The following is a 280,020-nucleotide window of genomic DNA, read 5'->3' as shown; positions in this document are numbered from 1 at the left end:
GACAGGAGAAAGACATTGGAATCTAACAACCAGTATCAGTCTTTGTTCTGCCCCACACCCACACCCCCTACCCCGGTTAACTACTCTACTTCAGGCCATAGCTGGGCCATTAACCCTTCTGTTTCTAGCTCTCACTATAGGAACCTGGTAGCCCAACTGCCTACTTAGCTATATAAAACAAAATATAAAATCTGTCAAACTATTAATTCTAAGGAGACAGTATAACCCTGTCCCCTCCCCCCAGATGAGTTCATGATCTGACTCGTGCCCATAGAACCAATGGGGAACATAGCAGGCCCCAGGCCTCAGCACAGCTGACATCACGGTGGCAGCACCACTCAGGTCTGGGGACCCAGCACACAGGCAGCAACACCTGTGACAAAGACCCTCCTCAGCAGCAAACAGCTTTAACACCTTGCCCTGCGTTTTTATATCTTCTCAGAGTTTGGAAGGATAGTTTCTGCTGAAGGACTAGACTTCCCAGCTTTCCCAGCAGACCATGGAAGTCATTTTCACCCTATGAGAGACCAAATCCCATCTTCTGTAGACATTTTGGCTACCCATACATGTGGGTGACATTAATGTCCCTCACTGTGGCTAAACATGGTCCTGCCTGCTTTCTTTTTAAGGTTGCCTTGGACACGGTGTATTTAGAGCCACAGGACTGTAACCAATAATTATTAAATGATGTGTGCTGAGTATAGTGTGTATATTGTACTTTGACTGGAAGGACTATGTTTGTTTATATCACCACAGAGATATGCATAATGCATGGTGCAGTTATTATATTAGAATGTCATTAGGCAGCAATTCTTCAGCTTTATTATATAACTATATATAATATAGATATAGAACAGTCATATATATGGAGTATTACTGTATACATTGTGTCTGTGTCTGTGTCCATGAGGGTATGCATGAAGGCAAAGGTCAACCTCCCATGCCCTCCTTTAGGTACCGTGAGACAGGGCCTCTCACTGGGACCTGAGAATTCCTGACTAGATTACATCGAATGACCCATGGATCTAGCTGTCTCTACCTCCCCTGCAGACCATCATTTCCAGCCTTTTACTTTGGATGCTGGGGCTTGAAATCATATCCCTATGCTTGTATAGTGAGCTGTCTGCTGACTGAACTAGGTCTTCCAGTATATAAGGAGTATATCCCCATTAAAATACAGAAATATGGGCTGACAGGATGGCTCCATAGGTAAAGCCATACCACCAAGCCTAATGATCTGAATTTGATCCCTGGGACCACATGGAGAACTCTCAAAAGTTGTCTTCTGACCCCTACACACACACATACACACACACGCGCGCGCACACACACACGCACACACACACACATGTTTCAAAAATATTAAATGGAAAGACATCTACTATCCTTTGACAGGATAAAGGCTGAGTGACATAGGGCCATATCCACACCACTGGAGTCACATGGCAAGGTCAGTGCTCATAGACTCAGTCCTGTCCCTTGCCATTTCCTCAATACCTTCAGTCCCAGTCAACTGAACTTTCAGGAAAGGACAGTGATCAGGCAGGGAGATGACCTACAGGCAAGTGATGGAGATTCTGTACTGTTCCCTTGCCTGTAAAATAAGAATGCTATTAGTACCTACCGATGTTATGAGATTAAACCACACTAACGACTTAAGGCTCCACTTTTCATGTTGTTAGCAGTTTCTTTTTTCTTTACACTTGATGTCCAGTGAGAACTTTAATGAGTCATGCCAGCAAAGCCAGAGGTACCCAGATGGATGACTTAAGGATGCTTCCAGCTTCCATGGTTTGAGATGTAAAAGTCCTTGTCTAAACTGGAGATGATTAGGCTAGGTGTAGTAGCACCCAGTACTAAGAAGACTGAGGCCAGGGGAATCTGGAGTGCAAGGCCAAATGTTAACAACAGGGACTGCAGAGACGCCTCGCCTCAGTGAATGATTAAGCACTCTGACTGCATTTCCAGAGGATCTGGGCTCAGTTACCAGCTCCACAAAGTAACTCAAACTGTCAGTCCGAGGGGAACCCATCACCTTCTTGGGCACCAAAAACACACGTGGTGCACAGACATACAAACATGCAAAACATCCATACACATTTATTTACAAAAAGGCAACCATAGGTGCGGTGGGCACAAACTTGCGGAGGCAGAGAAATCACTGCAAGTTCTGAGGCCAGCCTGGCTGGTCTCCATAAGTGAGCTCCAAGTCAGCCGCAATCAGACGGCAACGAAAAAACAGTAAGTAAACAAACATACAGAATGGAGTTGTCATTATAATCCCAGGGCTGTGAATCACCAAAAAGCTCAAGCCAGAGGCGCTTTTGTGATCCACACCATGTCTAGAAGAAAACGATTTTTCGGAAGCACATACACAATATGTACAGCATACTACACTGCATACACAATATAACAGTATATATACACTGTAACTGCGCAAAGACTGCCATCGCCGCCTGGCACAGTTATCTACACACGAGGCCTTCTTCCTCGGAGCCTGCAGCCCACCGCACGGGGGTTAAAGGAACGAACTTTTGGAAAAGAGCAGACAGAGCTCCACAGACCGGGGACGGAAGCCTCGACGCAGCGCCCCCTCGTGGTTCCTCAGCGCCGCCGTCGAACGAGACAACCATTGATCAAGGTTTCCGCGGTGGAGCATGCGCATCGCAGAGCCTTTGCGTAGAGGCTTCCAGCCAATCCGAGAGCCCCAGTCCAGTCAATCCCCCCCCAAGTGCGGCAGAAGACGTCGCGTCGCGTCCCGTAGCACCGCGCGTGCGCGCGCTGAAGGGGCGGGGCTTCCTTGTCAAGATGGCGGCCGCAGCTGGCGGCCTGCGACAGGCTGCCGCGGCTGCTGCAGCCAGTACTTCGGTGAAGCCCATTTTCAGTCGCGACTTGAACGAGGCCAAGCGGAGGGTGCGCGAGCTCTACCGCGCTTGGTATCGGGAGGTGCCGAACACTGGTGAGAAGCAGGGGTGCATTCGGGGCCCCGGAGGCACCTGTCCAAGGTCTCTCTGCCGAGCTGAGGTCACCTACTAGAACAGAAACGAGCACTGGATTTCGGGGGAAGGAGGTCACACGAGCTAGAGTGCCCCACCCCGGGACAGGCCTTCCTAGCGCCCTAGTCGCCTTGGTGGCCTTTGTCCCTGTATTCTTACAGAGCCCCTGGGAGGGGTGAGCAGGGACTGAGAGAGACGAATTGATGCGTCTGCGGTCCCGAACTAGCCCCGGTGCTTCTTGAACCCAACTTTAACCAGAAAATGTCCCAGATGCCCATTAGATTTTGTAACTAAAGTGACGAGGGGATTTAGCAGTTATCCATTACCCAGTCTGGAGAACAAACTGCATCGCGAGAGGGAAACGACTTGGCCAAGGTCATTCAGTAGCTTCCTGGTGCCTTTTGAAGCCTCCAGACGAAATGGCCTCTCAGAGCTCCCTAACCTTACTCACTCAGTCAGCTTGCTCCAGAATTTTGAAGTCTAGCCCCCTACTGCTGCAAAACACCCCTTTCCCCATAGGTGAGAGAATCTAATCTGTTCACCTGAGTGGTGAGTCTGTTATCTTGGTGGTCTCCCTCAGTGCTGCCACTGTAGTGGATTTTAGAAGGGGGTGAGAGAGTTCAAATGTCCTACAAATGTCAGGGACATCTTTGAGTAGACATGTATTTAACTTGAACCACCACAGCTGATCTGAGGGGCAAGACATTTTCCAGTGCGTGACAGCTAACTCCATGGCATGCCTCAACACTGCCGAGAAGCAGTCACACTGTCCTCAGGTTCTGACCTTTATTAGCTGTGTGACCTTGGTTAAGATTTTTCATCTGTACTTGCTTATCTGTAAAATGGCCATAATACTGTCTTCTTTGGAGAATTACTGTATTAAATAGGTTACTATAGTAACATATAAAACTCAGGGGAGGCACTGATGGGGAGAAGATTTCTTCTAGTTCTTACAACACAAAATGGAGTAAAAAACCAGTACCAACCTCAGGCCCACATTCACCTGACAGCAGTTATAACATTGCACACTTCAGTCTCTAGACCTGATGCTTCACAAATACTAAGATTTTGAATGACAGGTTCTGTATCAATTTACATTTGTCTCAGTTTGTCATTTTACAGTTCTTTCCTGAAATCCCTGTGTGCACACTGACCCTGCTAACCAGCTCTCTGAGAACCTAATGTTGTATTTACCATTTCTGTGATCACTGAATTTGAGTATAACAAAAGACTCAAACCTGATTTAGACACAGCATGATTTTGTCTCTGTGTGGTTTTGTGACTTTTTGTTGTTTTGTTTTTCTGAGACAGCGTCTCACATTGTAGCATTGTCTGGCCTGGAACTTGCTACATAAACCAGGCAGGCCTTGAACTCAAAGAGCCATCTGCCTCAGTGCTTGGTCTGGCTTTTGTTAGGATTTTGTCTCAACTCCTTGATCCATCAGCCTGAGTCCCCAATACTGGGGTTAAAAGCATGTGCCACCATGGTTGGCTGATTGCAGTTTTATAGATCAGAGTCATGTCAAAAGAATAGTCAAAGCACAAGGTATCCTCGTTAACTGAATCTACTGGCCTCTGTAACCAGAATGCCTTGCAAACCCTTGATGTTGTCTCTGTCACCTTCCTATGTGGTCCTTTTGTATCCTTCATGTCCTCAGCAAATCTGCCAAAGGCTGAGTGTCAGGGAATGAGTGACTAAACCCTGATTTTCTTTCTTTTGAAACAAGACCTTGCTGTGGATCCACCACAGTACCACACAGCCCGAGGCACCTCCAGCTTGTAGGCTGGGTCTATGGCCTGTTAGTACCAATCCAGTCTAACCTAATGTCCAAAGGACACCCATGTGGCACATCAAGTCCCGTCACCTTGAGTGTGTGCCACTGGTTAGCCACTGACTTAATAAACTGGTGAATATTGTGACTTTTAAAATCATTTTATTACTTTTAAAGTCATGTGTGTATGTGTGTACGGGTCCCTGGAGCTAGAGTTAAGGTGTCTTGGAGTTGTCTGACATAGTTGCTGGGGCTGGAAAGGCAGTGTGTGCTCTTAGTGTGGAGCCACCTCAGCCTTCCCACTTTTTATGGGAAGAGAAGTTTATTGTGTTCAGTTTCAGTCCCTTATATGGGGGTGGGGGTGCAGAGTGGCGTGGCTCATGGTTCCACAGTGGCAGCCGTGTATCTTGTTTGCAGTCATAGGTGACTGTCCCCACTCTCAGTTAAGGCCTAGAGTCTGGCCTTCCCCAGGTTGTCTGGTGCTTTGATTACAGCCTTCCCTCCCTGTGCAAACATTTAGCAGTACCCCTCAGCTCCCAAATTCATATAGTACTTACAACCTACACTACATTATTTTACACAGATTTCAACTCTGGTGCCTTTATTTTTGCTTGTTATCCCATATAAAAATAGTATGATAGTATATTATATATTCCATATAAAAATAATATTCCTCAGTGATCAAGCCCTTGCCTGTCCAAGGCCCTAGATTCTATCCCAAACTGCTCCACCCACACACAAAAAGCAAATAGGTACACAGCTTCTCCAGAGGCCCATTAAAGAGCATTGAGATCCCGGCTGGGCAATTTAGTAAGATGGGGTGTATCCAGGCTGAGGGTTGGGTTATGTGCCATGAAGTAACTGAGCCACCTGTCCATGTCCAGTGGTCACCCACTGACATAAGCTTCTAAAAGCCTGTTTAAAGGTCTGGTTTCTACAGCCGTGTTTTCTCTTTAGTTCACTTAATGCAGCTGGATATCACCGTGAAGCAAGGACGGGATAAAGTCCGAGAAATGTTCATGAAGAATGCCCATGTCACAGACCCCAGAGTGGTTGATCTCCTGGTCATTAAGGTAACTGACCCTCTCTGACAGACTGAAAAGATCTGCTGGCTTGTCCTGTGCTTCTGAGTCTTCAAGTAAATATCACCTCCATTAAAAGACAGCTGCCGGCTGGGCAGTGGTGGCACATGCCTTTAATTCCAGCACTTGGGAGGCAGAGGCATGTGGATTTCTGAGTTCGAGGCCAGCCTGGTTGAGGGCTACACAGAGAAACCGTGTCTGGGTGGGGGGGTGGGGGGTGGGGGAAAGAAGACAGCTGCCAACTCAGCAGCTGTTGTGTTTTTCCAAGTTCAACTTAGAGGTCCCCTTTTTCTCTTTTTTTCTTTTTAAAGCCGAAGTCTCACTATGTAGTTCTGGCTATCCTGGAACTTGCTCTTGTAGACCAGGCTGGCCCTGAGATCCACCTGCCTCTGCCTGCCAAGTGCCAGGATTAAAGGTGTATACCACCATATCCCACCTGGAGGTCTCCACTTTTGAGATAGTCTCAGTATATAGCCTGGGCTGGAACTACTTATCTCTTACCTCAGCCCCCAAAGTAAGCTTGAGATTACTGAAGGGGAGGTCTGGGGTGGGGGTGGGGGGGACACTGCAGCTTTAACTGTGTAAAGTAGGACGTGCTAGTTCCTGTGGGATGCCACCCTAGAAGCTGTCTCACCTGTCTGCAACCACAGGAAGGCAGAGTAGCTCTGGATATGCTAATGTACAGTCATTAGCAAGTCCATGCCAAACACAACACAGAACTGAACTGGAGTGCTGTGTTCTTCATTGATGGCTGGAGCTGACTACCTCTTCCTTCCTGTACACAGGGAAAGATGGAGCTCCAGGAAACCATTAAAGTATGGAAGCAGCGGACACACGTTATGCGGTTTTTCCATGAAACAGAAACACCAAGGCCAAAGGATTTCTTGTCCAAGTTCTATATTGGCCATGACCCATGAGGTCACCTGATGGGAAGGTGCATGTTAATATTTAATTATTTTAGAGTATAAATAAGCTCATTATTTGATGGTTATTTGTGATAAAATTGTACTGGTGAACCTTTTTCCTGTGGTCTCTCTTATGTCTTGCCTAAGTGTGGGGCCTTAGTGCACATGCCATGTTTATCCCCTGCTCCTGGAGAATGCTGTTTGCTGCCGACTGAATCAGACTCTTGCATGGTAAAGCAGGAAGGGATGTGACGCTGTCCAGATTCTCCCACAGTGGACATGAAGCTGACGACTTCGTTACTGTATCTGTACTTAATGTATACAGCTTCCAAGACTGGGCTTCTCGGGATCAAGGATCTCCAATCAGAGGGAGCAGAGCACCGAGCACCGTGGGGACAGCAGGAGAACTGACTGCTCCAAGGCTAGCCCGTCTACTTAGGAGCACTGGTCCATAAATGAGCTTAGCTGCCTCCTCACTCACTGTGCAGAGCACACTGGTCAGTGCTAACACAGCACACTCTGTACTTTTGTTCAAACAGAATTTCATGTAGCCAAGGATAGCCTGCTTACTCCCTGTGTAGCCAGGGATGACCTTGAACTATTGATGTTCTTGCTTCTACCTGGACAGTCCTAAATAATGGAGGAAAGTACTCAGAGTCTTGGGGTTTAGTTACTGAGTAACCCCACAACACCAGGGATCCCTGTTTTCCCTAATGGGCCCAAGTGTTACAAAATAGTCGTCTAAGCAGGAAGCTTTGCATGATCAGCACATGGCAACCCCTCCAGGCCTTAGTGGCTTTGAGGCAAGTTTCTGCTGGACTTACATAAAGTAAAAAATTTCAAGTCGGGGGAGGGGGTGTGTGGAAAGATAGCTCAGTGGTTAAGAGCACTTGCTGTTCTTGGAGGGGACCAGAGTTAGTTCCCAGCACCCACATCAAGCAATTCATAATAACCTTTAACTCCAGCTTTAAGGGGAATCATGCCTTTGGCCTCCAAGAGCACCTGAAAACAGATACATGGTTTAAAATAATTTTAAAAGAAAAAAGGTCTCAGTCCCCCTTAATTGCATTTGTGGTTGTATAATAACCTGGATATCCTGGCTCTAAACCAGATGCTTCTTGGACACAGAAGAGACAAGAACGTGCAACTAAGCCTGCTGGGAGTGAGAAGTGGGAACAGCCTTTCATCATACATGACTCATTTATTATATACTCAGAATTGGCTTGCTTGTTGTTTTCAGTGCTCTGTAGACAGCCTTGAGGAAACCTCCAGAAGCACAGGATTCCGAGCTGTTGTCACAAACCATGAGGAGGTGAGGCTGAGGGCTTTCCTTGACCCTTCTGCCAGCAGGAAGGGAGCTGAACGTGCCGCCATTTCATTGGTGCTTTCTCCTGTTCTCCCTGGGCCCTGTAGAAAGGCGTGCATCAGTCACTTTTAAGACAGCCTCACATAGCCCAGAATAGTCTCAAACCAACTGTAGTCAAGGATAATCCTGAAGTTCTAGTGTTCCAGCCTCCCCCTCCCCAGTGCGAGGATTAGTGCTGTGTGCTACCAGGCCTGGAGCATTTCTCTTCTGTTTTCTGCAATCAGCTCTTCTGTTAACCCAGGCTATCTGTGAGCTCTACTACTCTTTCAGTGCTGGGATCACAAAAGCTCACACCAGGCTTTAGCAGTAGTCACTTTCAAATAGGAGGGTAAAGGAAGATGACAAAGACAATGAGTGGGCGGGGTGACATGGTGGAAGGAGGATAGGCCAGTACCTGGAGATGGGAAAGGATGTAACCAGAAACAGCTGGGGAGGGGAACACTGCAGCTTTAACAGTGTGAAGTAGAAAGTGTGAGTTCCTGAGAGATGCCACCCTGGGACACTCCTTCACCCATCCCCTTCTTACTGGTGTCTTCTGCATTCCCGTTCTTGACCCTCCATGATTCTCTTTATCCCTTCATCTCTGAGGCAGAGACTGCATTATTTCATAAAGTACAAAGCACATGAGTCATCAAGAGAATGTCGGTAGACTGAAGGTACATCAAGGGCACTGAAAAGTCTAGGAGAAAGTCTCAGTGGGTGAACCCTTCTGCCCTGAGGGTCCAAGTGCTGCTGCAGGCCAGGCTATCACAGATCAGATGATCCACCTACTTGTGCCAGTCCATTTACAAGAAGAACAGTCTTACCTGTTAATCATCGTCATCATCATCCTCTGGGACAAAAATGTCATGCTCCTCAAGTAGAGCAGCAAAGTTCTTGCTGATGAGTGTCCCAACATAGAGAAAGGGGATCACAATGGAGAACACACGGAGAAGACCAAAGGACATCTGCAGAGAGAATTCAGTGAGCTCCAGAGACCAGGGGCTGTGCCTCAAGCCCCGCCCTTAGAGGCATCTCCTGCAATGGACCCCAGATCCAAATACCACTCGATTTTTAAAGTCTTTGGGGAAACTCAGAGCAACAAAGACAGAAAGTGAGCTTTATGACCATCAAGACGGATATCAGAAAGAAAAACATAAAGCTAAACTAAATTTAGGAAACTAAGCAACTAAAAATTAGGGCCCAACCAGCTAATTCCTTGCAAGAACTATACCCAGTTGGATGAGAACACTAGGATGGCTGGGCTGTAACCAGCTCTCTATACGCCAAAGTGAGTTCAGGGGCTGGAGGGATGGCCCAGTGGTTACGAGCACTGACTGCTCTTCTAGGGGACCCAGGTCTGGTTCTCAGCGCCCAAATAGCCTCTCACAAGCAAGTAACTCCAGTTCCAATGATGCCACAGTCTCGTCTGGCCTCTGTGGGCATTTGGCACTTAAGTGCTTCACAGACATACATGCAGGCAAAACACCCATACACATAGAATAAAAATCACGTTACTAAGAGGTATGCACTGAAGTGGTCTTCTACCTAGTTCTGCTTTAACTGGTTCCTGCTGCTGAGCAACCTTAGTTCACATTTAACTTTAAAAGCATGCAAAGGCAATATGGACTGGAGGAATGCCAATAAGATTTCACCGGTATTCGCTTTCTGTTTTTCCTAGCTGTGCCTTTTTATATAGCAGCTGCACCTTCCTGCTTCTCACTCGGAACCCTGACTGCGGTCAACTGTTAGTACAGCTCAGGCTTGCTCTAAAGAATTTTGTTTTCCCTTCAACTCCACACAGTCCTGCAGTCACAAAGCAAACCTTTGGTGTAGGAGACTTCCCATTTTCTTTAGGGGTAGAGAGGGCAAGTGTCAGAGTTCAGGAATGGGAAAACCAGGATGTGGCCCCTGGTTGTCCAGACCTAACTCTGCTGCCAGCTTCAAATGCTGGCTTCAGGGCTCTGCCCTGGGTTCATCTGTAAAACTGGCACATTCCTCAGGACAAAAGGTCCTGCTCCCAAGTCCCCCCATCCTTTCTCCTTCATTTCTTTTTTTTTTTAATGTTTCTTTCCTTTTTTTTTTTATTATATGTAAGTATACTATAGCTGTCTTCAGACATCCCGGATGAGGCATCAGATCTCATTCCAGATGGTTGTGAGCCACCATATGGTTGCTGGGATTTGAACTCAGGACCTCCAGAACAGCAGTCAAGTGCTCTTAACCACTGAGCTATCTCACCAGCCCCCTTCATTTCCTTTTTACTAAGTATATTACTTCCGCATTCCCTTCTCACTCTTTCAGTAATTTATTTATTTTTATTTTATGTGCATTGGTATTTTGCCTCATGTATGTCTACACGAAGGTGTCAGGTCTTGAAGTTACAGATAATTGTGAGCTGTCCTGTGGGTGCTGGGAGTTAAACCCGGGTCCTCTGTTAGAGCAGTCAGAGTTCTTAAGCCATCTCTCAAGCCCTCAGGACTATTATGTCCCATCACCTTTAAGGCAGAGATTGCATGACTTGTATAAATCGACACAAAGCCCTGCTTCTGGCCCTAAAGAAATGGGTCATTATGTCCCTCAAGATAAGACATTGCACATTTCACTGCTGCCCTCCAGCTTCTGTGTCCAGGAACCCAGCTTAACACTGGGTTTTATGGAAGCATTTTCCTCCACCTGTCAAAGTCAGCAAAACCCAGCGGCGCAAATTGAGTCCTAGGTCCGGTGCCCTATGCCAGTACTATGATTGGCCTCTGCGCCTGTCAATCAGGACAAGGTCATACGCGCTCCCCCAGTGACCAGCCTCAACCCCTTCGCCCCGCCTCTAGACAGACACTCACTTTCACCGGCTTGGGCAAAATGGCGCCGCTGCGAGTGACGATGACTGACCTCGACGGTACCTGGCTGAGACCTGAGCAGCCTGGTACAGTGTAGACATCGCCACCTCTCCTCCCCCTCGGCCCGCTCCAGAGAGCCCCGGGTCGGACTGATACACAGGCCAGCCGGCGAGCCACCATGGACGCCATCTCCAGCTCCGCCCCTCGCTGGGAGCCACACCCCACACATCCAATGCAGCCCTCTCGCAGAAACTGGCTCCAAAACTCGCGAGACTCGTGACACCCACGGGAAGCATCGACTTCCTGCCTGCGCAGAACACATATTCCTGTAGCGATGGGAAAGTCCTCGGCACCCGACCGACGTGGTGACGTCAGGAGAACGACGCCCCTCCCAGGGTCCAGAGGGCGGGACCTTCAGGGGCTCCCTTTGTAGATGTTCCCGCCCCTCACCTCTGGAAGACTTGAATTAATTAAGGAACCGGAATGTGTAATGAAGGTATCTGAATTTATAAAAACAAAGCAAAAACAAAACTGTAACAATAAAACGTTAACAAAAAGCTGGGCGAAGTGGCACACACCTTTAATCTCACCACTTGGGGTGCAGAGGCAGGAGGATCTCTGAGTTCAAGTTCAGTCTGATCTACAATAGTGAGTTCCAGGTCAGCCAGAACTACATAGTGTGGCAAAAAAAACAAGAGTAGCTCATAGTGTCTGTGAACACTAGTACAACGGGTGCAGTGGACAGCAGGTCCCATACAGGTCTAGGGAACAAGCAAATAGAAGGACTGGCTTGATGGAGGTTGTACCACCAAGTCAGGTTCTCGGACTCAGTTGCTAGCCTCAGACAATGGCTTTACAGCTCTGACTCCTGATTCTTCATTTGTAAACACGCTGATTGTAATAACCAAAATGAATAGTTTTCTCAAAGGGTCTCACATGTAGCCTAGTCTAACCAAAAACTCACGGTGTAGTCAAGGATGCACTTGAACTCCTGACCCTCCTCTACCTCTTTGCTGCCAACCCTGCAAGCTTTACAGTTCTAGTTAGAAGGGAGAAGGGAACTGGGAGGCTAGCAGGCCTTCCCACCAGGTCCTGCTGCCAAACAAACAAACCCATGGTGACATGGTGTTCCTATCTATAATCCCAGCACTTACAAAGCTAAGGAGGAGTTCCAGACCTGCATGGGCTACAGAGTAAGACCTGGTCTCCAAAAGACAAAACTATTTAAAAAGCAAACAATAACCACTGTGACAAGAAAATTAGAAAAGGCCTGTGGTACCTGCGTGTACAGCAGAGGGCAGCTGGCTATAATGTCAGGAGCAGGCTTGAGAAACACAGCTAGCATCACAGAAATTGGCCCTGGCCACGGACTCCATGAAGCTCAGTCTCTTGGAGGCAAAGTTCACCTTTTAGGCTTCAATGAGTTTTGGTCAGGCTGCCCCAAGGCCCCAGATAGGGAAAGGAGGGAGGTCAGGAAGAGGCAGATTTTGCTTGGAAACGGGGTATATCTCTATTGAGCCGCAGCCACTGTCACTTCATCTATATAAAGGGGACAGTCGGGTCTGGATTCTGGCTCTGTAGCCCCAGCCATTTGGCCTTAGAACAAAAGAAAAAGATACTTGGAATGATACAGAACAGAGTAGCTATGAGGGCCCTCAGCAGACAAGCCTTAGGACCAAGCGGGATAGGTGACAAGAGTCCCTACAAGTGGCCATGACAACAAGTCAAGAGAGCTTCTCCTGTATAAAAGGCCACCTGCCTCTCTGCGGGCAACGTCCAGCACTGTACATTGACAAGGGAACAGGGGAGAGACGAAATCCCTCTTTAGCACCTGAAGACCTTCTCCTATAGAAAGTCCTGCCCAGGACACATCAATATAGGTCTTCAAGCCACTTCCTGTCACTTCTGGCATTGAGATGCCCAAGACTATTGGACATTACGGCTAGTGTATCCTATAGGGGCAGGAGAGCACAGTCCCCTTCCTGTATTACATTATCTTCCCATCAGCCACCTGGCCTTTCTAGGCCTCAGAAAATAGGAAGTCAAGATTCTTCAGTTCACTCCAGTGAGAGGGGAGGACCTGGAAGCTGGAGAAACTCTACAGAGCAGGAGGGACACACCACATACACACACACACACACACACACACACAGAGCAACCTGGTAAATGAGTAAATATTTAACCCCTGAAGTTCTGGCCCTGGCGTCCTGACCAGCAGGACAGGGCCAAAGCCCAAAGGGCCCAGGCTCAGGGCCGATTCAGTGGCTTGCTCTCTGGTTGGCTCCCCTTGGCCCTTTGCTGCCACCCTCGCCTCAGCTCCATGATCTCCTTCCCATACCAGTCATGCAGGGTAGAGAAACAGGAGGTCTCAGGGGACACGGGGCTCTGTCCCATGCTTAGAAGGAGGCTAGCAGGGCCCTGTAACTCCCACTCGGTCAAATCCCGACCTATTGGCCGGATTCCCCTTTCTTCCACAGTACCAGTGGAATTGCGGTCCCTGGGGAGAAAGTGGCCATTCTCAGAGCCTGGAGCCCGGTGATCCGGAGCCTGAGATTTACTGCAGCTGGCAACAGCCCTCTGGGATGAACAGCGATGCAAGGCCAGGCTCTGACGAGCATCCTGCAACTGGTTCTCCAATTCTCGTACCACAAGTCGCATGTAGCCAAAGCTGGCTCGGGACAATGCCTTCACCCATGCCTCTTGGGCAACCTGCCCATCTGCTGCCAGCAGGTGTGGGCGCACTCCAGGGGCATCAAAGCGAATGGCGAAGGCAAACTCCTCAGGTACAGGAGCCTCGGCCAGCTCCACCGTGCAGCCCTCCAGTACCACAAGACTCAGTGGGACTCGGCTTTCCCTACTCTCGAAAGAGAATAGCAGATTGCCCTTGAGAACAAACCAGTATCTTCTGCCAGTGCCACTGGGAGTGGGTGGGGAACCCGGTCCCCCCCAACAACGCAGGAAGCCAGTGTGGTCCGCTGGAGAATCACTGAGCGCATAGTGGGCCACACTCCTCTTGTTCAGTTTCATGGCTCCTCCCACAGGAATGGAGAGGTAGAGAGATGGTAGGACCCAGCTCAGAAGACCTGCAGCACAGTGTAGTGGCTCCTACGGACTGTGTTCCTGCAGCAATCAGACCTCAGCTGAAGGACCAGTCTTCCTTGCCTTTCATCGCAAAAGTCATATAAGGGTCACCAAAAAAAAAAGAACCTGGACATCAAAAAAAAAAAAAAAAAACTGTAACAGAAAAGACAATAATTATATCAGGAGAAGAGGAATAGCAAGATTCCGACATGATGTGTTGTTTGCTTGAAGATAGAGTCTCATAGCCCAGGCTGCTCTTGAACTCACTACAACATAGCCAAGGATAAATGATCTTCAGCTTCTGAGACAACTGTCCCCATCTCCTCAGTGCTTCCTGAACGCTTACCCCATGCTCTGCTTCTGTCTTGCTAGACTTTGAAGGCAGGGGCCTGAGCTCACTGAGTCCCAGCCCTTCTGGTCTTTATTATGACTTTCAGACTGGGTCACACCATATCCCTGACTAACCTGGGTATTCCTGTTGACATTTAAAAAAAAAAAAAAAAAAAAAAAAAACCACCAAAGAAATAACCCCTGGGAGAGATGAAAGGGACTCCAAGCCCAAAGATACGTTTGTGCTTCTACCATCCCAAACGTGAGCTTCCCCCCCCCCACCCCCTACTGCAAGTCTGAGCTCAGTCTCCAAGGATCCCAACACCTTCCTGAACCCCTACTAGCCTCGGAGGTATCCAGCCCACCTTAATAAGAACATTTCAGAGCCAGATGGAGGCAGGGGAAGAACAGGCCAGTGACTGAGAAAGCCCAAGGTAACCACATGGCCTCTGACTAGCACTGGAGGTGAGAGCAGGCTAGGCGGGCTCCGGGAGGAGGTGACCAGGGGCGAAGGGGACCTGCTCTGTAAACTCTAGTGGTGTGTCCTGGGGCACTGAAGACATACCCATTAAATTCTGGTGCTCCAAGGTTCCTATCAAGCTGAACTGGCAAGGGTCATATGATGAAGAGTCAGCACTTGGTCTTACACCTTCTAGGTGGGGCCTTGTTGGTGACACACTTATCAGCGGAGTCCACAGAAGGGGACAGGGTGGCCTCTTATCTAACCACACAGCTCAGCCACATGGTTTCCAAAGAGCCTGCAACACAGTTCTCAAAGAATGTGAGAACTGCTCTAACTTTAGGGCCCCAGTGAAAGGGCAGCCTCTTGCAGGAAGCGCTGGCTCCCCATTTTAAAGATCCGCTCATCCCCTAGGGCAACTGAATTTCCCTGTGTGTCTTGGCCCACTGTCTCTTGACTGTAATTCTGGGCCCCTGGGACTAGGTAGGTCAGGTGCATGCCAGCCAAGCTTTCCTGGCTTTCCCTTTGGGATTTTGTCACCACAGTATTGCAAAGAAATCTGAACAGCGCTGTACCCAAAGTGGCTTGATCTAAGGTCAACTAACCAGCAGTCCTCCGATTCTGGCTTTGTCCCTTCCGTGCCACACTTCTCCCACCTCCCCGCCCCGCCCCAATGTTTTATTTAGCACCGTCCCCATTTGCAGGACATCTAGAGTAGGTTAAGTTTGACTGCCCAGTAATCGCCAATAATCAGCCCTGTGCGGGAATTCATCAGTAGACAAAACAAGGTCCCCGTCCTCCAGCAAAGGAGACACGCCGTAAGCAACTATAATTAAATAAATAATAAATTAATCAAGTAGTGAATGATGAAATCGTAGCCAGGAGGCGGGAGGGGAAGAAGGGCTCCAAAGAGAGAAGTAAGCAGGCCTGGAATAAAGGAAGACCGTTCTAGCCGCAGCCCTTTGTGGGCCCCAAGGAGGGGCTCAGTCCACGCACGCCTGCGGCTGCGGCCTCTCCCTCGGGCAGCCCTGATGGTGCCTGGGTTCCTGGATCCCGTGGGCTCTCCAGCCACGTCCACGGCCACGCCCTCCTGGTCACCTCCTCCCGGAGCCCGCCCGGCCGGCTCTCACCTCCGGCGCCCGAGGGCTTGGCCCGTCGGGTGCGATGCTGTAGCGCCCTGGGCTTTCTCGCTCGGAACCCCGCGCCTCCGCCCAGGTCGCAAACGTGGCCGCAGGAGTCGGGAGACCCCGCCCGAGAGGCTCGGGGTACCGCCCCGGCCGCTCCCCGCCCAGTACCCACCAGGCCTCCGGATCCGCAAAGTCGCCTCGGCTCGCATACTGGAGGGAAACTGAGGCCCTGGAGGGTGGGGACCCGCCTGAGCCACAGAACTCGTTGATGAGGGTTGGTCTCGAACCCCGAGCCCAACCTCAGGTTACCCACAGGCCTCCAGCTCAACACCGAAGAAGAATTCGGGGTGCTCTTTTTCCCACAAAAGTTTCTCCTTACAGCCCATCCAGTCTTTCCCCATCCCCCTCCCCTCCCGCCGCGCAGAGCCAAACCAGACAAGTCACCGGATAGGACGCTTCTAAGGCAAGCTCCTACACAGCCTGCAAAACCCTGCCAAGGTTCTCAACCAAGTCTTTGGCTTAGCCCCATCTCTGCCTCTAGAGGTTGGCCATTTCGGCTTCTATCACCTGTCAATGGGAGTCTGCAGTCCATTTGTGGTCCTGAGGCTTTACCTGGAGTCTGTACATAGGCTTGCAGGGAAGACTGCGGGGAAAGGGCTAAGGCAGGAGACCAGTGTGTTCAAATGCCTGCCCAAGGACTTTGTGGGTTCCCACCTCAACCCTTGCTTTGCAGTTCCTGAAGCCCAGACGGCCCTTCCCTCTCACCCTACCCCCACTTAGAGCTCCTTGACATTTAGGTCTCAGCTGTCAGCTCTGAGGTCCCCTCCCTGACCTCACAATGTAGAGAAGCATACACTACATTCTAAGTTTTGCTGGATGGTTTTTTGGGGAGTGTGGTGGGTGGTGGTGGTGATGTTTACTAACTTTTCTTCAACAAATAGTATCCGCTAAAGTAAATGTGTCACAAGGTGAAGGTCGCCGGTGGGGGTGGCGGGGGGGGGGGGGGGAGAATAGAGCATGGGTTTCCTGAGGGGACAGGGAAGAGCGTGCCGCCGTTTTAAATAGAATAGGCAGGGTAGATCTCACGTGGACATATAATTAAAGGAAATGAGCGTGTCGGCTATGCCTATATCTAGAAGAGCATTCTAGACAGAGGGCACAGCTGGTCCAAAGGCTGTGTTTGAGGGGCCGCCAGGAGGGCAATGAGGAAGACGGCGGCAGGGAATAAGGTCAAAAGGTAGAGGGTGGGGTTTAGAAACACCGTTTCTCCAACTGGATAGACTTGAGAGAGGTGTGACCAGGGCTGGGTTGGGTTCGTTTTTTTTAGGTTAAGTGTGTGCGCTTTTTACCTGCATGTTATGTGTACCTGGTGGCCACAGAGTTCAGAAAAGGGCATCAGATCCCCTGGAACTGGAGTAGGGGGTGGTTGTGAGCCACCACGTGAGTCTGGAGATGGAACCCCTGTGCTCTTAACCGCTTAGCCATTTGACCAGCCCACAGGGCTGTGTTTTCAGGTTGGCTGCTGTGGAAAAGTAAGGCGGGAAGAGGAGGCCCTTAAGGAGCTTCTCTGAATCATCCAGGCAATATGCGATGAGCCCAGCCTTGCTGTGTGGGATGAGGTGGGATTTAAAGGCAGAGATCATAGGATTTTTTTCTTTCTTTTTTTTTTGAGAACTGCATGTGAAGGCTGGGGAAAAGGGAAGGTAGGATGGACAGAGAAGTAGGTTTGCCATTACCTGATAGGAGGAAGATGGCACAGATTCGGATAGGGGACGGCCATGATTACCATCCGCGTGAAGGCATCCAGAAATAACGTTTGGCACCTAGCATATGTTCAACATATGAATAAGTAATGAGTAAATAAATATGGGGAGTGGGTGGGCGAACAACCCCTTGGGTGTCAGGTGGAGGGGGCAGCCTCCTGACCTCTCGAGAGCTGAAATCCCACCCAGCCTCTTTCACTGCCGTTTTTGAGCGGTTAAGAGCAAGGTTTCTGGACTGTCTCGGTTCGCCCTCTGTAGGAATTCACCGCACAGCCACTTAGTGAGCGCCGGCAGTGCGGGCCACCACCGGCGCCCTCTGGGGCCGAGCACGAAGGCCACCAACCAGACCCGTAGCACAGCGGCGCGCGCACAGGGCGCTCAAGCCCTTCCCACGGGAGCGCGCCTCGGGAGCGCGCAGAACGCGAGCTTAGATGGGCGGAGCTTATGGAGGCTGGGAGCTGGGGCATAGAGGGAGGGCACGGCGTTGCTAGGGGATTCTGATTGGTTGCTCAGGAAGGGTTGTCCCGTGACATTCCGCGGCCGCTGCGGGGGCTTCCAGGGCTTAAGCACACAGCGAACTGAGCGAGCGCGAGGGTAAGAATCAAGAGGGACCCTGGGCCTGCGATGTTTAAGAACCGAGAATCTGAACCCACACGGAAATCTGGAACAGGAAAGGGCCTATAGCCTTCCTTCTTCCTGTTAATCCTGGAACCGCAACAGCTCTCCGGCAAAAAGCCCTAGACTACTTGTAGTTCTAAAAAAAAAAAAGAGTTTAGATTTTGGGAAGTAATGGCCAGCGAAGGAGTGATGGTAATGAAAGCGACTTGGGACCAAATGTGGAATCCCTAACTGTTTTGTTTGTTTGTTTTCGGAGATAGTGTTTCTCTACCTAGTAGCCCTGGCTGCCCTGAAACTCTCTATGTGGACCAGGCTGGCCCAGAACGGAAAGAGATCCTCCTGTTTGAGTGCTGGGATTAAAGGTGGGTCCCACTATGCTCGGTGGGATACATAACATCTGTTATCTTCCACAGTTCAACATATAAAGCTGGGAAGAGCAGATTCGATTGGGTCCTGAGATTTGACTCCAAGGCAATGTTGCAAAAGACAGGTACCTTCACCTACTGGGTGGCTTTCAGGGGAGGGCTGTGGAGAGGAAAGCCCAGCCCTCCTCTTTCTTGATGTGGATATGTGGGGAGAAGGGTTCCTCTCCTTGGAACTGGGCCAGGAAAATCAAGGAGATGCTCCACACCCCGGAATCTCCCCTCCAAAGAGGCCACTTCCTTTCTCAGCCCTGCTCCAGTTGTAAAGGACCGGTCTTACCCGGTACTGGCCTGCCACAGCAGCCCTGTCCTGTGGGAGTGCTAATTTATCTATAAGGAAACTGAAATCCGTGAGCAGCTGAGTCTGGGTCCATCCTGACCAACCCCTTTTAGACCCCTCTGAGGCTTTCTGAGGTGGAGAGCAAAAACTCCAAGGCCTCAGAATCCTAGAGTCTATCCATAATGTACTGCCACTTCTGTGTAGGGAGGGAAGAGGGGATCTGGTCTCACTATATCAAGGACATGACTTCAGGGGGCGGTTCTGTCGATTCCCAGTCTGTAGCAACAGCCTTTGAAATACATGACCTTGCCCCACGTACCTCCCCCTCACACTGCACTCACAGGCTGAGGCTACTCTAACCCTCCTGGGCTGGGCCAGGTGAAGTGGTAGCTGGAGGGATGAGGAGAAGCTGGAGGAGCCACTTACTAGTAACCGCCCCCCTCCCCCCCTCAGTGCTCTTACTGGCCCTGGTGGCTCCGGTACTGACGCTGGAGAATGGGCTCCTGCGGACACCACCCATGGGCTGGCTGGCCTGGGAACGTTTCCGCTGTAACATCGACTGTGAGGAGGATCCGAAGAACTGCATCAGGTGAGTTAAGATCTGCATGCACAAGGCGACAAAATGGGGTCAATGGGTCAGTGGGTCAGTAGGTCAGTGGGTGAAAGACACTCGTCAGAAAAAAAAAAAAAAAAAAAAGCAGGGTCAGAATGATTTGAAGTGTATCTGATACCTGGCCCCGTGACTGGGGCCTCAATGGGTGTACTTGGCCTCTGAGGTAACTGAAAGAAGATGAAAAGCCAGACAGGCCCCACATGCTTCCCTTGGCCTAGTCCTGCCCTTTGTCCTGGAGGCCAGACCACTTTTTTCACTCTACCCTAATCCTGGAAGGTCATTTACACTTGTTATCTTGGCCTAGCCTCAGCTGACAGCAGAGGCTTGGTTTTTATAGCCAGAATTCAGAGCAGAGAGAAAGAGTGGTCATGAGGGACAGCCTGGGCTACTGAGCAATACCACCCTCCTGTCTCTTGCTAGTGAACAGCTCTTTATGGAGATGGCTGACAGACTGGCTCAGGATGGATGGCGGGACCTGGGCTATGTATACCTCAACATCGATGACTGCTGGATTGGTGGGCGTGATGCCTCAGGCCGCCTGATTCCTGATCCCAAGCGCTTCCCTCATGGGATTGCCTTCCTAGCTGACTATGTAAGTCCTGCTCCAGCCCTGACCCTTAGCATGAGGGCCTGGGAGTCATTAGCCCAGTCTCCATTGAGAACTCTGCATGGAGACAGAAACTAAAAAATGAACACATAGTATTGGCCTAATGAGGTGAGAGCCAGAAAAGGGCCTTAGCAAAAAGAACAATCCCCTGGAGGAGGGGTCTGGTTGAATCCATCCCAGAGATGGAGTCTCTGAAGCAAAAGACTCTAGGCAAGAGACAGCTGGGGAAGGTGGTCACAGCTGTCTTTTCATCAGTGGGAATCACTAAGACTTTCTTCTTTTTATTGAGACAGGGTCTTGTGTAGTCCAGGATAGACCTCCAACATTCTGTAGCTAAGGATAACCTTAAACTTACAGTGCTAGATGGGTATGGTGATGTATGTGTTTAATTTTGTGCTCCAGAGGCAGGCAGATCTATGTGAGTTCGAGGCCAGCCGGGTCTACATAGAGAATTTCAGGATTATATAGAGAGGCCCTGTCTCAAGCAAACAAATATGTCTACACGTCTGATGCCACCATGCACAGTTTATGCAGTGGGTGGGGATAGAACCCAGGGCTTTTCACATGTTAGGCAAGCCCTCTGCCAGTTAATTTACATCCCCAGTCCTGGGAGCCCCCAAAGGTTTTCATGGACTCTATCAGAGGTGCCTGTGAGAGGCTCTCACTTGATCCATGTCTCTTCGATCTCCACAGGCTCATTCCTTGGGTCTGAAGCTAGGCATCTATGAGGACATGGGCAAAATGACCTGCATGGGTTTCCCTGGTACCACCCTGGACAAAGTGGAGCTGGACGCCCAGACCTTCGCAGACTGGAAGGTGGACATGCTCAAGTTGGATGGCTGTTTCTCGAGTTCCAAAGAACGTGCGAAGGGTGAGCTCACATCTGGCTGGAACATGAGAGAGAGACCAGCAGCTGCAGAGCTCTGTCTGCACACAGGTGGCAGTTCTCCCAACCTCCCCCCCAAGCTCCTACTCACAGCTCCCAGGCCCTTGTAAAACCACAGCATTGTAGCTACCTCCTAAGGCTTGGCACCCAGGAAGTAAGCCGTTAGGTACAGGGAGGCTCTTCCTAGGCTGTCCTCTGTGCCTGCTCAGTCACCAAATTGGGGTTTCTGCAGGGTACCCCAAGATGGCTGCTGCCCTGAACAGCACGGGCCGTCCCATCGCCTTTTCTTGCAGCTGGCCAGCCTATGAAGGGGGCCTACCCCCCAAGGTAAGCCATTCTGTCTACTATGGCTTCCCACTCCCAGGCCCCCTCACTTCCTATGTGCCAGGCCTATGGGAGGCTGCCCCACAGCTGTAGCTTCTCTGATCATAGTTAGTCAACACACCCATGTATAGGTGTCTAGAGACCAGGTCACTGAGCCATAGCCTCTGCCAGCTCATCAGGTAGACTGTTGGGGTTGCATCCAAGGCAGGCAAGCCACAGGCATAGTGATCAGCAAGTGGTCAGAATCCCTGGGTGGTTCCATGTGGGCCAGAAAGCTGCTGAAGCCATGCATAGTCAGAAGGGCTCAGACCTCCAAACCTAAAGGAGACAGGTGGGTGACACTGTCATTGAGGAAATGGGAGTGTACGGCATGAATGTGGCCCATGGTGGGGAGGGTGATGGGGACGCCCCCTCCCCTATGTGGAGAGAAGGACTGGGCATTCCCAGAATGGGGCCACCTTCTCAGACTACACAACAGGTCTCTAACTGTTAGCCTCCCCTGGTAAGCTAACTGGTAGGTGGCACCTTGAGCAGCTAGGTGACCGGTGCTAGCTTCTGCCTTTTCTGACATTCAGGTGAACTACACTGAGATTGCCAGCATCTGCAATCTCTGGCGCAACTACAAAGACATCCAGGACTCCTGGAAGAGTGTGATGTCCATTCTGGACTGGTTTGTGAAACACCAGGACATATTGCAGCCGGTGGCGGGTCCTGGGCACTGGAATGACCCAGACATGGTACCAGCATGGAAGGAGAGGGGGGTCTTAGCCCAATCATCTATTCTATCCCTGCAACTCTTACAACGTATCATCACCCTGTGCTTCTCTGTCTTCTAGGGCAGTGGTTCTCAACCTTCCTAACGCTGCAACCCTTTAATACAGTTCCTCATGCTGTGGTGACCACTGACCATACAATTATTTTACTGCTTCTTCATAGGAGCTCCTGTTATGAATTGTAGTGTAGATTTATCTGATGTGCCTCCCATTGGGGTCTTGATCCACAGGTTGAGAACCATTGTTTTAGGACCTAGATCAACACTAAACTGTGTCCCTGGACTGGGTGTGTTTGGGTCTTCTAAGCTCTGCCCTGCCCCCCTTTCACATCAGAATGTCCCAGAGCAGAGTTTGGGAATACCCATTGTTAAGCACTTCCCTAGGACATTCTGATGTCTCTTACAGAGCTCTGAAAGCCCATCTGTACCATCCGTCCAGCTTGCCTGTGGCCCTTTCCCTTTCTGCTCTGGCTCCCCTGATGGTTGTCTACTCTCACCCAGAAAAGCATCCCAGCCCTGTCCCACCCCCTCCACCAGCATGCTGGCCCTCTATCCTGCTTTTAGTCCTTGGATTTCAGTCACAGCCCTAGGGGCTTACACAGATACTCCTGTGGTTATCAGCTCATTTAGTCAGCAAGCATCACCATGAATGACAACTGGTTTGTGTGTGGTGTGTGTGTGTGTGTGTGTGTGTGTGTGTGTGTGTGTGTGTGTGTGTGTGCATCTGTCTATCAACCTGAGTCACCTGCTTTAGATCTTTCCTGACCCAAACCTGGCCTGTTCGTTCTCACTCTCTCTCTCTCTCTCTCTCTCTCTCTCTCTCTCTCTCCCTCCCCACTCACCCCCAATCTCTCACTATGTCATTATGGAATCCTAGCTGGCCCAGATATCTTCTTCTTTTTATTTTTAAGATCTATTTATTTTATGTATATGAGTACACTGTAGCTGTCTTCAGACATACCAGAAGACAGCATCGGATCCCATTACAGATGGTTGTGAGCCACCATGTGGTTGCTGGGAATTGAACTCAGGACCTCTGGAAGAGCAGTCAGCGCTCTTAACCGCTGAGCCATCTCTCCAGCCCCCTTTAATATCTTCTATGCCTCAGTCTCGTCATTTGGAAAGTGAGAATAATGACAGGAGATGCAGCATCAGCCATAATTCTGTGCATCTTGACTATGGGTTGCTTACTTGCTTAAGGTCAGGAGTCCCTCTTGTCCTTCGAGCTGTGGCTGTAGCAGAGGGTGGCCAGTGCCAGGAATCACAGTGGTCCGTCCAGTGGTGGCAGAGTGGCCAGTGGCCGTTACAGCGCTCTTGAAGACTAGTTTCTACCACTTCTTCCTTTTCTTCCTCCCTTTCCCCTCTCCCCCTCCCCTCCCTCTTTCTTTCTTTTGTTTTGTTATGTTGTTCTGTTTGAGACATCTGTATAGCCCTGGTTGGCTTTATAGGCCTCAAACTCATGGCAATCCACCTGCCTCTACGCCCCAAGTGCTGGGGTTAAAGGTGTGCATTTTCATGTTTGCTTTTGAGACAGTCTCATTTAGTGGAGACTTGATGTAGCTAAGGCTGGCCTGGAATGCCTGACTGATCCTCTTCCTTCTCCCTCCCAAGTTCTGGAATGACAAAGCCCTTCCTCTGTTTTTTTTGTTTGGTTGATTGGGTTGGGTTTTTTGTTTGTTTGTTTGTTTTTATTGTTTTGTTGTTTTTTCTCTCAGTACTGAGGTTGACCCAGGCTTTACACACCCCAGCCAGGTACCCTACACTAGGCTAGACACTCACTCTTTCTATAGTTTTTATTTTGAGAGAAATCTCACTGAGTTGCTCAAGCTAACCCTGAATGCCCTCTAGTCCAGAGTAAGCCCTTGTATTTATTAGCTTGCATCTCCCCACTCACAAACTTTCTGGTCCCAGGATTCCATTGTATCACCTGAGTCAGCCATAAAAGGACCATCACCCCCACTCTGCCCCTGGGTTTGGGGCAGCTGATGGTAAACGGATGTGGCTTGCTGGCCCAGTGCCCCTTGGCTGTGCTAAGCCAGACCTACCTTGGCCACATGTTTATCAGTGGCCCTGGTGCCCACCTGCCTGAGGAGGCCAGCACCGACTGCTCCTTTCCTCTGTCCCAGCTGCTCATCGGCAACTTTGGCCTCAGCTTCGATGAATCCCAGGCGCAGATGGCCCTGTGGACAGTGCTAGCAGCACCCCTCTTCATGTCCACGGACCTGCGTACCATCTCCCCCCAGAATATGGACATTCTTCAGAATCCACTCATGATCAAAATCAATCAGGACCCCTTGGGCATCCAGGGACGCAGGATCCTCAAGGTACTGGGATGGGGATGAGGAGACAGGAAGGCTTGAGGGGCTGGGCTCCCATGAGAGCAGAGGAGGGCCGGGTCTCCCTTCTGGTTACATAGGAGCTGCAGGGTGGGGGATACATGACAGGAGCATAGAGGATTGGCCAGTCACAGCAGCCAATCACAACACGTGATGTCCTGCAGAAAATGGGTACTTCCCTCCAGGGTTTCAAGAATGTTTTTGTTGTTGTTGTTGTTGTTGTTTTGATTTTTTGAGACAGGGTTTCTCTGTATAGCCCTGGCTGTCCTCTCACTCTGTAGACCAGGCTGGCCTCGAACTCAGAAATCCTCCTGCCTCTGCCTCCCGAGTGCTGGGATTAAAGGCGTGCCCCACCACTGCCGGGCTTTCAATGTACAGACTACTGTACACTGTTGCTACTGCAAGTGTCTACTGTACACTGTTGCTTACACAAGTGTCTACTGTACACTGTTGCTTACACAAGTGTCTACTGTACACTGTTGCTACTGCAAGTGTCTACTGTACACTGTTGCTACTGCAAGTGTCTACTGTACACTGTTGCTTACACGAGTGTCTACTGTACACTGTTGCTTACACAAGTGTCTACTGTACACTGTTGCTTACACAAGTGTCTACTGTACACTGTTGCTTACACAAGTATCTACTGTACACTGTTGCTTACACAAGTGTCTACTGTACACTGTTGCTTACACAAGTGTCTACTGTACACTGTTGCTTACACAAGTGTCTACTGTACACTGTTGCTTACATGAGCATCTACTGTATACTGTTGCTACTGTAAGTGTCTACTGTATACCATTGCTATTGCAAGTGTCTAGTGTATACTGTTGCTACCGAAGCATCTACTGTACACTGTTGCAAGCGTCTGCTGTTCATTGAGCATCACTGAGGGCTGGGCACTCCGCATGCATTTTCTCAGTAACTCTGTTTTAATGAAGTTGGAACTTCCAGAAGTTTCCTAAGGCCACATGTTTATACTTGAACTCAACAGTATCACCCCAAAGCCTTTTTCTGTGCATAAATCTCTGCCTGTAATGAAAAGAAATATGTCATGCTATAGAAGGTACTTGTTGAGGACCAGCAAGATGACTCATCAGGTAAAGCTGCAGAACCTGGCGACCTAGATTTAGTCCTGAGACACAGATACACACACACACACACACACACACACACACACACAAATAGTTAATAACTATGACAGTAGTTAAGAACACTTACTCCTCTTCCAGAGGACTAGGGGGTTCTGTTCTCAGAATGCATGTGGTGTATGTAACTCCTAACTGCTGGGATCTGACACCCTCTTCTGGCCTCAGGCATTGCATGCATTATTACATTTACATATATGCAAGCAAAACACTCATACACATGAGTATAATAAATCTTACCCCCAAATGAAAAAGCCAGAAAACATGTTTGAATTATTGATGTCCCAAGGAGATAACTAGTCCCTGCCTCAGGGCCAAAGGTGGAGCTGGGCCCGAGGAATGTTCTGAAGAATGAAACTCTCTTGAGGCCAGCTGCATACCCTCCCCAGCAGCGTCCATTGTCCCCCTTAGCAGTCCCCACAACTGTAGCCCCGGAACGGTCTTGGCAGTGCTCATATGATGTGCCTTCAGGCCTTTGGGTCTGTCCCTCTTGACATCCTGAGGTGGGGGGCCTGGTACAGAGTCAGCACCTGCTGAGTCAGGAAGAAAGGGAGAGAGAAGTATAGGTGCTAGGTGACTGTGACGCCACATCTCCCTGGGTCTCTGTGACAGAGCTGTGGGCTGGGGTTGGTATAGAGGAGAGCTGGGGGAGTGGTAGAGGACGCAGGGACATCAGGGCCGGACTGAGCACGAGAATCCAGCCTGTGGTTCTCTTTTATGCCTAGAGCAAATCCCATATCGAAGTGTACAAGCGATATCTGTCTAACGAGGCCAGTGCCCTGGTCTTCTTCAGCCGCAGGACAGACATGCCTTTCCATTTCCACTGCTCCCTCTCCGAACTGAACTACCCCAAAGGCAACGTGTATGAGGTGAGTGACCTGCCACCTGTAGACCCTGGCCCAGCCCTCTGGCATCCAGGTGGCTCTGCCTCACACCTGGTGTCCCCAATGCCTTGGGGCGCTAGGTGGTGCCTGGGGTTGGGAATGGGGGCCAGCTGGAGGCACCAAGGGTTGTGGCTGGTGCTATAGTTCTGTGTGTGTATAGTTCTGTGTGTGTGTGTGTATGTGTGTGTGTGTGTGCGCTCGCGTGCGTGCGTGCATGCGTGCGTGCGTGTAGCCTTGATAACAATATATCCCTCTGCAATACAGGGCCAGAATGTCTTCACAGGAGATGTCGTGAGTGGCCTCCATACTGAAGTCAACTTCACTGTGATCATCAATCCTTCGGGGGTTGTGATGTGGTACCTATATCCCATCAAGGGCCTGGGGATAGCCAAGATGATGTCCCAGTTGTGAGGACCCAAGAATGACAGGCTATGGCAGCCCCACTGAGCCTGGACCGTGGAGCCTTGGCATGCCAAGGACATGGCAGGGCTCTGCCCTCCCCAGGCTGCTTGGTGATGTGACCTCTATCATGCCCAAAGTGCGACTTCGGGGCCAGGTTCCATGCCATGCCCAGCTGAAGCAGGGGCTCTCTCGGAAACTTTGAACTCTTGGGACAGTTTCCTGTGGCCTTCGGGCCTCTGCCTCCACACCACTCTGCAGATTTTGCTGAACAACTCAGCCAGCCTCCTGAGCCCCCACGGGCAGGGCCCTGATGGCCATTGGACTCCAGCCTCTGACTTTGCTGACTCAGAAATCAGGATTTGGAATTTTTTAAATTAAGAATAGAGACCTGACTCCTTGCCAGGAATTCTCAGAATCATGTGATCGGCCTTCCTCCTGGAGAAGGCCTTTGCAGTTGGTACCCGGGAGTGAGGGATGGATCAGAGACCTTTGCTCCTAATAAAGGTGTTTTTTTAAACTGTTCTCCGATCGACCAGTGGTACTATGGAGCTGTGGCAGGGTTCGGGGGAAACTCACTGAGGGACTCTGGGTGGCCCTAGCCGGATGCTGGCAGTGAGTCTCACCCCACACACAACATGTATAGCATCTTTCTGACCTTCATTCTTCCACAGTGACGTTTGGACCTGATTTTTTTAAATTTATTTTCCTGCATTTTTTACTTCCTGGAAATGCCAGGCTTGCCTCCCAATACGGGCCATCCCAGCATGTCTGGCACTGGTGAGCTAGTGACAATGTAGTGAGATGGAGCAGCAATATGCTGAGACCCTCCAGCATAAACTCTGCCCAGCAGTGTCCCTTGTCCCCAGCTCCACAACCTGGTGGCTGCCCCTCCCTACCCCATTTTCTTTCTCTCCCATCCTGGCAGCAGAAGAGATTCAGGTTTCCCGACTAAGTTCACAAGTCTGGGGGCCCTTTCTGTCCTGAGGTCTTTTGCCCCTTCCTCTGCCTAAGGGAGGCGACAGTCAAGGGATGGTGGGCTCTGACCACCGATTATTGGTTCTGACTCCCAAGACCCATGTCTTTATTCAGCTTAGGATGTAGGATGCCCGTTTTCCCCAGTATATCTGCTTCTTTGCCATTCACAATGCTGGTGGCTGAGCAGGCTTGCTAAGTTCTTCTTACACCTTAAATGCAGGGCTGCCTGAGCCGCAGGCCTTGTGTTGATCCTGCCATTTCTTCTGAGTAGATCTGTACTCACCTTCTGGTTTTTGAGATCCTTGAGTCCTATGGCAAGGTGTAAAAATCTTAGAACATACTTAACCCTTGACCACCTCATGTGTGGGTTCGCTAGAGGAACACATGTCTGTCTCTCCCTCTCTCCCCCTCTCTCTGTCTTTTTCTGTCTGTCTGTCTGTCTGTCTGTCTCTCTCTCTCTCTCTCTCTCTCTCTCTGTGTGTGTGTGTGTGTGTGTGTGTGTGTGTGTGTGTTTTTAAAGTATCTATTACATTGGTCTAAGAAATATGGTTGAAATGGTCTCAGTAGTAGCTATCTCACACCTGAGATGTCTAGAACCCATAATTGCTTGGTTCTCAAAGCTGGATACCTCAGCAAGCATACTCCAACAACGGCTGTGTCATATCCTAGAGGCTGACAACCCTGGCCATGAGGCTGAGTGCCTAAGCAGTCCAGTCTAATTTGGAAGGCCCTGGGGGTGGGGGGAGGTTCCTGGAGAGCCACTCCTGTCTCTATTGAAAACTCAGAAAATCCGGTACTGATACCAAAGGATTCATCAACAGTAAATTAACTTAGCAGTGATAGGGAAAACCAACGACATTCCCACTCTGTCTCTGTCATTCCGTGAGGGTCTCTCTCTTCCTGGTACTCCTATATATGTGCCTCGTACCATTCGTGACTTTTGCACAGTTTACCTTTTGTTTTCTCTTCACCCTTTAGTCTCAGTGGTTGTGTGTGTGTGTGTGTGTGTGTGTGTGTGTGTGTGTGTGCATGGACACACATGATTGTGCACAGGCTCTGAAGCCAAAAGACAGTATTGGCTGTCTTTATCACTTTGCCTTGTATCTTTGAGGCAGAGTCTCTCACTGAACCTGGAGCTCACTGTTTTCAGCTGGGCTGGCAGCCAGCAAGCCACAGTCATCCTCCTGTCTCTGCTGCCCTCTGTGCTGGGGGTGCAGGAACTGTGCCTGGCTTTCATGTGGGTGCTTAGATTTGAACTCTGGTCCTTATGCTTGCTTAGCAAGCCCACCTTACCACTGAGCAGTCTTTCCTGTCCCTGCTGGTTACTACTGGCATATAAACAAACTGAATGACTTTCTCCTTGGCGGTGCTCAGTTCATTTATGAATTCTCACCAGAACACTTCATTTCTGTTCTAGCAATTTTTGATAGGTTAGCTCCGCCCACAAAATAAACCAATTCAAGCCAAATATATAGAAAGACAGGTTTACTGGGTGCAGCTCTTGGGTGGGTTCACTTGATCTCACAGACAGAGGTCAGGGACTTTTTTTTTTTTTCAGTTTTTGGTTTTATCCTTGGGCTGATTGGGCTGGAAAGTTTGTATCACGTTTTCAGAAAGAATGAACTGGGGAGAGTCAGAACATCTGCCTCAGAATAGGCCTGTGGCACCTTCCAACATATGGCCCAGAGAGCTGCACCAAACCTTGCTAGTGAATCTGTCTTTCAGTGTTCCTGCACTGACACCCTGTTCCACCTTCGTCAGCCTTCCAGGGTGGACTTGGTAAAGAATAGTCTTGGTTTTGGCTTCACCCAAAGAAACACATGAACACTGAAAAAGAATACACGTAGGCAGCAAGTACATTGGGATGTAAGCTTGCCCCTGACTGGACAAAGGCAGGATGTATGTAGCCTTGTTGGTTTTGCCAGTTCCCTCTACCATAGTAGCCGTTTCTCTTACTGCCACAGAAGGGACAAATGGCTGTCTGGGGTTTCTATCAGCCTACCAAAGCACATGCTATATCATAAGTACCTGTTACATTTCAAAGCCCATGCTGGCTGCCACAATGCAGGCATTGAGAAGCAACACACAAGGAACACTAGGTAAACCATTTTGAGTATATGAATTGTAAGAAATAAAATCTGAGGGTTAATTTTCAAAACGAAGGTATCTTAAGTCAGCTTGGGTTCAAGTGCAGATAAACAGAAAACCCTGGCTGGCGGTCTGATTTCCCCTTCCCAACTTCGCTTGTCCAGCTACCTTACCATCCGAACAAATTCAGAGTAGAAAATAACTAGTAATCAAGTTTGCCTAAAGACCCACAGATGTGCCAAGGTTTAAAATAAACAGGATTCGAAATGTCCAGGTAAACCCACAGGCTGGCTTTTGTTAAAGAGTGGACAAAAGTAAAGTAGCTGAGAGAGATGGCTGTACCTCCTGGGCTGGAGAGGTGGCTCTGCAGCTAAGACAGCTTGCCCCAAACATTCCTACAGGTGAAACAAAAATAGGTAAATCCCCCTTTTAAGATTGACTTGTTTTGCCGGGCAGTGGTGGAGCACACCTTTAATCCCAGCACTTGGGAGGCAGAGGCAGGCGGATTTCTGAGTTCAAGGCCAGCCTGGTCTACAGAGTGAGTTCCAGGACAGCCGGGGCTACACAGAGAAACCCTGTCTCGAAAAAACAAAAAAAAAAGAAAAGAAAAGAAAAGAAAAGAAAAGATTGACTTGTTTTTATTTTACGTGCATGAGTGCTTTGTCTATATGTCTGTCCATGCACCATGTGTGGTCTGGTGACTGCAGAAGGCAGGTGAGGAAGTCAGATCCTCTAGAACTGGAGTTATAGACAGTTGTTAGCAGGCAAGTGGAAGGCCGGCCCGTGCTCTTAACCACTGAGCCACACAACAGTGACTGAAGTGTCAGGGATCTGGGAGAGCTGATCCTGGTGGTGTGGGTGTGAGAGGATCCCCAACCACAGGGCCTCCATGATTGGAGCAACAGCAGGAAAGCTGAGAGGAGTCTCAGTGAGGGTCCAGTGTTGATGGTGTAGTAGAAGCCAGAGGCTTTGAACTTCTGTATCCACAACTCATTGCACTGAACATTTGCAAGCAAAGCTATTTGGGCAAAGGGTATCCTGTGGGACACACCAAAGCTCCCAGTGCCACTATGGTGAACAAATATGTGATGCCGAGGTAGGAAAGGAGGAGCGAGGCAGCACACACATGGCAGGACTGGAGCTGTGGCAGGTGTGAGAGAATGCTGTAGTTAATAAAGGAATGGGTCCTCATCCAGAGGGGTGGGCAAGAGAGTTTTTATTTTAATTTCTTATTTACTTTTGATGGGGGAGATTACAAGGGTGGAGGACAGACATGGAAAGACTGGAAAATGAGTGGGATTTGGGGTAGATGATGTGAAATTCCGAAAAATCCAATTAAATCATGTTTAAAAAAAAATAAAAACGTAATTCTATGCAGTAGCCACAGCTAGAGCCAGGATCCTCCACATGGAGATTTTGGTGTGGGCTTTCACAAGATGGTTGGCAGATCCTTGACAGGAAAACTTGGTGAACACAGTCTCTTTCCAGAGGACGGATGTAGTGGTAAATATTCAAAAAGGATGGCCGCTGGCTCCCAGCTCTGCTGTCATGTTCCCGCACTAGAGTCTGGCACTGGCTGGCCGCCTCAGTGGAGTTGGCCCAGGGCCCATGAGATGTTGGCGTGGTTGCTGCCTCCGAGACTCTAGGCATGGCCCCTGGGCCAACTCCACCATTCCAGACAATAACCACCATCCTCACCGTAGATATCACAATACCCATTACCCAGTAGAAATAAGACTCTTAATGCTTAAAGCTAACCAATGGATTTATATATCAGCAAATACTCAAATCACAAGGTGCCCACCCAATTTATGTTATCCCAATATTCCTAACCTTTAGATTTCATATTTACCAAATTACTTGATGCCACACGGGTACACATCTGAAGCCATTTCACCATTTTGTCTCTCCCCCTCCTCATTTCTCTCTCTCTCTCTCTCTCTCTCTCTCTCTCTCTCTCTCTCTCTCTGCCACCTTTGGCTCTGCCTCCCTATTTCCTGTCCAATTATAGGCCTCCCGCTGCAAATAGATTGGGCAGGGAGATTTCTGCCACAGTCAGAGGCCAGGCAGCTGTAACTGTCACTATGCAGTCATAGCTGGCCTGGTATTCAATATGTAGACCAGGCTGGCCTTGAACTCACAGAGATCCTCTTGCCTCTAGAATTAAAGGTGTGCACTGCCACACATGGCCACCTCCACCTCTGAGTGGATGTAGATACCTTAGTTTTCTTAGGTCCTCAAACTTTACTATGCTTAGCTGTAAGATGAATCTATGAACAGCATGTACCTCACTGGCTCACTATAGCATTAAGTTGGCATATTGCCTGACAACCAACTATGGTAATGAGCCTTTGAACACAGAGTCCTGTGGGACTACAGAACTTGCCAGTTTTGGCCATCCGGAACCCTAGAAACCACGGCTGTGATATGAGAGGAGGTGGGACAAAGCCCAGTCTTCAAGACTGAATGTCTCAGTCAGCCAGAGAGACTATAGTGCTCCTCGAAATCTGAACATTTCTAATCTCTTCTAATGTCTGCTAAACAAAACTGATTCTACAAATTATACCCTTCATTTGGTGGCTAGAACTCAACAGTGCACACTCATGCATGTGTGCATGCATGCATGAGTGCATGTGTGATACAGTTAAATACAGTGTGTCCTTTTCCCCTTCAACAAATTCCTAGTGGCCCACTCTATGGCAGCCCCAGTAATGAGACATCGCTTCTGTTCTTCAGGAACCCACAGGTTGCAGGGGAGAGAAGATACACACACACACTCCCTATAGGACTGACACAACTCTTTGCTGGAACATACAAAGGGCACCGGACAATTTCAGCAGAAGGTAATTAGCCCAGAAGCAGGGCTCAGAGAAGCAGGGCTTAGAAGAAAGGACTTCTGGGCTGTTTTGAAAGATGACTGGGATGGTGATGGGAGGAAGACACAGAGTCAAAGCCAGCTCAGCTCAGTGTCTGCTGTGTTCATCACAGCTGGATGGCGCAGCTGGAGAGGTCAGTGTAGGGCAGATAGAGCCCGAACAGTAACAAGGTCCTTGGATACACAAAAGCCAGAAGTCCAGCCTTTACCCTGAGACTATGGGAAGCCACTTACCATTTGGAAGCGAAGTGGAGCTAGGCAAGTTGACCATTCATCTTTTAAATTATTCATTTAAAAAGTAGGTTTTACATGAACACAGGGACAGAACTGAAAAGGTACAAATGGAGTTTACCATCTCCTGCAGCCTTTTCCCCAAGTCACGCAGCTCCCCAGTAAGAAGCAACCTGTTTACACTGTCTAAGGTTATCCCTGAGGTCTGCTCAATTACCACATATGTAAGAGTGGCGGTGGAGTCAACGGGGTGAACTGTGACTCACTCTTTATTTATTGTATTTTAGAAGTTAGACTATTGTTAGCTGTTTGATGCTCTCTTTTTTTGTAACAGGGTCTCACTATTCAGCTAGTCTGTCCTCCAACTGAGGCCTTTTACCTTAGCCTCTCAAATGCTGGCAAGATGGGTCAGAGCGGAACAGCACCTGCCACTAGGCCTGAGGATCTGACTTTAATCATGGGGAGTCACATCATAGAAGAAAAGAACAAGTTCCCTCAGCGTTGTGCATCGCTGTGCCTGCCCAGATTATTTGGGGAATTTTCTAACAGCTGCCAGCATTCCCAAAAGAGATGCTTAGATTTTTTTTTTTTTTTTTTTTTTTTTTTTTTTTTTTTTAGACTAGAGTGTCAGAAGGTACCTTCTTCCCTTTCAGCTGGATCCTGGAGAAGAGATTGGACCTAGGGCATCAGTGGCAACAACACTAGATCAAGAAACATGTTACAGGGCTGGAGAGATGGCTCAGCAGTTAAGAGCACTAGCTGCTCTTCCAGAGGTCCTGAATTCAGTTCCCAGCAACCACATGGTGACTCACAACCATCTGTAATGGGATCTGATGCCCTCTTCTGGTGTGTCTGAAGACAGCTACAGTGTACTTATACACATAAAATAAATAAATCTTTCAGAGAGAGATTACAAGTGAAGAGAAAAGGATGGATGGTGTGGTGGTTTGACTAGGAATGGCCCCCATAGACTCCTGTGTGTGAGTGCTTGGGTCACAGGGAGTGACACTATTAGAAGGTGTGGTCTTGGAGGAAATTCATTACAGTAGAGGTGGGCTTTGAGATTGTAGAAATTTGGTTAAATTAACTGCCCCAGGACACATCCCAGGAGGAGCACATTCCTTAGTTGGAGGACACCTGCTAGATTACCCTGCTGGATTAACATTCAGAGGAAGAAGGGAGAAGCTGATTAACAATCCTCAGACCACAGGGAAGGAAACCCACCGGCCTGCAGGTAGGGAAGGCCCAGAGCATATTCCGCAGGATGGACCAACCCTTGACACTTACAGACAAGGGAAGTCCTTGCCACCTCATTCCCCAAAGACCAATCAGTTTAAAAGTCACACTGCTCCACCAATCATAATCACTGTTAATCATAACACCTAATCACTGTTTCTCTAGCCCACCCCTTAAACTGTATAAAAGCTGCTCTTAGTTTTAGCTCAGGGTTCCTCTTGCCTGCGTTCAAGAGAACCTCAGTGCACTGGTTATTATCATTATACTATCATTAAACCTCATGTTTTTGCAGCGAATCCTCTGACCGTATGTGTTTCTGTGGGAGCTCGTCCCCTGGTTTGGATCTTAGAGTCCAACAAGATCTCCTATGCCCAAGCAACACCCATTGTGACACCCTCTCCTTCTGCTTCCTGCTGATCAAGATGTAGAACTCTCAGCAACCTCTCCAGCACCATGTTTGCCTGCATGCCACCATGCTTCCTGGCATGCCCATAATGGACTGAACTTCTGAACTGTAAGCTAACCACAATTAAATGCTGTTCTTTATAAGAGTTGCCATGGTCATGGTGTTTCTTCACAGCAGTAAAACCCCAAGACAGGCAGCATTAGATGTATAGAGGACTCTGGGGTCAGGTCAGCTGGGCAGCCAGCACTAGTCTCCAGGATTGACAGAGGGTGGAAGATCAGATGAAACTCCTGGTCATGAGTGTAGCCTGGAATCAGTCCTTCACACTGCATTCAGCTACCTTTGAAAGAGTTTGTTCTCCAGCAGCAAGGGATAAGCATGTCCTACCCTTCCACTCCCCAGAATTCCCTCAAGGGAAAGGCCAGGACAGATACTACATAGCCCACTTGGCACCCAGTGTCTAAGTAACCTCTGTAGCAGAATGATTTTCTTTGCAATAATATCCTGGATTTCGTCTCTGTTTTGAAGATACTCACTACATACAAGATCTTCAAACAATCAGCCAGGTGCCGAACAAGGAAAGACAAGTCAGTGTGAAGGCAAAGGCCCACCCTTATGTTCTGTGGAACTCAGTTCCTAAGCTTACACCAAGGGTGTGCTCCCAAAGAGCACACCAAGGAGATGGGGAGGATGCAGGTCCATAGCAGCTGAGAGAGGGGAATCTGGGTGTTTGGGGAGAAAACTGTAGGTCTCTTGAGGAGTAGGCAATAGAGCCCTGTGATGACATAAGGTTGAATCTTTGACATACTAGTTTAAAGATTCCCCTAAGGTCTCAGGGTCCCAAGTGTTTAGACTTGAGTTGACTGCAAGACCAAAGAGTAGTAATCTGACATTTAGATACTTTTGCCCAACCTGGAGAAAACTAGACAGACGATTGGGCAGAACCTTAGCAACATAATGAAATTTAAAGAAACAAAGACATGTATTATTGCTTGTGTGTGTTAATCTAGGAATTGAAAACACACTGGCTACACAGCCTATAAATCCCTTCATTTGACAAGAGAAGACTCCGTCTGGGAGGCTGTTGGACATATACTCACCCACAGAGAAGAACACTTAGGGGTTCATTTTGCAAGTCCTCAGTCAGGCCTAAAAGCATCCCTTCACACACCTAAGACAAGTGAATGAGTAGACCATAGAACTTCTGTATGGAAGGTAAGAAAGAGATAGGAAGAGGAGTGGAGTCTGATAACACAGGAAGTGTCGCAAGTGTAGCGGGCTGCTGCAGGACCCAGCACAGTGCTTTGAGTACACAGTAGGCCTAGCTAAATTCTTACTGGATTTGTCTAAACAGAGTAAATGGTTACTTTGTATACATGGAGTACCAAAATCAAATCATAGCAAGTAGTCTTTCTTTTTTAGACTTAAAATATTTTAAATGTATGAGTGTTTGGATGGATGGATGGATGGATGTGCACATGTGTGTACCCGCTGTGTGCAGAGGTCATAAGATGGGGTCAGATTCCCTAGAACTGCTGTTTCCCATGGCTGTGAACCACTATGTGTTGGGAGCCATCCTGGTCATCTGCAAGAGGAGCTAGTGCTCTTAACCACTGAGCCATCTCTCCAACCCCAGGAAGTAGTTAGTTAGTTTACCAATTTGTTTGTTTGTTTGTTTATTATATGCATTGTTTTGCCTGAATCTATGTCTCTGTCCATGTGTGGTTCCGTGTGTGTGTGTGTGTGTGTGTGTGTGGAGAGAGAGAGAGAGAGAGAGAGAGAGAGAGAGAGAGAGAGAGAGAGAGAGAGAGATCCCCTGGAACTAGAGTTACATTGACAGTTATAAGCTTCTGTCTTAGGGTTTTACTGCTGTGAACAGACTCCATGACCAAGGCAACTGTTATAAAAACATTTAGTTGGGGGCTGGCTTACACATTTAGAGATTTAGTCCAGTATCGTCAATGCAGGAGTATGACAGCACAGCGTCCAGGCCAGCAATGGTGCAGAGTCCTTCCTACATCTTCATCTGAAGGCTGCTAGCAGAATACTGGCTTCCAGACAGCTAGGATGAGGGTCTTAAGCCCATATCCACAGTGACACACCTACTCCAACAAGACCACACTTCCTAATAGTGCCACTCCCTGGGCCGAGCATAGACAAACCACCACCGCTGCTGTGGAAGTGAACACGGGTACTAAGGAAGGACTGTCTGGGAGCAGAGAAACAACTGGAAGTTAAATCATGGATTACAAGCTGACAGTTTATGTCCTGCACAAGAAAGTTTTCCAGATTTCTCTCTCTCTCTCTCTCTCTCTCTCTCTCTCTCTCTCTCTCTCTCTCTCTCTCTCTGTGTGTGTGTGTGTGTGTGTGTGTGTGTGTGTGTTCTGCTCAAGATAAGCTTTCTCTTGCTATTCTAAAAAGTCTGGATAGCTCAGCTCTTGCAGATCAAAAGCCCAGTCTTATTTACATATCAACTCAGTCATTACCCTAGGTTTCCCTTCTGATTATCTCATGAATCAGTACCCCAAGACTCCAGCCCCTTGATTCTTAGAAAGAGACAGCAAGACCAAGCACAGAAAATAAGATAGCTGGATGGGACCTGTCCAGAAATAACCATTCCTACCAACCTGGGCCAGTACTCAGTACACTACTGCTGTCTTCAGACACACCAGAAGAGGGCATCATATCCCACTGCAGATGGTTGTGAGCCACCATGTGGTTGCTGGGAATTGAACTTAGGACCTCTGGAAGAGCAGTCAGTGCTCCTAACAGCTGAGCCATCTCTCCAGCAGGCCTGTACTCAAACTACCTCTGTCCCAGGCTGACCTTGAACTCAGGAATCTGCCTGCTTTTGTAAGCATAGGAAAAAAAAAAAAACAAACAAACAAAAAAAAAAAAAACCCTTAGCTTGGTGGGATCTTTCCCTACAATCACCACTCTCTAAATCTCTTTATCTTCTTCCTTATGATCTCTCTGACAAGCTGGCTCATGGTGTAACTGCCTCTGTTCCTTTAGATCTATGAAGTTCCTTATACAATTCATATTGCATCCTTATATTTTGCATAGTTGAGAAATTAAATATTTTTGAACTCAAGTTTGTAGTGTCTTTCTCATGGCCTTAAGGGCTGTCCTGAAAGTCACAGAATTCTACCATTTTGCTGTGACATTGGACACACCCTAGCCTCCCAGACTTGTGCTATCTCTGATTATATGGAGTCATTAACTCCACGGGAGGTACATTTCCCAATAACTTTGGTATGGAGAACTTCTCCTGAAGGAGGAACATGAAATAATGTATGTAGGTATGAAGTAGTGCATGCAGGTACACACCCTGCTGGCTCATTTCCTGGTCTAGGAGCTATGTGACACCATCCATGCCATGGCCAGGCAGGACTTACCACAAACTCCTAGAGATCTGCCTACCTCTGCCTCCCAAGGGCTGGCACAAATCAGTTCAACTTTAAAAGTTCCCAGAGTCAAGTAAGGCAACACTTGGGAGACAGGGTCCAGCCTGGTCTGCAGAGCAAATTCCAAGACAACCAGGGTTACATACAGAAGAAAACTTGTCTCAAAAAAAAAAAAAAAGTTCCAACATTTAAAAGTCTACTCTCTTAACTGTAAACTCCTATAAAATCAAAGTCACATGCTTCAAACATATAATGGCACAGGGTAAACACTCTTCACAAAAAGGAAGAAAGAAAGAAAGAAAGAAAGAAAGAAAGAAAGAAAGAAAGAAAGAATCAAGGCATTCAAAGAATGAACTTGTAACTCCAGTTTCCGGTGATCTGACCTCCTGCCTCCATAGGCACCAGGTCTAGACACACACACACACACACACACACACACACACAAACACACAAACCAAAACCCTAAAATTTGATGACTAACTACTTCTATACTCTCCTTATATGACATTTATGGCATTAATAATTTTAGATGAAATTGTGTGGAATCCTATGAAACTATTGACTATGCATAGCATGTTACAAAATATTTATTATAAATACATTTTTGTTTTCTTAAGATAAAGTTTCAGTATAACCCATGCAGACCTTGAGTATGTGATTCTACCCCAGTTACCAAATGTTGGGACTGCAGATATGTACCACAGTTCACAGTTTAAAATATATTTGCTACAAGTGCACTGTAGAAGGGTTTCATTCCGATGGTGTGAAGACTATGACACATCTCCCACAATTTGCTTTTCTCATTTAATAAGTCTTAGATATGGCTGGCATATGCAACATGGGTGTACCAGTTTCTAGGTTTCATTATCAATGGGCAGGCGTTTTAATTACTATTGTCACTACTGTGACCAAACAATCTACAAAAGGCAACTTCCGGCAGGAAGGGTGTTTGGGGCTCACAGTTCAAAGGCTCACAGCCTATTCTCATACAGGAGACCTGTGGTAGGAGTGTCTGGGTCCACAGCACTGTTCAGGAAGCAGAGAAAGGGGAAAGACCTGCCCACCTGCCCTTTCTCCTTGATTCCCTTTTTATTCCACTGAGGACCCCAGCACATGTGTTGTTGCCTACATGCATTCAGAGTGATTTTTCAGTTAAACCTCTAGAAACAGCCTCAAAGACACACCCAGAGGCGTGTCCCACTATGCCCAAGTGTTCCTCAATCCAATCAAGTTGACAGAAGAAACTAATCATGTAAGTTATTTCTAATTCTGTGCTATTGGAAACAAAGAAAGCAACAGACCCTTTCCATATGCATCTTTGTGGGCACATGCCAGTATCCCTTAGTGGGGGAACACTGGGATGCAAAACTGCTACAGCAAAGATTTCAATAGGGGTGGAGAAGACGGCTCAGTGGTAGTGTGTGGCCAGTGTGTGTACCAACCTGGGCTCAATCCTCAGCAGTGCAGAAGCAAAGTCATTCAGTATCTGGAAATGTCTTCTGATTCTGAGTCAGAGTCCCCCAGCACTGAGTTAGCATTCCCTGAAGCACTTCGTTATAAATGTTACTGCTTCTGTTAACGTGATTACCTCCATTGTTAATTGGCAATGCATATATTTTTTCACATGTACATTTTTTTCCTTTTTAATGTTAAAAATACTTATGTAGGTGTACAGGAATGTGTGTGTGTGGGCTTGAAAAGGTCAGAGGTCAAGGTCGGGTATGATCCTCAATTGCTCTCCACCCTATCTGAAACAAGGTCTCCAATCTGCGGCTCACTCATTCAGGCTGACAGATGTGTGCAGTGGGAATCACTGACTCCCACGCACAGAACAGGAATTACAGATGTGTGTAGCCGGGTCTGGCTTCTTACAAGTGCTAGTGATCAACGTCAGGCCCTTATACTTCTCACAAGCACGTGAGCAACTGACTGTCTCCCTGATCCCACTTCTCTCTTCCGGCTCTTCACATGTTCTGACCACAGACTGTTAACACGCATGTTGGAAATTACTACCTTAGTCTGCTGTTTTGGACCTGGGATTTTTTTTTAACCCCTTGCTGCTTTGTCTTATTAGAGGTTGCTTTCTCTACACTTCCCACATCTACACACTGTTCTTGTAGAGTGAAAAATTATAAAGGCCATTGTATGAAATATGTGTAGATTTTTTGCCTTAGACCTGAGCAGGAAAAGTGCAGATTCCAGAACGAAGAACTGAAAATAAGATTTCAGGCCTTCACTTCCCCAGAGCACATTCCGGGTGGAGGACATTATTCCCTGAATCAAGCCTCAGGCAGTAGGCCCGCCTATGGGTGGAAAAGGCCCAAGGCAGGAAGGCATTCCTGACCACAGATAAAAGTTGCAAGCCACGTAGGTGGGGCTATAACAGGAAGAAGTGAAGATAGTTAATCTGAAGTAGTTGGTAAGTGGCAGGATAGGACACAATGGCATGGTAAAAACCACATTTTTGAGAAGAATGCAGGGTGATTTCCACATGACACTAATCATTTAGGGTGAGTACCTCTGAATTGTTCCACTATTTTTATGTTTTGTATCCTTGACAACCCCTCACCCCCCTTCCCACTCCCCTGGTTTGTGGTTTTTCCCTTTAAAACCCTCCACGGACTGGCAGTGGGGGTCGATCCCCACTCCTGCACGAGTGCGTGGTGAGACTGCTGACTGCCAGGTTTCTTCCCTAATAAACCTTTGCTGATTGCATCCAGGTATGGTTTCTTGTGATCTTTGGGTGGTCATGATTACTTGAGACTTGAGGAAGGGTCTCCCGAGTATGGGGGTCTTCATTTGGGGGCTCGTCTGGGATTTGCAACCACCCTAATCCAAGAACCACAATGGGAGGTGAAGGGACACCACGGTTTTCTGTCTGGTTGTTGTGTGACCTTTTGTCTAAATTGCCTGGTTTCTGGTTTTCATGTGCTGGGTTGTCTAAATCGTCTGATTTCTCGTGTGCTGTTTTGTCTAGGTTTGTCTAAGTTGTTTGGTTTCTAAGTTGTTTGTGCCCGTCTGTCTGAATTATTTGGTTTCTGAAAAGTGCACTTGCGGTTTGGACTGGCAGCTGTTTCTGTCTTGTGAGGGGCAGTAAACCGTTTTTGTCTCGAGAAGAGATAAACGAGTGACTAGCAGATGTGCGGGGAAGTCACTAGCTGCCGCACCCCAGAGACGTTTGGGGGTTCATCTAGGTGCCGGAGAGGACGTGGAATCCCTCTTGGCTGGCATTGGCGATTGAGACAGATTTTTGTTAGTTTTTTTGTGTGTTAACAATGAGACTAGAGAGAAAAGGTCAGAAATGGCCACCGTGGTTGTTGTGCTCTCACTTGTTGTGCTCTCATGTCAGTGTGTCTATTTTTGGGTTGTTCATTGCTGGCATGTTAGAAATCTGTTAGACTTGGTCCAGCATAGGCTGGCCAAGTTGTCTGAATCTGTTAAATCTGAATCTGTGAAGACTGACCTCGTTGTCTGGTTATTGGAGTCTTACTTGGAAGGCAGAGGCAGGTGGATTTCTGATGCCCTTCCTTATTGTGTAACTTGGTCTCTGTGCCCATGGCAGGGGTGAGAACTGTCTGTATCACCTGGTTTATGTGCCACCCGTGAAAGGGGTGAGCTATTTGTGTTGTTTTTTGTGTGTGTGTCTTTTCTTGGCAAATCATCTGTATGTTAGCTGTTAATCTACTGTGTTAAACATCTTGAGTTAAAAATAGGTAACATCACATGGAGGGCACCCTTGCCCAGCCAGCCAGCACTTGGTGGGAGACAGCTCGTGGTTCCCCAGCACAGCCACCTTGAACCACCCAGCCACGCAAGTTGGCTGCCACCTAATTTGGTGTGCGTGACTGTCCTGGGGACCTCTGGGTCACTGCTGTAACAAATCGGCAGCCACCTGCTGCCTATGAAGATAGAGCCCAGGTTAAAAAAAAAAAAAAAAAAAAAAAAAAAACTGGCAGTGGAGCCAGGGCAGCTAGACAAACAGCCCCAGCAAGATTATTCACCTGAGAGTTATAATTATATATTTTTTTAAAAGAATGTTCCCTCAGACATGGAGACATGGGGACCCCATCAATTGATCAGGCTGTGGTCAGCAGCGAGTTACAGAAGGTAAGGGACACCCAAAGGCCCACGCCAGATCCCGTTGATACATCTTGTGTAAGAACATGAGACCCCGGGCTGGAGAGGTGGCTCAGAGGTTAAGAGCACTGCCTGTTCTAGAGATCCTGAGTTCAATTCCCAGTAACCACATGGTGGCTCACAACCATCTGTAATGGGATCTTGTGCCCTCTTCTGGTGTGTCTGAAGACAGCTACAGTACACTCATATAAATAAAATAAATAAACATTAAAAAAAAAAAAGAACATGAGACCACACTAATTTCACCAAGGTACATGAGGTTAAGCAGGGATCAGATGAGTTTCCCACAGCCTTTCTAAACATTCTGTCAGTATAGACAAGGCTTCAGAGGCTAGAGAGACTACAAGATAAGTCGTTAAAAGGTTTAGTGTAAGTCTGGAGAAGAAGGAATAGACAAGATAAAAGATTTAGTATAAGTTGCTGAGAAAGTCTAGTAGAAAAGAGGAGTAGAGAAGATTTAGTGTAAGTGTAGAGAAAAAGAATGGAGAAGATAAAAGGTCTAGTGTAAGTTGCTGAGACTAGCGAGAGGTGAAGAAAGAGAAAGGTGATAGGAGAAGAATTTACAGAAAGCAGAGAAGAGGGACTCCAATCAAAAGGAGATAAACTCTTTGAAAAAGACCAGTGTGCACATTGCAAGTAAAGGATCCAGCTTCAGGGTCCGAGAGGGCCCTAACAAATAGAAGCCAGGGCCAGAAAATCCCAGGCCTTGAAAAACACCTCGAATGGCGAAGATATTAGCTCTGTGTGAAGACAGCTATTGAAATAGACGGGGGGGCTTGGAGCCACCCAACTCTTGATAAACACAGGGTCTCCCTCCAGGCCAATGGGCCAAAATGTATTCATGGACTACCTGAAAAATGGTGGACTAAGAGATGGCCTGGATATCCCATTCATTTATGGTCATCCTAGACTGATCCTACCCCGTCGGGTTGAGACTTACTCCCTAGGATGGACATCCAGATACAACACTTCCTATCCATCGGGCTGCAACTAGCTGACAAGAATTCAACAGGTAGAGGAAAGGCTTCTCCTACTGACTCCAGCCGGGAGCCGAGGTAACCTGCTTTACAGACGGGAGCAGTTTTCTCCATGCTGGTCAGAGACAAACCAGTGCTACTGTGGTGGACACAAATGTCATCTGGACTGACTCCCCACCCCTGAGATCGTCAGTGCAGAGAGCAGCCTTGTAACCTGAGGTCGACAAGCAGATATGCTTTTGCCACAGCCCATGTCCACAGGGCTATATACCAAGGGAGGAGACTCTGGCCTGAGACAATAACCAGACAGATCAAGTGGCTTGATACAGGAGCTCTTCCCGGTTTGGGGCCTAAAAGAGACAATGGTGCACACAAGAAGGGAGGACTATACTCCCCAGAAAGCAAAAGACTTACCAAGCTAAATGCACAGATGGACTCTTAAGATATGAGCACAACCAAGCAGCCAAGAGATTTAAAGCGTATAAGGGACCTCAGGTTTTGAGCCAGAGAAATAATAAGACTTAAGAGTAGATAAGAAATACCCAGGAAAAAAACAGCTTAGAATAGGGACCTTCCCGAAGTTTCAAGTGTCCTAGGTGATTAGATCAGATAGCAGTTTTAAGGTAAGTCAGGAATTGTCAAATTGGCCAAAGAGCAGGCCTTGACTCCTGTGACATCCCTGCCCTAGACACAGGGGTAATGCTGCCTTAGAGGATGGGGCTTAGGGTGTATACACCCAAGGTTAAATGACAGCTTGTGATTCCAAGATTGAAATTGAAACGTGAATCTAGAGTTATATAGATTTGTTCCTTTTTGCAATTTCTCTTTATTATATATGTGATTTTATGTGTATGTAGACAACTATGTGCCACAAAATATGTAAAAGTCAGAGGACAACTTTGAAAGTGTTTCAAAGAAAAGGAAATGTTTTGAGACCCCCTAGTCAATAGAATAGAGCCCAAGAAGCTCTGCTAACAGATACTTAGTGCCTAAGATTGATAAATAGTGAGCTTGCAGTCAAAGATTATTGTGTACTTGTCCAGCTAGTTCCCGCAGGTACTCTTGAACTGAGTTTGAGATACACCCTAGACGCTTCTGCAGAGAGCCTATTTTCCTTGACTCTAGCTGTTACATTGAGACTAAGAATGGCTACAGGTATAGAGACAGGTGCTGCTAAGAGGACTAGACTTGCTGTTTCTTAAAGAAGTGTGTTGCTCTAAGAGAAGAATGTTAAGGTTAGACCAGAGATAGAAAGATAGAGAGGCACAGCAAAGTTGATTCGAGAGTTGGTTCAATAAGTCCCCTTGGTTGAGAACCCTGTTATCTTCCCTTGCTGGACCTCTTGTAATTTTACTCTTGCTTTTACCATAGGCCCTTGTGTTTTAAATACATTAGTAACTTTTGTTAGCGGAAGGATAAGTGTTGTTCAGTTTTTTGTGTTGCGCTATCAATATAAAGCTTTAGGTCAAGAAAATGATAATTATGATGACACTGGAGTTTAAACTTTTCTAAAGATCCAAATAGGAAAAAGTGGGGTAGGAATGGACTTATTAATAATTGAGTTTTTATGATTAAAAACATAACCTAATTGGAAAAAGTGGGGATGTAGAGTGAAAAATTATAAAGGCCATTTTATGAAATATGTGTAGATTTTTTGCCTTAGACCTGAGCAGGAAAAGTGCAGATTCCAGAACGAAGAACTGAAAATAAGATTTCAGGCCTTCACTTCCCCAGAGCACATTCCGGGTGGAGGACATTATTCCCTGAATCAAGCCTCAGGCAGTAGGCCCGCCTATGGGTGGAAAAGGCCCAAGGCAGGAAGGCATTCCTGACCACAGATAAAAGTTGCAAGCCGGGGCTGGAGAGGTGGCTCAGTGGTTAAGAGCACTGACTGCTCTTTCAAAGGTCTTGAGTTCAATTCCCAGCAACCACATGGTGGCTCACAGCCATCTGCAATGTGATCCGATACCCACTTCTGGTGTGTCTGAAGAAAACTACAGTGTACTCATATACATAAAATAAATAAATAAATCTTTAAAAAAAAGTTGCAAGCCACCTAGGTGGGGCTATAGCAGGAAGAAGTGAAGATAGTTAATCTGAAGTAGTTGGTAAGTGGCAGGATAGGACACAATGGCATGGTAAAAACCACATTTTTGAGAAGAATGCAGGGTGATTTCCACATGACACTAATCATTTAGGGTGAGTACCTCTGAATTGTTCCACTATTTTTATGTTTTGTATCCTTGACAACCCCTCACCCCCCTTCCCACTCCCCTGGTTTGTGGTTTTTCCCTTTAAAACCCTCCACGGACTGGCAGTGGGGGTCGATCCCCACTCCTGCACGAGTGCGTGGTGAGACTGCTGGCTGCCAGGTTTCTTCCCTAATAAACCTTTGCTGATTGCATCCAGGTATGGTTTCTTGTGATCTTTGGGTGGTCGTGATTACCTGAGACTTGAGGAAGGGTCTCCCGAGTATGGGGGTCTTCATTCTATTATATGTATATGCTGTAAGATCCTCTCTCACTGAAAATTAATGTTGTCCTAGTCTTTCACTAATACAAAGAACACTGTATGGACCAGCTGTGTTCAATGTGATGCAGTTTGGATTTCCTTTTTTTTTTTTTTTTGGTTTTTCAAGACAGGGTTTCTCTGTGTAGCCCTGGCTGTCCTGGAACTCACTCTGTAGACCAGGTTGGCCTCTAACTCAGAAATTGGATTTTCCTTTTAAGACAGTTTCTAATGTAGCCCGGGCTGACAATTAACTCCCAACATAGCCAGAGATGACCTTGACCTTCCAAGCCTCCAGCCTCTGCCTCTCAAGTGCTGTGGGATTACAGGTGTGTGCACCCATGCCTGGCACCTGAATTTTTAATTAATCGGTGGGATTAAACCTCCAACCATCAGCATACTAAGGCAAGCACACAACAACTGAGCTCTGTCCATGGCCCCTTTTTTATAGTTTTTGAGACGGGACCTCACAAAGCTGCCTGGGCTGACTTTGACTTCACAGTGCTGGCAAGCCTTCAACTTGCCATCCTTCTGACTCTTTCTGGCTGCTGGGGTTCCAGGCCTGGATCACCAGGCTCAGCTCTCAACATGACATTTTAATAGCTCTTAATAACTACCAAATAGAGTAGTATCGTAGCTTTGAACACAGATGAGAATAAAGGCAGGGGGGGTTTTGCAAACACACATCAGGTATGTTTTAAATGCATCCTATGTCAGGCAAGTCATTAGAGGATTAACCCTCTGGTGCTATTCCTTCTTTATCCAGCTAACCAAGAATTGACACTTGCTTCTAAAATCAAGGCAAGGAGATAAGGCTTGGTTTGGCCCTGTGACTGAACTCCCAAAGAGGGAGACAAACTACCTAGAATGGGTCTGTGATCAGATACCTAAGTGCTCCGTGTTATCTTGACTTCAACACTAGGGTGCAGTTTTGCTTGGTGAAACTTCAAGGTTTACATCTTTGAGGGGGGAGAATGGGCCTGTGAAGTCGAGGCAGAGGGAAAAGATGCCTGAAATTCAGGATTCTGGGCTGCCACAGATGTGGAATGGCCTGCTTCAGACCCAGCAGGTGGAGCTTCCTGTGCTACAGACAAGGCTGTGGATCCAGGAGGTTGGGACTCACGCCCTGAAGGAGGAGTTCCATACCCCATAGGCAGGGCTTCATATCCGGGAGGTGGGGAACCGGATCCCATAGGTGTAGTTACATATCTGGGAGGTTGGGCTCCATACTCCACAGCAGGGGCTTCGTATCCAGGAGGTGGGGATCCGTATCTCACAGGTGGAGGTCCATACCCAGGAGGTGGAACTCCATAGCCCATAGGGGTAGCTACATATAGAGGAGGAGGGGATCCATATCTCACAGCTCCGTACCCAGGAGGCAGGACATCATATCTGGGAGGTGGGGCTCCATATCCCGCAGGTGGGGCTCCGTACGCCGCAGATGGGGTTCCGTATCCCGCAGGTGGGGCTCCATAACCCGCAGGTGGGGCTCCATAACCCGCAGGTAGGGCTCCATAGGCAACTGAGAATGGCAAAAAGAAGGAAAAACATTATTACCCTGTGAATAAAGAAAAACTGAAGAATGCAAAAAAAATAAGGTCAAGAAAAACACACGTGAGAATCGAGCCATGCTAAAAGCCTGATCTTTAGCCATTACCGGGGAAGGTGGTGTTTCTTTTGGTGAGCTGATCTGAATTAACTTGAAATAGCCTTCTCGTTGCATTGATCATTACTTAGAATTGTGCAGATACATATTTTATTTGGTAACGTTTGTCGTGGTTATGAAAAGAGAAACGCCCTCAGTAAGGAATATAATTTGGAAACTAGAACGGGCAAGGTCATTTTAGAGGACGGTGGCTCTGGAGACTTGGCTCTCAGGACTCAGGCTCAATTACCAATTCCACATGGTACAACCATTTACTAAGCCAGTTCTGCTCCCCAACTCCTCCCAGTCTTCCAATCTCCCCTCCCCCTTGGGGTGTGGTTGAATCACCCAGTGACACTCCCTTGGAGAAACTAATTTTCCCTTTCCCAGAAGGTTTCCGTTTCAAATAGCTACTTTGTGTCCACTTTCCCTCCTAGATAAGGCAATTTTTCTCTGTTTTGAACTTGTGAAGGTCTTGTGTGTGCAATCCGTCTCTGTGGGTTATATACATCAGTCCTGTTGTGTCTTGAAGACATTGGTTCCTTGGAGTCATCTGTCACCTCTGGCTCTTAGAATCTTTCTGCCTCCTCTTCTGTACAGATCCCTGAGCCTTTAGGGGAGTGTTTTTGTTGTTGGTTTGGTTTGGTTTTGGGGGGGCTGGGGGGTTTGAATGAGAATGGTGGTACCCGCATGCTCATGTATCTGAACACTTGGTTTCCAGTTGGTGAACTGTTGAGAAAGGGTTAGGAGGTGTGGCCTTGTTGAAAGAGGTGTTCACTGGGGTGGCTTTGAGGATTCAGAGGCCCCATAACAAGCCTAGACTTAATTTTGTCTGCTTTTTTTTAATATATAAGATATGAAAGCTCGGCAACTGCTCCAGCACCATGGCCACCTGTCTACCACCATGCCCCTCACCATGACAATCAGGCACTCACTCTTTGGAGCTATAAGTAAGCAACCCTTCAATTACATGCTTTATTTTAGAAACTGCCTTGATCGTGGTGTCTTTTCACAGCAATGGGGAAAAGGGGCAGGACTGATGAGAACCTCCCATTTAGGACTGAGTGCTCCAAGGTCTCTCTCTTCACTCTCTGCATTTGTCTAGTTGTGAATCCGTGTGTTAATTACCATCCCCTGTAACAAGAAGCTTCTCTGATGAGGACTGAGGGACATGCTACTCAATGGGGATATCGTGTGTCATCAGGAAATGTTTATTGCTATGTTCCTTTAGCAGAATGACAGTATTAGTTCTTCCCCTGGGCTCATGATCTAGTCTCAGGTTCTCGGCCATTTAAGCAGTGTCAGGTATGGGTTCCTTAATGGAGTGGACCTTAAAGCCAATAGCAATTGTCTGGCTACTTCCAGGACATCTGTAGCTCTGCTGTGTTAGTATATCTTGTAGGTAGATTGGTGTTATAGATCACAGGGTGTGTAGCTGGGTGATATGGATGACTACCTTTCTCCTCCAGTACTGTCTCCTAAAAATGTCAGAGAAGCTAACTCATCAAGTCTTATCAGCATGGCTGCTTAAACATGACTTGAAGGAGGAAGACACGAATAGACAAGTACTCTGGAAGGGGAAAGCCCAGAAAGTTTCAACCCTGGGCAAAGAAACTATAGGCAACAAAGGAATATGAGAATGGAAGAAACGGTCTTCCACAGAAAAGACCACACAGTTTGGTTATCCAATAGCAAATGGTCAACCCTGAAAACATTTACATATAAGTGAGCAGATTTTATTTATATATTTAAGAATACACACACAACTACAATTAAAGAAAAAGAGAGGCCATGAATTTGAAATATAGCAGTGTGTGTGTGAGAGAGAGACAGAGAGAGGCAGAGAAAGAGAGAATGGGAGAGTTTGAAGGAAGAAGAGGGAAGAGAGAACTAATATAATCACATTATAACTTAAAATAATGTGGTTTGAATATACTTGGCCTAGGGAGTGACACTAAGTAGGAGGTGTGGCCTTGTTGGAGGACGTTTGTCACTGTGGGGGTGGGCTTTGAGACCCTCCTCCTAGCAATATGGGAGCCAGTCTTCTGTTGGCCTTCAAAACAAGATGTAGAAGTCTCAGCTCCTCCAGTGCCATGCCTGCTGGATGCTGCCATGCTTCCTGCTTTGATGATAATGGACCAAACCTCAACCTGTAACCAGCCCCAATTAAATGTTATCCTTTATAAGAGTTGCCTTGGTCATGGTCTTTCTTCACAGCAATGGAAACCCTCACTAAGATAAATAGTAAAAACATATTTTAAAAAAAATAGAATGATGTCTGCTGTCCTTGGTCACGACACACACTTGCCTTTTAAGTCAATAAGGACATAAAATCTAGATAGTCTCACATGTCCGATATCTGGGGTAGAACAGGTTAAGAGCTTGGAAACCAGCCAGCTGGTAGTGTTGCAAGCCTTTAATCTCAGCACTTGGGAGGCAGAGGCAGGCAGATCTCTAAGTTCGAGGCCAGCCTGTTCTACAGAGGAAGTTCTGATAACCAGGGCTGCACAGAGAAACCCTGCGGGGGTGAGGGGGGTAGGGGGAGAGAACAGTTTGGTAACCATCACTTCCATCCCCATATAACAAGTAAAAAGAAGGCTGGAGAAATGGCTCAGCAGTTAAGAACACTGACTGTTCTTCCAGAGGTTCTGAGTTCAAATCCCAGCAACCACATGGTGGCTTACAACCATCTGTAATGAGATCTGATGCCCTCTTCTGGTGTGTCAATTAAAAAAGAGAAATGAGCTGAAAGTCCATCAATGAATTAAGACCCCATCACAAAACATAGAGACAGTGAATAGAAAGGCCAGAAACTGGGCTTCAGTGTATCAATAAGTGAGGAAACCACGGATGCTTACTGTATTTACTATGAAAAGGCAAAGACAACAGAAGGGGAAAGGAGAAACAAAAGCCCTTGTACCTACAACCAAAGAAGAACTGAAGAATCTCACTCCTACCAAGATTAGAGTAAAACTTTACACTAAAACCCACAATCTGGTTAAGAGCATTGACTTTTCTTCCAGAGGTCCTGAGTTCCCAGCAACCACATGGTGGCTCACAACCATCTGTAATGGGATTTGATGCCCTCTTCTGGCATGTCTGAAGACAGACAGCTACAGTGTACTTGTCATGTATATAAAATAAATAAAATCTTTATAAAAAAAAAAAAACACAATCTGCTTCTGTAACTTAATACATCATGACTTGCATTCAGTAAAAAGCCACCGACATGCAGGTAGGTGAGGCTCAGATAGAACCTGAAGTCATGGGCAAAACCAACAGCTGGGAACGTGGCACACATCTCTAAACCTGGAGGCACAGGCAGGCAAACCTTGACACTTGAAGCCTCCTTGGTCTACATAAGTTCCAGGTCAGTCCAGGCTACACTGTGAGAGCCTGTCTCAGAAAGAAAACAACAGCAACAACAGAAATCCAACCAACCGCAAAAATAAAAAGAAAGGGCCAACAAGCTGGCTCAGTAGATGAAGGCCTGCACCCAAGCCTGACAACCCATGTTCAATCCCTGGAAGTCACATGACTCTACAGGTTGTCCTCTGACCACATGAACGTTATAGCATGGACAGAAAAAAAGCAAAACAACAACAAAACAAGCAAACAAACACAAGCTCTAACCCTAGCACCAGGTGAGGTGAGGCGAGGACTGCCACAGTTCAAGGCCAACATGGCTTCCAGAATAAATTCCAGGCCACACTAACCCACAGTGGGAGAGCTTGTCATTAAAACAGTATGGTACTGGACATTTGTAATCCCAGCACTTGGAGGGAGAGGCAAGGGGATCAGAAGCTCAAGGACACCCCCAACTACACAGTAAGGTGGAGATCAGGCTGACCTATGTGAGACCCATCGAAAAACAATAACAAAACCTTTTCTTTTAATAATTATCTCAGTAGCAGAAATCTAACACACAGAGATGGGGACCCTAAAAAAGAATCAACATTTCTTTTTCTGTACTCTAAAGTGCTGTTTGGGTCTGACATCAAAAGCTCTTTTTAAATAATAATAATAATAAATTATAATATTATTATAATAATATTATATAATTATATATTATAATAATATAATATTATATTAGAAATATAATACTAGAAATAATTATTATTATTACTAGACATCCTGAAATGCACTATGTAGACCAGACTGGCCTTGAACTTGAAGAGATCCACCTGCCTCTGCCTCTGGAATTTGAGTGCTGGGACTAAAGGTGTGTGCCACCACACCCCACGTTTTATTTTTATTTATGTATCTGTGTGTCTGTGTGTGTGTTCCATGAGTACGCCTGTCTGAAGAGGGCATCACATCCCCTGGGGCTGGTTCCAGGTAGTTGTGAACCTCTCCATGTGGGTGCTGGGAACTGAACTTCAGTCCCTGGATGAGCAGCAAGTACCCTTAACAAGCGAGCCCCTTCTCTCCAGCCTCCATGAAGGCTCTCTTGACGATATCTTTAGTGCATTTTCCTGTTACTGTGCACTGTTAATCCCTCAGATACTCTGCAGTTTCCTTTGGTTTCAAGTCAGCCTTCAAGTGCTGAAAACTGCTGCCAGGCATATACAGCCTAGTGAGAAGCTCCTGGAACGTGGATGTCTGTGATCAATATGAAGCTGCATATGTATATAGTTTTTTAATCTTGGATTTCAAAGTGAGATATTATTTTAGCATATCGGTAACATTTATCTCAAAAACATCATAAATAAATGAAGTGGTGCCTCATTCAGATACTACTGAGCAAGCCAGGTCTTCATGGAAGCCTGCAACTTCCTCCATCTTAGGCATGGTATGTGTGAAAAGGCCTGGGTCATGGAGCTCAGGGTGTGGCTGGAAGGCATGGCAGGCTTGATGGCCATGATAGTGTAGCATAGGAGATGAGGTGGGCAAGCTCACCTGTGCAGGCTCTCAGTAGGAAGTGAACTCCTCACTAGCAGGAGTTGCTTAGGTGCCCTTACACACCACCATCAAAGTAAGTCTGCAACGCGCACACAAAACCTCAGTATGCAGCGGGCTGAAGCTGTACAGAGAATTCCAGGCCAACCCCGTTTCAAGCACACAGACTTACAGGCAAGCAAGCAAGCAGAATGAAATCTGAACTGCAAGTCCAGTCATTTGCTTACTCACTATTGTGTTTCAACCAGGAAACAAAGCCATGAAAACCCCAAACCCTGAAGCAAGGCTGTGGTGAACTGTCTTCGAGGGTTGGGCATGCTTTTCCACTTCCTAGGCCACCTGTCCCACACCTCACCTTGGTAGGCCTGTGGGGCATACATGCTCCTGTCCCCAGTGATGACATAAATTCCTAGAGGGCCCATCCAGAAGCTTGCAACCCTGAGTGGAAATCCTTGGGCAGCTGAGAAGACAAATTTGCAAAATAAGAACTCTTCATTCTTTTAAATCTGGTATACGTCGGCTATGAACTGAATAACCATCAGTACTGACTGCCACCTTACATGTGAGCCAACAATAGTCTTGTGGTACCATGTAAAAAAAAAATCCATGGGGCCCTTTTCTTAAACTGCATACTTCTTGAGAGTAGCAACTTTGTCTCGTTGCCTGTGGTTATTTAGGGCTTAACAGTATTTACTGTATAACCATCCCTTAATTTGTTCCCCCATCTATCAAGCGAGCACAATATTAGTATCTTTATCATAAGGTTTTATGAGCATCATACTGGCCGTTGTAAAGGGTTTAGACCACTGCCCAGGACAATCAATAATAAAAAGTGCCAGCTAAGTCACTTGTCTTTAAGTTGAACTCACTTCCTCTCAGACTTACACTGATTATGGGTCTTGACCACAACACACAGCATCACAGCTCACTATAGTAACTTAGACATATTATACCCTCCTTCCATTTTATCTGCTACACCGTATTCGTGCCTCTGCTAAAGCAAACATATGTGTCTGCAAACGTCCATCTTCACTGGACTGTATTTTTAACATCTAGATTGGAGTTTGAGGTGGACAGCAAAAAAAAAAAAGGGGGGGGAAGGGGGAAGAGTCTTCCATGACAAAACAAAATGGCAACCCGGAGAAGAGAGTGGACAAGGCACAAAGCACAGTTTGATTGGTTTGTAAAAGAGTGTGGCCAGCACAAAGTGAAACGGGGTTGGGTAGAAATGTAGCAGTCACAGAAAGCCATGAAGTCAGTAGTGTAGGACAGTCCCCTCTTATGAATGGTAAGAGCAAACAAGAGAAGCAAGGCCAAGGCCAAGGTGAGGAGATCAAATGCACATGGCAAAGCCTTCCCCAGGCCAGGCTCAGGGAATTGACAAAGCTTTCCTGTGATCCATGTACAAATATTGACAGAGCTTATAGAAAGCGCTGGCTGTCCCTAGCCTGAGGCTGCTCACACACAGTCCTCCACTGAGAATACCTGACCTTTCCGCTTGTGCTGTTCCTAGCCACACTCTTGACTTTCTGGGCTGCTCGTGGTGCTGCTCAATCCCAGTGAGCAAACCCCCTATGCAGCTATCCTGCACACAGACGTGTTTGTTCTTCATTCCCAAGCCCCTCCAGTCAGGTGTCCAGGTGTGCGGGATGTGGCACAGAAGACCAACAGTTTTAGGTTAGTCACGCAGATGTCTGACCACAAACCCCGCAGCTCCTCCAGGACAGGGTGAGGTTCATAAGCACACAGTGTAGGATTTCATACATAGTAGGTAAACTCAGAAATGCTTGTTGAATTAATTCATCTAGAATAGCAAATGTCTGACACCAGGCTAGCCAGTCTCTGCTGAGAGTAACAGTCCTGTTTCAACCCCTTAACCTCTAAAGCGTATACTGGTTTTACCACTCACCAGCAGAGGCAGCTTTAGCCATCAGCTGGGCAAAGTCCAAGGCACCTCCTTTCCTGAAGACTATTTTAAAAGTAGCAGAGCCTTCCCAGCCACCTGGAGGAAGAAATGGCAAACACTCACACTGAGGAAAACTCTCAAACAGGCAGGTCAGCTTTTGTTTGAATTCTAACACGAAACAAGTCTTAATCTTAAACTTTCTAGCATCTTTTCTGGGGTGTGGGTGAGGCACTTCTAAGAGGAAAAAACTTACCATCTAGAGCTGCCTGAATTGTCCCTTTAATGTAGTTTGCACCAAAGATTGGTTGTTCAACGGTGCAGTTACTCATTAGATGAAATGGCATCGTAAAAGACAACATGGAATCGCTGTCTGAACGTGAAGTCACAAAAATCACCTGAGTGAGGAAGGAAACTTTGGGAAAGGAATACAGAATTTGTCCATGGGTAGACTTGCAAAAGCAAGGTCAAGGTCACTTGGGCACTGTGGCCTAATTGAGAAGCATCATCTCTTTTCTTCCACCCTTCTTCAAAATGGAAGACTCAAAGTAAAAAATGTTTTAAAACACCTTCAAACCCAATGTTTAACTTTTTTTTTAAGCGTTAGGAACAAACAAATGTAATCAGCCAGTGGAAAGGAAAAGCATAAATTACCCGGTATGAGGTGAGAAACAGAGCCCCCCTCTTTGTACCACTGAAGAGGGTGGAGCCTGGCGGTGACTGGGGGAAGGAGAGGTCCACATCTGAACATTTCTTCAAGAGACTGCAGAAAGACAAGGCAGACAGCACATGTTAAGATAGACATAAAATGAGCTGGGCAGTGTTGGTGCACACTTTAATCCCAGCACTCAGTGAAAGACACATCTCCCTTTTTATCACGGGGTTTTCTTTGTCTTTTCAAAGTTATTTCTCTTCTCAATGTCTGTCACTAATTCTTAAATTTCTTGTGGAAGAACTGGGCTCTCTGAATGTTTAACTGGGAAAGAAGGCAAGGCAGGCGGGTGCTTGCACATTAGTCCAGCTTCTCTCCGAATGGGGACAATTTGGATTCATGAGCTCCTCCCTCATGGAATCTAGCTTTCTAATGTCTTTCTTTCTTTTTTTATGATTACTAGAAACAACAGCCGCCTGATTCACTGTTGTGGCTCTACCGAAGGGTAAGGCACTACACACCTATTTTTTTTTTTTAAAAAAAAAAAAAAAAGAAAGAAAAGGAAACATGAACAGAGAACAGCAGGCAAGTAATAGGAGACATGTGTCATGTAAATGGCACCAAAATGTCCCGGTCATCTAACAGGAGGGATTATTTATGGTGGAAACAAGTGTGAAAGATCCCATGGAAAGGATGTGGCTGGAGCTGATTCTTAAGAAATAGGCAGAGGAGAGGATACAAGGGACAATCCAGACGGTGTCAGTGGCATTAGCAGAGATGGGGGAGATGCAGCTAGTGGAAAGCAGATTGCCTGCTTTTGAGAAGACTGGCGATATGGATGAACCAAGCCACAACATGAGTAGCGTTAGGAAGAGTAGCGAGACCAAGTTGGGAAGCTGTCTGGGATTTGGGCTTGGGGAACTCACTGGACCAAAAAAAAAAAGGAAATGGCAAGCTCTAGATTTTTCAGCATGGATTGAAGAAGAGGTGCTAGCTACAGTGATAGAGCAGGAGGACCTGTTTAAGGTCACAGGATAAAACAATAATACATTTGTAGTGGTCGCGATGCTATATAAAACTATAATTTCTGACAGTAAAGCTTTGGGAATGAGCAGAGCTATACAGGACAAATGCACACACCTCACAAACACATGGCTCACAAGCATCCGCACGTGCACATCCACAACACTCACAGCACACACCCTTCACACACATACATAGAATTCAACGATTACATCCTGGGCCTGTATAATGATCTGCTGGACTCTATAGTGACACGCCGTCTCAAAACAAACAAACAAACAAACAAACAAACAAACACCAGGACTGCAGAGATGGCTCGGCTGTTAAGAGCACTGACTGCTTTTGGAGAAAACTTGGGTTCAGCCCGGCGGTGGTGGCACACGTCTTTAATCCCAGCACTTGGGAGGCAGAGGCAGGCAGATTTCTGAGTTCGAGGCCAGCCTGGTCTACAGAGTGAGTTCCAGGACAGCCAGGGCTATACAGAGAAACCTTGTCTCGAAAAACAAAAACAAACAAACAAACAAAAAACAACTTGGGTTCAATTCCCAGCGCCTGCATGGTAACTCATGATCACCTGTAACTATAGTTCCTACATCATCTTCTGGCCTCCACAGGCATTACACACATGGTACACAACATACATGCTAGCAAAACACCCATACAAAAAAAATAAAAATAAAATAAATGAAAGTGTCTTAGGGTTTTGTTGCTGTGAGGAAATGCTATAACAATGGCGACTCTTATAAAGGAAGACATTTAATTGGGGCTGGCTGACAGTTCGGAGGTTTAGTCCGTTATCATTAAGGTGAGGAGCATGGCATCTCACAGGCAGACTTGGTGCTAGAGAAGGGGCTGAGATTGCTACATCTGGATTGGCAGGCAGCAGGAAGAGAGGGACACTGAACTGACTTGAGCACTTGAAAGGCCAAAGCCCACCCCCCTGTGACACACTTTCTTCAGCAAGGCCATGCCTACTCCAACAAAGCCACATCTCCTAATACTGCCCACTCTCCAAGCCCATAGGGAACATTTTCATTCAAACCACTACACAATACAAAAGCAAAATATCACACAAACCAACCAGGCACAAAAGGCACAAATAAAGCTTTTATAACGGGATAACGATAGAAACAGTGTGATAGCTAGTGGTACTATTTTCCTACTTTTATTAAAATTAATTCAAGATTAATTACTTGAATCCTGATTTTTTTAGTATAACTTGAGTATTTCTTAATGAAATATTTAGGATCTGAACAGTTTTAGACTTTGGAATGCTTGCATATACAAGAAATTTGGAGGAATGAGACCTGAGTCTAAATGAGACTCAGTTGCTTCATTTATACCTGAAGGTAACTGTGTATAATATTTTAAGCAATGTTATGCATAAAACAAAGTATCATGGAGTGGAATTTTCCAGACAAGGTAATTGGCGGCACTCAAGGGTTTTTTCTTTTTTGAGACAGCGTCTTGCTGTACAGTCCAGACTGGCCTAGAACTTACAATGCTCTTTGTCAACCTGAGTGGTGGAATCGTCAAGGTGATTTCACCTTCAAAATGTACCATCACATCTGGATTTTTCTTTTAAATTATGTGTATGGTCTCTGAGGGGGTGGGTGGTATATGTGAGTCTGTGGGTACCCTTGGAGGCCAGAGGAGGCCAGTTCCCTCTAAAGCTGGAGTTACAGGCATGTGTGTGCCATTCACCACTGGTTCTGGGAACTGAACATGGGCCCTGTAGCAGAACAGGATATGCTCTTAATAGACAAGCCATCGCTCCAACCCTACCAGACCTGAATTCAATAGAGCATTTTAGATTTTTGGGTTCTCAGATTATAGATGTTCAACCTGTACTGGGTGAAGACAAGATAGAAACATACTACTTTAAAACTATTAATTTTTTCTTATGAACTATTATATTGTTTAAAACCCTATTTGACAGTAGTGTTTTATGCTCAGGCACTAAAAGTAATCTTTAGTTTCCAGCTCAGCTGAACTTTGTACAAAATTTGTACTCGAAACTTATAACTTGGAGTACAAACTCCACAAGATCTTTGTTTTAATGACACTAAGATAATTACAACACCAGACCCTAACTTCTTTATCCTTGGGCATCTTGAATCTGATAGTGAGGGACCTCTGCCCTGGTTTTCCATCATCTTCTTTGGTTTGGGCTTGTTGGCCTTGGCCTGACCGAGCATATCAGCTTCTCTGCTTTCATTTGTTTCTTTTTGGAGGCTGAAATGCTCCAAGTGTGTTTCTAGGGCAGAACTATCTTGAAGGCTTCCTTCTTGCACAGTCCCCTTACTGATCGTCAAGGTAGTATCACCTGCAGATGAACTCAGCTACTCTTCTGTGGACAGCAAGGCTTATCTTTAGCACGCCACCAAATGGTGGCTTGTCTATTGCTGTGGTGTGCCGTTATCCAAAGTTAGATAAATGTAACACCTTCACAAGGCTTGGAATCTTTGTCTTTCAACGTGGTGACCTTCACAATTTATGACCATGAAAAACACACAGGGCAAGCAGGATGAATACATTGTGCTATTATTGGAAACAAAGTCATTACTGGCCCGGTGGTGGCACAAGCCTTTAATCCCAGCACCTGGGAGGCAGAGGCAGGCGGATTTCTGAGTTCGAGGCCAGCCTGGTCTACAGAGTTAGTTCCAGGACAGCCAGGGCTACACAGAGAAACCCTGTCTCGAAAAACCAAAAAAAAAAAAAAAAAAAAAAAAAAAAAAGTCATTACTGGTTTTTTTTTTGTTTTTTTTTTTTCACAGCAGAAGAGAGGCTCCTACTTGCCTCTCACAGCATCCTTGGTATCACAGGTAAGGCAGAGATCAGGTGGTACCAACCTCAAAGACACATTTTGATAGATGGGTAAAGATACGTTTTCAAAAGTTTTCAAGCAGGGCCTGGCAAGATAGCTCCTTTAGTAAAAACACTTGCTACTGGGCCTGTGATCTGAGTTTGATCCCTGGAACGCACATAATAGAAGGTAAGAGGCCTCTTACAGGTTGTCCTATGACTTTTATATGTTCTGTGGCATGAGCGCATGCACACTCAAGCACACACATAATTTTTTTTTTTTAAATTCTAAACAGTAATGCTTATCAATGAGGGGAGAGCCTCAGAATAGTTCACGCTGAGAATTAAGCAAAGATGCATGCACACTGGAGTAGCAGCCATTGACAGCAGTAATACAGACATAGGTTCTGGAAACTGTCCCAATATATTAGCAAATGTAAATTAGTTACAAAGCCATTGGTAGGCAGGAAAACAAGCATAAGTTTCCATAAGAAGTGGTGCAGAGAAAGCATACCAAAAGGCAAAAACTACTGAACGTTGGAATTTGGGTGATCAATTTCCCCGATTTTTCTACTGTGACATCAAGTATCTGCACAACCTTAAATAACAGATAAAACAATTCAATCTTCTCCATTTTTACAACACAGCCTGGCCCATACATTTATGACCTCTTGGCCACGATGACAAGTTCTCTACAAGCCAGGTATGGGGGCGTGCATCTGCATTCCCAGCAGACTTGCATCCTCACGTCTGGCTTCAGTGGAACATTTTGGGGTTTTAGATTAGAAATGTCCAACATGTCTGTGCTAAGGCAAGACAGAAACAAGACACTTCACCTCCAACTCGAATCACTAAATTATTCCTCATCACTGAAATACAACTTTATCCACCACCACCAACCTCTTTGTAACTTACTTCTCATTTATCAGTACACTGGGGATGCTTCTCAGTGTCGGTATCTATATTATTATTATTCCTGCCAATGGTTGGTAGGAAACTGCTCACTGCAGACAGAGCAGTTATAAAGACAGAGCACAATGCTTGCCAGCTAAGCTGTTCTTCAATGGAAACTACTGATACATATTCAAGAGCACAGGTTCTAAAAATGTAAGGGAACAACACCAAGAAAAAAAAAATCAGGATTTTCCTTTTTTTTTTCAGACAGTCTTTCTACAACGTAAGCTCTGGCTGTCCTGGAACCTGCTTTGTAGATCAGGCTGGCCCCTAACTGACCTCGGAGTTCTATTTGAGCATACCATTGAATTAGTCTCACAGTCAAGTGGAGAAAATCAGCAGAGAGGGGACATAATCCAGAAGAGGCAGAGACAGAGGGTAAGGAACAGGAACGTGAGTGGGGGTGGAAGCCCCAGCACCGTGAGAGACTGGGAGTGCCATTCTTCTTAGGGACCCCTACTTTTGCTCCCAATCTTTTCAGTAAAGGTGAAGTCATGTCCTTGGTTGAAGCAACTAGGAAAGGGAACTTGGGGGGATTTTGGAGGAAGGTCTGTGATAGTTCTGGATTAGTGACCTACACTCCACATCCTAGCCTTTCTTCCAACTCGCCTACCCCTTAGTCCCTGGTCGCCTGAGGCGCACCCAGGGCGCCAGGGTGACAGTCACCCTCTTAAAGTCGCACACAGCCAGTGGAGGCTGTCCCGAGAAGCAAGGGCTGACCCACTCTTCACACAGCCGTCGCTCAGGCCTTTCCTCTGAGGATGCCCGCGGCCCTCGCGCCCCACGCACGCGTCTAGCCACAAGCTCCTGGATCAAACATCAGGGGCAGACCTCCGAGGAACGAGCCCGGGAAGGGCGGGAGAGTCCTCGATTCGCAGAGGGCTTTCCAGCGTGCATGTCTACCCCGAGCACTCCTCCCTCCTCGTCAGCAGCCTGGAAGTCCCCTCAGGCACCTTTCACCATGAGGGATGGCGGCCCCACGGCGGTCCACCGTATGGTTCTGGTTCACCGCCATCTTGCTCTTGGTCCCCTCCCACCGCCGCCCTTCAAATGGGAAGGGGCGGGGCCTGCAAGGCAGGGGGCGGAGCTCTGGAGAGAGGGCGGAGATTATGGCGCAGGAAGCCAGAGTTGAGTGGTCAGCTGTCATAAGAGAAGCTGTCACAAGTCAGGGAAGGAAGGAGAGACCAGGTGAGGAAAAGGAGCGTCTTTATGGAGCTGGATTCATCTCTAGAACGAGAAGGGGCTGAAGGATGGGTGACTAGCAGCCTTGGTCCTGCTAGGAGCTAGTGGTTTAAAAAGTACCCATTAACCCAAAATCTCAATCCAGATTACCCCAAATCAACCCAGAGTGAGGGTCTACATTTCCTCCACTCTTTTAAGACCAGAGCTTCCTTCCATCAGAGAGGGCCTAGGACAGAACCGATGGTCTGGTGAGAGAACATCCAGAAAAGGTGAGCTAGGTAAGGAAGTGAATGGTGAATTTCAACATTCAGTGGGTCCAATTCTTGGATCCATTGAGCCTTTGTAGGTGTCACCCTCAATCAATTACTCAAGACATTTTAGAGTGTCCATGTGCCACTGAAAACATAAAAATTGCCAAATAATCAGACATGTTATCATTGTAAAACATATCCTGATTTCTGATTTTTGTTTTTGTTTTGTTGTTTTTGTAAACAGGGTCTCTCTATGTAGCCCTGACTGTTCTGGAATTCACTCTGTAGACCAGGCTGGTCTCAAACTCAGAAATCCTCCTGCCTCTGCCTCCCAAGTGCTGGGTTTAAAGACATGGGCCACCACACCTAACACAGATAATTTTTTACATCCAAGACTTAGTAGAGGGGCTAAAGAGATGGCTCAGCAGTTAAGAGCACTGACTGCTCCTCCAGAGGTCCTGAGTTCAGTTCCCAGCAACCACATGATGGCTCACAACCATCTGTAATGGGATCGGATGCTCTCTTCTGGTGTGTCTGATTGACAGTGTACTCATACATAAAAAAAAATATCTTTTTTTAAAAAAAGACTAGAATTAAGAATCAAACTTAACAGGAATAGTATACAGTGGAGAACATCAAGCTCTAGCCTCTCCTGTCATGGTCACTGAAACCTTGGGCAGGAAGATTACGTTCTCTAGACTTGAATGCTAGATTTTTGTGGCTGTGATGGTTGATGTCCACCAAACAGCTGTGTCTTTCACATGTCACTTCCCTTCCTCTGTATTTGTTCTGTTACCATCAGTTGGTACCCTCCTCACCCTCCCTGCATGGTTTCAAGAGCCTCTTGACTCACCCTCCATTCTAGCCCCCTCCAAACTGTTTCTCTTCATTCATTTATACCTTAGGTTCACCTCACAAAAAGTCAAGTGTTACCAGATAGTCGCAGGATTTGACCCCACTGTGAACCCCAGATTTGTGTTATTTACTGGAAAACCTATTTCTAGTTCTGGTGTGGCTCAGCCCTAGCATAAACTTTTAATCCAAGAGCTTTCTGTTTATTGTAAACAGGATTAAATGTCGACCATAGGTCAAGAGGCAGAGCAAGCAACCAGTTACAGGGAGGGAACATAGGAAAAAAATCGTAGGAGAGAGTCGGGAGGACGGATAGAGAGACACACAGGAAGTAGAAGGCAGGGACATTCAGTTGGAGGGGTTTGGGAGACAGTGTGGAGGAGAGCTTTTCTTTTGGGATGTCAGCTGAGGAGGAAGATGATAAGCTGGGTGCTTTCTCTGCCTCTCTGAGCTAGTAGGCTTTCACCGCACCATCTGGTTCCCGAATCTATTGGCAAAATCCAATGTTAGAGATTTTCTTTTTAAAAGAGCCAAGGTCCCAAATAATTGCTTAAAGTTCACATTAACATTTAGGGAATAACAAGCAGATGAGAGTTGTGATACAAATGAGGGGAAGGGTCATCCTAAATCCAAGAAAAATGCTAGTGTTTAACTTCCTTTGTGTAGATTAGTATATGTGGACTTTGTGTTTGCCTGTGCATGCCTGTGTTGTGCCCATGAAGCAGCCAGAGGAGGTTACGTATCCGATCGCTCTCCCCTCTTTCCTCAAGAGAGAATATTTCATTGAACCTGGAAGCAGACTGGCTGACCAGCAAGCCCCAGGTAAGCATGGGGCCATGCCTAGTTTGTTTTTAACTTTTTATTGAGTCTTTGTGAATGTCACATCACGTGCCCCAATCTCATACATGTCCCTCCGTAGCCATCCTCTGCTCTTGCAGCCTTCTTCCCACCAAAATATATACATATATTGTTTAAATATATCATATTGTTAAATATAAATTGAGTGTAAAATATTAAATTAAATATAATATACTTTTAAATAAATATATATGTATATAATGTATATTAAAAACAAAGCCATCTTGGCATGAAAGCTATGGTGTGTCATGGTTTGTCACACAGTATAACAGCTTTATTTGCAAACGTTCACTGCAATGAGTCATTGGTCTGGTTCGAGGCCTCTGGCTTCTGCTACACTATCAATACTGGATCCTCATCAGGACTCCTCTTGGATATCCTGTTGTCCTGTGTCGTGGAGATCCTGAGCTTTGGATCTGCAGAACTGGCTCCTTCACAAGCTCCAGCAGTTCACAGATGAGGTAGATGTTAGGGTGGGCCAACTCAAAGCCTTGGATCTGGGCCTAGGTGGCACCTGACAGCTCTCCTGCATCCATGGCACCAGGGCCAGCTCTCCTGCATTCACACACCCTTAGGGCTGGCTCACCTGAGCCCACAGCACCAAGGCCAGCTCTACTGTGCTGCCCTGGTAAGGTACAAGGTACACTCTCACTTTTGTGCCCTTGGGGGCAGCTCTCCAGCACTGCCCTGGCAAGGGGTGGGGCAAGCTCTCCAGTTCTTTCACCCTCAGGGTCAGCTGTCTCATAGCCACACCACCAGGACCAGCTCCCCCAAGCTGCCCAACCGAGGGGCAGGGCCAGCTTTATGCAGTCCTGAGATATCAACATGGCCCCAGACAGCAGCCCCAGACCAGGGATATCCACATGACCTTTGTTGGTAACATGGGTAGCAGACATCGATTGATATATCCCTCTACTGCTGCAGGACCTTGGACACAGACATGGCCCTTAGTAACAGCATGGGCCGTGGCCCTAGGTGGCATTGTAGGACCCTCATATCAGGTTGTTCCTCCCCACCCTTCAGTCTCCAGCTCTGCCTCTTTTCATTGCACACAAACCGTTCCACCTCTCTGATTTTATGTGGATGCTGGGGATCTGAACTCGGGTCTTCATGCTTGTGCGGCCATCACACTTCCAGCAGAGCCATTTCCCTGTTCCCTTTTAAATTGTGCATATACATGTTTGCATGAGCATGCACACATGTAAGCATGAGAACATGTGGAGGTCAGAGGACAATTTATGGAAGTTAATTCTCTCCTCCCACCCTGTAGGATCCAGGGTTTAAACTCAGATTGTCAGCCTTGATAGCAAGTGCCCTTCCCAGCTGAGCTATCTCACTGGCCCCTTTATATTCTTAATATATTCATAGTTAAATAGCTTTCTAAGCTAGAGTAGGCTTTCATTTATAGACTTGGTCCTTATGCCTTGGGGATGGGAGAGATGCTAAGAAGTTAAGTAATTGGGACTAAATTTTTCCTGAAAAAACACAGGACCTAAGAGAGTCAGCTCTCCCACTCACTGGGGTTACAAAATTCTAGGAAATGACTGAGATATGGCCTCACGTCACCTGAAAATAAATAGATGCCACATGTCCAATATCTAATATCTGTAGCTACTTTTGCCTTGCCAAGAGGGTCCCTGGCTCACACACAGTGAGATGGTGTCATTTATAGCTGATTTATCAAGGAGCAAGACACACAGATAAGATAGAGTCCAGGCGATTATTGTTCAAACAGTAATGTTTAGTTGTACAACAGAGGCTAGCAACATTTACATGACCAGTCTGAGTGTCTGTTGGCTTGTTTTCAATTGGGAAACAAAACTGGGAATGTCACCAAAACATTGGCTGGGACTAATAACATTTTAAAAATGGGTCGTTCTTGCATCCCCTAGGCTTGGGCCTCTTGTTCCATCAGGACTTGTAGATGAATGGCCCACAAGTCACCAGCCTTTGAGCAAGTTGTGTCCAGGTGGAGATGGCAGGTGGGGTGGCTGAGGGAGGAGTCTATAAAGACACAGTGTATGGGGCAGTGGCAGCCGTTCAAACATTCATGCATCTGATGGGGGCTTTGCCCGCCATTGGGGATTTCCCATTAGCCTATAGCGACCACCCGTGGTCAGGCCAATGCATTGCTCACATTAACAGGGTGGGGGATGGGTATAGGAATAGTCAGGGTAGGTGGGAAGAGGTCCTCTTATTGCTAAATGTACAAAAGGGTGCTATTTTTCTTCCTAGAGTGTATAGCTTGTGGGTTTGGGGTAGTCCGTGTGTGTGTTTAATTCCCTTTCTTTTAAAGTTTAGGGATAAGGAAATCAACTCCAGCAACCTCTTTTCAGCAAAGCCACTTCCCAGATGGCCATGGTTTGGGGTAAACAGGTTGTCTACACACATACTCACTGGGCCAGCCACCAGCGGTGACTTTTTTTTTTTTTAAGTGACGCTAGCCCTCTGGCTCCCCACCATGAATAATGAATCACCCTTATAAATACCTTTAAGCAATGAAGGAGACACCCTTGTCCCACACAGGGGCTCACACAGCTGACCTCAGTGACTCTGACAAGCAGGAAAGTTGCTTTCTTGACCGTTTAAGGTAGCCAAGAAAGTACTCATGCAGATGAATGGCTAGAAAGCAATGCCGGTTCCCTTGGAGACAGTTACAAGTCGCTGGTATGCACTTGCAAGGGCAGGAGAAGCTCTCCGTGAGTTCCTCCTCCCTACACAAGGGCGGGGGTGGGGGTGGGCTGCTGACACAGATGATGGAGCAGGGTGGTGCTGGCGGGAACTCCATTCCATTGGGAGGAGAGGAGTCGTTTGGTTAAACAGAGGAAGCAACTGTCCTAAAGACGCAGCTAGCCCCTCCCACCTGCTGAGGGCTGAGAGGGGCTGTGCTGGTGGGCTGGACAAGCACAGCACTAAAAGGGGCGTGGCCCTGCAGCAATACCAGCTGGGAGGGATGAGGGAGAAGCAGCACTTGAAATGGCCTTCATTCAGCAGTGGGGCAGGGGGTGGCTGGCACAGGTGGAAGGACAGTGCCCAGGAGGCCTTCTCCCTGCAGGGGGAGTTGAGAAGGGTTGAGGGAGTGGAGACCGGCAGCCGGCAGCAAACACATAAAACAGCTTCTCCAGGGAGAGCGAGACCACAGCTTAGGGGAGACAGGAAGCTTTCTCCTGCTTAGCCTCTCTGATGCCCACTATCCTCATTCCCCTGCTGGCCCTAGGTGCCCAATCCCATGTCACTATATGGTGACAGCGGCTCACTGGAGCAGTCAGCGAGCTCTAAAATGTTGCTACCATTCTAGCCTGACAGCTGACCACTCTTTAGTAAATGTTACGGGGAAAGGGGGCAGAGGGATGAGGGCTAGTTATAGAGCAGTCTCCAGGACAGGCTAATACCATAGGATCAGGGTTACATGACTCCATCATTTCTCCTCTTCTGATTGGTCCAATGAATTATGGGTCTTCCATCTCTTTTTGTTTTTGTTGCTGTTGTTATTTTGTTTTGTTTTCTAGGGACTGGGTAATAAAGGACTGAGGTCATAAATGCTGGCATTCAGTGAGGACCAGTTCAACACCCAGGCTGGACCGGGAGGTGGGACAGTGGATAGATCAGTTGTAAACAGAGTCACGTGGTGTCTTCCCTTTCCTAAGGCTAAATGGCTTTCCTTAAAGCAGCCTTAGAAACTACAAGAAAAAAAGAATAACTTGTATGTTTTTAAGGAGCAGGAAAAATGTCGTTAACAACAACAGGGCTCCTGAGAAGGCAACAGAAGACTAAATGTACAGTTATGGGCATTTCTGGGAAATCTACAGGATCAGATGTTAGGAGAATGCCGGGAGGGGAGAAGCCAAGAAAGACAGACAGACAAATGAGAACAGAGAAAGAGTGAGTTGGGCTTCTATGAAACAAAGCCACAGAGAAGCCAGCTTAACATAGGCTGCTAGGCTGCTAGAGACAGGGAAACCTGCGTTAAAATTTGTTGTAGAAGTCCAGCGGCCTAAGAAACTCTGTATATTTTTTTCTGATACTTCAGAAAGTTCGAGAATATAATTTCTTCCACCTGAAGGTTGCCTCATTTGACCAATATTATGTGCTTCCTTGAACAGAACACCAGGAGCAGCTCAAACTACCAAGTTCTCCCATTTCCCCAGGCTGCTCCCAAGTCAAAGCAAATGTCAGTGGTCAGCTACAGAAACTGGCTTTCCTAGGCTTCTCTAGATCTCTGAATTCTCTTGCAATCTCAGTATGTACTGCTCCATGCTTTCACTTGGGATCTTATCTTTTTAAGTTTTTTTTTTTAAGTTTTATCTTATGCATATGAGTGTTTGTCTGTGTGTATGTACACCATGTTCATAGAGGATAAAAGAGGGTGTCAGATCCTCTGGAACTGGAGTCACAGATAACTGTAAGCTACCAAGAAGGTGCTGGGAATCGAACCTGGGTCCTCTGCAAGACTGAAAGGTGCTCGAAAGCACAGAGCCATCTCTTCAGCCCCTAGTTGTGATTCTATCTTAGGGCAGTAGAAAGTCAATTTAGGAAGTAGGCTGGGTATGATTTCTAAATATAGAAATCTAACATAGATTACTCTAAAAGGAGGTAAAAGGTCAGAGACGGGCAGGAAGTGGGGCAAATGCATGAGTATATGAAGAAAGGAGGCAAAGGAGTGGGGAGGGGGGGGAGAGAAATCAGGACGAGGAAGCAACCAGCCAGCCTGGAAATATGGGGAGGGTAGGCACAGAAAGCAGTAGTTTGCAGCGGTGGTGATAATCCGCTGTTTGACAGTGACTCCAACTTAGACACAAGGATGGAGCTCCATTTCCAGACACCAATTCTGCAGGAATCCCTTAGCTTTCTTCTCTGCACCCCATGAATTTTCTTGCCATTTTCCCAAGAAGTCCTAGCCTTCCTCCAGATTACCTCAACTTACAGTGAAAAGTTGTTCTGAGTTCCCACAGCCCACCACAGGCTAGCTCAGCCACCAGTCCATGAAGAATACTTGCAGCCCCAGTTTGTGGGTGGGTCAGAAGTAAGAAAGAGTTGACTGTGGCTCACCTGCTCCCAGCATTTTAAAATAAAACCTTCCCCAGACCTCTCGAGTGAGGCTTACAGCTTTTTGTTCTGGAGCACAAGAAAAAAGGAGACAGAATGGAGAGTCATGGAGAAAGCAGACTTACAAAGGACTTTCCAAAGAGGGCGATGAAAATACCTCATCCCTGAGCACACACGTACACACACACACACACACACACACACACACACACGTACACACACGCACACACACACACGCACACACGCACACATACACTATCGACAAAATACTGCACAAATACCAGACAGTCCTGTGGGACAGAGCTGAGAGGAGGAGGTGGCTGGAGGTGGTATCTAGGATGTGTGTGTGGTTGGCGAAGGGGGATATGTATGATAACACAGAGAAGGGCTCATCACGGGTTACTGTCGTGGCTTTCCTCTGTGTCCACGCTCACCGGAGGGAGGCCTCCATTGTCATTGAGCCTCTTGGCCCTGTAAGTCTCATAGTGGATGTTGTGTGTTACTTCTTTGAGGTCCTGGAGGTGAGTCCTGAAGGGACACAGATTAAAAAAGAGAGGCAGATACAATTAAGGGTCAGAAGAGAAGTGGTCTACCTCTGAGGCTAACACATCTCCTTGGTAACTGGACCGAGTGACTGGAATCCACCATTGAGGACCAATGTCAATTTACAATCCTTTTGAGACAGGGGCTAAAACTAGGTCAGAGAGCTCTGTCAGAGAAGGGAGGCACTCAGGAAGTGAATCTGAGCAGATGGCCTTTGATCACAGATAATTAAACCTGCCATCTGGGGGACGGTGGGGCACATCGTACCTGATGACGAAGTCTCGAAGCAGGGCAAACTCACAGTGGCCGAGGTTTTCCACTACGGACAAAACAGAAGGAAACAGGTAGCCAGGTCATTAGTGTCGGCCCAGCAGCAGGTAGGCCACTTTAACGAGGCAGATCCTTATGTGGACTGGCCTGAGGTTTGTTCGCTAGTGTTCTGCTTTCCTTCTTTCCTTTCTTTCTCTTCCTTTTCTTTTTCTTAAACTGAGCAAATACTTTTAAATCAGGTATAATAGACACAGTACCATCCTACAGTGTGCAGATCTTAATATAGACTGGTTTTGTTCCACATTTTACAAAAAAAATTAATGTGGGAATTTAAAAAAACTTGTGAAGGCCTGTTATAAAGACTGAAAGAAGGTAAAACACATAGGACCTAATAACTTCCCAGCTTCCAAAAGTCACATTCTATACATACAGTAAATCCAGCTGACAGAGATGGGGTGACTACTGTCTGCAAACCACTCACCAAGAACTGTGGGAACAGAGGAAGATAGATATGATTCTCTGGTCTTAACGAAGCACATATAACATTCTCATGAATAATTCTAATTCAAGGCAAATAATGAAATAAAATCCCAAGGTACTGGGTGTGGTGAAGTTGGTGGCCCACCACTGTCATCCCAGTACTTGGGAGGTAGAAACAGAAAGATCATAAATTCAAGGTCAGGGCTGGAGAGACGGCTCAGCAATTAAAAGCACTGACTTCTCTTCTAGAGGTTCTGAGTTCAATTCCCAGCAACCACATGGTGGCTCACAGTTATCTGTAATGGGATCTGATGCCCTCTTCTGGTATATCTGAAGATAGCTACAGTGTACTCATATACATTAAATAAATAATAGTTTTTTTTTAAAAAAAAAAAACTGTTCAAACAAACAAACAAACAAAACCAACCAAACAAACAAACAAAAAACACTAGTTAAGGATTTAGCTCAATGGTAGACCACTTGTTTAGCACAGTAAGACCCCGAGTTCTATTACCAGGCCCTCAGAAATTATTAACAATTTAAACAACTCAAAACAGTAGAGTAAATCTCGGTTTGGGAAGCAAATTGTCCAAATTTTCAGTTCGAGTTCCACTATCATACAAAAATGATATTAATTAATCAATCCCCAGTTCCGCTTGCTCCTGGTGGGTGGGGACTATATGACCTTGGCAGAGCAAAGCATTTAACCTATCTGACACACATATTCTGCCCTGTACCCCTTACAGAGTTACCATAATTGTCTGTTTTCTTGGTTTGGTTTTGTGTATGTTGTGCAGGGGATGGAACACAGTAAGCAAGTGCTCTGTCACCAGTCCCCAATGAAACCCTTGAAGTAATTTCTTGAAAACTTTAAGAATCATCAAGGCTACATCCAGTCATAATAAATCATTGACTAAAACAATATGTGAACTGCCCATTGGCACTTTGTCAGATCATATATGAAACTCTTTCTCTGGTTTTCCACCCCTCAAGAGTTTGTCTGGGGGCTGGAGAGATGGCTCAGTAGTTAAGAGCACTGACTGCTCTTCCAGAGGTCCTGAGTTCAATTCCCAGCAAATACATGGTGACTCGCAACCATTTGTAATGGGATCCAATCCCCTCTTCTGGTGTGTCTGAAGAGAGCAACAACGTATTCACACACAAAATAAACAAATCTTTCTTTTAAAAGAAAAACAGTTGGGGGCTGGAGAGACAGCTGAGCAGTTAGGAACACCGAATGCTCTTCCAGAGGACCTGAGTTCAATTCCCAGCAACTACATAGTGACTCACAACCATCTTGTAATGGGATCTGATGCCCTCTTCTGGTGTGTCTGAAGGCAACTACAGTGTACTTAAGCAAATAAATAAATCTTTTTTAAAAAGCCAGGCAGTGGCAGCGCATACCTTTAATCCCAGCACGTGGGAGGCAGAGGCAGGCGGATTTCTGAGTTCGAGGCCAGCCTGGTCTACAGAGTGAGTTCCAGAACAGCCAGGACTAGACAGAGAAACCCTGTCTGGAAAAACAAAACAACAATAAAAATCTTTAAAAAAAATACTTTGTGTCCTATATTCATTTGACAGGCCAAGTCATTGCCACCTGGTCGAATGTTAAATGATGTCTTTGTTTCCTGCCCGTGACAAGCATTGCAAACTATAAGTTCCTTAAGGGCAGCAGCGGGCTGGCAACAATATCCTAGTAACCTAGGCCTCTGACACTTTGACCTCTTGGTATTTAATAGCTGCTGTCTGAGCAGCCTCCCCTTCTGGGAGATGCACTGGATTACCTTCGATGATCCCCCAGGGTGTTTTCCTCCCGAGGACCCTCTTGCCGTTCACTTGGTACTCCTTGTCACTCCCCACCACTGCAAAAGGCATGCTCTCCTGCTGGAAAGGGGGAAAAGCAAAACCAGATGCACCTGCTCAGACCTCGGCTCCAAACTGAGTGTCCAGGGCAGGACAGCCTTTCACATCTTATTCCATTGTTCACTCTATGACGCTACTGGTGGCAAGAGCAATGCTCTGTCCCTTGAAAAGACTGAGCTGAGGCTCAAGGCCTGGGCCCAACCCTGACGACACTGTTGTCTGACTGGCTAATCGCCGTAAGTTGGCTTTCCTTCAGCCAGAGAGCACTTTGAACAGTTCATTGTGCTTGGGCACATATTTTCATTTGATTTGGAACCACTCTGGGAGCTAGCTAGGACAGACTCTCACAGACAGCACCCGCCCAGGCGCCAGTCAGACTCTGAGATGTGTTATGCGGCTCCCATGGAACCTACTGGCAGATGCCCAGGTACTGAACTCTCAGGGCTCTGCTCTGAGATGGGGCTGCCCTTCTCCATCAGGGCAAGCGCCCTGAGTGGATCTGCCTGGTGTGTGTTTGTCATTGGATACAAGAGTCATGTGTTACTTAACGACAGAGTAAGTTCAGGAAAAGATTATGGGAGACTACGTCATGGGGTGAACTCGTAGCGTAGAAGTATGCAAACTAATAAGGCAGTGGCCGTGTTACCAGATGATATGGTGGCAGGGAAACGGTGTCTTATGTGGCCCCTCACTGGCCAAAATCTCTTCATGCAGCATATGGATGCAGTATGTAAATTGGGAACACACAGGTGTAGAGCTGTTCTCTGAATAGTAAGCCAAGTGTGGGACAGACGATGGAAGTGAACTGCTTTGGCACTGAGAATGGACTTTGGGCTGAGGGTACAGGCCAGTGATAGAGCACTTGCCTAGCAGACCCAAGGCCCCTGGGTTCAATCCTCAGCACTGCCCAAAATGTATGTGTGTTTGTGTGTGTGTGTGTGTGTGTGTGTGTCTATGTGTGTGTCTGTGAGTGTGTGTGTGTCTGTGAGTGTGTCTATGTGTGTCTGTGAGTGTGTCTGTGTGTGTCTATGTGTGTGTCTGTGTGTTTCTATGTGTGTGTCTGTGTGTGTGTCTGTGTGTGTCTATGTGTGTGTCTGTGTGTGTCTGTGAGTGTGTCTGTGTGTGTGCCTGTGTGTCTGTGTGTGTCTGTGAGTGTGTCTGTGTGTGTCTGTGCGTCTGTGAGTGTGTATGTGATCGAAGAGTGTGATCGAAGAGATGCAGTCCCTAGCACCACAAAAACATAAAGGCCGATGGATGCGACATATTTTAAAGGCATTTTAACTACCTAAAATAGTTCTTCTTGACAGTTAAGATTTGCAAACATCACTTTTAAAGGGGATTATCGGAGGCTGGTGAGATGGCTCAATGCATAAAATGCCACCGAGTCTGATGACTTGAGTTAGATCCAGGGACCCACTTGGTAAAAGGAGAAATTAACTCCTGAAAGGTGTCATGTGACCTCCACACATGCCATGGGCACAAACCAATTCCCCCTCACTCAGCCTACACACAAATAAGTAAATTAACATTATTAAAAGGGCTTTTTTTTTTTAAGTGATAATCTTAATTCAGTTGTCTTTTTCAACTGACTGTCCCACTATAGGGAGCAAAAGGCTTCTCTAGAATATTCAACTTTCTAGAAGATTCTAGAAGGGTTTCAAAACCTGAGCCATAAGAGATTTGATTTGTCACTGAGTACATGGGCTGGTCAATGGGCCCAGGTTTCTGATGCAGAATCACAGGATTTTTAATTAAGAGCAAGACCTTAGACATCATATAGCTGATGGTGTGGCCAGGGCCACAGAAGGCATCTTAGCAGCTGCTGGGGCAGCAGATCCGTGTGCCCTCAGATAAAGCAGTCCTGCTCTGGTGGTTTGTATATTAGGGTTCTATTTGTTTAAAAATTTTAATTACAGAGAGAGAGAGAGAGAGAGAGAGAGAGAGAGAGAGAGGGAGAAGGAGAAGGAGAAGAAGAGGAGAGAGTGTATTCACACTCATGCTCTCTCTCGAGTATATTCTGAGATCCAGGAACAACTTTTAGGAGTTAATTCTTTCCTATGCCACATGGATCCTGTGATCCAGGTCATCAGGCAGCTTGGCAGCAAGCACCTTTATGCAGTAAGCAATTTCATTAGCTCGTGCGTATTTTAAAATAGTTCTTCTAGGGAGAGGAACCCTATAAGCCTCTCACTTAGTCCAGCCTCTGTATTTTATAGAGGGAGAAACCGAGGCAACCTTTGACTAGAGTATAGATTCCTCTGGGCACCAGCTGAGTGCCCCATCATCTGACAATGGTTTTGCCAACTCCAGGGAAGGAAGGTGAGGCTTTCCTATTGTTTGGTGATGGAAGGGACTAGCTTCCTGAGCACAGGAAGTCCCTCTGAGAGTTCAGTCCTAGTGCGGGTCACTGACATCCGTAATTCCTGTGGTCTGGGTTAGGTGAACTGACAAGGGGTTATGGTAAGGGAAAAGCAGGAGGAAGGGTCTAAAGGCACCCCCCCCAGAGGCACCGAGGGGGCATCTGGTGACAAAGAGGGCCCCATGCACCTACCCGGATTTTGTCATTCTCTGTCTTGTCCTCCAAATCCTCATCAAACTCCTTCTGAGGGTAGAACTCAATGCCGTTTACTTCAAGCTCTTTGCGAACCTGAAGAGTCAAGGTAGTGGTAAGGCTCAGGCTGTGGCTGGCAGGAGGCGGAGTCTGTGAACGCAGGCTCCGCCCCTGCGATTTCCAGCTGTCTGGGGGAGGGAGGTAAAGCCTGGGCTCTCAACTCTCTTTCTAGACCATCTTAAGTCTCTTCCTCCAGGACCTCTTCAGTGTTCGTTCGTTTTGGTTCCTTTCTTTTTCTTTTCACCTAGTGGGAACTCGCAGGGCTTGGCTGCCGAATAGCACACTCTTGGATCGGTTCACGGTGATGAGTGGGCGCCTTTGCCGACCAAGTGATGACAGGGAGGGAAAGGCAGCCTGGAACCGAGGGCCTCACCTCTGGTCCCAGGACCTCTAGCTCTTGTTTCTGATGGGGAAGTGGAAGGGAGTTGGGATGGAGAACTGGAGTAGAGGGGAAGTGGAAGACATGGCAGGTAGGAACGGACCCAGAAGACGGGAGGGAAAGCAGCACTCACTAGAGGTAGGAAAGGGACAAAGAGGCCCCAGCTCACCCTCTGCTTGAATTCAGACTTCTCCTCCAGGGTCATGGTGTCCGCCTTGGCAATGACAGGAATGATGTTCACCACTTTGCTGAGGTGTTTCATGAACTCAAGATCGAGTGGTCGTAAGCTGGGGCCCAGAGAAAGCAGGAAGGTCAGAGCCATATCCCCTTCCTGACTCAGCCACTGTCACCACACCAGACCACCAGACGGTCCTGGGGAGCAGATTGGTCTGGGAACCTGGCTGAGGCCATGCAGCTGAGACCCTGCAGCTGAGACCCTACAGCTGAGGCCATGCAGCTGAGGCCCTGCAGCTCAGGCCCTGCAGCTCAGGCCCTGCAGCTGAAGCCCTGAAGCTGAGACCCTGCAGCTCAGGCCCTGCAGCTAAGGCCCTGCAGCTGTAGCCTCTCTTCTTGCACATGTCTAATGCTTCAGCACCTGCTGCATGTCCCCAACTTTGTCCTCAGAGTCAAGGTCTCTCTTATCTTCCTCAGTTTCCACACAAAGCATGCCTCTCCTTAAACCCTCTCAAGCCATTCATGACACTTTCTCTGACTCAAGAATTTCTTTCTTTGGGAGACAAGCATGGATGGTCATCACCAACTGAACTCTTCTCAACGGCCTCCTGTCAGCCCCACAGGCCATCCCGTAGAGCCTAGCTCTAGCGCTTCAGTCTGACTCGAGTTTGCAATCCGGGGATCCACTAAGTCAGACTGATGCTTCCACTAACTGTGGACTGAGGTCTGGGAAGAGCTTAAACTAGCTTGCTAGCTGAGGCAGGAAGATTTCAATTTCAAGACCAGCCTGGGCTACAGAGTAAGTTCAAGGTAATTTTGGACAAGTGAAACCCTGTCTTAAAAAGCAAAAGGAGGGCCAGGAATGGTGGCACATGTCAGCACTCAGGAGGCAGAGGCAGGCAGATCTCTGAGTTTGAGGCCAGCCTGGTCTACAGCCAGTTCCAGGACAGCCAGGGTTACATAGAAAAACCTTATCTCAAAAAAAAAACCATAAATAAAGAAGTATAAAGAAGAAGAGAGGAGAAGGAAGAGGAGGAGGAGGAAGAAGAAGAAAAAAAGGAGGAGGAGATAAAAAGAGGGCTGGCATATGGCTCAATGGTACAGCGCTTACCTCGCCTGTATGAGGCCCTTGGTTCACTCCCTAGTACCCACTCTTAAAAAATAAAACAAACAAAACGTAAAAGCCCTCATTTTATTGAGGTCCAAGGTCTGACCCAGGGTTATTTAGTCACAACCTCTATTACCCAACATTGGATGAGTACCCCTGGAACTTTCAAATGTCAAGGTCTACATCCTCTCAAAAGCTTACGTTCTGACCCTGCAGAGGGGCTCAGAGGTACACACTGCCCTGCAGGACAGTGGCTGGAAACATCAATGAGATGTCTGATCGTTGCCTACACTATCATGTCCCACACTCCCTATCCTGGGGCCCATCTGCTGCTCACAAATCACGTTCCTGGCACAGCCTTTGTCTGCTGGGATGGCCACTCTCTAGATTCCCACAGCCAAGTTCCATATCTTGCCTAAATACCAGCCCCCATCCAGGAGCCCTGATTTGTGGGGCTGTGGGCTGTGAGAAGCAGCTGGGTGCCTGGTTGAGCATAGGCCTCGAACCCCGGACCCTTATCAGATGGCAGGTATCCGGCTCTGCTCCTGGGCTTGTGGAGGTCACATGGCCTGGGCAGCTGTCACCAGGTCATGGCTGTCCTTCCACCAATTCTCTCTGCTTTGCCTTTCTTGCCACCCCTATACCCCGAGCCTTGTCCAAAGCAAGTTTCTATTGAACAAACAAGGTGCCCTCTGCTTCAGTTCTCTCTGCTGGCACAGCCGGGCTGTACAGAGACACCAGTGAGCAGTATGGAAGGCAGTAATGGCCAGCTTTACTCTCTTATAGAAAGTCTAAGGAACCCTAAGGTCCCAGGGCCATGGCCTTCCAGCCATCTGGTTCTCCACAGCTAAGTCCAGGTATGGAATCTCCAATCCATGGCACAGATGACACAAACTGGAGCCAGGTCCGGCTGTAGGGATGAGTCTGGTACGTACGAGTGTCCTGTCGGGGAGATGAAGTAGAGGCAGCAGTGGACACGGGTGTCAGGGATGCGCTTCTTCCTGGCGATGTTCACCTCCTCTTTCAGGAACTTTTCGTACTGTTCATTGATGTATTTCTCAATGGGCTCCCAGCTGACGGGCAGGAGAAAAAAAAATAGAGGCTGTGATGGTTTGTATATGCTCAGCCCAGGGAGTGGCACTATTAGGAGGTGTGGCCTTGTTGGAGTAGGTGTGTCACTGTGGGCGTGGGCTTTGAGACCTTCATCCTAGCTGCCTGGATGCCAGTCTTCTGCTAGCTGCCTTTGGAACAAGAGGTGGAACTCTCAGTTCCTCCAGCCCCACGTCTGCCTGGACTCTGCCATGTTCCCACCTGGATGATAAGCTAGCCCCAATTAAATGTTGTCCTTATGTTACCTTGGTCATGATATCTGTTCACAACAGTAAAACCCTAACTAAGACAAATGGGATCCCTCCAGAGGACAAAACTCCAGGGTGCCTCTGAGGCACAGTCCGGGCACAATCCCCTCACTCCCTCTTTTCTCAACCTCAATGGCCAACTCTCCTTTAGCCTCCCCAGTAGATGGCTTTCCATGGATGGTCAGCAAGAATGGCTCCCAGGGTACCAAGCCTCTTGCTAAGGGAGGAAGCAGGTAGTTCTCAGTAGGAAAGAGTCTCCATCATGTCTTCCTAGCAGAGTATTTAGGGGGGAAAGTCTCAGGCAGGCACATACCAGTTTTCATTGTTAATCTGGTCTCCGAAGCCTGGCGTGTCGATGACTGTTAGTTTCATTTTGACACCACCTTCCTCTATCACTAGAGAGAACAGAAAACATCTGAGAGGTCACTCCTATGGCTGACCCCAGGGGCTCTGCAGCCCACTGGCCAGCAACACCCATACTTCTTAAAAGAACCTTTTTGCAAAGTCAAGGTTACAGACGTCTCCCACTCGGCACTTTTACGGATACTGTTCATCACACCTAGGAGACCCTGCCCAGATTCTTCCTGTTTCTATTTCTGCCTAAATCCTCCCTGGGCTTTCTTGCCTAGTTCAAGAACCACCTCTTTCATTTTTTTTCTTTTTGTTACAAGATTTATTTATTTTTATTTATATGAGTACACTGCAGCTGTCTTCAGACACACCAGAAGAAGACATCGGATACTATTACAGATGGTTGTGAGCCACCATGTGGGTGCTGGAAACTGAACTCAGGACCTCTGGAAGAGCAGTCAGTGCTCTTAACAGCTGAGCCATCTCTCCAACCCCACCACTTTCATTTCTATACCTCTTAATACACACACACACACACACACACACACACACACACACACACACACACTCCTATTCCTACCTCACTATCTAGGCCTAGCACCCTAAGGAGTTTGCTCCAAAAAGTCTGGGGCTCAATTCCACACTGCAGTTGCCTTCCACACCTTAGTCTCCAATAAGCCCTCCTCCTTTCTCTTGCTTGGGACAGCCCTCCCTCCAGATGATGTCCACAGAGGAGCCTGGCCTAGTCCTCACCGTGCCCAATCGCTTTGATCTCCACTGTCTTAGGGATCTTCTCCTCCCGGTTCCAGCTGGAGGCCTTTCGGCTCACTTGAGACTTGAATAGCGTGTTGACCAGCGTTGACTTGCCCAGTCCACTCTGGCCTACAGCACGGGAAGGGGAGACGGAGAAAAGGAGACAGGCCCCACATCTGCCTCCTGAGCTGCAGAGCCCTCCTTCGAGCTTACAGAACTCCAGAGCTGTGGTCCAGGCCAAGCCTTATTTGAACACCCCTTGAGGAATGAGCATCAGGTAGGTATTGGTGTCTCTTTAATGGAGAGGGGCCTTGGGAAATGACAGTTGGATTCCATGTCCCTCCATGAACACTGGGAGAAAGCACAACTTGTGCATCTGGGTGGTGTGTGTGGTGTAGTTTTCTGGTTTGGTTTGGCTTGTGGTTTTGCTCAACTTAGCTTTTCTGTATTTAATAACAGTAAAAGTGAGAGCAGAAGAATTACTTTACTTTCAGATCCTGACTCAGAGTGCCTGAGCACTTCCACGTCTGTGGATAAAATTGGTCTTTTTATATACCACACACACGCCGGTGCTGGGGACTGAAAACCAGGTCACTGTGCTTGACAAGTCAGGCTCTGTTACACAGGACTAAATCCCCAACCCCTAAAGCCACTCTTTATACCATCCGGTGTATCTCACAGCAGAGTTATCCCCTTAGCTGAGATGGCCCTAGAAACCTCTTCTAATGTAACATGTATGAGGCAGCAGAGCTAGTACATGCAAGACCAGGGCTCACACCCCAAGAACCATGCCATGTATGTGTGTGTGTATGTATTTATTCTGTGTACATATGTATTCTGTGTATATATGTATTATATGCTCGTGTTGTATGTGTGTGGTGTTAAATGTCTGTGTTTATGTGATGTGTGTATTATGTGCTATGTATGTATGTATGTATGTGTACCCAAGTATGTGTGTGTGTGTATATATATATATATATATATATATGTGTGTGTGTGTGTGTGTGTGGTATGTGTACATAATATATATGCAGTATATATAGTATATATATTATGTGATATGTGCTTATGTGTGTATATATATATGTGTGTGTGCATGCATATGTATGTGTGTTTAACATGTGTATGTGTGAATGTGTATATGTGTATGCATATGTGTGTATGTATATATGGGTGGTGGTGGAGTATGTGTGTTATATGCTCAAGTATGTGCACCACTGAATGTGCTTGCAGAGGTCAGGAGAAGACACTGAGTGTGCTGCCCTGTCACTCTCTACCCTATTCCTTTGAGGTGAGATCTCTGATTGAGCCTGGAGTTAGGCTGGTGACCAGCAAGGCCCAGTAAGCTTCCCATCTCTCCCCCACTGTACCAGGGCCACAAGTACAAGTGTAGCTGGCTGCGCCTAGCTTTTTATGTAGATGCTGGAGATTTAAACTCAGTTCCTCATGCAACCGGTGCCCTTGCTTACTGAGCCATTGTTTCAACCCTCACTACTTTCTAAATTGTGTTCCGAGAAGGCCTGATGGCCTACTGGAGAAAGTACTGGGAGAGGAGGGGAAGCCAGGCAGGCAGGACCACAGCACCTTCCTCCATGGCTCCCTTTCCGCCTGTGTTAGTTATATAGCTCTGCTTTAAAGAGGGCCTCCAAGTGAAAGCTCACTCAAGAACCCCAGGTCTGAGCAGCGGTTCTCATGCATAAGAGTTACCCAGAACACCTTGTGGCTGGTGACCAATGCTGCCATTCACCTAGATGTTTGCAGAAGTTCCACCTCAGAGCCACAACTCAGAACCTGTGGCTTAATTGGGCTTTAAGAGGAATTAACTGGATGATAAAGTCCAAGATGGGCTGATCTAAAGCATCAGTGTGGTATACTGGGGAGGGGGGGTGATGGGGGGGGGGGAGTGACCAGGCAGAGAGGAAAGAGCCCAGGGTTCTAGACACCAACTGAGATGCTCTCAGTGCTTTGGGCTTGTCATGTGATCCCCGTTGTCTCTACAGATGGATAAGGAAGGAGGGGACCAGCAGAGCAGAGAGGAGGAGTGGCAAACGGATGCATTTTTCTCATCCCACCTGGGGAGTTGGCAAAAGCCACTTAAACCATCACGTAATAACGTCTCTATAGGAAAGAGCACAGCAAGTCAGGGCCTCTGTGTGCAGGGAGGAGTGTAGATGGGAATCGGTGAGAGCTGACTTGGAGCAGCTCCAGGTCGGGGTAAAGTCTAAATTTATCCTGAGGTTGGAAGAGAGTTATGGAATTAGGATGGATGGTTCAGTGAGTTCTGCAGTTTGGAAGGGCCATTGGGTAGCCAGTGGACAAGGAACTGGAGAGGAGGGGAAACCAGGAGGGTCAAGGTCACCTCAAATGTCCCACAGCCCAACTATAAGTGTCCATAAACCAAGCTTCTGGTTCTTGAGCTAAGACTTTGGTACTAAGTTAAACATCTGCCTCAGAGAGCACACTGTCAGCTCAGCTGGTAGATCTGTAGCAAACCATTGGGAGAATTTCTACCCTGGCTCTGGTTCCTATCCTGTTCCAGGTCAGCACTTTGTGAACAGCACTGAGTCAGGTAGCTCCAGTAATCCAGGCGAGACCCTGGCTCGGCCTACTCAGCTTAGGGTAGTGATGGGGGGGATGGGCAGAAGCCGACACACCTAGGAGACCTTCACAAGGTTAAAGGGACAGGGCTTGTTGATTGGACTGGGAGAAGCGGGAAGAAGGAGGATGCCTCACTCTCTGTTTGCACACTCAGGGAACAACTCAGATTAGACAAATGCACCTTTCTGCTATATTCTGTGACTCACTGATGCTACTCACTGACCAAGACCCTGGAAAATTCTGAAGCTTTACTGTTCTACAAAACATGAATAATAAGACCATCTCTCTCCCAGTCCTCCCATGGCTCTTGGAGGTGGGAAAGGGCTACCCCATTCCACAAACCTAAAAGCCAGCTCAGAGTGACCAAGAGGCTGCCTGTCTATACTCAGTTAGTGGGGAAGCTAGGCTGACCATCCATCCAAATCTCTCATCCTTGAGGTTAGGAGAAGAGGATCAGACCCTTGTGATCAGTACGTTGAAATCCTCTCTCCTCGAAAGAGCTCATCCTAGAGAAGCCAGGCCATTCTGGGGAAAGAAATGGGATCCTGGGCACTGCCCACCACTAGGCCTTCCATGACCCCATGGCTTTCCATACCAACGACCATGATGTTGAAGTCAAAACCAGTCTTCATGGTCTTCTTGCGCATCTGTTCGATAATGGTGTCAATGCCAATGTAGCCTAGCAGGTTGGAGTTGATGCTGACCGGCTTCATGGGCACCGCCGGCTTAGGCCTGGGCTCGGGTACCAGCTCTGACATGGCTGTGTCCGTCCTAGCCTCTGGGAGCCCTGAAAAGCCAAGGTGGGAGAGATAGGCAGGGTGATTGGCAAAAGAACAAGGGTTTCCTGGAAGACCAAGAGTACCTTGGAGTCAGAGAGTTAGGACCAGATGAGGCCATAACATCATCCAGTCTGGGTCCCACACTGGGTATGGGGGAAACACTGATGCCCTGAGAAGTTGCTCAAGAGCAGAGTTTAGGTCAGTGTCAAAATCTGTTCCAGTATGAGGTTCTCCAGTTTGTTTATTATATAAAGGTTTAGTTCTTTTCACCTTATGCATAGAAGTGTTTGCCCGAACGTCAGTGTGTGTACCATGTGGATTCGGAGGCCAGAAGAGGGCACAGGATCATCCTGAACCTGCTCCAAAGTACTACATCTGTGTGTGCCATCTAAGGTCCTTCCCCTTAGCCCTAGCGATGCCTGGGTAGCTACGGCAGCAGCACTGGCTGTCTTGTGTCTGGAGGATGGTTAGTAGCATCCACAGTCTCCTCTAGTTTCCACAAGGAGCCTCTCAGATGTGGCCACCAAGAGTATCTCTACACAGTACCAAATATTTCCTGGAGGAGAACTCCATTCCAAAAGAGCACTGGTACATGAAAACATCTCAGTTACTCAGACCTGCATCTAACCACGCCAACTATAGAACAGAGAACCTTCAGGGTCCTAGGTCTGTGTCACTAGGTCTAGTAACCGTCAACGGCCTCAGTTACTTGGTCTTCTAGAAGCCATTGGAGCTACCCTTCTTCACAGAGTAAGGATTACTCCACCTTCAGCCTCAGTTTTCCCCCGTGCCATGAGCTGCACAGCTGATGGGCAGTGGAGGATCCTCTAACACCCTCCCACACCAAGTTTTGAGTCTACAGAGCCCATGGTAAGGACTGAGACCAAAACAGGGACTATTTCCTTATGATGACACTTTATACTAGTAAGCCACAGAAGGAGAGGCTGAGGAAAGAGCCCTCCCTCCCCAGAGAATAAGAACAAAGATGCCCTTGGTAGATCGTGGATGTGTTCACACATAGGAGAGATGTGGCGGGTCACACTGGCCAACAGAGTAAGTCCTAGAAGAGACCAACTCTGATTCCCTCTCTGTAAAGTGAATGTGGGGAGTGCATTGAGAAAGATCTTAGCTCTGCTGTCTGTCAGTCTGTAGACTTGTGTGGGCCACTTCCTTCTCTCGGTCTGCTTCTTCCTCTGGAGAATGGTAGCAGGGTCATGATGAAGACTGTAGTGATCATCACATGAGATACTGTGCTTTCAAGCCCCGAGTACAGCCTCACAGACCCATGGCCTTCCACCCTTGCCCTTGCCAAGTTCGGCTTTCTGGAGAGAGGAAGGTTTGAAGCTATGCACGGGAACATATTTAGGAGGGGAAGGTGCCCCCAGTTGCTAATTTCACAAACATATTCTTTGCTTCCATGTTCTCTACAGGCTTTGCCATCCTAGGGTGGTTCCTGACTGCCACCCTGCGTCTCAGCCTTGTGAGGAGAGTTGACGGAACAGCAGATGGTCAGGAGGAAGTGGGAACGTGTCTCCCTCCCCACCGCCAAGCCCGGGCAGGAGTCTGTTCTGGTACCCCCACCACCTGGTCCTTCTCCTGGTACTGGCAAGATGTGCTTCCTGATGGGAAACTCTTCTTTTCTCCTGTCCTCCTCAGGCACAGCTAAATCTGACAAAACCTTAACACCTCCCTGGAGCCTGGCTCCGTTCCCTCCTGCTTCCTAGGAAGCTGTTGCCAGCCAGGTGGCTCCAGAGGGCAGCAGGGTTGGGTCAGCCCTGTGACAGCTGACTCTGAACAGCCTGAACAGCCTGAGCTCCTCCCCCTCCATACATGGCTCGTGCACCCCTTTAGCACACCTGCCTTGGGAACCAGTTTCTTCTTCCTGCTGTTCTCACAGCCTGGCCCTTTTGGTTTCCTGTGTGCCTGCTGAGCAAGTGTGGTACCCACAGCCTGCGTTGTGACACGAGCAGCCAGGGATACAGGCAAGCATACTTGAGTATGTGAAGGTTGTAAGTATTACTTACAAAGCATGTGTCCTTACATCATGGCTTCCAAGGCTCTGTCTGTCTGACCCTGGTTGAAATAAGGAGCTGACCAAATGCCTAAATAACTCCTAGACTCTGACCAGCTTGATGTAAGTCCAGGGCAGGAGTGGATCTCACACTCATTCTTCCAAAGAGCAGCAATAGCGTCCATTATGAGCAAGGTACAGAACGACTACAAGTCAGCCTCCTCCTGACCACATGCCAATTACATGCCAGTCACAGGCTAACAAAAGCCACTGATGGGCTACAAGTGCCACAGACACGCTGCTGTGTCACAAGCTTTGCTGAAACACCCTGACCCTCCTCAAAACCCCAGCTAAGTAACAACTCCTCTCTGAAAGCCTTCCCATGTGATGTGGCGGCCCCTCGCTGTAGGCTGCCTCAGTCTTCTGTGGGTTCTGTAGTACTTGGCATATCCATTCATTCCAGGCCATTCCATAGGCTGTCAAATGAAAACCCAACTAAACCAAGCACTACAGTAAATGCCAAGGATATATCTGTATCCAAGACAAGGTCATTGTCCCCGAGGATCCACTGTCTGTGAGGGTCCCTAACCAGTAGACCATGATCTAACAGAGCAAATGCTGTCCTGGAGTTAGCCTCTGTGGCTCCATCGTCTGATCCTCCCGTTCCCCTGGTCCCCCCCCCCCCAGGCCATTCTTGAATGGGCATCTGACACAGGCATGAATCCCAGCTAAGTGTTTCCTATAAGCCTAGGGTTTGTTTGTTTGTTTGTGTTTGTTTGTTTTTGTTTTTCTCAGAAGATAGGGGAATGTACCTGCCTTGCTTGGCTTACTGTGAAAGCCATGCAAAACCATGCATGTAAATATTCTGTCAGTGAATATGTGCAAGTTCCCAGCCCTTTCTGAGAAAGGAGCCAGGCTGGGAAGCCATGTCACCAGTGAGTGCACCTAGCATATCATAGACCCTCAACCAGGAATGGACAGATGGTGGATGAATGAAACTCCCACTAGGCAGGTATCCCTGCAGACACCTCTCTCCTCCTTGGAAGATGCTTCCTGTCTGGAGCACCTGGACCCCACCCCCAACCAACAAATAGCTGCTGTGTGAGCCACAGTCAAGGTAGGTACACCTATAGAAACCTCCTCCATCCCCTGCATCTGAGATTGGCAGGGGGCTCCCCAAGAACAGGGAAAGAGCTTATAACAGAAAGTGGCTAGATGGTCCTTGGGGCCCCCCTCCTAAGCTCCCAGCTCTCCCAGAAAGGGGTACATCTGTCTGCAGCACTTCCTGCTAGGTACCTGCCACACCAGGGCTCCAGAAAGAAAGACAGTCCATCTGACTCAGCTCTGGCCCCTCAGGACAGCAGATCCATCCCTAAGGCAAGCAAGGATGCAGTGCTATCTCTTACAGAAAAATAAATGGCTTTGTCTTTGTCTGGACCAAAGACCCCACCCCTCTGCTGGAAAGGTGGCAATAGGAGAAGGAGACCTTTCAAGAATAGTACCTGCCCCCTTAGCTTAATGCTAGGACTCTCTCTTCCCTCCCAAGCTGAGGGGTCTTACCCAGCCCCCGGTAACCAGCAGCCTTTAAGATCCCACCCCTACCATGCAGCCAATTCCAGTTCATCCCAGTTCCAGCCCTGGGCAGCTCCAAAAAAGAAAAGAGAGAAAGAAACAAATCCTTCTCCATTTAAAGAAGCAAAGGGCCCTGGGACTCCCCCCTCCCACTTCCCCCATTCTAGTCAGGAGGCCAATGAGTTCCCTTGGAGACCACCAGCTGGTGCCTGTCTCTGTGCTTGGTCTCTGTGTGGGGGAAGGGGACTGACTGATGTGTCAGCTCACAGGTCTCTTACTGGTTATAGATGGTTTGGTACCCGAGCTTGGAGTAAATGCTGTGCATGTGTGTGCATACCCTGGTGTGCTCCAGCGGGGGCTTTCTATAAGCATCTGGGTCTCTCTATACCTCCCCAAGATTCTCTGTGTGCCTTTGCCCGAGACTATGCTTCCAAGTCGGGTGTGCGTGTGGCCATGCATAGTGTCACTGCACGTGGGGTCGTCAGCACAGCAAACCCTCCCTCTGGTAGGGCTTGGAGCCGCAGCCTCCTCCGGGCCGGTGCCAGGCGCCCAAGCGACAGCCCTACCTTTGGACATGAATCCTCCTTTGTCTCGGGTCCTCCGGGAGATGCTCAGGGCGCGGGGCTGCAAGGCTGAGCCGGGCGCGGGCTCTCCCTGGGCCAAGCGGCCCCTGCAGCCGGGCCTCGCCCCTCGGCGCCGTACCGCCTACCCGCCCGACCCGCCACCCGGCCGCGCTGCCCCTGCGCCCCGCGCCCGCCCGGGACCTCGCCTCCGCTCGCTCGGCGCCGCGCCGCCCCTGCCCGCGCGCACCGATGCCGCCGCTGCCACCGGTACCACGTGACCCGCGCGCAAGCTGGCCTCGCCGAGGGCCCCTCCCCTTCCCGCAGCTCCCGCGCCAGCACGCGGGAGCGGGTGCCGGAGCTGGGGATGCCCGGCCGGATAAGGTGCCTGCATCGCAGTCCCTGTCTGTCTTTCTAGATCCTGTCCCCAGCCCCTTACCGGGTCCAGGTCGCAGGAGACCGGTGGCAGCTGCCGGCAACGGTGCGCGTGCGTGAGTCACGCGGTGATTGGGATATTGCGCTGGCTCACCGCGGTTCTGCCCAGGCGCGGTTGCTGACTGAGCTCCGAATCAAGAGAACTGGGTTCCAAACCCAGTTCCAGGCCTGGGTGTTGAACCCTATAACCTTGAACTTCCCTGATCCTTCCTAACCCACCCGAAAACTCTTTGATGCATTGGCGACGCTAGTTGATCAACCCTGGGAGCACAGGAATGAGGATGACCAAACCTCCTTGACTTTAAAGCTTTTGGGTCTTAATAGAGAAAACAGAAAGTTGGTTCGCACAGTTGCTGTGGAGTGCAGGCACCATGGAGATATAATGGAAGTTTTGGAGCAGGTGAGGGCCAACACGGAAAGCGAGATGGAGAAGGGAGAGAAAGAATAAAGGGCCGTTTTCCAGTGAAGGGCACCGTGGGCAGGAAAGCCCGGAGGCGGCAGAGAGCTGTGCAGGTGACCACCAAGAACGTGGACCTGGCCTGAGGCAAGAAAGATGACAGCCAAGGGCTACCCCGTCTAAGAGTGGAGAGGCAGGCTGCACAGTGGGGTTTAGGGGTGGGGATAGTGAGACTTTTACCTTCTGCCAACAAACAACTAAGTGCCTGTGCCAGCTTTGTGGAGGAAGAGAGGAGAAGGATACATAGTGGCGACAGCTGTGTGACGTGGCTGTGCTCGCCTTTAATCCCCAGCAGAGGTTAGGGAGCTCTGTCGTTTGAAACCAGCCTAATCTGCGTAGTTAGTTCCAGGACACCAAGGGCTATATAGAAACACCAGATAGATGATAGATAGATAGATAGATAGATAGATAGATAGATAGATAGATAGATAGATAGCGTTTGAATCCAGCCTAATCTACATAGTTATAGTTAGTTGCACATGGTCAGGACAGAGAAGGTCCTTAAATCAGATTGGGAATAGAATGAATGGGGTATAGAAGGAATTGAGGAAAACTGGTTATCTGAGATTGCCATCACCGTGGTGCCTGCAGCTGAGGGAGGGAGATGGGGGAGGGCAGCAGCTGGTTCTAGAAGAAAAGGGCTCCCTGCCTCTGGACACGTCCTGGAGATACCTAGGGGGAGGAGTCCAGCAAAGTTCAGGAGAGAGAGCTGAGCTGAAGCTGGCGAGCTGGGGAAACACAGCAAAGAGTGAAGACCAAGCTGTGTGCACGGCGAGACGGGAGAGGCTCTGGAAAGCCCAGGACTCAGCTCAAGCATTGGACTGAATACTTCCCAAGCCTTTTTCCTGAGATGAGACAGTCACAGAATTCCTAGCCCTTGTGCTGACCTGTTTATAGACCTGTGTAGGATTTACACACACACACACACACACACACACACACACACACACACACACACCTCCAACTTTAAAAGAGCTGGAGCCAAGACTTTCAGGTAAGGCTGGCTGTGAACTCTACCTCCCAGTCACTGAGGTCCCTTTTAAATAGCAGATCTGTGTTTCTGTTAATTAGACTTTGTCAGGGAAGGGGGTGTCCAGAGAGGGTGTCTCTGGGTAGCCCTAGACATCCTGGAACCTGCTCTTGTAGACCACGGGGACCTCGAACTCAGATAGACTTTCCTTAAAGCTGGACACACCTATTAATCACCCAGTTGTCCTGACTTTTTAGAGAACTGGGAGACAAGCGAAGATAATGTTCAGGAGGGACTCAGCACATCCTAAACTGTAAGCCTTCCTCCTGACGGCTTCCCTCAGCCCAGTTTATTCTCCTTCAGCCCCTCAACCTCTGTCCCCTTTTCTGCCACCTAGTCAGTTATGACCAGAGAGTCTCCACTCTCTTTCATAGCCTGTTAAGACAGAGGCATTCCTGCTTACCCAGCAGCAGGGTCTTCCCAACCAAGCTCTTGCATTTACCTTTGGATTCTCTGGCCAGATCCAGCGAGGCGGGTTCCATGGTACTGTCTGTGGAAGCATCCACAGTGGCGTGGTCCTGGGCTGGGTCTGTGCTTCTGCTCGGCATCAGAGGAGAGGTATCATAGGTATCGGAGTCTGGGATAGTCAGATTGTTGACAGTGTGTGGCTTGGTCTCACCACTGGCTGAGTCTGGGCAGATCAGCACAACTGAATCCACGGTTGTACCTAGTCTGCTTGTGTCCAACGAAGGAGAATCTGTAGTTGTGTCTTGCTTGCCTGCAGTGGTTCCAGTCAAAGCTGTAACTGTGTCCAACCTGGTTATGTCCCTCTTGGCCTCATCCGATGTTGGCAAAGCTATGTTTGAGCCCCCCGTGGTCAAAAGCATGACATTTTCCTGCTCGTCTGACTCTGGAGTTACCAAATTCATAACCTGGCCTGGCTTAGTTGTCCCTGCTCTAACTAAACTCCTGGCTGTGCCTGCTGTAATAGAGTCTGTGGCTTTTCCTGACTTGGATATTACAGGTAAGTTGATGGCCAGGCCCATCTTGGCATCCAAAATGGGAAGCTCTGTGCTTCTGACAAGTCTGGATGGGTTTGGTGTGGGCATATTGATAGCTAACTCCGGTCTGTTGATAGCCACTGTGCCTAGATTTCTGGCTTTATCTAGTTTTGCACTCACAACAGACAAATTTGTAGCAGAGGTAGCCCTTTGGAGGTGTGCTCGGGATCTGGGAATACCCCTGGGCCTGCACTTGCCTCTTCCTGGTGAGGTTCTGGTATGGACTTGACCCATGGGACCTGTCCCTGGAAGGCTTGCTGAACTCTGAGTGAACTGAGCTTGGAAAGGTAAAGTCAGACATGAAGACACCAGAGGCTTGTCCCCCGTGGGTGTTCTGTTGGATTTGGTGAGGTCTGGGTCTCCATGGCCTTCAGAGGAGGTCCTGACCTGTGGCACTTGAGCCATGACCTGTGGCAGACTTGAAGCAGACAGCCTTCCTTCTCTGTGGGTGACAGCCTCCTTGTGCAAATTGGGCAATTCTTCCCAATGAGAAAGTGAAGCATCTAGGGGCCGTGCTTGGACGTTCTGGCGAATTGTTAAGGAAATCGAGCTGAGTTTCCTGGGCATAAAGCTATTGGGAGTCATGGAACCCAGGGACCCCACGCCAGTGCCCTGCTGGGACACACTCCAGGCCCTGGATCTAACGCTTGCTTGGTTGGAATTCTGTAGAGCATGGCTTTGGGGGAAGGCATCCAAATGCACAGTCTTCTTGATGACAGGGATGAGGGGGGACACATCTGCAGGGAGCTTTTGGTGGCTGTGACGCCCCAGCATGTGGCTGCGAGAGAAAGAAGTTCTGGGGCCTGGAGCCCTGTGCGGCTGCATCTCCGGAGGAGCAGGTGCAAAGTCGTTCATCCAGGCTGTCCAGCTTTCCCTAAGGGAGGAAGGCAAACAAGGGCGAGGGCTCAGCTATCCTCCTCCCAACCAGCAGGTGGCGCTGATAGCCTAAGGAAACCTAATTTGGGGGCCTGCTGAGTCCTTAGGGGAGTTTGTGTTTTCCTTCCGCCTGCTACAGATTGACACACAACTCAACACAGCCGCTCATTCAACAGTCACACTATAGGCACTGCCATCAAACAGCTTGCTCCTGACACCAGAGAACCCAGAATGGAGTTTAGCTCTCTCTTTTCTTAGGTAAGAGGATGGCCGCTCTCCCTGGGCAGCTCTGTGGAGGTTACATATTCCAGAACCCTGGAGGAAGGCAATCTGCCTGTCTCATGCAGAAGCCACCACAGCAACCAAAGCAAGAATCCAGGTATCTGGGTCAGAGGCTGTGGAATGTCAAGATGAACTGAGAACAGAGTCTGAACCAGGGGTTCCTGCGCCAAACCAGGAAAGAGCCCCTGAGCTGGACGAGTGCTGGGGAGAGACATTTGGGGGAAAGCTGAAGAGAGTGGATGTCAGCTGTGTCTGACACTGGGCAGCTCCTAAGGACAACCCACAGATGAGAAGGGAATGCCTCCTTTTGAAAGTCCCAGCGCAGGGCTCCCAGGCTATACATGGCAGGGTAGATATAAGGCCACAGGTGAACAGGGTCCAGAAAAGGCTGCAAAGCTGTTCAGGTCCTGCAAAGATAACCTGGTCCCCTCTGCTCTTAGGAACAACCATTCGAAGACAGGTTGAAAGGGGAAATGTTGGGAATGGATCTGAGAGTAGCGGATCTGAAGGGCATGACTGAAGGACTCTGTGGTCTGCCCAGTGGGTCAGGGATAGGGTTGAAAAAGGCTGCCTGGAGGCAGGGAGTTGAGAAAAGGGGGGAGGGGGGGCCCCAGCTTGATGCTCCAGTGCTACCAGGTAATCTAGATAGATGAACCATAATCCCCAAGGTGGTCTCCAGGGTCCCCAGGATGTTGCCTGGTGCTGCCTCTGGGACAAAGTTATTTCCATTACTTTCAACACCACAGGCTGCTGCTTGGGGAGTCAGGCTAACACTGAGGTGGGGGGAGGGTGATTGTCTGAGTGTAAGGGGTTGGCAGAGGAGAGTGGTATCATACCCGTCTGTCTGAAGTTTGGAACAGGAGAAGCAGGAAGCATGGGTACCCTTGTTCTGCCTTAAGGGGTACCCTCAGCCCATCATCTCTAGCCGTGTATTTCTCTCAAGACTGTACAGCCTCTGCCTCTTCTCCATTTGGTATATCCCTGCTGATCTGACCTCCTGCCCACTGTTCACACCTGGGCAGACACATCGTGTTCACACTGCACTTAGCCACAAGCCCAAGGACCAGAGCTTCCGAGGTCACTTTGTTCTTGTGTCACTAGATCCCTGCCTCCTCAGTGAACCCAGTGTCCCATAAATACCTTGGTCCTACCCTCTCCACACCCCACACACATCCACACACACACACACACACACACACACAGCTACAAAGACATGCATGTGCACCTACCTGGATCAGAAGACAGAAAAGAGGCCCATGGTTTTCAGTCAAGGAAGCTGGACCACTTGCAGACCCCACCCCATCCTCTGCACCAAGAGGCTAGCCATGTGTCCAGGCTTAGAGACCTCTCTTCTCTGGGTCCTCTCTTGATCAAAACCCTAAGCTTCCCAATCACAGTCTACTAGCCGAGTTTTCCCCTGACCTGTCCCTCTTGCTATATCCCCAGCAGCTGGGCTGGGCTCTGGGCAGGGAAGCTCTGGCCTCTTAAGAGTGGGTGGCAATGAATGGCTGCTCTGAGCCTCTGGAATCCTACAGAGCTATGGGTGTCAGCCAGCTGAGCTGCCCTAAACAGAGAGCCACCTAGGGAGGGGATGGCACATACCCATTTGTTCTTGTCTCTAACAAGACCCATGAGAAGTATCCCCAGTAAGAAAGAACTGAGTTACTCCAACGGTGATGTCCCTATTCACCCCATGCTCCCCCTGCTTCTCCTCTGCAATCCCCTAAGAGTTTACTGACCCCGGGCGATCCGTGTCCATGATCCTGAGATTGTGCTTCATGTTGGAGTTTCTGAGCACGCATTTGTACCCTTCAAATCCATTCTCCAAGACCCAGCTTGCTTCAGGCAGATCCTGTACTAAATAAGACTCAGGGTATGGAGATAGGCAGCCCCAGAGCCTGACCTCAAAGAAATCCACAGACCAACCCAAGCTGTCTCTGGTGAGACAGATTCTCAGCAGCTTCTGGCCACTGGGATGAGATAAATAATCTTTCCTGTGTTCCCCAGCACTGGGCTGCTCTGTCACAAGATGATATAAGAAGGACCGTGGTGGGAAGAGCCACCATTGGCTGGGTACTTTGTGCTGGAGAAACTCAGAGTCTTCTGCAATAGCCAGGCATGTAAGCAGACCCTCACAGCATCAGCCACGGACATGCCCTAAACTCTTGCACCAGGAGCTGGGCAAAATGTTCTCCTGGCACGTTCTCTACCCATCATCTTGCCGCTTCCTTATTGACAGTGAGGATGCCATACCTCACAACACTGTGGGATCTGGCCTGCTCTCCAATGGGCTGCTCTCCTTGGCGAGGGAGCTTCTGTGGCCAATAGAACTTTCTGTGATAATGGAAATGTTCTATGTGTCCACTGTCCAATAAAATAGCCACCAGCCATAGGTGGCTCCCAAGCACTTACCATTATTCTATGATGACCAAGGACCTGGATTTTTTTTTCCACTTTATTTCATTTGAATGTGCGTCTACCATATTGGACAGCACAGTTGTGAAAGATGCAGATCTTATTCTTCTCTGGGTCCCAGGACCTGACAAGAATCACTCAGTATGTTTCTGCACAGTGACTGAATGATGAATGTGTGGGCCCAGGAGCCTCTCCTTTCCTGATCCATTCTCTCCCCTTGAAGCCTTAGGTTTTCAAAATTGGCTGTGCCCTAGTTACCAGGCAACCTGCAAGAAATCACAGTGGAGGGGGAGGGGCACAGTCTAAGTTCTTTCCCCTCCCTACACGTTCTGAGGCCCTAAGGAAAGAAAGAAGTGGCAAAATCAGCCTGGACATCCAGGGGAGCCAGCTCTGTAGGGCCTACCACTGCTCTGTTACCTCCTGGAGATCAGGCAGCCCAGGCTAAAGTGGGGGAGAGGGAGCCCCCGGTTCTCCTTGTCTGACCACTCATTACAAGACTCCTGTCTGATAAGCCAGGAGGTGGTGGTACATGTCTTTAATCCCAGCACTGGGAGGTAGAGGCAGGTGTCAGAGCAAGTTCCAGAACAACCAGGGCTATACAGAGAAATCCTATCTCGACAAAAAAAGACAAAAAAAGACAAAAAAAAAAAAAAAAAAAAAAAAAACAGACAAAACAACAACAACAAAAACCCTTCTAAGTCTCAGCTGTCTTTTCAGTTAGAGATTAGATGCCCTGAAGTGATTTCTTCCAGCCTGAAGATCTAGGATCTACCCTTCCTCCTGCCTTTCAGAACAAGACCTGAGTCTCACCTATCTCTGTCCTTCACCTGCTGGTCTGCCTCCTTTCCCTCCAGGGTTGATTAGCTCTGAGCAAGCCTCATGTCATTTTTCCATCTGCAACCACTGTAGCCAAAATATTTGTACTCAACGTTCTGTATATAGGTATACAATACGGTTCTATAAATTGAGTACTTACTGATAATAATTCAAAGGAATTCATTCATTTTGCCTGGGGATTGGTGTAGTGACAGAGCTCTCAGCTAACATGCATAGAACTCCGAGTTCAGTCCCCAGAGTCACAAAAACAACAAAACAACAAATAGATAACATTAATTTGAAAAAGAAATTTATTTTAAGATAATTCTTTGATACACATAAAATTTTACCATTTGTTAAAGACAAAGGCAAATTTACATACTAATGAGATAGATATGTTCGTTTGTTTTTACGGAACTAAATCTTAGCTGTTTACCTGCTACTGCGGAGTGCAAAGTATCTTCAGAGGTTTTTAGAACTGATGGATATTTTGACTTTATAATTGGCAATGCTGGGAGTGCCATTTTGTATAAATTAAAATAATAACAGCAGGCAGGCATGTGTTCAGAAGTTGTTAGAAATGTGTTTCCCTACTGAGTCAGATTTCCCTTAATCTTCTGAAACTCCAGACAGCAACTGAAGCAGATGTTTTTGTTTTAGATGGGGTAAACTTGGCCAAATTGGCCCAAAACTTCCGAGAATGACCTTGAACTGGTGTCCTTGGGCCCCCGGTAACAGTGGCTGGGTTTATGGGCAAGCGCTGCCACACCTGCTTTATGCACCGCTATGGACTAAAGCCAAGTTTCTATTTAGCTGATGAGGAGCGACACTAAGAAAATGCTGCCTTCATCTTCCATCATTAAACCATTATGTTTCTATATTAGCAGTAAAGACGCTGCAATTTACAAGGTGCCATAGTCTCTGTGAGCTTTTAGGTGGCGTTCATGTGTATGGCATGGCGTGTATGGGCCAAAGTGTGCACATAGAATGTTCAATACCAACACATGGGAGTTGGATTCATTTCGAGTTTGATAATTTGGGGTTGTTGTGCATTCAGAAGCCTTTTGCTGTTGCCCAGTTTTCTCCACTCCCACATATAGTTTCTGGTGGCCACCCACAGTTTTAGAATATGGGGCTTAGCCGAGTTCACTGCCCCACCTCCAGCAATTACAAATTTGGGTCCAGCTGCCCTCTAGTGGCCAAAAATGATAATGTGCGTCTGTATACTTTTCCCACCAAAGACTGAGCCGCTTACAAGGGTTCTCCAAGGACAGACTCCTCCCGTGCCCTCCCTGACAAAGGGCACATGCTCTGATACCTCTCAAACTTGTGTGTTCTGAAGCCGCATGAATTTGAACTTCCCTTTGTCTTTCTGAACCCTACACTGTTCTATAATAGGGGTTGGATTAGATAGCATGGGTGGTGACAAACTAGGGGCTGCGACACCAAGGACTACTTTCGAATTTATGCCTCCTGTCCACAACACTGTGAACCAACTACATCCCATGTCACCCTCACTCTAGGACCCTCCAGGTCATTGTGATGAACTGCAGATTAATGACTCCCCTTGCCAGCAATGAAAGGTTTTCACCTAAATAGAACTGATTGGTCAGGACTAGCTGGATGAGCCACCCATTCCGAGAAGGTAGGAAGGTAAACTTCTATGGCACACTGAGAGCTGAGGAGCTCTTGGTAAGCAATGGTTGGACACATTTTCAAGTTGCTGTACGAGTGATCTCAGGAAGCCTCTTCTTGCCCAGCATGTGGCTGTACACTGCACTTACTCCATGGAAGCCATGAAAACCGATGACCCTGGAGGTAGGTAGCTCAGTGGTGGATGGTTTGCCTAGCATGTGGAAGACTCTGAATTCAGCCATAAACATACAGACCTATAAACACACACACACACACACATATGCAAGCCCACGCACATACACATACACACATGTTTGCACACACACAGTTGCAGCCCTGAAATGTCTATTTTCTTGTCCATTTATCCCCCTGATTTCTTTCGACACCCGTGAATCTGTGGGAAGCTATTCAAAGCCACAAAACCAGAAAGGGAAATGGACTTGCCACAATCACACAGTAAAGCATGAGCTGGGCTCTCAGATCTCTGTACTTGGGGGTTGGGGGGGGGAAGAAGGTCTGCCTACCTAAGTCCTCAGGAGAGATGGTTAACTGGGACTGTGGCCACCATGTATACCTGTTCGTGTATGTGTACATATGTGTATATTGTGCATGCATGTATATCTGCCTGCATAGAGGGGTCAGAAGTCAATGCTGGGGTGTCTTCCTCACGCTCCCTCTTGTTTTCTGAGACAGACTCTCAGTGAACCCGAAGCTCATTGATTAAGCTAGGGCACTCTCCGGTCTCTGTTGCACTTACTGGAGCCCGATGTTGGACGCCAAACTGTTGCAGCCCGTACTGCCCGTTCCGGTCCGAGGGTCAGGGTCTAGCGAGAGAGAGAGAGAGAGAGAGAGAGAGAGAGAGAGAGAGAGAGAGAGGATAAAGGGGAAGAGACGGGAAGAATGGAGACAAGACAGAGATTCTGATCAAGTCTCGTTTATTGAAGGGAATTCTGAGCTATTTATAGGCTTTTGCCACGTGCCTTGTAGGTGCGTGGATACCACGTGCCTTGCAGGTGTTGATATGACGTAAGCCTTACAGGCGTCTATAGCGTGGACAGCACGTGCACCGCAATGCCTTGCAGGCCTGGATAGCACATGCGCCTTATAAGCATGTATGGCGTAGATAGCACGTGGACAGCACGTGAACCGCATGTCTTGCAGGCGTGACTACCACATGCACCTTGCAGCTGGGGCCAGTAAACAGCAACACAAAATATGTGGGATATCAGAGTGTGCTTTAGCTGTTGTAGGCTATTGAAAACCAAATCTCTCGTCAGGGTATATGGTTCCAGATGGCTGCAAAGTTGATCTAGCAGCTTTCTGCTAAAGTCGGCTCCCAACAGGTCTCTGCCTCCCTCCTACGGAGAGAACAGGTACACTTGGCTTTTATGTGGGTGTTGGGAAACTCCTGTTTATACCTCAAGCATTTCACCTATGGAGTATTTCCCCAGCCCTGTGGCCATTGTTCATTTGTTTCTTTATTGTGGTTTTTGAGACAGTGTTTCTCTATGTAGCCCTGGCTGTCCTGGAACCCACTTCCTCTAATTCAGAGATCCACCTGCCTCTGCCTCCTGAGTGCTGGGATCAAAGGCTTGCTCCACCATGCCCATGCGGGACTCCTGCCGACCACCTTTGAAGGGCACCAGAGCCTTCAGTCTTCCCTCTAAGCTGCTCTTTTGTCCTCTTCCCTCCTTTTAGCTCCTGCAGGAAAACAGTGGGGGAGGAACAAAGAGAAGCCTGTCCTGCTGTCTCAGCTGGAATCTGAACACTGCAGCCATTCCCACTCTTCCCACTCGGGACCATTCCCTGTCCTCTGGTTCTGGGCTCAGCCCAGACACACCCACCCTGGCAACCCCTGCCAGCCCCTGAGAGTCCACAAAACCTCCTAAAACAGATGAAAAAAAATCCCCTGCAATCTCTGTCTCCAGGGGACCCTGCTGAACACCAGGGCTACTGACCGCTATGCCAAGACACTTCTCCATGACATGTCAATAAATCACACACAAACCAGGGCAGGAGTAAATTGCCGATGGGGTCAGAAGAAAGCGGCAACTACAAGTTTATTGGGTTTTCTCCTAGGTCTAAGCTTTCTTGAAAAGCCACCCTCCAACCGGGTGGGTGGAGATGGCACACACTAATCCCAACTCTTGGGAGGCAGAGACAGGTAGATCTGGAGTTTGAGGCCAGCCTGGTCTACAGATGGAGTTCCAGAACAACCAGAGCTACACAGAGAAACCCTATGTTGAGGAGGAGGAGGAGGAGGAGGAGGAGGAGGAGGAGGAGGAGGAGGAGGAGGAAGAGGAGGAAGAGGAGGAAGAGGAGGAAGAGGAGGAAGAGGAGGAAGAGGAGGAAGAGGAGGAGGAAGAAGAAGAAGAAGAGGAAGGAAAGAAGGAAAGAAGGAAAGAAGGAAAGAAGGAAAGAGAAAAGTAAAACCACCCTCCAGGCCGGGCGGTGGTGGCGCACGCCTTTAATCCCAGCACTTGGGAGGCAGAGGCAGGTGGATTTCTGAGTTCGAGGCCAGCCTGATCTACAGAGTGAGTTCCAGGACAGCCAGGGCTACACAGAGAAACCCTGTCTCTAAAAACCAAAAAAAAAAAAAAAAAAAAAAAACCACCCTCCAATCCCCCACTACCACCCACACCCTCACACCCATGTTCCATGCCCTGACACCACCCAGTTCTCAGTAGGTTCCCTGGGGACACCACAGCTTTTGCTGGCTTATTCCTCTTCCCTTACAAGGAAAACTCTTATGCAACCGTCAAAACCTATCCTCCTGGTCACTTCCTTGGGGAAGCCTTTCCTGATGGCCCCCTGTGGGGACTCGGGGCTTCTTCAGTGGTGTTTTCAGCTCCCCACTCAGCTTTGACCATTTATCCTGTATTTTGTAGCTCTTTGCAGTAGAGCAACATGGGTTCTTTACATTCTCCATGCTGGGACTAGTATGGGGTCAGAGTAGGTTCTGACTTGCCTCTGTAGCTAATGACATGCCATGGTTATATAGTGTTTCTTCCCCCATGACTTCCTTAACATTTGTGACTACCATTAAAGCAGAGCAGACATGATGCGCAAATAAACACATGTCAAGCCAGCCGGTGGTGGTGCACACTTTTAATCCCTGAGTTCTGAGTTCAAGGCCAGCCTGGTCTACAGGGAGAGTTCCAGGACAGCCAGAGCTACACAGAGAAACCCTGTCTCGAAAGAAAGAAAGAAAGAAAGAAAGAAAGAAAGAAAGAAAGAAAGAAAGAAAGAAAGAAAAGAAAGAAAGAAAGAAAGAGCCGGGCAGTGGTGGCACACGCCTTTAATCCCAGCACTTGGGAGGCAGAGGCAGGCGGATTTCTGAGTTCGAGGCCGGCCTGGTCTACAGAGTGAGTTCCAGGACAGCCAGGACTACACAGAGAAACCCTGTCTCGAAAAACCAAAAAAAAAAAAAAGAAAAAGAAAAAGAAAAAGAAAAAGAAAAGAAAGGAAGGAAGGAAGAAAGGAAGGAAGGAAAAGAAATAGGTAACAGGTGTCTACAGAGAAGATAACACAAGCTGAGCCCAGGGCCAGATGCCGGAAGGGGGACATGTGTCCAGCCTAATTCATCTTTGACAACAGCGCCAACACAGAGAAATGCTCAGTGGATTCAGAAAATTTGTCTGGGGAAATGCCTCTTAAATCCCCGCTTTTGTTGGGCTTCCTATTCTCAGGCCAGGCTGCTGGATGCTCTTTGCCCTGTCCTCTGGAGTCCCCAGGCAGATGGAAAGACTCTGCCTCCCCCAGCACTGGCTGGTGGCGGCTTGCCATATCTCCTAACCCCATAAGAGATGCCGAGGATTCAGTTGACTCTGCTGCTCTTACTATCCCATCAAAAACATGTCTTTCCACCATTTAGAGGCAGAAAACATACCTTTCATGAAAAGTCACTCCCTATTGAGTATAAAAGAATAGGATAATGATGTTGATGGTGGTGGTGGTGATGATGGTGGTGGTGGTGATGGTGGTGGTGGTGATGGTGGTGGTGGTGATGATAGTGGTGGTGGTGGTGATGATAATGATGATGATGATACTTCCTTGTTGCTTCTCTTTTCTCTCTGGCCGTCAGGAAACTCGGGGACAATAATAACAGTATTACAACAGGACTAAGCATTTCAAGATGCTCCTGCCTCCACCTCTCAAGTGCTGGGATTACAGGAATAAGCCACTGTGCCCACTTTATAGCATAATGATTGAATACAAAGTGTTGTGCACACAAGGTGAGCATTCTAAGCAACAGAGCTAGCGACCCAGCCCAGGCCATGCACTGTTCCCTGCACAGTCATAATGCTGGAAACTTGTCAAACCCTAGTGAGCTGAAGACCACTCACGTCTTCTGACGCTGGCATCTGGATGCATGAGGGGGATGTGCTTGAAACAGGCATAGGTTCCTTCTGGAAAGATCAGATATGAAAAATCCATTCATGAAACAAGGCCCGCGGTGAGATCGGCAGGAGGTCCAGATCTGAGATCAGAAGGCTTGACGAACCCCCAACCCTCCTGGCTGGACCACTTGGTGGTGGACATTGGGCAGAGGCAGTGGCTGTTCTGGGTTGCTGCCTATCCTGGAGATTCTGGTTGGATCCCAGTCCAGTCAAACACAGTGTCACACGCATAGCCAGGAATTTTCACACTTCAGACCCAGAGTGAGTGCCTTGAATTCTATTTTTCTATTTTTAAAGGCGTCAGAATTGAGGTTCTAATATGAAACCTCCTGACTTGTGAATGCTAGCAACCAATTGCATCTTTTCAAAACACTGTTTTGAATAAACCAGGTTTGCCTGCAGGCCACATTGGGGCTCATCTGATCAATCCCAGTCAACTTCCAAAGGACCCATTTGGTATGGCAGCGTGACAAGCGGGTGAGTTTTAGTGTTCTTTCTGGAACCTCCCTTCCCCTCAAGACATTCCGAGAAAGCTACCCTGTTCAGAGACAACTCAAGCCCAGGGCATGCTGTCAGTCCAAGAGGGCCTGCCTCCATCTTAGACTTAAAAGCCATTTTATAGTAAAGACAAACTAGGTTTATTCCTGCTTATGATTAAATGTGTTTCTCAAGGATTGGGCTCTGCCCCACCTGTAACCTAACTACAAATGACTGAAACTGCCTGTTCCAGGAAAAGGCAACTGTGTCTTTGTTTCAAAAAGATATTTATAATTGTCTTGCAACCCTAAAGGTTATATGCTCCCCTATCACCACCTTATTATGACTACCTGTTGTGATAACCTTGTTTTGACGGTTGCCTTATTCTCCTGTAACCCTGCCTGTTTTCTCCCATATAGAAACCCCCACCCCTGAGATATAAAGCCTTGTCTCCTTCACATCTAACGCTGACCTCTTGAACCCCTCCTTAGGGGGACACAGCCTGTGTACACTATCACTATTTAAAAAAAAAAAAAAAAAAAAAAAAAAAAAAAAAAAAGCTTGCTTTAATTAACTTGGCCATGATGATTTGAGTGGGTGGTCTTTCTCCTCTCATCTTTGGTATTAACAGCCCCAGACCCAAGCTGGCCCATGTGTAGGGCCCTGAGCCACATTAGGGTGATTGGTTCAAAACAGACACTTGACCTAGAATGAGGGATAAGTCCCTTTCCTGAGTTACTGGCACTTCAGCAACATCCTGGAGCAGGTGAGTCTGTCTGTGGTGGCCACCAATACGAGGCATGAACACCAGTTGTGGTGGCATATGCCCATGCTCCCAGCACCTGGGAGGGGGAGGCAGGAGGAGAATCAGGAGTTCAAGTCCAGCTTCAGCTCAATAATCTAAAACAAGCCCTGGCTGAATGGGTCCTTGATGGGATGATAGAGGGAAGGGAAGGCGAGGGCTAGAAAAGCTAGCAGTAGCTGGCTGTCTTCCCATAGTGAGAGGATCGTAAGGGGCACAGCAACAAGAATAGAAGGTTGTCAGAGAGGACCAGGCTGTGCTCAGGGGTAGAGACCTTTCCTAACACGAATAAGGCCCTGGTCCCCAGCTCTAAGGTGGGGGGAGGAGGAAATCCTACAGGGCCTGGGCAGTTCGTAGCACACACCAATCCCAGCACTTGGGAGGCAGAGGCAGATGTTTGAGACCAACCTGGTCTACAGAGCAAGTTCCAGGACAGCCAGGGATACACAGAGAAACCTTGTCTCAAAAAATAAATAAATAAATAAATAAATAAATAAATAAATAAATATCCCTACAGGACCCAGCTGGTTCTAGAGCCCCTGAACACTTGTTAACTTCCTTGTAGAGGACCAGAGTTCACAATGCCCTCTGATATCTCCCTTTCTTGTCCAAGCTGTGGAGATGGATTTCTGCTGTAAAAGCCACCACTCCTATCTTGTGTACATGGCTCCTGCTCCAGCCCTTTGCAGCCCCGTGTAGGAACACTGAATAAAGACAACCGTAGGAGGTGAGTCTGGTGCTGCTTGTATTCGTATGCTAAGTTCTGTACCCCAAGATCTGGCTGTCCCAAGACAAGCAGATCATCACATGTACCAGCTTTTGTTGTGTAAACTTTGCTCCCCCCACACACAAATGTTATTCATGATTGGTTAATAAAGATGCCTATAGCCTGGGCTGGGCAAAAGAGAGAGGGCAGAGAAAAGGTTTCTGGGCTTGGGGTCTCAGGAGAGAGGAGAGGAAACTGAGGCAAAAAGAGGAAGAAAGCACCATGGGGTAGGTGGATCCTGAGCGCAGGGCCATGAGGACAAGCCTGTGGGAATGGCCAGGTAGGACATGGCCAGTGATCTGTCAGGGTTACTGACGGAAGGAGACAAAACAGCACAGAGGGCTGACATCTATCTGCCCAGCTCTAGTGCCCCAAGGCTTTACTATAAATATAACTGTTTTGTTTCTTTTATTTAGGAACTAAGTGATCAAAGGTGGAGTAGGAACCCTGAATAATAATAATAATAATAATAATAATAATAATAATAATAATAATAATAACAGACAACACTGAGCTTTGGGTTTGGCTTCACACATCTTCCCAATTAGATTGTCACACACACACACACACACCACAAGGGACTTGTGACACCAGAAGCCTCAAATGTCAGAAGTTTAACCTGTGGGGAAAGAGATTTTTAAAACACACAAGAGCCTGGCATTGCAGAAAAACTGAGGTAATTCAGGGTATGGAACCCAGTGAGTAGGCTGGCCCCATAATTTTGTGGGGTGATCTGAAAAACACAGGAAAGTCTCTACCCTCTATGGGGTCCTTATAGAGCCCACTCACCTGCTGGTCTCTCTGGCACATCCTGCCTGCCAACAGCCCCTAACTCTCAAATTCACCAACATCTAGGGATTGTTGTCCACATAGCCTGCCCTCAGACTTCCAGTCTCTTACCCAAGTGGCAGTAAAGACGGTGACCCTAAATGACAAGGCCCTTCTGTTCTGCAAACTTGTTTCCTCTCCTTCACCCATCCAGCATCCCTCCTGAGTTAGGGTTACCTTTGGCTCCAGGAACTAGAGCAGTCTGGCCAATCAGGGTATCCCAACCAGAGCTCACATGCTTTGGGGCCAATAAGAGTACCTTTAGAACTTTCTCACCTTTAATTCCTCATCTTTTGTTGTTGTTGTTGTTGTTGTTGTTGTTGTTGTTCTATAAGATTCTTTATTGAGTTTTGTTTTGTTTTAAGACAGGATCTCGATAGGCAGTGGTGGCCCACCCCTTTAATCCCAGCACTTGGGAAGCAAAGCCAAGTGGATCTCTGTGAGTTTGAGGCCAGCCTGATCTACAGAGTGAGTTCCAAGACAGCCAAGGCTACACAGGGGAACTAAACCAACTAACTAAACAGACAGACAGACAGACAGACAGACAGACAGACAGACAGACAGGACCTCCCTGTGTAGCCCTGGCTGCTTTGACATTTACAGAGATCCACCTATCTCTGCCTCCTGAGTGCTGGGGCTAAAAGCATGCACCCCCACTCCCAGTCCTAAGTGGACTTTTTAATTAGGCACACAGCCACCCAGCTCAAGGCTACATTCCCCAGCCTCTCTTTCAGCTAAGATAGCCATGTGTTTAAATAACAAGCAGAGAAGATACATAGTTACCATCATCAGGGAGGGGGGGGAGCATCACCAACCTGCCTTCCACCCCACCCCACCCCACCCCCATCTCTCCTATGCGTAGCTGCTCAGAATGCTCAGAAACCAGTTCATGCTGAGCAGGCAATGTCCCGGGTGTAGCAAAGCAACCAGGGGAGCCTGGGGGTCCCTAAATGGAAATGGACAGGAAACCAGCCCTGGGCACTGTCTCTGTGTTTAAGACCTGTTGTTTTGCATCTTAGTGACAGATTTTCTCTCCTAGCCTGTTCTCTACTCCAGGGACTCCAGTGAACACATGTCCCCAGGAGCTGGAGAGACAACTCAAGCTCTTCTGGTGGACTCGTTTGGCTCCCCAAATCCATGTCAGGTGGCCCACCCACAACCACCTGTAACTCCAGTCCTCTCTGTCCGCCTAGGGTACTCCGGAGGCATTTAGTGCAGCTTCTAGCGGGCAGGCTGCCTGATGCTAAAACACCTTCCCTCAGTCACAGGACACTCCCCTGCCTATAACCAACAATGGCCAGTGCTATCCCCTGAGAATCTGCTCACCTTTGCTGAGATTTGATGTTACCATCTCCAATGCAGGGACCACTAAGCTGTTGTGTTTCTCACAAGGACCCACTTTGAGAAAGAATAATCCTGCAAAGGTGGCCATGAAAGCTTTATTAGTGTTGCATAAATGAAGCCAGCCGGAAGCCTCCGCAGGATAGAGGGAGGGAGACTGCCAATTTGTATGCAAAGTCGAGTAATGAAACCTCCACACAGGAAGAGTTTCCAGAGTGGGCGAGCAGGGCTAAGCTCAACCCTGGAAGTGCAGCATGGGACAAAGAGGGAGCATGGGCAGCCTAGGGGAAAGGGTGGAACCTCCTCTGGACAGTCCTCCCACTGCCCCACAGAGCCCCACCACTGCCTGCTCTGCCTGGGGTCTCTCTCTCTCTCTCTCTCTCTCTCTCTCTCTCTCTCTCTCTCTCTCTCTCTCTCCCTCCCTCCCTCCCTCCCTCCCTCCCTCCCTCCCTCCCTCCCGTGTGCACACATACAGGCACACTCCTTCCCAAAGTCTTGCCCTTATGCACACCCCCACCATACACTATCGTTCTAAGCCTGAGCCCTCACAGGTGGGCAGACCTGATCTATACCAAGCCGGCATCCTTCTGAATTAGATTCTTTTCCTGGGTTGTTGAGGGCTGTCCAGCTCAGCTGTGAGGCAGAGATGGGAGCAGAAAGCAACTGAGAGTTCAGTGGGACAGTCATACCTGACTCCAGGTCGAGTGACAGAGGGAAGGACAGCACAAAGGCACTGAGAGCTAGTGGAGGATGTCCCCAGAGCTAGGAAGGGAAGGCATGGTGTGTACGGGCTTGACTCTGAGATCCCACAGCAGCAAATAAGACTCAAGTGTCTGATTTCTACAGAAAGGGGCTTCCCTGAACAACAAGGACCTCTACTGGGCTGCAGACGGATGGATGGAAAGATCAAAGAAGTCTTCCTCTGTCACCTTGGAAGGTCTGAAGTACCCAGGCAGTCTCAGACTTCTGGGCCTCCGAAAGCCAGGTTGTCCCGCACCATTAGCGTCTTGCGAAGATCACGGTCCACCAGGGGGCGCTGCATGCGCCACTTGTGCGCCTCCTGCAGGCCAGGCTCGAAGTAGTAGATGCAGGCTCCAAAGCCCACCAGGATGAGGACGGAGATGACCAGGTAGACAGGCACAAACCAGTCCAGAAAGTGCGGCATCGCGCCGGCTTTGGCTGCCAAGACATAGACATGAGGGCACAAGAAAGCTCCTTTGTAGTAACCACCCAGAGAGAGCCGCGCGCCTTCCAGCATCAGATGGGGAGTGCCTAGGAGAGTAGGGGACAGGACCTGAGCAGACCTCAGGGTGATTCAGCAGCTCAGGCCTCCCCCACTCCAGCATGTACCATGCTGTCCCCTTCACACGAGGACACTCAGCTCCTACTCATCCTTCAAGGGATTTATAGCCAAGAGTTGCGTTGGCTCCAGGCCCCATCTAACGTCTGTGCTTTCGAACAAGTGGCCTAAGGCTGGGTCTCTGGCTTCCTCAGAAGGAAGGGGAAACCAGTACTACTCCAGCACAGGTCATTCATTGCGCATTCATTGATGATTAATCCTTGCTGGTGGGACGGAGGGGGGCGGGGCGTGCATGCGCAAAGCACTCACCGAAAGAGGACAAGGTGTGGAGGAGCCTCCTCTGCTCTCCTTATATCCTGAGGCTCCCGCTGAACCTGCTCCTGGCCAACACCTCCACCCACCCACTCACACACAAAAGGATGACTTGGGGCCACAGGCCAGTTGCAGCCTGGCGAACTTCTGAAGTTCAAACACTGATCTGTTATCAATAGAGTCTACACAGCCCAGTTTTATGATTACGAGGCCACTGTCACTGGTGCTGTATAACTTGGATCTGATCAGGGGTTCTCTGGCTGTAAATGGGAGTGACAGCTCTTGAGGTAGGAGCTGCTAAGTGGGTTAATATATGGAAGACTTTCCCATACCAGTGTCTGTCATGTATGTGCTGTAAGGTGTTCTTACGCTCTGCCCTTCTGTTTCCTTAGCTCTAAAAGGAGATTGAAATAGGACTCACTTCCTAAGTCCATTGTAAATCAAACTTAAGCATTTTTATTACGTGTTACTCATCACGTATGTGTGTGCACTCGCATGCGTGTGTGTGTGTGTGTGTGTGTGTGCACTCACATGCATGCGTGTGTGTGTGTGTGTGTGCACTCGCATGCGTGTGTATGTGTGTGTGTGCGTGTGTGCACTCACATGCGTGCGTGGGTGTGGGTGGGTGGGTGTGCACTCACATGCGTGTGTGCACGGGAACATGTGCATGTGCACGAGTGTGGTGGAGGGAGGGTAACTCTCAGATGTTGACTTGTCCAGTCTGGGTCCTAGGGATTGAATTCAGGTTGTCAGGCAAGGCAGGAAGTGACTCCAACTACCGAGCTGCCTCACCAGCCCCGGTTTTCTGTTTGTTTTTAATGTTTTTAGTTATAATGTTTATAGGTGGTGCACACCTATAATCCCAGCACCCAGGAGGCAAAGGCAGGTGGATCTCAGAATTGAATGCCAGCCTGGTCTACAGAGTGAGTTCCAGGACAGCCAGGCTACACCCTGTCTGGAGAAAAAGAAAAAAGAAAAAAGAAAATTTAAAAAAATGGTTTTAAGACAGGGTCTCATATGTCTAAGCTGGCCTCAGTTTGACAATAACCTTGAACTTCTGTTCCTCCCGCCTTCACGTTCCTAGTGCTGGGATTACAGGACTGCCACACCACACCAGGTTTATGCAGTACCGGGAATCAAACTCGGGGCTTCTTGCAGCCAGGCAGGTAGTCTACTAACTGGACCCCCAGATCCACACTGTGGGTTTCTGATGGTGCCATCTCAGGTCAAGCCTGGTCCAACTCCACCTGTGTCAGCGACTGTTACTTTGAGGAGCCACAGGGAGAAAGCAGGAGCCTGGAGCATCTAACATGGCTCACAACAGTCACCTGAACCCGGGCTCCTTAGACCTATCCCTGTGGTGGCTTAAAAGAGAACGGTTCACACAGGCTCTTATGTTTGACCGCTTAGTCCCCGGCTGGTATGGCTGTCTGGGAAGGATCAGGAGGTGTGGCCTTGTTGGAGAAGGTATGTCATTAGGGGCCAGCTTTGAGTTTTCAAAAGCCCACACCATTCCAATTCTCTGTCTGTGTGTCTCTCTCTCTCTCTCTCTCTCTCTTACTTATGCATCAACATGTTTGCCCTCAGCTGTCTCTCTCTCTCTTTCTCTCTCTCTCTCTCTCCTACTTATGCATCAACATGTTCGCCCTCAGCTGTCCCTCTTGCCGCCATTGCCTTTGCTCCTTTGTGCTGCCTTCATGGTCTCTACCCCTCTGAAACCAAGAGCCCAACTTACTTTCTAAGTTTCCTTGGACATGACAGTTTTTGTGACAGCAATAGAAAAGTATATATGTATTATATATGTATATGTGTATGTATATATGTGTGTGTGTGTTATGTGTATGTATGTGTATATATATATACACACACACACACACACACACACACACACATATATATATATATATATATATATATATATATATATATATATATACACACACACACATACACACACAGCCACCATCTGCTGTCTGCCAGATCCCTACCTCATCCCCATGCTGGATGCTACCACAGAACTGAGTACCAATCACCTGCTGCCATGCAACCCTCATCTTTATGTCTGCTTTTTTTTCCCCCTAAACTGTTCTTTGCATCTTTGTTTATTGGGCAAACTTCCGTTTAGCCAACCACGTGCAGGTACAGAAAGATGCAGGGGCCCATTTACCGCACGGCTATACCTTCCTTAGTCCTAGCAAAGCGTGGTCTGAGGAGCCCCCTTGTGCATACTCGGCAGGGACTGCGTTTTCACAGAGTTTAGCCAGGGCATGTTGACTGGGTGTTACTGTCCATAGACCAAAGACAAAACAGAAGCCTAGACAAGCTACTTTGCAAAGGATTACCCACCTGAGACGTGGTGGGGCTAGAGCCCATTCCCAGTGATGGCCTGAGGTTTGGGTCCCATACCACAGGGAAAAGCTTCCCAAGCATGAGGGAATGAGCCACTGGGGTTTCTGGTGGGGGGAGGGGAGTGGACAGAATCACCTCCAGAGCAGGTTCAAGAGAAATGCCATTATTCTGACCCCCAAACTTCAGCTCCTGTTCCCCCCCCCATCCCTCCATTCCCAGGTTCTCTGTAACCTTGTGGGAAGGGGAGACGTTGCTTCCTGGACCCCCCTTGCCCCTTGGTTTCCACTGGCTGTTCCGAAATAAGGGCAACAGCTAAAGGTGCCCTATTTCTGGAGGGAGAGAGAGATTAAAGGGCAGTTATTGTCTTGAGTCAGGACTAGAGTGGCAGAGGTGGGGACAGGGTACAGGGCCCAGCACCCTCCCAAATAAAAAGTGCAGAATTGCTGGGTGCTGGTGCTGTGGTGGGATGAGCAAGAAAGGAGCCCCAGGACAGCACAAAACTTTACTGTGAATGAGAGTCTGGGACAGAGCAGTGTTTATTTCACAGGCAAAACTGTAGGTCTGCGGTGCAGAGCCTGAGGTCCCTCTGCCTTTCCAATACTCTAAATAAAATCCATACATTCTGGGGCTACAGAGGACTCCTAGACCCCATCCTGATGTCTTGGAAGACTGGCATAATTGAAGAGGACAAACATTCATGGGCCATCTCTGTGACCTTGGACCACTCCTCTCTCTCTCTCTGGGCTGCAGACTTCCGTATGCACAATGGCGGGGTGGCTATGGCAGCCAGATGATCTCTAAGAACACTGCCAAGCCTGTTTCAGCGCAGGTCCTGCCTTGGGACAGTATGAAGGTTGCAGAGCCCCACTCCCTGGCTCCCAAGCCACCAGCAACACGGCATGCAGGCTCACCTCATAGCCGTAGATGCCCGTTCTGCAGTCTTTGCACAGAGCCAGATGCCTCAGCCTGAGCCGCTCAGTGTTGGCCAGTGGACTCAATCACAGCTGCTGTCCCCAGAGACACTGCCATCTGTGGCCGCTGTGGGAGCTAGAGGCAGAGAGCCACAGGACACTACTCCCACGGGAGATGGAGCTTATCTGGAGGCCTCTGAGTGGGCCAGGAGGCAGCAGTCTCTGGCTGGCTTGGCACCCTGGTACCTCTCCTTACTATCAAAGACCCTTCTCTCTGCACCCCCCACATTCAAGATAGCAGGAGGTGGGACCTGTCTCAGCCAATCAGCCGCCAGACAGAACAAGGGCTTTATCCTCTGTTGCCCTGGCAACCAGCTTTCTTTTCTGGATCCCTCTACTGTACACGTGGTACAACGGATGACAGGGAGGGCAGAATTCAGGGAGGATGAGAGTCACCTAGCAGAGACTAAGTCCCAAGGATGGTAAGCAGAGGGGAAGAAACCCAGGGCAGACTAGGGTATCTGGCAGGTGGACAGGGACGCAGCAACAGTAATAGGCAGTGCTAATGAGGGTTCTGTTTTATAAAGTGATGACCCAGAACTGAGAGCCAGTGTGTGCTGGCTCCGTGGATCTTTTGCTCTTGGTCAGACACTGCTTTCAGTCCTTCATTTCAATGAACCGACCACCAAGGTAGGCACTCTAGACTGCTTTCGGAGATGCCTCTGACAGCTGCCTCTAATTCTCCCCAGGCATGAGCATCCCCACCTAGCCTTCCTGTGGTCCAGATCCTGGATCCCAGTATAGCGCCTGTACAGCCATCCCCTACACCATCCCCTATACCGCTGGCAGCATTGACAAGCACTAGCTGCCCTGTGTGTGCAGTCCTGAGGGACATTGAATGCACGTTTATCTGTCACCCTCATCTGTGGCTCCCTGGCTGCTTCTCTGTTGACTCTGATCAAAGCTGCTGTTTTGTTGATGACTGCGTGAAGTTGATGATAGCCCTGAGACCTGAGTCCCCTGTGCCTCCACTAGGCCTTGCCAAGGCAGGCATCTGGGTTGATTCTCTGGGTCTCGGCCTGGAACCTGCTAGAAAGCTCAAACCAAAATTCAAAGTCTTTTCATGGCCTGTGACTCTAAAGGACATCACCTGGCCCCTCATCTCTACCCCTCCCCCCCTCCACGTGCTCCAGCCTCAGCAGTGCTCACCACTGGGGAGGTGTGTCTCTGCATCTGTCATCTATCACGGGGGGGGGGGGGGGGGGGTGTCTCTGCGTCTCTGCATCTCAAGTCTTTCTGGGAAGCTTTTTACCCTTTGTTGGTTTCTCCCTCTGAGAGGCAGAAATGGGTCCCAATATCTTGCCAGAAAAGCCTCCCTTGGCCCAGAGTAGCTTCTTCCCATCCATCACTTCCTCACCTGCTCTTATCTTCATGGTACCTATTAATGTCTGATTTTCAGGGAGCCCCTTGAAACACCACACTATCAGAATCAAAGTGCTGCCTGTGTGGGGGACAGCAGCTCCATGAAGCCATTTAGTGACTTCTCTCTACGTGGGACAAGTTTAGTGTACAGTGGCGTTCGGACTGGTTAAGGGGTGAGACCCTGGTGCTCTCAGATAATACAAGAAGCAGCACAGTGTCATCACTCTTGACTCCTCCCATCGCAGGCTTGACATAATGTCTTGTGTATCTGTATTTCCAAGCTCAGGCATTCAATCTGATATTTATGAATGACTGACTAATGAGAATGAATGAATGGATGGATGTAAAGTAGTTCGCTCATTCAACAAGTATTTATTAGCAACTACAATGTACCACTTTTGTTTTTAAAGATTTATTTATTGTAATTGAGTACACTATTGCTGCCTTCAGACACACCAGAAGAGGGCATCAGATCCCATTACAGATGGTTGTGAGCCACCATGTGGTTGCTGGGAGTTGAATGCAGGACCTCTGGAAGAGCAGTCAGTGCTTTTAACTGTTGAGCCATCTCTCCAGCCCACAATGTACCACTTTTAGAGTGAGTGACTAAGTCCCTGAACTCCTGTGTCTTTGTTTGACAGACAAACAATAGACAAATAATTAAATTGTTATGAAAACAATCTAGCTGGGTGGTGGTGGAGCACGCCTTTAATCCCAGCACTTGGGAGGCAGAGGTAGGCGGATTTCTGAGTTCGAGGCCAGCCTGGTCTACCGAGTGAATTCCAGGACAGCCAAAGGCTATACAGAGAAACCCTGTATCTAAAAACAAAAAAAAAAAAAAAAAAAAAAGAAAGAAAGAAAAGAAAGAAAGAAAGAAAGAAAGAAAGAAAGAAAGAAAGAAAACAATCTAGAGGTAGGAATGGTGGTGCACACCCTTAATCCCTGTACTTGGGAGGCAGAGGCAAGCAGATCTCTGTAAGTTCAAGTCCAGCCCGGTCTACACAGAGAGTTCTAGGACAGCTGGGGCTACATAGTGTTACCCTGTCTCAAAAAGGCAAAACCCAAACAAAACAAAAAGCAATATAGGGGCTGGAGAGATGGCTCAGTGGTTGAGAATACTTGCTAATCTTGCAAAGGACCAGCTTCCATTCCCAGCACCTACAAGGCAGCTCATAACCAGCTATAACTCCAGTTCAATGGGAGTCTGGTTCCCTCTGCTGGCTGGCCTAGGTATTACATATATGTGGTGCACTTAAAGGCAAAACACTCATAAAATAAATAAATATACAATAAAAAAAAATAAATAAAATGAAAGAGCAATCTGTTATATACCCTGAACATTTTAGGAGTTTCTTGCTCGATAGACCAAGAAAACAAGGTCCCACAGCTCAGTACTCCGGCCTTTGCTCCAAGTTGCATTTGCAAAAAAGGATAAGGTCACAAGACTCCCGAGGGAGAGCAGACATGTCTACCAGCGTTACAAAGCTACCCACTAGGAGGCTAGATGGTGGTGGTACACACTTTTAATCCCAGGGCTCCGGAGGCAGAGGCAGGCAGAGCTCAAGGCCAGCCTGGTCTACAGACTGAGTTCCAGGACAGCCAGGGCTACACAGAGAAACCCTGTTGAGGAGAGAAAACAAAACAAATAACAAAACCCCCTCCCCACTAACTGCACAGCATTCACAATGAGCCTCTGTGGAGTTCAACAGGCATGGGAGCGGGTCGCTAGCTACTGCTTTTCATTTGATTTGATTTTAGAGACAAGGCCTCATGTGCCCCAGGCTGGCCTAAACTCACTAAGTAACTGAGGATTGCATTGACTCTCTGACCCTCCTGCCTCTACCGTCCCAGTGCTGGGATCATAGGTGTGTGCCCACACCCTGGTTTTGTCTTTCTGGGGACCAGACCCAGCGCTTTGCATGTCTGAGGCAAGCACTCTGCCAACTGAGCCACATCGCCAGCTCATACTGCTTCGGTAAAGTAGACAGACGAAGGTGCATGGCCTTTATCTCTTCCTGGAAGCTCTTGTCTTAAGGCAGCATCCAGCAGGCAGGAGTGAGATAGATTATTGGTCTATAAGTAGAACAGGTTCTCAGATGCTGAGAAGTTTTTGATGATGTCAAGATTAGTGCAATAGAGAAAGCAGAACAGAAAGAGAAATGGAGCCTAGGAAGGATAAGGTCACAAGGAGCCTAGGAAGGGGGAAAGCAGGGGGAGCTGTTACTTTAGGTAGGACCATTAACAAAGACCCCTCTGGGCTCTCAGAGACTGAATCACCAACCAAAGAGCATATACAGGCTGGACCTTGCCGCCCCCCCCCACACACACACACACATTTGTAGCAGATGTGCAGCTTGGTCTTCATGGAGCAGGGTGGGGAGTGTTGCCTGCCTGTGGATCCTGTTCTCCTAACTGGGCCGCCTTGTCTGGCCTCAGTGGGGAGAGGATGTGCCTAGTCCTGCAGTGAATTGGTGGGCCAGGGTGGGTTGGTACCCAGGGGGGACCTCCCACTTCTTACAGGAGAAGGGGAGGAGAGAGGGGAGGGGCTTTTTGAGGGGTAGACTGGGAGGATGGGGGGGGGACTGTGATCAGGGTGTAAAGTAAATAAGCAAATTAATGGAAAGAAAGAAAGAAAGAAAGAAAGAAAGAAAGGAAGAAAGAAAGTAAGTAAGTTAATTAGTTTCCTCTGGGAACTACTTAAGAGGAAGGAGATTGCTAGGAGTTGGAAGGGCCAGAATACTTATATACATTTATAAAAATGTCACGATGAAACCCATTATTACATATAACTAATATATGCTAATGAAAAACATTTTTAAAACATGGGTCAGTGAGATAGCCTCATGGGTAAAGGTGCTTGCAGCCAGCCCTTGACAATCTGAGTTCAACATATGGGCCCTAGAGGGTGGAGAGAAAGAACCAACCTACCAACGGTTGTCCTCCAGTCTCCACTCACACACCATGGCACTCATGCCCATATATACACCAAGGGGAATAAACAATACACAAAATAAATAATTAAAAAAGAAAGCCCTCTACCTGGGCATGGGGGCCCCGGCTATAATCCCAGCATTTGAAAAGGCTGATTGTCCAGAGCTGGAGGCCAGCTGGGCCCTCAGAGTAAAACCCTGTCTCAAAAACAAAACAAAAACCACACGGAGGAGAAAGCTCTCGTGATAAGTTGGAATTGGAGCAGACGTACGAGGGAACGGATGGATGGCAAAAACAAGTTCTGGCTAATTGGGATATTTCATTCCAAGGGATCAGGAGGGAGCAGGGTCCTGACCAAGGACAGCCTAGTGGCTGTTGTGCTGGAGGTGCATTTGGAGGGTGGGGACAAAGGCAAGGTCAGGGAGCTTGTTAGGAGCCAGGACACATGGGGGACATGACGAGTATTTGCAGCACAAGAAGATAGGACTCACAGGCTGGTTTGACCAAAGAAGTCATGTGTCTCAAAAGGTCCTGATGCTCTAAGGAGAACGGCTGGCCGCTCTTCGAAGCTCAGTGAGAGCAGGGAGCTGGTGACAGATGACAGCAGCAGCCTAGCTAAGACTGAAGTAGTGAATTGTATCTTTAAAGTAGAACACACAAGCTTGCTAATCCACTAGATGTGACTCCTAAAGCAGACTCGAGAATGACCAAACTCCTGGACTTGGTGTAGCACAGCCATAATTCCAGCACTCAGGAGGCAGAGGCTAGCCTGGGCTACATAATGAATTAAGGCCATCTGGAATATACAGAGAGTTTTTTGGTTTTTTTTTTTTTTTTTCTTTTTAAAAAGTCATCTCAAGTTTTTATTCTGAACAACCTAGATGAAAGCTAGATGGAGCTAGCTTTCAGGCAGGAATACCATGAATGAGGTAGTTAACCTAAAGGCCTGTCCAGTTCTTTGTGTGTCTGGTGGCAGAGCAAAAATATCTCCTTAGAAAGGGGTTGGGGAGGAGCTGGAAAAATGACTTAGTAGGTAAGAGTACTGGCTGTGCAAGCATGAAGATCTGTGTTCAAATCCCCAGAACCCATAAAAAATGTGATGCTTGCACCTGTAATCCCAGGGTTGAGGAAACAGCAGACTTCCAGCTCAGTGAGTCTTTCTCTTAAAGGAATAAAGCAGAAGGCAATAAAGGAACAAGGCACCCAGTGTCTTCCTGGGTGTCTGAGCACACAAAGAACACATCGAAATAAGTAAGTTTTCACTTTAAAGAAGGAAAAGGAGGGAGGCAGCTGAGTACAGCAAGGATTTTCTGATGTAAGGGAATCTTGGCAATGGGGAATTCCAGTCACGCCAGGCAATAAACCTCAGGAGAGAGATTTACTAGCGAGAAACAGGATGCCTCTGACTGGAAACAAAGACAGCTGTGGGTTAAACAGAGCGGAAGGCTTTTAGATGGCTTTTGAAGTTGCACAGTGAATTTGGTGGGAAAGTATCACACCTTAGGAAACATTGTTTCCCCATTAAGGCTGAGTCACAGGGGTGGGTCAAGTCAGGGGCAGGATGCTCTTTCCCTAGCCCTTTTACCTTGTATTCTCTGAGTTCAAGGCTAGCCTGGTCTTCAGAGCAAGTTCCAGGACAGCCAGGGCTACACAGAGAAACTATGTTGAAAAATAAACAATAAAAACAGAAAACGAAGAAGAGCAGTCTTCTATTCCATACTGAACTGTCAGTGATCCATTGGGCGGAGCTATTGAAATTGCTATTGGAAATCTGTCTGGAGTTGGTGGATCTTGACTTTTATTCTACAGGCTTGGCTGACACAGAAGCAACATTCCTACCTGAAGAAGCAAAGGACACCCTTCTCTACTGTTAGTGGATCTAATCCTTGACAATTTTCTCTAATGGTTTTCAAGTAGTTTGTATAGAAACAAGAATTTTTCTTAAAGCCACACAGTAACCTCCTTGTCCTGCATAAAGCAGGTCTAGTGCCCTGTCGTATTGTAGAACTATTTCAGCTAATAAATTTACTTATTCATAGATGTAGTCTATCTGGTTTTAACAGATACCTTTCCTGGTATGACAATAGGCACTATAGGTAGCCATTTTTTGTCCCCTGTACCAGAGAATTTCCTTTTGACCTAATCCAGGCTTTAAAAAAAAAAGATTGATTTGTTTATTTTATGTATGTGAGTACACTGTAGCTGTCTTCAGACACACCAGAAGAGGGTGTCGTATCCCATTACAGATGGTTTTGAGCCACCTCTCTAGTCCCCCAATCCAGCCTTTTGTACAGGATAAGGGGTTATGTGCTTTCTTCTGTAACTACTTCTGGCTGAAATTCAGATGACATTGTTATGGCCCAGGAAGGTTGGAATTCTTGTCAAACTTGGAGGGAGTTTAGGCAGTGGGGCATTCATCAGAAGCATCTGGTTCACTGGCCCAGCAGGAGAAAGAGGCAGGGAGCAGTCACATTGGCTGGGCCGGTTTGCATCAGCTTTCAGTAAGTCTAAGGCTCCCTGTCTTTTGGAGCACTTTGTAGGATGTCAGCAAAATAGAAATCTTCTGAGACAAATACAGACTAATACAGACAAATACAGACAGAAGTTAAAGTTTAAGAACTTAAAGAAAAGTCATTATGAGAAGGCTAGGCTGACTCCATGATAGGTTTCAAATAGGCAGTTTAGGAGACTAGGCCTAAGAACTGGACAAGTCCAGGTAAACCCAGGCAGGTCCATTACTAGGAAAAACAAAAAACAAAAACAAAAAAACCAGACTTCAGGGAGCTAGTCAGAAACTTCTCTGCCCTCAGAGGCTGCCAGGTCACCTAGCCTAAGACAACAACAATGGGTCAGCAACAGTTTCCAGACTTCAGCTTCCAGCCCCCACCCCCAGGTAATGGAATATCCTCAGAGATGGAGTAAGATAAAGGTCATCCACCCCAGAATCCCCTAATGTGCTTTAAATCAGGCCTGTGAGCTCATTTGGGTGTTTCTCTATTCCGCTAATGAGAGACCCCAACAAGCTGGAGTTCTGCAGAATAAAACACTGCGTTTACATACTTTTGGGTCCGCAGTATCATTCTTGGGGGAATCATGGACCCTTACACACACATTTGTAACTTTCAGGCCCATAGTCCTGGAACTTAGGGAAGGAGAGGAGTCAAGACCAAGGGAGAGAGAAATCACACCCTCAGGAATAGACAGGTGGGAAACAGGCTGTACTTATCTGGAGAGACACCCAACCATTAAGAGCACTGGCTGCTCTTCCAGAGGACCCTGGTTGGATTCAGAGTATCAGCTCACAACAATCTGTAACTTGTTTCAAAGTTAACTGACGACCTCTTCCGGGGTTGTCATGCAGGCAAAACACCCATACCCATAAAAGAAAAAATTAAAAATTGAAAATCTTTAAAAATATAATAATTTTAAAAAATAGTAGGGGCTAGCTGGAGAGATGGCTCAGCAGTTAAGAGTTCATACTGCTCTGGTTTTGGACCATCTTTCATGTCAAGTGGTTCAGAACTGCCTGTAAATCCAGTTCCAGGGACTCCGGCTCCCTCTTCTGGATCCTGCAGCCATATCCACTCACATGAGCGCGCGTGCACACACACATATGCACGTAATTAAAAATAAATCTTGGGGGGGGGGGGAGAGGTGGGCCAGAGGTAACGGTTCCTTTAAGAGTGGCGGCTCAGAAAGCCACGCCCAGGCGTGCGTACCACGCCCCGCCCACTGAAGGTGGGACTTGCGGCGGTTTGAAAGATCCGTTCGCTGAGCTGCGTGGCTCGACTGCCGCTGAGATGTCGGTGCTGAGGCCGATGGAGAAGCTGCCGGACCTGAACAGAGCTACGGTCTTGGTAGGTGCGGGCGGCGCCCCTGGGCCGGCTTCCCGCAGCCTAGGCCGGAGCGCTTCGGCAGCCTCAGCGTTGCTCAGACAGCGCGCGGGCGCTTTGCTCTGGACCAATCGGAGCGGCGGTTCTCAATCTGAGGGACGCCTCCACCAATAGGCGCTCGGGGGCGTTCCAGTTCGAACTTGTCTTTCCCGCGTTTCCAGGAAGAGGCCGGGCGGTCCCTCCGTGGATGGCTCCTTCGGGGTGCTCTTCTCGGGAAGTGGCTCCCTCCGAGCCGCCTCTAGCTGAGTGTGGACCCCCAGGAGGTTCAAATTGCGGAGCCCTCCAGAGGAGCCACTCTGCTCGGGTCTCCACTTGCCTGGTTCTCTCCCTTCGCAGCTGGTGAGCACGGAGGATGCGCTTCTGCAGCAGCTGGCTGAGTCGATGCTCAAAGAGGACTGTGCGTCCGAGCTGAGGGTGTAAGTTGCTGAGGTTGGAGCCTGAACTCTGGGCTGGCTTAACGGAAGAGAGTCTGAGGGAGAGAGCCCAACTCCTAGCTGCGGTCAGTCCTCAGTGATCCTGCCCACGGTTGTTGAGCTGGCTCCTTTACAGGTCTCTGCAAACGTTCACAACTCATAACGTACGCCAAAAACACTCACGGGTTGGGTATTTTCAATGAGGCTCTGAGTTTGGACGTCAGCGTCTAAAAACAACTGGGGAAAGGTGTGTTTTGGTTTCTTTTCCTTTTCCTCTTGCTGTGATAAAAATACCCTGACAAAACCAACTTAAGGGAGAAAGGGCCCGTTTGGCCTGCTCGTTGCTGGAGAAGTCAATGCTGCAGGAATCTGAAGCACTTGGTCACTATATCCACAGTCAAGAGGAAGCACCGAACAAACACATGCATGCTAGTTTTTAGCTGGCTTTCTCCACGCTTAGGACAATTGAGAGTCCTCTCCTAGGGAGTGGTGTCACTTGTAGTGGGCCTGCCTTCCTACCTCAACCCTGTTAAGAAATTACAAACAAGGGGTTTTGTTCACTTTGTTATGGTTACTTTTAATTGTCACTTTGACACAATCTAGAGTCACCTTGGGGAGTCAGTTTACGGGGAGTAGAAAATAAACACCATTCCCAGACCAACCTAAGAGGACACACAGTAATCATGAGGCGGAGAGGCGGAAGCAGAAGGCTCCCGGCATTCTCTGTTACATACCCAGCCTGGTCTACATAAGACAAACCAAAACAATAAAAGAAGTCACCTGCCCCCCAAACCATGTCATCTTCTAAGGACAGAGATTTTGACTCTTGTTCACTGACGAATCCCCAAGGCTTTAAGCAGTAACTAGCAGCACAGAGTAGATGCTCTGTTAATAACTGTTGGGTTAATCTGGTTAATTCATGATCCAAGAAAAGCTGACGATGTCTCTGGCTGGTACAAATGTAAGGCATGGGTGTCTGAGGAAAGCTTAGTGAGCTAGTCCCGGGAAATGAAGTAGAGGATGGCAGAAACCCAAATTGCAGGAACAGTAATTACTGTGTATTTTTTTTCTAACCTCATTGAGCTTCTAGGTTTGAGAGTATGAACCACATTAACACCAGCCCAACCTCAACTCAGAAGTAGAAAAGGAGTTTTGAAATTTCATTTTCCCTTGAACAGTGTGCTTGTAATTCCAGATACCAAAGAAGCTGGAAGAGGGAGACGTGTGTTTTCTGTAATTTTTTGTAGGTATGGTGGCACAAGCCTGTAATCCCAGCACAGGAGGTAGAAGCAAAAGGATCAGGGAGGGGTTCAAAGGTTAACTTAAACTCAGAAAGGTAAAGGCCACGGGGCTACATAACCCTTTGGTATGAAGCAGATATGAGCTTGTGTCTAAACTATGTATCTTTGAAAAAGAATGACTTTTTTTTAAAAAATTAATGTTATACTTTTGGTATTCCTTGAATTATAATCTAAGAGGAGTTTTGTTTGTTTGATTGTTTTTCTTTTTTAAAGGCCTGGCATGGTGGTGCACACCTTTAATCCTAGTGCTTAGGAGGCAGAGGCAGGAGAATCTCTGTGAGTTCAGGGCTAACCTGGTCCACATAGCAAGTACTACATAGAGAGACTCTGTCTCAAAAAGGAGTGTTGAGGGGTGAGATGGCTCACAGGTTAAGAGCACCACTGCTTTTCCAGAGGTCCTGAGTTCAATTCCCAGCACCCACATGGTGGCTCATGGCCATCTTAAAGGGATCCGATGTCATCTTCTGACATGTAGGTACATATGCAGACAGAGCACGCCTACACGTAAAGAAATCATAATTTAAAAAAAAAAAGGAAAGAAAACGAAAGAGAATGCCACATACACAAAGAATGGGCAGCAGAATTGAAGAAAAGCCTTCAGGTGGGTGTTTGGCAACTAGATCAAGCCCAAATAAAGACAGCTGAGGGCACGCACACAGCTGGCTAATGAAAACAACTGGGTGGAATCCAGTCTGCCTCATACCAAAGGGATTCAGTCTTATTCCCTGGCCACCTCCATCCAGCACCCCGCTCCTGAGCCTGGTCTTCCTCCGAGCCAGCAGGGTTTGAGTCCTCTTAGCACCGAGGTCACTGACAGCCCCTTCTGGCAGTTCAGAGTGGTTTGGGCAGAACTGGCTCCATCCTGCTGGGCTCCTTCAGAGACAGCTTCTTTCCCTATGAAGGACAATGTGTCACCTTGTCCTTTGACTGTGAGCTGGGTCTGTGTGTCTAGTCCTGTAATGTCTTGTTTTTCAGCCACTTGGCCAACTCCCTCCCTTTGCCTTCCAATGTGAACCGGCCTCGAATTGACTTGATTGTGTTTGTGATTAACCTTCACAGCAAATACAGGTGAGAGCCAGCACAGGACTCTAGCCTGGGCGAGTGCTAGAACAGTAACCTTATGATGGGAAGGCAGGAGGCCGTGGGAGGCTGCCCAGGGCGGGGAGGGAGGGCTGCAGAGTTTGAAAGACAGATCATGACAGCATCACCCATTCGTCTAGTCAATGTTCGCCGAGATGTACTATATACACTTAGCAACAGAGAAGGAAACATCCTTGCCCTTGGGGTCCTCATAACCAATGTATGCCTGAGTACCACGTGCATCCCTAGTACCTGAGGGGGTCAAAGAAAGCATCCTACCTGCTACAACTGCAGTTACCGACAGCTGAGAGCTGCCATGTGGGTTCTGGGATACAAACTCATGTCCTCAGGAAGGGCAGTCAGTGCTCTTAACCTTTGACCCAGCCCAAATTCCTGTCCTTGGTTTATTTATTTCAGTTGTAGCACTAGTGATAGAACGAAGGCCCTTGGACTCTCCTGAGGTTTTTCACCCCGGGGATTAAATTTCAGCACATGACCTAGTAAATACACTAAACCATATCAAAACTACAACAGTCAGGAGTTGGATAGTATTTGACAAAAATACTACTATTTTTAAACACACCACTGTATTTGCACATAAAAGAAAAGTCCTCTAAGAATTACACCCCAAACTGGCAACAGTTTTTTCTGGAGAATTGACAGCAAAGGGTAGTGCTAAGAGGATTCTTTTTTTTTTTTTTTTTTTTTTAAATATGTGTGGGTATTTTGCCTGCATGTACGTCTGTGTACAGTATGTATGCAGGGCCCACTGAGGCCAGAAGTGGGCATTGGATCTCCTGGAACTGGAGTTAGAAACAGTTGTGAGCTGCCATTATGGGTGTTGGGGATTGAACCTAGGTCCCCTGGAAAAGCAGCAAGTGCTCGTAACCACTAAGCCATGTCTCCAGCCCCAAGAGAAGGATTCTTACTCTGTGTGTGTGTGTGTGTGTGTGTGTGTGTGTGTGTGTGTTCATATTTGCTGCTTGATTATTTTATAAGCATTCATGAACTTCTAAGTAAAGCTAAATTTTAAAACAGGGTGTATGGGGTTGGACAGGTGGTTCAGTGGCTGTGAAAGTTTGGTTCCCAGCCTTCTGTAAATCCAGCTCCAGGAGGTCCAATGCCTCTCTGACCTCCACAGACACCTGTATTTATGTACCAAAGTTCATGCAGGCTCCTGCCTATTTGTACTTTAAAATAATAATAATAATACCTTTTAAAAAATAAAAGCACAGAGAATCCCAGCATTTGAGGTATAGAAACTGGAAAAGTCAGATGTTCAAGGTCATCTTAAGGCTAGTCTGAGCTACATGAGATCTTGACACAAAGGATGCACACACCATAAATAAATGTCCAAAAAAAAAAAAAAATCACCCAGATTTTAGCTTGGTGTTCTGGTATGTGTGTCATAATTCCAGAGTGTCTTTCTGTCTTATGGTTGTTTTCTTGCCTGACTTTTCTGTCCCAGCCTCCAGAAAGTGGAGGAGTCTCTGAACCATGTGGACAGCCGCTTCTTCCTGGGGAAAGTATGCTTCCTTGTCACAGGGGGTAAGTATGACCTCTTCCTGCTACACCCCGTCTAGTTAGAGTGGTAGTACTTATAGACCCTTGCTGAGGCAGCCTGCAGAGAAGTTCTCCTTACCTGACTACTGACTTTTTTAAGATTTATTTTATTTATTTTTTTAATTTTATGTACATATTTTTTCCCCTGAGGATGTCAGAAGAGGGTATGGGACCCTCTAGAACTGTAAGTTGCAGGTGGTTCTGAGCCACCATGGGTGCTGGGAATTAAGCTCCAGTCCTCTGGAAGAACAGTAACTGCTATTAACTGCTGAGCCATGTCTCCAGCCCCATCTAAGAATGTACTTTTGAAGGTGGGCAGTGGTGGCACTCACCCTTAATCGCAGCCCTTGGGAGGCAGTGGCCTGTGGATCCCTGGCCGCTGTAGCCTGAATGAAGTGTGCCTGGCTTCTTTGCAGCCGGACAGGAGAGCCACTGCAGCATCCACCGGAACACAGTTCTAAACCTGGCCCACACCCACCGAAGCCCTCTCCTCTTTTGTGATTTACAGGTGAGAGCCCTGCTCATTGTTCAAGGGAAGGGAGGTGAACAGACAGTGAGCATGTCAGGACTGCTTCCTGAACGGTCCCCAACTCTCCAATTGAGAGGACACCTGATATGGAGGGAGGCATGCAATTGTGGTTTGAGGCTTAGCTCAAGTCTTGTGTGTGTATTTGGAAGTCCCTGTTAATATCCCACTCTCCTGCTGGAGGAAAAGTTCTTAGGAGATAAGGTGTCGTGTCTGTCTCATTAACCAGCGTATGCTGGTGTCCTCCCGGCAGTCAGAGTGCCTGGTGTCATCGTAACCTCCATGGACTGCAGACCTTGTCTGTAGTGTCATGTAGTGTCACAGGACAGGACGCATAGCAAGCAGTAGGGACATTTATTAGATGGGCAGTTATATGGCTGGGTGTATTGCTCCCATTCTGATTAGCTTCTGTAAGTGTGCCAGTGAGCGCTGGCTGGCCACAGAAGGCGGGTGTGTGTTTTCTGTTGTCTTTTTTTATTCACTTTACATCCCACTCACTACCTCTCCTCCCTCCCTGTCACCCCCTCTCCCATTCTCTCTCTATTTTTATTTTGTGTGTATGTTGTGTGCACACTATGTGGTGGATCATGGACTGGCACGTGCCCAGAAGCCAGAGAAAGATATTGGGTGTCCTTTAACTCCATCTGCCTAATTCCCTTGAGCAGGGTCTTCACTGACCATGGGGCTAGACTGATGGCTAGCTAGCACTCCTGCCTGTCTCTCCTGCTCCCTTCCCTCAGCAGCAGCAGGGTTACTGGCACGCACAGCATTTGACATGGGCGCTAGGATCTGGATACATACTTGTACAGCAAGCTCGCTTACCCACGGAGACAGCTCTGGAGCCCCAGAAGTACACACTGCATTGACGGTGTTGTTCTCCCGCAGGAGTTAATGTGTGCTCCCTGGGAGAATTATTGAAGGTTCTCTGGGCCTGAGTTGTCCTACCCACGGACCTGACTTGCTCAGTTGCTCCAAGGGATCTTTTTGTTATTTTCAAGGTTTGTTTTGAGCAATTACATCCTGGATCTGGCGGCATTTCTCAAAGACAAAGTGGCTCAGTGAGAACCAAGTCGGGACAGAGCCCCACACATCCTGTAGCCTAGTGTTTCCTTTTATGGGGTCTGTGGTCTGTACCAGTGATGGCAGAGTTCAGCTGATCTATAAACTTAGATGTGAAATAGAACTTTGCCCTCCCTGAAGCCAGTCTTAGCAACTTGGTGAGTTCTTTTGCCTACCCTTTATCCTTGTATCAGTAGATAGAAAGGATAGAGGGGAGAAGGGCAGATACAGATCTCTGAGTCCAGTTTCTTCTTTGAGCACAACTACTGACAAACCATAACCAACCCTTAACCACCGACACCACCCACCCTGCCCCTTGGGCCCCTAGCATTTATACACCCTCTGAAAAGTTCCCAGAATTCCAAACGTCACACCATTGCAGAAGCTATTTGTAGCTGGCAAAAACCACACCTCTGCTAGAGCACGGGGCAAATCACAGTCAGCTGCTGCGGACAGCCCAAAGCAGCCCCATATCTCACACCTGGGATTAAGACGAAAACATTCTTATATTTCTGTGATTTTTTTTTTTTAATAAAGAAACCAAAATTCCAGAATTATCACACACCTTGCCCACAGCACCATACTAACCCATGGCTGAAATTGAGCTGAGTAGACCCTTGACTAGACCCAAGCTCTGCTTTCAAAGGTGCCACCCAGTGCCCCCGCACACCTGCAGTGTCTCCCATGCCAGGCTTTCCCCATAACAAAGCTGAGAAGACACTCCAAGAAAAGACATGTTGCTCAGTCACACAGTTGTAAGTCAGGCCAGCCGGTTAGTGTGCAGCCGATTCCCCACTGTGGCCTGCTTCCCGTGAGTCACCAGGCACCCACTTCTCAGTAGTTTTGTTTTGTACTGAAGTCACCTTTGCTCCATAACTGAGGTACAGGTAGGTGGTAGCTATGGTGCCTGCTAACTTGTATGACAGGTGCTGTTGCAGTTTCACATATGGCCATGAGGTGGCAGGCCACACCAGCTTTTGAGTTTGCATGGGGCTGTAGGCCTGGAATAGAACAGAGATGTGGCTCCCCCACTAAATGTAATTTTTAAGAGAAAGAAAGTCCTGGACCAAGTGTGTAGAGGAGAGCTGTGTGTTTCCATCTGGCAGCAGGGCTGCCGCTCCCTGCCCAGAACGTTTTGGAGGCCCCTGTGTAAATTGCTAGCTCTTTTATAGGCAAGGAAACACTCTAGGACAGTGGTTCTCAACCTGTGTCTCCTGCCTGTCAGATATTTATATTATCATGTATAACAGTCGCAAAATTACAGTTATGAGGTAGCAGCAAAATAAATTTATGGTTGGGGTCACACAGCATGAGGAGCCTTATTAAAGGCTCACGGCGTTGGGTAGATTGAGAACACGGCTCTAAGAGCTGTGTGAATCACACAGTGGCGTTGTCTACCAGCAGGGCTTATGCTAGTGTCTGGTAACAAAAATAAAGCAAATGCTGGCCCAGTCTTGTCACAATCTAGTGAGGTGGTTGGCAGCCTGGCAGAGTATGTCTTCCCATATGACATGGCGAAGTCATGGCTGTGGTCAGAAGGGGAAGGACATGTCTGCGCAGGGCATGAGTGACAGGAGGCAGCTGTGGCACTCAGGCTAAAGCAGCAGGAGGTTGAGCGTCAGACCTTTGAGAAGGGTTATTCGAAATATCTTCACGTGCACCGTGTGCCTAGCACCGTGTAGGCATTAGAGACACGGCACAGAACAAAACAGTGAAGTCTACATAGGTACATCCTGGCTGTGCTCTCGTCAGGAACACAGACAGGCCACTTGTTTGTTTGCAAAGTAAAAAAGAGTCACTGGGATGGGCGCTAAGGCTGTGGGTTCGTGGGTAGAATGGATACCAAGGCAGGAGAGAGCTCGTGTCTCAGCAGCAGACATGGTGCTGGCAGAGAGTGCTGGTCACCAGCCCTAAGTGCAGAGGCCTAGAGCGAGCTGCTGTGTTGCAGGGCCTTCAGAGAGGCCTGGGCAGGAGGAGCTGGGTGCTGGGGGCCTGGAGCAGCGGGGAATGTCAGCAGTGATGGTCATGTCCTTGAGTCGGTAAAGACTCTGGCTTTTACTCAGGATAAAACTGGAGCTGCTCAAGTTTGGAGCCTAGGAGACATGTGGCTTTGCTCTGGACATGAGAGAGATGAAGAGAGAGAGGAGGGCAGAAATGAGGACAAGGCTTACAGATTTTTCTGGAAGGGCTCAGTGGCCTCGGTTTATTGGTGTCCAGGGGAGAGTGACATGGAATAGCCCATAGTCTTTGAAACATCCTGGACAGTCAGCAGAATGTGCTGGTGGCCAGATGTGAGGTGACAGGAAGACAAGTAAGGGACAACTGAGGCTTCCGACATGACAGCTGGTAGCATAGCGCTCCTGTAGAGATGGGGCAAGGTTGCAGGGACTCAGTGACAGACTGACAGTGCTCTGAAGCCGCTGGTGGAGCACTGTCCGCTGTTCCGCAAATGTCTGTGAGCATCTCTTACTTGCTCATAACTCACTGGTTCAGGGCTCGGACAGCTTCTTCACCCCCAGCTCCCGTGGGCCCTCCACCCCAATAAAGGAATTACTTGTAGTTGATACATCCTGTCCATCCACCCTTCTGTCCCTGTGGCTTCCTGCAGTGCTTGTCAGTGAATGGAACTAGCAGTGGTTGAGGTCCAACCCCTGCAGTGACTCCTCTGTGACCCTGTGCTTGACAGTGACCAGTCTTGCTTGTCAAGTCCCCCATTTCCCCTTGATTGGGGCTCAGTGTCTCTGGGTTTGAAGAGCGAGGAAGGAAGCTGCCCAGTAGCTTGACCATAAGGTACCCCTGCAGCTCCTCCTCCATCTCTACCTGAGTGTCTTCACTGAGCATGGCCGTCAGGCCAGCCCCCCCTCCTCCATCTCTACCTGAGTGTCTTCACTGAGCATGGCCGTCAGGCCAGCCCCCCCTCCTCCATCTCTACCTGAGTGTCTTCACTGAGCATGGCCATCAGGCCAGCCACCCCCTCCTCCATCTCTACCTGAGTGTCTTCACTGAGCATGGCCGTCAGGCCAGCCCCCCCTCCTCCATCTCTACCTGAGTGTCTTCACTGAGCATGGCCGTCAGGCCAGCCACCCCCTCCTCCATCTCTACCTGAGTGTCTTCACTGAGCATGGCCATCAGGCCAGCCCCCCCTCCTCCATCTCTACCTGAGTGTCTTCACTGAGCATGGCCATCAGGCCAGCCCCCCCTCACTGCCGTTCTTTGCTCTTCCCTGAAGGTGGAAAGCTTTCGAGCTGCCATGGCGCAGCGCCTGGTGCGCGTGCTGCAGATCTGCGCTGGCCACGTGCCGGGCGTCTCAGCGCTCAACCTGCTGTCCTTGCTGAGGAGCCCCGAGAACCCCCAGTCCAAGGAGCTGTGAGCACTGCTGCTCTCCACACGTTTGGTGCCAGCTCCATAAGCAGCCACCATTGGCGAAGACCAGTCAGGGCCTGACAGGCCCGGAGGCAGCCTGCTCACTGCAGGACTGAGCTGCACCAGGGAGTGGGGAGACGGCCCAGCAGTTGAGACCCCACCAGCCTCCTGTCCCTCACCTCACCCCACAGAGGCCCTGTCTCCACCTGTCTAACATCATATGTCTACCTAAGGTTTTGGAACAAAGAGCCATGGCTTAAAAAAAGAAAGAAAGAAAGAAAGAAAGAAAGAAAGAAAGAAAATGTGTCTCCCCACTTTGACTTTGCAGATGCAGAAACTGACTCAGTACAATTATGGGGGCAGAGTGCGGCTTCCAGGAGCCCAGGGAAATGTGGTGTGCTAGCCCTGCTACTCCTACAGCCTGGCTGCTGCTCCCTGACGCCAGGTTCCCCGGTGTGAGAAGATTGGATGAAATGGCAGGTGGCTTGCTGCCCGAGACCACTTTTCTCCCTACGCCTTGTAGATCACACGCAATGTCATGCCTCGCCCTGCAACAGCAAGGCAGTCAACAAGCTAACAATCACGCTTTAAAAAAAAAAAAAAAAAACAGACTGAGCTGTCGGGTTTCTCAGTGTAGCCCTGGCTGTCCTGGACCAGGCTGTCCTCGAACTCAGAGATCCACCTGCCTCTGCCTCCCAAGTGCTGGGATTAAAGGCGTGCGCCACCACACCCTGACAAAACCTTTCTGTCTTGAATGTAAGCCCCCTGCATCCCAGTAGGTTCCTGTGAGGCCACACCGGTCACCTGACACTTGCAGAGTGCTTCACGCTTCACAGGGTTGTACTCAACGCAGGGGTGGCCCCTGTCACCTTCCCGGTGGGCCTGCAGGGTTCATGAGATGACACTGAAGGTGAGCCCATGGGCACAGCCTGCATTGACCTTGGTTCTGTGTAGTCCAACAAAGGTGTGGCCTGGAGGACCTGGGATGGGAACACAAGGGTTTAAACCCGAAAAGCAGCAGTCCTGAGAGCTGGAAACCTTACCTCACCACAGACTGCCATGGTGCTCTGTCAGTACACAGGTCCAAAGCAGGGGACCAACCCAGAGTACCCTGACCAGACATTCAGTCAAGGGGGCCAGCACAGGTGGATCTAGGAGAAGGGAAAGGCTGCAAGCACATGAGAACATTTGCACTGTCCCAGAGAAGACGGGACTGGAGGGCCAGCCTTCTCTGAAAACCTCTTGGGGACTAGCATTGTCCCCAGATCTCCTAGGTACCCTGGGTCCTAAAGCGGGGTGGGAGGGCTGCTGGAGCAGCACCTGAGCAAGAGGACACAGCATGGGCACACTGTTATGTCACCTTTTGCTGACAACAGGAAGCTGCTCGCCCCTTAGCCCTCTTATAGTGTGATGTGCACATCTCCGCCTCAGGTCCCTGCGCCACATTTTCTTTGCCACCTGGTGCCATTTAACAAGAGAAATGGCATCACATTCTCCAGCAAGGGCCTGGGAGCCTTCCAAGTGCTGGGGAAGCTTGAGGGAGCTTGAGGCTGTCGCTGCTGCCAGCTCCCTGCCAAGCTTGGCAGCGACCGTGGAACTAGAGGCACCTCTCTGGGGTTTGGGCTGGCCTGCCGCTGATGCACAGCAGAGCTGAGTGACACTTAAATGGCAGTCAGGTGCCCGCAGACCTCACCGAAAACAGCAGGGAGTGGTTGCTCCTGGCAGTGTGTCTGACTGAGGACATGACACTGGTGTGCCCAGGACTGAAGCCCACTGCTGAGGTGGAGTCAGCTGGGCTCAGCTGACCCTAGAAGCTACCAGGTTCCTGCTACCTGTGTTAGGACTAAGATTCTCCTGAAAGAACTTGATTTACATCACAGGTTCCCTAGGCTAGGCTACCTGCTATGGACAGTTCTTACACCCCTACAGGAAGCCCAGCTCTCTGCAAGAAGATGCAGAGACCCAAGAGTTTTGGCAGTTGTCTAGTGGGACTTCTGTCCCTGCCTTAGTGGTGGCGGCGGGCCATTCCTGTACAGAAAGGGAAGCTACAGAATGGCATCCAGTATCCTCCACCTGGCTGGGTGAGGCTCACTTCTGTAGCCAGCAGACATGAGAGGAACTGGTTTTTCAGGCCAGCCTGGGCTATAGTATATGACCAGTTCCTAAAAGGGGGGAGGCTGATGGAATGGTTTGTGGGGTAGACATTTACTTTGTGAGCCTGACTTCCACATAAAGCTAGGTGAGAACGCATTGAAACTTGTCCTCTGGCCTCACACACATCATACAATATTAATGTGGTTTGCAATAAGGGGCGGGGGCATGGCTCAGTTGGTAGATGGTTCCCTAGCATGTGTGAAATCCTCCTTCAGTCCACAGCACCACATGAGGCATAGTGGCTCAGACCGGTAATCCCTGCATTCCTGAAGGAAGGTTCAAGGTCATCAGCCATATAGTTCATTTGAGGCCAGTCTGGGCTCCATGAGACCCTGTCTAATACAAAGCAGGGCCAGCAGGGCAGGATGGCTCAGCTGATAAAAGTATTTGCTGCCAAGCCCGATGACCTGAATTTCATCTCCAGAACTCACTCCTGCAAATTGTCCTTTGACCTCCCTATGCATGCACATGCCCACCCCCAAAATGCCATTTATAGAAATAAAACTAAAAACAAAACACACCACACACACACTTTTCAACAGAGGCCTGGGCTCTTAGCTGCAGAGGCAGTAGTGAAGTGGAAAAGGACCAGGTCTGCAAGTCTCACCAGCAGGCTCTGGCATGCTTGTGAGTGTGGAGGTCTGTGTCTTCCTCTACTACCTTAGTTTTGAGTTGGCATCTCTCACAGAGCTCGAAGTAAGATAACATCACACCCCTCATCCCCTGGTACCCTCCTTGAGGTTTTTTTTTTTTTTTTTCCTCCAAAGCCCTTCTTACCCTTTGCCTAGAATTCTTCCTTGCTGGAATTTGGCTCTATGGCTGCCTGTTGCTGCTCGCCGCTCCAGGACTTAGTGGGTGCCTGTTGCATAGTCAGTGCTTTCTAGATGGCGAACTAGCAGTCCCTGGGGTCTCCCTCGGGGGAGGGGGGAGGCCCAGAGCCCAGCCAACTTGCTCGCTTGCTCTGCAAGCTGAGGAGGTTCCCATTCCTCCACAGCCTCAATCTCTGCACAGCTGCCTATCGGGCCCTGGGTGAGATGCCACTGCCACAGCCCAGAGGCTGAAGGTCTCTCGTCTAGTTCTAAAGGCCCTGTGTCCCCACACCAAGGCCATGCTTACAGAATGACAGTGCACAGTGGGTGTGTAGGGAGTGGGAGCTGGGAGTAAGTAGCCTAGGCTGTGGAGATTGAATGGGGCGTTGCTCCATGGAAGGACATGGCCTGCCGTTGCCTGGCTTGGGCTCAAAAGGGAAAAGTCAGGGGGCTCCTGCTGTAGACTCCCACCCCCACCCCCAAACCCACCCCGCCTCTTCCCATCCCTCTTCAGTGAACGAAAGCCAAAGGGGACTTTCCAGCATCATCCTCGTTTCTCAGAACTAGATACAAGACGGGGAGGGCAGGGGAGCCTGTACTCTGAGAACTGGACACTGAAAAACGGGTGGGGCTGAAAGGGTGCACGTGAAGACCCCGGGCACCGGGAAGGCCCCAGGGCAGTCCGAGTTATGACTCACAACTCAAATGAACAAAAAGCCTTCGAGTGTGTACCTGGGGCTGCTCAGGCACTGGGGGACTCCCACCACTTCAAACTCAGAAACTATGGTGTTGATGGTCTCTTAATGAGATGGCAGGTATTAAAGCTAAAACTGGCATTGAAGGTTTGAGAACACCCAGGTCTCAGCAGTTTCACATGCAGATCTGGGAGGCTGCGCCTCTCTGTCCCCAGGGACTGCCTCCCCCACCCCCACCACACGGGGCTTGTCCCATACACGCAGAGTGGCCCTACTTCCCTGAGCCTGTCTCTGAAGCATGAAGGATACAGGCCATGCTTTGCAGTCAGGTGGATGCAGACCCCCTCCACCCCATCAAGGCCTTTGTTCCCATTGGCTCATCCTGTAAATGCTCTCTGTCCTTGAAAGCCTGTGTCTTCATTGGAAACTGTTTGGGTAAAGTTTCAGGGCAAGACTTCCAAACCCTACCCCATCCTTAAATGAATTACCTTAAAAAAAAAAAAAAAAAGCATGGTGTCAAAGACTTTAATCCCAACACTGAGCAGTGGGAGAGGCAAGTGGATCTAATCTGGGCCTAGCAGTGTGCCCATAACTCCAACACTTGATGGAAAAGTCAGGAGTTCAAGTTCACCCTCAGCTAAATTCAAAGCCAGCATTTAGCACATGAAAAGGTTGAGACCAGTAAGACAAAAATTTGATTAGAAAGGGTTTCTTTTTTATTTTAATTTTTGGTTTTTCAAGATGGTTTCTCTGTAGCCAACTATGGCAGAACCATAGACCAAGCTGGCCTCAAATTTACAGAGGTCCACCTGCCTCTGCCTCCTAAGTGCTGGGATCAAAGGTGTGTGCCACCACCGCCTGACTACAAAGTCCCCCATTTTATATTCAAGAATATAATACGAACAGGCTGTTAAGAGGCCACCTGAGCGTGCCTCCCAGAACTCGAGAGAGCTGCCTTCTGACATTGCGTGCCCTGTGTGTGGACCACGTGTGTTCCACTCACACACGTCATACACACAAATAATAATAAAATAAAAATTTGGTGTTTTGAAGCAAGGGTTTTTTGTAACCCAGTCTGGCCTTGGGCTCCTGATCCTCCTGTCCCATCCCCCACCCCCAAGGGCTGGCATTATGGGGGGGGGGAGAAGAATGCAGTAAAGTTATATCAAATTGAAATTTAAAAATTACAATTTTTTTTTTAATGTGTGAAAGGTTGGGCAGGTGGGATGTGCCTGTAGGTCCAGCTACTCCAGAGGAAGAGGTAGGAAGCTTGCTTGAGCCCTGAAGTTTGAGGCCAGCCTTGGCACCAATGGTAAGATCCTGTCTGTTCAGATACATAAATGATGTTTAAAAAAAAAGAAGAAGAAGAAGAACAAAACAAAACCCTGTTAAAAAGAAAACGTGCAAGCACTACAGCGAATGTGAAACTCACTTTTTGATGATCTCACAGTCAAAAGTGGCACAGAAGGGCTTCTGGCTTGAGAAGGTAGCCAGCCCAGAGGGGGCACAGAAGCCATACCACTTTCAGACTGTGCCCTGTGCCGCTGCCTGTCCTTTCTCTGAGTCAACTCCTTTACAAGAAGCTAGTGATGTACGTGATACAGAAGGATGGGCGTAACAATATGAGTGAGCTTGGGACTGGAGAGGCGGCTCAGAGGTTAGGAGCACCGGCTGCACTGGCAGAGGACCCCGTTCAGTTCCCATGGTAACTCACATCTGTCTGTAACTCTAGCTTCAGAGGAGCTTACCTCTGAGGGTGTACCGCGCACTCTGTGCACACAGAGACTCAGACACACGTGCATACAAAATAAGCATTAAGAAGTAATCAACTAGCCAGGTGGTGGTGGCGCACGCCTTTAATCCCAGCACTTGGGAGGCAGAGGCAGGCGGATTTCTGAGTTTGAGGCCAGCCTGGTCTACAGAGTGAGTTCCAGGACAGCCAGGGCTACACAGAGAAACCCTGTCTCGGAAAAAAAAAAAAAAAAAAAAAAAAGTAATCAATTAGCCTGGTGGTGGTCGTGGCACACACCTTAAGTCCCAGCACTCTGGAGCAGAGGCAGATGAATCTCTGAGTTCAAGGTCAGCCTGGTCTACATAGGAAGTTTCTGGACAGCTAGAGGTACAAAGAGAAAAACCGTCTGAAAGAAAAGAGAGAGAGAGAGAGAAAAGAAAAAGAAGAATACATTGAAGGTGTAACCTAACATTTCCTGCATCAGTGAGCTCTCTCTTGTTGGGAGCCGACTTGTAGCAGAAAGCGGCTATCAGCTTTGCAGCCATCTTGAGCCATATACCCTGACGTGAGACTTGTTTTTCAACAGCCTACAACAGCTGAAGCACACTCTGATATTCCACATATTTTGTTTTGCTGTTTACTGCCTCCAGCTGCAAGGCATGCAGTTCCCGTGCTGTCCACGTGCTATCCATGCCATACAAGCCTATAAGGTGCACGTGGTATCCACGCCTGTAAGGCTTACATCATATCAACACCTGCAAGGCACGTGGTAAACATGCGCCTACAAGGCACGTGGCAAAAGCGTATAAATACCCCAGATTTCCCTTCAATAAACAAGACTTAAGACCTGACCACACACCCTGTCTTGTCTCCATTCTTCCAGTCTCTTGCCCTTCTGGCCCCACTCTCTCTCTTGACCAGAGCACTTAGCCCCAAAGCGTTGAGGCAGAGTGTGGTCCTCAACACTCTCCCTTCCCCTCCTGGTCATGTCCTCTCTTGATCTCTGGGCCTTATGTAGACCAGAATGGACTCCTCAAATCCATTATGCAGCCTAAAGATAGCCTTGAACTTGTGGGCCCCTCACCTCCCTGGTGCCGTGCTGAGACTACAGGCGTATTCCAGTATCCTAGGCTGTGTAGTGCTGGGGCTGGAACCCAGAGCTTTGTATATGAGAGGTTCTGCCAGCTGAGTGACATCCTTAATCCCCAAATTTCTCTTCTTAACCATGAAACGAAACCATCCAAGTAGAGATTCAAGGACCACCCCAGCCTCTGCCACCACCCCCCACTTCAGAGGTTGAAGTGAAAATACCTGGCTGAGGTCAGGCACCTGGACACCACAGATGTGAATCCCACAGGCCTTTTGCTACCCACTCCGTCCCCCCTGCTTAGTCTGGCGCCTGTCTCAATGGGACTCATAGGAAATGCCCGACAAACATTTGTGTCAAGTGACTAATTTTGCTCCTGTCCTTCCAGACGTCAAAACTCCCTCTCTGGCTGAGGTGAAGGACTTTGTAATTGTGACTGTGAGTTGCAGCCCTCAGTCTGTTCAGCTCCAGTGTCTGAACAAAAGCTAAGATACCTGGTGCTTAGACAGGGCTCCATGGCCCTAACAGTGACAAGTCAGCCCAGTTGTGATAGAGGCGGGTGTGGGCAGAGGGTTGCAGTGAAGTTTCTGGTCTCATGCTTCTGTCCTATGAGAAGGGCTGTCCCTGCCCTAGCTCCTCTCCATCCCCTTTCCCTCCCCCCACATCCCCATACACCCACACTCACACCCACAGCCACCCTCCTAGGCCCACTTCTCCTTTGTAGCTACTCTGCCGCCTACACCTTCCTGCTGTGGAGTTGCTGGCCCATAGGCAAGGGCATGGACAGGCAACGGGCCAGAACCCCCAGCCAGCTGATTAGCTTTCTGTGTGGGTCCTCAGGATCTCCTCTTACCGACTTTGGTCCCCTCACTCCATGGTCAGCTCTGCATCACCCTCTGCCCTGGACTAGAGCACCAGCCACCTTGCCTCTCCATCCGGTCTCCAATCTGAAGCAGCCATAGGCCCTTCCCACTAAAGCACAAGGCTGAGAGACACACACACATTCAAAACATATGAGGTCTCCTCACCGCCGGGCCTCCTGCTCCAGCAGGACCCCATCCAACCATAGCCTTTCACCCAGCACCCCACAGCAGTGGCCATGTCCGTCTCCTGTATGTGTAGCCTGGAGGACATGTTTCCCTGCCCCTCGCAGCTGCTAACGATATCCCTAAACCCCTATCCCTGAGGGCTCAGATGTCTGTGAAGCCTACCAGGCGACTCCAGCCCCCAGCTCCTAGCTGACAACCCCCTCTGGGATTTTCCAGCCCATGATCCTTGGGGAGGGGGCTGCATCTCCCCCAAGACCCAGAGAACTTGTTTGTGTGACTGAGGCTGGGTCTAAGAGATGTTAATGAGAGACAAGTAGGAGAGAACACTGGGGGTAAGGGTGGGGCAGAGCCTGATATAACAGGGGCCTGACAAGGCTCATGCCCTAGGAAAGGAACTGTAGGGCAGGGAGGTCCCTCGCTAATCCGAAAATGCTAATCGGAAGATCTTACCAGGGCTCTGCTTGCTGCAAGCTTGTGCGGCTCCCCAGCATCCTGCTGCCAGAGTCCAAGAGTCCTGCTGTTCCAGCCTGCCAGCCTGCCCCACAGGTCCCAGCATGCCTTAGCCTCCCCACGTATGGTACCAGGCTTTTGCTCACTCTCTACCCACACTAGCCCCTAGTCTTCCCCTCTCTACCATCACCATGTCTGTTGTTTTCTCAATTAAACCTTCCCATTATTGTTGATAGTGATTTGTGCTGGTGGTCCTCAGGCCGAGCCCCATACCTCCCTATTCCCGTGGAGTGGAGTCCAGGGTGACTAGTAACCTGTCCCCATTACTCTCAAAGGAGACAGGGAGGCAGGGCTAGGCAGAGGGCCAGGACATGGAGGATTAGGGGGCCCAGGAAGTCTTTTATTTGTGTCCCTCCATCACCATTGTAGGCATTCTGATCGGCCACTCAAGACAGTTTGATGTCTGACCCTGGGAAGGGCAGAGCAGGAAGCAGGAGGGATTTGGAGGCAGATGGTTAGTGGGAACCATTGGTCTTGGTGAGGCACAGCAGCAGAGGGCTGGAGAAGGTAAGTGGCTGCCAGGCTGTAGGTCCAAGAGCATGCTCTAGTGTGACCCCCAGCGCAGATGATGCTCAGCTGTCTGTCGTCTGCGGTGACAGTTGAGTGGTTTAATGCAGGAACCACAGGTGAAAGAGGTCTGGGGTTCCAGGCGAGGTCGCAGCTCCACCCCAGTGGTCCCACCCCAGCAGGCAAGGGCGGGGCGGAGGATGCTGCGTCGCGGTTTCATTCTAGACTAGAGGGACACAGAGCCCAGACTTAGAATTGTCCCAGCTGCGTGCGGCGGCGACATGGGCGCCAGAAGGCTCCGGGTCAGAAGCCGGAGGAGCCGGGACAGCCCGGTGCCCACCCAATGCAATCAGACCGAGTGCTTCGACCCTCTGTTGCGAAACTGCGTGTCCTGTGAGCTCTTCCACACACCGGACACTGGACATAGTAAGCAAGGGCATGGGGATAGGCGTGACTTGCCCCGAGGTCGCCAGCCTGCCAGCGCCTCATGCTCCTCTGCTGACCCTGGAGCCAGCAGTCCCCCACATCCCTCACTGTTAGTCTCTCCCTGCCTGTCTTTCTGTCCCTCTCTGTCTCCTTCTCTCTCTCCCTCTACCCATCCCCCATCCTCTTATCGCCTTATTCCCACATCCCCTCATCTCCTCATCCTCTCCGCCAACAGCAAGCAGCCTGGAGCCCGGGACAGCTCTGCAGCCTCAGGAGGGCTTCGGGCTGAGACCCGACGTGGCACTGCTCTTCGGTGCCCCAGCGCTCCTGGGACTGGTGCTGGCGCTGACCCTAGTGGGTCTGGTGAGTCTGGTGAGCTGGAAATGGCGGCAACAGCTCAGGATGGCCTCCCCGGACACTTCAGAAGGAGTCCAACAAGGTGAGGACTGGGTCGGAGGAGCGCAATGGGCAGGCTAGGGATGGAGGTGGGGGTGCAACCCTTGGTAATTAAGAAAGGTCAGAACTGGGAGGGAGTCCTGGAGTTGACTCTGTCTTAAAGTAGAGAGGACAGCACAGCCCAAGCCTTAATCCAAGCAAGAAGACCCAGTGCTCAAGAAGAGATGTTTGGGATGAAGGAGCCCAAGGCCCCTTTTCTAGGTTATGCCCAGTGGGCTGGCCAGACACCCCTCTCCCGGTGTCAGCGTCCCTCACAGCCTCTTATCAAGTCTCTGGACTCAGCACTTCCTGTGTTGAAGACTTGTCATGTGCTGTCCCACTTCCTCCTCCTAGGGCTGTCCCAGAGGAGGCTTCTAGAACAGGCGTTGGGGGGAGGCTATGATTCAATCCTAACCTGTCTTACCTGGTCCCTCTCCCACCCCAGAGTCCCTGGAAAATGTCTTTGTACCCTCCTCAGAAACCCTTCATGCCTCAGCCCCTACCTGGCCTCCACTCAAAGAAGATGCAGACAATGCCCTGCCACGCCACAGCATCCCAGTGCCGGCCACAGAACTCGGCTCCACTGAGCTGGTGACCACCAAGACAGCTGGCCCTGAGCAATAGCAGCAGCGGAGGTTGGAACCCAGGGAGCCCTACTGGGCTTGTGAACCCAACAGCCTGGAAAATAATTCAGTGACAGAGACCTTTGCCTAGGGGTGAAGCCAGCAGAACCAGACACTACCTGCCACAGGCTCCCACCAGCGTGAGATTGTTTTCGTGAGAACATTCCATTTTCGAGACGCATTTTTAAGCTTGTGTGCCTTCGGATGGTTGGATAGGCTTGAGGGTTGAATATTAACCTCTGTAATGAGTCAGAGACTGGAAACTGAATCTCTTTCTAAAAATTTTGGATGGTGGACTGGAGACGCGGCTCCTAAGCAGTTCAGTTTATGTGCTGTTCTTGCAGAGGTCTCCAGTTGCTCAGCTTCCCATGACTCATATCTGGCAGCTTAAAACCACCTGTAACTCCAGCCTCACAAGCATCCTTGCCTCTGAAGGAACCAGCACTCATCTGTTCCAGGGTACACACACACGCGCGCACACACACACACACACACACACACACACGCACACGCGCACGCGCACGCACACGCGCACGCACACGCGCACGCACACACACACAAGCACACTTGTTTAAAAATGTTAAAAATAAGGGCTGGAGAGATTGCTCATGGCCTAGAGTGCTCACTGTTTCCAAAGGATGCAAGTTTGATTCCCAGCTTGCACTTCAGGTGGCTCGTTACTGAACATAATAACATTTGCTTCAGAGGACCTGATCCCTCTGGACTCCATGGGCATCTGTATTCACATGCACATCCTTCACACACACACACACACACACACACACACACACACACACACACACACACACTTTTACAAATTGTAAATTATAAGCTGGGCATGGTGGTACTTGCCTTTAATCCCGACACTGGGGAGGCAGAGGCAGGCAGATCTCTGAGTTGGAGGTCATCCTGGTCTACGTAGCAAGTTCCAGGCTAGCCAGAGCTACATGGTGAGCCCAAGTCTCTCTCTCTCTCTCTCTCTCTCTCTCTCTCTCTCTTTTTTTTTTTTTTTTGTTTTTTTTTTGTTTTTTGTTTTTCGAGACAGGGTTTCTCTGTGTAGCCCTGGCTGTCCTGGAACTCACTCTGTAGACCAGGCTGGGCTCGAACTCAGAAATCCGCCTGCCTCTGCCTCCCAAGTGCTGGGATTAAAGGCGTGCGCCACCACTGCCCGGCGAGCCCAAGTCTCAAAATAATGCAAAAAAAAAAAAAAGAAAAGAAAAGAAAAAAAAGAAAAAAAAGAAAATCTTTTTAAATTTTAATTTTTTTCTTTTATTATTTTTTTTTAAAATATAAATCTCATGGTGTTTAGAAGTGGTATACTTAGATGGTGACTAAGATGAGGTAACACCATCAGGACGAAACCCCTAAAATACGAGAGACGAGAGACGAGAGACACTGAACATGTCACTCTCCTGCCGCATGATGTACTGTGTCAGCTCCGGATCCCACCAGCCCGTGGGTGATCATCAGATGCTGGCCCTGGAACCTTCAGAGCTGTAAGCTAAATCAGTCTCATGTCTTTGTAAAGTTATTTAGCCTTAGGTGTTTTGTTACAGTGATATAAAACGGACTAACACAGGGACTATGAGTATGAGGTTTTTCTTTTAGCAGGGAAAGGTACCATTAAACCAAAATTAATCTGAATAAAGAAAGGCTGTGGGGGTGGGAGGGGGAGAAGACGCTTAATCTGTACCTGGGTGCTGTGTTTCTTGAATTCCTGCTGGGGGCGCTGTTCTGCTTTAACGATGACTCAAGAGGCAGCAACAGTTGCTGGTCTGGCTGGCTGGCTGTGGTATCTAGTACAAGGTTTTCTGTAACTTTATTTTTCACTGTATTGGGGATCAGACCCATGCTAAACAACACTCTACAGTGAGCTACACCCTATTGTAAGATCAGTTTTTAGACTAAGTAGGGAGTGGGGGAGAGGCCTGGGCAGGGGAGTGCTAAGTCTCCGGTGTCTGTAACTCAGGAATAACCGTAGATTTCTTTGACCCAGTCTGCTAGAACGTAAGATGCCATCTTCGCCATAATGGGTGTTTCTAGAGACCTGTGATTCATAAGCAGGTCTGTAGTCTCAGGTTGGAGTCTAAATTTAACCTGATGGCCATGGAGCATCCTGGTGGTGATCTCCTCAGAGAGCAGCTGGAGGCTACATCAGCCGTGTGCTGGGCAGTGACCTATACAGCACTCCTTCACAGAGAGGCCAAGGCAGGCCTGAGGCTCTGCGGCAGGCCGAGCTGAGGTCCTTCGTGTTCCCTCTGTGGACTGTTCCTTGAGCTGGGCTTTCTCGGCCAAGCTTGTGCTGGCCCCAGACTCAGTGCCACCCCTGTGGAAGCTATCCCCTGACAGTGGGACTCTTTGCTCTGAAGCCATTAATCCTCTCTATCCAGTTCCTGGGGTACCCTGAACACTCAGAGGGAGCCATCTTGTCTCTCGCCTGCCCTCCTCCTCACGGGGAAGCTGAACTCTAGTTGGTATAGGAGGGCACACTGACCTGGGAGTCAGAAGTGAAATCCTTCTGCAGGGTCTTGTCTGAGTTCTCTCTGAACCCACACAGCTGCCTGGCAGCACTTGGCTCTCCGGTGCAGTCCCTTTTTAGTTTAGGAAACAGTACCCAGTAGCAGTTAGAGCCTCCAGGACCTGGGCATTCAATTCCAAGATGTCCCTTTCTCCTGGGGTTGGGCGAATAGGGTGAGATCAGATGACAATGGTAGGTGACAGGTGTCAGTCAGGCCATTGCTGTCCACTAGTGCTAGCCTGGGGCTGGAGGAGTCTGAGCTGTCCCTGGCCACCTATATTAGCTATAGCCAAGGTCTAGGCTCTGACGGTGAAAAAAAGCTAGTGAACCCCCCGTGGGGCCATGGCATATGCACCTTTGACACCCCTCCATCCCAGTTAAGCCTCTGGCTGGTACACAGTTTCCCTCAGTCTCAGTTTCTTTTGAGAAATGGGGGATGGGTACGAAGTTCTCTCTCTGGTCTTCAGCCCATAAAGGAGAAGAGCTGGAAGGAACCTGGGAAAAGCCTCACACACGTCCCCATTTCACAGCGAGGAGACCAAAGCCTAGGCATCGAGACAACCTGGCATCATTGTCATAAATAAGAAAGGAGCTCTAAGGGAAAGGCAGAAAAAGCAAGTGGAGGGGGCAAGGAGCAGGTACACTACCCCCCCCACACACACACACACAAGGGCTGCGCCACCAGGCAGTGAAGTCAGCACCCCCTCCCCGTTCCGTCATAGGCGTTACTTTCTGAGGGGTCTTTGTCCTTTCTGCACTTTCTGCACTTCATCTCCATGACAATGGCTGGAAGGGGGAAGGGACTTGTGTTTGGTTAGAGCAATTATTAAACCTAAATCAAGACAGTCATTTTGCATATGAGCTGGAAGGTGCAATTGTGACAGTTGGTCCTTAGTGGAGGCGGAGGAGAGCTGAGGGTGGCCCAGAGGACCAGCCTCTGCGTATGCAGTGTGTGTTGCCATCTATAAAGTCAGCTACAATCATCACATACTTGAAAGTCCCATCTCAGGTCACAGACAGAGCAAAGGTGCCCACTGCTGAGCCTGGAAACCCAAATGTGATCGTAGACCGCACGTGGTGGAAGGAGAGGACTGACTCCCACAAGCTGCCCCTTGACTTTCACTAGTGTACCCTGCCCCCACCCCCAATCTTTCCATTAAGTCCCATCTTGAACATCACATACAGTAGGTTTCTGTCTTCAAATGCTCCCAATTGGGCTTTTCCATACTTGTCAAGTTTTCCATCTGAGCATCTGGTCCCTTGCAGGCTCTGCTGGTGTCGCAGCACAGAGCAAGTGCCTCCTTTCTGCAAAAACCTGTGTGATCTCCCCCCCCCCCCCCCCCGCCACCCCAAGGACCAAAGTGACAATGGTCTTGACCTTTCTAATGACCTCTGAGAGCTGGGACGATCTCACATCAATAAGAGTGGTTCTGAGACACAATTACAATGAGTCATGGGCGGAGCTTAACTGGGGTTCCTGCCCCTACCTGGTATGCCTACCCAGAGGGGAGAGGGGGTCACCTACCCAAGCTAAGTCCTTTCCTTTGGATGGTCTGGTTTCCCCAAGGTCCCCAGGGACTAACAGGTGGGGGCAGAGGGCTGAAGTCTCAGTTCCTTTTGGTGCTTCCTGCAGGCCGTTTTCACTTCCTGCCTGGCAGTTCCAGGGCTGGGGGGCTCAAGCTGGAGGTGGGGGCCCACTAGAGAAGCTAGAGAGGAAGCCCTGCTGACCACCACCACACACATGCACACACACACACACACACCTCTTCTTTGTCAGCAAGAATGGACTCAGACAGCACTGTGCTTAAGGCTTGCCTGTATATCTTCCAGCTGGGGCTCCTGGCTGGGGAATGTGGCTCAGCTGGTGGAGCGCTTGCCTAGATGCTTGAAGCCCTTAGTTCCACCTCCAGCACATTATAAAACGCGGCACAGCGGCTCACACCTGTAATCCCAGCATTTGGGAGATGGATGTAGAAAGACCAGGAGTTCAAGACCATACTCAGCTACATATTCAGTTCAGAGACCTTGTCTGCAAAATAAAACAAACAACAAAACAGCTCCCAAAGACTACCCAGATGTCACCGTCCTCCCTACCTGGACTCTGCAGAGTGATGCAGCTAGGGGGAGGGCCGGGACGGGACAGATTCCTAAGCTTTAGATAATGTGGGGAAAGCTCTAGATTCAGGTCTGCGCAGCTTCTCCGCGGTGGGAGAAAGTCTATCTGTGCAGGTCAGGAGGTCAGAGCCCCACTACTAGCTGTTTTGTTGGAAAGATGGGGCGGGATGGGCCTGGGGCGGAGCCAAGGAGAGGCGGGGCCGAGGGGCTGGCCAGGGTGCAAAAAGGGGAGTGGCCAGAGGCAAGTCTAAAGGTGGTGTTTTGGTTTGGGTTTTTTGTTTTGTTTTGTTTTCTTTTCTGTTTTTAAGACGCGATCTCATGTAGTCCAGGCTGGGCTCGAACACTCTGTGTATCCGAGAATGACCCTGAACTCCTGATCTGGTCTTCTCCTTACAAGTAATGATGTTCCCCGCCACGCCAGGCTTTTTCTTTTCATGGTGTTGAGGATAGAATCCCTCGTGTACACTAGGCAAGCTCTCTACTGTTGAAGCTACAAACACCAGCTCCTCTTTCAGCTCTCTTCACGAGGAATCTTCAGGCGCCTTCAGGTAATTGTGGCTGGAGCAAAAGGGGCCTGGATGTGTGGAATCACACACTTTAGCATGTTGTACAAATGAGGGGGATCAGGCCACCCCTACAGCCCACGTTCTGAGCTGACTGAGACTTACCTCCAGACATGGGCAACATGAGCCGGTAGGACTTCCCTGATCTCGTGGCTGCCCTGTCTAACCTCCACCTGCCTTACTCTCACTAGCTCTGGCCTCTGAGGGAATCCTGAAGAGGGACTAACACGTAGGTGCAAACAGGAAGGGGATGTTACCTGAACAGGGAGGGCAAAGGCCAGGATACAGTATGATGATTGGGGCTAGCAGGCTGAGTCTCAGCACCCAGCCCCCCAATCCTGCTGCTCCCTTGAGACCTCAGGAGCCTGGTCGCCCCCTCCCTCCCACAGGCAGCTGGAGCCTGAGTCACGCTGCCTCTCAGGAGACAAAGGCAGCCCAGGGCCCTCCCTCCAGACCCCCTCCTGGTGCCAGCATCTGCACTAGCAGGGAGTCTGACATCCCTAGAATCTCTGGAAGAAATGGAAGACAGAGCTGAGGAGTCGCCTGACTTGAGTGGCACCTGATGTCACTATCTTCTGCAGGGCTGCTCCCAGGTGGTTGGTTGCCTATACTGGATGTTTCCAGTCGGAGCCTTTTGGCTTCTCCTTGTAGCTCTGTGAAAGAACTGTTAGTTGCCCATCTTGCTAATGAGAAAACTAAGGTCTAGAAAGGTGGAAGAATCCTCACAGGGTAGGGATTGTAAACAGGTCCATAGTGACACAAGGACGTCACCACGAGGGCAGGAAATAGAAGGGGAGAAGCAATAGCCGCTGAAGGGAGGCCTTCTGCACTGGCTGCCCAAGTGCAGGTCATGGGGAAGAAACACTTCCCTGGGGTAGTGGAGGCTTCTAGCGTTGCAAAGGTAGTCTTGGGGCTCATAGCATGGCTCTAGGCCACACTCTGGTCCTTCTTGGCTGTGTGCCATCCATAACAAGCTGCTTCTCCACTCCTGTTCTTAGGCTTCTGTCTAGTAAATTCTAAACCTTCCTGTCCATAAGTATACAGAGCGGCAGACTGATCACCTCACATCTAAGGAGGCCCAGCACCTGCTTTTGCTACTGTCTGTAGAGTTTCGGGAGCCCCAAAGCTCCTGCAGTCAGAGTTAGGCAGGGAAACGCCCATGCAAACCCATAGTGCAGTGATAGCCCCAAGTCACCCTTGCCCCCGACATGCAATCTCTCACTCACATCCAGGAGCACACTCCGACACCGCCTGCACACTTGCACGCTCACACACTCAGCTGCCAGCACTGGGAGCTGGGGGCGGGGCGGGTGCCCTTCAGGCAGACACTCAGCTCCTCTTGCCCGCCCCGTGGGGCTCATTGCAGATGCCAGGGGTTATTTTAAGCCTGGATCAATGGACGATTTTTTGGTGACACAGGCTTGGGAGGGGAAGAGACAGGGGGCGGGTGCCCTAGAGTGTTGCTGTGCTCAGAGGCCCTGGGGTCCAGGATAAAGGGGTCTCACCTTCACAAGGCTACATTATCTCTAGGCCACATAGCTCAGCTCACAGCCATGTACCTGAAGTGGGAGTATCAGCTGCATGGAGGGTCAGATCCCAGAACAAAGACAAGCTTTGTCTTCTAGCTACTCCTCTCCTGCCCATCACCCCAGGACCATGTGTCCACACAGACAGGCATCTAGGGTTTGGCACAGACCCTGGAGTTGTTGGCACCTGTGGTTGTTGGCTCACCAGAGAACCCACAGAATCAGGCTAAGATGAGGAGAGACCTGGGGATGGGGTGAGGTTTGGAATCAGTCCCTGCACAGGATGCAGAGCTGGAATCAGTTCCTTCACTGGCCCAATGGAAACACCACATATATTTGCAGGTCAACAAGAGGTCACTGTGGAGCAAATGCCAAGACAATAAGAGAAAGAGAAGACCCCGGAAGAGATGCAGCCACGGGAGACTCTCTGGACATTGGGAGACGACACAGTTCCAAAGTACTGCTCAGAGATGGGGGTGGAGACGGGCACCCTCAGAATCCCCCCAAACCACAAGGCAGCCTGGCAGAGTGACAGGAGCCTACTGTGCACAGCACAGTTGGTGGCGAATATTCTATCCTTAGGAAAGCCGTGGAAGGAAGCAGAGAAGGATGCGTCAGAAAGCCCAGCTATGAAGTTCTGATCCCCAACAGAACCCCAACTAGAAACCAGTCACAACATAGGCCGTAAAGTGTGATGTGTTGTCCCACTGATGGGATTAGAGCGCTTCATGTGTCTATCCATCTTGTTCCCCGCCCCCCTTTCTAAGTGACAATGTAGAAAGTCCTTTTATGGGCGTGGAAACTTCAAAACTGGATCAGGAATTACATAGGTAGTTGTGCGCGTGTATGGGAAACGGAGACAGCCCCAGGGGTGGGAGGTAGTTGGTCTCCTTCCAGCCTTAGCCCACTAATACCTGACATTCCCGTCAGCCTCTGTCTCACACAACAGGACTTGATCCTCCTTAGGATGTAAATCCTTCCTCTTCCTCTCTCAGGCCCTCCACTTGCATAAGCTGATTCCAGGCTCCTAAGGAGGAGAGGTGGAAGGGAGAAGAAAGGGCCCGAGGGAGGCTAAATTCTCCATCAAACAGGAGGTAGAAGCGAGTATCATTTCACTGTTTCATCCAGGAGATATTGACGGGCACCTGAGCTGTGCTGGGGACAGAGGCTGAGTTGGAAGCCTGGCCCTTGCCCTCCTGGTGTTCCCAGCTGGACAGTGAGAGGTGATCTCTGCCTCCTGGAAGGAACGGATTCTGAATCCGCCCTTCAGAGGAAGGTCTTGATTTACTTCACTGGTTTTTTTTTTTTTTTTAAGATAGGGTCTCGTGTGGCTCCAGCTGGTCTTGAACTCTTAATCCTCAAGTCTACAGGTATGCACTACCAAAACCAAATTGCTAGCTTTCTTTCCTTGAAACAGAATTTTCCAACGAAGACTCTTGGCTAGCCCGGAACTCACCATGTAGACCAGTGGTTCTCAACCTAGGGGCTGGATGTTGAATATCCTACATATCATGTGTTTACAGTACAATTCATAACAGTAGCAAGACTACAGTTATAAAGGAACAATTAAACAACTTTATGGCTGGGGGTGGGGGGTTCACCATAACATGAGGAACTGTATTACAGGGTTGCAGCATGAGGAAAGTTGAGAACCCCTGATTGAGATCAATTTAGCCTCAAGGAATCCTCCTGCTTCACCCTTCGGGTGTGAAAGAACACTATTTTGTTCTGTTTGTTTTTTGAGACTGGGTTTCACCATATTGCCCTGGCTGGTCAAAGTTGTGAGCCCAAGTGGTCTTCCTTCTTCAACCTCTCCGAAGGTCTTCCACACACCTGTGTCATCACAGGCACCAAGAAGACTTTTTTTTTTTTTTTTTTTTTTTTTTTTTTCTTTTTTTTGAGACAGGGTTTCTCTGTGTGGCCCTGGCTGTCCTGGAACTCACTCTGTAGACCTAGAACTCAGAAATCTGCCTGTCTCTGCCTCCCAAGTGCTGGGATTAAAACCCTGTGCCACCACTGCCCAGCCCAAGAAGACCTTTTGACCTTAACAGTGGCAACTGAGGCAGGAAGAAGCAACAACCACCAGCATGGTCATATTCTCCTTACCAGCTCAGCAGGGGAGTGGTGGAAGGGGGACACTGAGCCATGCCTTGCCATTCTTTCCCTAAGCTTGTGAAAGGACCTGGGAGTCCCAGGGAGTGAGAGACCAAGGACAGACAGGCAGGACAACTGGTCTGGCCCCTAGGACCTGCTCAGCATTCTAAGTCTGAGGCTGGGGAGGGGAGCAGACCACTTGACGGGTCTGGCCAGAATGTTCCCAGAACTGGGACATCCTAGGACCCCAGCCAAATGTACAGGTTTTAGAATCAGGGCACACGCTCTGGGCAGACCAGAGAGTGGTGGCTCAAGACTTGTCTCTGCCATTTTTGTGTTGGGGGTCTTTATTGTGGTAGGGAAAATGCTTTCTTCATTCATGTCACGACCAGAACACAGGGATGGAACATTGGGGCTGGTGTATGTGTGTGTGTGTCCCTTCCCAGTAAATTCCAGGCTGCTTTGATCTCAATGCCTCTGTCTCCTTACTTAAAAAGCAGGGAATCGCTCATCCAAGTCTGCCAAGATCCGAGTCCCCAGAGCTTTAAGCTGAGCCCCCTCGAGGGTCCAATTCCGACAACAATTTGAGGGAGGTCTTGGAGAGGGTCCCTGGTGGGGCGCGCTCGCTGCACCGGCCATACAGAGCCCCTCCCTCCCGGCGCAGCGGCCGTGCTCCTCCCCCGGTTCTGCCTCCCTCCCGCCCTCCTCCCCTCGCTCCCTCTCCCGCCCGCCCGAGCCCGCGCCGAGCCCGCGCCGGAGCCGGAGCCGGAGCCAGAGCCAGAGCGCAGGCACCGCGGAGCGGGCGGCGGGAAGGCAGAGGTGTCCGGCGACCCGCCGCCCGGCGCAGTCCCCGAAAGACCCAGGCCCCGCACGCCTGCCGGGGGCCAGAGGGAGCCGAGAACTGTGCAGGCGAGCACCCGCCGCCCGCTTCCACCGTGCGCAGTCCGAGGTGAACCCCGGAGGAGAACGCGCCCACCGGAGATCCAGCTCCGCGCACACTTGTGTCTGGAACCTCGGACGCACCAGGAGGCGTCGGACCAGAGCCGCGGGCAGCTGGGCGACCGGTCCCGGAGGGCTCGGGGAGCCCGGGAGAGAGGCCACGCGCCGAGCCATGCACCGGGAGCAATAGCAGGAGGAGTGGGCCGCATGGAGCGCGCTGGGGCGCGGGGACAGCGCTGTGGCCGGCGCCCCCATGGGCTCCCGCTCGCGCTCCGGCTGGCGCTGCTGCTGGCCGGGTCGCCGTCGGGCCGCGCGGGGGCTCCCGAGGAGCAGGAGACCGCAGCGTCCGGCACGGTGGCACCGGCGGGAGGGGACCGCTGCCGCGGCTATTACGACGTGATGGGCCAGTGGGACCCGCCCTTCAACTGCAGCTCGGGCGTCTACAGCTTCTGCTGCGGCACGTGCGGCTACCGCTTCTGTTGCCACGACGGCCCGCGCCGCCTGGACCAAAGCCGCTGCTCCAACTACGACACACCGGCCTGGGTGCAGACTGGCCGGCCGCCTGCCCGCGCCCGTGACACCGTCGCCCCGCGCGACCCTGCCCGCGAGCGCAGCCACACTGCGGTCTACGCGGTGTGCGGTGTCGCCGCGCTACTTGTGCTGGTCGGCATCGGGGCACGTCTGGGCCTGGAGCGAGCGCACAGCCCCCGCGCTCGGCGCACGGTGACCAGGTGAGTGCGCCCGCTTGCCTGCCCGCACGTCTTCTTCTTCACTGTCCCCAGCTGGGTCCAAATTTCACTGCAACCGCATCCTTCTGGACCCTCTAAATCCTCAGCCTCTCCGCAGCTCCTTTCTCTTTTTGTTTTGTTTTGGTCTTCTGGATCCCTGTCTCCCCGTCCTCGCTTCACAGAGGGAGATACCTGATAGCCCTCTCTCCCCTTGACCTTCCCTGCCTATACTGGGCTCTGGATCCTCCTTGTGGCTCTAACTTCCTCTGTGGAAGACAAAAGTCGGTGTCCACGGGAGGGGGCACGGACGATGGTCAGGAAGGACACTGGACTTGAGTAGTTTTAAGGGTGGTCGAGGGCTTAGAGAAGGGAGAGGGTGCTTGGCTGATTCCCCTGCTACGTCTTCCTCTCCCGCCCTCCTCCCACCTCCATCCCCAACCCAGTGTGACTCAAACCTGACCTTCATTCCTTGGAATTTCAGAAGCATCCCCTTCTCAGTAGCCCCCCCCCCCCCCAGGCAAAGGTCTGGCTTTCCAGCTGCTCAAAATGGGGGTGTGGAGGGAATGTAGACTGTGTTTTAGAGACCCGACAGGTGCTGAAGTTTTGAGCTTATTTTTGAGTTGTCAGTCGAATGGGAACGCTGGGAGCTGAGATTCTGTCCTGACCCTGGCTGGACCTCCTCTACCTAGGCCCCCAGCAAATCCGCTGTCCTGCTTCTGCTCTCCCTTCCTTCCCACCCAGGTCCCAGCCCCATTGAGGATGTAGACTGTTGGCACCACATGCAACAGGCTGCAAGTGAGAATGACAATAAAGAGGACTCCCCCAACCCCTGCAACACACACCTGGTGGACCAGATGTGCATGTTTCAGGGGCAGAGCCTGAGAGCAGTTGCCACTAGACCACTTAGCCCATCCCTTCCAGACACCTGGAGGGCAGAAACGGAGCTGGGACCTTGTATTTCTTTGAAGCCAACTGAATTGCAGCGAGTGAGTTAGCAGGGGCTTCTGAATGGTGCAGGGGCAGAGGCTTAGCCTCTGAATGTGGAATCTCTCATACAGGACAGAGGTAGCAGGGGGAGCCAGAGACCCATTGTAGTAGAGGGGTGACTGGGCTAGTCTGTAGCTGGCTTGTTTATTTGCACAGCTCCACCTGCAAACCCAGGTTTGGCTGTGTGTCCACCATCATGTGCCTTGACTCTCTTCTTTAGGCTCCTAGGTAGTTGTGTTCTGAACCCCCTGCCCAAGTTTCTCTTTAATTCTGCCATGTTGATGCTGATGGTTAGAGAAGAATGGCAAGGGGGGTTGGAGGGGACTGGAGTCTGGCCTTGGAGAATCCGTGCAAAGACCCAGAGGCATGAGGCTCCCTCGTTTCCTCCACAGAACTGAGTTATCAGTACTTGTCCTGCGGTTGGATAATTGGTATGAGTCACTGAGGAGTGGGAAAAGCCAGGTCATCTTAGGCAGCCTGCAGACCCTTTCAGACCCTGCCACCTTGCAGCTGATCCCTGGTCATCTCAGGTGTCTCCCAGTGTTCCTCTTCATTAATCAGCCCTAACTCAGCCCCAGAAGGAGGGTCAGGCCGAGTGGGAGAAAATCATGGGTTCTGGGTACTGCTGGCAGCTGGGCTGAAGGCTGGGCTGCCTATAGGGAAGGAAGGCTCAGTCAGACACTGTCACAGCTGGTGGGGGCTGGGTGTTCTCGGTACCCAGGGAGGCAGCTGCCCAAGGTCATACAGCCTTTGGGTGTTGGGCTGCCACAGAGGGATCTCCACGGCTCCCCTCTTTGTCTTGTTGTCCGCCTTTCTTGTCAGTAGTATGCCAGCTAGGCCCCAGGCCTGGCAGAAGCCCACACCGCAGGAGTACAGGTAAGGGAGATCTTGGAGGAGGGACTCTGGTAGCATTTGAATGAGTAAGATGATAGGAGGGAGAGGAGGAGGAAGAGGATTCTGGATTCGGAGAGCTGGGACAGGAGGATCAATGGGGAGGGTCTTGGAGAGTGAACTTCAGAAAGGAGCCCCAGGAACAGGAGTAGGTGGCCCTAGTTATATATGACCTCATTAGTTCCCTGACCTGCTTTGGGAGATGGCCATCTTGGGACCGTGAGTGAGGCAGGTCATGCCTGGTAGGAGAACCGAGCTATCACAAGTCACTAGTAAGAACAGAAGGGAGGCCCAAGAGGTTGAAAGAACTACCCAGAGATACAAAGCAAGACCACTGGGGCCTGGGGAGAGCACTTAGTGGTGAAGAGCACTGGCTGCTCTTCCAGAGGACCCAAGTTCAATTCCCAACAACCATATGTTGGCTTATGACAGTGGTTCTCAACCTGTGGGTCACGACTCCTGGCGAGATGGGAGTCAAGCGACCCCTTCACAGACTATTGGAAAACCCAGGTATTTACATTACGCTTCATAACAGTAGCAAAATTACAATTATGAAGTAGCAATGAAGGTAACTTTATAGTCCAGGGTCACCACAACATGAGGAGCTGTAATAAACGGTCGCAGCGTTAGGAAGGTTGAGAAGCACTGACTTACGAGCATCAGTAAGGCCAGCTAAGAATCTTATGTCCTCCCCATCTGGCTGCCGAGGGCACCAGGTATGCATGTGGTATAAAGATATTCATGCAGGCAAAACACCCATATACATAAAATAATAAAATAGAAAACAAAACAAGGTGAGACCATGGTGGCTATGGCCAACCTCTGATAAGGTTAGAACCTGGCTGCGGGAGAGGCAGGAGCTGCAAGTCCCCTCAACATCTTTCTGTCTCCACAGGACACTGACAGAACTTCTCAAGCAGCCAAGCCCCCAAGAACCATTGCCTCCGCCTCTGGGTCCACCCCTGGGTAACTGTGTGCAGGTACAAATGGGTGACGGTGTTCTCCGGGGTTCCCCCCACAACAGCACAGGTGAGTAGGTGTTAGGTGGGCATTGGCTCACCTATAGCAAGGCAGGGGAGAAGGTGGGAGAGTTAGTTGGTTAGCTGGGGAGTTCCGGTGGAACCTGTCATATATAAATGAGTGGCTGTCTGTGTAGGAGTGTGATGAGGGTCTGGACAAGCCCTCGGTGGAGAGGAACCATCCTGTAGTCTGTCTCCTGGGCAACGATGCTGTGAGAAATGCTTCAGATTCAGGATATGCTAGCTAGCGATGTTAGGTTGACGCTCTGGCTTGTGGATCTGGAACCCACCTCTGGGTCTTGCGTAGTGGTTCCCCCAACTTCTACATGTCGGGTTCTGGGGTTCAGTGCCCCTGCATCAGCGTGGTGCGGGATTTAGCGTCTTGCTAGCTAGGGAGCCATCCATTAGGGTAGCACCCCTCAGGACTTGCTGCCATTATTTGTTTTCTGAGCCAAGCCAGGACGTTCTGGAGTGCTATCCATCCCCCAAGTTGCCGGGAGCTACAGTAGGGAAGGGCAGGGCGTTGAGAAGTGGTGGCGCAGTCAAACTCAGCTTTTTTTCTTTTATGCTCCACTCTCCCCTTCAGACAAGAAACGCCTCAATAATGTGCCTCTGGGGTCCGTCACCCCGGGACCCCCGCGCGGCCCGAGGCTGCAGGGTGGTGGCAGTCTGACTTTGCAGCCTGACTACTCCAAGTTTGCTACTCTCAAAGCAGCTGCGCTCAAGGCCACAGGTGAGGTGCATGTTGCTGGCGCCAGTTCCCCAGGGATAATGCTACCTTGTTCACCTCAAAAGCCCGCTTGACCAATCCGGGGTCAGGACGTCCCCAGCAGCCAATCGGCTCCCTCCCCAGACCGATGACCCGCCCCCTCATCACCTAAAGCAGGCGCTGAGCAGCCTGACTCCCTTCACCCTGTTCCCCCTACTCCCACCCTACGCAGAGGCTGCACCCCAGGACTTCTATCAACGTTTTTCCTCTACCGAGACGGGCCCGCGGACCCTCCCTGCACGGGCCCCGCGGCCTCCGGAGGACTTGCCTGCGCTGCTCGACGCCTGTCCCTGGGCCCCTCCGGGTTACGTACCTCCCGCCGGCCCGGTCTCATCGGTCCCTTATGCCGCCTGGACTGCCGGCCGCCCCGCGAGGCCGCTGCCCCGTAGCCACTTGGTGGCTCAGGTCTCCCCGGCGCCCCGGCGGCCCAGCCACGCGCCGCGGCGTCAGTTCAGCGTGGAGAAGCTGCCGGAGGCCTTCAGCGCGCAGCCCGCGAGCTTTTACAGCAGCGCGGGCAGAGGACCCCGGCACCTGAGCACCAACAGCAAAGCTGAGGTCACTGTCTAAAGCGGCACCATTGGAGCCTTCTGCAGGGTCCTGGGCCCCAGGTCGTTGAGTTACAGTGCGGGCTTCAATACAAACAGAATGAGGACATTCGGAGCCTGTGGCTAAAGGGCCAAAAGGGTAGGGCCAGGTGTTCTCTCCTTGGGAATGTAGGGCTATCCTTACCTATGTAAATAAACCCTCTAATGTGGTTCCTGTCCCAAGGGGATCATCAGTCATTGGACAGACAGCAGTGCAAACCAGAAGTGGCCAGAGAGGGTGGCTGGGTTGAATACCAAACAATGCTCAGAGCAGATGGAGCTATAGTCATCTAAGGTCTGGATTCAGGGGAGAGAGGGCTTGTTACCCTGTGGGGGTTCATGTGCTCTACCACAGGCTAGCCCCTCCCCACCCCACAGCTGATCTCTCACTCAACAGTTTGAGTTAGCCCAGCCTGGCTGATCCCCATTGACATAGTCTGGCCCTGGGCCTGCTCCTGGCTTGCAGGTTGCTTGGCCAGATTGGCCCAGGGCCAGCCCCCTAGTGGGTTTGGGCCACATGGACATCTGGTGCTCAGGATAGAGGAGCCTCCTCCTAGGAGCTGCTCTGGGGTTAGGGGGGATGGAGATATTGGAATGGCAGCCTAGCAGTGTCCCTCCCTTGGGGTGCTCCCACTGCTCGGGGCTGGCACCACCAGTTCTCTCCCTCTTCTAGCCAGGGCTCACAGTACCTGGATGAGGCCCAGGGTACTGTCAGCACCTGTTTGCACTGCTGCAAGTTCCTCAGTTCCACGTTCTGGTGTGTGTGAGGTATAAGACCTCAAGGAAACCACTCTTTGTGGACCCACCCCCCGGTCCCCAGGGGGTGGCACACTGAACAACAGCCACCATATGTTACAGTTTCTTATTTAACTTGAGGATCTACAGGGTGGTCTGCAGATAATGGAATTAAGGTTTTGGGACCTAAGTACCTTGCCTTAGATCTGCAATGGGGCTAGGCTGAGGAGAGGGCAGTGGCTACCTCAGACTCTAGTGAACACGGTGCAGGTTGGACCCTCCTGGCTGCACTAACCTCTGGGCAGTGCAGTCTGCTGCTAATGCCTTTCAGGAATGGGTGTGGTTCAGAGTTGTTTGTTGGCCTGATGAATGGGATTCAGCCCCAAGCTCATCTCAGATGGAGCCTTCATTTTACTTCTAAAGGCCCAAATAACTCTGTGTGGCTGAGCCGTTGGCCACAAAGCCCTTCCCGCACCCTGATACTTCTTGTATGTCAATCACTATCACGTGAGCAATATGCCTGATTGTTCTATATATGCAAGTGTAGGCAAGGGGCCAGTTCACCAAGGTGACTCAGCTGGGAAATACAGGAATGTACTGGTATGTGGCCAGAAGATGGTGCAATGCTGAGCTGAGGGCCCCACCTACAAAGCAAGGACCCACCTGACGGAGGAGTGACCTCACACCTCATGTTCCCAAGAACTGCTACTACCAACTAGTCGGCCAGGCAAGGAGCTGGAATCTGGATAATAGCCCTTTTATCCCAGACTCTCATCCATCCCTAGAGTGTGTCAGGTAAACCTGTGGGCAAGGTAAGGGCCACCAAATTGCAGCTACCTGGCTGAGCCCAGTCCCTAACTCACGGTTAGCCAAAAATGCAGTCATTTGGTTAAAACAACGTAATAATGATGCTACAGACTCACACAGCCTTGTGTTAGGTGGTACCAATCTGTGTTTATTGAAAACCTATGTCCAGCACATGGTGAATGTTTCAACACTGATGAAGACATAGGTGTATCCCCTGTTCAGTGAAAAACCAATCCCCCCACCCCACGACAAGGAGAAAAGGCACAGTATATACACAAGACACAAGGGCTAGGCTGCCCCATGGCAGGGGCCATAAATTACAGTGATGCTTGGGGAGGGGCGGAAGGCAGAGTAGGTGGGGGTACAAGCACTGGAAAGGCCCACCCCGCCTACTCTCTGCTTCAACCAGCTTGAAGGGATGAAAAGCACGAGGAGGGACAATTCCTCTCAAGTCTCTCAGGAAGCCCTGAGCCAAGTAGTCCACAAAAGCAGGACCACTCTTCTTCCTAGGACTCCCCCCATCTCAAGGCAAGAGACCTGATTCCTGCTGCCTACCCTGCAAATGAGAGGCTTGTTGCTGGGGAAGGTTTGGGACCAGTGTCTGCCACCCTGGCTTGTTCAGACAGGAATTAGGGATAAAAATACACTGTATGGGAGGTAGGGATTAAGGTGGGGGAGGAAGAACAAATCATGCTAAAGACCCCTGGACCTCAGGCCAAATGGTGGCCTCATCCTTTCCAGCCCCGTGGGCCTGCCCTGAGCTCAGGCGGCCATCTCAAGGGGTGGAGAAATGGGAAGGAACAGGACAATTAAATAAGATACCATTTATTTTTTAAAAAATTAAAAAACAATGCCAACATTATTTTTCACCCATCCTTAGACCTGCCCCTGCTTCCCACCCACCTCCCCAGGGCTGGGCTCCCTCCCTCCCTGGCTGTCCCTTGTAATGATGAAAAAACAATGAACAGGCTTAGTCAGGCACAGGGGAGGGAGTGCAGACCCAGGGAGAGGAACAGAGATGCCACAGCACTTCATGGCAGGCCAAGCACACACATATAAAAACATCTGTATAAAAAGGGGCATGTCGGACAAGTCCAGAATGCAAACTGCTCTCTGGTGCAGAGACCTAGTTCCCAGAGAAAGCCTGATTTTAAAAAAAAAAAAAACCGAACAGAAACAAAACATAACAAAAACACAGAGGCAGAAAGGAGGGTCTCTAGAGGGCTGGGAGGGGCTTGGCAGCACCCGCTTGGCTTTCAAGTGAGGAGATCACCCCATTCCTGTTCAGCCCAGCTATCTTCTCAGCCCACCCGGGCTTAGACCACGGATTAAGGAGCTTTGCCCATGGTTCCTACTGGCCTGATGATCCAAAAGCCTTGGCAGGTAACAGCTCAGAAAATCAGTCTTGCCTTCATCCTCACAGCTCTTGGAGGAGGGAGAAAAACAGATGGGGAGACAGTCTGGGAGACAGAGGGAAGATCCCGGGACAAAGAGACAAAGGTGGGAAGAAGTGGACCAGGCCCCAGACGGTGGTCAGGAGGCAGCGATGGCAGTGCCACCGCTTAGCTTGACAATCATCTGCTGGCAGTCACTGCAGGAACGGCGGTCACCCACCTTCTCCAGGGTGCGGGCAGCTTCAGCCAGTAGTACTGCCCGCTGGCCCGGGGAAGACAGGAAAGAGAGGGGAAGATGGCGGCAGGCCAGCAGGATGGCAGTAGCTCTCTCTCGTTGGCCAGGCCAGGTGTCTACCTCTCCTGTGGGAATGAGATTTACATAAGCACTGTCCCAAGGAGTTTATGCGGCCTCATTTGTTGAACTCACCCCTCATCTGTGTGGAGGTGTGTTCTGCACCCTTCCCCGTCCTCTCAAAGGGCAGAAGATGAACTTGGCAACGAAGTAGGCTGAGATATTCAAACCCATGCAGCTTTACCGTGCTCCTGCACTGGGAGGATGTCCTAAGTTTTTAGAGCAGTATCCTGACTATTCAGCTAACAAGATTCCTGCTGCCCACTGAGTCCTTTTGTCCCCATCCCACTAAGTAGCTAAGAGAGTCATGCAGTGCGTAGAAACACTCTGCCAGATGCCAGAGCTCCACCGTCTCTGCTCGCCAAGTGTAAGGCCACACTGGGCCTTTGGATTTACCGTGCTTGGTGTTCTGAGTGGTGCGCCTCCGTAGGCTATGCTCCAGCAGCTGGTGTGTACGGGTGGGGCTGGCTCCTGCCATCAGGCGCACAGTGGCTTCATGCAGGAACACCTGGCAGGTACAGGGGACATCAGTCACACTCTGGTTCTGACCTGTCTAGTCTCGGTGAACCTATCTTATCCTCAAGGCAAGCTAGGAACCTACATCAACAGTGAGAAAGGGACAGAGAGCACAGGCCAGCTGCTGGCAGTAGCAATACAAGATGAGCCAGAGGGAAAAGGTAGCCTTCCCTGATGCTGACACAGCCCTGAGGTACCCTCTAGGGTTAAAGGCAGTAGTTTGGGTGAAGCCTTGTCCTTGAGGGCTATGTCTCAAGTCAGACAAAAGGACAAAGAAGGATGAGGGGAATGGCTAGGTTGGTATCAAGTTCACTATCTTATTTCTTCAGAAAGGAATGGAGTCTAGACTGGAGTCTTCTTCAGCCCTTTGACATTGTAACTCAACACTGTCCTTTACAGGGGTCATGCCGAAGGACTGTGCGACACAGCTGATCCCTCACCCCTGCACACTGGAGAGCACACACCAGAAATCACGTGGTTTAACTTTATGGTTCTGTGTTGAGCCACTCATTGCTTTGGTCACACGTGGGTTGCAGATTGGTCGGTCAGACTTGGTACATGTTTCCAGGGATAAGTCTCTGTTTCTGAGTCATACTGTGTAGTCCTGGTAGGCCTAGAACTCCCGATATAGACCAGGCTGGTTTCAAATTCACAGTGATCTACCTGCTGTGCTACCAGAATGCTAGGATTAAAGTTACCATGCCAGCTCAGAAAAATAGCATTTCTTTTGTGTGTTTGAATACGTATGTGTGGAGGGTAAATGTTCTATTTACCTGCATGAGGTAATATGCATGAGGAGGTATGAGGACAATCTGGGAGTCGGTTCTCTCCTGCCCCATGTGGGTGCTGGGGACTGGACCCAGGCCATCAAACCCAAAAGCAGGCACCTTTACCTGCCGAGCTGTTTCACTGGCCTAAATCAGCTGCTTGTGGGAACAGAAACCACTGGTGGGTGGAGGCCCAGGTCTAGATGTCTACTTTTGTCTCTCCCCAGTCTTAAGAGATAGCAGCCAGGGCCTTACACATGCTGGCCAGCTCTCTGCACTGGGCTACACATCCATAGCCTTTCTTACTAAGTTGCCTGGGCTGGCCTTGAATTTGCAATTGTCCTATAGCTAGTGATGCTAGGTAGGGATGGGGGTGGGGTGGGGTGGGGGCGCAGAGGGCATTGAAGCCTCCTGAACAAGGCAGGCACAAAAGAGGGCATTTTAGGAGAGGCCTTTGGTACCAGCCAGTCTGAGCAGACCAGAGGTCTAACTTGAATGGGTTCCAGAAAGGAGGAGCAGCCCAAACCATGGGGTACACGTCTGTCTCTCTGTCTGTCTCCCTCCCTCCCTCCCTCCCTCCCTTTCAGTTGCTGAGGTGCAGTCTTATGTAGCCTGTGCTGACCTCAAACTTATTATATGGCCAAGGACGAGTTTGGTTTCTGATTCTTATGTCTCTATGTCCCAAGTGCTGGGATTACAGTGTATGCCATCACACTCGAGATTTAGTTGCTGCTGGGGCTGACACAGGGCTTTGTGCATTGCAGGCAGGCACACTACCAACTAGGCTACTTGCCCGAGCTCTGAGGACTGTATCTCTTTACTGGGCCAGTCGGCTTGGTTTGCTGCAGTGTTCAGTATGACCCTGAGGCTGTACTTCAGTCTGAGGGATTTCTTCTTCAGCGAATGTCTTGCCTTTCAGTGCCCCTCCTAGCCCAGTTCACTCCTTTCCTTGCCACTTATGATACAGTATCCTCTTCTGCTTTCATAGAATAATTCAGGCACCAGTATGTGGATCCTCACAGTAACAACAGTGTGAGGTGAAGGGGAGGAAGCAGAGCAGAGCAACACCGGCTTCCAGACACAAGCAGTGCATTCAAGTTCACAGATGCTACAATTCCCTATGTAAGATCTGCACAAGACTGGGCTCACCAACTTCCTGTCATGGAGTGAGGAGAGCTCCTGAGGTCTCAGGCCTCGTGTGAGGATCTATACACAGTTACGGATTGCTGAGAGATAGTGTGGTGTGGCTACCAGCAAGGTCCCAACATGGCTATGAACAAACCTGATGAAACTCACGGGGTCATTAAACAAATGAAACAAAAAAGCATGGAAGTAGAAAGGGGACTGACTGGGAAGAGGAGAGGAAGCTGGAGCCGTGGGATGGACAGGCTGAAGGACTGAGAGGAGCGAAGCACATTATAAACATATGTATGCATGCATGGGACTGTCACAATGAAACCATTAATTATTGTAATTAATGTATGCTAATTAGAACAAAAGTGAAGAATACGCCAATTAAAATTATTATACATTATATATTAACTTGTAATATACCTATTATATGTAGCTTGTAAATATGTGTAATTATTATGTGTCAAATAAAAATTTAAATATATTTTTAAGCTGGGCATGAGGGTGCACACCTTCCTCCTCACATCTGGGAGACAGAGTCAGATAGATCTCAGTGAGTTTGAGGCTAGCCTGGTTGACATAGTAAGTTCTAGCCACTCCCCTATCCCTCAGTTGAAATGTTTTATATAATCTATACCTCTCCCCACTGCTGTCTAAGACCACCACATATGTCAGGAGGTATGTGCCTGTAATTCCACACACAAGGTGCTGAGGCAGACTCAAGGCCAGCCTAGGTAATATATTGAGACTCTGCTTAAAACAAAACTGAAAATGCCCACTGCATTACTCTAGTAAGCACTATAAACAAAGAAGAAATGACTTGAATCTAGAGAAGCAGAGTTGTGCATCTTTCCTCAGAGGCTTAACTCAGATGCTGTAGCCAGAGGCAGAGGTGCTGTGGAGAGAAGATGGCACAGCTGAAAAGTTCCCAAGGTAAATCACAGTGAATGTCCGTTTCCATATGGCTCTCAGTAAGGCTGCCACCTGACACTAGTTAGGACTATTGAGTGCCCTTGTGGCCCATGACACCCATCTTGGTGCTGGACCTGAGACCTACACCTGTTGGCTTGCACATCCCACAGGCCTGCTAGGCCTTACCTTGCGGTATGCTGGGCGGAAGCTATGGGCCAGCCTTCGAAGGCTGCCCAGGTCCCTCTGGAAGCCAGCCAGCTCAGTGCCTGATGCGTGGTAGGTCTCACCCAGGAGCTGGCTGGCACCTGCTTGCTTTTGCCAGAGCGCTGTCCTCAGCGACAGTAGCAGGTCACAGGTGAGCAGCTGGACCACCTGCAGGATAAACCATAGGGAGAGAGAGGTAACTGGCCTGTGCCTAATTTGCCAGACCCTCAGACCAACAGGTAGCAACAAAACCCAGGGGCTGGGTTTTGTGAAGAACATCTGTGGGGAACACTTATCCTGCACTGCCCACCCAAGATGGATGTGGTCTGTTCTCATCATTCTGCAGGTAAGAAAACAAAATCTCTAAAAGGGACACGGCACAGGTGACAGGGGCAGTAAGAAGATCCTCGTGGGTCTGAGGCAGCAGTAAGGGGAGACATCTTCCATCTCCCATGATGGGTCTGGAGGATAAATCACCCAGAGGTACCCAGGCTTTTCTCCTATAGAAGAACCAAGGCACTGACTGACTGAGGCAGCAGTAGAGCCTGGGGCACAGGGCAGCAGAAGGGAGGGAGGAGGAGAAAGAGATGGGCCTTCTTGAAGGCAGAAGCACATGGTATTCTCATGTCTGTCTTAGCAGCTACAGAACTCTGGCATGTGACTTGACCTAAGCCTTGGTTTCCTCATCTATAAAATGGGAATGGCAGCACAGCTGTTATGAGCCTTTTACAAGGCAACACTGTGCATGCACGGGAGGAGCTGCACGTTCTGTGTAACCGCTGACAAGTCTAGGCTACCTCCTGGACTCCCAGGAGGAGGCCATCAGTAGTATGTGCAGCAGTAAGGGAGACGGCACCACGCAGACTTCCTGAAGGCCACTTCCGTCTCACCTAGGTGGTTTCTGCAGGCACTGGATTTGGGGTACCATGCTGCCCTGATCTCTTCTGCCCCGTGCTTGCACAAGGCGCCAACTCTTGGCTACACTAGCCTGTGATTGCTGACAGCCTCAGGGACACAGATAAGAAACTCTCCCTCCGGGCAAAGCTGGCACTTCTAAGTTACAGGCGTGGGAGCAGCATCTTTGTGTGTGGGAAAGTAGCCTGGACTGGATCTTGCTCCCTGACTACACTTTCCCAGGCCCATTCTCCTGGCCTGAACTGCTACCTAGGAACCACAGCGCCAAGGGTGTCCCCTAAAACCCTTTCTAGTACCTCTAATATGGCTGACAATGGTTTCCTCATGAGGAAACACACCAGGGGAGACCAATAGGAAGCCCAACAGAGGCTTGCCTCCAAGCCTGTGATCTACACAACGCCTATCCTTATAGGCTTGGCCTTCTGTCCTGACTTCAAAAAGCACCTAAGCCCGCTGACAACTGCTACCTTGAAATTTCAGACCAGCCACTTGGGACAAAACCCCAGAAAGCAGCTGGTTCTAACCTTCCACAAAGTTTCCTGTCCCTCCCGTCTGGTGTTACAGCACACATTTTCCTAGAGGACCAGCTGTGACACTGTCCTTATTCTCCAGGATGGTTAGGTAGGCCTTCAGCAGTGCCCTTAGATCCAGGTCCTCTTTCTTTGGCCATGGCACAGTGGGCAGCCAGGGCAGGCCTCCGTGATGCACTGTGGAAACATTGCACAGGTATTACCAGAACATGCAATGCAACTACAATGCACCACAGCAGCCCGCTGGGAGGTGTGCAGCCGGCCAGAGGCACTGGGGCTGTCAGCTGGCCCAGGCCGGAGGGAGCAGCACAGACTGCCTGGAGCAAATGCAGAGCCCTGGCCCATTCACTTGGGGCTTACAGGAAGCTGCCGCGTAGCAGGATCTGGGATTATGGGAGCCATGGAGAGGTGAAGGTGCAAACACATTTGCCCCAGCAAGCTCCATCTGGGGAAGGGAACCTACTATTCTGGCTTCTGTGTCTTAGAGAACCCAACAGGCTAGGTAAGCTTGGGTTGGGAGTGTTCATACAAACCACACGGAAATCCTCCAGAGGCTCCCACTCACATGGTTAAGTGAAGGATCAGAAGTAGCGCTGCTGACATTGAGACTGTTCCATAGGTGACCACTGGCCCTCTCACAATGACAGAAGGAACTCTGTTGCCCATCGGCTTTTCCAGAGAGCGAGGCATGCATGGCTCTACAGGCATAGAAGACGGCCTTCACCAAGGGACTCCTAGAGCAGTGAGCAGGAGAAGAGAAGCAGGTGAGAACAGGTTAGCTGCGTAACAAACAGGTGGAAGAGCCTAAGTGGACGGCAGTCGCACTGTGGCATCACGGTGGCATCTGCTGGCACTACAATACTGCCACCATAGTCTCCTGCAGTCCAGGAAACACTGGACTTGAGCTGAGTCAATCCTTTTCCTGTTCAGTCCTCACCTGGTCCTAGAGGTGACTAGAGACCCAGATTTACTGTTACAAGTCTCTGGCCTGAGGAGAGGATGTTGGGTTGGCAAAAGGTGCCTACTCATCAGAGTTCTGAAGGGCAGAGGAGCCAGGAAGAACCCAGGCAAGGATGCCTGCCACGAAGCTTTGCAGTAACCCGTGGCTCTGAGACTTAGTGGGCAAAGTGATTTTAGGTAACCTACTTGTTGAGCCTCTGCATCTTTAGGTGAGTCAGAGGCAGACACACTCAGGAGTGCTACTGCGGGGCTGGTACAGGGGCTGGGCAGTTACTAGACAGGGCTTGAAAACTGGGCTACTTCAATGAAACAGACAGGTCAGGCCACTCCCTCCCGCTCCTCTCAGCCGTCTGCGAAGAATTCTTCTTGGCAAAAACATGCCTTGGCTTTCGGGATAGGACTCCAGGGGACTTTTTGCCTGATTGCAATTTGTAATGTTACCAAGCGCACCCAGATCTAACCAACACCATGCAGGGTACCAGCAGGTGAGGTTGCCCATCATTCAGTGTTACACACCCCCAAGGTTCAGACACACGTGTCAGAAAGAATGTCAAAGCCTCTGTTTATGCCTCTTGCTATAGGTACTTTAGTTATTTAAAGAAAGAGAGAGAAAGAAGGCTCAGCACTGGGTTTGCCACCAAGCTAATGGACTTCTGGTCCCTAGAGCCTACAAGGTGGGAGGGAGGAAGCGATCCTGTAGGCTATCCTCTGACCTCTACATGTGTACCGTGACAAGCACATATTTGAATAGATGTGTACGTATGAGTATGTCTGCATGTGTGCAGACACACATATGCTCACATGTGGGCATGCGTGCAGACCCGGCAGGGCTGATGGGGTGTCATGAGTAGCGGTGAGAAAATGGAACCGGGCGCTTGCACAGGCTGCAGGACCGCCTCACAGTGGCCATAGCCACAACACATCGCTGTTCCAGCTCCTCTATACAGCACGGCACCACGGAAGCAGAGGGAAGAGGTGCCCTAAGCAGCCATGATAAGCTAGGAGAGCTCTGCAGAGCACACAGAGAGGGCTGGGCCGACTGAGATCATTTCTCTGTGGTTCCTCGGCCCCCTCCCCCAGCTCCCATCTGTCATAGAGTTCTGACCCCAGATCAACATGGCTGTCTGGACCTGCTCCCTTCTGCTCCCTCACTAAGATTCCCTTGGAGAGAAGCGCACTAGCAATCAAGGAGCTTACGCACTCAGTCACTTCCAGGGCCTTGGGGACCCGCTCGACTTCAGTAAAGTGAGAACGCACAGCTGCATCATCTCCCTGGAGCCAGCTGATGGCCATAGTGACTGCGGATGTCCACCATCGACAGACGACATCGGGACCTGGGCGGGAGCAGCAGCAGGAGACACCCATTTGTACCCACAGGAAGCAAGTCTAAGGAATATTCAACGGCATGTAGCATCTTTATGTTGTGATAAGGAAGGATCTTCAGGTTGCTTTCCCTCATCATCTGGTAGTGTGTACCAACAGCTTGACACGCTCACTCCTACTAACCCAGTAATTCCATATTTGGTACTCTTTTTATTAGAAAATTGGTCTGAATAGAAGTTTAACAAAAATGTTCACTTTAATGTTAGATTTTTATTTGTTTGTTTTCTGAGACAGGGTTTCTCTGTGTATAGCCCTGGCTGTCCTGGAACTCACTCTGTAGACCAGGCTGGTTTGGAGGCCTGTCTCTGGCCCCTGAGTGCTGAGACTAAAGGAGTGTGCCACCACTGCCCAGCAAAGCACATTGATTTTATGCTTTTATTGCTGCAGTTTCCCTTCTGAGTCTCAGGTTTCTAAACTGTAAAACTACTTTGCCAGGACCAATTGAGGGACAGCCAGGTGACAGGAAAGGAGTAAGAACATGTATTGTTCTAAACTCTGAAGTCAATATAAACCATGTTACCATAGCTGCTCTTCTGGGATTCTTTTGGGAGCCTTCCCAGCTCCAGGAGCCTTCTGGAGTTAAGATGAATACCCACCAGCCTCAGGGACTCAGGCCCTTTGTTGTTAGCCACGTGCATAAGGAAAAGTCCTGACCTAAGCTACCCAGCCAGGGCCTCAGGGGTAATGCCCCACTCACTGTTACATTTATACAGGGACCAATATTTTCTGCTCAAAGAACATTGCTCATGAGGGACTACGGGCTGAGGCATCTTGGATACAAACCTAAGACTAGGGAAGACGCTTTAAGATATACTCCTGATTTTGGAGGTGCTGGGAAAGGGGTGGGGGCTGGACAGTGTGTACTAAACATTCCCAGGACTGCGGAGCCACCCAGCTACTCACCAAGGGCTGACCTGAGCACAGAACTGCTGGAGAATGGTGAGGTCACAAATCCCACAGAGTCCACGAAAGAATGAAGTAATTTCAAATACTCTAGAGCACTGGAAAACTCACTAAAAAGAAAAAAAGAAGGGTTCCATGTTTATGGCATACAGAAAGACCATACCTATGTATAGCCTTACGTAGCCACATGCATATTTACATCTCTAAGCTTGGCTGCTTAGAGATCCAATTCTAAGACGGAATGGCCCTCTCTGGCTCCTTTCCCACCGTCCATGGCTCACCAAGCTCTGCCCATGTGCACCACAGACATGTACACAGGCCAGCCTTTTGTTGATGTTCTCTCCTGTACCAGGAAAGACGACCCCCAGGGCCAGCCTTGCTCCCTCCGTGGACAACCTTGACTCTTCCTCCAGATTAGGCTCCAAAGCCACATCCTTCTAGAAATTTTCTACTGCCTAGGTAGGTCTGTCCCTCCCTCATTCCTCAGGTACACTGCAATCAGGACCTGGGATGGTATGACTTTGATATCTTTCAGTTTACTGGGTATTAATCTGTGAGAGAAAACGTTCACCGCAAGCTGGGTTTCCAAGCTCTCTGGGCCAGCTGCGCCTGCCTGGTGAGCTCTTCCGTATCTCACTCCATCTCTCTCAACAGTTCACTGCTCTCTGTCCCCAAAAGCAAAGCAAATTCATCCATTTCTAACTTGCTCTGACAACTAGCCCCAGTTGGTGAAGGGATGTAAAAGGTGAAAAAAAGGGCATTGTGGGGTCTGAGCCAGACCTATGATCTGAAAAGCAACCGCTGGCCGACTGTTTTGGTGAGGGATGGCACCTGAGGGCCCCAGCCTTGAGGCAGATTCAAGGCCTGGGGACCTTACCAGCTCTCTTCCTCCTGGTCGCCTGCCTTCTTCTTGGCCTGAGGTTTCACCAAGGACTCCACAGCTCTTTCCAGCAGGTTTTTACAGAAAGCCTGGTGCACCTGGGCAATGGGGTCAGCTGAAGAGAAAGAAGTTATAGGTCTTACTTGTGAGCCCTTCTGAAGATGGGGGACGCCTCAGTGAGAACGGGCATGTTTAGCATCTGTGACACTTTAGATTTCAGCCTTGTTCAGTAAGAAAAAAAAAAAGAGAGAGACTTTTTACAGTGTGAAAATGTAGGAGAGCCTTAGAGACAGCTGTGCCCATAACAGGTACCAAATCTTTCTTAACTAAACCCCTTAGGGGCTGGTGAGATATCTCAGTGAGTGAACGCCTGCCACCAGCTTGATAACCTGAGTTCAACCCTGCAGCTTACACAGTAGGAGAGAACTGGCTCCTACAAACGGCCCTGATTTGAGTACTGTGGCACTTGCCCCTACCAAACACAAACAAAATGAACAAGAAGGAAAGATAAGAATTACCCATGAAACTGCTTTCGTGTGGTTTTAAACTACCTGAGTAGGGCATGTGTGTCTGTGGAGGTGCACGCAACGGGGCTTGGAAGTTCCAAGTTGACGGTATAAGTTAATGGCTGTACAGCCGTATCAGGAAATAAAAAATAGAATGTTGAGAGACTTTGTCTTTGGTTTTTGTTTGTTTAAGACAGGGTTTCTCTGTGTAGCCCTGGCTGTCCTGGAACTCACTCTGTAGACCAGGCTGGCCTCGAACTCAGAAATCTGCCTGCCTCTGCCTCCCAAGTGACTTTCTGTCTTTGTGAGAACTGATGGCCAAGAAGGAAAAAACAGCACTGGGCTGCAGTGCTCCTGTCCATGGAGAACCCTGTTCTGTGATCAGCCATGGCCAGCCTAAGCTGACTGGACAGGGGCCCTGCAAAGGACGTAACAGCTGACAAGTCCCTTTTCTGGTAGGCCCCTATCATAGACTCACTTGTCCCTTCCATTCTCAGACCCAATTTGGCCAAGAGGAGGAGGGATGTTTCTAGACACTGTCTCTGTGAGGAGGCTTGGCCCTGGAAAGGGCAGGAGGAACAGCAGGTCTGTGGGAGGTCCGCCCTGTGGACAAAACTGTCCGAGGATTTGGGGTTACTCTTTCTCTCCTTTCTTCCTTCCTTTAATTCAATTTCTGGTGTTCCACATCCTTATACTGGACGACAGTTTAAAAACAAACCACAAGCTCCTCCATGTGTGCCTTCCCACTCAGCAGAGACCATGGCAGACAACTATGTGTTCCCTATGTGAGTCTACCCTGCCAGCCTCTGCACGCTAAGCCCGGGCAAGTCGACTTCAATCACCATCAAATGGCAGAGACAGAAAGCCTGCATCTCCTTCCAGTGCCTGGAGCCCTGTCCCTGTCACCGTTCTGAGCACTGGTGACTGCCTGCCGCCGCCTATTGTTCCCTAACTGTTTCATGTACTGCTTTCTGCCCTCCCAATGGGGCCAGAAGGCCCCGAGGCCAGGGAACAGCACCCCCCATACCTTTGACATCTCCAAAGTGTCTAGAACAAGGGCTAAGAATATAGCTGGTGCTTAATCACAACTTATCATGTGTGGCCCTGTCATGTAGTAACCACAGGCTTTGACTGCCCTACACAGCAGAGCTGCAAACCGAGCTAAGTTACAGATAGGCTCTTACCTCAAGAAAGTTACTTATCTTTTATGAGACTCAAAAAAGAGGAAAAGGAAAAAAAGTATTAAATAAGGTGGAGGCGCCTGGGTCTCGTCTCCTCTGAAGCGCCTGTCAGCAGCTCTGGGCAGTGGAGAAGGCACCCTTACCTGGGTTCCTCTGGGAGCAGTACAGGCTCTCCTTGGCTGCTGACTTGATCGACCAGCTTCGCTCCATGAAAAACTTCTGGCCCAAGGGATGGCAGAGCCAGCGCAGGGAGTCAGGGACAGTACTATGCTCTGGGCCACACAGACTCTGGGCACGATTTAAGAAGTAGCTCTATAAAAGAGAAGGACCAGGTGTGACATCAAGATATAGAAGGCGGGGGAAGGAGATTAATGGAAGACAGGCCCTGCATGAGCAAAGTGATCTCATCACAGAAACGAGAGAAAGTCACCATGTTCTGCGGAACCTGGCAGGCCTGATAATTAAGCACCGCCAGGGCGCAGGGTCTGTTAAGCCTACCTAAGCCTCCTGGAACATACTTCTCTTTCACCTGCTGGTTTCGAGTTATTTACTTAGAAAGGGGCCTCAGAAGTCCCCAACTTTCTCTGTGACACTGAGAGTGCCTAGTCAAGTAGCCCCTCAATCCTGGGACTTCTCAGGTCATTTAAACTGCGTATCTTTTAGAGTATTTTTTAGGCAAATTGTTTTTTGACTAATTTTTTTACCTCTCTTACAAACAGTTTACAGAGAAATGCACCCCCAGAACCAGTGTTCAGTACCACACTAGGCACTGGGAGACTTGCCCAGGACCATGGCATGTTTGTATGTGTGACCCTGACAGAAAGCCTCAACAGAAAGTTTCATGCCTTCCTTGCATGAGCCCCAACCTGAGAGAAAAGACCAGAATGGGACTTCTTTTCCCCAATACAAACTTAAATGATAATTAATATAAGTGACATAAACATTTTCTATGTATATGTGCATGTGTGTGCCCTCAAGACCAGAAGAGGTTGATGTGTTTTGTAAAACCAAGGATATGCTTTGTAGAACTTGGTATGGTGTGGTGGCAGACCCACGAGGAGACACCTCTCCCCGTGAGGTAGCAGCCATTCCACAGATCTAGTATAGAATAGAGTTTATTTGGGGACAGGGAAGGGGGTTGAGAAGGCAGTAGAAGCAAAAAACGAGGGGACAGACAGAGAATGGAGAGAGGGAGAAAGGGGTCAGAGAGAGTAAAGGGGGGCAGAGAGAGCTAAGAGAGGCCAATCAGTCCTTTTTATAGCAAGCCAGGCCTAGCTAGCTGTTGCTAGGTAACTGCTGGGCAGAGTCTAGAAGGAATGCTAACAGAGGTGTCAGAACTGAACCTGGAGTTACAGATGGTTGTAAGCCACTGGGTGTGGGTGCTGGGAACCAGACCTGGTCCTCCAAGAACAGCAAGTACTCTTAACAGAGGTGCACTCTCCAATCTCTTTTTAAACCAACATACAAAGGATTAGGTTTCATCATAGCATTCCCAAACAAAATGTATTTTTGCTGATTCTCCTCCTCCACCCTATAACCTGTTCACTCCCAGTGGTCTCCTCTCTGCTGGCTATTCTCTCTCTCTTTTTGTTTTTGTTTCTAAGACAGGATTTCTGTGTAGCCCTGGATGGCCTAGAACTCGCTCTATAGACTAGATTAGCCTTGAACTGAGAGTCATCCACCTGTCTCTGCCTCCTCTGCTGGTCACGTGCTCTAGTGCGCACATGTCCTGTCTTCATCACAGCTAGCTGAAGCCGTGAAGCCATGAGGTTCGGTGTCCTTCCAGCTTTATGCCCTGCCCTCTGCCCTCTTCCCACACACAACCAGGATGTGAACAAAAGTGGGATTCACCTTTCTGCTTTGCTTAATATATTAATTTCTAGATCCACCCCCTACTTTTTCAAATTTCATCATTTTGTTTTCTTTTACATCTGAACACACACACCTTCATCACTCTACCAATGACATCTCTCGAGTTCTTTAAGGGACACTGAGTCAAGCGCAGAGGCATAGACCTTTCTTTAATGCCAGCACTCAGAAGGGAGTGGCAGGTGGATCCCTATGAGATCAGCCTGGTCTACAGAGTGAGTTCCAAGACAGCCTAGGTTACATAGTAAGACCTTGTCTCAAAACCAAACCCAACCAAACCCAACCAAACCCAAAAAAGGGATGTTAATAGTGTCTGGAAGTCAAACCACCAGTGCTTAGCCAGAACAACACTGTTCTTGGGGCCCCAGTGTAAGACAAACACAAGAACATCACTGTCTGTTATGTTATTAGAAATTCTTTTCTCCCCAACCCTGGCCCCTAATTGTGTCATTTTTTGAGTGATAATATTTCCATTCTATAGTTCATGATTTCTGATCTATAAAACTACGCCATTGCAACAGTGAGCTGAGTAGAGGTGGATGGGAAGGAAGATGCATCGGAGCCTGGGGAGTCTGCCACAGGGGCTGCTGGTCTGGGGACTTCCCTTCTCCAGCTTAGGCACTGCCTCCAACTAGGGCATCTATCTCAGGGTCTGGGAGGCTGATGGTTCTGACCTTTAATAGACTTTAAGCAGCCATCAGCTAATGTAACAGCTTCAAAAAAGTTGAATGCCAGAGTCAGAAATAGCACAGCCACTCAACAATGCGCTGGGGAAGCTGTGAAGGGGACAGGGAGACAGCCACCTGGTGAGGGAGCTGCCTGGCCAAACTGGCCTACAGACACATACTGGCATGTCATGGTGGCCTATGGGACCAGGAGAGCATTTCACTTAGATTCATAGAAATAGTGACAGTCTCTCCTCTTATTTACCCCCTGCCTTGAGAACAGGATATTGTGAGACCAACTACAGCAGAACCTATGACCTGCTATGACCTCCAAAGTGCTCATTCCAGGGCTTCATGTGTCTCCAAATCTTCTAATAACTAAACCCAACCCTCTCTAGGTCATAGGCCTGGTTAGCAAGGTAATATGGTGATTGTTCCAAGGAAAAATGAGGAGTCCTGGTCTCTCTAGGGATCTAAGGATAATACAGAGAAGTGAAAAGAAAGCTTTTCAGGTCATATGGCAATAACCTACTAAAGCCATTTAGAAAATTTATTAAGTTGAAATATATTGCCGTGCGGTGGTGGCGGCGCACGCCTTTAATCCCAGCACTTGGGAGGCAGAGGCAGGCGGATTTCTGAGCCAGCCTGGTCTACAGAGTGAGTTCCAGGACAGCCAGAGCTACACAGAGAAATCCTGTCTCGAAAAACAGAAACGAACAAAACAAAAAAAAAAAAGTTAAAATGTATTTTTAACCTGAGTTCATTAAAAACAAACAAACAAACAAAAAAAAAACATTGAAATCATGGTCTAGACATTAAGAACAACAACAAAATTGCTTGGAGGTAGTGTCTCATTTTGTAGCTCTAGGTGTCCTTGAACTCAGAGAGATCCACCTGCCCCTACCTCCTGAATTCTGGGATTAAAACATGGCCACCATGCCTGGTCTGACATTAAAATTTTAAGATACTGTGTGTTTGTGCACCATGAATGCAGTACCCATAGAGTCCAGAAGAGGGAGTCAGAGTCCCTGGAGTCTAAACTTTTGAAGCATTAGTTGATAATAAGTCTCCCCTTAGTGGTTTGAACTAATAAGAAATATAAATCCAGGACAGACAGCTCAACTATAAAGAAAACTGTGAGAATAATTTTTATTGCTCTTTTAATTTTCTTGGCTTTATAACCCAATTATAATATTCCCAATTAAAAAAAAAAAAAAAAAAACCTTCCCTCTAAATTTTGGAGACACCAGACGTCTCCTGAGCTGCCTGGCATGAGAGGTGAGGCAGCTGCCCAGGACCACTTAGATCTCGAGAGCCGCCCAGTGTGCCTGGACCAACTCCAGCCTCCATGACAGCTGGCAACTGTATGCCGGGCACCCTAAGTGCCACAGTGAATGCTCAGAGGAGCCAAGTGGTTACCTGCAATTCCTGCTGAAAACATGGATGTCCAACATCACGTGGACATGACTAAAACAACAGACCAAGGTGCTTCAAGTTGCAGGTCAGACTACAACACTACCTTCCTTAAAATGGCATCGTATTTTGTGTAGAGCTAAGTTTTAGGAAGCCTTTTTTTTTTTTTTTTTTTTTTTTTTTTTTTTTTTTTTGACTGTTTTGTCTTGTTTAAAAAAGCAATGGGCATGTGGAACCTAGCATGGAGCAGGGAATGGGGTGCTGTGTCCAATCTGAGTCTAAGATGGTGGCACATGTCTATAACAGTCATGCTTAAGTAGCAGAGGCAAGAGGAGTAGTGCCCACCCCTTTAATCCCAGCACTTGGGAAGCAAAGGCAGGTGGATGGATCTCTGTGAGTCTGAGGTGAGTCTGATCTAGGTAGTGAATTCAAGGACCATCGAGGCTAGCTAGAGAGACTCTGTGTAAAGACCAAACCAAACCTAACCAAACCAAAAGCTAAGGCAAGGTGCTGGAGATGACTCAGTAGTTAAGAGCACTGGATGACGTTCTTTCAGAGGACACACATGGTGGCTCACAGGCATGCATGTGGTGCACAGGCAGATACGCCTACAGAACACCCAGACACATAAAATAAAAATAAATCTTAAAAATCTGTCTCAAAGGCCTAAAAAAAAAAAGCATCACTTCCTCTTTCAATTGCATGTCTGATTGCTCTACACGCTACTAAACCAGTCACGACATAAGTACTTTTCAGGATACTGGAACCACTAACAACTAAACAAACAGAACCAAACTGCCACCAATGACAGACAAACTCTAAAGGCATTTCTTTGGCACCATAGAAATATTAGTTAGACAATGCTACAAACCTAGAAAGTTTGAGACCTTCTGGTCTAAACTATTTTCAGAGACAAGTCCCCTGTTTGCTTCTAATACCTGGCTTATTTTGTCTTTGACTCACTCGCTCTTTCCTTCCTTCCTTATTTCAAGACAAGGTTTCTCTGTGTAGTATTGGCTATCCTGGGGCTCTCTCTGTAGACCAGGCTGGGCTTGAACTCAGAGATCCGTCTGCCTCCTGAGTGCTGGGATTAAAAGACTGTGCCACCAACCCCCGGCCTGTCTGCAACTCTTTTCTTTTTTTAAAATTTAAAAATTTTTTATTTAATGTATGAGTGTTCTGCTGCATATACACATCTGCATGCCAGAAGAAGGCATCAGATCAGATGGTTGTGATCTACCATGTGATTGCTGGAAATTGAACTCAGGACCTCTGGAAGAGCAGTGTTCTTAACTGCCGAGCCATCTCTCCAGCCCTATGTCTGCAACTCTGAATCCAGCTGCTCCAAAGGGAGTGGAGAGAAAGGGGCAGTCACAGCAGACGCCCACCACTCTCCTTCCCCCCACTTACTAGGGATACAAACTGGGCAACAGTACTAAAGCTTCATGTGTTTACACCCTTTACCCCAGGAGTACCATCATAGAGACTGAGTAATGCGGATGTGCTCACAGCTGCATCTCGGCAATGATAACGCCAATGAAGGTGAGAGGGGCTCCAGGGTGACAAGATGGTGACAAGCTTACCCATATGTCCTTCTGAAAGCCTGAACCCTCCTGGTCTCCTACCAGTTAACATATTTTTATGTGCTTGGTCCAGAACAGGAGTAAAGTAGAATCTGCTGGGTAAATCAACCTATGGCTGTCTCATTTAAGGTCCTAAGAGCAGAGCGGAGAGTTCCCTAAGTCCTTTGTCAGTGATACACTTGTGGCAACAGATCGGTGTTACACACACGTTCTCGTCTGTTCTCAGTGTACCGCCTCCATTAGTGGAGATAATCGACAAGTGGAGATAAGATAATCCCATTCTCGACTCATCCAATGTGTTCAGTTATCTATCAAAGCGGGGCACTGAGTGAAAGTGCCTGTCTCTGCAGGAGTAAGAGAAAGCCCGAGGTCAGCAGATGTTGTAAACTAGCGATAACGAGGATTGAGAATCAGCCAGCTCTGAACAACCAGCGCTGGCCTGTTGCCAGGTGAGGGAAGCACTCCCTAGCTCCACACCCCAACTTGCATCTGACCTGCGATCTTTGCAGGGCTCTGCTGCTTGTTATTTGTGGATCAATGCAAGGCACTCCCTCAAAACAGTCTGTGGATAAATTTTTTTTTTTTTTTTGAGACAGGGTTTCTCTGTGTAGCCCTGGCTGTCCTGGAACTCACTCTGTAGACCAGGCTGGCCTCGAACTCAGAAATCCGCCTGCCTCTGCCTCCCAAGTGCTGGGATTAAAGGCGTGCGCAACCACCGCCCGGGGATAAATTAAATAGACAGGAGATGTATTAAGAGTCTGAAATGAGTTACATATGAATCACAGAGAGAAAGAGAGAGGGGGCGGGGATGGATGTTGTATATTTCTATGAACTGGGGCTCTTCAGTGCAGCAGAATGTTCTCGTAAAACTTTCTGCCTGAAAACCCAGCAAGGGGGACATCTCTTCGCTCTATGCATTGTGGAACAGCAAGTGAAGCCCCCACCCATCCCTTCAAGTGGCAGGGCACATTCTGCTTTTCAGCTCCAGGATGGGAAAGTGCTCAGGGAAATTTGTGGGACAGAAATGTGATGGCTTGATTGCAAACTGTCCCCCACAGACTCATGTGTCTGAATAGTGGGTCCCCAGCTGGTGTCCCCCAGTTCTGGGAGCTGTGGAACTTTTTGGTCATGGAGCCTAGTTGGGAATCATATAGTGATACAGAGGTAACTTTGAGGGGTGTAGGCTGGACCCTGCTCCTGGTTTATATTCCTAACTGCTGTGCAATGTAATTAGGCACCACCTGTCCCTGCTGCCACACCCTCCCTGCCATGATGGACCACACTGTTTCAAAACAACAACAACAACATCAACAACATCAACAACACTCCAAAACCCCCTCCTTTCAGCTGCTTTACCACAGGGATGAGGAGAGTAAACCAATACAGGAACTGCACAGTACTCACAGCCAAGAAGCCCAGCTTGCCTCCACACCGGGTCTTGAGCCCCATGGCAGCTGTCAGGTGGATCTCAATAAGCGTGCTTGGTGGGATTTTCTCCTCAGCACACTCAGCCAGGTTCACAGCACACAGCGCCATGTGTACATCGGAACAGGCAGATCCTGCAGGAAGCTTCCCTAGGGTGGGCAGAAACAGACACTGATGTTGACAGAGTCTCCAAGACAGTCTCTTTGCCTCTCCAGTACAATCATTAACAGTGACTGTAAACGGTCACCTACAGACCCAGGGGTTTTAACACGGGGTCTGCACTTGGTGGAGCTCCCCACCTAGGGAGGCGGTAGAGCCTTTATGAGGTGGGGCCTTGGGTGACAGGTGGAAGCTTTGAGGGTTAACTCACACCTCCAGATCCAGGCTGACTCTGCTTTCTCTCTGTGGCTGAAAGCTCCCTTCGCCACCATGGAGTGTACCCTCCAAACCGAGAGCCAAAGCAAATGTCTCCTCTAATTTGTGTCAAAGAGGTGCCAGAGGAGATGAGAAGTGGTCTTTAGGATTAGAAAGGTCCAGGTGGGATGCAGGCTCAGCAAGTTACTAGCTATGTGGTTGCCTGCCTCTCCTACTGACTGGAACTTAGCTTCTGGTTATGTGATTATTTAGATTAGCGGCTAGGATGCTGGTCACTGGACAGAAGTCCGATGTGTGGTGCCATCTTTCCCAAAACACTGTCAATGGGACGGCTGCATTCTGTTGGTTTATAAAGGTCTGAACTTCCAAATATGTGAAGAGAGACAACGAAAGCAACACAAACCCCAAGTGGCTCTTAGTTCCCTTCCCCTCCTCCTACTTCACAGAAGGGAAACAGAACAGAACAGTGCCAGTCACACACTCGCTGGATCAGTAGGGAGATGGCTTACACCGTGAGGTCAGAGGACAAAGTGCCCTGGAACAGGCCCGAGGACCCATTGGAGCTGTCCATAGCTTTCATATAGTTGCAGTCTCTTGCTTTGGTCAGCCTCTGACCCCAGGGCCTCCATGGCCTCCTACCCTCACCAGCTGAGGGGTCTTCTTACCCAGCTGCTTTCTATGATGGACATGTGGCGCTCCTAGTGCCTGCAGTCACTCTGTATTAGTGTGAGCTACCTGCTTTCCCCACGAAGCTCTAGGCTTTCTTCTTCAGAGAGGACAGAGCACAGTATGAAAGCCATGCTAGGGTCAGAGGCCCCCTAGGTCCAGGGAGAGAGTGTTCGCTGAGTGTAGACATGGCTGACGGGAACTGTTCTAGCTGGGACTCTAAAGGCGAGCAGTGTAGTCTCCTGGTCAGAGATCGGAATGGAGTTTGTTCTAAGGGCATCATGAGGGGAAAGATCAAGAACAAAAGCAGAACAGAGCTGAGGATGAAGATTTCCTGGTAAATGTTCAGTACCAAGACCACACCCAAGAGGCAGCTCTGACTGCTGTGACACCTACTTACTGTGGATACAGCAGCAGCAATGTCTCTTCAATCCTTTGTCCTCACCCTGCCCCTTTTACCCAAGGGCCAAACCTCTCTGACCTTTGACTGGCAGGGTCTGTTTGTTTGTTTTTCTGAGACAGGCGCTCACCATGTGCCACTGGTTGACCTGGAACTCACTCTGTAGACCAGGCTGGCCTCAAACTCCCACCTGCCTCTGCCTCCCCAATGCTGGGATTAAAGGATGGGCCACCATGCCCATCTAGACAGCTCCTGTCTTGACTACACTGCCCCACCTGTCCTTTGCGTGAGGGATTCTGGATTCCCTTTCATGCTCATTTTCTGGGCTGCAGACCCCACAGGTCTAATGTCTACAAAGTGTTTCTCCTCCATGTCTCATAGCAACACAGCCTAGCCTGGAAATCGGCTCTTCCTCCTGTTTCTTTCAGTCCTGTCAGCAAACCAAACTCTTGAGCTGGGAACCAGAGAGCCATCAACACTTTTTATTTTAAACATTTATTGATTTACTGTATGTGTATGTGTGTGCCATGGCACGTGTGTAAGTACGGGCACCACCTGAGGGACTTACGCTTGCTCCTGCTGTGGAGTCAACAGGATGAAATTCAGGTCATTATGCTCCGTGGCAAGTGCCTTACCAACTGAGCCACCTTGCTAGCCCTATCTCTTTTTCTTCTTTTTTTGAGACAAGGTCTCATGTAGCTCAGGTTGGCCAAAGATGGTCTTGCACTCTCGAACCTTCCTGTGCTGGGGGCATAGGTATGTGCGTCCTGGCCATGCGTCAGAGTGCAGAGATGGTAACTGTGAATAACGCCCATCTTAGAAAAGGGGGTGGTTTTGTTTTGTTCTCTGTGACAGGGTTTCTCTGTGTAGCTCTGGTTGTCCTGGAACTCACTATGTAAACCAAGCTGGCCTCAAACACAGAGATCTGCCTGCCTGTCTCTGAGAGCTATGATTAAAGGCAAGTGCCTCTACACCCAGGTCCATCTTAGAAATGGTTAAGCTCAAGGATGGAGAAATGGCTCAGTGGTTAAGAGCACTAGCTGCTCTTCCAGAGGACCCAGGTTTAACTCTCAGCACCCACATGGCAGCTCACAACTGCATGTACCATCAGTTTCGGGGGATCGCACACTCTTTTGGCCTCCACGAGGCATTGCCCACACATGTGGTGCACATCTATACACACAGAATCAATACATTTATAAATAAAAGAAAGGAAGAAATGGTAAAATACGGCTATGGACAGTGTAGGCTGGTGGCTAGTTTAAAGCCATGTAAAATGGCTTCAGTCAAGATGGAGCTCTTGCAAAGCAACCTGAGGAAGAGACACTGGGAATGGGGCAAGCCCTCCTCACCTGTGATGTGCAGTTGGTGCAGCCTATGGTAGGCCAGGGCTGCATCCCTTGCACTGCTCTTAGCTTCGTCCTCAAAGCCGGCTGCAGTGGCTGGGGTAGCCCGCCAGCGCTGGAAGACCTTCTTGAGTAACCAGCGTACCAGGCGCAGCTTCTGCAGGCTGTATCGGATCACATTCCAGGAGAGGCTGCAGGCCAAGTCCAGGCGGGAGGTGGGCAGCGCCCGGCCCAAAACAGATAAGCAGGTTTGTAGGTTGGCAGCAGCAGCTGCAAAATCACCCTACAGAGCAGCAAGTGGGAATAATGGTCACTGGCCTTACCGCTGCCTTTTGGTTTTGACACACATCTACCTTACCACCTTGTTATCAGACGTTAAACCATGCTTGTTAGCAGAATAAAACATAATTTCCATTAAAGACAATCTGAGAAATGCTGGAAAGCTACAAAAACATAAAAAGCAGCCACCTGTAACCTCATCCTACACAAACAATCACTGCAGACATTCTGAAGAATTCCCCGGCCTTTTTACTAAATTAAACTGTACTGTGTTGTGTTCTGTCTTTGAGCAAGTGCTGGGAGTTTCCCAGAGCAGCTTTGTTTGTTTTTTGAGACAGTGTTTCTCTGGGTGGAAGAGGCTGGCTTTGAACTCAGAGTGCTCCTGAGTACTGGGATTAAAGGTGAGTGCCACCATGGCCGGGTGTCACAGCAGCTTTTATAAATAAGTACTAGTTTTTAGATAAAGAGCATGCTTATGATCGGGAAGTTGGCTGTGCCCAACCTCAGGGTTGCTTCGTTACAGCTCTGGGACTGTAGCCTGGGATTCAGTAGCCTACAGAGGCCCAAGAACCACAGCTTTAAGGCAAACTCACAGCTAAATTGCTAAACTCCTTCTATTTGGGATCCTGCCAAGCTGAGGGTCTAATGGAGTGTATGGCACCCTGCTGACATTGGATGGAGTGTATGGCACCCTGCTGACATTGGTAACTGAGACAGGTTATCAATGGCAACCAAAGGATGGCAGGCATCACTTTCCTGGCTGTTTTCCAGGCTGTCTTTGGCTTTTGCTTCTTTGCCTCAATCAGTCCAACTCTTATCCCAGGAAGAATGTGGCTTCCCTCAGCACCCTAACCAGCCCTCAAACGGCTGTTGCCTCCTGGCCACTGTTCAGAGCGTTTCCAGGCAACAGCCTAGAAAGAGCTACCTCTGTACCTTCCAGCCTCTTCCACCTTTGAGTTAACATCATTGTTAATTAATTTACATCTCAAAATATTATTCACTTCTACCTTCTTGTTAAACTCCAGGTCTCTTTTTTTTTTTTTTTTTTTTTTTTTTTTTTTTTTGGTTTTTCGAGACAGGGTTTCTCTGTATAGCCTTTGGCTGCAGGTCTCTCTTTCTTACCCCACCCATTGTAAGAACCTCCTAACCGGTTTCTGTACCTTTCAGTGTATCTTTTCCCTAACCTATTCTTCACACGGCCACCAGAAGGACAGTTTTCAAACACCCTTAAATCTGTCTCTAGGACATTACTGTGAACTGCTGTCCCACATCACACCTGTATGCTAGGACCCAGGGCTCTGGGCACTGACTGGGGGGTGGGGAGTAAATCAGGCGTGACAGCCTGAGAGGGAGAGTAAGCTCTGAGTTTGCCATTGCTCAGGGATGTTCTGTGGTACATGACTCCAAAAGTGCACATGGTTAACCTCTTCAATGTCATCAAGTGCCACACAACCCATCCCATCTCTCCTAACAGTGACTCCAAATAAAAACCTTCAGCTAATTTCCCTGCTCAAAAATCTTCTCTGATTCACCAGACAACCAGAAATATCCTAATTTAGAAGGCTGGAGAGATAGCTCAGAGGGTAAGAGCACCCGATGCTCTTCTGGAGGGGTCAAAGTTCGGTTCCCAGCATCCATGCCAAGAGGCTCAGAACCACCTGTAACTCCAGCTCCAGGGAATCTGACGTCCTCTTCTGGCCTCCAAGGGCACCTGCACTCATGTGCATATACCTCCACATAGACAGACATAAATAAAAACAAGTCTTTTTTTTTTTTAAACTAACTCAGTTATAAGTTAAAACTCTCTGCACATGACAACTAGCTACACCACCAGCCTTCACTGCCATCTTCCTTTGCCAGACACACATATCCTCAAACGGTCTGACTACTTCTCAGTAGTCTGACTGTGAATGCCCCCACAGGCTCATGTATTCCAATACATGGTGCCCAGCCGGTAGTGCTGCCTCAGCTGGCTGTGGAACCTTGGGGCCGAAGGCTGAATAAACGGACTGCTAGTGGCAGCTCTTGTGAGTGAACTCTACATGTAGTTCTGGTGCTTCCTGACCTGCCGAGACCCAAGACACCACGCCACAAGCTCCTGCGGCATGACCACCAACCCTTCCCACAAGGGACTAAACTATGAGCTCAAATAATATACCTTCAGGTGCTTCTGCTGGGTATTTGGTTACAGTAAGGAGACAAGTGGCTAATACAGTTCTCACGACACTATCTGCTTGAATTGCCATGCCTGTCTGCCCATTCTTCTTGACCAGGGCAGCACCACTTACACCAAGACTCACAACACTGTCTGTCCCACTGCAGAGATCATTCTGTGTCCACAGCATGATCTACACACAGAGGGGCCTCCTTCACCGCCCTGTGGCTGTCACAGGTAGAGGGACTATTCTCTCTCCTCAGTCACCTGGTACCCACAGGACTTGATTCACACCGGGGACTCAACAACATTCCCTGAGCATAGAGAAAGGTGAAGAAAGGGGGATGACAGAACTCACTTTGGCGAGGTCTAGGTCTGCCTGCTTCCGGTGTCTCCAGAAGGTGACTGAGGAGCGTGAGTGTGGGCGGATCACTGGCTCCCCGTGGACCAACAGCTTCACAAAGACGCTCAAGACAATCACACCATTTACCAGCCATAGGAGGAGAGTTGGCATCATCCAGTCAAACCAGCCCCCAGAACCTAAAGAGGGGCATCTCAGCTGAGACTACCAGGAAGAGCCTTGTAGAACAGCAAGGCACCTGAAGGACTCCAGAGTGTGAGATCAAAGAGCCTTCTGCGTCATTTTCAGAGGAAATGGTATACACTTCCGAGGCCTAAATAAGAATCCTTTTATACCCTGGCACCATGGAGCTGAGTGCCACAAAACCCCAGTTAAGAGAAAATTAGGACATTGATCTCACACCTGATATAATGCTAAACACCTGATATAAAGCCCCTCAAACAAGTGCCTCCCCTCTCTCCCACCCACTTCCTTCCATGTAACTGTAACAAAGCAGGTTCCAGATTGGTTTTGCTTGTTCCAACAAACTTAGGTTTGATTTCTTATATATAACCTAGGCTAGCCCCTGTCAGCAGCAAGCAGGTAGGAAGCCCATTCCTACTTCTAGACTAGTTAGGTACAATCATGTAGTTTTACACAGGGTCCTTTTGTCACAGCAGTCCACTCAACCCAAGCCAGCATCAGGGGACCCACCTACCTGACTCCAGTGACAGCACACTGCGGCTAGAGCCGGAGTATGGATGTTGGTCAGTGTTGTGGGCCCCTCCCCACTGCAGCAAGGAAGTCAAGGGGTTAAAGGAGAGGCCCAGGAAGGTGAGGACACATAAGAGAATCCGAGATCGGTCCACCATGCCCAGAGCCACAGGAGGAGAGTCCGGTTCATCCTTGACCTTCAGAACAGCAGCTCAGAGTTAGAACAGTTACCATTTCTTATTGTTCTTTAAAAAAAAAAAAAAAGAAAAAAAAAGAAACAAACAAACAAAAAAACCTGATTTACTTGTGTTTTATGTTATGTGCATTGGTGTTTTGCCTGTGTGAGGGTGTTGGATCCCCCAGAACTAGAGTTACAGTTATGTGTTGCTGTCTAGATGCTTGGAATTGAATCTAGGTCCTCGGGAAGAGTATCCAGTGGTCTTAACCATTGAACCATCAGCCCCTACCATTTGGGTTTTTACAGCACTCTGTGGTGGGTTGAATGAGATGCCCCTCACAGTCCCAAGCACTTGACATGTGGCACCCAGTGGCTGTGGAGGAGGGGGAGGAGGAAAAAGTCTCACTGGAGAAGTATGTCACTTGGGGTGGGCTTGAGGTTTCACAATGTCCTTGCCATACCCAGTGTGCACTCTCTGGCCCTGTCTGCAGATCCAGATGTGAGCTACCAGCTGTTTCTGCCACCATGCCTTTCTTTTGGCTCTCATCATGGACCCCAACCCTCTAAATTTGTAAGTCCAATTAAACGCTTTCTTTTATTTCTTGTAAGTTGCCTTGGTCACGGTGTTTTGTCACAACAACAGAAAAGTAACCAAGATGCTTTGTTTTTATATGTACACCAAGAAAACAGACTGTGAGGTTTAAACTCAAGACCATTAAGGCAAACAGTAATAAAGCCAGGAGGGACCTAAGAAGTCTGTATCTCACAAACCATTGCTCAAACCCTGGAATAATCTTTCTATCACCAACTGACTATACCCCAAAGCACAAAAGCAAGAAGTATGGGATCTCACTATATATCTATGCCTGGCCTAGAACTCTCTGTGTAGACCAGGCTGACTCTTGAATGCCCAGACCTGCCTGTCTCTGCCTCCTGAGTGCTAAGACAACTTTCTTACAAAATGGATCTCTTCAATAACAGAGATGTGGCATTCCCATGACTACAAAACTCCAAACCTCTGGGCCGTGTGCATGAGCCAGAGTGTTGTATGTGGGGGGCATTAAGGGCTCTGTAGAGTGTTGTATGTGGGGGGTGGGGGTGGGGGGCATTAAGGGTTCTGCAGAGGGAATTACAAATCTGACCCACCGCATGTGGCTTTTTGATGTGGGTTCTGGAACTCAGGTGCTCAAAGCTGCCTGGCCAGCACTTCCACCTGCTCAGCTATCCCAATGGCCTCTTAAAATAGGCTATTTCACTGCATTTACGTCATGCCTCAATAGTGATGGAAAACAATGTTTTACAGTAAAGGAGTGTGATTTTTTTTTTTAAACAGGAGGTTGGCTTTTGCTCACTGTAACAGCTCACCACACCAGGAAGAACCTCGGTGGCGAGGGAAACAGAAAGGGAGAGAGAACATTGTATGTAACTGAGTTTGTTTATTAAAACTAGAATGTGCTTTTTGTGTCTCATTCATTTTATAGACAGAAATGGAAGCAGAGGCCCAAGGGAACTGACAAGGAATGAGGTAGGGGGTCAGAGCCAAGGTTTTTCCCAAGCCCTGATGCACACATTCTAAACTGAATGTCATATGGACTACTATTCACAAACACAATTGTATTTACAAAAACATTTCAAAAGAATATTTGCTTTGTGCTAGGCCAACTTGGTCTACATAGAGATCATAAGAGTTCCAGCCCACCAGCTAGGACTGTAGAGTGAGACTGTGTCTTGAAAGAGAAAAAGAATGTAGTTAGCATGCACAAGCCCCGGGAAGGCAACTCAGCACCACATATATCAAAGGCATTGGCAATGCCTGCAGTCCCAGCACTTGAAACGGGAAGGTCAGGAGGTCAACTGAGTTCATTCTCACTTCATAGCAGCTTCTAGGCCAGCCAGAGCAACACGATAACCTTCAAATGAACATAATTATATACTAGAATGGACCACATGCTTCTGGAGTCAGAAACTCCAATGCTAAGATGCAGTACAAAATCCAGTGTCTCCAAAGGTTCTGGGGAAATCATGGTGCTTAGGGCCTCTGCTAACTAATTCCATTAAAACTTCAATTGCCAAGGGCTCTTTTGTTCAGGGACCACTTAAGAGGCTTGTAGGTGGACTGCTATCTATTAGATTGCAAATTGTAGTTTCCGGAAAGAGCACCAAGAGGCGGCCTTGCTCTAAACTAGCAGAGCAGCCTCACAAAGTGGTCTTGCCAGGCCCATTACTGGCAGGGAAGGTAATGGAGTGCATCCAGCTGCTCCCAGAGCCCACCCGCCAGACAGCTGCTGTGTCCGCATTCCCTGTCTGATGGGGCCTTTCCATTAGGACCTGCCAAGTCTGAGGGCCAGTGGCTGCTTCATCCTGGGGCTTTCCCCCCCCCCCCCCGTTTGTATGTTTGTTTGGTTGGTTTTTGGAGATGCTTGGATCTCAAGATCCTCTTGCATCAGGCTCTCCCACGCTGGGTTACAGGCCTGGACCATCACACTTAGCAGTTTCCTACTTCACAGACAGCTTATGTCACAGGGTACTCAGTCCTCTCTCCCTTACATTCTTTAAACCACTGGTCCGGTCACCTCTCTGTGGCCACTATTTCTTTACAGCAAATGAGAGATCCCAAGGGTGAGAAATTTCAAAAGCTCCTACCTTTGCATCATCCAGCAGAGGACTGCCTGGCTCAGAGTCAATGGAATAGGGAGAGAAGCCGGCCTGGGACCCAGAGTCGGAGGCCGGGGGAGACATCAGAAGGACATTCTGATTAAAGTCATCGATTTTCAAGTCCACATCACTGTCCACCAGACTGCCTAAGTCGATGCCCTTCAGGAGCTCTGCAAAGAGAAGTCCCCCTAGAAAACTATCCATTTTTACAAAGTCCCACATGGGCAGGGCCTGATCCACAGCTGACAAACGCCTCAGCGCCCATCATAGGATCTCCCCAGACAGCCCTCGGGCAGGCAGGCAGGCAGACGGACAGACAGACAGACTGACTGACTTACTGTTTTTCTGGTTTGCCAGCTTCAGCACCATGTTCTCCTGGCGCAGCTTGTGATTGACCTGCTGCAGATATTTGATGTAATCAATGGCCTTCCTCAGGACGCCAGACTTGTGCATCTGGGAAGGAAGACAGATGACGTACATGTTGGACCAGAGAGAGCAGAGGAGCAGAGTTCAAGAGTGGGGAGCACAGCTGGGAGGCATCAAACATTGGTTCTATCACTGGCTAACTGGGACAGAACTTGCCCTAACTCTGAACTTCTTTCTTTTTTCTTGTTTGGTGGGGTGATGACAGTACTAGGTGCTGGGTTTCATACCCAGGACAAGGGGCTGAGACACATATCTAACATACCAAAGTGGACCTGGCCTCTAGGTTCTCTCAGCGTGCCCCAGTCCCTACCTGTTAGAGGACATGGCTGGTATACCCTTCCCCAGAGACTCTTTCCTATATAATGGAGACATTTTGCCCCCCCCCCATGCTCTTTTGCTCTCCTCCCCTCTATGCCCCCACCCCCACCCCCGGCATCCCCCAGCCTTGGCCACTTTCCTGGCTTTGCTCCTTGGGCCAGTGAGCCCGCTGGAGAGCTGGTTCCCATTAAACCTGCCTTTATAGACTCTGATCTGGCTTGAGCTGGTTCATCTCACCGTGGAGACTAACGTATCACCAGTGACTAGACCACCAAAGTGTGGCATGTTTTAGCTCTTTCATGAGCTAAATCCTAACCCTTCTCCTAACAGGATCTAAACCATAGGCTGGTAGCAAGGTCTTCTTGAGACAATACATGCTACGAGTTTATAACCTGGAGCCTGGCATATAACTGACATACAATAAATATTTGACTATAATAATTCATATAATAATCTAGCATAAAAACAAACTTTAAGAAAAACAAATGACAAACAAATAAGAAAAAAAAAGCATTGGAGGCTGGGTATAGTGATACACGTTTTTAATCCCAGCATTTAGGCAAAAGCAAGCAGATCTCTTTGAGTTTGAATCCAGCCTGGTCTACACTGAGAGTTCCAGGCCAGCCAGGGCTCCTGAGACCCCGGCTAACAATCCCAGTGCTGTGCAGGAAACATGGCTTAGTGACAGACTGCTCCCCCAGCGTGTATGAGACCATGCTATCAAACTCCAGCACTAAAACAAAACCCACAGCACTCTTGGACAGCTATTTTAAATTATATACTTTTTTTTTTAACTTAAAATTTATACTTAGACTCTTGTAGACAATGGACTTCCTTTTAAAATAGGGTTGTTGTTTTAAACAAACATACAACTCCCCTATTTCCCAGGAGACACATTCATTGAAAAGAAAAAAGTAGACATATGTAGAAAATTAACTTCCTCTGCTTTGCCCTTGTGCAGTCGATCTGATCTCTCACTTCTCCCCTGAAAGGGAGCACTACTAAAAATATGTCAAGAATGTTCTGAGTTACCTCCAAGATACACATCATCCCATACCTGGCAACTAGGCAGGATGTGGTGTCTCCCTCTCCCACTGCATGTCAGTCACCACACAGCACAGGTGACAGAGTAAAGGTACTAGGAGGTCACCACGTCATCAACTCTCAACACTCCATTTATGCTAGATGAGAATTTGTACTTACTCATTAAGGATTAATTTATTCTTTTTTTTTTTTTATGAGTATTTTGCCTGCCTTTCTTGCACGCCTGGTGCCTGAGGAGACACAAAGAGGACACTGGACCTCAGATCTAGGGTCATAGCCCACTGTGAGCAACCATGTGGGTGCTAGGAACAGAATCCAGGTCTTCTAGGAAGACCTGCTCTTAACTGCTGAGCCACCTCTGAAAGCCTCCCCATTCATTCATTCATTCATTCATGGAACTGACTTTTAGTCCTGACTGTCTTAGAACTTGTAATCCTCCTGCCTTGTCTCCCGAATACTAGGATGATACACATATGCCACCATACCTGGGCAGTAATTTGTAATCCTGCTAAACACCAAGATCATTCAACAAAACGGTGTCTCTAACTCACTTCTGTGTCCACTCATTAAAGCTGCACCTTCCCTAACTCCATGGCAGAGACAAAGGCGACACTGGGGCACGAGTCAGTGCTTTTCTTGGCATTTACCTTGGCATCTGTCCCCATCACCAAGTCCTTCAACTCTATGATTTTGTCGTTGATGGAGGACCGGTATCGCTTTTCAATGATATTGTGTGTTGTCCGCCTCTCTCCTTCTTTGGGAGGCTCGAGCTGCTTTACACCCCCAGGCACTTGCTTAATAGGAACTTTTTCTTGCCCCATCATCACAGGCATCGTGGTCAGAATGGTCCCATTGCTGCCCACCAGGGTCTAGAACAAGGGCAGAATTATCCTTTTGTTAGTTTAACTACAGTAATAATCTCACAACACAGAGTGGCCTGCTCCTGCACATGGGGTATCACGGGAGTGCTTCATGTCATCTGAGACCCTCCTGGGCTAAAGAGGTGAGGAGAAAGACCTCCTGAGCTGTGCCCCACTCCCCATCTTCCTGTCAAGATCTCTAGTAATAAACAGTACCACCAAAAGATAGCTCAGCCTTAACTTCTGACCTAGGGACGGGGAGGAGAGGTGTGTGCTAGGAAAACACTGTACAGTTTTCCTTTCAAACTGTCTGCTACCCCTGAACTCACATATATGAAAGACGTCAGCTGGATCCAGAGAAATTCTTCTCCAAGTATGTAACGTATTTTTTCCTCTTTTCAAATGACAAGCAAATGCCAACATTTCTTTCTGACCATCAGAGCGTGTAGGGTGACACCCACACTTTCCTTCAGAGCTGCTCTCTCAACTAGTCAGGACACCCACAGAGCTTCCCAAGCCTCATTTTTGTGTTTACTAAGTTTTGTTCTTAATCAATAAATGGTTTCAATATTCAAATGATTAATAAGGAGATAGAAACCTGCTTTACTTAATTAGAATTAGAAATAATTTACTGGTCTGGTCTGGTGGTGTACACCTTTAATCCTAGCACTTGGGAAGCAGAGGCAGGGGGATCCCTGTGAGATCTAAGCCACTGAGGGCTACATAAGACACTGTCTCCAAAACAAAATAAAAAACCAAACCAAACCAAAAACCCAAAAACCAACAAAACAAAACAAAACAAAACAGTCAGTCAGGCAAAGTGGCCTAGAACCCCAGTCCTCAGAGGCTTGAGCAGGAAGATTTTGAGTGTGAGGCTAACCTGGGCTATACTGAGGAACCCTATATAAAAACAAAACAAACAAAAAACAAAGAAAAGAATAATTTACACAGAACAAGGATCATTTTTAGAACTTTTGCAGCTTTGCATATGCATGTAACTTATCGCACCCAAGTCAAGACAAAAACCCTTTGCCATATAGAAAGTCACCCAAGTCTGCCCTATAACCCTGCTCTGTCACTCAGTACAGCCACGCTTTAACTGTTGATTGTCTTACTAATGGAATTCTGTGTGAACTTCTGAGACTGGCTTCTTTTCCTCTCTCCGGTGTTCAGAACACTTACTTTACAGGTGTGTGTGGAGCTGTTTATCTCCGGTGGATGGACATTTGGGCTGTTTCTAGTCCTTGGCTCTTACCAACTGCCCATCTCTCCAACTCTAGCCCTCAGTTTTTATGAGTAAAACTAGTGCTTCCAAAATTAAATAACCTTTTACTCGGAGTGGCCAGGATCCTGTAACTAAAGGATGGTGCTTTCCTCATCTGTCTTTACACCACTCCCCGTATGGTCGTGGAACCCCATGGCAACAATAGCACCTAAAAGATGGGCTCTGTGAGGAGCTGCCATCCAGCAGCAGGGCTCATCTGGGGTTCTGTTCCATTACCTTACAAGATCCCAAGACTTAATGTAACACACCCCGACAACATTGCTTCAAGAAAACAAACTAAAGGTGAGGTGACATTTACAATCTGACGGACATATTCTATTAAGCTCCCCTCATCTACTCCGCAGTGGGCTTTAGAAACTCTGAAGCACAAAGGAAGCAGAGCGTGACCCTTACTGGTACTTGAAGGGCTGCCGTCTGGATTGGGGCGGTGAGGGCCGTGAGGGCCGGGTTTTGGACTGCAGCCACGACAGGGCTGCCATCTGTTTTCAGCGTGGTCAAAACAAGGGAATCTGTCTTAATGATCTGAGGTTGAACGAGGACCTAGGAGGACAAAGAGGAGCATTATTTTTTCATTTGTTTCTTGCTGCACAGACTAATCAAGAAGAAATAAGAAAACATTTTCTCTAAACTGGAAACCAACAAATAAACAAAAAGGAAATCCCCTACAGACAATTCCCAAAGTTGGTTGTTTTGTGCAGCTTGCATCCTGGGTTGAAGGGGAGGAGGAAGGGGACAGCTAAAGAGAACTGTAAGGCTTCAAAGCTTTCAGAATAACAATGTGTGACAGAAACAGAGGCAAGGATGGGTCACAACCGAAGGCTGAGAGAGCTGACCTTCCAGAGAGCTGGCTTTCGGTAGGTTCAGGAGAGCCAGGAGCAAGGGGAAGGAGGAAGACTGGTAAGGCCAGGTTTTGTTTGTTTGTTTCTCTTGTGTTTATTTTTCTAAGATAGGTTAATTTTGGGCCATTGAGAAGGTTCATCAGTGAAGGTGCTGGCCACCAAGCTTGGTGATCTAAGTCTGATCCCCAGGACTCACAAGGAGGAGAGATCCAACTCCTGTCCTCTGTCCTTTGATTGCCACATGTATGCACCTGCCCACATATACACACACACAAAATAAAAATGTTAAGGTGTAATAAGGATTCATTTGTTAGTAAGAAAGTATAAGTAAGTTCATATGCTATATTGCATGTGTGTGCTGACCACACACACGCATGTGCAGACGTGCCGATCTGAGGATATGTAGGTCAGAGCAGTTCTCTGCCTTAGTGCCTTGAAAGCTCTCTGAATGAACTAGAAGCTTCTATTTTGGCAAGCCAGTAAGCTCTCAGGATCTGCCTATCTCCTTTCCAAGGCTGGGTTTACTGGCACAAGCAGGCATGCCCAGCTTTTACACAGGTGCTAGGGGATTCAGAAATAGGTCCTAACAGATACGGCAGTGCACACCTTTAATCCCAGCACTTGGGAGGCAGAGGCAGGTGGATCTTTGAGAGTTTGAAGGCAGCCTGGTCTACAGAGTGAGTTCCAGGACAGCCAGGGCTACAAAGAGAGATCTTGTCTTAAACCAATGAAGCAAACAAAAAAAACAAAAATTAAACACAGGTCCTTTTGCTAACAGAGCAAGCACACTTACCCACTGAGCCATCTCCCTAGACCCCTAATATGCTGTTTGTTTTGTAAATATGCACTTAGTGTATCTATTATTGGAGGGAAGCTACTAAGAGCTGGCTCTTCCTTCCCCGGTGTGGGGAAGGAACTCAGGTTTCAGGCTCGGTGACAAGTGCCTATGTCCACTGAGGCCCTCCTTCCAGTTTTATACCTATAGTATGTGTTAAGAATCACCGCACCAGCCTTTCCCAAGGATGCCAGAGGTGAGGCTCAGTCAAATCTGTGCATGGTACTCACAGGTTCCTTTCTTAACCATCCTCCCTGTGTACACTCTCGATGACACGTCTTAGCATGCTTATTGAGTTTTAACCAAGGACTAGTTCAGAGTCTCCCCAGCTCCCCTGAGTCCTTTCCAAGCCACCTACCGGGACCTGCTGCACCTGCGGTGCAGTGACTGTCTGCACTGTGGCTGGGGCAAGGGTCTGCAGCGTGCCATTGGCTGTTTGCGTCAATACCCGCTGGGCCTGTACTGTCTGCACCTGCTGCTGGATGGTAACGGGCTGTACCTGTGAGGATGTCACGAGGCTCTGCACTTGAGGTTGCAGGACTTTGGGAAGAAGAGAAAAAAGTTACTTGGGTAAGGAATGCACAATGTCACTGTAGCTGCAGTGTGACTTGGGATGGAGTGTCTCCTAATGACTTCAGCTTCCCACCTGCTGCTGGAGAAGATGCACACAACCATTTACAAGCTGGTTTGGAGAATAGGAACGTCCCATAAGGACTGCATCAATATCTGATGGAATGAGTACAAATTGTTTTATTACTCCGGGTGCTGGAGCGAATGTAAGGGAAGCTACTTGGCAAATGGCTGTGCCCGCAATCGAGTTAATAGACGCCGAGAGTCAACAACCCCCCAGGGCCTCATTGCCTCCCATCCTTTCTAGATGGAAAATCTGCTTTGGGATCATGGTCTCTCTGCTTTCTGTTTTATACCTCCTCCTCCAAAGTCTCAAAACCCACCAGAAAATTATGTGTGTCTTCAAATTGAGAGCCAATACTGAGCCTACCCGGGGCTCCCCACTGTCACAGGATATAGCACATCACAGCAAGAACAAGTGCTTCAGCCACTCATTCACTCAACATACACTGCATGCCCGCCATGTGAACTACTATTTAGAGATGTAGCACCTATTTTAAAAATGGAATTTATCTCCACAGTGCTTGCTTAGGAGTTATTTGCCAAGGGACCAGTTCTCATCTGTGGATGCTCAGATCTGGTGGCTACGTAAGTTTCAGACCTAATTTTATTCAGGACTCTACCTCTAGTTATCAGGACAACCCAGCCTTTACCACGTTTGGACTTGGAAGTCTGTTAACAGACATTAAAGACTTTGAGGAAGAAGACGTATTCCTGCACCGTTCTGCCAATGATCAGAAACGTGTCCAGACAGAACCAGACTAAAATCTCCTACCCTGCTCAGGGAAGCTAGATCTGCAGTGTCTGTCTGCACACTGGCACAGAGGCTCCGGAAGTCACCAGCTCCCCTGACTTCTGAATCACCTTGAAAGCTGGTCGCTGCATTCTGGTATATCACAGGCTGCTGGATGATCCTTGGCTGTGGAGCCGTGCTGAATGTTGGGGTGATCATTACCGTCTGCTGCTGCAGCTGAGCTGGAGGCTGGGGCTGGGGCTGGGGTCGGGGCTGGAGAACAGGGGTTGCCCTTGGTGTGGTAGGAGAGACTTTGACCTGCAGGGCTGGAGCCTGAGAGGAGGTGGCTGAGGGAGAGAAGGTAGATAATGGGACCTGGCTGAAAGACCGATGTACTGCAGGATCTGTGGCTCCGCCACTGTTGCCTCTGCCATTGCTGTTGCTGCCACCACTGCCACCACTGCCGCCACTGCTGCCACCTCCAGGGAAAGAGCTACATAGCTGCTCTGAAAACAAGTCAGGGAACTCTCCCACTTGATTGCTGACAAACTGTAGCATCTCTGTGAACAAAAGAAAAGGAATAATTATATTTCTACCGGAAATATAAACACTTTGGTTTTGTCTTTTTGACATGGGGTCTTGTTATGTAGACTTGGTTGGCCTGATACTTAAAATAATCCTCCTGAGCCGGGCATGGTGGTGCACACTTTTGATCCCAGCTCTCCATAGGCAGAGGCAGGTGGATCTCTGTGAGTTCGAGGCCAGCCTGGTAAACAAGGCACAGGACAGCTCAGCCCCACAGAAAAACCTTGTTTTAAAACAAAACAAGTAAACAGCAACCCTCCTGTTTCAGTCTCCTAAGCTCTAGGGTTGTAGGTGGTGACACTAGAGTAGGCCGACACACACATGCATCTTTATTTGGTACTTTTTTTTTTTTTCCAAATGGCTCCTATGGAGTTGTAAGTAATTTGTGGGCAGAGAGAAGTACTCTTCTGCCTAGAGTCTAGGTAGTATCTTTGACGAACCAGCAGCTGAACTGAGAGCCAACTTCTCTCACTTGGCTCTTTAATAACCTCAACATCAGGTCATTAATTTCCTGGTAACTTCTTTTGAGGTGCTGGGAAATTGACCTCAGGGCCTGACGCATGCTCAGCATGTGTTCTCTATCACTGGGCTCTATTCTCAGCTCTCAAATATTAACTTTTAAACTTGATGCACTGAAGTTGGGGGTGAACTCAGTGCTTATGGAAATGCATGGGGTTCTGGGCTCCACTCTAGGCACCACAAGCCAACATTAACTCCAACCAAGGAGATAGAGGCCATGAAAATCCAATGCTTGTCTTTTCTGGACCAGTCTTGCTATATAGCCTTGGCTGGCCCACACCTTGCATCAATCCTCCTGCCTGTCACCTGAGTGCTGACATTACAGGTATAAGCCACCATGTCCAGCTTGCCAGTGCTAAGACCATAGCAGAAAAAGATCAGGATGGGTCTACATAGCCCAGTAAGCAGAGGGTGGGTCATCACTGCTGTAAAGCTCTGGAGCACAGTCACCCTGGCCACCAGCAACCTCCACTCTCAGCCCTGCTCCTCATGGCAGTGCCTGAGCCGTGCTGGGCTGCAGCTGTACAGAACATTAGTTTTTCCTAGCCCCATGAGTGATTATTCTTGAAAGTCTGTGGGACCAAGAAGACAGGCCCATTTGGAAACCATGCTCCCCTTTCTAGATCATATTCCAAGTGTCTGTAACCCCTGAATCCCTGTCCCCCAGAGCCTGGGAAGGCTTCCCTATGCTTCACTTACTCCAGAGACTCTTATTTCTCATGACTGCTTCCTGTTCCTTGAGTTGCCCCTGACTAGATGCCCATTCATTTCCTTCCCTTTAGAATTCCTTACATGTACCCATGAAATGAGTGATTATTCTTGAAAAGTGGTCAAGAATCCCTGACTCCGAACTCTCTTGGCCATTGATGCTCTCACTCAGACACCAGACAAACTACCACAACCAAAACAGCCCCCACGCCTGACACGCTGGCTCAGTGGGAGAAGACACCATGGCCTGATGACATGAGTTTGATTCCCAAAAGCCACATGGTTGAAAGAAAGAACTGACTCGCACAAGGTGTCCTCCGACGTCTATGCATGTGCCATGGAGGTGCACCCAACACAAAGCAAATAATATAAATGATAAGAATAAAAAGACAAGACCAGCCACCCAAACCAAAAGGCACCATTCTCCATTTGTTTCCCCAAGTTCTCCCCCTCTGCTCCAGAAAGTCCCTTCCAAGTCGTTAAAAGTAGGGGAGGTATCTGAGGAAGCAGAGTTGTATGTGGGGCAAGCAGCATGTTACTGGGGATTCCTGGTGTGGTCCACACGGAACAACTGGAGCTTAGCATTTCAACTGCAGCACTGAGAGTACTCGGTCAGTTCAGCCAGCCAGGCATCTCTGTTCCACCAAGTGTGAACACTTAAAAACACCTCAGTGCTCTGCTCTGCTGGATGTAGGCGGGCAGACGTCACAGACATGGCCAATTCCTTCTCCACACTCACTAAGAGCTGTCCCGAATCTCAGAACAAAACATGAGCAAAGTCCAAATCTAGTGCACAAAGAAGCATAATACGAGATCATAGAAAACTTTAAGAAAACGATTAGGTGACATCTAACAATTTTTGAGTCCTTCACACGTCCGATAAAACCAAAGGAAAGGGCAATCTGAGGGAGGGGTGCACAGGCTTTGGCACTCGATGGGCCTGGGTCTCAGGAAGGCAGCTCAAGAAGCTGGGAGGACAGACAAATTACTTTTCCACACCACAAAAGGCTCTCTGGGAAATAAATACACACTTGATTCTTTGCTCTACGGTGAAATAAGATAATTTATACAAAATGCCTCCAGAGGGCCGGCCCCCAGGAAGCCTCTGAGCACTCGCTATGGAGGCATTTGGGCCTCTTATTTCACCACACCCTCTCAAAGACCCCTTGCTTGGGGACCATCAGGCTGGTGTGCAAAGGTCACAGACTTTTAGTTCACAAGGCAGGTTAAGAGTGTGTAGGCAGACGAACTGCAACTACTGCTTCTTTCCTTCTTAAGGTAAAATGCCTTTTAACGCACACATAGAAAGCTGAGCGGCAGGCCCTAACCAAGAGGTAAGGAAAGACGAGCATTTGTGGGAAGGAGCGCCATGCAGAGACCCCCAGTGAGCTGAGGTGCAGGCTCCACGTGTGGGAGCACGGAATGGCTCCTCACCATTCCCCACTCTGTGCTTTGTGTCAGGCAATTACAGGGCTCTCATTTCCACAGAGAGCTATGAAGTCTGGGAAAGCGAGGCCTGGGAAAAGGTTTTATGAAGCTTGAGAAATGGAGTTTGTGTTCCAGCTGCAGCTCACAGAGCACAGGGCAAAAAGGCTCCCGGAAGTGGCTGGCACACTCAAGCACACCTCACTTCCTCTCTACCATTTCCTCAGCCTCAGCAGTCTCTAAAAGTTGGGGCTAAGTTGCATGGAGCACCACAAATCTACATTTGGGTTCTGTTTCTTTAAAAGCAAAGAAACAAAACTACGGGGAGATTTTTAGCACCTGTGCATTTCAAAACGCCTCATGCCTCAAAGAAACAGAAGAAGTTCATGTATACTCTATGGAGCTTAGGACCTAGAGATAACGTATCTTGGCTGGCTTAGCCATGCCGCATCCAATGCACATCAAAATATGATCAGAGTAAATTTTTATTATTTTAATTTATGTAATTGAGTGTTTTGCCGGCATAGCTGTCTGTCTGTCTGTCTCTGTGCATGCATCATGCCCAAGGATACCAGAAGCCCTGAACTAGAGTTACAGATTGTGAGCTGACACGAGGTTGGCTGGGAATTGAACCTGGGTCCTTTGGAAGAGTGGCCAGGGCTCTCTGCCATTAATCCATCACTTCGGGCCCCTGATCAAATTAATTTTGATTACGAATAAATCCAAAGCTCCTAGATGGAGTAACAATATCTTCAAATGACACAGTCAGCTAATAGTCCTTTGGGTATTTGTTATCTAGCTCTGAGAGGTGAGGGAAGAACTGGTTTACAGAGGTCATTATTCTTTTTTGGGGGGGGGAGGAGTAAGGGGGATGGGATGAAGAGTTGAGCCAGGGTCTTTCTATATAACTTACCACATACCTTGGAGTTTACCATGTTGCCAAAGCTGGCCTCCTCAGACCTTAGACTACAGTGAGTGACTACACACAGCAAAGGTCACTTACTTGTTCTTATTGTATGGGGATTTTGCCTGAATGTGTCTGAGCACCACATACATGCAGTGCTCACAGAGGACAGAATATGGCGCTGGGACCCCTGGAGTTACAGACTTACAGCTGCCATGTGGCTGGGGTCCTCTGCAAACTCTTCAGGCCCACTACTTATGTTTTCAATACATATTTTATTAATTCTTTGAGACTTCCATACAATGTTATTCTTACATTTTGTATGTATTATGAATGTTGTGTTAGATAATATCATGCTTTTATTTATTTATTTCTGAGTTATAGATATTTACGGGGGTGGGGGGAGGCTTGTGCCATGTGTGCTCTAGTGATGGGACTCAGGCAATCAGCCTTCGAGACACTTGCCTTTACCCGCAGAGATATCTTGCCAGCCCCTAGACAATGTTTTAAAATTATGAGAGGAATGTATCATTATAAACAAGTTTAGAAAATAGATGGGATGGCGGTGGTGCACACCTTTAATCTCAGTCCTTGGGAAGCAGGGGCAGGCCTGGTCTGTGGAGTCCCAAGATTGCCAGGGCTACACAGAGAAACCCTGTCTTGAAAAAAACAAAAGAGGAGGAAGAAGAGGAGGTGGTGGCCTGGTTCAATGTGTAAGAGTGTTTGTTCTGTGAACATGAGGACCCGAGTTCAAATCCCCAGCACTCATACAAAAAGCTGTGTGTGGCTGTGTGTGTGCTTGTGACTCCCAATTAGGAGGTAGAAACAAACAGCTGACTCCCAGTTCGAGATGAGGTCAATTCAGGAACACACACTCCGCTCTGGCTTCTACCTAGCGCACACTCACACCCATCATCTCCCCACTGCACCGGCTTGCACTCTCTCTCTGACACACACACACACACACACACACACACACACACACACGGAGGGAAAGTACACAAGAAATCTAGAGCAACTCAATGTGGTCTCCTGGTTCTATCTGGCCCTCTCCCTTCTTTCCAGGTACCCAGAAGATACCTCTGCAGTTCTAGGAAGAAAAAAAAAAGTGGATAGAGAACAAAGTCCTGGCTTCTTCAGTCCCCATAGCCCAAGACTAGAGCAGCTCAACAGTCTCACCCAGAAGAGCTATTTTCAACAGCACTTTCCATAGGTTTTCTTCTCTACCACAAGTTCACCCTAAGACTGTCAGACAACATCTCAAAGCATCTCTATGGCATCTTATCACTCCACTCCACACCATTTCAAATTCAACTAGTTTTCTGTTGGTACCAATCAGCATCTGACCGGCACAGCCGTCTTTCAAATCAGACACCCTGGAACTAGAGTTACAAAATAGTTGTGAGGTGCAGTTATGACATGGTGCAGAGTCCTCTACAGACCAGGAGTGTTCTAACTACAACCTGCTAGCTACAAACCAAATTTCAGGGCTTCCTGCAAATTGCTCTGACTGTTTAAGTGTGCACATCTGTCTGTTTCTTCAGCTCATGTGGGTGCTCCAGTGTGTGTGTGTGTGTGTGTGTGTGTGTGTGTGTGTGTGTGTGTGTGTGCGCGCGCGCGCGCGCACGCTCCAGGGGACCAGTTAGATCCCCCTTGAGCTCAGGTTAGTAACAGGTGGTTACTGGTGCTTGGAACTGAATTTTGGTCCTCTGAGCTATTTCTCCAGCCCTGCTCAGCTCTGAGCCCTCCAACGCCTACAGCTTTCTTTCACTTCCCACTCACCTACCCTTCAAAGATACCCACTTCCCTTTCTGCACAAGCTTGAGGTTGGCGAATCACTCTCAGAGTAACTGTGTTTTTCCTGCGTACGATCACCTTCATTCTTTCTCTGACTCACTGCTCTACTTAAAGGCTTTCACTAAGGACTTGACGCCTCATGTCCAGTTATCTGCGAGCACCTGAACACAAGGTTTCCTTTAGAAGAACCTAGGCTGGTGATATAGCTTAATGCTATAGTAGCTGACAGAACACACCGAGTTCCAGGTTCCACAAACAGAGCCAGCTGCAGTCACACATACTTCTCATCTTAGCATTCAAGAGGCTGAGGCAAGAGTTCCAAAACAACCCTACGACACACAGCAGCAACCAACGAGGGCTGGAGAGATGCCTCAGTGGCTCAGAGCACGAGATGCTTGCTCTTCCAAAGGATGTTTCCTGGGTCTGATTTGCAGCTCATAACTTGCAACTCCAATCTCATGGGATTCAATGGCCTCTCCTGCCCTCTGTGGGACCAGGTATGTACATGGTGCACAGACATACATGCAGTGCACTTATATGCCGGCAAAACACTCATATGCATAAAATAAATTTGTTTAAAACTTAAAGAAATAAAGGAGGGCCAGAAAGATGGCCTGGTGAGTGAGGAAGCCTGGTGACCAAGCCTGGTGACGCACACTGATCCCTGGAATGCCTGTGGTGGAGGAGAGAACTGACTCGCAGGTTGTCCTCTGACCTCCGTGTCCCCCACATACAAAAATAGATAAATATTTTTTTAAAAGCCATTACACTATTCATGTCTAAAAGAAAATTTTATTTCCTATTTAGAAATCATACATATGTTTTATTTAAATATATAGAAGGTGATTACAACTAGCCAAATTAATTTATATTAATTTTATGTGGATAACATAATAGTAACAACTGACATCCCCCCCTTTTTGGGTGTGTGTAGGGTATTGAGATAGGATCTTTTTGAACCCCTTATGTAGCTGAAGATGGCCTTGAACTCTCCTGCCCCACCTTCTGAGTATGAACACTACACGAATGTGTCGCCATGCCTGGCTTCCAACCATTTACTGTTTGGTTAGTTGGTTTTAGCTTTTTTTCTTTTTTGAGATAGGGTGTCTCAGTTATATATCTGGCTGTCCTACAACCTGCTCTGTAGACTAGGCTGGCCTCAAACTCATAGAGTTCCTCCTGCCTCTGCTTTCTGGGTGCTGGGATTAAAGGTGTGTGCTACCACAGCTGATTCCCAAACAGGCTTTTATTTTACATTTATATGAATCACAACTTGGGAGAAAGATGCAATGCAGATGAAGGTGTGCTAGAGGGACTTTGGAAAATCGCCACATACTGCTCTCAACATCAGTGGAAGACATCTGGGGATAGAGCTCAGGAAACTCTATCTTCACCACCATAGAACCAACCAACCCACCCCACAGTGCTAATGGAACATCCGTCTGAGGTAAGCATGTAACTAATTCACCCACTGAGACAGGGAACTTCACAGCCATACTTTCCTATCCAAAGTCTTACAGATCTGCTCTGACAAGATACTCCTTCCAAAGCCAACTCTCTTTAGCCCCTTCTGCTCTAGTAAAGAACAAACCAATAAAGACACACACACATGGAATAAACACTGAGACCCTATACAAGTCACACTGAGTAGTAAATGCCTCCAAGAGGCAGGTTCTGGGGGAAAACACCTGTGCAAGTATCTGTTAGGGCCAGGGACACAGCACAGGAATTGTAAAATTGGTTCTGTACACCACTGCTTTTTTTTACTTGTGTTTGTGAGAGAATCTGTATACTATTATTAGCAAAGTATAAACACAGTTTTTTTGTTTTGTTTTGTTTTTTGTTGTTGTTGGTGGTTTTTGTTTGTTTTATTTTTCTGGAAAGCACCTTTCTCAGTGTTGCCACTGTTATTTTGTTCGTAGTACCTGGTTAGGCATTTCCCACACGTTGTTACAGAATCTTTAAAACCACCCCATGAGGTAACCTGTTTCAAGCATTCATATGTAAGGCATTTTGCATGCTGCCTGGCTCTTCTGTGCTTAAATGTCGGGTTGTTTATGCCTAAGAAACAACTTAAGAGGAGTTTTGCACAGTCTCAGGCATGTAATTGAGAAGACAGGAATAGAAGCCTTTCTTAGGGAAGTCCTGGACCCCCAACCACATCAACACATGCACAGACACCCCATTACCAGGACTGCCCCCATTTCACAGCAGCTGGATTCTGGAATGTTCCATGGGAGTCCTTACCCACACAGGAACCCTACACAAGCACTCTAGTTCTTTCCCAAGATTGGCTGAAGACATCAGACTCTTGGCACCCCAGGTTTCAAAGGCACATCTCCATAATGTTCCATTTATTACTTTGAAATGAGTACATCAGTCAAGAAGTGGCCCAGAGCTGATTAGAAGCAGAAGTGACAAAAAGAGCACATGACAGCACTTCATTAAACATTGCATACCTTTCCTCACGTAACCTCTACAACACTGAGGTAGGTGCTATCATCATCCACTTCTCAGACAAGAAACTGAGGCAAGGAGGTTAAGTAACTTGGCCAGGGGTCACATATCAGATGTTTACATTCCGATTCGTAACAGTAGCAAAAGTACAGTTATGAAGTAGCAACTAAAGTAACATGGCCAGCGCCACACAATGCCCAGGTAGTGGAGCTGGGATTTTGCAATCAAGCTCACAGTCACTGCATGATTTGCTTTTATTATCATGCAGATGTCACCACACCACGCCCAGGAGCAGGTGGACTGGTGAATATTCAGTGAGTGCTTCACCAGCGAGTGAGCAAGAGTGAACACACAGAGCCTGGGAAGGAAAGGATGTGTCATCTCAGGCTTTTCCTGTCTTTCCTAGCTCATTACCTGCCCCCACCCTAGCATTACGTGGCTCTCTCTTTTACTCCTGAAAGAGCAGCCTAAAAGTTGAGCAAGATGCTCAAGGAACTGATCTTACATGATCCTGTGCTTCAAGAGGGCCTTGTATTTCACAATGACATAACCCACACACTGTCAACTAAGTCAGGCACAAAGCACTCCACCTGGATTGTGCTCTCAGGGGCAGAGTCCACAAAGCAAGGGACCTCAACTCTTATTAGTACTAAAACCATGAGGTAAAAACGTCAGACCCCAGGAATCCACCATTCACCATCACACTCTCCAATTTCCCCAAAGCAAGACCAAAAACATTTGCAAAGTAGGTTATTGAATGCTATACAACCATCCACTTGGTACTTGTCTGTGATGCTAACTATGTGTCTGATCACTTGGCGGGTCTTAAGTGCCTTGTGTAACCCCTGTACAGAACAAGGACAAAGTGCCGAACTGTATATGGTGGTCCACGATTGTATCTCAACACACAGGCCGAGACTGGATGATAGTTGAAGACTAGCCAAGGCTACAAAAGGAAACCTCGTATTTGAAGAAGATGTAAAAATAAGAAGAAAAAGGAGAGAAAGAAAGAAAGGAAGGAAGGAAGGAGGCAGGGAAGGAGAAAAAGAAGGATCGAATGAATGATTTTGCACCCCTCAACCCCACAGAGAAGTGCTGGGGGTGCAGCTCAGTGATGGGGTGCTTGCCCAACGTGTGTAAGGCCCTGGGTTTAATCTCCAGCATTTGAGAGACTGAAACAGGTGGACTGATTCTGAGGTCAGTCTGTTGCACTGAGACTGTGTCTAAAGGGGGCAGGCACACTAGGGGTGCACCAGCGGCACTGGTGGTAGAATACTTGCCTAACAGTTCAAGAAAATCCCAGAGAGGACAGACACCCAACCAATTCCACCAACTTCAACATAAGGGAAACAAATGTCTCAAAAAGGCAAGGCTGTGAGGGAGGAGAGGACCAACCCACTCTGGGCGACTAAAAGCTACACTAGGATAAAAGGGGTTTTATGAGCTAAAGGGATGGAAGAATATTCAAGGAAGAAAGGAACAGTTTGAGGGGAAGCAACAACAGAATAGCACCAGGAAACGCCCTGCAAGTCGACAATGCAGAGATCATGGAACACAAGAGGGATGGATGGAGCTGCCTAGGGGAATGTGAAGGCCTTAATGACGTCATCACCAGAGAGGAGAAGCACAATGACAGTTGCCATTTTTGTTTAACTTGCTCTCCATCATCATCAGCACACACCCCCACCCCTCCACCCCACGCATGGGCACCCTGCTCCTCCCATGGAGAATACCCACCAGGCATGTCTTGACAAGGCTTCCCACAAGTCAACTCTGATTAAGGCATGCTCCTAGCCAGGAAAATAGACACAGATCATCAAGGTGAGCAGGCTGCTGTTTACCCTAACCCTGGCTGGGCTCTGGCACTGCTGAGCCTCTCTGGATTCGAACCTATTTTCCAAGCCCAGCTTTCTAGATTCTCTGATCAATACGCATACTATCTTCCCCCAAATAAACCCTGACTTTTAATTCAAGGTAGTCAGATAAAGAATACACTGAAGCATAGAAAAGCCTGACCAAAACTGGTCGAGAAGGTAGCAGTTTATCAAGAAGGAATCTGCTAGGGGCTGGGGAGATGGCTCAGCTGAAAAGAGTACTGACCACTCTTCCGGAGGACTGGGGTTCAATTCCCAGCACCCGAATGGCAGCTCACAACTGTCTGTAACTCCAAGATCTGACACCCTCACACAGACATATATACAGGCAAAATATCAATGTACTAAAATTAAAATAAATAAATTTTAAAACATGGATCTGCTCACCCATCCTTCATTCTCTACTTAGCCAAAGTCCTTGTAAAGACTTCCCTAAGTCCTTCCTCAGTGCTTCAAACAACCGGAATTCTTCCTGGGATGGCTCCAGCAACATTTTCTTCTTGGGATATAAGCTTGTACTACGAGTATAGCAATTAAAAAGGCTCCCTGAAAAGAGGGACTGTTTCATTCATTTCACATACACTCTAGCATTGGGCTATGAACATATGGTATTCATTCATTACAACTTCTGACCAGTGAGAAGGCTCCTCGACATTCGGGCTTCTTACCCAGGGCGTCTCCCACCTCATTCCCACCCTATTTCCACAGGGCAAAGGAGAGGATGAACTTTGCTCAGCATAGAAAACCCTGGCTAAGTCATTTCCTTTCTCTTTTGCAGAGCCTTATGAATGTCCATGAGAAATGCACACAGAACCGAGCATCTATCTCACAGCACTGTTAGGTAGACAAAGGCTACCAGGAGGACTTTAGCAAAGTGTGAGGCTCACAGGAGTGTCAGTGCCCAGAACATGACGCATTTCCCCTGCAGTTATGGGATGGCTGGAGCCAGGGCCAGGTAGAAGTCAGTGCAACAAAGCAGCTGCACACCTGGTTCAGCAACTCAAGAGTTTCATCACCATCCTGAACCAGACCCTGAACCCAATAGACCTGTTCCCAGGCCAGATGACAGAGTAAGATTGTGAGGGGATTAGCAACTCCCAAGGCTAGAGAGACCTAGGAGTCCTCAGCATTTGGAGGCCAGTTTCTAAGGAAGAATTCCCCAGGGGCTTTACCTTGAGGGCCAGGCTACTATTCTGCTAGCTTCTAAAATATTCCATCACATCAGAAAGTTTAACCCTTGAGTCTTGTGGAGGAAAACCAAACACTTCATATCATACTCTGACAGCTACTGTGACCAGGCCACTATGCTTACAAAAGCCCTTTCCAAGGGGTGGGGGGAAATCAACACTCTAAAACTGTTCTAAAAAACTCATTGAAGTTCATTCAATTCCCTTCTTAATAGAGAGAAAAGAAAAAGACTATTAGTTCCTGCCCACTCCAACTGTCTGGTTTAGCTCACCTCATCTTCAAGTACCAGAGATACAGATACGCCAACCCTCACCCTACACATGGAAGGAATGCACAGAAGAGTCAGGGTACCCAGGGGAAGCCCAGGGATCAGGCACATGTCCACTGAAGGTACAATCAGTAGAGAATCTAGCATCTCTTGAGTTTTGAATTCCATCATACTACCTTGCATCCACAGTTCAGAAGCCTGCTTACATCAGAAAGGAATTTGGCGTGGACCAGAGGAGATGCACACAGGTTTCAGAACTGCACACATCTGGATTAAGGCCACCAACACACCACTTACTAATTGTGTAGCATGGGCCTCAGATCCTAAGCAACTGGAGAACTGGAGAAAAGATTAAAAACAAACCAGCTTTCTTAGGAGAGACCAGTTTTACAGAGTGGCCAGCGCCTGGAACTCAGGTCATCCCACTGACCTCCATGATATCAGGATTATGTCTTCCTTTGACAGCATCTCACCCCAGGTCCTAGCACAAAAGGAATCCTCTGTAAAGGTCTGAGCAGATGCAGTGTTGAGAACACAGTGAGTGCTGCTTACCTATGACTTCAAAATCTGAAGATGCTGGGCAGTAGTGCACACCTTTGATCCCAGCACTCAGGAGGCAGAGGCAGGCAGATCTGTGTGAGTTTGAGACCAGCCTGGTCTACAGAGGAAGTTCCAGGACAGCCAACTCTACAAGAGAAACCTTGCTTGGAAGAAAACAAAACAAACAAACAAGAAAGAAAGAAAAAAGGAAAAAAAAAAAAAGAAAGAAAGAAACTGTAAAGTAGCTGCCTTTCTGTCAACTTGATGTAAACTACAGTCATCTGGGAAAAGGGAAGCTCAAGTGACAAAGTGCCTTCATCAGGCTGCCTGTAAGCAAGTCTTCGGGCATTTCCTTCATGAATGTGACTGACTGTAATAATGTAATGATTACTGAGAGGACTCAGCCGACTGTGGGCAGGACCACCCTGGGCAGGCAGGCCTGGACTGTATAATAAAGCAGACTGAGCAAGCCTTGGGAGCAGGCCAGTAAGCAGCATTCCCTCATGGCCCCTGCTTCAGCTCCTGCCTCCTGGGTCCTGACTTCCCTCAGGGATGGACTGTGATCCAAATGTGTGAACAAAATAAACCCTTTCCTCTTCAAGTTGCTTTGGCCATGGGGTTTTATCACAGCAACAGAAAAGCCAAGTAAGGCAGATGCTAATGACTAATAAAGAACAAAACAAGTCGCATTTCCTCGGAGAATGCTAATATCTACAAACAAGAACAAAAGGTTCTGGGTCAGCAAGATCGCTGCTCAGTGGGTAATGGCGCTTGCTACCAAGCCTTTAGACACGAGTTGGCTAGCCCTAGGATCCACACTGTCGAGCCAGAGAAACAACTGTGGAAGAAAAAAGCCAACTCCTGTAAGTTATCCTCTGACCCCCCCACACAGTGACACATATGCCATAAACAAATGTAATAGTCTTTTACACAACTTTATGTAATTTTGTGTGTATATACACACAAAAAAATTAACACCATGGGAAAAGCCATCACAAGTTGTAGTCCAACTCTGCCCAAGAAATAAAGAGAAAGCTTGCCCAACTAGCTCAAAAAACCTACCAAGACTGATTATTTTTTATTCAGGGTCTCACTATATAACCCTGGCTAGCCTGGAACTCATTATGTACACTAGGCTGGCCTCAAACTCAGATACCCACCTGCTTCTGCCTCCCAGATGCTGGGATTAAAGGTATGTACTAGCAAGCCCAACTTCAATGCTCATCAAAACTATTTAAACCCCCTCAAGCCCCCAGAACTGAAATTACCAGTAGTTGACTGTCTGATGTAGATGCCAAGAACCAACTCAAGTTCACTGTAAAGTAAGAGCAGTACAGACCCTTAACTGCTGAGCCATCTCTCCAGTCCAGTGTGTCTTGGCCTTCCTAATGCTGGGATCTTTTAATACAGTTCCTCATGGTGTGGTGACCCTCAACCATAAATTATTTTCATTGCTACTTCGTAACTGTGATTTTGCTATTCTTATGAATTGTAATATAAATATGAATTTTAATATAAATATGTGACCTCAAAAGGGGTCAGGACCCACAGGTTCAAATCACTGCTTTAGTCCTTCAAGAGAGATTTTTTTTCTTGAGAAACATGACTTGAAACAAAACGTTTCCTAAGTTATGTGGAGATTCTGGTGCAAAGTAGTCATAAGCAAATTGCAGTGAAAAGAAGCAAGTCTGTAATACCATTTACAATGGTAAAAAGCCCTACAAAAGTTTTCAGGGGAAGATGTACCTAAAGTTTGGGGCAGCAAGGGATGATGCCCTAAAAAGATAGGGAGAGAACACAGACCTTCTAGAACAGTCTTGGGGAATTTAGGAAACTTTCCCAAGACCCTCAAAGCACAGACTGAAAACCAGGACCCACTGAACCATAAGGAGCACACTAAAAATGAAATGCTTGTGCAAACACGAAGCACCAGGGTGGGGCTTCAGCTCTGAACCTGTCAGAAGTATGGCAGAAGTGGACAAAAAGAAAAGGATTAGAACCCCAGTTGATCCCTCTCGTGGGTATCAAAATGATACCTCTGACATGAGCAGAGTGAATGGTAACTTCTCACCCGACAGATCAGGCTGCCCTTGATTCAGAGACCTGCTTGCCTCTCCCTCCTAATTGCTATTTAGCATGCATGCGCGTGTACACACACACACACACACACACACACACGGACGCACGGACGCACGGACGCACGCACGCACACACGCACAGTTAGTTGGAGGACAGCTAGCTGAAATCAGTTCTCTCCTTTTACCTTGGGGTTTCCGTGGATTGAACTCAGGTTATCAGGCAGCAAGTCCCTTGCCTGCTACGTCAACTCATCTGTCTTTGCTTCTACTTATAACAACAAGTTTAGCACGAAGTAAAAGAAACTATTGGGGCAGGGGTGACTTATTTGTATGGATGTCTGGCCTGCATGTATATCTGTGCACCATATGTGTGCAGTGACCTCAGAGGCCAGAAGAGGATACTGGATCCCTGGGACTGGAGTTACAGATCCTTGTTAGCCATGTGGGTGCTGTAAACTGAACCTGGGTCCCCTGGAAGAGCACCCAGTGCTCTTTACCACTGAACCATCTCTCCAGCCTAGGCTTCATTATCTTTGAGGAGGTGTAATTTAGAAAGATAAGTAGAAAGAGCAAGAATTTTCACAGTCCTGATTTACACATGTTTAAATTTTTGATCCATGTAAATGCAGTACTTTGCTAACTCCAGTAAATAAGAGTAACCATCGTAATTTGGAGCAATGGAAAAATCTGACAAGTGAAAAGGATACAGCTGGGCGCACGGGCTCCACAGCTGCTTTTCCTGAGTGTTCAGAGCAACTGGACGTACGCTGAGAGACCGCACGTGACGAAGTTTCGGCTAGCCAGGTATAGGGGTGCACTCCTTTAATCCGAGCACTTGGGAGGCAGAGGCAGAGGCAGAGCTCTCGTGTTCGAGGCCAGCCTGGTCTATAGAGTGAGTTCCAGGACAGCCAGGGCTACACACAGAAACCCTACTTGAGATGGAAACAAGAACCCACTTTATGAGAACCACAAATCTTAAAGACTTCAATGGTCAAGAACATTATTAGCCCAATGGCTTGGGTGTGGACACAGAATGTTTAACAAGGGCGAGGCCAAACAGACAGAAAGGAAAACTTAAGAGCACACTGGTCTGGTGGTTTGAGAAACCCCAGAAAATATAACCAGATGAGACCAAGAGCTTCCAGCATGTGGAAAAGAAACAAGCTATGGGCAACAGCAAGCGCTCAAGAGCTTCCATAGGAAAAATACAAAGGATCAAAGTACGGAGGCTGGGGTTGTAGCCTAGTGTAGCCCAGTGGGCACGAGGCCCTGAAGTCAGTTCCCAGCACATCACAATGGCAATATGGGGGTGTCTGCCTATAATACCAGCACTGTAGAAGGGGGAGGCAGAGGCAGGAAGATGTGAGCTCCTGCCTCTTGGGATCAACATTTTCAAGTACTAGAAGCTGAAGCAGGTACAAGCTGCTTCTTCAAAATTCCACTATAAACTCTGTCCTACCTATTTGTCCTACCTATTAAAGCAGGCTTTACAGTATACATTTGTAAGCCTAGCACTTGGATGGCCTAGCCAAGAATATCACAAGCCCAGCCTGGATCTCACAAGCAGGACCTGGTCTCAAAACACATTATGTTCGGCTGGGAGTTTTAGTCCATACCCTTAATCCCACCCCTCTTCTACATAGCAAGTTCCAGGATTTACACAGTAAAAGAGCTTGTATAACAACAACAACAACACTGTCTACAACTGTAAGCTCAACCAAACATTAAGTTGGAGTGTGAGTTGACTATGTATTTAGAAACAGGCAATCCTTAAAATGTTACTTCTAAGCTATGTCTGTCATTCCAGAACTTTAAAAAAGCCAGCCTTGTGTGCACGCACGCACGCGTGCACACACATATTTTGAGGCCATTCTGAGCTACATTAAACCTAGCATCAAACAACGAATTACCTCTAGAAGGTGAATGTGTTTCATAAAAACAAGGAAGCAAACACCATCACCCCAAATCAAGAACCAGGGACCAGGAACCTCAACATCACCCTGTAGGTTGTTAAGGGCGGTTGACTTAACCAGAGATAGGCAAACAGAGTAAGGGCTGCAAGAAACAAAAGAACTGACTAGGGAAAGGGAGAGAGGGAGTAAATGGACAAACAACAAATACAGACGATCTACCCAAGAAAAATGAACACGCAGTCCACAAAAAAAAAAAATTTCTCAGTTGCTTCTTTCCAAATAGCCAAAAAGGAGAAAGTGCCCCAAAGTCTGGCAGCTGAGAGGTAAGTTAACACAAGCTGCGCTGAGCACAACACTGCAACATGGATGAACTGGAACATGTGCTAAGGGAAAGAAGCCACAGGCTCTGCTTCCATCAGTACAGAATGTTTACAACAGGCAACTCCTAAAGACAGGAAAGCCAGGCTTGGTAGTGACAGGCTGAGACAGTCAGTCTGAGCAACTCAGGAGCCCGTGTTTCAGTGGTAGGAGTGGCTGCTTCAGGTGCACAAGGTCCAATGTGCAGACTCCAGAAGTTCTTCAACCTTCTCCAAGGAGAACAGTGGCCTCTGCTGGCCCCTCGCCCATTGACTTCTGAGTGCTGTTTGAGTATCTAGTTCTGGATCCTTCCCTTGCCACTTGACTGCTCTAGAAAGGCTGACCTTCTGTCCAGTCCCCTGTAGCGCTCTGTAGCGATGTGTCCACCGTGTGCTGACTGTTCTTCCTGAAGCTCACCATCCCTGTTCTCTTTATTCACCTCAACCTCCCTCGCCAGTCGTGAGCTTCTGAACAGATTTGCTATCCCTTCTGTGACTGCTCCCCCATGCAAGCCTACATTTCATCATCTCCTCAGCAAGCTTCCCTAGCATAGCTGGCTTCTAAGTTCCTCAAAGCCCCTGCTCAAGGTCTCAATGGAATCCCACAGTTCCCTCTGCACTGCCTTCACAGAGGTCACGTCCCCACATCTGAGAGTTTCTTATCAACACAGTTGAAATTTCTCTTTTTTTTTGGGGGGGGGGTTCAAGACAGGGTTTCTCTGTGTAGCCCTGGCTGTCCTGGAACTCACTCTGTAGACCAGGCTGGCCTCAAACTCAGAAATCCACCTGCCTCTGCCTCCAAAGTACTGGGATTAAAGGTGTGAGCCACCACTGCCTGGCTCAGTTGAAATTTCTTAACCCATGACTAGTTATTTCTACTTTGAAATGTTCACCAATTCCCTTCCTAATATTCTACAAATATCCACACTAGAGCACAGTTCAGTCCCGATTCACTTCTTGGTGTCATACACCATTTTCTTACACTGTTAATTACAAACAGCCTTTAACCAGCCTCTTATCTTCCAGCTTAGTTATTCCTGCATATGCTTAAATGCTGCTCTTGATACCCATTTTAAAAAATTAATTGATAAGTTTGTCTTTTTGTGTATGGGTGCTCTGCCTGCATATATGTCTGTGCACCATGAGGGTATTGGATCTCCTAGAACTAAGTTACAGACAGCGGGAGCTACCACGTGGGTGCTGGGTATTTAACTCAGGACCTCTGGAAGAGCAGCCAGCATTCTTATCTGCTGAGCCATCTCTGCAGCCCTGACACCTATTTCTTTTGTGCCTAGCAAAACCAGATCACCTTCCTGACTCTGTTTTCTGATCCCAGAGGAAGAAGATACTATCTTTCTGCCCTTATAAAGAAGATACTATCTTTCTGCCCTGTATGTTGTTGACAGCAACAGACATGGCTGCTGTCAACAAGGTTGTCTTCAGAGACCCTACTCTGAAATACAAGCCAAGGTGGGAGGCCAAGGTGAAGACTGGGAGACGCAACATGGGCCAAAACAAGTGACTCTTTCACAAGTTTTGGTTTTAGGTGTTTGCTTCTCTATCGTTAAAAAGGAAAGAGGGACAAGATGGGATTTGTGACCTTTAACCTCAGGACCTGAGAGGCCTTTGTGCCTTTCAGCCTAGCCTGATTTACAGTAGACACAGCAAGTCCTACTATGTGCACAGGGGCAGTACTAATTAAACTAGTGAGTTATTTTTTTAAAAAAGGAAAGAGTACACGGAAGCCGGGAGGGGACTGTGAGGGGAGGTTTTGCAAGAGGTGGATGGATGGATAGGATCAAAACGCACCGTGTACACACGTGGAATTCTCAAGAAATAAACTTTTAAGAGAACAGGCCAATAAGATGGCTCAGTGGGTAGGCAGGCATGCTGCCAAGTTTTGTGATTTGACTTTAATCCCCAGAACCCGTATGGTAGAAGGAGAGAACTGACTCTCAAAGTTGCCCTTTGATCCCTTCATTTAAAGGTGGACACACGGGTGGGCAAACCCATATCCATAAACTGAATAAATGTAAAAAAAAAAAAAAAGTTAAGGTCTGGGGAGATAGCTCAGTAGATAAACTACCTGTTGCACAAGTGTGAGGACCTGAGTTCACATCCCAGGAACCCCCACAGGAGGCAGAGTGTGGTAGTGAAGTCTGTAAGCTCAGTGTCCCTCTGCCAAGATGGAAGGCAATCTTTGGAAGGCTGGAGGCCAGAAAACAGATGCAGTATCAAATAAAGAGACACTGTTGCAAAGAAGATGAAAGCCAAAACCTGCCTCCTGAAGTCACACTGTAATTGCCACACAGACACCAGGGCACACCGGTACCCACAATCACAGGCACACACACAACAAGAAAAGATAATGAAGTCAACAGGTAAAAAAATATAAAAAATCCAGACTCTGGCAATGCTTCAAAGAGAATGACATTGATATTCTTCCAAGAGGCTTCCCTCCACTACCTAATTTAATTGGGTTATCTCAGTCACTATTACAAGATAGCCCTTTTTATGTTTAGATAGTGTTCTGCTGAAACTGTTGATTTACTCTACTTTATTTTTGGCAGTATCAGGAATTGAACCTAGGACCTCACATATGCTAAGCAAGAGTTCTATTGAGCTACACCCCCTCCCTTCCCATAGCACTCATTTTTTTTTTTTTTTTTTTTTTTTTTTAGTTTGAGATGAGGTCTCACTAAGTTGCTTGGGCTGGTCTTGGAACATGAGATGACCCTTCTACCTCAGTCTCTGAAAGCTGAGATGATTTATGCTCCACTGTGCTCATCTGCAGTGTCTTTGTGGTAGGTATCAAACCCAGGATTTTCCGAATCCCAGGCAAGCACCCTGCCATGGAACTGTATTCCCAGGTCACTGACCATTTAGTTAAAACAAGGACTTAAAGCTCTCTGACTGAGAAGAGACCCTGTTGGTCTTGGACTCACAGCTCCTTGACCTCCTGAAGGCAGCCATGAGACTTCTAGGCTTCAAGTTACAAACGTGCATTCACTTCATCTCTCCTCTTCCTCATCTTGGATACACAAGGGCTGCCCACCCTGATTCAATCAGGGAAACTATACCTAATACCAATCAGTATCCCATCCCAGCTACTCACACAAGGAGCGAGCATTCTCTCTGCTCCAAGAGCTGTTCTAGGTGCAAAGAACCGTGAGAAGGACAGAAAAGGTGGTTTGTCCCCTTGTGTCCACCCCTCCCTGACACCCCCACCCCCAACCTGCTCAGGAGAACAGAGGCTTCAAGGGACACTTCCAACTAGACCGACTAGACCGCTGGCCTTCGCTGTGTTCAACTGGTTCTTCTTGTCTTTTAAGGTCAATAGCTATCTCCTCGGTGTGATCTTTCTGGTAGCCTTCAAGGAAGCTTCCTCACCTCTGACTTTCACTTACTGCCCGACACATATACAATCCCATGTGGTCCTAAAATAACACTCTTATTTCACATCTAAGATACCAAAGCCAGCTCCTGGAGCAAGGAAACACTTCCCAAACTAGGCAGAGGCCTATAAACTACTGGCCTACTGTTGTAGTTTCTAGAGTGTACATTTTATTTATATACAGACTTAGCAATCTGTAAGGTTAATATTAACCACTAGGTAATTCAAGAGACTGAAAATTTAGACAAATAAAGATCATTATAAAATATAAATACAAAAACAAAAACCAACCACATGAATTTTTCTTGGGCACCTGCTGGCAGGCAGTTTTAGACCTCCTTATTGACCAGGGAACCCTGAGTAAACTAGTGAACAGTCATCTTTATCTACCAGGGCTGTGATAAGGATGGAGAACCTGTGTGAGTGCTTAACACTGCCTTGTACCTGAGTGCTAGGAACACATGCGCCACTCCCGTGTGGAGGGTGACCCCTCCCCTCCCTGTGCTAACCTATCTTTGTGTTTAGCAATACTTGGTGGAAGAATCTGTGGTTAAAAGTGGAACTTGGATTACAGGGGCTTGTCACTCTGTCTGGATGACCAAAATGAGAAGTAAGGGTGAATGAACCAAGTGGGAAAAATGCTACAAAGGCAAAACAGGAACGTGGCAAACACCTTCTTCAAACAACTGTTGTCACTTCTTCCTACACAAGAGAACCTTCTACCTGTTTCCTCACCTGCAAAGTGAGGACACAGCCATCAAATATGCCTGCAAGGTTCTAGATTCTAGGTGTAGTAACACTCCATAAACTGAGTCATTGCTCAAGAGTTCTGGACTCTCTATAAGTAAGTGACCTTAGACAGTATCTCCTGCAAAATCGTGTGACACCTAGTCGGCGGGACTGAATAAATGAAATAACACAAAGTATTTGGACTGAGAACTTTGGAAAAGCCCGACTACTGAGAACGACTAAATTACTAGCCTATTCTTTGGACTTCAAATTCTCAAAGGTGGAGTGTTAAACTAATACTGGCTCAGAAATAAAAAGAACTGGCTTTTGTTAATCAGCATGATGACCGCAGGCAAGTCTGGGACCCTCTCCAAACCTTCCTTCCCATGGCTGAAAAGTGAGAGAATTTTAAGAGAGGATCCCTGGGCTCCTACCAGTTCTTCCACTTCGCTGTTAAGGCCGCCGAAACAAAGGCCACCCGCTCCCTAGTCTGTACCCGAGGGGCCACAACTCAAAATTCTTGCTGCTCAACTCCCTTTGCAGTGAGACAGCAGGAGCGCCCGAGTCTCCATCCAAGGCCGCCGTACTCTGCGGTCTCTGTCCACTCCATCAGTAACTTGCTTGTGCAGCTCTTGCCCAAAGTTTTCCAGAGCGCCTGGAGACCCGGCTGTCAGTCAATCCCGAAAAGAGCGGGGGCGTGGGGAGCCGAGCCCAAGAGCGCAGACCGGGAAATCCCGAAGCCGCTCCAGTGGCCAGGCAGAGAGTGACAGGTGCGATGGGGGACGCCGGCGAAGACGGGACAAACCAGAGCGCGTGTGGGCGCGCGAGGGAGGCGGCCGCCTCCCTTTCTCCTCTGGCAGCCCTCGCGTCGCCCCCAGCCCCACTTCAGGCCCCGCGGCGCCCAGGACTCCTCGGTCACCGGGAGCCCTGCGTCATGCGGGCTCAGACTCTGGAGCAAGAAGAATTGGGAACCTCCCGGGCAGCCCGGCCCGCGGGTTCCTTCCCGCGCACGCCAGGGCGATCGCGGGGTGGGCGCACGCGCACCCGCGAGCGCCGCCGTAACCCCTTCCTCCCCGCGCGCCCCCTGCACTCCCACCCGGCTGCCACTCACCGTCGATGTCCCCGAGAGTCAGCTCATCGCCCAGCTCCGTGAGGGTCTCCATGGTCTCCAGACCGCCCAGCTCGCTGCTCTCATCCATCGCCCAGCTCGGCGCAGAGTCCCCCGTGAGGTCCAGCTCAGGGAGACGCGGAGGCGGTACCGCCGCCACCGCCCATGACACCCGACAGCCCCCACCTGGTACCGCCTCACCGCCCGGTGCCAACCGCCGCCATGTTTGAGCTGCGCCCGGACTCCACGGAAGGGGCGGGGCAGAATTCCCCCGCCCCGGGCCGCGCCCACTGCAGCCCCGCCCCAAGCCTCCGCACCCCCATGTTTGTTGTCAATGGGACCAGGCTTGCATTAGCCAATCGGAGCGCGAAGCGGCTCATGGGGTGATGGCGCGTCATCGATCAGCAGCTCAGATTTGCATAGCGAGACTCCGCCCCTCCCGGCATCCAAGCGCCAGCGGAGAGTAGCCGCCGGGTCCTCGTCCCAGCCTTCCTCTGGTTTAAAGGAGCCGCTACTTTTCCGTTGGATCAGCTCCAGGAGCAACTTTGCCAGGAGTTCAGAAATAGAAGAGTTAATGCACTGCTGTCCGGCGCTACCTCTTACCACCGCCCCCTTTACTCTATGAGTACATTACATCATCTACCCAGTTGCCTCTTTCCACCCCCCCAACTAGCTCTGGGTGGAATCATAGTACCCTAACATTCAGGGATAGACTATCCAGACCCTAAGTCACACTTGTCCCATCTGAAACTTAACAGGGTCTTGAATCGCCTGAGTGTTGTGAACATTTTACAACTGGCCCTCAATCTTGGGAAACCTCATAATTATTCCAGGCCTTCAGACAAGGTCATTTGCCCAATGGCCTCTTGAGGTGAGGCCCCACTCCTGCAGTTACGTCACTGCATCATCTTACAGGTGGTCGGCCACACTGCACACAAAGGTGCACATTTCCAAGAATTTATCCGAGGAAACAAAAAGGTTAGCATTCAAAGAAATGCTATTAGGTACATGTATTCAAAGACATTCATCACAAAGTTCTCTGTAATAGGAAAACAGCAGCACAGTGAGGCATCAGATACATAATTACCTCCAAACTGATATGGGCATAATGATACCAGGACATCATTAAAAGATGATGGAATAAACATTTGAAAAAGGATTTAGGTGTATATTGACAGAAGGTTTTCGTGACATTCATAGGAAGAGCTTCCTGTGAGTCTGAGGCAGTTGAGGTCAGACCTGAACAATGTACAGGCTCTGTGGGGAAACCTGCGGATCCAACACTCCACCTTGTGCTCCTGGGCTGGCTCAGCAACTGTTTGTTTTTGACATCTTCAAAACAGCACAGGACCACAGTTGTAATTGACACATTTATTTGATTTCTGTGGCAAGCAAACAGCTCTTAACTTCTGGGTTTTAAGTGCTCTGAGGGGCAAGGTTTCTCCAGTGAAGTTGTTGCAGCTCTGAAAGGGAAAGATCCTGACAGTCAGGAGCCTAGGAAGACCACAAAGTCACACTGCACAACAAAGCTCACGGGAGAGATTTATAGGGAGAGGCACAAGAAAGCAGCTATCTGTTATAGAACAAGAAATAGCAAAGAACTTAGCAGGAGGTAGGTATTATATAGGGTTTCTTGGTGGGGTTGGCAGAGCTTCCAGAGTGGTCTGGGCTTGGTGGGATTCTGTGGCCTGATTTTTTTTTTTCCCCTGTAAAACCTTGCCTCAAAAAAAGGAAACAAAATCAAATCACTAAACATAAAAAATGACAGACCATGGTACAACTAGCCAAGGAAAAGTAAAGGCAAGATGAGACTAACAAGGGGCTGGATATTAAGATGGACCTGGGGCCTGCAAGATGGTTCAGTGGGTAGAGGTGCTTGCTGCTAAGCCTGATGACCTGAGTTCAATCCCTGGGACTCACATATCACATAGGTAGAGACCCGATTCTCATAAGTTCTCTGACCTTCATGTGTGTGCTTAGCAACTGGCCTGGGAAAGGACAAACGAAGGCTCAGTAGAAATGGTAACAGGATGGCCACCACACTGCTCCCACACCTCAGGAAAAGAGACATATCCCTCCAGACTTGTCCACATAACTGAATGTCTCTTCAGCTGGCACCTGGCTCCCACCAGGACAGCTTGTCATTCTGTACAAGCTATTCCTCAGGAGCTGGGTTGTTATTTGAAGAGACTGTGCTATGTGACTATAACATCTAGCTATCTACCATGGACGGGGATAGCAGCCTTACACTGTAGAAGTATTCTCATTGACTTCCTCCGAGAGCTTTGCTTTTAGGCTTCTTCCACCATCTTTCAGATATTACTGCCTCTGGGAGGCTCTCCACTAGACTAATCAAGAGTTTAGCTGGAATGAGCTGAAACATATGTAATGATGGCTATCCGTTGGTAACAGGGCAGATGCCATCAATGCTTAAGTCTAGAGGGTTTGATTGTCCAAGAAGAAATGCCCAGGGAAGCTAGGTCAAAAATGCCTATTCATTTAAAGAAGTGAGAAGAGACAGAGCTCAAAACAAGGATAACCCAGAGGGATCATTCCCAGAAGCCCTGGACATTTCTCTGGACAATGACAGGAAGGCAGAAGAAAATGGACTGGGGGAGGCAAGAAGGACTGCAATGGTTGGAGATATTTTTAGTTGTCCTAACTGGGGGGGGGACTGGTCCTGGCATCTAATAGGTGGGGACCAGGGATACTTTTTAACTATCCTACACCACAGGATAGGCCTTCTCACACAACAGCTAAGTGGTCCAAAATGTCATCAGTACCATTGTTGAGAGGCCCTGCCTTAAGGGATAATTAAGGGGCTTCCAGATTCTCCAGAGTGCCACAGACATGACCTGGAAGCTTAGAAGACTGGAACATCCTAGACTACACTATCAAAGATGCCATCATGAGCACCCTTAGCAATGGCCACTGGCCAGGCCACTAGGAAACAGACACACTAGTTACCTAGGTCACTGCCACTACAACATAAGGTTGTTACACAACTGAATCCCTGCTGCTGGGTGAGCTAGAGAAGCAAGTGCCTTCCGTCAGGTGTTCTATGTTTTTGTCTTCTAAAGCAAGCTGCCCATCCACCACCTTTTTTGAAAGAGTGTCTTCATGTGTAGCTGTGGCTGGCCTGGAGCTTGCTATGTAGACCAGGCCAGCTTCAAACTCATGGAGATCGGCCTGTATCCTGAGTGCTAGGCTGTTCTGTGCCTGAATAAGGCTCAAAGGTGGAGTTCCCAGAACAAGTGACTGCAGCAATCAACACTGGAAGCAAACTCAAGGACAGAAGAGGCAGGCAGGAGAGCTGCTCAGTCCTCTGAAGGCTGCAGATGGAAATCCTCCAGCACTTTTGAGGAAAGGAGAATGGAATCCATCAAGTTAGGCACTGAGATCAGAGAGGGGAAAGCCCAAGAAAAATGTACCAGATGGACTGGACTGGACATAAAGAAAGGGAAAGGGAGGCCTGGGCCTTTCTTTCAGGCCCTGAACACAATGGGCACTAAGCAAATCAGGGAGACTTAAAAAAGAATCATCAGAGAAGGCAAATTGCCACCAAAGTCAGTTAAATTCCAGGCCTTGTCTGCCTGCAGGGCCTTTCCATAAGTACTTATTCTGTCAGACATCTGAGCATTCTGGGATGGAGAACTCAAGGGCCTGATCCTGATGACATTGGTTACAGAAGAACAGCCCAGGTTAGTCCCAGATTGGCTTTCCCCATTACATGAGGCTGCTTTAACACTTTTTAAAATAAAAAATGTATTCTTGGACTGGAGAGATGGCTCAGCTGTTAAAGGCTAGGCATAGAACCAAAAAATATATACTTTATTTGTATGAATGGTTTTTCTTCATGTGTATGTAGATGTGCCCCGTGCCCAAGGTCAGAAAAGGGCATCAGATCCCGTGAACTGGAGTTAGGGACGGCAGTGAGCTACTGTATGGGTGCTGGGGACAGATCAGGACCCAGGCCCTCTGCAAGAACATGCTCTTAACTACAGAGCCTTCTCTCCAGCCTCTTACTCACCACTTTTATTACAGTTCTCTGGTTCTGCCTCAAATTATAAAAATTCCAAGGCTCAGTTGTTAAAGGTTAATTAAGCTCACAATCAAAACATCAAAATTCCTGATGATGGTCAGATGTGATGCTGTCTCAGGAAATGGAAGTAGACAAAATCCTGCTGACGGCCCAGCATAAAGAAACGACTCCATGGCCAAGTGATAGCCACAGCTACACTGCCTCTGCCTCTGCATCCTTTCAGCCTCCGCACCTCTTCTAAGAATGGCAGAGTGGGTATGCTAGCATACTCCTTTAATCTCAAAACTCCAGAGGCAAAGGCAGGCAGATCTCTTGAGTTCGAGGACAGCCTGGTCTACAGGCTACATAGTTCCAGGACAGCCAAGGCTATACAGTAAAATCCCGTCTCAAAAAAACAGGGGAAAAAAAAAAAGATGTGTCCATAGCCAAGTTGGTCTCTAAAGAATTTCTCTAGAATTTCTTCAATTAAGGGAAGAAGCATTGTCCTTGCAAAACCAGTGACTACAACCTCTCAAAGATGAAGGAAACAGGGAGAGGCCTGGGGGCTGGCTCTGGCCCTCAGGCCCATGAGCACTAAGACAGGATCAACAAATGACAGGGTAGATCCCATTCTTTTCATGGGCCAAGTCACAAACTCTAGTGTTTCATCTCATATAAACCTCAAGGGAATCAGCTGGGTCACACAGCTGGGAAGGGACAGTTCTGGGAATACAGCCTAGGTTTCCTGGGTCAGCAGTGTATCTCTTCTGCCCAACAGAGAGACAAAGCATTTTTGATAGGACAACTTCTCCAGCCCTCCTCCCCACTATGTCTTAACCCCTTCCTTCCCCTGGATGACTGTTAGGAAGCAGGCTATTCTAGGACCTTCCAGGAAGCCTCCCTAATGCTTGGCTTCCCTTTGCTAGCCTGGCCAGGAAAAAAGCCAAAGACATAGTTTAGAGCTTGTCAGAGGATTTAGACACCATCAAATTTATTTTACCAATGAAGGCACAGCACAGGGTCAGAAAGAGCAGGTCAGGTCAGTCAGGCTAAGACTCAGGTCTCTATTGAGCACTGCTGGAACACCTGCACTTGAAGGTAGAGGTAGGGCTGGGGTTAAGTGATACATTTTGGACTGGCAAGATCAAAGAAGTGGAGCTGTAATTTCAATAGAGCCAAGGCAGCCACCTGCTTTGAAACTCATAGAAACCAGGCTGCCTTCTGAAAGCCTAGCTCCTTCCATAGCTTCCTGCTCTGTCCACGGGACTCTACTTGACCCTGAGCTAGGAAGCCCACTGTCTGATCAATCCAGGTACAGTAGCCCCACCACAAAGCACAGCCTCCTGCAACTTGTCCCCTATAGCCTCTCCCCATACACAGGCAGGATCTTTTAGCAGCAGAGAGAACAAGTTGATTGTCCCCTGAACCAGCTCAATGACTGTCCCCAGTTATCTGAGAATAGAGATCATGTTCTTTTTAAATCTCCTTGAAATAAACACCCTCCCAGGACACTTCTGAGTCCACTCTCCAAACTGGCCCATCATGAAGAGTAGTAGTGAGTGAGTGAGTGAGTGAGTGAGAGAGAGACCTAAGCCTAGCTCTTGTTTCTCTGCACTGCAGAGACCAGGGACTCCTTCTTGATGAGGCAGAAATGTACTCTAGGCTGGTCCCGACATCTCCAGAAGTGGTAGCTGCCCTTATAGTCTCCTCACTAGCCTTGGGGAGGCCAGTGGATTTGCTAGCTTTTAGTATTGCTCTGCAGAGAGCTGGACCAGTGACAGGCAGCCCAGGAACACAGTGAGGCTGGCAGCAAACATAGCACCTTCACTTGTAACTCAAAGCCTGGTTCTGCTGCTTCCTTACGAAGGGCAGCAGTTGGCCTGAAGCCTGTCTTCACCAAGGGGGTCCAGGCTAGAAGTTCCTTCAGCCAGCCTCCCTCAACAGCTTCCCTGCATGATCCTGTCTGCAGAACTGTGTCTTCTCAAGGCCTCCTTGGTGTGCCATAAGATCCTGGAAGCTCAGTCTTTTTGGCCAGGGCTCAAACCTGGCTTCTGAGGACCCAGCAAACGCAGAATTCCCATCTGGAAGTGGCTGGTGCTCATCAAGGTGCTTGATGGTGCTATTCCAGAGCCACACAGTTGCAGCATTTTCTGACTGGCCACTTTCTGATCCCTTAGGCACCAAACTGGTCCAGGGCTACAACTCAGACTGGGATCTTGAAATCCTTGGGCCTTTCCGGATCTCTTTCCGCTTTTCTTCCTTCTTCCGGCGTTTTTCTTCTTCCCTCAAAGCCTTCTGGAAAGGGTCATTGCTAGGAATAAACTGAGATGAGCAGAGTAACTGGATTTAGTCTAGGGGTAGCAAAGCATTTCCTCCAAGCTAAATCACAGAATGCAAGAAAAGGGAATTCCTGGAGCAGGCCCTGCCTCAGGGAGCCACAGACAAGGAAACAGACGAAAGGTTGAGCCACTGACTGGACCTCGAGATAATCAGGAGCCTGACAAGCAGACAGAGATAGGAGACTCCAGGCATGGCAGACAGGTGCCAGCCAAGGTGCGAACCAGAAAACAAATCCACTCTTCCAGGAAGAGGGAGCAATGTGGCTCTCAGAATACTTGTCTGACACACCCTTCAGGAAGGAATCAAGCCTGGAGTCCCAGACAACAGGTATTGCCTGCCCAGTGAACAGCAGTCACCAGGAGAGGGAGCACACAGGAGCAGAGTGGGTCAGAAGTCACACTGGCAGAGCATGAATGACAAGTGAGAGACGAGGGTGCTGGCAAGCAGAGATGGGCAGGGGACAGGGAGCAACTTCAGCCTCAACCCCAGGTCCTGACGCTTCTTCATCTACCCTTTGCAGAAATCTCACCAACCCTAAGCTCCTGTTGGTCTTTACAGCCAATAAACTCTCAAACCTGCATCTGTGTCTGTTTGTCTCTATGAGCGGTGAGATCCATGGCCACACTCTAAGGGCCTCTGCCCATGCTTTGGCCTAGGCCCAGAATGCTCCTTCCAGCCCTGTCTGTGGTGTTGCATTTGCTCTGCTACCACTGCCCTGGAGACCTATGACTGCCTCCTCAGTGGCATCTGTCCCCTTACTAGTACCCTCCTTATAATTTTGTACTAATTTATTCTTGTGCTTCTCCTCCTTGGTCACCTACTTTGTGCCTAACACCTATGACAGCATGTTTCATGAAGATGGAATGTTGGTATTGGGTGTTGTGTTCCACTATATCCCAAACACAGAATCCCTCATGGGTCTCAACAGCACTCAGCGGACATTTTTGACAAAATGAACAAATGGGCTCATTAGAATATATAAACAAAAAGTATTCAAAACTCAGGTGTGAAATATGTCCTTTTATATATTCTTAGGACAAAATTAACAAATGTGTGATCAAGGTAAAAGCAAACTAAGAGTGCCACCTTGTGGCATAACCTACCTGCCAAGTGAATAGTACATGCCTGTGGGAAGGGGGCGGGGGAGTCCCTAGAGACAGGAATGACTCAGGTCAGACAGCTAGTGGAATGCCCAACTAATTAGGACAAATCCAACCAGACATCCACTCGCCTCCCAGATATCTATCACTCTTATCTCAAGAAGGAAAGAATACCTCCCAGATATCTATCACTCTTATCTCAAGAAGGAAAGAATCTTCAGCCGGGCGGTGGTAGCACACACCTTTAGTCCCAGCACTTGGGAGGCACAGGCAGGTGGATCTCTGAGTTCAAGGCCAGTCTGGTCTACAGAGTGAGTTCCAGGACAGTCAGGGCTTCACAGAGAAACCCTGTCTTGAAAAACCAATAAAGAAAGAAAAAAGGAAAAAAAGAAGGAAGGAAGGAAGGAAGGAAGAAAGGAAGAAAGGAAGAAGAAAGGTGAGAGAGGATCTTCTGAGGCTGCTGTAAGTAGAGGTCCTCGCTGAATATAAAAAATGGGCAGACTGGGAACCATTTGTATATTATCTGTGAAGCCCTGGGTTCAAGCCCCAGTCTTGTAAATTAGCAGGGTCATCCCCAGGCAACGAGAAGGAAATCCAGTTGCTCTGATGGTCGCATCCAAGAGCATATTCTGATTAACATGACACTTCTGACTCAACCTCCTGTGTAACAGGAGGCATGTATGACTGACCACAGGGTGAGAAAAGTCCACTTGCAGAAACTAAGCATCTCCTTGGTGCCCCCTTGTGGCGAGAATAAACTCTGCAAGGCCCTGAGTGCCTCTGACTGGGCCCACCTGGTTCAAGGTCTTGCCCAGGGATACTTCTCAGAGTTGATTACACCAAGCATTTGGAAGCAGGAGCCACTACTCTGATGGGGAAAACTATACCCTTGCTGCATAAACAGGCACTGGCTCAACAGGAACCTCAGAGGTTCTGCTAGATATAAACAGTGAGGCAGGGCTACTGTGGTTCTGCTAGGATGAAAACCAAGGTGTTGAACAGAAATTAGTTGAGGCTAGCCTGGGCTACATGAGACCCTGTTTCAAAACAAACAAGGAAACAATAACAAAACCCAGGGAAAGAGCTGTAGGCCTGGTTGCTGTCTTTTAAAAGCCATGTGTCTAAAGTTGGACCTTGACTGGCAGCTGCAAACCACAGTATTTATCAGGATGAGTAGTTCACTGTTCCCCACTGTCTGTGAAATCGATATGGTTTGTGCTAAGTTTCCTTCCAGCAGCTTGGGTTTGGGTACTAGTTAGACACAGAGTACTCATGTAACCGGCTCCCAGTAAAAAAGGGGATGACAAAGGAGGCTCCTGTTATAACTGGCTGCTGGGGAATTAAATACATCTTCTGTGACTACTGGGAGAGAACGCTGAAAGCTGCTTCTCCTGGATTTTGTCCTAGGTATCAAATTCCAAGGGATCTTCCCATCAACCTCCCAAACTGCTGGGATTCCATGTGTGTGCTAGCTACCACAACCGGCTCTATGTCCATGTAAAAATCCCAGTCACCCGAACCTTCGGAAAGAAAGTCTAGGTGAACGAGGGAGGTAACTAGAGAACAGTTAAATTATAGGTATCAGGAGGGCACACATGAATCATTCAGCAAGAATGCAAGCACCTGGGGATGTTGTAAGACTCTAGAAGACACGGAGAACAGTGGAAGGGACCATTAACCATCACTGGGTGTGTAACTCTCATCCACATGATGGGAAAACTCATAGACACAGTTAATAATGAACTACTGTGTTCCACACCACCAAAGGTAGCTAGCTACACAGGATGGCATGACCTTGTTTTACTCTTGCAGATAAACTATCTTTTATTCTTAATGTCTGAGCAGCCTTGATTATACCACACAAGGCAACAGAGGCTAAAATTCTGCACTTAAATATCCCCAGGACTTGGCCAAACAATGTGCTGATGACTTAAAGCATAAAGTGGGAGAGAAAGGCCCAGGGACATCGACCCATGATAGATGACTGCTGCTTTGGGCCATCCTCTGTTTCCTACAATGATTAACAAATACATTTAGTAAAACTGGTAGTTAAAAATCTAAATTTTAGATGGGTGTAATAGATAATACATTGATTTTTAGATGATAGTCTAATGGTTCAAAATGAGATATCCTAGTCCAAGATTTAAGTAGTATCTGTTTGAGTCAGGGACCCTGAGGAACATGGTAACTGAAGTCAGACCTGCAGGCTGGCCTCACCCTCATACTCAGAACAAGGGTGTGGTAGTTCAAGCCTGTAATCCCAGCATTTGGAAGGAATTTGGAAAGAAGGCTAAGGCAGGAATGTGGCTAGCTTAAGGTCAACCTGGGTTACAGAGTAAGACTCCGTCTCAAAACTCAAATCAACAAACCCAAAACAATGCATATGACTGCAGCCTCAATAAATGACATGAGATAAATTGAACGAACTCGGTCACTGCCTCAGTCAGATTAACCAGGCAGGAGGCTATGCAGCAAGCAATTGCCAGTGCTGCTGGGCACCTTCCTACGTTCTTACTGAGTACCTCATAATGCAAAATCTGGTAAATTCTCTTGTTTTATTGATTTTATTTTTGCTTTGTTTTAAAACAGTTTTAGTCCAGGCTAGCCTCAAATTCACTACATAGACAGGTGGCCTCTTGCTCCACCCAGCCTCTTGAGTGGTGGGGTTATAGGTAAGTACCACCATATCTCCCCTCTAGCAACTCTTTATCCAGACTCTTTTTTCAGGATTACTTTTGCAAGATTAATCTTGTAAGGATGAGGTATCTTTTCCTTGACAAAGCATAGATCTGTTTAATTCACTATGAAGATGGCAAATTTCCCAAGCACAGTGGTCTGTAGGTAATAATGCAAGCTTACTGCATGCACAACATCTGCCTGGCCCTTCCATGTAAAGACCTGAAAGAACAAGGGGACCCAAGACAAAAAGCCTAACAGTGTAGCTAGTGCTTTTGCTACACTACAAAAGTACACTTTTGTAGTACTGAAAACTGTCTGTGTCCTGCTGGCATCTATACAATAGCAGGCTACTTTGTCAGCCCACAAGCAGGTAGAATCTCCAGCCTGTCACAGACTCAATACCTGTCTCTACACAGGCGTGAGTTGTGATCTGAAGAGTCTCAGCTTCTCACCCACAGGAGGAGCCTTTCCTTCCTGTCCTCCTTGGCCTGCCCTGCTCCCTCTGATCCCTTCCCCCTATATGTGTCACCATCTGTCTTCTCAAGCTGCAGCTGTTAGCCCCCAGAGCCAAGTTTAGAACTCTAGATTAGAGGCATGTGTAGGCGTGAGAACAGAAGCCCCAGTGTACTAGTACCAGAGGCTCAAAGCAGGGAAGAACGTGACCTGACCTCACCTGGTCACTCTGACACTTGTAACCTTGGGTACATACTGTGTAATGAGATGAGGATGTCCATAGCCTCAAGAATCCCCCCAATATCCATCTGACCCCCAGCTTTGGTGTACAACATTCAGAAAGGTACAGTGACTTGCCAAAACCGTCAGTGACTTGAGTAATGGTTTCTGGACCCATACTCATCAGATTGTCTGGTTCCAAGTCTAAAGCTCACACAGCATACCCTAGGCCTTAGTCCCTGCAGACCCCACCTCCGGTGCCCACCAGACACCAACAGTCGCGGGCCCCAGCAGCTCACCTCTGTCCGGTCTATTTTAAATGGGTTCTGGAAGTCAGAATCTTTCTCACTGATCCCCAGCTCCTGGGCCATCTGTGGACGGAAAAGCTAGTCATCCTCTTCTGCTTTCTGCTCCCTGATTCCTAGAGAGCCATCCCACCATGCAGGGTCGTAAGCCTCAGAGCCTAGGCAGATATGGGCCAGAAACAATCCCTAGGGGCTCTCAAGTTAACCCAGAACCCCTTGAAATTAGGCCTCTATTACCCAAAGTGCCCTGACACTTACAGGACACATTAAGTACCTGTGATAACTTACAGGGCCAACCACATACAGATGTGAGGCTCCCTGCTCAACGCCCAACGGAGATCCCAGCCCTCTTACCAGTCCTTACCAGGTTGAGGATAGGTGAGTGGGGGCCCTGGTCAAAGACACCTGTCTGATTGCAGAAGCTGATACCCCAGCGGATGAGGAGGTTCCAGTTGGAATTATGGTCAAAGTAGTGGTGTACAATCTTTGGGAAGCGCAGCACGACGTCACCAAAGAAGGCTGTGTTCTCCAGCACGTGGGAGAAAGCTGGTAAGAGGGTTGTAGTGAGTTTTCCAGGTAGTTGCTCTTCTCTTGTCCACCTGGCTGACCCCAGACCTCCTCCAGGGATGGAGGTATCTACCAAACCCACAATCAGAGGAAGGTGTGGCAGCCGCTGATCACAGGCTGCTCACTGCACACGCATGAGCACTAGGGTTTTCTATCCCATGAATGGGCTCAGTTACAGGGAGCGATAGCTGCCGTTCCTGTTTTACAGATTGTGTTGGTTACCGCTTTGTTGTTGGATTTTTATTTTTTCAACTTGACATAAGCGAGTATCATCTGGGAAGGGACACTCAATCAGGGACTGTTTTCATCACCCCGGTCTGTGGCCATATATACATCCATTTTCTTGAGAGATGATTAATGTAGGAGGACCCAACCTTCTGTGGAGTGGGCCACCCTGAGCTTATACAAGAAAGCAGGCTGAGCAATCCATGTGGAGCAAGCCAGTAAGCAGCAGTCCTCCATGGTCTATCAGTTGCTGCCTTGGCTTCCCTCAATGATGGACTGTAATCTCTAAGCAACAACAACAACAATAAACCAACCTTTCCTTCCCTAGTTGGTCAAAGTGTTTAATCACAGAACAGGAAGCAAACCAGGACACAGCAGCTAATGAGTGTAAAACTTGGCCTGCAAACCTAGGGTATTTGTTCAGCCTCACAACTTGGGAGCTCAGAGGACTCACCTTCAGAACTCAGGCACAGTAGTGCACTAGACAGTACAAAGCCAGGCGTCAGGAGTTCAATGTCATCCTTTGCTACAGAGTCATGGAGCCAGCCTGGGCTACATAAAACCCTAGGTATTCCCTTGTTTTGAAAAAGGATGAATTTACTTTGAGAATCGGAGATGGGCATTGTTTTATACAGAGGCAGATACCCAGGCATGGAACTAAGTATCTGGAGCTGTGTCTTAGTGTTAACTATACAAGGTCAGTTCTGTCAGGACGGCTAGTAGAAGGGTCAGAATTATAGTGTTTTTGTTTAAAGTATTCTTTCTAGCCAAGTAGTGGTGGCACACACCTTTAATCCCAGTATTTGAGAGGCAGAGGCAAGTGGATTTCTGAGTTTAAGAACAGCTTGGGGTGTGTTTGTGTGTTTGTGCAAGCATCCATGCAAGCATGTATGTGTGTATGTAAATATATATTGTTCCATTTAATTTTATTTTGTTTTGCTTGACAGAGGGTCTCATGCAGCCCAAGTGGGACTGATACTTATAATGAAAGCAAGGATCACCTTGAGCTCCTGATCCTGCCTCTGCCTCCCAAGTGTTAGGATCACAGGTGCATGGCACCGTAACTAGCTTTACTTTTCTGTTAAGCGCTTATTCTCTCTCTTTCAGCAGTGTCTTTATGTGGCCAAAGGCTAGCCTAAAACTCAGTATATAGTTCAGGTTGGCCTTGGGTTCATGATCTTTTTTCTAAAAGCTAGGATTATAGGTGTGTGCCCCAACTCCTGGCTTATTTTGAAATCATCTAGACGTATTTACTACAACATAAACCTCTATCACCCTGCTCTACACCATACTCTTAACCAGCAGATCCAAACCAGGACATTAACAATACATTAGCTTACCTACACCCATTCGGCATTTTGCTTTCCCTCCTCTAATGAGGTCAACAGGTCAGTTTGCACTGGGGTTAGCATGTTCACTCTAGTGATAAGTCCCCAAGACCCAGGTAAGAATGAAGTGTAGCTATATTTGCACTCCTGGTGCAGAGGGGGCCCAGACAGCCCAGGAAGGCAAGCAAAAGCCAAAGATCTGCCAGGTTGGTACGTAGGCCATGGACCTCTGGACTTCAGAATAATCCTGATGCTCAGAGATCTTAAGAATCAGTTCAGTTGAGAAAGAAGAACCAAGGCAGGTAACGTGTTCTTTTCCATCAGGCATGAGGGGTGACACCTGTAAAGCACACTATTCACACACAAGCTGCTCCCTCTGCTCCCTCCTCTCAGTAACTCTAAGAACTATTATTGCTAAACTGTGATTGGTTAGGTCAGGCCTTCAATCCCAGCACTTGGAAGCAGAGGCAGGCAGATCTCAATGTATGAGGCCACCTTGGTCTACATATCAAGTTCTAGGACAGCCAAGGTTACATAGTGAGAAAAAACAAAACTGTGATACATTAGTAGGCATGAAGAGGCAGACCACTGAGAAGGAGCTCTTGTAGGAAGGGCAGGGGTCATGAAACAGCCCTTCACCTTACCTGTCCTTCTCACCTTGTCTGAAAGGGGTTAAAGTAGCAAAGAGTACTGGTAATCACACTCTGGCTCAGCTATTTGATAGGCCCTTCAGATGGGAACAATCCCCATCTGCCTTCCTAAAAAGTGACTAACAGGCTCTGTCCTGTCCCCTAGAGTGGAGTAGGCAGAGAGTCTTCTCTAGTTCCCCTGTCCTAAGCATAGGACAGCATAAAGGAATACCTGCTGAGGGCAGAGAAACCGGTTCTGAATCCCAGAAATAATTAGAGAACCACGCTGGGCCCTCATCCACCCCGGGCCCATGACTCAGGTGTCACACAAGGATATTCCCAGGGGACAGAGTGATGAGAACAGAGAAGGAACAGCTGGAAAATACCCAGGGGGCTAGGGAGCTGAGGGCAGTGCTGGGAGACCATACCATCCTTTAGCTTCTCATCCTGGGGGAAGGGCCCGTCTGGAAGCACATCAGCAGCAACGAGCACGGTCCGGGAGTCCTCCAGCACCTGAAGGAACCCCATCTTGGCTAAGTGGCTTTGTGGAGACCTTCACAACTTAGCTCCGGCCCCAGTTACTGGATCCCACTCTGACTCTTCTACATACGGCTCGCTCCCTTACTGAACACTGTCCCCTTTAGAGAACCCTTAGTCCTTGCTCCGACTGAAGCCCTGTCCTGCTGTGAGCTGCCCTGTTTCCTGACACACCTTAAACAGTCCCTTAAGCATGACATCGAGGATCTTGTACTGCTGGTGGATGTCGTTCAGCTGTGCCAGGTTCTTCAGCGCCAACAGCTGCTCTCTCCGCTTCACCTCAAACATCTTCTTGTCTGAGCAGCTGCAAGTTAAGGAGCTAGCACAAAACCCAGTTCAATGGCCCTGACACAGAGGGCCCATGCATTCCTAACCTGTGCCACCAAAGCCTTGGATGGCCACAGCTGAGACATACATAGGTCCTGTAATGTACCATTTCTCTAGCTCTCAAAGACTCCGCACACAGAAAAGAGACCAAGCCCAACACTCCAAACCAGGCACCTGCCCTCTGCTTCCTCTGTCTCCCTGTCCTCGCTCATAATCATTCACTGTTACAGAACCTCCAGCAATCTGTTTCAACTGGACATGTTTCAGTCGGACATGCCCCAACCATTCTCCTGGAGTTTCAGTTCTCAGACCTTGCTCAGTAGGTTCACAGGACAGAGCATTTCCCAAGACCTCCTGTACCCATCAGAGCCTCTGAGCACAGAAACAAGGCCATCTGTGTGGATGCTGTGCTGGTTTAAATGAGACTAGCCCTCATAGGCTTGTATTTAAATGTTTAGTTCCCAGATGTGACAGGAAGCAGGGCAGCTCACAGCAGGACGGCGCTTCCCTCAGAGCTTGGGAGGATGAGTAGGGGTTCTCTAAAAAGAGTTAGTGTTCAGTGAGGGAGGGACAGGGTTAGGAGGTGTGGCCTTGTTAGAGGTGTGACATTGGGGAAGGGCTTTGAGGTTTCAAAACCCACACCAGGCCCATGTCTCTCTCTGCCCCCCACCTACAGATCTGATCTCAGCTGCTGCTCCAGCACCAAGGCTGCCTGTCTGCTGCCATGCTTTCCATCATGATGATCAAGAACTAACCCTCTGAAACTACAAGCAAGCCCCCAACCAAATGCTTTCTTTTATAAGCAACCTTGGCCATGGTTTCTTTCTCTTCACAGCAACAAAACAGTAACTAATACACATACTTTCTGGCTCTATAGATGCTTCAAAATCAGGGATGGTCTTGTCTCATCTTTGGGTTGCTAAGGCATGGCTCAGAGGACCAGTCAAGATAAGCTGGTAATCCAAAGTTCTGGAGGTCCTGTGTGAGGCCTCAGCCAGATATCACACACGTACAGTTGTAAGCCTTTGCAGAGCTGAGAGCTGGGTCTAACATACAGGGAACAGGCTCAGGAGAAAACTGACTGCTCAATCTGGCCAGAGTTTGTTTCATCCTCCCTCCTACGCTTACCAACTCTGTCTGCTCATCCCTGCAATTCCCCCAAGGAGTTATGGACGCTGAGAGATCTCACTTACCAGCCCTTCAAAGACAGCTAATTCACTCCCCACTCAAACCCCAAAGAGATACAAATCTTGAGGCTCGGGTCCAGAGTGCTCTTCAGGGTGCCTGTGACTTCTGTGCCAGACAACAGTAGGACAGAGAAGGCTGCCAGGAACTGAAGAAGGTCCATATCTGAGACTCTGGAGCTAGAGGAACAACCCAAAGATGAAGGCGGGGGGGGGGGGGGAAGACACATGGCTCAGTCTCCAAATACCACGCAGCCAGCTCTAGGAAGCCCTGAAGATCTAGCTGACTAGCAGGCACACAATACAGGCCTACAGGATTGCAGGAGAAAGGGACACTTTAGCAATGCTTACACCACTGGATAGGGATTGAGGCTAGAGCTCTAGGTTGGAGTCTTGACTACATCTGCCTTTGTTACTAGGCAAGTACTCCACTCCTCTAAGCTATAGCTTCCTTAATATAGCATCCTATAAAATAGGACATAGGAGCTCCCTTTCCTGATGTAGAGCGGCAGGTCTCAACAATGTACTCTGTCTGGAGAAAGGGGCTGGCTATGCAATAATGTTCTTTTCAAATCCCTGTCCTAGCCTTCTAGGAGGACATCAGCCAAGGAGTCTCAGTCTGTGAAAAGGTATGTAAGACTTGTGTGGTTTCCCTCCTTCTCCAACTTCTCTTTTCTTCTTCAGAAAGAAGGGACACAGGACAGGAAGAGGAGCAGGGAAGACTTGGAGACTACACCCATTCACTTGGGAACCACATACAGCCTCTGTTCCTATTCCATCACAGCCCACTGTTACTGATCAATGTTCCATGCAGTTCTAGAGCTGAGAACACAAACCCAAGAAATATGGCAAACCAAACTCCCTGAACTTGTACTTTATCCCTTGCATGGGTCAGAGACAATCAACAAACATACAAGCATAAAAGGATAAGTCAGGGAAGGGGAGCTGATTCGGTTGGTAAAGTTAGAACCAGGGCCTGAGTCTGATTCCCAGCATCATTTAGAAGCTGGACACAGTGCATGCTTGTGGTCCTAGAGCTGAGGAGCTGGAGACTCAACAATCCCTGGGGCTTGCTGGCCAGCTAGTCTGGCTGAATCTAGGAGCTCCAAGTTCAGTGATAGTCTCTGTCTCAACTGTCAGGGAAGAAAACAATTAACAAAGATACCCGGTATCAACCTCTGGCCTCCACAAGCACACACTGAGGTGTACACACGTCAACACATACATAGTTGGGTTTTTTTTTTTGTTGTTGTTTTTTTTTGTTTTTTTTTTTTAAGGATAAGAGGGATTTGGTTAAATAAACCATTAATAAGTGGGGGCCAGGAGTAGTGGCTCATGACTTTAATCCCATCACTTGGGAGGTTGAGGCTGGAGAATTTCCTTAAGTTTGAGACTAATCTAGGCCTTGTCTAAAACTCCAAAATGGATAGAATGGGGTGGAAAAATGACAGTCAATGGAGGCCTCATACTCAAGATGATACCCGTTTTTACTAATGTGGAAACTGAGGGACAAAATAAAAGTGTCTATTCAGAATCTTACAGCCCTTCCTAGACTGAGCCAAGTCTTACTCTCAGTTCACCGAACTGTTTCTTTTCTCTAAATAAGCACAGGGTACCTCATAATGTCAAAGCTGGCCACACCCCACCCCAGACTTTGAGAGAGACCATTAAGAGAACCCCTTGTCCCCACGAATACGGGACAGGCGAAGTCTACAGAAAGACTCCAAGATCATCCAGGACCGTCCACTTTCCGCCTCACGCTCCAGAACCCAAGGGAGCCCGAACCAGGCCACAGCAAAACTTAGGGAAACAGAAATTTACCAGACAACCTAGGATAACTCAAGCAGGACAACCGTGAGAAAAGCAAAGTAGCGGACAGCGGGGGACAGGGCTGGTTTTCTTTACTGTTGCTCTACTCTTCGGCCTCTAAATCTCGCTTCTGTCCCGAGCGTCCCTAGCGCTCTTTCAGGCTCGGCAAGCGACTCCGAACTCGTCTTGTAGAGCCGGTGGTCGGGCGGGGGTTGGTTCCGCGCCTCCAGGCTTCGGAGGGGCCAGCGAGCCCTTCTAGGAGGTGTCCGAGTCCCAAAACCCGCACACAGTGCAGGGGGATCCGCACTCCCCTCCCAAGAAGCCTACAGTACAGCCCGGCAGCCCCACCACCACCTACCCGGGCCGGCGCTGCAAGGAGCAGAGAGCAGCCCCTCGGCGAGCAGCCGGAAGCACCAAACTCAGGCAAGGCGCCGAACTCTAGAGCACCTGGCCAGCAGCCCTAGGAGACCCAAGAGCGGCCGTCCCACCCACTGCGCTGCTCCTGACCAATGAGACCGGGCCGCGACCGCCGCGCTCCGCTGACCTCACTTCCGGCCCCGCCCCTGCTGCGCTCGGGCGCCTGGCGCTGCAGCTGTCAGTAACAGCGTGGTCTTGGGGAAGGCATCGCTGGGCGCTGGGCTCGCTGATGATCTCGGTTCTAGTGGAGTTGGAGGAAGTTAAGTTACGGATGGGGACTTTACCCCTGCTTAAAGCGCGTCAGCAAACCCCGGCCCGAAACTCTGACTGCCCGGCGCTTTAAGCATAGTGCCTGACATCTCTTCCGAGTCCATTTTAAACCTCAGTTTGCAAGATCCAAAGAACTTTTTAAGGAACTAGTAGAACCCGTAGTGCGGAGCGCGGGCACCCCCTACTTGCCCATCCAGTCCACTAATTTCTAAACCGGAGTTCTTCGTCTGTTCATACGTCTTCTGTTTTGCTCCGGGGTGGGAATTGAGGGTGTCAGGATTGCTAGATCCAGGGAAGACAGGTGGAGCGGCCAGTCAGAACGCAAAGCCCAGGCTGGGCTGATAGACAAACGGGTGTGTGCCAGCAGCCAGGTAGACATTAAATGACCATTGCCCATGTGAGTATAGATAAGGGCTTTGAGAGGGCAGGCTTGAGCCAGAGGAGCTGAAGTGGGTTTGCTCAGGGAGTCAGACTGGGGGTTTGATTCTTTTTTCCCTGGGGTTTATAACTCTCCCGAGTCCACTTAAGGCGAAGTGCCTCTCAGATGTCCAACCACAGGGCTTGGGCACCTTGAGGCTGAGTCCTTCCCAGCTCAGGGGTTCTTCATGTTCTCTGTTTACAACGTTGAGGCACTTTGCACATGCTCTTAGATGCTGTCGTTCTCCACTGTCTGTCTCCATCATTTGCTGAAACAAGCCGGTGTCCAACGGAGTAGCTGAGGAACAAGTTTCAGGATGATGAATTCGGAGTGAAAGCCCACACAGGAATGTTAATGCATTATTTTATTTTCTGATTCCATTTCCGCTGTGGAGTAAAACAATTCCAGAGAAAGGCCCAATACTGTTTTGCTCTCAACAATTATGTAGAGAAAAGCTCGATATTGTTGTTTTCCCCTCAACAATTATGTCCCAAATCTGTCTGCAGGTCTCATTTTTTTCCCCCTGTTTCTGGGCCTTTATGTCCTGAGGCTCAGTCTCTGATATGAGTCAGGGAAACAGACACACCTCCGAGGCAGCTGGCATGAAACATGAGAGGAGAATAAAAGAGAAATGGAGCTGAAGGGATAGGGGAGGGAATATCACAGAACCCCAGAAGGGCAGGAATGGTCAGAGAAGAGCATGGATGCTTCTAATATTGGTGGCACAGATTCCAAAACTGGGACCAGCAGTTGGCATATAACAGAGAATTGCTCCATGAAAAGACAAGATACCCAGGGGAGTAGCCAGTGGGGTTAAGAAGTCCTTCTCCTCCACACACACACCAGCACTATAACGTGAGCAAGTCCTAACCTAGGGAACACTGGCCACCAGGACAGCCCGGGCTTTATTCTCAGCTTCCTAAGTGCTGGGATATACAGATACGTGCTATCATGGTCTCAACCCCAGGCTTTTTTGAGGGACTTATCAACCACCACTCCTCCCTACTTGAATTGAGGAAGGCATACTGCTACAGTCTCTGACCTTGGTGATGTTGCCTGGGCCAAAGCTTGCAGATGCAAGAAAGGATACAGCATGTCTTGAGAGAGCGGCTGGGCAGGGAAGGTGCGGGAGCAAAGGCCCTCCAAGGAGGCTTGCAAGGTTTGGGTCATGTTGTGGTCATTTAGGAGACCCATGCTCTGGACCTGTAGGAGAAGGGACAGGAAAGTTACGCTCTTTCTAACTGTCCCCACCTCCCATACTCTTGACTTCCCAGTGGCTTCAGTGGTCAGAGCTTCCACCTTCTACAGAGAAGATGGTCTTGAGGGTCTAGCCTCATCCACAGCATCCCCTTTCCACTCACCTGCAGGAGGAAGCCATGTAGGGCCTGGAGTGTATCGTTTGAGAGAGTTGACAGGTCAACCAAAGCTGCACTTTGCAAAATAAGACCCACCTCTTTATGAGAGAGGATGCTGCTGCTCCGGTACTGCACGAACTAGCCCAGGAATAAAAGCCCCAAATGACCACAATTAGAGGAGACACCATTTTCTGTGGACTGCTGTAACCAGCACTGAGCTGGAAACACTATTCTAAGCCCAGAGTCCTGCTTTTAAGCTCTGCACCGGTGAGAGTGGGTGGGGTTGTCTCACAGGAGAAAAGGGCAGATAAGGTAGACGGAGCTCATGAGAGAGCTGGCCTTAGGGACCTCATCGGGCTCCCTACTCCCCCAGCTTTGCACTGCAAACTCATGGGTGAGATGAACTGTCTGTGGTCCTTATACCTCCTCTGTGCTCCTGGCTCTACTCCTCTTACTTCATCCCTGTAATACTGTCTCCTTCTGCCTGGTAACCCTTCAAGCCTCAAGCTGAAGCAGTCCCTACCCTTCACAAGAGCAACTGTCTCTCTCTGTGACAGTTTCACACCAACCTGATTTATTAGTGGGCGAGCTTCGCTGTCCCCCATGAGCTTGTTCTTGTGTTCTGTATTCAACAAGAACTATTATGTCAAATAATCTATCATTTAAGATACCAGCTTTAACTCTTCATTTACTTGTCTTTCTAGAATAAGGGGCCTTTGGAGGCAGAGCATGTGGTTCATCAACTTCCTCAGAACCTAGACCTGTCTGTCATATTACAACAGTCCCTGGTCATTGTTTCATGAAAGAAAGAAGAGAAAATGCGTCCTAAGGATAGATGCAGCTATTCACAGGAAATCCCTGGGCAGGTCTCTTGTAGGGTGACGGTCACACAACCCCCTCTGCTCTTTGAAGATGAAGGTCAGCTGAAATACCATCATGTTTTGGATCACCTTAGCAACACCCTGCTGATATCTTCCAGCCATAGACCTATCCTTTCTGCACTTACCAAGGTCATAAGTCTCAGTATCTCAGGTCTGAGGAAGGAATTCTCTCCAGCATCCAAGAGGGTGAACAGCAAAAACCGATTCCAGGGCTGGGAGGCCACATGGAGTGCTGTGGGAAACATCAGTCCTCAGCTGGTTAGTACTGTTCCTCCAGAGACCCAGGAGCATGCCCTGAGAGGAGCTTTTCCTATTTCCTATAAAAATGGATGGGCTGGGTTCATGAGGTCTCCTGCCTGGACTTCAGACCTCCCATACGGACACCCCGGGAAAGTCCTATGACCTATCACATGACTATAGGTCATGGAAGTGGGCAGCTGGCAGGCCTCTGCTTTTAAGAGCACTGTGACCAGTGTAGATCACTTGAACACTCTGATCCTTAGTGTCCACATCTGATGACAGACATGGCAGTGTCCTTTGCAGTGTTGTCAAGTCACTGGGATGGTAAGATTCCTTCTAATCTTGATCATGGGAAAATGAGAAAATAGAGGTTTCTACCAATGTCTGGGCTCCGGGCATGCAAGTAATCAAGCAAGGCTTCCAGACAGCCAATACAAGCTTGAGACAACAGAGGGTCTTTCTGGAAAAAAACAAAACAAAACAGAATTAGGGTTAGGATTTGTTTGTTTTTCTGAGACATGTAGTCCAGGCTGGCCTCAAATTCTAGGATCATCATAATCACCACCACCACCACCATCATCACCACACACACACACACACACACACACACACACACACACACACACACAGGTTTAGTTTTAACAAAGAAAAAGTTTTTCATTTATTTAGGTTTCAGTTTTTCAGATATGGAATATAGTTCTGTAGATAATATGCAAATGCTTGTTAGAGTCACCGGCCATGTACAGAACACTATGTTTATAGTAAGTAACATACTTTGTGAAGCATATTTTCTTATTTTTCTTGAAACAGGTATTATACACCTGGCTGATGGAGATTCTACTGTGTAGATCAGGTTGGCCCCAAACTGTGTTAAACCTCCTGCTTCTTCTTCCCAAGTGCTGAGATTTAAAAGACTTTCAGAAGTTCTCACTAAGATTATAGTGCTAACTTGGCACCTAGCTGTAACAAACTGGTTTTTTCTCTAGTCTAGTTACATTCACCTTATTGTGGTTTGTTTTCCAAGACAAGAGTTTATCTGTGTAACGGAGCTCTGGCTATCCTGGACTTCATTTATGGAACAGGCTGGCCTCCAACTCAGAGAGATCCACCTGCCTCTGCCTATTGAGTGCTGGGATTAAAGGTGTGCACCCCACTACCAGCACACTTGCCTTTAAAAAAATTATTTATTTACTTTACATCCCAACCAGTTTCCTCTCGTCTCCTCCCAGTCCTTCCCCCACCTCCTCCCATGGATATCAACCAGCCTTGGTGTATGAAGTTGCAATAAGACCTGGCTCATCTACTGAGGCAGCCCAGTGGTGGGCAAAGTCCCAGAGGCAGGAAACAGAGTCAGAGACAGCCCCTGCTCTTGCAACAGAGTCAGGGACGGCCCCCGCTCCTACTGCGAGGAGTTCCATATGAAGACGTAGCCACACAACTGTGTAACAAACTTTTTTAAAAAAGATTTATTTACTTCTACTTTATGTGTATAAGAGTTCTGCCTATATGTATGTCTATGCACTACATGTGTGCCCAGGGCCCTCAGAACCTAGAAGTGGGTGTTGTAGCCTATAGAAGTGGAGTATTAAATGGTTGTGAGCTAGCATGTGGCTGCTGGTCCTCTGCAGGAGTAGTGTGTGTGTAGGAAGGTACCATGTGCATGCAGTACCCACATAGGCCAGAAAAGGGTGTTGGATCTCTGAGAACTGGAGTTATAGATAGTTAGTTGTCAGTAGCCATGTGAGTTCTGGACAAATGCACCTAGGTCCTCTGTAAGAGGAGGGACTGCCCTTAAGTACTGTTGTCTCTCCAACCCCCTAACTTATCTTTTTTGAAAGAGTTGAGCCTGGGACCCACTAAAAGATTCATCAATTAGACACCGAAGATGTCACAGTGTGTCTAAACCAGTGGGTATCACTATTTTTTAAACATCACAATCTTTTTATCAAACAATGTTTTAAACTAACAAAACACACGCAGAATGGAGAGACGGCTCAGCAGTGAAGCTCACTGATCAGTTGCTCTTCTAGAGGACCCAAGTTCAATTCCCAGCACCCACATGACAGCTCACAACTGTCTGTGACTCCAGTTCCAGGGGATCTGTTACCCTCACACAGACATGCATGCAGGCAAAACACCAATGCACATAAAATAAAAATAAGTAAATCATTTAAAATAAACACATGAAAAAATTTCACTATCACCAGTCAGTAGGGAGACACAAATTAACACAACTAAACAGTAACCACAACACTCACCAAGACCTGAGATTTAAAAGACTTTCAGAAGTTCTCTCTGCTCAACAGCAGAAGAATTGGAGTGACTTAAAGTGTGAGTCTCATGTGCCATTGTGGGTGAAAATGGAGGAATCATATAAGAAATAACTTGAGAAATCTTAAAAAGCTGAGAGAGAGAGTGCTCTTGCCGAGAACCTGAGAGCCCTGGGTTTGACTTCTAACATTACAACACACGAAGACATGGCTAACCTAAGTAGATGACCCAAGTGAGCGCACCCAAACTTCTGACCTACTGAACTGTGAGGTGATTAGCAGGCGTGCACTTTTTGGTAACTTGTTACAGAGAAACAGACATTACTAATATCACTTGACCCAACAATCCCACTTCTGGGTATTCATCCAAGATGAATGAATATGTATCCATATACAAATTTGTCCTATAGTAGCAAGAAAGAGCTACTTTACTCAGAACTGCGAGTTCCCTGCATGCTTGAAACTCCAGCACTGGGAGGCAGAGGCAGGAGGATCAGGGGTTCAAGGTAAGCCTGGACTACATAAGACCTTATGCCAAAAAAAATTCTTTTAAGAGTAATCACCAACAGTCTAGGAATCCAAACTTTGTATTTATAGGTGACTGGATAAATAAACTGTAGTGTAGCTGTAAAAGGAATATCATCTCACAACGAAAAACAAATTAATTACTAATACAAGTGGATCTCAAAAATATTAAGTTAAATGAAAGAAACCAAACACACAAATCCAAATGTTCTTTGATTATACAAAATTCTAGAAGAGATGCATGTGGGGCATGCGGGGCCTTGTGACCAGACAGGCATGAGGAATGGAATCTCCGAACTAAGAACTGCAGGAGTGGAGCCATTCCTTCCCTGCGGCTGCCTGCTCTGGAACACATAACCATGATACCCCACTGAGGGCATTGGGCACTGGGGCATGTAGCATAAACACCTGAGTTCTGCTCCACCCTAATGATGTATCTACATGGGCCTGAGCCTTCAGCCAATGAGCTTTCCTTCCTGGGTTATTCCTTCCTGCAAAAGGCATTTATTTAATCCCTGGTTCACCCCAAATAGTGTATGCATTTATAGCCACTATCAAATAAAACATTATGAACAAGCAAGGATTGTCTCAGAGAGTTGCTTCATTAAGGACCGCAGCTGGGAAAGCCTTCTCCTTAAAGAGCTGTGCCTAAAACTCCCAAGAAAGGCCTTCATTCTTCTAGCCTCTCTGGTATACTCCGCCCTCTCTCACATTGAGACCCCTCCACTGTACTGGGCTCTGCCTCCCCTCGTCGCCTGGAGCGCAGGCACCCTCAGGGAAAAGTAGACCCGTGGAACCACCCTTAACAACCCCCACCCCCCACCCACGCCACCCCCACTACTAACTTCCAGCAGTGCAAGGTTGCCCAGAGAGGACACTGGGAGCCACAGCAGGGGACCACGGGTTCAGACTTGGTTCTGCCTGCTCTAAGCAGTGTGCCAGCGGTACCCAGGCACAGGCAGCGAAGGAGGCAGGATGCAGTACAGACAGATAATAGTGTACTGGAAAAAACCAGATCAGTGTTCGTAAAGGATCATGGAGGGGTGAGTGACACTGGGGGGACAGAGGCAGGCAGATCTCTGTGAGTTCGAGGCCAGCCTGGACTATAGAGTGAGTTCCAGGACAGCTAGGGCTACACAGGGACTCCTTATCTTGAATAACCAAATGACCAAACAACCAAAAACAAAAGACATATATTTGTTAAAACTCATACAGTCATACAATTACAATTGGTGAATTTTAGTAATTGTGAGTTGAATCTGAATAAAGTTGATTTTTGTTTTTTTTTTTTTTTTCTTGTTTGGCTTTTTGGTGACAGATTTGTGCTATGTAGCCCAGGTTAATCTTAATTTTCAATCTTCCTGCTATGGGATGAGATCACACACTCAGTCACACTCAATTAAAACTGTTTTGTCTGGAAATGGGGTCTTGCACACAGCTAGGCTGGCCTGGTGATTGATTTACTAAGCAGCTGAGCATGGCCTTGAACTTCTGAACCTCGTGCTGCCTACACCAGGATTACAGCATTCTGACAACTCTACCATCTCCCAGAGGCGGCTTAGTTTTAAAAATTACTTTTCTTTATTTGGGGGAAAGACACACACATGGCACGAAGTACCTGTGGAGGTCAGAGTACAACTTGCTGGAGTCAAACGTGCTCTCCTTCCACCACAAACTTGGGTTATCAGACTTGGTGGAAAGAGCTCCTATGTCCTGAGACATCTAGTTGGTCGGTAAAAACCAACTTAACAAAAATCATATACTCTATTCTTTAGACAGTGGTACAGCAGGTTGGCTTAGGGCAGATGTGAGTATGGCTGAATCCTTGTTTAGTCTCAAATCAGCTGCATGACCCTGGGCAACTTACTCTGCTGAATAGGGCTGAACAGATTATCTGTGGGTTTTGTTTCAATTATTCTTTTCTTTTTAACGTGTATGGGTGTTTTGACTGTATGTATATATCTATGAACCACACACGAGCCTGGTACCTGTAGAGGCCAGAAAAGGGCACCAAGTCCCTTAGAACTGGAGTTACAGAGGGTTGTGCTCACATGTGTTAGCATGTGTGTGGTAGCAATGAAACTTGGGTCTTTTGGAAGAACAGCCAAGGCTCTTACCTGCTACACCAGGGGCTCTCAACCTGTGGGGCTCACTGCCTTTGTGGGGGAGTGTGCCACATACCAGATATTCTGCATTATCAGATATCTACATCACGATTCATAAAAGCAGCAAAACTGCAGTTATGAAGTAGCAATGGAATAACTTTATGGCTGGGAGTCAGCACAACATGAGGAGGTGTATTACAGAGTTGCAGCGTTGGGAAGGCTGAGAACCACTGTACTAAACCATCTCTCCAGTGCCTTCTGAAGCACTAAGAGTGTCTTCATCTGTGTTCCTTGCTGAACTTTCAGATCATGGAAGAAACCCATTCTCACCCTAGATCCCAGCTATATTGTGTTGTGGTGTTCAACAGCATCAAAGTTGATATTTGGGGGTTAAGAAGATGGTTCAGTTGGTAAGGTCCTTGCTGTGTTCAGCACAGAGACTGTCAGGAGCCATCACAGGACAAGCTAATAGCTAGCGGGTGACCTTCCTGAGATGTTCTGCTTTGGATTATAATCCGTGATAGATCTGGTCTATAGGCAAGGCCCAAGAGAATTCCTTTTAGGAAAGATTCCTGCTATTAATATGCTTTCCTGTTATTATTAAACATATATAACAATCACTAGGTATTAGCCCACACTTTTGAGCAGATCTGTGCAGATCTACAAAGATGTACTGTCATGTAGTTATGCTATATATAGATTGTTGGGGGTGGACTTTTAGCAGAAAGCAGCTATCAGCTTTGCAGCCATCTTGAGCCATATACCCTGACATGAGACTTGTATTACAATAGCCTACAACAGCTGAGCACACTCTGATAATCTTGCTTTAGATACCCAGGACTTCCCTTGGGTGTGTGAGATTAAAGGTGTGTAATTTAAGAGTGTGACTTAGAAGTGTAGAGATCAGATTTAGAGACAAGACCTAAGGGCATGATTAAAGGTGTAACTTAGAGGCATGGCTTAGAAGTGAGACATATAAAAGGCAGCGGCAGACGGTAGAGAATCAGACACTTTAGAGAGAACAATTTGGAGTAACAAAGATTGAGTACAACTAGGAACTAGGAGGAGTACAACTAGGAACTAGGAACTCAAGACTTGGGACTTGGCCGGGCGGTGGTGGCGCACGCCTTTAATCCCAGCACTTGGGAGGCAGAGGCAGGCGGATTTCTGAGTTCGAGGCCAGCCTGGTCTACAGAGTGAGTTCCAGGACAGCCAGGGCTATACAGAGAAACCCTGTCTCGAAAAACAAAAAAAAAAAACAAAAAAAAAAAACAAAAAACAAAAAAAAAAAAAAAAAAGACTTGGGACTTGGGACTAGGAAGAGAAACTGAAGAATAAACGGGATTAAAACACACTCTGTCTGGTTGCCATTCTTCGAGTCCATTCTCGCTCTCTCTCTTGCTGAACCCTGACCTGCAGACCGGAGCGGCAGCTTGGGCCGGGAAACAGTGGCCGCCAAGTGTGGAGTGGAGAGGGCCGAAACATTTTTGGCCACCCAAAGTGGGGCAGCTTGGGCCTCAACATTTTGCTGGGGCCTCAACATTTTTGGCGCCCGAACAGGGACAGCTCGGGTCACAACAATAGATAAATAGATGACTTCTTAATTCTTAATGATGATCCCATAAGAATTCCTAAAATTTTATCAATAATTATTAAGCTCTTTATAGTGGAACTGCTATTAGATCCTTTTCTGATAGTCAAAGCTGCAATGAGAACTCTGTCAGTCTCCCATGAGTCACCAGTTAATTTCCTCCTAGACAGTAACCAGACTTTCACCTACTCAGAGCACATTCCAAGAGGTTGTAAGACAATTAACCAAAGGTTGTAAAAAGGGAACTAACGATTTATTACAGGTGCTAGGACAGAAGATAAAATTTTGACTGGGTTTATCTATACAAAACTTCACTAATGACTTAGTTATGGTTTTTAACTTTCAGTGAACCTGTGGAGCTGTGACAGGTGATGGATGTCTAGCCAGATAATTACTCCTAATGGATATGCATGTAAACATTCTCTTTTGTAAAATTCTATTTCAATTTATTATTTGAATTTATGTGTGAGCTTGTGATGAACTTTTTAACACATGATCACATATTCTGAAAGATGTTTAAGTGTTGCCCCACAGGTTGAGAAGCACTGCTTTAGACCTTCAGCATCAGAATGGGCCTGCTGAGACATCCGCTTCATAGATTAATTTTATATATATATAACAATCACTAGGTATTAGCCCACACTTTTGAGCAGATCTGTACAGATCTACAAAGATGTACTGTCATGTAGTTATGCTATATATAGACAAATACATGATTCTCAGTTTTTCCAGTATGGAGAAAGGCACAGTTGGAATCAGAACTGTATCATGTATGCCAATCTAACAGACTCCTTTTATGGTATATTCATTCTGTCTGTTCTGTTCCTCTAGAGATCTCCAATACAATGATCATAAACTCCTGGTCTTCTGCCGCCACCTCCCAAATGCTGGGATTTCAGTTATGTGACACATAGGTAGCTCTGACAGAAGCACTAGTCTCCCAAGAGGAAGCTGTCCTTTCCATTGTCCTGAGAACAAGAGTTCCCATTGCCAGGAGCCCACTCAGCAACAGCCTTACCTGTACCATGAGGTTCTGGAGCCCAATTAACAGGGACAGCACTTGTGATGTTCCCAGTGGAGCTAGGGCAGCATCCTCAGGAGTTGACAGCAGTTGCCCCCCTGAGGGTACCAAGGCCACCAAAGCAGAGGAAAAGCTTTGTTGCAAAGCTGTCCGCAGGAATCGTAGGATGGCAGCTGGAAACATAAGATTCCTGACACTAAGATCTTCCTCCTTCCCCATCTTCTACCCAGACGGAGAAGCAATGTTGATAAACAGTTACAGCCCGGGAGGGTGGTCCTATCTCAGAATCCAGGGGAAGGCTTTTTTCTCCTACTGGGAAGTCCATATGGTACCTGACAGCAATGCAGACTTCTTCTCTGGAAAGCTGAGAGCCTTCAGTACTTGGTTCAGTTCCACAGACAACGTCTGATGGACCTGGCAGAGAAGGGGAAGGGCTCTGTTCAATCAGTGTTCTGGGAGCATGGGCAGAAATTACCCTGGATGACTTCCTATTGCATCTGTTACATCAAGACAGGGAGATGACACAGAGTCCTCTGAGCCTCACTGTCCTGCTGTCAGGAGTGTGAGGGGCAAGCAAGCCTGTACCTAAAGAACTAACTCCTCTCTGAAGCTTCCTCAGCCGTATTTGTGCCTCAGGCTCTGGCTCTACTCACCTAACTCAGAGGACTAAGAGTTCCACAGACCAAATCAAAATCTCTGCTCTAGGCAAGTGTAGAGCCTCATGCCTATCAGCCCCACCCCCCAGAGAGAAGGACTGTAAGTCTGGGGCCAGCTTGAATTACATAAGGAATTGCTATATCAATATAAGTAAAGAAATGCTGGCTCGTCAGGCAGTGGTGGCACATGCCTTTAGTCCCAGTGTTTGGAAGGCAGAAGCAGGAGGATCTCTGTGAGTTTGAGGCCAGTTTGGTCTACAGAGTGAGTTCCAGGGCAATGAGGCCTACACAGAGAAACCCTGACTCAAAAAAAGGAAGGAAGGAAGGAAGGAAGGAAGGAAGGAAGGAAGGAAGGAAGGAAGTTAGGTAGATGGATGGATAGATGGATGGATGGATGCTGGTTCTGCTACTTGTCAGCTGTGAGCTGTGAGTCTTGGGTAAGTCACTGGATCTCTCTCTACCTGTCCAGCTTTCTTCATCCATGAAGCAAAAGCAGTGCTTCCTACTTTCACTTCCTCCGGAGTTATTTTGGAGACTGGTTCCGGAGCAGCATAAGCACAAGCCCCTAATGTCCACACTGAGGAGCTAGAGGGGGGCAGATTCAAAGCCAGTCTGTTCTGCTCACCTCCACCAAGATCTGTCAGAGGGCAAGAACTACTACCCTCTTGGCTCATAGTCTAGCACAAAGAAATTCTTTAAACATCCGACACTGGATTAGGGCATTAGAGATGGGTAGGGGCAGGTCCTCAGCTGGGTAGATACTGGCTGCCAGGCACAGTCAAGAAGGAAGAAAGGTGAGGCAGGCTTCTACCAAACTCATCACCATGGAAGTGTGAGTGGCCCAAGCTCCTCCCAGAGAAAACTAGGGAAGGTTTCTGTTCTGAATCAAGCTTGGAATAGTCACTGTAACTATAAAATCACATTTGGAAGGTAGAGGCAGAAGGATGAGGATTTAAAGGCCAGAATCGGCTACTTAGGAAATCAGAGGCCTGTCTGTGCCATATGACACCCTATCTCAATAAAATAAGAAAATAAGAGACAGGCATGGTTATACATGCCTTTAATCCCACCATTCCAGTGGCAGAGGCAGACAGATCTCTCTGTGAGGCAACCCAATATAAACAGAAAACTCCAGGGCTACATAGAAGAATTCTGTCTCAATAAATAAACAAACAAACAAACAAACAAACACCAACCCTAGGCAACACCCTGAAGGGTCTTCCACAGCACATAACTGCCATAGTTTGTCACCAATGTAGGAACCAAAACCGATTTCCCCTCAACCTAACAAACTGTGTGGCCACCGCTGGCAGGACTGGATGCTTTGGGAATGCCATGGAAGCTCAGGAATGATTTCCATCCCTGCAGAGCTAGTCTTGGGGAACGGACATTTGAATATGAGAAAAAAACCAAGAATGGAATTCACAGATTGCATTGAATGGCAAGGTCCTACAGAAGGAAATGAGGCCTTCTGTGTGTATGTCCACTGCTGTCCTGTTCCCTGCACCCACCTCCAACAGTGACAATGACAGCTAACTACATGTGGCACTTCACATCTTGCCACTGGTCACATCTTGCCACAAGGTCATAGCTGGTTCCTGCCTTCTTGTCTAAACTGATCTATTTGTTCAGCCCCTCGATGTAGCCACACATACCAGCTTATCCCTAAGTATGTGTCCCATGTCCTAAAATTGTCCATTTATTTCTCTGTGCCAAGAACACAGTCTGACATTTAGGTGATCCATTTGTGTCAAAAATGGTCATTTAAACCACACTGTCAATAACCCTGTCTCCCTTGCTTCTCACTTTGTAGGTAAGAACACTAAAACACAGAATAGTGAAATATTTTGCCAAGGTCACACATCCAATATGCCAAATAACTGGAGACAGACCTCAGGAGGCTAGCCACTTTTATAGATAGATAGATAGATAGATAGATAGATAGATAGATAGATAGATAGATAGATACCAACTGAGTCATCTCTCCAGCCTGAGGCTAGCCACTTCTTGCAGCTCCATCTCATGCCCGGAAGCCGTGGCACTAGATACAAACCTGCAAGTTGCCATTGTGCTGCTGGGCGGAGAAGGAAGCAATGAGCAGCCAGGCAGAGCAGAGCAGTGACGCCTTGGGGGAGGAGCCTGCTTCTGTCCAGGTGAGGGCCAGCAGCTTCTCCAGGAGCTCAATCAAGGCTGTGCTGCTCAGCAGGACAGCAGCAGCTGCAGGCAGGAGAGGGACAGCAGCCATTTAGCTTCCTATTTCTATGGGCTAAGTACCGGACGGATGGGGCCTCAAGCAAATAAATACAAGTAAGTGGACCATCAAGGGGACCCAAGGAGCCTCGAACATTGAAGAATAACAGACTATGGGAATCAGAGAACTCTATCACCATCAGCTACCATCAGTTTTTGTTTTGATTTTTAAGAAGAAAAACCCAAGGGAACCAAGGACCCCTGACACCGTCCTTTCCAGTGACTCTGCCTGGGACCCTGTACCTCTCTTCTGACTACTGGGTGTGGTCCGATGAAGACTCCAGTACAGGAAGTTGAAGGAGGGCTGCAGGATGTCCACATCTGCAGGGCTGCACCTCCCACACAGCTTGCTCACTGAAAGAAAGAGTCCACAGGTAGCCGGCGGCACTGCACTCCATACTGTAAGTACTCTTACACATTACACAGATGCTGGCCTGCAACTGGCTAACTTCAGAGGCCAGTCTCTGGGAGAACACAAACATTATTCTAGCAGCAATGGAAGGAAAGACACTGTGATGGTTTGTACTTGCTCAGGGAGTGGCACTTAGAAGGTGTGGCCCTGTTGGAGTAGGTGTGTCACTGTGGCATAGGCTTTAAGACTCTCATCCTAACTGCCTGGAAGTCAGTACTCTGCTAGAAGCCTTCAGATAAAGATGTAGAACTCTCAGCTTCTTCTGCACCATGCCTGTCTGGATACTGCTATGCTCCTGCCTTGATGATAATGAATTGAACCTCTGAACCAGTAAACCAGACCCAATTAAATGTTGTCCATACAAGAGTTGCCATGGTCATGGTGTCTGTTCACAGCAGTAAAACCCTAAGTTAGACAGACAATAACAAGAATGAAGTCAGAACAAAGTTGTCTGCTCACACCTTCAGTTTGCACTGGCCACATAAGCAGCCCACAACCAAAGGGCACTGAACATGCAATTAGGTGTTCTCTTGTCACGGGAAGCCTCTTACTGTGTGTGTGTCAGCCTGCCACCTTAGCAATGATCCTCACTCCCGAAGACCATCCGGCCTCTTAACCATCCTAGCAAAGGAGCACCTGCTGCATTCCCAAGGGAATTCTGGGATGCTGGATAGACAATTCCCTGTTCTCGATACCCTCCCTCCTTACCCCATCCTTCTTTGTTCCATCTACACCCCCTGTGTTTTAAGATAAGGCTTCATGTATCCTGGACTGGTCTCAGATTCACCACTTTGCTGATGATGGTATGAACCCCTTTGTTCTGCCTGCTTCTGCCTCCCAAGTGCTAGGATTCCAGGTGCACACTGCCACGCCAGGCTTGCTTTCTTTCTTCTTCCTCTTCTTCTTCCTCTTCCTCTTCTTCTTCCTCTTCTTCTTCCTCTTCCTCTTCTTCTTCTTCTAAATGTCTTGCTATATAGTCCTAATTGACCTTAAATTTACAGTCTTCCTGCCTCAGATCTAGAATTCTATGGTTACAGGCAGACACCATAACATGTGGGGTGTTCTCTTTCTTGTATCACTGTTTTCTGTTTAGGTTGACTCCTATTCAGCCACCAAAATTCAGATCAGGGCCTCTAGTGTTATAGCCTTTCATGAGTTGTCTATGCTGGGGCAGAAATTCCTCCTCCTCGTCCTCTTCTTTTTCCTTCTCCTCCTCCTCCTCCTCCCCCTTCTTCCTCTTCTTCCTCATCCTCTTCCTTTTCCTCCCTTTCTTCCTCTTCCTCTTCTTCTTCCTTCTCTTCTTTCTCCTTCTCCTTCTTGAGATACAAGGTCTCTCTATGTAGCTGTAGCTGTCCTGAAACTCTCTATGTAGATCAGACTGGTCTTGAACTCACAGAGATCCTCCTGCCTCTGACTCCTTAGCGCTGGGATTAAAAGTGCGCACCACCACACCTGGTTAGGACGTTTCAATGCTGCTATCTTTGAGTCATCCATATTCCTAATTCCTATAAATGCACCGGCTGAGCTGGGATGAACTCCTCTCTGTGGTCTGTGTCCTATCTGAGCTGAACAGACATTTCCTTACATTCCCTTAGGAAGAGGAATTCAGCATTATAAACGTTATAGAACCAAAGATTGAGGGAAGAACAATTGCATGGTCAGTGGCTAAGAACACACTTGCTGTTGACCTGAGTTCAGTCCCAGATCCCAGTGGAAGAATGCAACAAACTCCTTCAAGTTTTCCTCTGACCTTCACAAGCATGTCACAGCACAGGCGCGCGCGCGCGCACACACACACACACACACACACACACACACACAAAATACAATAGTTTAAAAGAGGAAGACTCCCAGAGAGCTGTGAACTGGGTCATCAGAGATCTGAGTCAGCTGTGAAACAAGGAAGACACCACGGCCTGACACAGTCTGTATCCAGAAAACCTTTGTTAACCCAGCACCACACATTGGCCCACACATATCTGTATCTCAATCCTACATGGGAGATGCTCCATTTTGACCTACGAGCTTAGTACAGGCATGGTGGCTGTTCACACAGCTGTTAGCTAACACACACAGGCCTTTCTGTCTTCACTAGAGCTTGTACCTATACACCCCATTGTTGGTTTGTTTGGGTTTTTGTTGGTTTGTTTGTTTGTTTGGGGCTGGGTCTCTCAAGTATTCCTTTACAATGAGTAGAGGGTGCTGAAAGACACCCCCAGGAACCAGCTGACTTGGTTCGTGTCTTCCGAAGGAATGGAACACCACCACACTCCGCCCCAGGCCGTGGGCACAGTGTGTCCCAGGCAGCCAAGCACCTTGATGAAGCAGCTTCATGGCTGTGCTGTCCAGTTCTTGTTCCGACTCACTCCTCAGCTGCACCAAGGAGAGGAGGTTCAGCAGCAGTGGCAGGTTCCCTGAGGCTGTGAGGCACAGGAATGGGCTGCTCAGAAAGTAAGGCTGAACCCACCCACAGGTCTGACCCCTCCTCCCACGACATCCCTAAGTGAGGGCGTGACTCTATTCTGAAAGGAAACACTCTCTAGTAGTTTGCTGGGACTTGTAGCTGCTCCCTGACTTCTTCCTTCTCAGGGAAGACAGTAGTAGCTCAAACACTGGATAGCATCTCTGGGTGGCCGTCGGGAACTCACTATTTCACTAAAGTATAATAAAAAACACTTGAGACAGGGATTTTTATTTCTACTTCTCAGAAAGGTCCCCCAGCTAGAGAAAGGCAGGGTGCTATGCTCTGAATGTTTATAAGCCCCCACATGCCTATGCTCAAATCCTAACCTCCAAACGATTATTACGAAGTGGGGCCACTGGAAGTCAGCTGGGTCATAATACACAGCCACCATGAATAGGATTAGTACCCATAAGAGAAACTCCAAAGTCCTGGTCACTTGTTCTTTCTACCACAGGAGGATTACAAGATGTCTGAACAGAGTGAATTCGCACGACAGCAAACCTGCTGGTATCTGGACTCTGGATTTCTCAAGAACTGTTAATAATAACAACCTACTGCTCACGGTCACCTAGTTTACAGTACTCAGTGATTAGTAATAACCTGCTGCTCACAGTCACCTAGTTTACAGTACTCAGTGATTAGTAATAACCTACTGCTCACAGTCACCTAGTTTACAGTACTCAGTGATTAGTAATAACCTACTGCTCACGGTCACCTAGTTTACAGTACTCTGTGATTAGTAATAATCTGCTGCTCACGGTCACCTAGTTTACAGTGCTCAGTGATTAGTAATAACCTACTGCTCACGGTCACCTAGTTTACAGTGCTCAGTGATTAGTAATAACCTACTGCTCACGGTCACCTAGTTTACAGTACTCTGTGATTAGTAACAACCTGCTGCTCAAGGTCACCTAGTTTACAGTACTCAGTGATTAGTAATAACCTGCTGCTCACGGTCACCTAGTTTATAGTACTCTGTGATTAGTAACAACCTGCTGCTCAAGGTCACCTAGTTTACAGTACTCAGTGATTAGTAATAACCTACTGCTCACGGTCACCTAGTTTACAGTACTCAGTGATTAGTAACAACCTGCTGCTCACGGTCACCTAGTTTACAGTACTCAGTGATTAGTAATAACCTACTGCTCACAGTCACCTAGTTTACAGTACTCTGTGATTAGTAATAATCTGCTGCTCACGGTCACCTAGTTTACAGTACTCAGTGATTAGTAATAACCTACTGCTCACGGTCACCTAGTTTACAGTACTCTGTGATTAGTAACAACCTGCTGCTCACGGTCACCTAGTTTACAGTACTCAGTGATTAGTAATAACCTACTGCTCACGGTCACCTAGTTTACAGTACTCAGTGATTAGTAATAACCTACTGCTCACAGTCACCTAGTTTACAGTACTCAGTGATTAGTAATAACCTACTGCTCACGGTCACCTAGTTTACAGTACTCTGTGATTAGTAATAACCTACTGCTCACGGTCACCTAGTTTACAGTACTCAGTGATTAGTAACAACCTACTGCTCACGGTCACCTAGTTTACAGTACTCTGTGATTAGTAATAACCTGCTGCTCACGGTCACCTAGTTTACAGTACTCTGTGATTAGTAATAACCTGCTGCTCACAGTCACCTAGTTTACAGTACTCTGTGATTAGTAATAACCTACTGCTCACGGTCACCTAGTTTACAGTACTCTGTGATTAGTAACAACCTGCTGCTCACGGTCACCTAGTTTACAGTACTCAGTGATTAGTAACAACCTGCTGCTCACGGTCACCTAGTTTACAGTGCTCAGTGATTAGTAATAACCTACTGCTCACGGTCACCTAGTTTACAGTACTCAGTGATTAGTAATAACCTACTGCTCACGGTCACCTAGTTTACAGTACTCTGTGATTAGTAATAACCTACTGCTCACGGTCACCTAGTTTACAGTACTCAGTGATTAGTAATAACCTACTGCTCACGGTCACCTAGTTTACAGTACTCTGTGATTAGTAATAACCTGCTGCTCACGGTCACCTAGTTTACAGTACTCTGTGATTAGTAATAACCTACTGCTCACGGTCACCTAGTTTACAGTACTCAGTGATTAGTAATAACCTACTGCTCACAGTCACCTAGTTTACAGTACTCAGTGATTAGTAATAACCTACTGCTCACGGTCACCTAGTTTACAGTACTCTGTGATTAGTAATAACCTACTGCTCACGGTCACCTAGTTTACAGTACTCAGTGATTAATAATAACCTGCTGCTCACGGTCACCTAGTTTACAGTACTCAGTGATTAGTAATAACCTACTGCTCACGGTCACCTAGTTTACAGTACTCAGTGATTAGTAATAACCTGCTGCTCACGGTCACCTAGTTTACAGTACTCTGTGATTAGTAACAACCTGCTGCTCACGGTCACCTAGTTTACAGTACTCAGTGATTAGTAATAACCTGCTGCTCACGGTCACCTAGTTTACAGTGCTCAGTGATTAGTAATAACCTGCTGCTCACGGTCACCTAGTTTACAGTGCTCAGTGATTAGTAATAACCTGCTGCTCACGGTCACCTAGTTTACAGTACTCAGTGATTAGTAATAACCTGCTGCTCACAGTCACCTAGTTTACAGTACTCTGTGAAAACTACCAAATCAAACACTACCAGAAGTTGAACACAGATCTAAATCTGTCTCACATTATGGCCTTTCCAACATAAATTTCACTCGATCTTTGTTGTTTGTTTTTGTTCTTTGAGCCAGGGTCTCTCTGTGTAGCCCTGGCCGTCCCTGAACTTCCTCTATGGACCAGGCTGGCCTCTGCCTCCCAGGCCCTGGGTGAGATTAACAGCATATGCAACCACCACCTGACTACACTGTCTTAAAAAAAATTATTAGCTGCTTGGTGGCAGTGCAGGCCTTTAATCCCAGCACTTGGGAGACAGAGGCATGGCGATCTCTGTGAGTTCAAGGTCAGCCTTGTCTACAGAGTGAGTTCCAGGACAGCCAGGGTTACACAGAGAAACCCTGTCTTGAAAAACAAACAAACAAACAAACAAACCAAAACAAAAAGCCAACAACAAGAAGGAAGAAAGAGAGGAGAGGGAGGGAGGAAAGGAAGGAAGAAGGGAGGGAGAGAAAGAAAGAGAGGAAGAGAGAGAGAGAGAGAGAGAGAGAGAGAGAGAGAGAGAGAAGAGAAGAGAAGAGAAGAGAAGAGAAGAGAAGAGAAGAGAAGAGAAGAGAAGAGAAGAGAAGAGGAGACTGTCCTGAAATTCACTATGTAGACCAGGCTGACCTCAGACTCATGGAGACATGTCTGCCTCAGTCTCTCCAGTGCTGCCACATATGGCCTACAATTTTAAAATTTTTATGTTGTTGTTATCATTATTATTATTATTTATTTTTTATTATTATTGTGTGTGTGTGAGAGAGAGAGAGAGAGAGGGAGAGAGAGAGAGAGAGAGAGAGAGAGAGAGAGAGAGAGAGAGAGAGAAGGCACAATAGCACACACGTGGGAATCACAGGACAAGTTCATGGAGTCTGATCTCTCCTTCCACCTTTACATGGTTTCCAGGAATAAAACTCGGCTTGGTAAACTGTTCAGCAAGTTCTATACCTGTTAAACTGTCTCACTGTCCCAAATCTTACTGTAGACAGTTCTATCATCCAGATACATCTTGTTCTTCCCTAGAAACGAAGTGCTTGGTTCCTTACAACAACATTCTTCTTTCAGGACTGGACCTGGGAGCCACAAACCTCTTGCCACTTGCCCTTGATGGCTCAGAAATGTATTTTTATAAAATCAGGTTCTTCTTAGCTGGGCAGTGGTGGCGCATATCTTTAGTCCCAACACTCAGAAGACAGAGGCAGGTGGATCTCTATGAATTTGTGGTCAGCCTTGTCTATATGAAACCTTCCCTCAAAAAACAAAAACAGAATCAGATTCTCAACGAAAAAATATTTCTGCCTCTTTAAAAATAGCTAAAAACAAGTCAACCTCAATTTTGAGTTTTTTCATACTGAAAAGCTGGGACTTTTTTTTTTCAGGGACTGCTATCATATCCTGGATCTCACTGGGGATTCAACACATCACAGATCCACCCTACTCCCACAGCCCTGCTGGTTCCCCAGCCTCCCCCAGATTTCCACTTTCTTCTTCCCTCTGGGAGCTGCCATTTTTGTGACAAACAGCTCTGAGCACATGCTGTGCAGGGTAGGGGCTGGCCTGATTTTTCTTCTGTTATAAAACCTGATTCTCTTTCTTAGAGCACACATCACCAAAATAAGTAATAGTCTACTCCACATGTCATGCTGTGTCCAAGGAAAACTGACCTCCAGAGGTGGAAGCTCCATACTCCACCAGGAGGCGCTGCAGGATGAGCAGGAAGTGGCCTCGGATGAGACCACCCACTTCAATATCTTCATTCTCCCGAAGGAAGGTCCTCAGGACAATCAGTACCTTTCGGGCTGTGTCCACAGGGCTGGAATAGACTAGGTCCTGAGAAGGAAAGGAAGCCAGAGCTGAGAGAGCATATAGGCAGGGACGGACAGTGCAGGAGAGAGGGACAGGAAAAGAACCTAGGATGACTGCTTCACAACAGCTGCGTGAATTCGCACTCAGCACCTAATTCTGTAACAAAGGCTCTGGGGGAAGCACTAACGCCTCACAGATCCTGGAGAACAGGGCCATCCTATTATGTCAAGAAGCAAACAGAGGCTCAGGGAAATTACATGATTTGCCAGAGGTCACATAAAGCCAGTAAGTGGTACCCAGGATGTGAATGCAGGTCTCTGGACTCAGGACGCCTCTCTCTTGTAAGTTGAAGTATTAGGGTCAAGAAGAGGTTGTTTTTAGAACCAAGAACCTGAGAACCAGAAGAAGGGAGCACAGAGGACAGAGGTGTCACAGGTCAGGGAAAGAATAGGTCAAGATAGATTCAGGGCGTGGGATGGGAAGTGAGGACCAGGTCAGGCCCCTTCTCTGCCGAGGCATCTGCCCCTCCCTGTCCCAAGCTGCGAAGGTCTTGGGTTCAGGAAACAGAAAAGGACATTTATTTTGTTATGCTTTCAGAGCTATTTTAACAAGCATAGATTGAAGAAAAAACAGGCAGAAAGGGCACCAGTAGCTGTCTCTGATAGTTCCTGGCACCTACCAGCTCAAGCAAGCTGATGCCTTTGGACAAGTGAATGTGTTAGGCCAGTTAGAATAGGGTGTTATGAATCCAAGGTCAACAAAGGCTCCCTATGGGAAGGGAACAGCTCCCAATGCAGAGACAGGACTACAGGGCACTTTAGCCAAACAAATCCTGATGTGCTGACCTGTGCACAGGCATGGGGAACTGAGCACAGGGCTTGGGCTTTGGAGAGCTCATGATAATATCGTAGTAACTGCTCAATTAGAACCCAACAACATTGGTGCAGCACTTTTTTTATACCGTAGCCATACATTTGTCTATACATTTTTATAGCTTCCTAATAACTCCTCCAGTAAGGTGTTACTCCAAGTTTTCAAATGAAGAAACTGAGGCAGATTGATTAGTTGCCTATCTAGAAAGTAGCTGAGAGCCAGATGTGGTAACGTACACTCAGGAGGATGAGGCAGAGAATTTCACGTGTGTGAGGCCAGCCTGGGCTACGTATTAATTTCCAGGCTAGCCTCGGCTACAGAATAAGATGGCACCTTAAAGAGAATAATAGTAGTTGTAAACTCTACCACCGTGTGTGCTAATGAGGTGGCCTTACTTCTGCCATCTCACAAAGATTCAAAAAACATCTCTGGGCAGACAAAATCACAAACGGGAAGGCTGACAAAATCTAGATAACCTAGAAAATGTTGAAGATAGATGTGACGGCCTAAAATTCAGAAAGTTGAGATGGATGGGCCTAAAGTTCAAGGACAGCCTGGGTTACATCCTGAGCTCTGCCCTCTTCTGGTGTGTCTGAAGAGAGCAACAGTGTACTCATATAAATAAAAAAATAAATAAAAGATAAATGAATTAAAAAATAAAATAAATAAATAAATAAAAGAGATCCTATTTCAAACAACAATAATATATAATTGATGTGTGTGTGTGTGTGTGTGTGTGTGTGTGTGTATTAGTTCATCTGTATCCTCCACCTTGAGGAGTGTGAGGCTGAAATCTAAAGTAGAAATGATTCAGAGTCAAGAGAATAAAGGTCAAGTCCAGTTTCTCCGCTCTCCTTAGCTGGCCCATCTCTGCCACACTGCTGCCACACATGATTCCTTAGAAATGTGTGGATTTGGAAGGTCTAAGAGGAAAGGGCTACATGGTCTTTGTCAGCCGCAGTAAATGCTGCACGAACCCTTCGGGTTAGTGAGAAGGAGTTGGGTGGACCCATGGCCCACTGCATTTTCAACTGCCCAAAGCTGTCCCGACTCAGAACAGAGCATCTGTGACATCTTTGCTTTTCACAGCTAAACAGCGTACATGAAAGACCACCCGTTGATAAGAGTGGCAATTAACAGCTTTGTTTTCAGCTGCTAATTACCCATATCAAAACCAGAAATTGGTCCCAGCACATATTTTTAGACTCTTTTCCCTCCTGTGGCTAAAAGCTGGAAAGCAATGGTGGGAATTATCTGTGTGAACAGAGAACAAAGTTGTTCTTGCTGTTCTTTTCACCACTGATGTTTCCAGAATGTAATTTAGTCAAACTCAGTAACTGTGGCCTCCGGTCCTGGGCGTGATCCTATTACCTTAGGCAATTCTATTAGCATCTTTGACATGAATTATCCGGCTCAGACTCAGAGCCAATGATTTTAAGTGATCACCTGTATGTACCGCGCATTTAATATTCCTACACAGCCCCTCCTGGCTCTTCTGCTCTCCATTTTGCTTGAAACACAAACAAGCCTCCATGTCCCATCTCTAACCATCATGCAGCCCAGAAGGGAGCTCCTTCCTACTCCTGTGCCCTGATGCAACCACCTCCAACAAGAAGCAATGAGTGGGGCAGGACACACTCAAGGGCAGGGCCTGAGCCAGTGGGATAAGATGAGGTACCCCATCACTTCCTGAGGACGTGAAATCTAAGGATTTAATCTTTGGGGATTCACTTTCTCACTAGCCTGCTTCTTCTGAGTACTTATCTCCTTTGAAACTGGTAATCCAGGAAGGTTTTCCATCTGTCCTAGTGGAAAGTTAGGTGGCAGTCTCCACCTGAACAAGGCCCAAACTGTGAAGGGAACTGAAGAAAGAGCTGCATATTTTAAAGATTAATTATAAATTTATATGTTTACTAATTTACAGATGCTTGTGTATTCCAGGCATGCGCTCTACCACTGAGTTACGCCTCCATTCCAAACAGCTCCATGTTAGAGCTCCTACATGCTAACTACATGGTTGGTAGTGTAAGACTGAGCTTGGAGTGGTCGGAAATGAAGTGTAGACTGGAGCCCACAGGTAGAAGGCTACCAGAGCTGGGGCAGATGAACCAACCCCAGGGGAAATGTGCTGAGTGAAGACAGCCTTGTATAGAACTTTGCAAAATACCATCCTTCAAGACCTGGCCAGGGGCAGGGAAATCAAAGAGACTACAGAGAGGCATCAAGAGAAGGATGAAAATCAAGAGACGGCATAATTTAAACCAAGAGTGTGTCACTAAAATGAATGTGGACAGCAATCAGTATCAACAGGGCGCTTAAGAGGCATACCGGTGAGTACTGGTCAGTGGTAATTAGGCATAGAGGCATCTTTGTTATTGTGGTGATGAAGTTTTAAGGAGCTTCAGGGCCTGAAGCCAAAGGGTAGATGGATTAGTAGGACAGAGTGGCAAAGTCTGAAGTAGACAATTAGACCTAAGAGTTGATCTGTGCAAAGGAGGGTAATTATTAAGGAGCAGGAGGCAGGGTTCAGGAGCCCATAGGTAAAGAGGGAAGACCTGAAGCAACTTGGGAATAGTTAGGGCTTACACCTCACTAAATAAATAAATAAATAAATAACTCTCTGGTAAAACCTAGGCTGTCCCTAAACTCACTATATAGTACAGGATGACCCTGAACTTCTGTTTCTCCAGTGCTGAGATACTGGCGTGCATCACCGTGCTCAGTTTATGCAAACTGGGCTGAAGCCACGGGCTTCCTGCATGCTAGGCAAGCACTCTCTCAGCTGAGTTACATCTCCCAAGGCCTAGCGTCTGTGAATGCAGGAACGAGTGAGGGCACCTACCAGTAAAATGAGCAGGACGCTGGGTGTGCTCCTGAGCATCCAGAACAGGGCTGCAAGGTTGGTGGGGAAGATGGTACGCCCAGGAGACGCGTCATCGTCTAGGTTCTCATAGCCGCTCTCTTCCCAGGAGAACCAAAGCTCCAGGACACGATGCCCAAACCTACTCATCAGCCCTGGATAAACCAGGAATAACCTGAGCATGAGTGGGTGGTGAGTGTAGACCAGGTGCAGGTCTGAAATGCCCTCTAGGAATTTTCTGATTGCATTGACCACGGCCTGGAGGTAACAGAGAGCAACCAAACATACTTTGCAGAGGACCTGAAACTCCAACAGCATAACCAGTGACTGAGGAAAATGTACTGGCATCTCAGCACCCCAGGACAGCGCAGTGCTCATCTGAATGGTCCTGATGAGAAAACCCCAGTCTTTCCTTTCAATAGTAACCTGGAGTGCATTTGCTTCCTGTGTGATATTTGGTGAAGTCTGGAGACAGCTCTGATTACCATGACTGGGAGAAGTGCTATTGGCATCTGCTATGTTGAGTGAGAGCATGCTGTTAGATGCCCTGCAAGGCATGGCAAAGATGCCCATGGTGGGCAGGGAGAACAGTGCAAGATAAAAGTAGCGCTGGGGCTGAGGAGCGACACCCTGTCGTGACACCTGTCAATGATTTCTATCTGTCTCCTGCTTCAGACTGCTTGGGGGCAGGTGTACCAGCAGAGGGCATGGCTCAGAAGGGAGAAGCCAGATGTGTGTTGAATCGTTTACTAAACCCTAAACACCTACTCCTTTCCCATAGAAAATTGATCCAACATTCAGATTCCTCAGCTAATCCTGACAATGAAGATTAACAAAACGATTGGTTTGGCTGGGAAATGCCCAGGTTAGTAAGGCATACCCAAGTGTGTCTGTGAGGGCATCTCAAGTGCAGAGGTTGGGGAGACCTGCCTGTGGCTGTGTCGCTGCCATGGTAGGGTGGGGGCTAGATGGAATGAAAAGGGGGAAAGAAAAAAATTGAGATGTGTGGTTTAGCCTGGTGTGATGGCACATGTCTCTAATCCCAGAAGAGGCAGGCAGATATCTGAGTTCAAGGCCAGCCTGGTGTACACAGTGAGCCCCAGGATAGCCAGGGCTACACAGAGAGATCTTGTCTTAAGAAAGAGAAAAGAAAAGAAAGATGGGGGGAGGGAGGAAGGGAAGGAGGGAGAGAAAGAGTGCAAATGTGAGATGTAGTTCTGCAGTAAATCTTAGACTAGGGGAAATTATATAAATAGTATATAGGATTATATTATATAATTATATAAAATAGTATATAGGATACTATTAGTTTTAGTAGAAAATTTGGTGACTCAGGTTGCAGCTCAGTGGTAGATTGTTTGTATAGCATGTTAAAGCAATAGATTAAATGCCAGCACTCAAAAAAAAGTGAAATTAGATTACTGACTCAAGGACTGAGTAATATTATAATATCCTTAGACTTTGTTTGAGACAGAGCCTCACCCAGATTGGCCCAGAGAGTACTATGTAGTCCAACTGTCCAAAATCTTCCTGTCTTAGATTCTCAAATACTGTAACTATAGACATAGGCCACCACACCCAACGTAGAAGGCTGTTATTGGGAAATATGTATTGAAGAATTTAAGAGAAAAAGAGCCTATCAAAAACTATGAATGATTTTCAAATGTTTCAGAAGGCTAGGAAAAAATAAAGCAAAAATTTTTATTTATTTATTTACTTATTTTTGTAAAAAAGACCTTGCAATCCAGCCTTGCTACATGAGAAGCCACTGGTACTCTTCCCATCATGCCTTTCTCCTCTGTCTCAGGCAGCTACAGAAGCCCAGAATAATCCCCATGGAGCTCAAGACATGCCCTTCTGGTTCATACCTCACCCAGTGCACTGTCCTTGTCCCAGCACACTGCCAGCAGATAGACGGAGGCTTTGCAGACCACTGGTGGAGGGCACTCACCCTGGTCCTGCAGAGACAAAAGGAAACTCTGCACAGCCACAAAGAGTTCCACCTCAGGGACAAACCTGTTTAGCAAGGAGAGCCCGAGTGAGAAGGGCCAGCTGCCAGGCCAGCAGAGCCTTCTATTCTGTCTGGTCCCATCCTCCCTCAACTCAGTGTCCTTCCCCAGCATGCCCACAGCCTGACAACACCATGCACAAACAGTGTGCCGTATAGACGTTCAAAGCACTGTCACGCTTGTCTAATAGAAATGCACTCAGATGCACGCGCGTAGGTGAACGTGTTTACATAACACAAACACATATCCATCGCATGGAACTGGACTACCGAGCAAAGCCCCAGGGCTCAGCACCAGCACCAGCTCTGGGTACCGACCTGTCGTCATGGATGTGAGCAAGGTAGAAGAGGAGCAGGATGCAGTACTGTCTCTGGCGCGCGGCCTCCTCCACATACTGCCGATCTGACAGGAAGGCAAGGCTCTCTGGGGTCCTGCTGCTTATGTGGGGCAGTCCATGCTGAAGGAACTCAGACACTGCAGAGAGTTCTGGGAGGGAGCAGGTAGGGGAAGGCCACAAAGAGAACACAGGAGAGCAGGCAGTGACACCCGAGAACCACAGCATGTAGATGTTACACAGGGCACCGAGGGTATCACAGAGAGACTTGGAGGGTCTTCTTCCCTTAGCAGCTTTCAGCCTGTCAGAAGAGCCTGAACGTAACATGTGGAAGGACGCAGACAGCATTCATTCACTCATTCCTGACAGGTGTTCACTGAGTGACTACTTTAGATCAGACTGTGAAACCTACCAGAGACAGTGAAGGAAGAGCTAGATAAGACAATCACAGGACAGATGGTCAGTGTCATGTTCCAGCGTGGGAAGAGTGACTCATGGACGTGTGGTGGAGAGGGGGAGCTTAAAGGGCAGAGAATGATAGAGGATAAGCAGAAAGCAGGTAGGGAAGGAAGAGAGCAAAGCCTAAGGGGCAGGCAGCAAGGTTTGGAGGACACATTTCTATTCGGAATGAACATCATCAGGAACTACAAGGCCACATGGATAATTCACAGCTGGGCTGCGGAAGACACCAAACGCTGCTGCTTAAGGACGCAGCATCAGTGGGGTGGAGAAGCACTTTAGCAGGGTGTGGTGGCACGCCCAGTTTCTGCCGCATACTGGCAATGTAGAGGGATGGCACTCAGGAGGCTGACTTGGAAGGCTAGACTGTTCGAGCCTTCGTATGTATGTATATGTATATATGTAGCCTATGTATGGGCTACATAGTGAGATCCTGCCTCAAAAAAAAAAAAACAAAAAAAAAACAAAAACAACAAAACAAAACAAAAAACCAAAAAAAAAAAAAAAAAAAAAAAAAAAAAAAAAAAAAAAAAAAAAAAACCAAACAAACCAAAACAACAAAACCTACTTGTATTTCCTCCTGGGAGCAGTTTCTTATGGAACCTGTTTTACAAAGAAGGATCTTGGAAGAAGAGAGAAAGTTAGAGCTTTTCATCTTTTTTGGGAAATTTACCATATCAGCCTTATTTTCTACATTAACCCTACATTAACCAAAGGCAACTGCTACACACACTGACGTCTGAGGCCCACAGCTGAAGAACAGTGGAGTTAAGATGCTGCCGCTTCCCAGACAGGTATGTCAGCGTGGGTGGAGCTGGGCTGGAGAATGGGAGACTGAAAGCCAACTGGAAGACTCTGTCCTGTTGAGGCCAACTCCTAAACACATAGAGGGAATCCCCCAAAACAGTGTGGTAGCTCCGCCCAATCAGGAATTCTAATTTCAATTCAACTCCTTCTCTACCAAGACGCTCCTTAGTGAAAACAATAACGAGGTGTTTGTATGAGTACCCTTGACCTTCGTAATCCCTCACTGTGAGACCACGGGAAAGAAAATATAGCCTCCAGTAGGGAAGGAGGTACTTTGATATTTCTCCCTGGCTTTGAGATCTGACAAGCACACAGTGCCCAAGGGAAGGGGGGCGGGGGGGCTTCCTTTTGTTCTCACAAATGAGGGAATTGTAAGAGGCCATGGTGATGTGGTTGCCAAGAGTTTGGGGCCACCACAGCAGAGGCATGGTGGCTTTCTCTCTGCAAGTTATAGCTGACCAGCAGGCTGCTGGGAAACATGCAGCGCAGACTGGCTGGTGTAATAAAGAATGAACCCAGGTCATATTGGAAGTAATGGAAATGCTTGCCTGGACTCCTGTCTGTCTTAGCATGGTATTTGAGAAAGTGGATGGGAGAGACAGGAGTAGGGGATGACAAAAGGAAAAACTACACGTCCTACCAAGTCTAACCAATGAAGAGGATAATATTTGAGCAAATACATAAAACATTGATTGTCTTATGTTATACCAAGTGTGAAGTCTAGAATATGGGAATTTCACAGGAAATAACACCATGACCATTGCTTTATCTACCTCTGCCTCAGGCATGAGGCGTGCACCCACTACTCTTCCTGCCCTGGTTCTTCATGGCTCTCCTCTGGCCCCCTATCTGGCCCAGCCTCCTCTCTTCTGTCCTTCTCCATCCCTTTGTCCACTCCTATTTCTTTCATAATCCTACCCATCTCTGGTGTTGCATCTATTGTACAATGCCTGCCTTTCTCACTGGAGTAGAAAAGGGTTTTGTCCCCCCCGGCTCTTCCACCAGCACCTGGAATACAGTCTGGCACACAATGGATGTACAAGAACTATTTCATAAAGGAACGAACAAAGAAATGGAATGGAATGCTGAGTTCTGGGCTAGACGTGGACCAGCAAAGCACTAGTGTGGGAACTGTGTAGAGGAGGCAGTTGGGAGACAGGATTTAGACTGGCTAAGCTTCCGCGTCCTTCTCAACCCTCAAGAGTCTGATACCCCAGGAGCCTTGGGTCTCATCCTTTTCTATGCTATTATTCTATCTCCTTAGAAACCATCTTAGGAGTCCATCAGTGTAGCATAACCCAAGAGGTCTCATTGCATTGACTTGTCACAGAGCCAGCCTTCGAGGCATTCAGACTGAAAACTGTGGTGGGACTGGGGAGGGGTCAGATCACTCCAGCTTACCTTCTTGGGAAAGTGGTTCTGTCTTCTCTGGAGCTTGGAGGAGATTGAGGCACATGTAGTAGAGGAAACTGGAGCACACCTGATTTAGGGATGAGTGACTTACAGGAAGAGCGAGAACAAAAGAGAGAGAGAGCATTACTGCTTTGGCTCTGACAGCATTAACCCCACCATGTGCTAAGACACCACTGCCTTGTACCAGAGCCAAGTCTAGTCATAGCTACCGCAGAGGAGACCCTAAGGAGCCTGGGAAAAGTAAATAGTCGGGGAAGGGAACTGGAGAGAGTGCTCAGTGGTTCAGGGTATTTGCTGATCTTGCAAAGGACCCAGGTTTGGTTCTTAGCACCCATGATGGACAGCACACAACCAATAGTTCCAAGGTTCCAACACTGTCTTCTGACTTTCCTGAGCACTGCACACATACAGAAAAGTAGGTATACATATAAACATAAAATAAAAATTAAATTTAAATACCATTTAAAAGTAAATATGGAACCAGCTACCACACTTGCAGGAGGCATTTGGCATATGGGAATCACTAAAAATTTCCTCAAAAAATAAAATAAGGAAAGCCATAAAGGCTTACAAACAAAAATAAAGGGCAGAGAAGTGGTTCAAATAGAAGGAGCTGTCAAACATGGTGGCACATATCTGTAATTTCAGCACTTGGGAGCTGGAGGCAGGAGGATTGCCATCAAGTCCAGCCTGGGGTAGAGCACTTACAAAAAACAAGAAGAAAAAGGAGGAGGAGGAAAAGAAACAGGAAGAAGGTGGAGGAGAAAGAAAGGAGGAGAACAAGAAGAGGAGGAAGAAGAACAAGAAGAGAAGGGAAAGGAAGAGGAGGAGATGAGGAAGAAGAGGAAGAGGATAGAAGAGGAGGAAAAGGAGGAGGAGGAGGAGAAAGAGGAAGAACAACAAGAAGAATAAGAGGAAGAGGAAGAAGGAAAAGGAGACAGAGGAGAAGAGGAAGAAGAGAAGAGGAGGAGGAGAAGGAAGAGAAAGAGGAAGAGGAGGAAGAGGAAGAAATGTAATTGTAGTTTGACTTTGAGCCATGATAGATTCCTGAATATTCTCCCGAATGTGGGTGTCTGTTAAAAGCAGCTATGGAAGGAAAGCCACCTGTGATAAGTGATACAGGAAGACTCAGCCTACTGTGGGTGGCACCATTTCTAGGCAGGGGATCCTGAACTATATACATGAATAAAGAAAGCAGCTGGGTGGTGGCGCATGCCTTTAATCCCAGCACTTGGGAGGCTGAGGCAAGAGTGAAGTCAAGGCTAGCCTGATCTACAGAGGAAGTTCCAGAACTGTCAGAGTTAGAGCTACACAGAGAATCTGTCTCCTTGACCCCCAGCCCAGGCTCCACCCCTCCCCCCAAAAAAGGAAAGAAAGAAGCAAACAGCACAGTGTGACTAGCTGTTTTTCTCCCCTATGTTGTTCTTATCAGGTGCTTTATCACAGTCACAGAGATGAAATTAGGACAGGTCCCTCACGGCTTTGCTGTGACAGTTATCCACTCACGCATTGCCTTTCCACAGCAGACGAAACTAAACTTACAGAAGCACCTCCGGCTCCTGTGTCAATTGCTGGGCAACGCTAACACTGTTTTCCAAAACACCAGGGTCCCATGACTAAAACACCAACCAGACACTTGTACTTGCCAGCTCAATTTTTTTTCTGGCCCCTTGTTAGGTTCTGCCAGGGGCTATACATACCTCTGGCCACTGCAGAACCTGGCCTTCAGCTCCAGGGTCAGTCGTATGAATGACGAATCAGCTAGGTGAAGTGAGAGAAAAGTAGTTTTGTCACAGAACTTCCATGTACTGGTGTCAGAGTACTGCTTTTGCCATCATGGAACATGGCTCACTAGGATCTAGTAGCAGTTAACTTAGGAGACCGACTGTCTGTACCTCATAGGTTGGGAATAAGTACATCTAACATCAGGGTAACAGCTGGATGACTGCTCATTTCCTATCTCTCACGATTATGTTCTATTATAGTCTGGTACATGCTATAGGCACCAGGAAGGAAATTGCTGCTGCCAGCCTTTGTCTCATCTTTGTAGAAAACAATCCAGTTTCAGATATGGAAAGAACAGCGACGACAGTTATCACTTTATCTCCATCTCTGTAAATTGTCCATGTGAAGGAGACTGGATCTCAGACCAGAGACTTGACGACAGCTTCTGTCTTAGCCGCTGACTGTGGCCCACCGTAAGCCTTCCCAGTCCCCTCTCTAAGACTGGGGTTTTGCTCCCAGCACCCACATCAAGGGGCTCACATTTGCCTCTAACTCCAGCTCCAGGGAATCCATGTCCTCTTCTGGCCTCTGCCTGCAATAATGAACACATGCCCTGCACATGCACTCACACACACACACACACACACACACACACACACACACACACACGAGCACACATACATCCACACACCAATACACACCCACACACACCCACACATTCACCCACACCCACACACATCCATATACTCACACATTCACACACACACTCACACATTCACACTTACACACATCCACAAATTCACATCCACACACTCACACACATCCACACATACAAACACCTACATACCCACACACACAACTACACACCCACATCTACACACACTCACACACACATCCAAACACCTACATACCCACACACTCACACATCTATACACCCACATCCACACACACATTCACACATATATATCCACACACCCACACACTCACATCTACACACCCATACACATCCACACACTCACACATCCACATACACACATCTACACATTCACACACATGCACACACACTCACATCCACAGACCCACACATACCTACACACTCACACAGTCCACATACACATACACACACACACCCACACAACCACACACATCCACATACCCACACATCCATACTTACACACAACCACACACATCCACACACACCAATACACATCCACACACATCCATACACACCCAGACACCCACACACATCCACACACACCCACACACATACACATACCTACAATCACACACATACACACACAACCACACACATCCACATACCCACACACTCAAACAGCACACACTCACACATCTACAAACCCTCACACATCCACATACCCACACACTCACACACTCCACACACACCCACACAACCACACACATCCACATACCCACACACTCACACACTCACACACACACCCACACAACCACACACATCCACATACCCACACACTCACACACTCCACACACACCCACACAACCACACACATCCACATACCCACACACTCAAACAGCCACACACTCACACATCTACAAACCCACACACATCTACACACACATATGCACATACACTCACACCCACACACCCACACATACACAATTTATTTTTTATGATCTCTAAAATATTTTTCATATTTTTTATAAATTTTTAGTACATGTAACTTAAAAATAAATCTTGACAGAAAAGAAAGGAAGGAAGAAATGAAGGAAGGAAAGGAGGGAAGGAGAGAGGAAGAGAGGGAGGGAAGAAGAAAGAAAGAAAGAAAGAAAGAAAGAAGAAAGAAAGAGAGAAAAAAACAACCAAGCAAAAATTTTAAACATCATTTGCAGTCTCAGGGGATATGGTATATGAAAGGAATGGGGGTGCTGGAGAGGTGGCTCATGGGTTAAGAGCACTGACGGTTCTTCCAGAGGTCCTGAGTTCAATTCCCAGCAACCACATGGTGGCTCACAACCATCTGTAATGGGATCTGATGCCCTTTTCTGGTGTGTCTGAAGACAGCTATAATTGTACTCATATACATAAAATAAAGAAATCTTTAAGAAAGAAAGAAAGAAAGAAAGAAAGAAAGAAAGAGAGAGAGAGAGAGAGAGAGAGAGAGGGAGAGGAGAGGAGAGGAGAGGAGAGGAGAGGAGAGGAGAGGAGAGGAGAGGAGAGGAGAGGAGAGGAGAAGAGAAGAGAAGAGAAGAGAAGAGAAGAGAAGAGAAGAGAAGAGAAGAGAAGAGAAGAGAAGAGAAGAGAAGAGAAGAGAAAGGAATGAGGGTCCAGGCAGGCAGAGTCAGGTTGATCTCTGTGAGTCCAATGTCATCGTGGCCTATGGAGTGAGTTCCAGTTCAGTTAGTCCAGTTCTACCCAGAGAAACCCTGTCTCAAGAGAAAGAAAACAAGAGAGAGAGAGAGAGAGAGAGAGAGAGAGAGAGAGAGAGAGAGAGAGAGAGAGAGAGAGAGAGAGAGAAAGGAAGGAAGGGGAAGGGAAGGGAAGGGAAGGGAAGGGAAAGGATTGTGTTACAAATACTGAAGCCTCCTGGACTTCAAGACAACACTGAAAATATCAATAAATTGAAAACTGGCTTTAGTAGCTTTGACTGCCCCGTGATCTTCCTCCCACTCAACACTGACAGAGAAAAGGATATACAGTTGAACAGACTTTTTCTTAGCACTCTCAACAGGGCTCACAATGCTCACCTCCCTGCAGACACCCACAGTGACCTGCCACCTACCAAGCTTCCTGGAGAACTTCACCTTCATGTGAGGAACGATGACAAAGAGGCTGTGTAGAATGGAGAGGAAGACCTCCATCAGGTTTGGAGGCGTGGCCTCCTCCGAGTACCTCTGAAAGCACCAGAAGTGAGAATACAAAAGTCTGAGGCTCTGAAGAAGAAAAGACATCTTCCAAAGCTGGCACCAAATCCACCAAGTGCAGACGACCCCTTTCATTCGATTGACACGAGAAGAGCTAGGGAATCCGAACTCACACCTGCACCTAAGGACTAACTCTGTCATTGCTGTAGTGCAGATACTTTACCTGCCCTGCCTCTGCTCTATCCTCTCCTCCCAAATAAGAACAGCAACACCTACTGTCTAGGAATAAAGATGAGTTATAATGTACAAATGTGCTTTCTAAGTCATAATACAGGGTGACACTCTCTCATCACAGTAACAACTATAATAGTAATATAGAATTCAGCTGCCTTCACTTTGTTTTCAAGACAGTGCTTCTCTGTGTAGCTCTGGTTGTCCTAGAACTCACTCTGCAGTCGAGGCTGGCCTCGAACTCAGAGATCCCACCTGCCTCTGCCTCCAGAGCTCTGGGATCAAAGGCATGCACCCTCATGCCCAGCACGTATTTGCTTTGTAACAGTAGGAAAAAAAGACATCAGTTTAACATTAACGAGTATAGTTTAATAACAGACTCTTGCTTGGAATGTGTAAAGCCTGGCACAGGTGACAGACATTGGTGGACCTCTGGTACCCATCTCCCAGGTAGAGAGGATAAAGTTACTCGGTGACTACAAGACAAGCACATTACAAACAATCATTATGTGTTAATTATTTTGTTGTTACTGGTTTCAACTTTTTCTCCAGATAAATCTATTAGTTTTATAATGAGACATATTTTATTTTTACAACCTATGTAAAGGTGGCTCCAAGAGTAACATTTCTAAGATCCTGAGGGCTAGCTGAGTAGTCCCCAAGGTTCGCACTGCCTGTGGAAAAGAACCTACCATCACCATCGGGATACATTGGGAGTCACAGGCACTGAGAAGAAACTCTGAGAAGGCCTCCAAGGTGTCTTCCTTCTCTGCACTGGGAGCTGTGAAGGGATTCTCCTGAGCGGAAGGCTCACTTTGGAATTCCACAGCCAACCTGAGAAATCAGTACGCCTGCTTACTAACATAACACACATGCACCACAAGAGAAGATGCACCCTGTTGGACTGAGCTCAGAATTCAGGGTAAGTATTCCTACCCTTAGATGGGGGCAATTTTAGGAGTCCTCATTGAGCTGGGCAGTAGGGGCACACACCTTTAATCCTAGCAGGGAAGCAGAAGCAGGTGAATCTTTGAGTTCAAAGCCAGCCTGGTCTAGAGCGTGCGCTCCAGGACAGTGGAGCTACATAGCCCTCCAAGTCTCTGCTGCCCCATCACACATGACTCTTCCATCCCCTTTGTGTATCCCCTGGGCATCTCATGCTGTGGAGCCTCTCTCTCTGCCTGTAACACCTTCCTTGGATTCTACCCAACTCAGAGAATTCACGTATACACTCAAGAGTATCCCTTCCCTCAGAGACTGTCAGCCCCTTGTGGGTAGGAGTCACTCTTTCTGTCCCTTCTCACTAGTGCTTCAGCAGATATGACATATGTCTGTTTTTGTGCCAGGCGGTGGTGCTGCACACCTTTAATCCCAGCACTTGGGAGGCAGAGGAAAACAGATCTGTGTGAGTTCCAGGCCAGTCTGGCCTACAGAATGAGTTCCTGGACAGGCAGAGGTATACAGAGAAACCCTGTCTTGAAAAACAAAACAAAACAAACCGAAACCCAAACCCACATCTGTTTATATGAACTGTGTTTAAAGAAGTGATGGCATTAGGCTAGACTCGGAGATGAACAATAATGGATATGGCATGACTTCATGGCGGCTCAAGAGACGGCTCCATCAGTGACTAAGAGCACTGCTGCTCCTCTACAGGACCCAGTGACTGTCAACCTTCTGTAACTCCAGTTCCAGGGGATCTGACAGCCTCTCTTAGCATCCATGGGCAATGCATGTACATGGTGCACAGACATACACTCAAGAAAAACATCTACATACTTAAAATAAAAATACATAAATCCTAAATGTTGTTTTTAAGATAATCTCATGGTATAGCAGCAAAAGCGTCACGTGGTTGCTTTTGTGGAATCTAGGACCGTTCTGCCCCTAGCTAACCATCCTCAACCTTCCTCCACACACCTTAACCCCAGTTAAAGTTCCTTCACAGTTCTGGAGAGCAACAGAAGCCAAGTGTTGCTTTCCCCTTTGCGTCACCCCCACCAGTTCCTGCTCTCCAGCCTCAGGCTGCAGAGGGCTTCTCACCTGCAGGCATTTCTAAAGCTCTCCAGGGTGCTCAGGAGGAACTTCCCCTTTCGAAGTGTGGCCTTCTCTGAGTTTCTACTGCAAGCATGGCCCTAGGGTGAGGAGAGAAGAGCTTGAGTCACACAGCCCCTCTGTGTGCCAGCCTAGGCTTGGATGCCGCAGACCTCTTCCGTCCTTAATGCGGTCAGCCATTCCTATATGCCCAACTTTCCAAGGGATCACGCCTAGCTTCCAAGGGAGCTACTCATCACAAGTCTCAGTAGCTCAATTAAAAAATAGCAGAGGGGATACGTTTAACCCCAGGCGGGTGAATGATACAGCCCGAGTAACTGTCCAATGCTCCATAACACAAGACAATCCTCACCCTAGCAGGTATGAGAAATGTAATCCTGAAAACCTAACAGTCACACTGAGAGCATCTTTCCTGATATCCTAAGTCTATGGACCACTAAGAACCAATTATTACAACACAGTACACACGAGTCAGATTCTCTCTAAGATCCTAAAGCATCCAGTCTTCATGTTGTGAGAATGTTTGCCACGCCTGCAGCGCAGGGCTAGGGACACGGCTTAAGTCTGGGATATTTGCCTTTTATTCATAAAGCTCTGGGTTTGATTCCCAACAGCACAAAAACTAACAAACAAACAAAAACACAAGAAAAAATGTGATTAACCAAGCTCAGTACTAGTATTATTAGTACTAGATACTAGTAAGGTCATTTTGAGACACATAGACGAGGCCCGCTTCAAACTCTTCAACCTCCTACCTCAGCAGCCTGTAGGTATAAACCTTGCTTGCTAAGGTATTTTGAAACTCTTGTCTTTAGAGAAAAAGGCTATATCATTCACCTGCCTGCACCAGCCTTCTGTGTATAATAGACCAAAAACCCTTCTAGAGGTTCTTAGGGGCATGGGGTTAACCATATTTTGTCTTTGGAATGAGGGACTGGGTGCATATTTTACATATCAAAGCAGACCCAGCCTCCAGGTTCTCCCAGCATCCCTCAGTTCAACCTGGCATACCCTGTTCAAAGCCCTGAACTTTCCAGCCCAGGGGATGGGCTGCCCTTCCCCCAGAGGTTCTTCCCGACATAATCAAGACGTTTTGGTCTCCCTGTTCTCTCCTTCTTCTTTTCTCTCTCTCTCTCTCTTTCTTTTCCCCCTCCTCTCTCTCTTCCTTCCCACGGTGACTTCCCTGGCCTCCTTCCCTGTGGCCACTGAACTTCCCTGAGGGCAGCTTCCCAATAAACCTGCATTTAATAATTTATGCTGGCTTGGACTGGCTCATCTCACTGGTGGAGAAGTGACTTATCACCTGTGGAGTCAGTTTCTTCAGCCATCAAAGCGGAGATAGCTACCCTTAAGCCTGTAAACCGGCACAGAAGATAGGGTAACATACAAATTGCTCTTAAATACAAAGAGCTGGAGACATAGCTCAGGGGTGAAGTGCTTGCCTGGCATACACAAGGCCCGAGGCTCAACCCTCAGTATTACAGAATAAACAAACAACCCCCTAACAAATTAAGATAAGCATGGTGATGTATGCTGATGATCGCAGGAGAGACAGGCAGGCAGGCAGGCAGGCAGGCAGACAGACAGACAGACAGACAGACAGACATTGGAGCGGGGCTGCAGAAGAAATGTGTTTGCAGTTCACTGACCAGGGACCTCCTGTTCAGAGGGGTCTGCGAAAACTCTATACATCGGCTCAGCATGGCTTCGAGCAAGGCACGAAGTGCTCTGTATTGCACAGGCAGAGAGCTCTGATGGTCCTTCCTGCATCCAGAGACAAGACATTCAGAGAGGTAAGCGAGTCCCAAGCAGATGCACAGCTCTCTTTACCTGCTTACCCTCTGTCCTCACCACGTTTGCCATCTGTGGAAGGAAGTTAACAGCAAAGAATATCACAGGATGATTCTGGGGCTCATTCATATTAGGAAAACCAATGAGGGTGCCAAGGGGAGGCCTTTCTTTTGGCATACCCTCTTTAATCTGAGCTGTTACCAGATGGTGCCACCCACCATTAGGGCAGGGTCTCGTTCTACACATCAATCAAGACAGCCAGGACAGTTCAGGGGTTCTAATTTCTGAGAAGTTGTCATTAAACCAACCATAATGCTTAAGATGCTATGGGATTTTAAACTGTGTAGTTCTCAACTCCGACTCTGTAGACACAATGTCTTGCCACAATATTAAAAGATTGTGCGTTACCTGCAAACCCCAAGCATTTTAGGAGGAACCTTTCTTGCCTTGGCTTATTGGTAGTTGCTGGAAATCTTTGGCCTTCCTTGACACTGCTCTGATTTCTGCTCATCTTCACAACGATATCTCTCCCCCCACCCTATGTCACCATATAACCAAATCACACCCCCTTAAAGAATTATTTTTATACATATGGATGTTTCCATTGCGTGTATGTATGTGCACAACAAGTGGTACCTGGTAACTCTGGGGGCCAGAAGGGGACATCAGATCCCCAGGAATTGCAGTTACAGACAGTTGTGAGCCACCATGTAGGCACTGGGAACTGAACCTGGATCCTCTGGAAGAGCAGCCAGTGCTCCTCACCACTGAGCCATCTCTCCAGCCCCAGTCTTCCACCCCAACCTTTTGAAACAGGGTCCCACTCTGTAGTTTGGGATGACCTAGAACTATGTAGCCCTGGCTAGCCCCAAACTCTCAGACATTCTTATCTCAAGCTCCCAAGTACTGAGATTATAGGCACTCAACCATCATGTTGAGACAGTGTCTCAAGTAGCCAGGGATGACCTAAACTTTCCCTATGTAGCTGAAAATGGTCTTGAACTCCTAATCCTTCTATCTCCACCACACAAGTGCTAGGATTATAGGTAAGCGCCACCATTCCAGCTCATAATGTAGACAGTAGTCGTTGACTTTGCAACCCCTGCTATAGCTTTGTCTTAATTTGACAGTATCCACAAAAGACACACTCATAGGCTGTGCACAGACATGAACGCTGGGAGGAGTGGATTAAACTCAGGAGAGTAACCAGGGAATGATCTCTCATCCCTGGGTCCCTTTTGAACACCGAATGATCGATTTGGCGTCCTATTAAGTTCTCAGCCAATTGCACATAAGTTTAGGCTTGGCTTTTCCTTCCCTTTTTTCTGAAAACCTTTTGTTTTCTTTTTTAAATTTTATTTATTTATTTGTTTGTTTGATTGATTGATTTCATGTATATGAGTACACTGTAAGCTGTCTTCAGACACACCAGAAGAGGGAATTGGATCTCATTACAGATGGTTGTGAGCCACCATGTGGTTGCTGGGAACTGAACTCAGGACCTCTGGAAGAACAGTCAGTGCTCTTCACCGCTGAGCCATCTTTGCAGCCCAACCTTTTGTTTTCTTTGTTCTGTTTTTTGAGACAGGGTACGTTTTGCAGACTGTTTCTTTAAACAGTACTGATTAGTGTGTGTGACATCCGTGTGAGCAGCAGCATCAGAGTGCACACGAGGAGACGGAGGGCGGCTTTCAGGAGTGAGGCTCTCCTTCCAACATGGTTTTCTGCGGAGCAGACTCGGGCTGCCAGGCACAGACAGCAGTGTTTTCACTGAGCCATCTTGCCAGCCCATGCGTTTGGGTTCTCGCTGATCTCAAGCAAGCCTCCTGCCTCAGTCTCCCAAGTGGCTGGGATGACAGGGGTGCACGGCCGTGTCCACGTGGGACCTCTAACTTTGACCCCTCAGGTCATCAAGCCCTGGGTCCATCATTTTTGTTGTTATTTATTTGGTTTTTGAACAGCTCATCTTATTCATCCTCTCTTCTAACTGTTCCCCAGAGAGCTCCTGAGCCTGCTCACCTCAGAGGGAGCACTTCAGTAAACAGTCTAGGGGATAAAGTAAATCCCTCAGAATCGGGCACACATTAATGACTCTCTCCCATCCCTCCTGACTCTCTCCACAATCCTGACCAGACAGCTTTTCTGCAGCAAGGCTGCCCCTTCCTCTAACCCACTCACTGAAGTAACTGCAGCACCCTCAGGACACCAATGCTTTCCTGCATCTTCCAACCCTGTCTGTCCCCGACCTGTATTCTTAGCCCTGTCACACAGCTCAAATGCCACCACCTGCCTCTTGCAGCACAGGCCTGTGGGAGCCTGCTCTGCCTGCCTGTGCAGGGAGCCCGCCTGACTGCTTTTACTCTACCTCTGGCACTTATGTATGTGGGTTTACTCATCTACCCTGGGATTCGTACTCCAGATTTAGAGACTCAAATTCAGGGAACCACAAAAGGAAAGAGACATAGACTCAAGTTATTGTAATGTAAATGTTACTATTTTTTTGTTTCAATTTTTAGAACCACCCTGGAGTTGAATCACAAAGACTTAAATATAAGGAAGGAAGAAACTATAAATATTAACAACCTTTACAATGTAAAAATAAAGTTAAAGCCTAACTAACCTTGGAAAGTAGAAGAGAGGACTAGGGTGGAGGTGCTGCTGAGAGAATGAGAATCAGGAAACATCACATCGCCTCCAAAACCAGTTAGCTGAGTGAGGTGGCACAGGCTGGTATAATCCCAGTACTCGGAAGGCTGAGGCAGGATGCTAAGAGATTCAAGGTCATCGTAGGCTGCACAGCAGTTTTGAGGCCAGCCTGGACTACACCAGACCTTGCCTCAAAAACAAATAGAAGCCAGGCATGGTAGTGGAAGCCTTTAATCTCAGCACTCAGGAGGCAGATGCACGAGGATCTCTGTGAGTTCATTGTGAGTTCTAGGACAGCTAGGGTTACATAGAAAAATCTTGTATCCAAAAAAAAAAAAAAAAGAAGAAGAAGAAGAAAGGAAGGAAGGAAGGAAGGAAGGAAGGAAGGAAGGAAGAGAAGGAGGGGAGAGAGAAAATGAAAGGAAGGAAGGAAGAAAGAAAGAAAGAGTGGAGCTCATGCCTAATCCTAGCACTTAGAAACAGAGAACAGAAAACTACTGTTTGAGGCTAACCTGGGCTACATAGTGAGTTCTAGGTCAGCCTGGGCTATCCTATGCAACCCAGTCTCAACAAAACAGTGATGACCATAAATGATGACAATGATGCAAGAACGCATCCCTAGGAACTCCCTGGTCTCCACAGATCAGCAGGTACATTCAGGTGAGCTTCTCACCTCAGAAAAGCTGAAATGGCTCTCAGTGCTTCTGCAGCCACAGCTAACACAGGACTGCTCACGGCCTCCTGGAGGGCATGGCTGGCATCTCTGCACATGGCTGAGCTTGTGAACAGCCTGATCTCCTCTGGCTGCCTATGAAACGGTAGATGGGAAATGGATGAATGACTCATCCCCGGCCCCACAGGAGTAAGTGCTCACCTCTCCTTTCCCAGTCCCGCCAGCACACCCTTGCTTACCGAGTCAGAATTTCAGCGAATAGCAGCAGGCCCTGCTTATGCAGTTCAGTGTTGGTCATCTGCATGCTTCCCTGTAGGCTCCTGACCACTGCCTCAATTCCTGCCTCAGGATAACATGCCACAGACAAGGGATCAGTGTCCTGTGGTTCTTCATGAACTACCCAGGAGAGGTGACACACTCTAAACAGCACCTACGAGCTATGGGACCCTCGTGAAAGACCCTGACAAGGCTGAACTGACCCTGTGAGACCAGGGCTATGGCCACTGCTCAGTTGCAGTGTGCCTGCCTCTCACGCTAAAGCCCTGAGTCCAAGTACTGGCTGAAGAAGTTCAGGGGGCCTATCCACCACATTTTCAAGGGCAGGTCTCATTTTTCATTTGGTCCTTCAACATCCAGTGCAGACTCAAGCACAGCACATGAGATATTTTTGACCCCCTACTGATTAAGTCACATCTTTTCCACTTAACACCTCCTTTTCTCCTAGAAGAATTAGCTCCAGCCTCTGCTCCTCCAGAAGCCCTGCATCTCCATCCAGGAAGAGCTGTGAACCTCTGCTAAGCTCCTTTTGCTTCTGTTTAGAAAATCTTGAATTAAGTTGTATTAATGTGTGAACAGTGTCTGTTCACACTTCTCTCTCTTTCTTAGGATAAGAGGCCATGTTATATGTATTTCTAAACTTCCTGGTCCCAATCTGGTACCCAACACAGATAAGAAACACAGAATACAAAAAATAGATGGGTGGTGGTGGGGCACATTGAGACACGGGGATCTCTGTGTTCGAGGCCACCCTAATCTACAGAGTGAGTTCCAGGACAGCCAGAGCTACACAGAGAAATACTGTCCCAGAAACAGCAAAAGTTGAGCAGTGGGGGTGCAAGCCTTTAATCCCAGCACTCAGAGGCAGAGGTAGATATTGGCTATTTCCAGTCTAAAAACCCGGATGTGGTTTTGTGGATCCCAAATAAAGACTATTATTAGTATGGAAAGGAAAAAGATTGTTTCAAGACACTGAAAGGAAGAACTAGAAAAGTCTTGAGACTAACTAGATGGACAGATATCCAGAGCATACAAAGGACTGAATCCAAGGCTGGTTCTGTTTGAAATTGCTTAATGAGAAGCTAGAATTCATCTAGTGGTTAATGAGAATGGCCTTCCCTTGATGAAGAGTCTCAACAGAATGTTTACACATGTAATCAGTCAAGCTTCACCCCCCTAAAGGGCATGCCCTCCCACCCCCACAGCCTCCGATGCTGCTACCCAATCTTAAAGTGCTGTCCATGAACCCAGAGTGAGCACAGGGTCCACACTACCAACCATACACTGTGTGACACTTTGAAAAGAAGAGTGGTTCTTCTGCCAGGAGTATCAGGCAGTTGTAGCTGGACCAGACAAGGATTTCGCTGGAAGACGAAAGATGCTCAAAGAGGAACTCTGGCAGGGGAGAGGAGAAAACAGTAAGCGACGTCTGGAGATCACGGCCCTTAAACTGACTGGAGGGCTTCAACTCCATCAGGTCTGTCTCCTTTCCTCTGTTTACACTTCCTTCTCCAGGAGAAGCTGACAACTCACAGACAAACCTTCAAAGTGTCTGCGGGGCCAGGAAGGTTTTGTTGTTGTTGTTGTTGTTGTTGTTGTTGTTGTTGTTGTTGTTGTTGTTGTTTTGTTTTTAAGAGATGGGGAAACAGAAGACCAGAGGAAGCCACAGTAACAATGAAGGCCATTTGTGCTTGGCAGAGACTGAAACTTTGGGTTTTCAAACGCTCAGGACAGGCAGACATACATCAACACAGCTCAGGAATAAAGAACATTGCTGTGTTTCAGCCTTCGCCACACGGCACCTCTCTGCCAAGGACCCTGTGGGTCTGGAACATCCCCTCCCTTCTCTGAACCTTCGTTCTCCTCAGTCATCATCTATAGCCCTTCAAAACTGTGTACTTTCCGCATTCTCCTACTTCTCTATCGAAAAGGATGTATATGATCACACTGGTCTGGTGAGTACCGTGGAGTTGTCTCCATGCACATATGTCTGTGTCTTTTCTAGGAAAGATCAATTTCATAATCTATAAAATGATGATGGGCTGGGGACACAGCTCCGTGACAGAGTGCCTGCCTGCTGGGCACTTGCAAGGCCCTGGGTCCGAGACCCTGACCTGAGCACAAGGAAGAAGAAAGTGCAGGAGAGGAAGGTGACACTGCCATGGGTTAAAGGTCAAAAGAGCATAGCCCTGTGAGCTGTCCAATTGGAGTTAAGAGCAACCCAGATGGAATAGTAACTCATAACTTGGGGTTAGCCATAGGAAAGTAGATTCTAACAGTATGGGGTTTGGGGGGGAGGCAGCTGCTAAGTGCTAAGTGCTATTGTGCTAAGGCTTATTAAAAATATAAAGGCGATGTATGTTTCATCTGGGAACTCAATAATGAAGGTGGGATAGAAACCCTGGGCTGAGATTTAAGTAATTTCAACAATACTGACCACAAAAAATAAACTGACAAGATGAGGGCCGGCATGTGTGACAGCTACGCCAACCACGAGGCTTACATCCTCTGGCTCTGCCACTCTCCTAGACAAACCATTGTCCTCCTTGTCTCAGGTCTTCTGCCACTCCCCAAAAGTCATGACAAAAGTCAGCAACAACCCGCTCAAGTCCATCAGATGTGAGCAAGCCTACTCTATAGACAGCCGATCCCATGCTCCAGTGTGATGCCAAAGATAACTGATGAAGCCACAGTCGCCGCAACCTCAAGGCTCTGGGCAGAACCCTGGAATCCCCAAAGAAGAAGGTTAGAGGATTCCCATACCTGGGATGTCAGCATGAATGAAGGCAACAGCATGCTTGGCAGGGGAATGGACCAGCACTGCTGTTATACAGTGGGAGCTGGCCACCTGCAGGATCTCATCTCTGGACAGGAGAAACTGGAGAAGCAGCAAGACGTTCCCAGTCACATCACTGAGAGGACCAGGGGGACCCAGCCTACTTACTACGTGCCTTAGAACAGAAGCCTAAATCATCACAGATCCCATACCTCATGGTACTGTCACAGGGAGAGCTATAGATTATGGAAAGCAGTCTCTGAACACCACAGGTGAGAACAGGCTGAAGGCTACACCGTGGAATCCACCAGGGACACCCAGCCCGGAAACAGGAATTCAGTAACAAAAGCTCTTGTCTGGCTTGGGCATCTGCCAATTGTCACATTACACAGGGAGAGCGGATCCCACCACTGTGCTCATCCCTTGTCTGAGTGTGTCAAGAAGAGTTAGGGTGACAAGCCTAGAGCTCTTGCTGTTGGAGAGAGCTGTCGGCAAAGCTGAACTTCGTTCGGCTGGGTTTGGAACTGGATTTTTGGGAGGGTCGCTACTCCTGCCAAGGCTGGTGAGAGCGGCTCCGACTGACCTATGTTAGCAATGTACGCGCTGAGCACCTGCCTCCCTTCCGCTGGAGTTAAGAGCTAGACACTCACATGTGGGAGGCAAACGGTACCTTCGAGAACACCCTGCGTTGGGCAAGACTCCGCAGGAGAACATAAAGACCTTCCATCTGTTTTCCAAACGGACTGAGCTATAACACTCTGTGTGTCCTCGCTTTGAGAGGGTTCTAAAAACTTGTGTCTGGTTTCCCTCGGTCCCCACCATGTGTGCTTTTTCCCTTTTTACTTTTGTTTTGTGGCCTTTCAGTGTAAGAAGTCACTGCTGTATAAGGAAACACTCAGTCCGATGAGTCTGCTCAGCAGATCCTCAGACTCCAGGCCACATGGACAAGAGGAGGCAAAGCCCAGCAAGGCAGAAGCACAGGTCGGACAACTCTAAATGTAAAGGCGCCCCCACAACCAGCATGTCTGTCCCATCAAAACTCAGTTGTTTTGAGGGAGGTTGGTTTGGTTTTGCTTTGTGTTTTAATTTTTTTCCTGCTTCTTTAATTTTACTGCTATTGTCATTTTGAGACAGGACCTCATGTGGCCTTGCATTCCTGATCCTCATCCTGCCTCACACGCTAAGCACAGGCTCGGTAGCTGAGGTACAAACCCTGGCCCACCACTACCTTTTTGAGCACCAAAGGGAGTGAGGTCTCTCTCGATGGCCGCTCGACACTCTCAGCACCCTCCACCGGCACAGCCTTGTTCATGATCAGGGACACAAAGAGATCATACTTCAGCAGCTGCCTTAGCAAACCTAGGAAGCAGAGGGGTTGAGGGAGGTCAGAAAGGGCACCAGAGTTCTCAAAAGACCTCACTCAGACATAACCTGCGAGACTTCTTCAGGTCTCTGTAAATATCAAGTGTGGTTGGAATGCTTAGGCATCAGCTTGGCTCGCTTTCTGCAGCCCACCTTCCTTCTGCAAGGCTCAGCGGAGCCTACGAACTATAAGGCCTAGGAGTCCAGGAACTCAATAGTGTCCTGGTTTCGTTCCCTGCTGCTGTGAGAAAACAATGAACCTGGGGAGGAAGGTTTATTCATCTTATAATTCCCTGTCAGAGTTCATCAGTGAGGAGAGTCAGGGCAGGAACTCAAGCAGAACAAGGGCTAGGGACCACATAGGAATGCTGCTTCCTGGCTTGCTCAGCTTGCTTCCTCAACCAGCCCAGGCCCACCGACTCAGGGGCGCCACCACCCACAGTGACCATCTGCAACTCCCACAGTGGCCATCTGTAACTGCATTGCGAGGGGAGCTGATACCCTCTTCTGGACTCTGCAAGAACTTCATGCATGTGATACATGGACATACAGCCAAGGAAAACAGCCACACACATAAAATAAATCTAAAAAAAGAAGAATATAACTGCATACCTGTTTGAGGGGAAAGGGAAGGAAAGGCTCCAGAGACGAAATAGAATTTAAAAAGCACCATCGGCTGAGATTGCCCTCATCTCTGCCTAGGCCAGCTCTGGGCTAATGCCCCTTGTAACGCTATTATGTTCTAACTCCAGTGCTGCCCTATCACAGGGTGCCACACTCCGAGGCTGCCTCATACCTGGTGCTTTTGCTCTTTTCCCTGCCCCCCCCCCACTCCAATACTCGTACACACTGCAGGCCTCAGTCCCAGCATCTTTTCCTTAGGAAGTCTCTCTTGTCCTCTGTCCCCTCATCCCTCCTGCATCTCTATGTCAGGACGCCACGCTGTACTCTAGCTGGCCATGTCTGTCCATCACATGGCCCATGAGTTCCTACAGGATAGGAGTTGCTAACCCAAGGGTCCAGCACACAGCCTGACTCAGAATTAGTACTCCCTGAGTGGCTAGACTGTTCCTACGAGAGCTCTTGCACAGACCAGCAGTTCTCAACCTGTGAGTCGTGACCTCTTTAGGGGGTCAAACAACCGTTTCACAGGGGTCAGATATCAGATATATATAGATATGTATATATATGTGTGTGTGTATACATATATATCTGCATATATATCTGCATAGCATATATTTATATTATGATTCATAACATTATCATATTTAGTTATGAAGTATCAATAAAATTATCTTATGGTTGGGAGTCACCATAACATGAGGAACTATATTATAGGGTGGCAGTGTTAGGACGTTGAGAACCACTGGCCTAGACTGTGTAAAGAAGCTGTTGTCACAATGGATTGTGTTTCCCCATAGCTCTGCTCGGAAACCAGCCCACACTCAGTGACCTATCACAGGATCAGTCCACACTGTTTGAAAAGTGAAAACCAGAGCTGGTGTACAGCCCAATCACAGGTACCGACAAACATGATAAAATACATCTGACGACTCAGGAGCATCCACCAGGCCGTGTGCATTCATGTAAAGAGCAGAACAAGAGACCTGAAGGCTAAGCTGAGGCTCTTAAAATCCTTCAACAGCCAGGCATGGTGGCACAGGTCTGGAAGACAGGGCTGAAGGCAAGCCCAGGTTATATACAGAGACATTGTCTCAGTATCTATATGGAGAATATATATATGCGGGGGGGGGGGAGGAGAAAAGGGAAGAAGCCTATATAACATTCAGGAGACCCAGACTTTATCCTGGAGGCCAGAAGAGGTCATAGGTTTTTCAGACTAGAAAAATGACTCTATAGGAAAAAACTGTGTGGTATAACAATTCACTTTGGCGGCAAGTTCAGGCAGCAAAGACCCAAAGCAAAAAGACTTCCATTTCCCCCATCTTCTCCTCCCAATGACAGCTTCTCTGAAATGGCACTCCAAGCCTAGGCATCTTTCACACACTCCATTCGTCTTATCTCCCAAGCTTGCCTTCGGCCCTCTCCAATGCTCAAACCTTCGCCCCACCTACAACAGCCAGAACCATAAGCTCTCAAACGCAAACACTTCTCCCTTTAGTCTCTAACACACTCACTGTCTTACCCAAGCAGTTGATCTGTAGGTCCTTTGACTGGGCGTTGTCCAGCGTAGAAAGGAAGACGGCACACAGCTTCTCCCGGAAATGGCCAGAAAGCATCTCAGCTGCCATGGGAGAGGAGTAGAGCTTCCCATAGAGGTAACAGATGGAAGCCTGCACCCCCTCATTGGGGTAAACCAACCCCCTCAACAGATGCTCCATCAAGGTGCCTGTCCAGAAAGCAACCAAGAAGTCTTTTACTGCTTTTGTTTGTTTGTTTTTGGTCTCCCCCCCCCCCCCAAGAAAAGGTTTGTCTTGAACTCAGGAGATCTGCCTGCCTCTCCCTCCAGAGTTAAGTTTTATTTTTTAATGTGTCTGTGGTGGGTTTGTGCGTGTGAATGCAGGTGGCAGGTGCCCAAGGGACACAGAAGAGGGTGCCAGATACAGAGCAGCAGGCAGCTGTGGGTACTAGGGAGTGGCCTTCAGTCCTCTTAACCATGAACCATCTCTCTAGCCACAAGCAAGACATCCTACTCCAGTTGCCATATTAACCTCCAAACAGGGCGCTAGAGAAATGGCTCCGTGGTAAAGAGCACTTACTGCTCTTGCAGAAGACCTGGGTTCAGGTCCCAGGACCCATGTCAAGGTGCTCACAACCACTTTATAACTCCAGCTGCGGGGGATATGATGCTCCTTCAGGCTTTTCACTGTCTCTTCATGCAGGCATGCACATAAACAACGTTACATAGATACATTTCTTTTAGAAAAATAAAAGTCCAAGCTCTCATCTCACCAAGACAGTAGTGATTTACCAGATCACCTACAAGAAATGTTTCCTACAGACCCAAGGAGAAAGTTAAAAGGATAGGCAGGCGGTGGTAGCATATACCTTTAATCCCAGCACGTGGGAGGCAGAGGCAGGTGAATCTCTGAGTTCGAGATCAGCCTGGACTACAGAGCAAGTTCCAGGTCAGCCAGGGCTACACAGAGAAACCCTGTCTCAAAAACAAACAAAAATGAAAAAATGTAAAGGTCAATCCTCTGGGAAATATATGTTTACATTTCACTGATTTTTTTTTTAAGTGCTTTAAGGTTTGTGAGATTGCTCGGTGGGAAGAGGCCTGCCTGAAAACCTAACAGGCTGCGTCTGATCTCTAGACCCCAAAAGGTGGCAGGAGACAATGACTCCCAAGAGTTGTTCTCTGAACTCCACTAACTCTCTGTGGCTTGTACACACACACCTGCACACATACACACACCACACACACTCTAAATTACATAAATAAAATGCAAGAGTGCTTTGTGTCTCAGAATTAATTCATCTTCCCACCCAAAAGGAAGGTCATGGTAAGCCCTTAATCTGTTCACCTTAAAGGTAAGTAAAGAGCCACACATTGTAGTGCACACCTCTAATTCCAGTACTCAGTATACTGAGGGAGAAATCTGAGTTCGAGGCCACACTGGACTATGTAGTAAGACCCTGTCTCCAAAAAAACAAACAAACAAAACAAAACAAAACCCAAAACAACAACAACAAAAAGCCCAAGACCAGAGTCAGGAAACTGGCCTTTTTCAAACTAACCAATATGAAGCACATTCTGCAAATGTGAAGACTAGATGAGGAAAGCAATGCCTTCCCGTGTGCACATACACAGTGACTAGGGCACCCAAGTGGCAATCTGAGCAAAGCTGGAAAGGGTAGGAGCCACCCTCTCCACAGGAAACTCACCGTGCTCCATTACAAGATCATCCGCCAAACCAGGAATGGCATCCACCAGCTTGCCAAGGAGAGTCGTGGTGGCCAGGCTGCCTCCCATGGAGGGCAGGTTACACAGCTACAGAAAGTGAAAATGTGCCCAGTCAGAATCACAGCTGACCTCTCTCCCATGCTGAGCTTGCCCTACCCCGGTAGCACCTGTCCTGCATGTCTGTCACCACAGGTAGCTTTCGTGAAATCTCCCTCTCCTCCATTACCTGGGAACTGCTGGGGAAAGGGACCAAGCCAGATTGCTCTCTAAGTCCTCAGTTCCTAGCTGAGAACATGATTGTTACACTGTGTTAATATTAGCATATTTTCACTGGGGTGTAGGTTGGTGGTTGAGCACTTGCCTGGCATGTTTGAGATCCTGTGTTCAATTTACACACACACACACACACACACACACACACACACACACAGAGAGAGAGAGAGAGAGAGAGAGAGAGAGAGAGAGAGAGAGAGAGAGCGCGAGCATGTTTGCCTCCCTTAGAACCAGACACTAGATAAAAGTTGGGAACCTCATAAAGATAAAACACAGGCTCTAAATGTATATACGTACATGCTTTAAGCTACCACTATGGAATATTGACTTAACTTTTGGGGGGGTGTAGTACTGGGGATTGAACACAAGGCCCCATTCTGCCACGGAACTACACCCCCAGCATGATGAATGAATATCACGTGTTTTGAATAAGCATAATTTTGCTGATCTTATGATAGATGTGAATGTTTTCATTGTTTGGTTTTTTGAGATCTCATCTTACCCAGGCTAGCCTAAATTCTCTACATAGCTGAGGGTAGGGATTATAGGTTGCACCGCCACGTTCAGTTCTTATTGTCACACTCTCTGTGTGACAAGAACTATGTTTTGTGATTTACAGGAAGGGCAACCTTCTCTACCACAGAGACTCTTCTGGTGGAAAATAAGCGCACCACTCTCTTACGTTTGTTGATGAGCCTGGAGAAGGTATTGCACATCAGCCAGGCTTGGCACTGCATGCCTTTAATCCCAGCACTCGGGAGGCAGAGGTGTGGGAACTCTGAGTTCAAGGCCAGCCTGGCCTACTAATAAGATCTTGTCTCAAAAGGGGGGAAGGGGTCTGGAGAGATGTCTCGGTGGTTATGAGCATTGGCTGCTCTTCCAAAAGAACCATGTTTGTTTCCCGACACCCGCACGGCAGTTCACAACATCTATAACTCCAGCTGCAGGGGATCAACACTGTCCTCTGGCCTCCCAGGGCACCAGGCACGCATGCGGCACACAGACAAAATACCCATATGCATAAAATAAAATTTTAATGATGTTTATTTTAAAAGATGTTTCATATAAGCTGGGTATAATGCCAGTACTTGAAAATTTGAGACAGGAGAATCAAAAATTCAATTCCTGGACTATGTATGGAGACTCTATCTCAAAAAGAAAAATAAAAGAAAGAAAAAGGAATTGCATGCAAATCACCTCACAGCGTGTAATATAGAGCAAGTGATCAATAAAGGTTAATGGCATCATCGTGATGAACAACTAATTTAATCTATTAATCACATACAAAACAATTATATGATAATTTAAATAAATATATAATTAAATACCGCTCTTGATTAGCTTAAGGTGAACATTTGACTTCCTTAATAAATATAATAAAATAAATAAAAAGTGACCCTAAGCTGGGCATGCTGGCATGCACCTTTGATGCCACATTCAGGAGGCAGAGGAGGGCAGATCTCCATGAGTTCTAGGCCAGTCAAGGATACATTGTGAGATCCTGTTTCCAAAAAACAAAGGGGATGGGGGGAGGTTCTGATATTACTCCTCAGTCTTAGTATAATACAAAAGATATGGTTTAAATGGCTTTTAACATAATAAAGAAAGCATGTTATACACACTGTACAAGATTGACTTCAGATACTGATACCAAATCATACACACAACTCAAAATCAAGCGAAAATACCAACTTCAGACACAGAATCTATTTCCTCGATGAATTCATAAAAGAAACGTGTACTGTAAATAGGAAGTTCCCAAGAATGGGCCATGGGATGGCTACACGGGGAAGACAAGGCTTTGTGCATAGAAGAACTTGGGTCTCTGAAAGTGGATGTTGTACAGTGTACCAGTGTGCTGGAGCCTCGGTCCCATACTCTGGTTCTGCCACCAACTGCAGGACCTTAAGCAAATCTCTAGAGTTTAATTTTGCATCTACACAAAGAGGACTAACTTAGCTCTGACAGAATCTGGGGGTCTGAGGGGTCTCGGGACCCCACAGCCATATGCTCACCTCTCTGTGGCACTCATTCACTAGGCAATGGATGGTCTGTTCCATATTTGGCTGAGTAGAGAGCTGGACAAGGACTGAAGAGAAGCAGCAGCGTTACAACCCAGAAGACAACCACACGAGAATTCATCGTCACAGCCCACCTACTCAGACTGTGGGCACGGCAATAAACTGCTTGTCCAAATAGTATCAGTTTTCCTCTCCCCTCATTAAAGCACATGCGCCCATCTCCATCACTTTGTGTTAGCAGTTCCCATCTCAGGATGCACCCTAGAATCACTGAGGCCTTAAAGAGCTTTAAAAACTACTAACACGGGACTGAGACATACTTATGGAGGACTGGCTGCTCATCATGCCTGGTGTCCTGGATTCAACCCCTAATGCCACCAAGAAGAAGAAGAGGAGGAAGATGAGGAAGAAGGGGAAGGGGAAGGGGAAGGGGAAGGGGAAGGGGAAGGGGAAGGGGAAGGGGAAGGGGAAGGGGAAGGGGAAGAAGAGGAAGAGGAAGAGGAAGAAAAAGGTGGTTAACATTCTAGACCAGTTAAATGAGTCTCTAAATCTGAGTATCTTTATTTTTTATTTATTTATTGTTTACTTTGAGACAAGGTCTGATGTAGTCCAGGCTGGCCTTGAACCCTTGGTCTGCCTGCCTCTCCCT

General features: G+C 48.2%; 14 protein-coding genes and 1 long non-coding RNA gene across 39 annotated transcripts; 6 read left to right on the top strand and 9 right to left on the bottom strand.

The window, feature by feature from the left end:
- The first annotated feature begins 2,767 nt into the window (after positions 1-2,767).
- Positions 2,768-6,871, top strand: Ndufa6 (NADH:ubiquinone oxidoreductase subunit A6). The gene is made up of 3 exons (XM_034517193.2): positions 2,768-2,959; positions 5,726-5,841; positions 6,636-6,871. Exons 1-3 carry the CDS (start codon positions 2,809-2,811, stop codon positions 6,765-6,767), a joined length of 399 nt encoding a protein of 132 aa, XP_034373084.1. The 5' UTR covers positions 2,768-2,808; the 3' UTR covers positions 6,768-6,871.
- Positions 6,872-7,936: 1,065 nt separating this feature from the next.
- Positions 7,937-11,126, bottom strand: Smdt1 (single-pass membrane protein with aspartate rich tail 1). Its single transcript, XM_034517194.2, has 3 exons — positions 10,941-11,126; positions 8,928-9,068; positions 7,937-8,162 (listed from the first exon to the last, which is right to left on the bottom strand). The coding sequence occupies exons 1-2, from the start codon at positions 11,124-11,126 to the stop codon at positions 8,931-8,933; spliced, it is 324 nt and encodes a 107-aa protein (XP_034373085.1). The 3' UTR covers positions 7,937-8,162; positions 8,928-8,930.
- A 26-nt stretch (positions 11,127-11,152) lies between these two features.
- On the bottom strand, positions 11,153-16,756 carry Pheta2 (PH domain containing endocytic trafficking adaptor 2). 5 transcript variants are annotated; one of them, XR_013103385.1, is made up of 3 exons: positions 14,914-16,060; positions 12,217-14,144; positions 11,153-11,244 (listed from the first exon to the last, which is right to left on the bottom strand). XR_013103385.1 is itself a non-coding variant. In XM_076911711.1 (2 exons), exon 2 carries the CDS (start codon positions 13,962-13,964, stop codon positions 13,185-13,187), a length of 780 nt encoding a protein of 259 aa, XP_076767826.1. In that variant the 5' UTR covers positions 13,965-14,144; positions 16,503-16,756; the 3' UTR covers positions 11,424-13,184. The 5 variants fall into 5 exon arrangements, 3 of the variants coding, with proteins under 3 accessions (XP_076767826.1, XP_034371935.1, XP_034371934.1); XR_013103384.1 differs by lacking the exon at positions 11,153-11,244 and adding an exon at positions 11,343-11,437; XM_076911711.1 differs by lacking the exons at positions 11,153-11,244; positions 14,914-16,060 and adding an exon at positions 16,503-16,756 and having other exon boundaries at positions 11,424-14,144.
- Positions 16,757-18,153: 1,397 nt separating this feature from the next.
- Naga (alpha-N-acetylgalactosaminidase) lies at positions 18,154-27,509 on the top strand. The gene is made up of 10 exons (XM_034517291.2): positions 18,154-18,292; positions 18,730-18,806; positions 19,472-19,607; positions 20,052-20,223; positions 20,932-21,109; positions 21,357-21,451; positions 22,024-22,185; positions 24,347-24,544; positions 26,427-26,570; positions 26,850-27,509. Exons 2-10 carry the CDS (start codon positions 18,791-18,793, stop codon positions 26,994-26,996), a joined length of 1,248 nt encoding a protein of 415 aa, XP_034373182.1. The 5' UTR covers positions 18,154-18,292; positions 18,730-18,790; the 3' UTR covers positions 26,997-27,509.
- Positions 27,510-45,925: 18,416 nt separating this feature from the next.
- On the bottom strand, positions 45,926-60,755 carry Wbp2nl (WBP2 N-terminal like). Of its 7 annotated transcripts, none has more exons than XM_034517179.2 (6): positions 60,662-60,755; positions 54,929-55,037; positions 54,531-54,672; positions 54,281-54,373; positions 52,727-52,831; positions 45,926-47,349 (listed from the first exon to the last, which is right to left on the bottom strand). In XM_034517179.2, exons 1-6 carry the CDS (start codon positions 60,721-60,723, stop codon positions 46,781-46,783), a joined length of 1,080 nt encoding a protein of 359 aa, XP_034373070.1. In that variant the 5' UTR covers positions 60,724-60,755; the 3' UTR covers positions 45,926-46,780. The 7 variants fall into 7 exon arrangements, with proteins under 7 accessions (XP_034373070.1, XP_076767822.1, XP_076767824.1 ...); XM_076911707.1 differs by having other exon boundaries at positions 54,531-54,689; positions 60,662-60,753; XM_076911709.1 differs by having other exon boundaries at positions 54,531-54,647; positions 60,662-60,753.
- A 3,816-nt stretch (positions 60,756-64,571) lies between these two features.
- Septin3 (septin 3) lies at positions 64,572-92,054 on the bottom strand. Of its 5 annotated transcripts, none has more exons than XM_076911702.1 (12): positions 91,801-92,054; positions 87,672-89,104; positions 80,981-81,172; positions 77,788-77,916; positions 76,997-77,078; positions 76,261-76,398; positions 74,213-74,330; positions 73,605-73,700; positions 70,975-71,074; positions 68,708-68,759; positions 68,332-68,425; positions 64,572-65,900 (listed from the first exon to the last, which is right to left on the bottom strand). In XM_076911702.1, exons 2-12 carry the CDS (start codon positions 89,083-89,085, stop codon positions 65,835-65,837), a joined length of 2,481 nt encoding a protein of 826 aa, XP_076767817.1. In that variant the 5' UTR covers positions 89,086-89,104; positions 91,801-92,054; the 3' UTR covers positions 64,572-65,834. The 5 variants fall into 5 exon arrangements, with proteins under 5 accessions (XP_076767817.1, XP_076767815.1, XP_076767819.1 ...); XM_076911701.1 differs by lacking the exon at positions 91,801-92,054 and adding an exon at positions 90,618-90,747 and having other exon boundaries at positions 65,690-65,900; XM_076911700.1 differs by lacking the exons at positions 68,332-68,425; positions 91,801-92,054 and adding an exon at positions 90,618-90,747.
- LOC143434127 (uncharacterized) lies at positions 77,934-82,696 on the top strand. The gene is made up of 2 exons (XR_013103383.1): positions 77,934-78,064; positions 82,595-82,696. It is a non-coding gene; the product is annotated as an uncharacterized LOC143434127 (long non-coding RNA).
- An 11,271-nt stretch (positions 92,055-103,325) lies between the features above and the next one.
- Smim45 (small integral membrane protein 45) lies at positions 103,326-108,056 on the bottom strand. Of its 2 annotated transcripts, XM_076911699.1 has the most exons (3): positions 107,741-108,056; positions 106,827-106,933; positions 103,326-104,047 (listed from the first exon to the last, which is right to left on the bottom strand). In XM_076911699.1, the coding sequence occupies exon 3, from the start codon at positions 104,031-104,033 to the stop codon at positions 103,827-103,829; it is 207 nt and encodes a 68-aa protein (XP_076767814.1). In that variant the 5' UTR covers positions 104,034-104,047; positions 106,827-106,933; positions 107,741-108,056; the 3' UTR covers positions 103,326-103,826. The 2 variants fall into 2 exon arrangements, with proteins under 2 accessions (XP_076767814.1, XP_076767813.1); XM_076911698.1 differs by lacking the exon at positions 106,827-106,933 and having other exon boundaries at positions 107,741-108,038.
- Positions 108,057-115,759: 7,703 nt separating this feature from the next.
- On the top strand, positions 115,760-125,938 carry Cenpm (centromere protein M). 3 transcript variants are annotated; one of them, XM_034516832.2, is made up of 6 exons: positions 115,760-115,950; positions 116,323-116,402; positions 118,676-118,768; positions 120,249-120,328; positions 120,760-120,851; positions 125,158-125,938. In XM_034516832.2, the coding sequence occupies exons 1-6, from the start codon at positions 115,894-115,896 to the stop codon at positions 125,296-125,298; spliced, it is 543 nt and encodes a 180-aa protein (XP_034372723.1). In that variant the 5' UTR covers positions 115,760-115,893; the 3' UTR covers positions 125,299-125,938. The 3 variants fall into 3 exon arrangements, with proteins under 3 accessions (XP_034372723.1, XP_076767812.1, XP_034372724.1); XM_076911697.1 differs by having other exon boundaries at positions 115,794-115,950; positions 125,620-125,938; XM_034516833.2 differs by lacking the exon at positions 120,760-120,851 and having other exon boundaries at positions 115,794-115,950.
- An 8,111-nt stretch (positions 125,939-134,049) lies between these two features.
- Tnfrsf13c (TNF receptor superfamily member 13C) lies at positions 134,050-137,174 on the top strand. Its single transcript, XM_034517354.2, has 3 exons — positions 134,050-134,260; positions 134,496-134,699; positions 135,141-137,174. The coding sequence occupies exons 1-3, from the start codon at positions 134,116-134,118 to the stop codon at positions 135,317-135,319; spliced, it is 528 nt and encodes a 175-aa protein (XP_034373245.1). The 5' UTR covers positions 134,050-134,115; the 3' UTR covers positions 135,320-137,174.
- A 7,700-nt stretch (positions 137,175-144,874) lies between these two features.
- Positions 144,875-152,817, top strand: Shisa8 (shisa family member 8). Of its 2 annotated transcripts, none has more exons than XM_076911694.1 (4): positions 144,875-145,804; positions 148,575-148,708; positions 149,285-149,431; positions 149,582-150,006. In XM_076911694.1, the coding sequence occupies exons 1-4, from the start codon at positions 145,281-145,283 to the stop codon at positions 149,854-149,856; spliced, it is 1,080 nt and encodes a 359-aa protein (XP_076767809.1). In that variant the 5' UTR covers positions 144,875-145,280; the 3' UTR covers positions 149,857-150,006. The 2 variants fall into 2 exon arrangements, with proteins under 2 accessions (XP_076767809.1, XP_034372879.1); XM_034516988.2 differs by having other exon boundaries at positions 144,877-145,804; positions 149,640-152,817.
- Positions 151,716-209,259, bottom strand: Srebf2 (sterol regulatory element binding transcription factor 2). 2 transcript variants are annotated; one of them, XM_034516111.2, is made up of 19 exons: positions 209,007-209,259; positions 187,292-187,720; positions 186,156-186,337; positions 184,517-184,663; positions 182,626-182,847; positions 180,529-180,643; positions 180,179-180,360; positions 177,362-177,554; positions 176,662-176,843; positions 173,876-174,152; positions 171,062-171,231; positions 164,271-164,439; positions 162,438-162,555; positions 161,561-161,670; positions 160,476-160,608; positions 158,880-159,048; positions 156,852-157,037; positions 153,736-153,847; positions 151,716-153,347 (listed from the first exon to the last, which is right to left on the bottom strand). In XM_034516111.2, the coding sequence occupies exons 1-19, from the start codon at positions 209,092-209,094 to the stop codon at positions 153,127-153,129; spliced, it is 3,405 nt and encodes a 1,134-aa protein (XP_034372002.1). In that variant the 5' UTR covers positions 209,095-209,259; the 3' UTR covers positions 151,716-153,126. The 2 variants fall into 2 exon arrangements, with proteins under 2 accessions (XP_034372002.1, XP_034372003.1); XM_034516112.2 differs by lacking the exon at positions 209,007-209,259 and adding an exon at positions 208,330-208,909.
- A 425-nt stretch (positions 209,260-209,684) lies between these two features.
- Ccdc134 (coiled-coil domain containing 134) lies at positions 209,685-227,255 on the bottom strand. Of its 4 annotated transcripts, none has more exons than XM_076911696.1 (7): positions 227,085-227,127; positions 224,979-225,097; positions 223,581-223,702; positions 223,298-223,382; positions 220,485-220,666; positions 220,115-220,186; positions 209,696-210,466 (listed from the first exon to the last, which is right to left on the bottom strand). In XM_076911696.1, exons 2-7 carry the CDS (start codon positions 225,079-225,081, stop codon positions 210,338-210,340), a joined length of 693 nt encoding a protein of 230 aa, XP_076767811.1. In that variant the 5' UTR covers positions 225,082-225,097; positions 227,085-227,127; the 3' UTR covers positions 209,696-210,337. The 4 variants fall into 4 exon arrangements, with proteins under 4 accessions (XP_076767810.1, XP_034373471.2, XP_076767811.1 ...); XM_034517579.2 differs by lacking the exon at positions 209,696-210,466 and adding an exon at positions 213,994-215,346 and having other exon boundaries at positions 227,085-227,255; XM_076911695.1 differs by lacking the exon at positions 227,085-227,127 and having other exon boundaries at positions 209,685-210,466; positions 223,581-223,710; positions 224,927-225,062.
- A 925-nt stretch (positions 227,256-228,180) lies between these two features.
- On the bottom strand, positions 228,181-271,945 carry LOC117719279 (meiosis inhibitor protein 1). 3 transcript variants are annotated; one of them, XM_034517429.2, is made up of 24 exons: positions 271,835-271,945; positions 270,350-270,466; positions 269,035-269,134; positions 268,796-268,930; positions 265,335-265,449; positions 263,674-263,765; positions 262,323-262,464; positions 261,318-261,429; positions 258,534-258,594; positions 256,822-256,919; positions 254,138-254,306; positions 253,680-253,827; positions 251,794-252,069; positions 247,937-248,102; positions 243,453-243,557; positions 240,969-241,079; positions 240,529-240,692; positions 238,152-238,233; positions 237,817-237,992; positions 230,686-230,767; positions 230,193-230,299; positions 229,193-229,324; positions 228,922-229,034; positions 228,181-228,428 (listed from the first exon to the last, which is right to left on the bottom strand). In XM_034517429.2, the coding sequence occupies exons 3-24, from the start codon at positions 269,097-269,099 to the stop codon at positions 228,383-228,385; spliced, it is 2,697 nt and encodes an 898-aa protein (XP_034373320.2). In that variant the 5' UTR covers positions 269,100-269,134; positions 270,350-270,466; positions 271,835-271,945; the 3' UTR covers positions 228,181-228,382. The 3 variants fall into 3 exon arrangements, with proteins under 3 accessions (XP_034373320.2, XP_076767806.1, XP_076767808.1); XM_076911691.1 differs by lacking the exon at positions 271,835-271,945 and having other exon boundaries at positions 270,350-270,580; XM_076911693.1 differs by lacking the exons at positions 229,193-229,324; positions 271,835-271,945 and having other exon boundaries at positions 270,350-270,581.
- Positions 271,818-277,250, bottom strand: LOC143434248 (meiosis inhibitor protein 1-like). The gene is made up of 4 exons (XM_076912310.1): positions 277,059-277,250; positions 275,356-275,559; positions 273,076-273,206; positions 271,818-271,949 (listed from the first exon to the last, which is right to left on the bottom strand). The coding sequence occupies exons 1-4, from the start codon at positions 277,144-277,146 to the stop codon at positions 271,818-271,820; spliced, it is 555 nt and encodes a 184-aa protein (XP_076768425.1). The 5' UTR covers positions 277,147-277,250.
- Between the last annotated feature and the right edge of the window lie 2,770 nt (positions 277,251-280,020).

Source organism: Arvicanthis niloticus, chromosome 13 (assembly GCF_011762505.2).
Source record: "Arvicanthis niloticus isolate mArvNil1 chromosome 13, mArvNil1.pat.X, whole genome shotgun sequence".
Classification (NCBI taxonomy): domain Eukaryota; kingdom Metazoa; phylum Chordata; class Mammalia; order Rodentia; family Muridae; genus Arvicanthis; species Arvicanthis niloticus.
Note: the sequence above shows the minus strand (reverse complement) of the source record. Positions and strands in the feature narration are given on the sequence as shown.

Coding starts and splice junctions, on each gene's coding strand:
- LOC117719279 (XM_076911691.1), bottom strand. CDS start 270,545: ATGGAGTTGAAGCCCTCCAGTCAGTTTAAGGGCCGTGATCTCCAGACG. Junction 240,693..240,968: donor ACCCAGTAGTCAGAAGAGAG/GTACAGGGTCCC, acceptor TCCTGCCTGCAG/CTGCTGCTGTCCTGCTGAGC. Junction 238,234..240,528: donor AGCACAATGGCAACTTGCAG/GTTTGTATCTAG, acceptor CTTCTCTGCCAG/GTCCATCAGACGTTGTCTGT.
- Ccdc134 (XM_076911696.1), bottom strand. CDS start 225,081: ATGGACCTTCTTCAGTTCCTGGCAGCCTTCTCTGTCCTACTGTTGTCT. Junction 223,703..224,978: donor GGACCCGAGCCTCAAGATTT/GTATCTCTTTGG, acceptor GCAGCTGCTCAG/ACAAGAAGATGTTTGAGGTG. Junction 210,467..220,114: donor TTAAAATAGACCGGACAGAG/GTGAGCTGCTGG, acceptor TTTCCCTTTCAG/AGCTGCAACAACTTCACTGG.
- Pheta2 (XM_076911711.1), bottom strand. CDS start 13,964: ATGAAACTGAACAAGAGGAGTGTGGCCCACTATGCGCTCAGTGATTCT.
- Septin3 (XM_076911700.1), bottom strand. CDS start 89,085: ATGAACGACTTTGCACCTGCTCCTCCGGAGATGCAGCCGCACAGGGCT. Junction 77,079..77,787: donor GATCAAAGCGATTGGGCACG/GTGAGGACTAGG, acceptor TGTTCTCTCTAG/TGATAGAGGAAGGTGGTGTC. Junction 68,760..70,974: donor ACCCTGGGGGATCATCGAAG/GTAATCCAGTGC, acceptor TTTTGTCCGTAG/TGGAAAACCTCGGCCACTGT.
- Shisa8 (XM_034516988.2), top strand. CDS start 145,281: ATGGAGCGCGCTGGGGCGCGGGGACAGCGCTGTGGCCGGCGCCCCCAT. Junction 148,709..149,284: donor TTCCCCCCACAACAGCACAG/GTGAGTAGGTGT, acceptor TCTCCCCTTCAG/ACAAGAAACGCCTCAATAAT. Junction 149,432..149,639: donor AGCTGCGCTCAAGGCCACAG/GTGAGGTGCATG, acceptor CACCCTACGCAG/AGGCTGCACCCCAGGACTTC.
- Smim45 (XM_076911699.1), bottom strand. CDS start 104,033: ATGCCGCACTTTCTGGACTGGTTTGTGCCTGTCTACCTGGTCATCTCC.
- LOC143434248 (XM_076912310.1), bottom strand. CDS start 277,146: ATGGGAGGCAGCCTGGCCACCACGACTCTCCTTGGCAAGCTGGTGGAT. Junction 275,560..277,058: donor TGATCTTGTAATGGAGCACG/GTGAGTTTCCTG, acceptor CTTTCTGGACAG/GCACCTTGATGGAGCATCTG. Junction 273,207..275,355: donor CCTACAGATCAACTGCTTGG/GTAAGACAGTGA, acceptor TCTGCTTCCTAG/GTTTGCTAAGGCAGCTGCTG.
- Smdt1 (XM_034517194.2), bottom strand. CDS start 11,126: ATGGCGTCCATGGTGGCTCGCCGGCTGGCCTGTGTATCAGTCCGACCC. Junction 9,069..10,940: donor TTTTGCCCAAGCCGGTGAAA/GTGAGTGTCTGT, acceptor TTCTCTCTGCAG/ATGTCCTTTGGTCTTCTCCG.
- Cenpm (XM_034516832.2), top strand. CDS start 115,894: ATGTCGGTGCTGAGGCCGATGGAGAAGCTGCCGGACCTGAACAGAGCT. Junction 120,329..120,759: donor ATGCTTCCTTGTCACAGGGG/GTAAGTATGACC, acceptor GCTTCTTTGCAG/CCGGACAGGAGAGCCACTGC. Junction 120,852..125,157: donor TCCTCTTTTGTGATTTACAG/GTGAGAGCCCTG, acceptor TCTTCCCTGAAG/GTGGAAAGCTTTCGAGCTGC.
- Naga (XM_034517291.2), top strand. Junction 19,608..20,051: donor GATCCGAAGAACTGCATCAG/GTGAGTTAAGAT, acceptor GTCTCTTGCTAG/TGAACAGCTCTTTATGGAGA. Junction 21,110..21,356: donor TTCCAAAGAACGTGCGAAGG/GTGAGCTCACAT, acceptor GGGTTTCTGCAG/GGTACCCCAAGATGGCTGCT.
- Wbp2nl (XM_076911705.1), bottom strand. CDS start 60,605: ATGCACGCTGGAAAGCCCTCTGCGAATCGAGGACTCTCCCGCCCTTCC. Junction 54,374..54,530: donor AATTCAGGCAGCTCTAGATG/GTAAGTTTTTTC, acceptor TTCTTCCTCCAG/GTGGCTGGGAAGGCTCTGCT. Junction 52,832..54,280: donor GGCTAAAGCTGCCTCTGCTG/GTGAGTGGTAAA, acceptor TTGTCTTCTCAG/CTGCCCAAGGATTTCCACTC.
- Ndufa6 (XM_034517193.2), top strand. CDS start 2,809: ATGGCGGCCGCAGCTGGCGGCCTGCGACAGGCTGCCGCGGCTGCTGCA. Junction 2,960..5,725: donor TCGGGAGGTGCCGAACACTG/GTGAGAAGCAGG, acceptor TTTTCTCTTTAG/TTCACTTAATGCAGCTGGAT. Junction 5,842..6,635: donor TTGATCTCCTGGTCATTAAG/GTAACTGACCCT, acceptor TCCTGTACACAG/GGAAAGATGGAGCTCCAGGA.
- Tnfrsf13c (XM_034517354.2), top strand. CDS start 134,116: ATGGGCGCCAGAAGGCTCCGGGTCAGAAGCCGGAGGAGCCGGGACAGC. Junction 134,261..134,495: donor CACACCGGACACTGGACATA/GTAAGCAAGGGC, acceptor CTCCGCCAACAG/CAAGCAGCCTGGAGCCCGGG. Junction 134,700..135,140: donor TTCAGAAGGAGTCCAACAAG/GTGAGGACTGGG, acceptor CTCCCACCCCAG/AGTCCCTGGAAAATGTCTTT.
- Srebf2 (XM_034516111.2), bottom strand. CDS start 209,094: ATGGATGAGAGCAGCGAGCTGGGCGGTCTGGAGACCATGGAGACCCTC. Junction 187,721..209,006: donor GACTCTCGGGGACATCGACG/GTGAGTGGCAGC, acceptor TTTTGTTCACAG/AGATGCTACAGTTTGTCAGC. Junction 186,338..187,291: donor TGCAGCGACCAGCTTTCAAG/GTGATTCAGAAG, acceptor TTCTTCCCAAAG/TCCTGCAACCTCAAGTGCAG.